The following is a 288358-nucleotide window of genomic DNA, read 5'->3' on the forward strand; positions in this document are numbered from 1 at the left end:
ATTACAAGTCTGAGACTAGCCTCAGCAATTTAGCAAGTTCCTAAGCAATTCAGTGAGAACCCTGTTTCAAAATAAAATATGAGAAGGCCCAGGGATATGGCTCAGTGGCTAAGTGCCTGTGTGTTCAATATCTGGTACCAGCAACAAAAAAAGGAGTAAGAAAACATATATAAAGCTAAGGAAGCAGGGGTGATTGCAGTCTATTTCAGTAAAGTGAGAAGAGATTTTTGAATGAGCCCTGAGTTTTTAAAAATAAATGGAGAAAGTAAATTTGAAGATAAAACAATAAGGAATGGAGTGAGCATGAGTCATTGCTGCATTGATTCCATAAACCTCTAGCAATAATCAAAACTATGTTCACTTAATAATTCTCAAACATAATCGCAACTAATTAAAAATATAATTAAAATTAATTCAAATTATAGAGGTTGCAAAGTTTTAAATACAGGAAAAAATTTTTTTCCATTGGATAATGATACCATAAATTATTCTAGAGGTTCCATGTCTTCTGCTGGCTAGAATTTTGCAATGCAAATATATTTTTGTACACAGATTAATACTTCCTACATCTTTTTTTCTACCCTTACACATATTTTCATTGTCTTTTTATCTCTTCTGACTTGCATTCAGAGGGCTTTCAGACATAGTTTATCCCATGCCTGTCTTTTTGCATGTGCCAGTTATTATAAAGCAAGAATAACACTTTCTAGAATTAACTGCACCTCAATCAGAAATTTAAATTTTATTTCTAACCATTGTTTGAGAAAGATATAAATTATTCAAAGGTAATAGATTGAACTCTGCAATACTTTTATTGTCTAATTTCTGTGTCAAGGTAAATTGTCTTTAAACAGGAATAAAATTTGGATGCTGAAAATAGAACCCAAGTAATGTAAAAGTGGATGGTTGCTTAAAAATAGTTCTTTCCTCTGACCCAGACAACTTACTTCCCAGCAAATCAAGGGGAGTTCTGGGAAGGATCACATCTCATTCACTTTATAAAGTCTTGGAAAGGTGGGGAGATTCTGACAGAATGGAGAAAGAAATGTATTCTCATTTTTTACAAAATATAAATGTGGTGTCATTCCATAAACCCTAGACTAATGAATTCAAAATCAACATCCCAGTAAGGAATTTTAAATAAGGCTCCTATAGTAGTTATTTTTGGGTGCTTAGATTAAAATAGAGTTCACTAGGAGTCAGCTAATAGTTACTAGTAATGGCATAAAAGACTACCTTAATTTTCCTCCTTTTTTTTAAATACTGGTTACAACTATTGCACAATATCAGCGCACAATAATATAGACATTGCATATGTAAATTTTATCAAATTATGTAGCAACTGATTATCTTCATTGGTCAAATCCAATGGTGGATTGACAATCAGCATATTACTTATTTCTTTTCTGCTGAATATATATGGCTTCTTTTGATTTTCATTACCCCTGATCTCAGTGTCTCTGTACACATTAGATTTTTTAAAAAATATTTTTGACTCTTTCTCTCTTCTCCATTTTATTCTGAAGCAGAGGCATCATTGAGACTACATCTCTAATTCTTGAGGAGATCATCCATTGCAGTGTTGGCTCAGATCTCCACAACTCCTTTGAAAAATACACTTCATTTCATTCAAAATAAAGGAAGCAGCCATTTTCTAGATGGTTGTCTACCCACCAGCAACCCCTCCCCACTGCTGGCTGGCAAGCCAAGAATAAATTACCCAATCACACTGCTTCTCTGAAATCTTAAGTCTGAGAAAAGGAAAGGAGAGAGGGGAAAGGTGAAAAAGACAGTAGGGTGAAGGAGAGACAGTTGATCAGATAGGTAATTCTCCATGGCCATGAATTCTGTGTGTGGACTTAAAAAGATAAACTAAATCTAAGAGAGAGGAATGAAGCAAGGTTGTATAAAAAGAAAGAGGAAAGAATACCCTAATTGTGCCCAATCCCCTTGTTTTTAAGTATGTCTTGGCTCTGTTTTATCCCTGCATTTTGTGTCTAAGACACAGCTTTATTATAGCTAAGCTTTCTAGACGGATTTCTCTTTCAAACAATCCAAAGAGAACCAGTTGGTATAGTTGTCTTCTTTCTCTACAAGTTTACTTTGTTGGTTTTGATGATTACTTTTTTTGGCTTGATGTCACCTACTGAGATTTTGCCTGCTATTTCCTCATTGTGCAGAACACTTACCCTTCAATATTAAAAGCATTGTGCTTATTTTGCTTTGCAAATCTGAATGGTCTGGATTTGCTATATTCTCATAACACCAAATTTCTCTGATTTTCTAGGTTTATAAGATTGGGAACTTCTTTCATTTCTACTCACTAATAGCTCTCACATTTGGTTAGGTACCAAATAGTCCTGGTTGGATTGCATTACCATTGTATCCTCTTCCTCAAGTCACTCATTCCTCAGAGCTTGTATGGAGTCTTTCGTAACTTGTTTCCCACTTTAGTTCTCTATACTCTACAATCTATTTTACATCTGTATATCTAGCTGAAATTTAAATAAGATCATCAATGTTTTGCCACTTAGAAGAAATGGGCATCTGAGAGTTTTCTTAAAATGTCTTTGTGTAAAATAATTTTGTTTCATTCTACAATAAATTTATAAAAATATAACAAATGTATTACACTGCTTAATATTGCTCCAAGAGCTTACAAATTTTAAGCAGTTTTAACTCAGTAGAAATATTTTATTCTCTAATCCTGATTTTTAAGTTATTTCAAAATTCTGCAACAATAGTAAGGATAACATTTTATGCCATTTCTAGAACACCAGCTTTTAGCTACTATTTTCAAAGTCTTTAAGTCTTAACAATTATATTATCATTATCCAGTGCTCAAATAGAAATTAGCATAATTATTCTGACAGTGCCTAAGAATTCAAAGATAATGCAAGTGCTCAGCTATATAAATTGAGATACACATGTAGTTCAAAAAAAATCAATATTTTAATTTACTAGGTTTATTAAGGAAAAGTCATAAAGAATATCATTAAATAAAATATTCACGTGAGACTATATACAAATCTGATGTAATATAAAATATAAAATTTAGGGTGGAGTTGAAAGGAATATAAGAAAATGAAATTGGAATGTTGTTTCAAACTATTTTGAGATTTTTATTCTAGGTGTGGCACCTGTTTTTAGTTTGCACTATGTAATGTATTTCACACATTGAGTCATTCATTTTGTGTTTAAACATAGGTTGAATCTTGATTTGGGGACTCACTAGATTTCAGTATTTGGACATTTGACTAGCTTCACTAAAGTTGATACAACATTCAGTTGTTGTGAAAATTATATAGGATGATGCATAAAAACGAATTATCCCAGGGCTGGCCCATAATAAGCCTTCAGTAAATTTTGCATACTGTAGTTTTGAATATTACATTATAATCATCAATACCAGTTATATGATATCTGTAGGGGAAAAAATATGAAAACATATAGTCCAAGACAAGTCTATGTACTCAATGCTTTTCTAGAAGTGTTAACTAAATTTCATCTTCATGATGATGTTCATATATTTATATTCGTTATAAAATTAAAATAAACACATAAAATATATGAGTGATCTAGTAGGTAGTTTTTACCTTTCTTCAATTTTGTTATTAAAACCAAAGTTAATGAAAAATATCATTAAAGAATTTTAACTCAAAGTGAAAAGAAAAAAAAATTATTTCATAGAGAGGTCTGTAGGATATTTAATTTTAAAGTTGTTTTCATTCTGAGTGAAAAAAAATTGAGAAATAAGACCATACTATTTTTCTTGAAAATATCAGTTAGATATTTTTTATTGAAGATTTTGTTTAGATTTTAACTTAAAAATATAAGGAATTCTTCAAATTTTTATATTACAGCTATAAAATATTCATGAAAAATTGCTAATCAAGAAATGACTACTAAAGCTTACATTTATTCTGCATAAAACTGATCTAAAGGAATATGTTTAGGATGCTAGGATTATGTAAATAAATTTTAAAACATGTTGTGCTCCTATAACACAGTCACCAAGGGCTCCAGATAAAAGGCTCTCCAGTGGTACCTTTTAGAGGAATGCTTTCTTAATCCACACTCTAGTTGAACTCACTTCTCTAGTAAAATCACAATGAAGGCATTGCTATATATACTAGTGGAATAATGCTTATAAAATTCTAATGTATTATTCCAGCTGTTTTCCAATTTAGAAATATGAATAAAAATGATAATTTCAACAATTAATCTTTTCTGTATGTTATTATGGGTCACACCATAACCTAAACATTTTATATTAGTTTGTTGAGATGGGTATTATTATATGGGTATTATTATTAACCTCATTTTTAAAATGTGGAAAATGAAGAAAAAATAACATATTTAAGATCACATAATAAGTGAGAGGCAGTGCAAAAATTCCAAACCAGACATACTGACTACTGAATCTATTAATGCCTTTGAAGAGACTGGCTTAGTCGAATTTATAGTTTACCTGAACCTTATTTATTTAAATGCTTTTTCTTGATCCTATTTACTCAAAAGGGAGTGATGTTCAACAAGTTATGCAGTAGGCCAACTTAGACAGAAATATTGGCCAGAAAGTGACTCTTAAGCAGACCTTTCATTTCTTATTCTGCCCTTGTTCTCTTTCTTCTAGATCTTTCACTCTTTCACCTTATGTTAACCTCACTCCCTCTTGGGAAAGTGAGAAGTAATTAGTTTCTTTAGTAATGTTCTAGAAAATTTTGGGGGATAGATAATGTGAAATACTGAGTTCAGAAGAAGAAAACAGGGTTAAGGCAGGTGCTCATGAAAATTTTATTGTAAAGTGACTCAATTGGTCAAGATATGGATAATTTAATATTTTTAAAGTACAGCTTCCTTCGGTGTAGTTTCTGTTTTTTATTTCTCAGTGTGTAGCGATTTTGACATGGATTTTCTCTCTAAATTATCTCATTACTTTACGTTGTATAACTATCTCCCTTCATGTTTCTCAGTTCAATCAAGCCTGAGTCATGATAGAAAGACCCCTCTAGATATTCCATTCTTAAGTCTAAGAGAATTTTATTTTTCACTTGAGTTGATGGAGCTGCATTTTCCCTGTCTTTGCTTTCTTTGTGAAATGCAAACACAGGCTTGCACTTTATAGTGGGAATGTGGATGAATGCAACTCATTTGACAGCAAAACAGGTCACAGCTTTGTACAGCAATTAGAAATTAGTTTAAGCATTGCTACTTTAAGTTTATATTCTTATTTCTACCATAAATAAATCATCAGAATAGTTTTTTTATTCTATTTAAGCACATCTCATCCAAAAGGCATGATCTTCTAGGATTTAATTCATTCACTTGGCTCATGTCGTTCCATTATGCTAATAAAACTGATATTTGCTTCCTCTACAGCTGCTGTGTGGGGGTTTAGAAAGTGTGTAATTAAAATCTCAAGGTTTGTGTTTTTTTCAGATTTTTAAACAGAACAAACTTATAATAAGGGAAATACAGTGATCAATGTATACCAGTTAGTTGGGCCTTTAGGAGCATTTTGAAAACATGTTATAAGGACAAATATTAAATTACACTAAAAATAAATGTAACTCTATTTTTCAAATAAAATGATGTTATGGTCATATATTAGTGGAAAAAAAATCCCTTGACTTAACATCCTAATCTAAAATTTTTATTATTAGCAAAGTGCACTGTTAAAAGCTTTTTAGAAGGGTATTTGAGTACTTAAGTTCTAGCATTTGCTTATTTTTATTTTTTCTTTAGTCATCTATAAAATGATGATAAAAAGGTCTACACTACCTACCTCACAGAGTTATAATGATCAAAAAGAATATTTCAAAACACATTTAAAACAGCCAATTGTATTCAGATGTAAGTAGCTTCTCATTAAATAAGCCATAATCAGAGACAGGAACTTCAAATTGAGTGATGAATTAAATGTGGCCCTTATACTGAGCCCATGCCAAAGATCCATGCATGAATGTTCTTGTAATACTGAAAACTTTTTAATAGTTTTTATTACTAAATACCCTTGGAAATGAATTAAAGCAAGCCTATTACTTCACTGGCTAAATCTATATTAAACTTCTGTAACCTGTGTTTTAGTCTTTCCAAGCTGTAATACAAAAATACCATAAATTAGGTGACTTATGAAAAAACAAAATTTATTTTTCCCAGTTATAGAACCTAGGAACTAAAATATCAAGGCAGATTCTATGTCTGAAGAGGGCCTGCTTTGTGGTTCATAGATGGCACATTTTTGCTGTGTCTTTATGACACAGCTCTCTGGGGCTTCTTCTATAAGGGTACTGATTTCATGTGTAATACTCCACTTTTATGGCCTAACAGCTTCCCAGTGGGCCATCATCAAATACCAATACTTTGGGGATTAGGTTTCAGAATATAAATTTTTCAGGACACAAATATTCACATGTAGCACTATGTTAAGATATTGCAGGGAGATATTTTTCCCCTAATTTTTATTTCATAAAGCTTTGATGAGTTTGATCACTAATTCATTCATTTCCAGAATTGCTGGAAATTTATTAGTGGAAAAAAGTTCTAAACCATAGTATATTGCAATGTGATAGACTATGAAGAAAGACAGGCATTCTTGGACAAGGGAGAGGAGGCAGTGGTTTTAATTTTGAATATGGAGACCAAAAAAAATTGAATATTTGATCTGAGAATTAATAGAGAGAGAGAGCAAGCCATGTATCAGGAGAAGAATTCCAAGAAAAGAAAGGAAGAAGAATAAAGTCCTTAAGGCAAGGAGGGCCTGAATTATTCAGGGGTCATTCAGCAACCCACGTGACATGAAAATCATAAACCTGGAGTGTAAAGATATAAAATCACAAAGGAAGTGAATACACAAGTCATCTAATGACTTTTGCTTTCCTCCAAGTGAAATAGAGAGCCACTTGAAATTTGAGCAAAAGAGACACATACGCTGATTAAATTTTAAAGAGATTTATTTCATTTCCTTGATGAAAAAAAAAAAAGACTATAATCAAAATTTTTAGGACACTTTCCCTAAGAAATTAGGGGACAGATGATAGTTGAATTACGAGCATCATAGCAATGAAGGTGAAATTACACCTACAAGAACTTGAAGGCTAGAAGTGAGGCACCATAAAGAGGGTGGATTGTAGAATGACATTATTTTATTTGTTTTAATTATTTTGTGTAGACTAGAAGGACAATGTGACATTGATGAGATGGAGAAGACTTCGGAGGAACATTGTAAAACAACTAGAGATTCATGTCGAGTACATGAAGGTGGAGATAGCTAGAAGGCATTCCAGTGACATAATAATTAGAACTTGTTACATGAAAATGCACCTCAGGAAAAAAAAAAAACTCTATACCATTGATAAAGTATACGGAAATCATTAAGTTATAGACATTGTTTACAGTCATTAGCTTGGGTAAGCTCACCAAGGACATGAGTGGAGCTAGAGAAGAAAGTAAAAGCCTTTGGATTGAGTTCTTGGGTATTCAAACCTTAAATAGATAAAGATGATGAGAGGAAGCAGAGAAGAAAACCAAAACAGGTGAAGAAAACATTTCCAAAGTAGAAGTGGTGTTCAACTTGATCAAATGCTCTTCTTATTTAAATTCTTTTATCTTGATCCCAATTACCCAAATGAGAGTGAGGTCAGTTGTCAGGGTAAGTAGGCCAACTTAGATGGGAACACTGGCCAGAAAGTGATTCTTAGTAGATCTTACATGTTATTGTTATTAGAAACCCAGATTTCATTGTTAGAGACAAAATAAAAATATAAAAAAAATAAATTTGAATTGACATTCTAAGAATTCATGACTTTTCAAATGTATTTCCTTGTTCTGCCTAATGAAAAGGCTTAGAAGCAATGTTGTCCTAAATTTTAAGATCCTAAATGCCAAGAAGCAAGAACACAGGTATTTGTAAACATATTATTCCTACTTTTCCAATTATTTAAACATTTTATATTAAAAAATGTAAAAAAAGAATATTGGTGGGCTGGGGATGTGGCTCAAGTGGTAGAGCACTCCCCTGGCATGCACAGGGTGCTGGATTTGATCCTCAGCACCACAGAAAAATAAAATAAAGATGTTATGTTCACCAAAATCTCAAAATAAATATTAAAAATTAATTCTCTCTCTCTCTCTCTCTCTCTCTCTCTCTCTCTCTCTCTCTCTCTCTCAAAAAAGGAACGTTGTTCATTGTAATTCTAGTTATGATATTATCTGCAGGTAACAATTGTAAACCCTGGGGCAGGGGTAATGATCTGAAGTCACTGATGTGGTGCTCAAAGCAGACAGGTCCTAAAAGACATTTGGTTCCTCAAAGAAGGAACCTCATGAAAATCCAGGTTTTGGTAGCTTTTCCCAGAGCACCTCCCACTGCTCTGACTCCTTTTCTTAATATTGGAGTGGTGGAAAGTCTCTTTTTTTTTCTCTTTATCCCCATCTCCTGCTGGCTCACAATTGCCTCAGATTCTATGTGTAAGCTTTTCCTTTACTTGGATATCAGTTTCTGTCAACCCACCTCCAAAGTGTAATGAACATATAGCCCTATGTGATTCCCAATCTTAAATAGGATCTTCTGAGTGAGACATTTCCTGACTTCCCAAACTTTATCTGGTTCTGTTAAGATAAAGAAAGCTTATTACAGAAATAAGGAAAACTATTGTAACACTTCCTCCTATTTTCTGGTAATAAAGGATGCACCAAATAACTTTAGGAGGGGAATATCTACCAAAATGTTCAATAAAAATGTTTAATCAAATTTAGTTACATTAAGATAAGGTGGTTTCATTATCCTATGATTTGAATTTTCCCACCTACTTTTGAGAAAATGGAATAGACTTTCTGCTATACAAGAGTATAGAATATATGGATTGCATTTGCCTTAAAATGTGGTTACTGCTTGCTACATTGAAGTGTGATGCTTAACATTATGTGTCAACTTGGCTTGAATAAGTCTCAAAATTTTGATGAAATTTCCTTACAGAGGTTGCTATGAAAATTTCTTTAGATGTGGCTGATATTTAAATAGATTTTCAGTAAGACAAAATACCTGTCATCATTTGATCCAATCATCTGAAGGCTTTATGAGAAAAGACTGAGTTCTTCTAAAGAAGCATGATTCTTGCCAGATTTCCTTTAGACTGAAACTACATCATCATCTCTTTTCTAGCCCACAGGAGTGCTCTGCAGATTTTAGAATTATCAATCTCATCAAATGCCTAAAACTAAAACTGTATCCCCTCTCCTCCCGCTACCCCTCCTCTCCTCCTCCTCCTCCTCCTCCTCCTCCTCCTCCTCCTCCTCCTCTTCTTCTTCTTCTTCTTCTTCTTCTTCTTCTTCTTCTTCTTCTTCTCTCTCTCTCTCTCTCTCTCTCACACACACACACACACACACACACACACACACACATGCAAACAATCTATTGAATCTGTTTTTCTAACGAACCTTGACTAATACAGAGAGAATAGAGGGAAGTAAGAAAACTAATTTAACAAGTGCATGGATCACTCTTTCTATTAGTTATTTTAATTTCCCAAGAAACCCTAGAAAGTAAGTTTAATTATTATTGTAATTTAAGAGGAGAAAAAAATGAGTCCCAGAGAAGATAAGAGGTACTTTCCTGTATAATGGGAAGCCATGCAAAGAACCTACAATGACAGTCTTCATGCCTTCTGCCATTCTTAGATTACCTGCCTGTGAGAGACACTGGCTAGGGAAACTTGTATTAGCCAGAGACAGCACTATGCTCCAAAAATAAGAGAGACTCTTTGGATTAGAGAAGGGCAAAAATAAACCTCAGAGTTATTGTTGGTAAGCTGTGATTGTTGCTGTGGTTTTATTAAGCAATAATTTTTTTCTGACATTGTGCTGGTTTTCAGAGATTATGAGATAGTCCCCATTTTAAAAATAAAACACAAAAATATATTTCTTCATTCCATTAGTGAGCTGAGAATGGTTTTTATTTTCTTTCATTTTTTTTGCCCAATTTTCTTGAAGCAGCCCCCACATTTGTAAGTTTCACTGAGGCTAGACTAGGACAAACCTTTGTCCTTCAAATGGAGCATGTGTTTCTATTTCAAAGTCTGTGGCCCACGTGTACCTTGGGTAAGAACAATGAATGGAAAAGTTGCCAAAATTATAGTATCCTAGGAGAAAAGCAATGTAGACTAATTGTACTCTCTAAAGAGTAAAATAAAGAATAGGCTTCTTTGCTCAAAGCCAAAATTATTTCTATATATCTCTAGTATTTAAAAGTTTCCAAGAAAGCATCCTAAATTTATTCTTAGGACTATAGAATATGATGGCCTTAAGGCACCACACTAGAGGTAGAAATGAGTTTGAGTGGATGACATCTTTTTAAATAGAGAGAAAGAGTTTTCTGATGTTAATATAAATGTATACTTTGATTGATTTTTTTTGGAGACCTCTCAAAATATTTTAGATGAAAAAATGAGTCAGTTAAAATATGATAATAAAATCAAATCTTTTGTACATATTTATGTCACTACATTATTATTTTGGAACTGGTTTTAAGACTGAACTTAAATTTTATAGCAATGAGTTATCAATTTATTATTTCTGCTGTTTTTTTCTCTTTTGTATTGATCACTAGCAAAACACAAGCTTGCAAAAGGAAATGTCAATATTTCAGACTAAGCAGAATGGAGGCTACCCCCTAACTTTTCTGACCTTAAATTCAGAAGAAATATATTGATAGGAGATATAGAAATCAAAAGCGAAAAAAGAAAAAGAAAATTAGCTCAACTGGGCTTAAAATCTGAGAGTAGTACTTAGAGCTAAGAAATAAATTTGAGTGAAATGCATCTTAGAATAAAAGCAAAACCAAAATTCCAGTGAAGAAACCAAACCATATATGTAAGATGAAAAGAGTAAGACAATTCATTGGAAAAGCTAAAATTCTAGTAGAAATAAGATTAGAAAGAAATAGAAGATGCAAAATGGATGAAAATGAAAAGAGAAGATCTGTGAGATCTGAATGCTGTGAGAGTTTCATTTAGCAGGGAAGAGGCTCCTCCATTGCCTTCAGGTTGGATGAGTCCCCAGGCCTTTCTAACGAAAGAGTCGCATATTGTGATTTCCTCATTTCTCTCTAATGATGACACTTTCAAAAAGTTCTTCCTTAGCTCTCATATTTGGAACTTTTTCCCACTCACCAAAACTCAAAATAATTATTAATTGGAGAAAATGTTTTGTTATGAAAACCAATGCTGCTTTTTGATGATTTTCTCTATTCATGTTAGTTTTAATGTTTTTACAACTTATTGGTGTCTTTCCCCTTACTAAACATGACTATTTTGTTTTAATTAATTTTAGCATTTACATGAAAGAATACTTTGTATAGATTCATTTATTTAGTGTTTTGACTTTAATAACACTCTCTGGGAATAAAGTTATTTTCCATTATTTTGTTATTGTTGTTGTTTTTCCAAATGAAATCATGCTCTTTTTATGCATGGTGTTATATTTGAAGAATGCTAATGCAATTATGAAGCCATAATCAAGCTAATTCATAGCCAAAAATGTTGTTTAAGCACCCAGCAATATTGTGACTCTCTTTTAAGCTACATTTTTATGCACTTCCTTTTGTTTGCTGTTATTTCTAGGGTCTTGAATTTCCAACTAGACTATAAAATCCTCCATGATAGCAACAGTATTTTAATGCTTTTATGACCTCCATTGATATTGGTATAGTGCTCAGTAAAATGTGCATTTGAATGAGTGTGTGTTGAATTGATACAGTTCTTAAACATGCATATAATTGAGTCATGTGACATCTCTGAGTTGCCAAGTTTTTGAGTTAAAAGGTACTTAAATTAAAGTAGCTAGCTTCCTTAAAATTGATAAGATTTTTCTAAAATCTCATCATTCCTAATTCAATTTGTTAAAAAAGATGCATATTTCAAGAGCCAACAGTTTTAGAATATCACTTATTCAATTGCATTTTTGCTATTTAACTTTAGAAAACTTAAAAATAAATCTTATTTAGTATACATCTTTTCTTTTTGGCAAAGAATATACTTAAAGAGTTAGAACTACATATGTTCATTTTTGGCAAGAATTCTTACTATGTTGGCAAGGTTCAGTTGTTTCTTTTAAGATATTTGTATTTCTTAAAAGCCTCACAACAAACAATAACAATATGTGATTTATGTGAAACTGAAGTTCATTCTCTATGTTGTGTATAGATTTATCTTTTCATATACTAAAATATTTGCTATCCTAAACACATTTGTACTGGCTCTGGTGCAATATAAACCTTTGGTAGCTCTCAGTTTTCCTAAACATTTTTTTAAAGTTTTTTTTCTGTGGTTGTTCTAGCTCAGAATTCTTTTTGTGTGTGTTAAAGTTCTTGACTTAGAATTTTTTAAAAAAGTGTAAGAATTATAAAAACTTTCAGATCCATGTTGTCTTAGAGATTTATTGGTTAAAAATTTGTTGAGAGCCACAGCCGAAGGGGCCCCAGCAAACTTCCAGCTGCCAGCAAACTTCCAGACTGCCAGCTGATGATTGGCTCACAGTGGCCCCAGCAACATCTAGCCCAGCCAGTCTGCGTAACTGACTGCGTAACAGCCAGACTCCATAACATTTTAGTACTCAAAGCTACTCTTTTTTTAATATATACTTTTTAGGTGTACATTGACAGAACACAATGCCTTTATTTTTATGTGGTGCTGAGGATCGAACCCAGGTCCCACCCACACTAGGTGAGCAAATCCCAGCCCTCAAAGCTACTTTTTATGTGAAGTTGCCTGTGTGCTTCTCTCTTTCTCTCCTTCCCTCACTGAATCTTGATTTCTATGTTATCTATTTGTCAAAGCCATCAGACTTCCATCTGTTTAATAAAAATAGTGTAAATGAAACATTAGTTTTGTTATAATTACTTGGTACCTTAATAATTTTAAAGAATTTTTATCAATTTTTTTTGGTATTTATGCTTGTAAGAAAAAATTAACATTGACATTCATACAAATACTATTAACATTCTGAAAATGGTAAATCCACATAATGAAAAATTTGTGTTCACTTTTATGTGCAAAATATAATAATTAAACAGTTTAGGGTAGTTTTTCAGGGCTATTCTGTAAATTTTTATCCAGGATATGAGGCCTGAACATATTTTGAAGCAACTGTGTTTAGGGAAGTGAAAATATAATATACTGGAATTATGTGAAGAGGGTAAAGAGATCAAGAAAGTTCAGATATGTCATTATTTAGAGTTAGACTTCATCCTTTAGTTGGTTTAGAATTGTAAAAAAAATAAAAAAAAATTGAAAATTTGAACAAGACAGTATGTTAAATTGAAAATTGAACAGGACAGTATGTGATATGTATTGGAAGGTAATAAGAAAGATAATTCTTTTTGTTCTTTTTAGACAATTTCTAGGGTGGCTCATGGGCCCCAGGAGGAGAGATCAGAGTAAGGTGGAATTATATCACTTATTAAAAAGAAATAAGAACTCAAGAGAGAAGGAAGGAGTTTAAATTTACCTAATAAAATACCTTCCTTAGCCTTTTTTTGACAACAGATAAGTAATGTGCAGATGTAGTGACAAGATGTAGAGCAAGGCACATCTCCCACACCAGCCACATGAACACCCAATAATCATCACACTTATGAACCAAAAGTATATTTATTCTATTTTTATAAGTTATATTAAAGATTGTTGTCATGATGAAATAAATGATTAAAGTTTAATTCTTTTTTATATAGGTCATAAAATCCATGCAATTATATCTTGGTTAGTATAACAGATTGAATCATATCATAATTTTATCATAATCATATCATAACTTCATGATATACAAAGAAATTTGATGTCAGGAAAATAACTAAAAGAATGATCTGAATACTTCTTTTCTGCTATTTTTTCCATTTTTTCTGAACCTTTCATTCTGTTATAATTCAGTTATCAGTTTCATTTATCAATGGACATGTATGGAGTTCTAACATATTTCAAACTAAATGTACTTGAGAAGTTCACTTGAAGTATGCATTTTAGTGTAAAACAGGAAGTTATATAAACTTATCTATGTCTTTCTCGATTCTGACCATCCTTATTGCTATTCTCCTTTCAGTACTCAGAATCAAACTAAATATCTCTGCTCAGTCTTTGTCAGTGCCAGATTTAGTATTTGTGCCATTTAGTATTTATGCCCTATCAAGTTTCTTAACCTTTTTGATGCCATAGATTCTTTCTATGAATTTTGCTTAAAAATATTTACATCATAAAGTTTTGAGACTTAGATAAAATAAAAAATTATTTAGAATATATAGTGCCTCAAAGAGATGCTAACACTATATGTCAATAATATCTTGGTGTATCTTTAATATTACTTGTTTGCATTTTAAATCCTATCAGAAATATGTTTCAAAATTTATTTTTATAAAATAGAAAAAAATCTAGCACTGACAAAGATTGAGCATAGACAAATTTTAATAAATTTGAAATTTTTAATAAAAATTTCTGTGTTATCATCATAGGTTTTTTTCTCTATATGTTTTACCTTATCAAATTAAACAGCTAAAATTGATATTTCTAAATATGAAATTAAAACCAACTGTGGCTCTACAGTGATCTTTAAAGATTATTATAATTAATGATGTTCTTATTAAGATAGTATGTCCAGATATCTATGCTAATTTTCGATTTTGAAAGCCAAGGTAAAGAGCACATGCATTAAATTTGACATTAGGATAGGATAATTTTTCCTCAGTTTGCCCTTGTTTTAAATAAACTATTCCCCTCCCACTGTGGCAAAATATGTGTAGAATTTATTCATACTTTACTCTTCAAAAAGTTCTTAAGAGTAAAGGAAATGTCATTTAATATTTTATGACATATCAGTTGAGGAAAAACTATGTGAATTCTCCTTTAACATCTAGATGAATTTTCCCTCTCCTTGCATCCCCTTAATATGTGGAAGAGCTAATTAAGGTGTGGAGCATTACAGAGTATTGTATGGATTGCTGCAATTAAGTGCACATCTCCAAGCAACATAGAGCCATTATGCAAAACCATTGTGAACAGATGATACATTGAGCAGCACAGCTCTGCTGTGTATCTAGTCCTTGATACTGAGAAATACTGCACTTGAGATGGAATATGCAAATAGAAAATCCACACAAGGTCAGAGTGAGAAGGCCAAAATGCCACCCTTTGTTGGTTTCAAAATGAGAAATCCATTTCTGCTGCATAATCAAGTTAAAATAGAAAAAGAAATCCGTCAAAGAATATTCAGATATTTCTCCTCCTTTTTGCTTCTTTGTAAAATAATTCTTTGACATTTGCCACTAGAGATAAATAGAAGAATTATTTTCACTGCGTATTATTTCTCTGGGGTGATTTTATACTTTTCTTAATTCCCTAACATTTTCCCTCTTGTATTTACTCTAATGAGAGAAAATGGTGATGAACCATTACTCCAGAAGTCATCCATGATCATTGCTTTATTTATACTTTTCCACTCTCTGAGTTACCTTGAGAAAGAGTCTTTTCATTCTTTTCTTTCTCCAGCTTAAGTACAACAATAATAATAAACAAATAAATTTGTATACTTTATTTTCCTAATAGGATAAAATGATTGATAAATGGTGAAATGATTTTTATTTAGGTAAATAAATTTTTAGTTGTTTCTCTTTTGTCTTCATCTCAGGTGCACAGGGGTCATCTCATGAATTTCTGCATTTTGTCTCATGCTATTCTCCTAACTCACGTTTTTCTTATCCTTCATCCCTAATGCCCACTTCTCTGTTTATGCAGATTTCTAATGATTTTTATGTATGTACTTGGATAAATATAAATATGTCTCACTAAATAAGTCTTCTGTGCCTAATTCATATAGCTATAATTCAATTTTATACATTTGAAATTGTACAAATCCAGTATAATTATCTTAACATTGTCTCCAACTTCTCCTGATTATCTCTAATTCTGGCATTTCTGTGAACAATGCCAAAATAAAGCAATCGTGTCTATGTTTTTTTCCAAACTTTTTCAAAAATTGCTCTAAACTTAAATCTATGAGTAAAATAACTTTAACAAAGGATATATTACATTTGACTTCATTCATAGTCAGAATAATTCAATGATCTAAATTTTCATTTAAGTATTAATTTTGTATACATAAATTTAGAGTATTCATATATTTAAAGATTTTCTGAGCAAGATGTAGATACTATTTATTTTATGTCTTGAGATATATGGATCTCTCTTTTTTAATTTTAAGAGAAAAAATTTGATTCATAGAAAAATTGAGGGAAGTTACAGAGACTTTTTATATACTCCTTGCCCCACATGAGCTGAGCTGCCTCAAGTTAACATTCTGTGCCACTAATAATATATTAATAATTGTTATGAGTGTGTGTGTGTTATAGTCCTTGAAATTATACTGATATAATCAATATCCAAAATAGATAGTTTTTCTATCTAAATAGATAGTTTTTCAATATCCAAAATAGATAGATTTTCTTTTTAACCTGGCAGATTTTTATTTTTAATATTTAAATGTTTGAATTATTAAAAAGTTAGCCATATGCTTTTATTTTCTTTTCACTCTCTAATGTGATGGATTAGACTGTAAGGCTTCTTGATATTGAACCATGTTTGCATTGTTGGGATAATGCCCAATTGATTATGTATTTTTTTCTTTAAAAATAACCTTTTCCTATTCTGGTGAAGGAGACATAACATAAAATTTCCTCTTGTGATTACTATGAAGCATACAGTTCTGTGGCACCCAACTAACACTACCATGCCATGTATTGTTTTGTAGTACATCATTAAATTTTCTTGTCAGGATTTTGTATCTAAAACCAGAAGTGAGGAAAAATGAGACCATAATTTCATTGACTTGAATTCTTGCTCACTGATTTGGGAACCCAGGTTTCCCAGCCTTCTAAATAAGCTGGCAGCTTTCACTCTGTTTGCTAGAAATCCTTGCATGAGAGCGAAAGCAACAGTTTCCTCCAGGCACATGAAGAATCACCTATAAAACCTCCCTGCTGGTGTCTCTGTGACATTTTTGGGTGCATTTGAGTGTAAATATTTTATGGTACCTTTTTGTCTGTGCTTGGCAAGCACTCTATTGTTGAGCACACCATTCTTTTAAATATAACCCAATGTCACTCTTCAGTCCCCTGCCTGGCCCCTCTGCCAGGCCCTACCTCTGATTCATCTCTTCTTCAGGTCCTGCTTGTGTTCTTCTAACTGATACTGGAGCTGCTTTCTCTGCTGCTCCAGGGGCAAGTGGCTAAAATCCTCTGAAGCCACAGTCTGCAAAGGAAAGAGAGGGTTGAGTCTGGGATTCTGAAGCTGAAGCTTCCAGGGGCTGCACACTCCTGAAGATTCAAGTCCACCTTCCTCCCCTTCCAAATATCTTGGGAGCAAGGTCATAGACAGAGTGAAGAAGGAGTGGGACCCAGTTGGCTGCAGGAAGCAAGCCTAGGGTCCACCACCTTGCTGATGGGAGGGCCAGTGCCATCCCTCCTCCCATAGTCCTCACTTACCCCCATGGCCTCCTGGAAGGATCTGGAAGGATGATAGCCACAGATTGACTGACTTACTGATCTCACTCAATAAGACCAAGGGATCATAGACATAGCTGGTAAGGGAACCCATTAGGCAAGGCCAAGGACATGACACCCTCTAGGGGGAAGAGGGTTGGGGGGGGCGTGACTACCAGCTGGGTCCAGGAAGGGACAGGCAAGGAGGAGGCAAGGGCAGAAAATGAAGATGGACAGAAGGATGAACATAAGTATGGATGCAGAGAAGCAAAAGCAAAAAAGAAATTAAAAATAGTAATAATATCCCAAATCAGGGTGCATAATCACACAGAAAGTACATGTAAGGGCAACACAAAATCTGATAGGTAACAAGGAGGACATTAGACTCAGAGAAAGAGGTCACACCTCTCTCTACCCCATCTCCTACATCCCTTGACTATTAGGTCTAGGGGCTGGAACAGGGATGCTATAGTCCACTGGGTTTTCTGGACTCAGTTTAGAAGGAGGTACAGGAGGCATTTGCATGAAGAAAGTCTTCAGACACAGGCCAAAGTGGCATGCCACTTATAGAGGGCTGTGGAAGGCAGAAAAGGTCAGGGGTTACAGCTTAGGAGGAGAGGGCTGAAGACCAGAATGGCTGGTGTCAGTGGGAGTTGTCTAAGGCATACTAGGGAGTCAGGAGCTGTCCAAGATATAAACCGGTGGTGTTAGGGTTTACATCTGATGCTGAAAACACACAAACAAACAAAAAATACCAAAACTATAGAGCATAAGGATCCATCAGATGGATAGAGATCTGGGGTTAGGGGCACTCCTAAAAGACAGGAACACAAACTGTCAGTCCAGCACGAATTCCACCAGCAGATCTTCTCCCAGCATCCTGAGCATCAGCAGACAGATGCCACAGGACAACATCCTGCCCTCCTCAGTCTCAGGGGACTCCCAGGCCAATGTGCTGCTGACTTGCCTTCCTTCCCTCCAGCCCAGGAATGTAGCAAAGAGGAAAAGTATGGCCCAGGACTCAGCATTCCTGTGGCTGGGCTCAACTCATTAGGGCCTCAGCTGTCCCCACTCAGTGTCTTCTCACACAACATTCTGGGCCCCCACCTTGCTCTTCTTGCCAAAAGGCCAGCACTTGGCACAACTATGGCCAGGGCCCTGGAACTTAGGCTCTCCAACTGAGCAGGTGTCCAGGCCATTTTCTGAGTGTGCACAGATCACAGGCTGGCTGAAGTCCTCAAATTCCACATCACCAGGGCGGGCATAACCTGACTTGTGCACCTCAATGAGAATCTGGGTGTCCTGGGGGAAGGAACAGTGGGTGGGCAGTCAGGGGCAAGGCCCTACCTAGTTTGGGAGATTCCCACAGTGCCCACTCATTGGCCTACTCAAGAACCCACATTGTTGGTATCCACAGTTTAAGCAGCCACCTTCATGTCCTCAAAGCACTTGGTAATGATGAGTAACACCTGCAGTTCCATCTCTGAGAGCAGCCAGTACCCTGATTTACTGATCTCACTGAATGTGGCTCTATACTCTTCCTTGACCTGCAGTTTCTGTGGGGACAGGGAAAAGGCATGAAACACATGAGTGGAGGCAGATCAGGTATAAAGCATTCTGCAAATATGATGGTGCCCTAACTGTCAGCACTAGCTCCTGCCCAGTGGGGTGGGGAAGACACACTCCGGTAGGTGAAGCTGCAACATAGGGCTGGGGGTTGAAAATGAGTTATATAAGAACTGTAAATTGCTTCAGGTCAATTTGGTATCACTTGTGTTTTGACACAAAGTTATGGAGTATATCTTGTTTCCAATGTTTATTTAGTATAAGTGATTTCGGATCTGTATGTACTTTTTTTGGTAAATTATTTTATTGAAATTATTATTTGAAATAATAATTTTTTCATTGAAATAAAAATTTACAAAGAATAGGTAACTATCCCCAAGGAGTTTATTGATTAAAAATATCAACTAGTTGGGTATTTTATCTGCACATAATTAGTGGAAGTTTTAGTTGTTTCATACTGATTGGACTGAAGTAAATTTGAACATATATTTAAGATAAATATGAACTCTGATAAATTTTAAGTTATTCACTTCATAAATTATATTTTTGGAAAAAAACTCATAGTTGAGGAAAGTAAATGTCTTTTCTGGAGCTTGGCCCCAAACAAAGAAAGGCACCTTGAGTTATTCATTCTCAGCAAGTAACATTTCTTTCCATACCCTTATTCATCCACTATATAGCTATTGTAAATCAGTGAAACTATTTTGCAGTAAATTCAGAAGATATGAATATTCTCTTCTAACCAGTTCTCTATCTCAATTTCTTTAGGAATAACGAGCAGCACCTATGTTCCCAATGGAACCTGGAGGAAATTAACAATAATGTTGAGGAAATAGGTCCTCCATATGATTAGATTGGTTTTATATCCATCAATCAATCATTCAATAAATGTTTTGAACACTAACCAGCATTGTGTTCCACAGATACATGGTGATGTATCTGTGGAAAACAAACAGACAAACATTGTTGTTTTTTTTTTTTAATTCTTGTCTTTCTTTATAAAATTTGCATTGTTGTTAGGATAAATAAACCAAGTTATTGATTGCTTAGCATAGTTATATTCTTCAGCTATTATTTTCACTATACTTAGTATTCCAAAATAATGATAGTTAATCTCATTAAATAATGGCTAATTAACAAGATTTTAAATTGGTACATTTCTGGGAAGCCCCTTGGAATATAAAACAATAAACAAACAGAGGCCCAATATTCCCATTTGACAAGACACAATTATTTGCCTTAATTAAATTAATATTTTCAGAATTATTGTGGGGATAAATTTGTTAAACTGGTGCTTCAAGGAATTTCAGGTTTCTTGTAGTTCTTGTAAAATCAATTCTTTTATGTTATTCGGGGAATGGAAGCAAGTGCAAGTTTAGAATTTTATTTTTGTCAGGGTAACCAATTTTTGAAAAGCTAAGCTTGGTTTCTTTCTTCTGACTTATAAAATAAGAGTCAAGAATTATCTTCCCAAATGAGTATAAAATACTAAATATCAATATTTACCTCCAACTAGTAGATTTGGGCAAATAATCATTTGAAAAATTAAAGAAACTTGTTTAATGTAATAAACTCAGGGGTGTGCTTCTACTGAACTACTCCTCAGCCCTTTTTGTTTTGTGAGACAGGGCCTCACTAAATTGTCCAAGTTGTCTTGGAGCATGCAATCTTCCCACTGAGACTCTGGAGTCACTGAGATTACAGGCCAGCATGATACTATATGGAGCTTACATGGAGCTTATGGAAAGGTAAGAATAATGCATATGTGTGTATCTTATACATAAATATATGCTTAGTCTGAAATATATCTGTGTGCATAAACTGTGTGTGTGTATGTATATATTATGGTGGTGCTAGGTGCTCTGAAGTCAGTGAAAGGCTATAATGCAGTGGGCAGGGATGGCCTCCCTGATAAGGTAACAAATGAACAAAACATAAAAGTGAGAAAAGGGACCATTTGAATAGATGTACAAAGACAATAAAAGCAGCAGAAACTCCCTCACAAAATCAGACACACTGACTTATCAACTTGGAGTTATAGGACTGAGATCTACATTAAACCCAGGGAGAAAAAATCCCAAGTTAAGAATATTATATACAAGATTGACCAAATTATGGGCATGCACAGATGTGGCATAATGAATCCTATGATTATGTATATTTACAATATACCAATTTTTAAAAGTTATAATCTAAGTTGAGTGTGGTGGTGATGCCTGTAATCCCAATGACTCAGAGTGAGGCAAGAAGATCTGGAGATCAAAGCCTGCTTCAGCAGCTTAGTAAGGCCCTAACCAACCTAGTGAGAACCTGAATCCATATAAAAAATAAAAATTCTGGAAATGTAGCTCAGAGTTAGAATGTCCCTGGGTTCAATCCCCAGTACCAAAAACCAAAAATAAAATAACAATAATTAAAATATAAATAAAAAAGAGAACATCTAAAAGAAACCCAAAAGAACATTATGCATCAAAGATCAATAATCAGATTAACAGAAGATTTAACAACTGCTGCAGACACAAGCAGATAAAAGAGATTTCCAAAGGACTGAACAACAACAACAACAACAACCTGTCATTCTAGAGATTTATGACTAGTTAAACTATAACTAGAGTAGGGGCAGGAAAGGACAGCTTTCTCCCTGAAATAAAAACTATTAAGCTGTTATTAAACAATTAAACCACATATTTTGGTGCACACCAGTAATCCAAGCAGCTCTGGAGGCTGATAGCAGAGGATCGCAAGTTCAAGGACAATCTCAGCAACTTAGTGAGGCTTTAAGGAATTCAGGGAGATGCTGTCTGTAAGTAAAATATAAAAAAAGGGCTTGGGATGTGGCAACCCTGGATTCAGTGCCCAGTACAAAAAATAATACATCTGAATAAAGCAAAATGACCCCAGAGAAAAGGTATCATTTGAAGGAGGAATAATTCACACAATACAATTGAAAAAGATCTTTATCATTGTGGAAATAGAAAATACATAAACAAAGAAACAAAATGGAGTCAGGTGACAACAGTGTTCTGAGGAGAGCAAGATGAGAGGTGTGTCAGAGCAACCTGGAGGGGAAGGGCCCTGCTTTGGACAGGGCAAGTTTTCTTTATCAACATCAGCACAACTGAACTTCTGAGCCAGAACAGTCCTTAGGGTGGGAGCTGACCTGGGCATGAAAGAATGTAGACAACACCTGCCATTTTAACAACCAAAAGTGTCTCTAAACAATATCACAGGCCCTTAGGCCCGCTCCTGAGGGCCCTAGAAAGAGGTGTTCAAGAAGGCAGGGGCTGGCCTGGGTTTCCAGGAGGTGCAGATAGGGACCCAACTCCAAGCTGGCCCCAGCATGTCCAGGCACAATCTAGAGGGGCCATCCAATTACTAGTATCCAACAGGATCTCAAAATTACTCTTCTGTTTTTGATATGGAAAGGAGACTGATGTGATGTTTGAGCAACTCCAGCGGGTACAATAGGGTCCTCTCTGCTGCCTTGATATCATTTTCCAGATTTTCCTGAAGCCGCTGGCAAAGCGACCAAACCAGAAAAACCAGTAACACCAGCCTCAGTGCCCCCAGGGCAACCACAGCCAGCCACATAAGCCATAGGTATTCCATGGGGGCCTGAACCTCCAGGTCACTGAGGGGCCCACTATCACAGCTACAAGATACCCCTCAACAGCCAGCCATGTCCCCTACTCCTCTGAAAAGCAGTTGTAGGCCCCAGCATGGTGATATTGGGCAGTCATCACCACCAGGGCTTGGAGATGGGCATCATAGTGGATGGAGCCTGATTCATCTGCAGGTAGGTCCTGGCCCTCAAAGATCCAGCGGGCATAGGCCAACTTGGAAGAGAGGGACAGGGAAGTACCAAGTCTGTGCCCACTACCATTGTGATGTTTTTCAGCATTCACCTGACTGTAGCAACAGAGAGAGAAGGTAGCAGAGTCAGTGCAAGAGACCAAGGGCCAGGGAGGTGTGATGTGGAAAATCCACCTAAGGACCACAGCCCATCTGGAGTGGAGGGGAACACAAAAAAGCTCACCTTTCTTAGTGCCATGAAGGTCACAAAAGCCTCTGGTATCTGAGATCCCCATGTTCTGAACAAGTAGAGATCTGGCAGAGGAAAGGGGTGTCAGAAGCGTGGTTCCAACCACTGTATCCACACACCTTCCTGGTCCCAGCCCTTGCAGAACCCAGCTCACCCAGAGTAGCTGGCCACAGACAAACAGTGACTAGTGTTGATGCTCCAGGCAGAGTAGGAGTCCAGCGCAAGGACACAGTCTGCACAGATGTGGTACTTCACAGAGTCTGCCAGGGGCAGCTGGACCAACTGAGAGCAGGAGCCAGCAAAGAGAAGCTTCTGTGGGAGAAGAGGAGTGAGAGGGTTGGTAGGGCCACATGCATCCCAGGGCTGCTCAGACCCCAAGGAGCACAAGCAGGAGAGGTGCCCATATGAAGAAGAGGCAGAAGACAGCACTGCAAAGGAAGGTGCAAGTCTCAAGAAAACAGGGAGGCTATACACACAGAAGGCATGAAACATTTTCCTCCAGTGCCCTTGGCTCTCACAATAGCACCAGCACAGCATAAGGTGTTCTCTGTTTGAATGCTAACTGCCAATCTAAGTGTTTACACAACCCCATATTCTTTCTGCTATTACTCCATGTGCTGGGAAACAATTTTAAGTGATAATAGCTGCAAAAGGCAAACAAATCATCATCCAGAGGATGCTGCAAATGTGTATGAGGGTTAAGGAAAAAGACAACACTTCAGGGGACATGGTGGGGAATCAGCGGGTCAGGCCCAGTGCACCACTGGGGACTAGGCAGAAACCAACGCTGGGAGGGCACCATAAACATGTCAAAGCTGGGGAAGTCTGGCGAGTATGGAGAGGATCAGAGAGGAGGCTGTAAGCAGAGTCCTGGACCCACATAGAGGTGTCTAAAAAAAAAAACATGAGTTTTCTCCAGGACTAATTCTGGGAATGCAGCCCTGCAGGGACCAGGGTATACATAATGCTCCTGTGGAGTGCCAATCCTGTCAGCACACACCCTGATTTCCCAGGCTTGCCCTGAGCTTACTTAGGTGTGCTGAACTGGCCAACCATGCCAACCTGATTTGGGGATGGTGGAGTGGGTGCAATGACAGTGCATGGAGTCTAATTAGCTACCTTGCTTGGTGACAGCACAAGGTTTTCCACATTTTTCTTATCAAACACTTGCAGTTCCTCAATCAGGTGGACCCCAGGCCTCAGGATCACAGCCTTGAGCAGCCAGCCATCTCCTGGAAAAGTCTGGAGAAGGGAGTGTCAATGACAGGGAATGAAGCTCTTGAGTGTCTTCCAGCCCCAGACACACCCAAGAGCTTACCTACCTGTGCCAATGAACAGCAGTGTATAGGTGGCTTTGTCAAATCCTGTAAATTGGTCAGCCACCAGGTGGGTGAAGTTGGTGTTTTCATGAGCAGGGGCTGGCCCCATGAAGGCTCTACCTGCTTGTCCATCAGTGGGTGCTTCTTGATGAAGATGAGGGTTCTGTCAGCCAGCTCCAGAGAACTGGTGTGACCATGGTGATGGTGCCATTTTTTGATGCACTTGTTGGGGTAGGGGTATGGACAGGGGAGCTATCAGCTGTTGGGAGGCCACTGGAACTGACAGGGAACATTCCTGCCCAAAAGACTCACTGAACCAGGCTGGGGGCTGGGTACTGGGTCAGTGTATTGACCCCACTTCTGCACTTCCTCAAACAACCCAGGGTTGGTTTCTGCCTAGTCCCCAGTGGTGCTCTGGTCCTGACCTGCTGGTTCCCCACCATGTCCTCCTCCTTGTAGGGACCTTGGAACACCCACTGGATCTCTTCCAACTGGTACTCACAGACTGAGGAAAGGTCCACATTACCCCTGTTGCAATGAGAGAGGGATCTCAAGGGTCAGGTCCGATGCCCACCTTAACATCTCACCCCAGCTCCAGAGATTGCAGGAATGTAGGGATCAGCAGAAAATGCTCATGGGCAGAAGAATATACCAGCAGGCAGATCTAAGGTGCCACCAGGCAGGGCCTTGCCTTCTTTCCCCAGGGGCCTTTAAAAGGGGCAAGTACTCAGTGTTCCAGACACTGACCACTTGGATGTCCCTATAGGACAGCATGGTTCAGGCCCTCCCACCCACATACTGCCCTTGACGTGAACACCTGCTCATTCCCACCCCATCATTCCTGGCCAACTCACCATCACATATGAAATACACCAAAGAAGGTGGTCTTGTGCCAGGAGGCACCCTGCAGGGTGTGCACAGCCTGCAGCTGGTTGAAATAGAGCTGCTGGTTGGGCACTGAGCACCCCAGCTGTGACTTCAGGAATTTGGTCCACTTCTTCTGCAATGTGTGTGCACCAGCTATGTCACTCTGGCAGATATCAAGGAGATGCAGTGGGTCAGCCGATGCCCAGCCCACAGGGTTCCCAGGGCTCATGCTGGGGGCTCAATACCTTGCAGACATGGGCAACTTGGGCCTGCAGCTGCTTGGTACAGCAGTCGTATTCCACCACCCTCTCACTGAAGAAGTACACCTTGTCGTCATCCCCTGTGATGTTCCCCACACTCTCAGGGACATAGGCAGAGGCAATGAAGTGGGGCCCTGCAGCAAGGCAAGGAGGTTCAGTCATAAGGTGACAAGGACCTCACAGGTTTCCCACCCTGGGCTTCCTCAGTCCTTCTCCCTGCTCACTGTTGAGCCAGAAGGCCTCATACTCTGCCTTCATGGGGTGATAGGGCCCCATGTTCTGGAGGATGACAGGCTGGGTGCCCAGGAAGTTATTGAGGGTGGCTGAGTACAACTCACCATCTGTGGGAAATGGAAGGACAGTCAGGCCATAAACAAGGTGTAGACACCCCAGAGTGTGTCAAGTTCCAAGGAACTCACCCAAAATAGGCACAGCCACTCACCTACAAGAAGGCCAGTGTGGCCCTTAGCTGGGTCATAGGGACAATTCCCCTTCCCGTCATCAAAATCTTCATGCTCCAAAGTGAAGGTGAGCATGTTCTAGAGGCAGAAGGAGGATGAGCATGAGGGCAGGACCCCATACTGGAGGCCAGGGTGGCAGGCAGCCAGGGTGGGGCAGCAATCACAATGTAGGTGCACTTGGGCTAAAAGGCGTAGGTACCACAGACATACAGATGGGAGGTGTTGTAAGGCTGCAGAAAGCAGATGCAGTTGAAACACTCCATCTTGGGGATAAAGGGATCAGTCAGTGAGACCCCTAGGTGAGGGCCACTAGTGCCGAGGCTAAAGAGAGCTCTGACCTCCTATGACAGTACTCCAGGGAACAGTGCCCTGTGAGGCTCAGGAGGCCAGCAGAGCCTGAGCATCCACATGGTTGCTCTTCCCTTTCTCAGAACACTCGATCTTCTTCTCAGCTGGTGCCTCCCAGAAGATCTAGTGGACAAGGAATATGGTAATGTCATAAGTAGATGCAGAGAAGGATGATTCCCTGTGGGAAATCTTGATCCTCATCCTTCGGAAGCTTCTTTCAGTAGAGGACAGAAGCCCCTAGCCACCATCAAGGAGCCCTGGCACTTGTCTTCCAAGTCACTCAGGAGGCTGAGGCAGAAGTATTACAAATTGAAGGCCAGCCCTTGCAATGTAGTAAGAACTTGTATGTAAATAAAGTTTGAAAAGAGACTGGGAATGCAGCTCATAGAGTGTCCCTGTGTTTAAGCTCAAGTACATGGGTATGTTTGGGGGGAGTCCCATAGTACTTCATCATGGCATAATCCAGTAAGTGCCATAGAAGGGAAGAGAGAGCTTGCTGATCCTGATGGGGGTTGGGAAGGCCTGGGGGCACACTATTTGATGAGATACCATGTGGTTTAATTGGGTCAAATGGTGGTTGCATTCCAAGCTTTCTGAGGAATCTCCATATTGCTTTCCAGAGTGGCTGTACCCATCCAAATTGATTTATTCTAAGCAATTGTCTTCCCATGTCTTTTAAGTTTAGAGGCAAGGAGTTCTTTTTCCAAGGATGTCATGCCACTTTTTAAATTATTGTTGAAACTCTAAATATGTGTAGCTTTTCATCCACCCTTCCCACACACAAGTAAATGAATATCACAGTATCTCACTGGATCTCCAGTGCCCATACGTGTTTGCAGCTGATGGCAGGGTTGAAGTTTTGTGGCAGAGATTAGACAGCACAGGCTCAGAATGTTTCTCTCCTCCTTATTTCCCATCCTTTTATTATTGGAGATGGAGCCCAGCAGCCTGCTTGAATCCTTAGGTAGTGTGACCCTAGAATATTGGTGGCATTATTTCTACTCTCCATTAGGCATCAATAGCAAAAAAGCAACTTGGGAGCACACTTATAGCATCTGCAGTATGTATGAAGTTTGTGTGCATCTGTTGGGCTGCAGTGATGAGATAAATCCTCTTTGTTAATATGTGACTTGCAACTTGAAGCCTCCCCAGTCTCTGAATTATAAAGCAGGTTGCTCTGTGGGCAGCCTTTCAGCCAGAGAACACATGGAACAGAGCAAGGGATAATCCTGGGAATGCAAAGAGCACACTGGAATTTTTTTTCCTTTCCCTTTTGGTGGTGACTTTAGGTAACGGCTTCGTCAAAACCTGGCTGATTCCATAAAGCCTTGCAAGTAAGGGCTGCTAGAAATGAGAGCACACTGAAGTATGTCATCAAAAGAAGAACAAGGGGCTGCTCTTGTAACATGCACTCTAGTACCTTGACCCCTCTCCTAAAAACTATAGTTCCGAGTCAGGCGTGGTTGTGCATACCTGTAATCCTAGTGGCTCTAAAGGCTGAGGCAGGAGGATTGCAAGTTCAAAGCCAGCCTCAGCAAAAGCAAGGCCCTAAGCAACTCAGTGAGACCCTGTTGCTAAATAAAATATGAAAAGGGCTGGGGATGTGGGTCAGTGGTTAAGTGTCCCTGGGTTCAATCCCCTCTAAAGGGGCGATTTTTTGTGTATGCTAATTATATAGAATAGTGGGTTTTGTTGTGGTATATTTGAAACTGCTTACACCATAACTGTAGTATAGACAAAGGGGTCAGAGGGAGAGTTGAAGGGATGCAAGGGGAGGGTACCCTGAATGAAATATATCAATCAGAATATCATGAATCCTATAAAGAAAGAAACTTTCAAGCCTGCCACAGAACTAAGACTCTGTCTGCCACCAACAGATGGAGCTGGGGGTGGGGGGGCTTATGTTATGTCCCTTTGGCTTGGAAACAAATATTTGTAAACACTTTTTAAGAACCTAACATAAATTGAGACTGAAATAGAAGACAGGAACTTATTATACTTGATCATGACCTGTTGGCATATTACTTAAGATTTATTGATTCCCTTCTTCTATAATTCCATAGTCATAAAGAGAATTGGAATCATTTTGTTAAAAGCTGGAATGCTAGGTAGTGCTTGTCCTGGAGAAAATGTACCAGAAGTTTGTGCCTCAAAGAAGTGGAATGGAGTTACAGCTACAAACCTGTTTTCTCTGATATCCATTTCTAGGAAATGGTTTTCACAATATCTGAGCATCTCTTAATTAATTGGTAAAATGAATTTCTGAGCAGAATTGTACTGTGGTCTGATAAGCCAGAAAATCCCCTCTTATTCACTCCTCACAAACACTCTGCTTAGCATTTTTACAAAGATTCTCCCCTCTTCAAAGATGAAGAATGATTGTTGTTTTTATTTTATCAATCCACATATTTAAACAAGATTTTTTTTGTTTTGTTTTATACCTGAAATTGAACCCAAGGGCAGTTAACCACTGAGCTATATCCCCATCCCCTTTTCTATTTTATTTAGAGACAGGATCTCACTAAGTTGCTGAGGCTGGCTTTGAACTTGCAATCCACTTACCTCAGCCTTCAGAGCTGCTGAGATTACAGGGGTACACCACTGCACCCAGCTAAATATAACTTTTTAATTCCACTTCTACACATGGGTGTATAAAGTCAATGTGACCTCAACTGATGTAACCTGCAGATTAGCCACTGGTAAACACAAACAAGATTGGTGACTTTTCAAGCAAATGGTTAGACATGTCATCACTTTTCACAGTTTGTCCATGGTTAGCATATACAGTTTCAGCAAGAATATTGCAGTTTCTGATGTAAGTTCTTGCCATAAATTTTTATTGGGGGGTGCAGGGATAGGAGCTGGGATTTTCACACTAAAGCCTACTGTCTGTTGTGTGGATAACCCTCAGTTTTTTCTTTGCATTTGACTGTGCAGATGACATAAAAATATTTTGTGAATTGGAAAGTATGATCACATTCCCCCTCAGGTTTCATTGAGGCACAGATTCCTAGTGAATCTAGTTTATGCCTGCACATTTTTGGGGAGGTGAAGTACTTTTGCTCTGAAGGATGCTGCAGCCACTTTTCAAGTGGGAAAAAAGTTATCTCTAATACATGTGAAATTTTTCACTACCTAAGAGGAAGGGAGTTGGAAAACAGCTTTTTTCTTTTTTTTTTTCCTTTTTCTTTCTTTCTTTCTTTTTTTTTTTTTTTTTTTGTACCTGGGATTGAACTCAGTGGCACTCAACTACTGAGCCACATCCCAGCCCCGTCCCTTTTTTATTTTATTTAGAGACAGGTTTTCCCTGACTTGCTTAGGGCCTTGCTAAGTTATTGAGGCTGGCTTTGAACTTGCCAACTTCCTGCCTCAGCCTCCTGAGCTGCTGGGATTACAGGCATGCCCATCTAGGAAGCAGTTTTAAGTCACAGAGACATTTGATGTGCATATTTGTGTGAGTTAGAGTCTTACTAGAGACATTTTTTAAAATAGTTTTTAAGTTAGAGATGAACTCAATATCATTATCTGGTTTATGTATTTTTATGTGGTGCTGAGGATTGAACCCAGTGCCTCACTTGTGCTAGGCAAGCACTCTACCACTGAGCCACAATGCCAGCCCACAAATTAATGTATTAAAGCTCAGATTTTCCTCCTGTCAAGTGGAGTATTACCAACATACTTCACAGGGTTGCAAAGAGGAATTAGAAAAAGTGCTTGGAAGAATATATTCTCTATAATCCTTAGATATTGTGATTAATGTATCATGCACAATTTCAAGTAGCTTACATCATAAGACACAGCTAAAAAGGGTGAAATGAATATCCCCTAGTGTAGAAAGTGGTAGAAAAAGCAATTTGACACATTCTGGAGTCCTGATACATTTTTACTCTGGAGTCCTGATACATTCTTACTCAGATCGTGAATGGGGTTCTGTGTGCCCCTCCTATGGTCCATGATGGTTTTGCTAGTTTTGTATATAGTAGGAGTACAGGTAGAGCAGCAGATGATACAGCCTCAGGGCCAGGCTGTATTTATCCACATTATCTGGGAAAAGACCTGAGGTTCCTGGGGGAGGAAACAAACAGTAGCTGATAAAGTTTGGTGGTACTAAGCATGATTCCAGAGAAAGCAATGCTCCCCAGCTAGCTGGTGACAGATTCCTGCTTGCTCTTCCTTTAAGCTAAGAGATGAGCAGAGGTTGATGGGCAGGGAGTGGGCGTGAGTTTGATTCTTTCTCATGGCTTTATCTTTGTGAAAACAATGTGCCTTTATCACATTGTTTACACTATACAAGCCATTTTATTTTATTTTATTCTTGTACCAGGGATTGAACCCAATGGTGTTTAACAACTGAGCCACATCCCCAGCCCTTTTCTTGTATTTTATTTTGAGATAGGGACTCGCTGAGTTGCCTAAAGCCTCACTATATTGCTGATACTAGCCTTAAAGTTGACATCTTCCTCCCTCAGCCCCCTGAGCTGCTGGAATTACAGGTATGCACCACCACCCCTAGCACATTCCCAGCCCCCTCCATCACTCAGACACTCATACTCCACCCCAACTGTACACTTTTGAGTTATTTTTCAAGCTACCCCCTAGGGCCCTCTTCTTCATAGGAGTGATCCTTTTGTCACCAAATAATGTAGATCAGTGCCTTTAAAATGAAAATGTCTTAATTTGAAGATTATTTTTCCCTTTGGTCATTCTAGGCAAAGAAATGGCATTTCTTCTCACTGTGAACCATCAGGACGCTGCAATGTAGGACACATTCTTTGTTGATATTTTGTTCTCTCAGTGGGATCATTGTAGATATTTCTGCCACATCAATCTGGGTTGTGTTATCCATCTGGCATATACTACGGAGGATGGACATGGTCAGGAAGAAAAGGGCAGTGGTGTCCAGGGCTTATCTCTACCTAATGGTGGACCGTTATAGTGGCCTGAAGCAAAGGGTAGAGCTATTGCACCTCTGAAGGGTGCCACTGTGGCCTACAGATTCACCTGTGATAGTTTCTTACCCTGAAGTGTACAGGTTAGACCAGGCACAGTGGTGCATGCCTGTCATCCCAGCATCTCAGGAGGCTGAAGCAGGAGGATCACAAGTTCAAAGCCAACCTCAGAAACTTAGTGAGGTGCCAAGCATCCCAGTGAGACCCTGTCTCTAAAAAAAATACAAAACAGTGCTGAGAATGTGGCTCAGTGGTCAAGTGCCCCTGAGTTCAATCCTGAGTTACCCTGGTCCCTCCAAAAAAAAAAAAAGAGCTGCTGGAAAGGGTTTGACATCTTTCTCACTCTGGGTAACGTGACTGTCATGTCAGTATTTTAGCCTCACATCAGTGATGCCCAGGCAGCTTTATCTATTGATGGTCATCTCGCATGCCCCCAATTGTAGCCTGTCTTATGTGTTTTGCATAACTCAGTCCTGCACCATCAATGCTGCTTGATGTTGATAGTGACCATGAAATAATAAGAAGGTGCGGCATGATCTAGGTGGGTACATGCACACTTGGTGGCTAAAAGTTTTCATGGTTCTGTGTGTATTCATAAAGGACCATGAAAGTGTCAAGAGCATTGATTTTTGAGGTTACAAATTAAATCTGGTGGGTAGGAAAATTTGCACAGATAGAAACTATTAATAATGAGGATTGAATGTCTCTCTCCCTGTGTGTGCAGCTGGAAAGAGGAACCACTTTTGTGATGCAGTGAAAAATCCCTCACCTACCAATTTATAACACTTTAGCTTTGGCTAAATCTCCAATTTCTCTTATCCTTCTGTAAAATGGAATGATACCATAGGGATTTATGAGCATTAAATAATTTGATGACCTTAGAACAGTAGGTAGTTGATACATATGTGTGTCCCCTGCATAGATAGTATTATTTTGGTGGATGTGGGGGGTGGTGATGGTGACGTGAGCCTTGGAAACATTAAGCATCAACCTCAGCATCTTAATATTGAAAGAAATAATGTTTCTGGGTATTCTGGTTTATTTTCCACTCAGTACATACTATAATAACTATTTGGAAGACTATTGTGAGCATTCAATAAAATATCCTGCTGGATAGATTTTGGTCATCTTTGAATCCCAATACAATTGGGAGCAGTTTCACAGTATCATGGAACAGTATATATATCACTTATCATTTTCCTTCTGATTATAAGTATCACCTAGGATATGTAATTTTTTTTTTCAGTATTGAGGGTGGAACCCAGGGTCTTGCATATGCTAGGCAAGTGCTCTACCACTGAGATGCATCCCCAGCCTATTCTGATTCTCCTTCTTCTTATTATTATTATTATTTTGAGACAGGGTCTTCCCAAGTTGTTGAGGCTGGCCTGAAATGTGTCACCCTATTGCCTTTGCCTCTCAAGATGCTAAGATTATAGGTATGTGCCACTGTGACAAGCAAGAAACACAAGTTATTTTTTTTTGTACCAGGAAATGAACCCAGGGCACATTTTATCCACTGATCCACATCTCCAGTCCTTTTATATATTTTATTTAGAGACAGGGTATTGCTAAATTTCTTAGGGTCTCACTAAGTTGATGAAGCTGGCTTCAAACTTTCAATCCTCCTCCCTCAGACTCCCAAACTGCTGGGAATACAGGTGTAAACCACTGTGCCTGTCAGGATATAGAAATTTCCATGGATGTTATCTTTCCATGAGAATTTTAAAGTTCCTCACTACTTGGCATATTATAATTCTTGTTAATAGTGATTATCAATATTTTGTCTTATGCCAGTCATTCATGATAGAGTTGATTTGTCTGTGGGGAGACACATGGCAATGTTTTGCTTGTCACAATTATGCAGAGGTGATACTACCATCAAGTGAGTAGATAACAGGGACACTGCTAAACCTCCTGCAATGCACACGCCATGCCTCACAGCTGGGACAGCCCAGAATATCAATAGTGCCAGGGCTGAAGCACTCTGCACTAACTGAAAGCTCCTTGGAAGCAGCACAGTGTCCTACTCCCTGTCCTGAGCCCTGGCATGGATCCCTATCAGATCTACCTTGGGTCCTCAGGCACCTCCTGAGTTACATAGTCTACAAACATTTAGCCCCTGGGTTTAGCATTTCTGCAGATTAACTTTGTGACTTCTAGGTTTCAGGATTCATCCACAGCCACTTTTAATATTTTATTCAGGACAGGGTCTCACTGAATTGGTTAGGGCCTCGATAAGTTCCTGAGGCTGGCCTTGAACTCATGATCCTCCTGCCTCAGCCTCTTAGATGCTGGTATGACAGGTGTGGGCCACCATGCCCATCTCTCTTCTGTTTTTATTTTACATTTTTGATGACAGAGATTTAACACAGGGCCTTGGAAATACACATATAACATACACTATAAATATAATTTTATCCTCTTAAAAATATTAATCTCATAATATCACAGACATTAGGAAAGAAAACAGTATAAACACAGCTCAAAGCACTGTCTGTGGACTGCCCTCACTCTGTTGAACTGTTGATCCCCAGGCAAGCGAGTACAGAAAGTGAGAGAGTTCAGAAACTTGGGAAGCCATGGGCCAGTGCTTGGTGGTTTCTATTCTCTGTAGGTATCTGTCTTCACCATATTAAAGAATATGAATTTCTTTTACAATGTATGACCTTTTAGTATTTAAACTTTGCATAATAGTTAAAATTGTTGGATAATTCAAAGACATATTTTTCCAACTTTTACCATGTAAATGTTAAAATTTACAGAGAAGCTGAGGGAGTTCTAGAGTGAACAATTATAGAACTACTAAAAATGTGGATTGGGTTGCCATGCTGCTGCTTGCAGGTCCAGCCAGTGTGGAAATAAAGCCTTTGTTTGGAAATGAACTTCTTCTGGAACAAGTCCTGCCTCTTATTTAATGTATTGTTTCTGCCTGCTGTTGTACCACTCAATCAGGACTGAGTAGTTTCTACAGAGAACTTTAGGCTCTGCTCCTTCACCAAGTAGCAATACATGGTTGTTTCAGAAGCACAGAGAGCCCATATTTGGATCCCCAGTTTTAGCAGGTATTGACATTTAGGTGTCTTAAATGCACATTTATGTCCCTTTCCCAATCTTACCCTGTCACGTCCTACCCCCAGTCTTCTGCTTATTTTATGGTTTTCTCCTTTCATTCACCTTTTGGTTTATTCTTATCCAACTTCTTTCCTAAATTTATTAGAATTTTTGGTAATTTTTTTTGGTCTTTGTGTTTGTATGTGGGAGTGTATTATGTGTTTTTGTTTTTATTTATTTGTTTTATTTTGGTGGCAATAAAAATGATATCCAGAGACAATTACAATAATAGTAAAACAGAAACACTTACAAGTGCCAGATGCAAGGCATAGGGAACTATGCCTTACATCAGATTGAATCTGTCACCCCCTATTTTTTTTTTTTTTGTTTATACACTTCAGTGAAGGAAATAGAGATATGTTTGATGTCTTCGATTACATTTTTACCTTCCATAAAGTAAGATCATTATCGTATTAAAAGAATTTCTTATAAAATGCAGGACACACACACAAAAAAGGTTTCTCCTATTCACATTTAAAGCTTGAAAAACATTAAGTGCGCTGCATAACAGAAAGAAAGTTTCAAAAGGGTGTTTTTAACCATTTAAAGTTTTTTCTTTCTATAATGTATATCGTGGGAAGGGACACTTCAACAATTGCTTTCTGGTCACACATAAAACAATTCTACCTGTCTTCTATGAGGGGAACTATGTTGTATCAAAGGATTTTTTGCAACATTTATAAGGACCTTTCTTTCCTGAAGAATTCCTGCCAAGTATTTCCTGTGGGACAATAAAAATAGTTATCACTTGTTAGGTTTATTTGTTAAGAAACTAATTATGATGAAATGATGAAGATAGTTGTGTCTTAAGTGTTGTTTTAAACTGATTTTTTTTTTTGGTAACAGGCATTGAACCCAGGGGCACTTAGGCACTGAACCACATATTCAGCCCATTTTTTACTTTTTATTTGGATACATGGTCTTTCTAAGTTGCTCAGAGCCTCAATAAGTTGCTGAACATTGCTTTGAACTTGCAATAGTCATGCCTCACCCAGAGTTATTGCAATTTCAGACATGAACCAGTGTGGCTGACTGAAATTAATTTTGATGAATTCTGGGGTCTTTTGGAGATCAGAAAGCTAATATATCTTGCATAGTAAGTCTCTCCATGAACCCTGAGAAAATTCTCATACTTCTATCGGCACAATACTCTTTGTTTTAAGATAGCTTTAGAAAATTGAACATCAATGTTTATTCTTTTTTTTAAAGAGAGAGAGAGACAGAGAGAGAGATAGATAGAGAGAGAGAGAGAGAGAGAGAAAGAGAGAGAGAGAAAGAGAATTTTCTAATATTTATCTTTTTATTTTTCAGCAGACATGACATCTTTATTTGTATGTGGTGCTAAGGATAGATCCTGGGCCGCACGCTTAAGCGCGCTACCGCTTGAGCCACATCTCCAGCCCTCAATGTTTATTCTTAAATTGCAGTTTTCACAAATGTACTGGGTGAAACAACACAAGTAAAATATCTAGTAATTTTCATAAAGATCCAGAGTTATATTAAAATGCTATATCCACTTTCTCAATAATTAGAAAAAAATGGAGTAAGATGGAATATATTGGTTTTGTATTTTTTTTAGAGAGAGGGTCTCACTGAGTTTCTTAGCACCTCGCTTTTGCTGAGGCTGGCTTTGAATTTGTGATCCTCCTGTCTCAGCCTCCCAAGCTGTTGGGATTACAGGTATGCACCACCATACCCAGACAGAATATACTGTTTTAAATGAATTTTAAAACTTCATTTTTTCTTGTTAATGTAAGCACGTGAATCAAAGAGAACACTAGTGACATGGGAATAACAAGTCTGTAGTTGCATTAAACAAATTTTACATTTTAGCAAATTTTTCATTGTAGGCAAATTTCTTTAACTATTCCAAAAATGTTAGACTACAATGAATTTTGCTGATAGGTGATGAGCCAAGTTTCAGGGTCTTGGTGATATAATGTGTATTTGCCTCCAATTCCTTTCTGGAAAACATCTGATAAGAATTTAACTTTTAACCAAATAGAAGTATCTATACAAATGACTCATTTATTTTTCTTGGTCCTATCCAATTTTTTTTCTTGAGGAATTTTAAAATTTTGAATATAAATGTTTATCTTGACTATTTTAATTAATGCTCTAACATTTGATATGTTTTTCTCCTCACTTTTCTAATTTATCAGAAATTGTTTCATACTGCTTATGGCTGTTTTCCCCAGCTTGGTAAAATTTCATATATTTGTGGAGCATATTCATCACAGTGTAGTAAGTGGAATAACTTGATATTTTCATTTCTTTCAAGAATGTATTCTCATCAAACCCTAGAATATTCAGTGGAGCAGGGAATAAATTATTTATCACTACCCAATAATAAGGGAAGGTATAAAAACTATAAAAATGAAAATTTACTTTTTAAGAAGGAATGGAAATTTTTTGGAGAGAGAAAAGTTAAAAAATTTTCTTAATGATTATAACAAATAAATGATTATTATTTAAAATAAAATCAGGTTATGTTTTTGAATAACATTTCAGAAGACTCCTCAACTTATGCCACTCCCATTTTGGGACGTAATACTTTTAATTATGTAATTATACAATTTTACTATTCAGTATTTTGTAAAAAAACAGTAATAATATACCATATTTTCAAATCAAGAATATGTATCAATCTACATATATATGCACAATTTACAGGCCATTGTAAAGCTATCTTCAAAATACTTTCAAGATAATCAACATTTAATCAGTTCTGTCAGCTTTAAAAGTATGATAAGAAACATTTAAACAACAGCAACAAAAAAAATCAAAACAATGATCAAAGACTGATTAGCCATTTATTTTTTAAAACTAATAATCTGTTCATGATTGCAGATAATTAGTCTGCAAATTATTAATATAATACTGCATTACTCTTCTATGACAGTTCTTCCATGTGATAAGGAGGTAACTTCCTTCAGAGTATGGGCAAATTGTCCCATGTTTTAAACACACCCCATAGTAATTGCACGTAGAGATATTGTTCATTCAAATTAAGAAGAAATGGAAGAGCAGCAGTGAGCTTCACTAGAACATTTTAGTTGACAAGAACTATTCATTAATTTTTTTTGGGGGGGAGGTGGGGGAAGTTTGGTAATCATTACTTTTTAAATGCTATAAAAATAAAAAAAAAGAAAAGAAGCAGGTGGTTCCTTCTAGAAAACACCAAAAGAGTGCACTGCTCATCTGTCATGGATGGCAATTCAATAAAAGCAAAGACTCAAGGTACTCTTGGCACAAGGCTTCCAGAAAATTTACAGTCTGTGTTGCCTGCATGTCTGCTTCAAGCCCCCAAAGTAGACAATAGGACTTCATGGGAACACTGGGAATGCTTCTGAGACTAGTCTGCACAAAAGCTAAGTGGAAAACAACCCTTAGTAAGCAGTAGAAAGGTGAGTTTGGGGCAGATGGGGGAGTTGAAAGGCTTAAGCTTATAACTGGAAAATTCTACAGAAAATTAAAGCCACCACTCAGCACAGGCAAGGGTGCCTGTGAATGAAGCATGGCTTACCATCAACCCTCTCTGTTGTTGAGAACAGTGTTCTAGTGTCTTTTATACACCATGATTTTCTCTATGCCAGAGGAGCATACTTTTTAGACACTCAGCTCTGGGACTCTTCCTGATGGTTGATGATTTGAGTGAAGTGCACCTATGAATATTTATTTCTAATTTTAATCCTAGTGGAAGTGGTTTTGGTGTATATTTTAAGGTATTTCAGGCCCATAAGTTAGCAGAATCACTCTACCTGAAATGTACTCCTTCATTTTCTATAGAAGGAAGGTCTCTAACTGGACTCCAAGTTACAATCCTTGAAGATTTGTGTATTTTGTGGTTTCCTGTTGGATGGAGTTTGCACTTATTTGTTGCAGAAGGAACTTTCCATGTGTCAGACCCAGAAATTTTCTGGTTCATACACATGTCCCCAGTAAGCTTAATCTTGTTGCTATAAAATTCTTTTGATGTAATAGCACTAGTCATCTGGGAATCTGAAGGAATGTGCCTTCAACAAATCCAAAGTGTCCTCTGACTAATTTAGTGAACTACTTACATACAGTGATTATGACAGTGATTTTAGCTGGAAAGTTGAGAAGCCACCCCAAAAAAGCAACTTATAGAAAAGCACTGTGGTTACCAAAAGTTTTGACCAAGTCCCCAGATGGCTGTGCACTACGAGGGGCCAGAATATGGCATGAGCCAAGGTGTAAAGAACATCTGCTCATTCTGCTGCAGGACATAACCATCTGCTGCAGATGGGCATATGGATTGGCATCCACTGAGATTAGTTATGGAGGACTTGACCTTTACAAGTTTCACCCTGAGTCACAGCAGTTAAGTCCTGGGCACAGCTCAAGCATTTTCTCAGCATGAAACAGCACATGGAATGGTCCTCCTTCCACCCAGCTCTTAGCCTTTTTTGCCTCAGGGACAAGAATACACTGCTTTCCTTGATCTAGTCCCCAGGTTTAAGAAACTGGCAAGATCCTGCCCGCTCAGAGTCTACTGCAGAAAGAATTGCCCATAAAGATATGGCCATCTGACTTGTGCCTTAGTTCCCATTCATGTCATGTTTCAATCCAAGGACAATTTGTCCTGTCTTGCTACAACTTTGAATAAAGGCAGCTCTGTGCATTCAGGCTTCCTCACACATTCACCTTGTCTTTGAAGAAAAGCATTGCCTGCTATCCCCCCTCCCCCCCTCCCCTCCCCTCTTCTCTCTCTACGCCCTAGATAGTAGATAATAGGAAAGGCAGCAGAATACAACAGACACGAGTATGGCAATATGTAAATCAATGGATGTGTAACTGATGTGATTCTGCAATCTGTATACGGGGTAAAAATGGGAGTTCATATCCCACTTGAATCAAAGCGTGAAATATGATATATCAAGAACTATGTAATGTTTTGAACAACCAACAATAAAAAAGAGAAAAGCATTGCCTGGTGTTGCCTTCCAAAAGGATCTCCGTCCAGGATTCAGACTAGGAGAGGACAGCATGGTTAAGATGGATGGATAGTGTTCACTTCTTAGGGAAGTAACCAATGTGGTTGCAAAATATTCTTTAATTACAAAAACCAGTTTTTTTAGCAGCATATGAATAATTTCTCTGACAATTGTGCATCACACACCTGGCTGTGTTCCAGGAAGGTTAAGAAAGAAGGCACTGAACAATTAAGTGCTGTCACTGCCAACAACTGTAGCTCAAAATTAACGACTTTCACTGGAATGTCTTCAGTGTGATTACACAGAAATAATAATCCTAATTGGTACTGGGAGACCATGAAAACTATTGATATTATTTTTTTTAAAGCCACCATAATGTGGGATTGCTCTTTGCAGAGGCAAAGCCCAGCAGTGAGTGTGTATGTGTGAGTGTGTATGTGTGAGTGTGTGTGTGTGTGTGTGTGTGTGTGTGTGTGTGTTTGTTCATAAATGGAAGAAAAAAAAATTTTAATTTTACTGACTGGGATACCCAGTAATGCATCGCCTTCCGATACTTTGGTCCGTAAGTAATATCAAAAAGGAAGTTCCTTGGCACAAGGCTTCCAGAAAATTTACAGTCTGTGTGGCCTGCATGTCTGCATCAAGCCCCCAAGGCAGACAATAGGCCTACATGAGAACACTGGGAATGCCACTGAGACTAGTATGCACAAAAACTAAGTGGAAAACAACCCTGAGTAAGCAGTAGCAATCATCTTCCAACTTAGAAAACAGTTCTGCCTCCTAAGTTTTCTAAAGTATCCATGAAAGTTCCCTGGCAATGTACTACTTGGTGTTACAATATGAAACAGTGGTTAAATGTCATTTTCAAAGGTTCTCTCTTGTAAATCATGCTTTTTTGAAAGGAAATCAGTTGAGTACTTCATGTAGTGAAATTCACAACAATATTTCAAAGAGAAAAGGCAGAATGGTTAAAATGAATAGTATCCCATTTGGAAAGATCCATGGCAGGAGCATCTGCTGGGATTACAGTGTAAATAAAAAATAAGAACATCAAAATCTCTCATTAGATACACTTCTGAGGGCCATCAGTGAATATAATTATCAGCAGAAGGACAAAATGCACCACACAGACTGGGCAACACTCCGGATGGTGAAATGTGTGCTACTTTCACCTGAAAGTAAGTTGATAACAGTGTTTTTGTGGTTTAATTCAGACAAAAGTGAATCAGGCCCTTCACGTCACTGCTCAAACCTCAGACTCTGAGTTACTGAAACTCTAGTGGATCTTTTCTTGTTCAGATAAAATTCTAAGGGGGAAAGCAACTAAAGCATCTGAAATTTTGTTTTGTTCTGTGTTGAGAGCCAGGTCAGTCATAATGACGCCTAGCATTTGCCTGAGGGAATGTTTGAAACGTGAAGCCAGTGAACAATTTAGATGATGATTTGAGTTAAGCTATATATAATTGCTGTGATGCTGGCTTGATTGTATTGTATATTTGACCTTTACCATCAGGCAATGGGGCGGCTCTTGATGCCTCTGGGCACTGGCTACTTTGGAGTCCTTGTGGGGATTCCAGGAGAGTTCCCATTGGTTGGGGAACTGCCGGAGGCAGGATTTCTGGTGTGGGGGGTTTCTGGAAGGGCTGCGTGGGTGGCGTTGGCAGAAGAACATGAGTGCAGTGCCAGTGAGAGTTGAAATAAAGTAGTTGCTGTTTGAACCTACAAGGCTTTGTGGCGGCTCAGTTATTCTTGTCCAGCCAGACTGCGGCAGTTCTGAAAGAAATTTTTCTAAATCTTTTCAGAGTTTTCTATTCCCAGATTCTTTCTTCAGTTCTGATCACAACTTTTTATTTCATGCAAAAATATTAGTCCTTGTTAAAGAGGGACTGCTAAAACTGCTTTTCCTCAAAGCAGATTACTTGGTTGTTTTAATAAAGTTACATTCAAATGTTTAAAACTGTGAAGTGTGTAATGAAGAATTACTATGGGTGATATAATGTTTGATGGTATTCAGCTTTTCAAGGCCCCAATTCTATCACCTTGTGGAACTCCATTTATTATGTCACCATCACTACCTTGTTCAGGTTTCTGATTGTCTTGATTTTCCACACTGCTTGTTGAAATAGCACCTAAGAGAAGTCTGGTGAAGATTGATGCTGCTTAGTGTGCTCCATTCTTCTGCCTCCCTATCTTTTGCTGAATATGCTCCCTATCCAGCCAGACACTTATTTGTTTCATGACCAAATCCTTCTGCTGAGGCCTGATCTCTGAGCTGGGTCTACAGATTTGGACCCAGAAAATAGTCTCAGCTGCTCTCCTCCCATAATGCTTTATGATGTGGCCTATTTGAGTGAACATTACATCAAGGCAGACTTTACAGTTGATGGAAATGGCACCTTCCACATTTTCATACATACCCAGAAGTTATTTTACAATGGCATCCATTGGGGTGCTATCATCCACAAGGAAAAAACCATGGTGATCAAAGAGTTTAGCAACATATATCCTTTTACTCAGAAAAAACCTATAGTAACATTTTGAGTCTTACTATCAGGAGAATGTTGTGTATCTTGCATAAATTCTGCAGAAGGTGGTCTGATATTTTCCATTTAAAATCTCAATTTTTTGCTATTTCATAGTGTTTGTATTTATCAATGTCAAATGTGTTGAAATTTAAGAAGCCACAATGTGTTGCCTTCTTCAATGGCCCAAAATAGAGTAACAGCCATGGACCATGCATATGCATGCCCAGGAGGCCTATACCAGCCCCAAGCGAGTGCTAGTAGGCGAGTGTGAGATGTTACCGTGGGGACATGGGGTGCCAGCTGAGCCCAAGGAAGCAGCTTAATGTATGCAAGTCCCTTTTGAGGACATATGTTTGTTGTTAAATATATCTCCAAAATATTTTTGGAATTATGCATTTCCTCTAAATAAATGAGAGTATTTGCTATTGAGCCTAGTCCATGCTTCAGATAATTACTGGAATAATTGGAAATGTATCATGAAGTAAATATTCACTTAAAAATTTCTCTAGACAAGTGAATACAAAAATGAAAAGAACAGTACCCACCCCTACAAAAGATGCCTAGCTGGTCAGGAAGCACATGGCATTAAATTCAGTTACTCAGGAGACTGAGGCAGGAGGACTACAAGTTTGAGTTAAGCCTTTGTGACTTAAGAAGTCCCTGTCTCACATTATAAAATAAAAGGTTTGTTAAGTTGTAGAGTGCCCCTGGGTTTAATCCCAGTCTGCATACATGTGCGCTTGCATGCGTGCACGTGCCCGCGCGCGCGCGCACACACACACACACACACACACACACAGCCTGAACTTACTTTATGTTCCATTTGTCAACTATGCCAAAATTGTTGTGTGCTGAAATGAAATTTAGATTTTAATACAAGATATAAAATCAGGAGGCTGAGGCAGGAGAATTGCAAGTGCCAGGCCAGCCTCAGCAACTTGACAAGACCTTGTTTCACAGTAAAAATTAAAAGAACTGGGGATACAACTTAGTTATTGAGGGTCCCTAGTTTCAATCCCCCAGTATTGTACAAAAAAGGGAGGGAAAGTTAGCAAAGCAAGTGTTCCAGAAGGCTACCAATATGGAGTTCTGCATACCTGGAAATAGTAACACATCTATGAAATGGCTTCAGGTTTTTTTTTAGCTCATAAAATATCACAAATAAAACATGCAAGACTCTTCCTTAGACAATGTGGTAGAGAGAACAATATATCACATTGTCCACAGTAAGGCAATTCTGGGGTCAGCACTGGTATGAGGACCTTTGCAAAGTTTTCTTTAGGGATGGAATTTAAAAAAAAAATATTACAGTTCCTTTGCCTTTATTAACATAAACACATGAGCAGATAATGTAAAAAGAAAACAGTTTTTACTCATCATCAGTACTTTCAGTTCCTGAAACTGTGATTTAAGGGAAACAAGGCAAGACAATTCAATGAAACTTATTTCCAGATACACACATAAATAGTTCACAGAGTAACACTTCAGTTTACATCAATTGTATAATTTGATCAGTAGGACTAATTTTTTTTGTACTGAGCCACATCCCCAGCACTTTTTATATTTTGTTTTGAGATAGAGCCTCACTAAATTGCTGAGAATGGCCTCAAATTTGTGATTCTCCTGTCTCAGTCTTCCAAATTACTGGGATTACAGGTGTGAGCCACCAGGCTTGGGGTAGGACTAATTATTCTTTCCAGTATAAGCTAGAAAACTGGAAGAGAATAAATAATCAAAATTTTGACTTATAACAAAATTCTGCTTAGTACAACCATCAGATAATTTAGTTAAATTGTTAGGAAATTAAAACATGAATAATATCTACAAATTTAGCTGCAAAACTATATAATACCCTACAGAACCAGACAATTGAAACTTTTTGGTTTGCATTTTAGTTATGCATAGAAATTACTTGCAACTTATTAGTTGTACACAGGCTATCATCTAACATCAGCCTGGACCTAAGTCAGAAAGAAATAAGTTAGATAAAGTTTTCATCTCATAAACTCTAGAATAGTACTGTCAAATAGAAATATGAGATAAATGTATATAACTTTAATTTTCTGCTAACTACATTTTTAAAACTTCAAAAAAATAAGTGAAGTCAGTTTTTTAAGAATCTTTTTTATAATTTTAGATGAGCCTTTTTATTTTATATATGTTTTTAATATGTGGTGCTGAAAACTGAATTATTCTAATATATTAGTATAATTCAATTATATATATATAAGTATAATTCAGTTATATAATATATATATGTATAATTCAATTATATATAATATATAATTTATTAGTATAATTCAAATATATATATTTCAATTCAGTTCTTCAGCTGTTCCAGCCTCATATTGAGGGCTCAACACCCACATGTGGCTACCATACTGGAGACATCTAGGTCCTGGAGCACAAAGATTTTCAGGAGATCTTGTAAATGTTCCAATACAGACTACAAAAAGGCACATGGCAAAATTATTGCCTCAATTACAAGCTTTGTATAGATTTTATTTAAAAAAGTGGATTTGTAAACAGTGATATGGCACTTTCTGAAAAGTCTATGGATGAGGATCTGGAGCTAGATTTAGTTTGCTTTGGGAAAACAAAAACAAAAATGATGTGCCTTTCTTAAGCTCTGCAGCAGTATTTACTATTTAAACAGCAGTCTAGAATCTTAAGTGTGATTGTGGCTATTTTGTCAGACACTTTATTGTTCTAAGTAGCAGCATAATGGAGCTTTTAAGTTCAACTGCACTTCACTTCCTGCCTTTTTTATTCAGTCCTAATTCATAAAGCTGTGGGATAATCTGGACACAAAAGGGTGCTTGTCAACTGGATGGCTCATGTACCCAGCCCCTTCCAGTCAGTGGACTACAAAGTTACATGTTAGTGAATAAAAGTGATGCTACAATTTCCTTTGGTCTATTTAGTAAAGTGAATTAGTAATTGTGACATTTTGGCTTTGTTTTATAAATTCAGATAGGGAGAAAGAGATCAAAAACCTTTGTGTTTTAGATGAAAAATGATGGAGTCCATTTGCCACATGTTACAGAAATTCTAATCAGTGATTGACAGCTGGGCTGCGTAATTTGCATATGTTGTCTTTAATGACAATCAACTGTGTAAAGGGATTATCAGTTCTCTACTAGAAGCAAACAGTGTTCATAAGTTTATGTCATTCAAGCATTCAAACTCAAGTTTAATTGACTACAAATATTTTGCTATTACTACTATTTTTGTGCCACGTCCTAGCTATACTGAAGGGATTGGTCATAGATTTAAGAGCACTGGCAAACAAATTATCCAAATAATAAACATCTCTGGGGTTAATTTTAAATTCAACAAATGTGGATCACACAATAGATGATGGCAGTCCCCAATATATGTAAAACCTCTTTTTATATGCTGGGAAGTCTTCTAAATGCTTTGGAGGTAACTGGTCAACTTGATTTTTGCAATAACCCTGCAAAAAATATGCGACAAGAATTTCCATTTTATCAGATCTATAATATAGTTAAGAAAACTGAAGCACAGAAAAATTAAGCTACTTGCCCAGAAATGATGAAACCAGGGCATTCTGGCTTCAGAGCCTGCATTTTTAAAACCTCCACTAAGAATCACTCATGGGAAATGTGGAAGGGAGAAGTCTTAACTGTGTAGTAGCTGAATCTAATCCCTTAAGTCCTTTCCAGCAATATGATCCTCAGAAACTTGGATAGCAGTACAAGCAGAACTGTCACAACACTTCTCCATTAGCTTTACCCTTCACAGTGTAAAGTGTAACAATTTTATTCCAAACATGAACATTTGTCACTTGCTCAAAGGAAGGTGACCACAATTCCTGGTAGATGTTCAACAGGGCTTCATTAACCACCTAGATGGGGAAGTACTTTTTGAGAGACGCTTGATCTCTGGAGTATTTGAGTTCTTCTGTCTGAGTCATATAGCAGTGTAAAACCCAGGCATTGATTTTTTCCATCATATTCAAAACATCTTTCTTTACATTCTGTTTTTTTTTTCAAATTCAAAATAAACTCTCTTTCTGCCTCACCCAAGGGTTTTAATTTATGGCTTAAGTCATCTGTGAAGTAATTGGAAAAGTTAGTGGTCTACTGCTCTCTGGAGCAAGCCTGTTCTTCCATATTGCCAATATGTTAACAAGGTACTAAACATATGAAAGCTCTATTATAGCAGCAGATTTTTACTCCCTAGGGTGATTAACAACTCTGCCTTTTTCCTTGAGCACCACCAAAACCCAACCATGACTCCCTTAGAGCACCAACAAAATTGATGTTTACCTCAAAGAACTCTAACTTGAGGTTGTAATCCAGGGATCAAAGTAATAGTGAAACTAAACTTATGTGCACAATTATTCTTCAGTGAGATTAAGCTGTTAAGAAAGTCAAGGGAAAGAAACCAGATGTGACCTGTGGTCAGTATTATCTATAAATTGCTCAACATATCTGACAGCCATGAGTTTAGTTTCACATTGTCCATTCCTACAAAGGAGAACGATTTGGATATAGCAATTCTACATTTTAGATGGAGAAACTTCTGGGCATCAGGCTTTATTTACTACCTTCAACTGTTAAATACTTGTTTTTTCTTTGGGTAAATAAGTTAGTGCTTCTCTATTCATTTTTCACAATTTGTTACACATGTTAAGATAAAAGTATGCTTGGGTTTGCAAGGGATATGGGAATTTAGAGGTTGCCTCACACTGTGAGATGGAGGCAGTAGTCTGAAAAATGCATGAATAAAAAGGAAGACACTCATAGAGGATACAAAGTGATATAGGTTTGATTAGGCCTCTTAAGAGTTAGATATGAAATGTTGTGCAAAGGCCATTTGCTAAAGGCTTGTTTGCCAACCTATGGTCCTATAAGGAGGTGGAACAACCTTTAGGAAGTGGGGCCTAATTGGAGGAAGTAATTCACTGGGGAAGGCTTTCAAATGATATATTTTGTATCAAGCCCCTCCCTCTTCTGTGTTCTCTTATGTGCTCATTCTCTGTTTCTCCCCCCACCCTCCCTTTCTTTCTTTCTGGCTGCCATGAGGAAAGCAGCTTTGCTCCACCTGTCACCATGTTGCTCTTGTTTAACACAGATCCAGAAACAATGTATAAACCTTTCATTCCTTAAGTTGTTTTTCTCTGGTATTTTGTAACAGTGACAGAAAGCTAACTAACACAGTTTGTGAGAGAGTGTATAAATGCAGGCAGGAACAGGACAATTCACTTGAGAATAAGCCAATTTCAAATTAGAGGGAAAACAATGTTAAAGGAATTAAGCTAGCCAGATGTGTGAAGGAGAAATGTCAGCATATGTAGTCACCACTAAAAAAACCTCAACAAACATGTTGTGTTCCTGAACCATCCTCTTATATAACATGGATTATATGGCAACATCCTGCTCACATCCCTATTGTGTCCACTAGGTAGAAAGACTATTGAAGCAAGGACTTGTCATATTTCTTTCTACAATCCTACCACAGTATGGTATAATCTACTAGGTAATTATTTCATATATGTCTCACCAATTAATAAATTATATAATAATAAATATCATTTGTGGAACACATAATTCATATTCCATGGATTTTAACCTATATATGGCTGATTTTAACACATCATTCTCCAACCTAATTATGTTAACAAATGGATTTCAAAACAAAGATGAAATATTTTGGAATGTGGATGAAAGTGAATGAAGTTTGAAGGGGTTAGTGGGGAGAGAATAAAAAAAAAATCATACTTTGGTTTGTTAATTAGAGATATAATGACAACAACAATAATAATATATTGTGTCTGAATTATTCAACCATTTTCATCATGATGAAAGAGAAAATAAAGAGAAAAAAGTAATCATTTCTTTCTTGGAATGGGGACACTAAGACTGAGAGGATAGGTAAGTAAGAGAGTCCCAGAGACTAAATGTCATCGATGTAAAAGCCATGATTTGTACAAGATTTATGAAAAAACCACTTAAAATGGATGTGAATATAGCATTCCTATAATAGTTTTGATATATATTATTTTATGTTACTTTCATATATTGACAAATGGTTCCTGGAGCAAAAAATGTTTACATTTTATAATATAAGTTGTTTCTATTTATGTCAGTTTATTTCATGCAAATTCATAAGTAGTCAAGTTTTATATATATATATATATATATATATATATATATATATATATATATATATATATATATATAGTTATAGTTATATAGTTATATAATATACACATATATGTTTTATATACACAATTTATATATTATATACACATATATGTTTTATATTTTAAGCCAGAAGATCTAAGTGTTCCTGACCTGTTGTAACTCTAACTTTGTATTAATCTCTTAATCTCTTTCCTGGGTGAAATAGATATGACCATGATTTCCTTGACACCCATCTCCTTTCCCCACCACCAGGGAAGATGAGATAGTGTTGTACACATGACTACCATTGTCTAAGACTCATGTAATAAGGCAAAGGAGGAACATTGTGAAAGAAGAAACAACAGCAGAAAGAGAAGTGTCATCTTCTGTAACAGTAATAAATACACATGAGTTTTTAAAGCACCAGAAGCTGGGTACTCCAAGGCCTGAATTTCCACATGCTGGTGGTGGACACCTAGGGACCTCAGTAGAGTGCTGGGTTCACCATCAGCTAACAGAAAACAGTTTACCTCCCTAATTTACAGGAACTAAGGTGGGTATGTTTTGGAACTGTGCTGAGTAATAAGGGAGTAAGGTTTATTTCCTCTTGGTCTGTGCAAGAAAAATAAGGTGGAGACTAAAAACAAAGAAAGAAAAAAATTGATATTGACAGGAAATGAGTTTTTTAATTCCAAATAAATGCAGTCTGGGAAGGCTAGATGTTTTCTTAGATAGTCTTTCTAGAAGATTATTCTGATTCTCAGATATCGAGTAAGGTATCAATCAGGAAGCAGTCTCCTGGGCATTGGCTCCCCATGACTCAGGTTCTCTCTGCCACCTTTACTTACAATCCCACATTTGCCTTGGTGCTCATGATCATCAGCTACAGTTTATGGCTACTAAAATCCTACTGTGTAAAGAAAAAAAAAGCACTAAATGATGAATTGACACATCAAGTAATTTAAGCAGAAGGAATCTTTTTGCTACATTCTTTTAAAACAAAAAATAGTTTTATAAAAGATGTGTTGAAGATATTCACTCATACATAAGTGAATATAAAACTAAAACTGTGCACATGCCTCCCTTATGTTTTTTGGTGTTTACGATTTACTAAAAGACATTTTTTCCCCAAGTGAATGTAATTTCATTTATATAATTTTGGTATATTTTATTAAAAAGACAATCAGACTTTCAATCATCAATTTTCTATTACTATGAAGAGATTTATGTTTACCTTTGCTCAACACATACTTGTATAATATTTTTAAGTCTCAATTTACTAAATTCGATTAATTACAATACTATGGTATATCATAACACAGACCTGTGTCAGTACATGATGGGGACATGTTCTGAGAAATGTGTCACAGAGTATTCCATCATTGTTCCAAAATCAAAGAGTGCATTTACACAAATGGATGATATAGAAAAACTCTTTGATGTGACCACTTGATGCAATCAAGAAAAATGGTAAGCAGGAGCTGTATGAGGCTGCTGCCGACCTAACAGGTCATACAGTAAACTTTTTAAAATACAAGCAAAAGGTGCACACATTAAAATAATAATAAAAGTATAGTATAGTAATTCCATAATCCAGTAACACAGTGATTATCATTCTTAAGCATTATGCTTTCTGTATACTTGTATATGCCACATTTTTATAGACTGTCAGAGCAGTAGCTTTGTTTACAACAGCAACACCACTGACATGTAAGTAATGCATTGCAGTACTCCAGCTACCACATTGTTAGGTGAGTAGGAATTTTTCAGATTCCTTATAATTTTATGGAACCATGATAGTATACATGGTCCATCGCTGCCAGAAACATCTTTTTCGGGGCATGATTGTCCCACTATGTAGACAGTATGTGTGCAGCTTAAATGCAAACCTGCTAAAAATAGATATAAGTGATCCATATGCTCTTGGGAGCTACAAAATTAATCATATGCTTATCTAGTCACCACTTTTCAGTCTTTTGTGAATTAAATATGGATTTTCACTGTTATTTAGGAAAGTGAGAGAAGAGAAAGTTGAGTCCAGGAGGTGAATTAGGGCCACACTATGGCAACTCTTTAATACCAAAATAAGAATGATAGTCCATATCCCACAGCAATGCAGAGCTATGGGAGTCTTTCAGGCTTTATGGACAAAGGTAGAATTGGTACTCATGAAGGTTTCCTGCAGAGGTGGGGACTGAAGGAAGGGCTTGCAGGGAGCAAGGCAGAGTGAGGGGGTGTTTTATAAAAAGAGAATAGGACACTGCTTTTGATTATTGTATCAGAAGATGAGATAATGAACAATCAAGAATGGGTGGCAACAGAGACCCTTTCATTTGGAATACAATTCTGTGAAGCTTCTTCAGTTCCAAGTTGAGTTCCTGGAGCACAAGTGCATTTTGTGTTTTTGTGTTATCTTCTTTCCTAAAAATTATATCAAAATGGTGTTTACCACTCTTCCTCCTGGGGCAGGATGCAGGCCAGCCTTCTTTCTGCCTCATGTGTAAACTGGATTCATCACCTGGGCCCTGCAAAGCCTGTCCAGGTCCCTGAGCCCCTTGTCCTTCAACAACCTGTCAGAGGGGTAAGTCAGGCTCTTCTGCTCAGGAGAGCATGCCTTTCCCACTCCAGGTATCTGCTGGGAAGAGATGTGGACCAAGACCTGAGAAGCCACCCCAAACAGGGGCCCTCAATCTTAACTACAGTTGCCAGAAGCCTCGACCTGAGGCTTGTTAGTGGCACTGGGGTTTGACAACATTGCCCGGCAAAAATGATCATGTAGCTGTGGCAGAAGGATTACAAGTTTACAATCAGTCTGGGCAATTTAGCATGACTTTCTTAAAATGAAAAGGGCTGGGGATGTAGCAGTGGTGAAGCACTAGAGTCCTAGCACTGGAGCTGGACCCTCAGTTACTTCCACTCTCAATACTGAAGTTAAAAAATAAATAAATAATAAAATGGAAATTTTAGAAAAAGATACAGTTTATTCAGTGAGTTCATGAAGTAGCCTCACTTAGCACTGAGTGAAATTCACAAGCATAAACCCCTCAGGGAAAGTTGGACAAAAAATGTAAGTGAAAGACAAGAAAATGAGCACAGATGGGGAAGAGAAGGGTTTCAGGGTTGGGTAACTGAGCATCTTCAGTGCCCTTGAAGTCTCAATGGTAACATGTTCTGTCTCTAGCACAATCTGGAGGAATTGAGCTGTCTCTCATTGGTGAGCAGAGCTGTCTGGAGGAAGCATGTTCAGTTAAGGACAGCCTACTAATTCTCTGTAAAAGTGATATTAACCACATGCAGCCCCCAAAGCCTTCTTTGTACATGATAGTTGGGCAAAACAGAAATGCTCTTCATTTATCACTGACTGGAATCTATATTTTTGTTTCTAGTTTAAAACCATGAAAAAAGGCAAATAAAAAATATAGATTACTAAAATATACACAGTGCACTTTTTGCAACAGATTTGCTACTAAAACTATGGTTTTAAAAATAAAGAAAAATAATGGCAATGAGACAGTGGACAAGTAAACTCCAGGCCCTTATCTCTAACAGAAACATTGAACAACTAGAAACACTAAAAGAACTTTATAGGAGAATAATAGAAATTTTAAAAGAAGCTGAATTTAAAATGGTAAGAATTTTTTTTTCATTCTTACTTGCCCCTGCCCTACTTTGCAGTTTAGGGAGTACAGCAGCTGGATACTCAGTTACTTCCACAACCCAGAGACAGCAGAGAATGATTTGCAACTCTGCCTGAGCAATTGGTTCCTGAAGCACAAAACTTAAGCGCTCAAAGAGCCAAAAGTGGCTCAGAATAGGAGAAACCATTGGAAGTAATATGTAGAATTCATGGAAAACATTCTTATAGAAACTACAGATGCCTAAAGCAGGAGACCACTGACTGAGGAATATGATAGGGCAGCTCAAAGTCCCTATAAAAAAGATGGGGTAGACACCCAGGGAAATTCAAACAGGGTGGAAGCACAAACAGGCATGCAAAGGAGGCAAGAGAGAGAAATAGGTAGGAAAGATATTGCATAAGAATTCTCAGAAGGCACAAGCCTTCAAGGAGGCTGGCTAGTGAGGTCTACTCATGAACAGAACTAGTGTGGTGGCTGTTTTCTTTAATGCTCAATTTTCAACAAGCAAAGAAACAATAAAACTTGGTCTACTCAAAAGAACAAAATAAATCTCCTGAAATCATAGGTTTTGGACTTACTAGAAAAAGTTGTTTTTATTTCCTTTTTTGCTGCACTGAGGATGGGGCACAGGTGCCTCATTCATGCTAGGCCAGTTTTCTAACAAAGTATTAAAACATGCCCAGTCCTTTTGGAATTTATTTTGAGTCACATGTCATCACTAAGTTTACCAGGATAGACTTGAACTTGCAATTCTTCTGAATCATTCTCTCACATAAACAGTGGCTGAAAGAGTCCATTTTCATTATACCTGCCCTACAAAAAAAATGCTAAACAGAGTTCTTCAAGTTGAAATAAAAGAATACTAACAAGTAACTCAAAGCCATATAAGAGTATCAAGTTCTCCAGTAAATGTAAGTACGTGGTGCATTGTTCCTAAAGCAAAGAGGTTCAATGATACATTATGTCCCTGAATGTCCCCTCTCTGTTCCCAAAATACCTCAGCAAGTTAAGGGAATAATGAAATTAAGACTAAACTGGAAAGTCTGGATGCATACTGTCTCAAAGGACACTGGCATTCTTTTTTGCACACTGGAAACTGAACAACAACAGTTCTATGTGTAGAAAGCTACTTTCTTGCATATACATCAGGAGAGTTGCTCCTCAGGATCTATTCAGGCTAAGCCTGCTAACGCTGATGACCTCACTGCTTCTGCAGCCTAACATATCAAAAAAGTAGAAAATAAAAACCCTTCTCTGAGTGGGGACAGACATGGATAAGAGAACTTTGTGGAATAGATATATATCACTTGTCCAGCCAGCCACCAGTGAACAAAACACTGAGAGAAAAGAGCTATTAGCTAGAAAAGTACTGTGAGGGGCAGAATTGCTGTCAGCCTGTCAGCACTGAACTATTCTTACAGCAGTCACTAATCTCTCACAAGCTTTCTCCAGTGAACCACATGTCTTCCAAACTGTGCTCAGTCACTTTCTTTGGTCTGTCTGTAACCCATCCTACTACTCTGGCACACTTGGGCTGTAGATAAATTGGACATGGATAAATTTAACACCAGTAATTACTGAAATTTTAGTTATAGCTACAATTCATTTCCCTATAATATTTGAAAGCCAAAGCCATAAAATATTTATAAATATATGTTGATGGGTAAAAAAATACATAAAGATGTAATTTGTAACACCAATAATAAAAATGAAGGAAGCAGTACTAAAGAGTTTTGTATGTGACGATATTAAGCTGGTATCAATTTAAAGTTGATTGTTTTACCTTTTGGATGTTACATGTGAAATCAATGATAATTACAAAAAAATTACAGAAATTACACTAAGGGAAAATAGAAGTGTCTAAAAAACTCTGGACAACAGAAACTCAAAGAAAGCCACTAAACAAAACAAATGTAAAACAGAGAAAAAAAATTACCAAATGGCAACTGAGGCACTAAGCAATTCAATGAGACCCCATCTCTAAATAAAATATAAAACAGGACTCAGGATGTGCCTCAATGGTTGAGTGTCCATGAGTTCAATCCCCGGTATCCTCACACACAATTGTAAGGCCATCAGTAGAAGTCACTACTTTAAATTAAATAGGGTTCAATTATCCAATCCAAAGGTACACGTTATTGTAATGGTTTAAATAAAAAAACAGGATTGATCTAAATGCCCTACAAGGAACTCACTTAAGACTCAAGTATACAAGATAGTTTATGAAATTTGGAGGAGAGCCAGGCATGGTTATTAGTAAGAGCAGTCAAAAACAGAGGACGCCAAAAATTGTTTCAAGAGGCAAATAACATAGTAACATAATCTATTGACCAAAATGATGTAAAAATCATAATAAATATATATGTAGCAAACATTAAATCCCTTCAATTAAATAGAAATCATTGACACTGAACATAAAATGAAAATATGAAAAGAACAAACATTGAACATAAATTAGATATACCCAAAAGAATGGTCAGAGACTTCAGTAGCACAGTTTCAATACTGGACAGAATAGAATAAGATCAAAATGAATTAAAAGAACTTAGCCAATATCATCAACCAATTAGACCTAACAAGATATAGAAAACACTCGGCCTAAAAATAAGCATATACATTTTTCTCAAATGCACATGCAGCATTTTCCAACACCATAAATCATAAGAGAATAATTAATGAATTTTGTAAAATTCAAAGTATCTGTATCATACAAAGTATCTTTTTATCACAATGGAAAAAAAAAACAAAGTAGTGAATGATAGAAAATTGGAAAATGTACAAATATGTGGAAATAAAACAATATACCTTGAAATAAATTACCAATGAGCCAAGAAAAAAATTGCAAAAGAAATATAATGAGGTTGATGAAAATAAAAAGATATCATGCCAAAATTTTATACAAAAAGTGCCTGGACAAAGAACAAATTAAACCAAGAGCTGACAAAATTAATAAAAATAAAGTGAATAGATAAATATATATTTTCCCTCTCTCTCTCTAACATGAGAGATATTATGCTGAGTGAAATAAGCCAATCATGATATGACATATACCATATGATTCTACTTTTATGCAGTATCAAGAGTAGCCAAATTCATAGAGACAGAAAGAATGATGGTACTCACAGGAGCTCAGAAAAGAAAGGTCAGTATTGAATGGCTATGCATTTTCCCTTTGGGAAAACAAATAATTCTGAAGATAGATATTGGTGATGATGAAACAGCAAGGAGAATGTATTTAATGCCAATGAACTATTCACTGAAAATTGATTTTAAATGGTCAATTATGTGTATTTGACCACCATAAAAAAGTAAACAAATAAAGGAACATCTTCATTAATGTGAAGATTGCCAGTGAAGCCCACAGTGATTAGTGATACGGAAAGAAGTTTAGAGCTTCTGGCATATAAACTTCCTGTGGTGATGGGACCCCATCCACCTGGTCACACAAGTAGAGACTTCTTGTGCACTCTGGGCCTCTGCCATCTGTCCTCATCCCCATTTGCAGGCCATCGGGACACTTGCCATTACACTTCATATGAAGCCACCCAGTGGTGGAACACAGGTATTCATCCTACTTACCCACCAGGCAATGTAAACAAGATTTTCTCTACCTATCAAAATTTCACACAGTAAGAGTCCCACTATTTCATCTACATATTGCCATTACTAAAATATTTCCATCTTAAACTAATGAATAATAAAAGACAGAAATCACTGGGTACAGTGGCACACCCCTGTAATCCCAGTGGTTCAGGAGGTTCACAAGTTCAAAGCTAGCCTCAGTAACCTATTGAGGCCCTGTCTCAAAATAAAATATAAACAAGGATAAGGATATAACGCAGTGGTGAAATTACCCTGGTACCAAAAAACAAAACAAAACAAACAAAACCCAGAAATCTTCACACCCAGGATTCCACTGAGAGGAAAAGTAAGGATCTACAGCCTCCTAACCTATGATTTGGATGTTACACCAACCAACTACAGTCAGTTGGTTTTGATTGAAAGCACCTACAACTGAAATCATCCAGTTAATAGAACACTGAGAGCAGAGTTTCCCAGGTGAATGACCTTTAGACTGGATCCCTTGGGAACAAAATGGGGATGCCAAATAGATGAAATAGATATGAAGACTACAAAATCAGCCTCTGGCATGCAGAATAAAATGGTGTTAATCAGTAAAATGGTACCTGAATAAAGAAATAACTTGGAATAATAAAGCTAAAATCAGGAGAAAGAAAACAAAGCAGAAAGCAAAAACGAAGCAAACTCAACTGCAAATTAACCTTACATGAGAACACAAATTTAAAAAGGCATTTGAGAATTATATAATGAATTATAAATAGATAAGAATCAGTGTAGGCATATTCTTTGATCACCAGCTAGGAGGCCAAGTGAAATAAGGCTGCAGAAATCAGGTGGACTCCCTCCTCTTCTGAAGGTGGGTCATACCCCTCCAACTTCTCACCTGTATCCTCAATTCATCCTTTCTCCCTTTGCCTTGTTGATTCTTTGCCTGCATCAATCACAAAGAAAGCATTTTCCCCAACACTGAATGCTTACTCAATGCTGCCTTTTGAACTTAGGAAACCATGCCTGTTCTCTGTCTCACCCTTGCTAGGAAGACAGAAACCATATAGGCACTGCACAGTTTGGGATCTTTGCTTCTATGTGAAAACTTGAACAAAGGTGACAGGCATCTATGAACAGGAGCCCAGAAAAATGACATAACTCAGCATCCTCACACGAGCAATGCCCCGGGACACCTCTGGCCACTGTCCTCATGCTTGGGCACTATTGAAATGATTAAAACAAAGCCTGATACACAGAATATTATATGCCACTGTTCTTCATCTTGACTCAAACTTGGGCTTCCTTTCTGGATCTAATGCCACATAACCCTCAGAGTTGCTGTTCTTTCATGCACACACACATTCTGTTTGATGAAGAGTCCAAAAGCATTTTGTAATAAATTTCTTATTAAACCTCAGATCTTAGTTCGTCGTCTCTTCTAAAAAACAAATCAAACAAAATGAGAAAATACCTCTTCTCTTAGAAAACTATCACTTATGCCACCTTTGTCTTTCCTGGCTATATTTTCCAAGACTAATCAGAGAAAGAATCAACAGGAAATCCAGACAGATGACAGATACATAAAACAGATAAAACAGATGAAGATATATGGAGGTTTATTCTAGTAAATGGCATACAACATTATGAAAGCCAAGAAGTCTCACAGTCTGCTGTGTGCAAGATCTAAGCCTGAAGGTCTAAGAAGCAAGAAGCCAAACGTTTAAGTCCAATCTGAGTCCGAAAGGCCTCAGAACCAGCCTCAATGTCAAAGGGCAGGAGGATACCAACATCTCAGCTCAAACAGGAAGGAAACTTGCTGTTCCTACAACTTTTCATTCTGATCAGGCCCTAAATGGATTGGATGAGGTTGAGGGCAATCCTCTTTATTCAGTCTACCAATTCAAGTGCTAATCTCTTTCAAAAACAACCTCCAATATATATTTAAATAATATTTTGACAACTATCTGGGCATTCCTTATCCTAGTCAACTTAACACATAAAATTAACCATTACAGTGACCACTATCGTGTTGAAGTGTTGTCATGTTGTTAAGAATTTGCCTTAATCTATTTTTTTTATTGCTATGACAGAAGTCAAAGACCACATAATTCATAGAGAAAATATATTCATTTTGACTCATAATTCTGAAGGTTAGAAAGTACAAAATAAAGTTATGCTACATTATAACATGCAGGATGTCATCACTTGGGAGAGTGATGACTGGGTACATGCAAAGAGGCAAAACACTTGGTTTAGAATAAACCCTCTCTCACTGACTAATCCAATCTCATGAGAGCAAGAACTCACTATTGCAAGACAAGCATTAATTACTCCTAAGGATTTAATCACCTTTTAGGCCTTAGGCCACCACACTGAGGATCAAGTCTCAACAAGAGTTTTGGTGAGGACAAAATATTTTCAACCCTAGCAACTCCAGGAATCTTTAAATGTCACTTTATTTGAAAAAAAAATTGTCTTTGCAGATATAATCAAGGTGAGGTGACTAAGGGGAGCTCTAATACAGTATAACCAATGCACTTATAAGAAGAGGAAAAACAAAAATAGAAAAGAATTCTTATGGTTTAGGTATGGGGTGTCCCAGAAAAGCTCATGTGTGAGACAATAAAGAAAGTTCAGAGGGGAAATAATTAGATTATGAAAGTCTTAACTCAATCAGTGAATTAATCCTCTGATAGGAATTAACTAGATGGTAAATGTAGACAGGTAGTACGTGACTGAAGGAAACACTGGGGGTGGGCCTTTGGGATTTATATTTTGTCCCTTGGGAAAAAATCAGAAATACCAACCCCCTCTATCCCTCCCTTTTCTGGTTGTCATGATATGAGTTGCTTTCCTCTCCCATGCCTGTCCACCATAATGTTCTGCCTCATCTCTGGCCTCACCTCTTCCTCACCTTTGACTAATCTAATCTCATGAGAGCAAGAACTCACTGTTGCCCAGTGCTATGGAGTTGTCCAATGATGGACTGAATCTCTGAATCCATGAGTCAAAATTAGCTTTTCCTACTTTAAGTAGTTCTTGTCAGATCTTTTGATCACAGTGAAACAAAGCTGACTAAAAGAGAAATCAGTAATGAGAGTGGGGCATTGCTGTGAACCTGTGGTTTACAAAGCTGGTTTTCTGGGGAAGGATTTTGAAAAGTTTAGAGACATAAGCTGGAAAAGCTTTAGAATACTGTAAACAGAATTTAATTTGTGATTCTCCTGGGAGTTTAAAACACCAGAATGCTGATAGAACTGTGAAAAATAAAGACTGGGCTCATGAAGTTTCAGTAGAGGAGGATTTTATTGGAAATTTTACTAGGGGCCATTAGTGTTATAGTTTGGCAAATAACTTGGCTATATTTTGCCCATGCCTTGAGACTTTCTGTGACACTTAAATGTGATTAAATTAATCTGGTGGTGGAAATCTCAAGGAAGTACAGCATTCAGGTGGTGGCATGGATATTGCTGGTGGAATTTAGCCAATTTATCATGATAATCAGAAACAGAAAGCAAAGCACACAGATTTCAAAATCTTGGACTTTGGCCAGAAAGGTGTGAATAAAACTAAGACTAAGGTAGTTGTGATTGTTAGAGTTTATAGTCACTAATGAGATGCAAAGTAATTGGCATACAGAAAACAGGAAGATTGACTGAGGGCATCCTGGAAATTGGAAAGAGCATACCCATTTCAGATTCAAGGATGTAAAACAAAAATTTCATTGACAAGAAGCCATGGGCAGATTCTTCTTGCACAGGGTGGGGGGGTCTAAGAAGTTGTTTCATCATGCTCAATTGCCCAGGCACTCAGAGGCTGCTGTAGCCAATAGTGTAAGAGGTTTGTGTACTGCTCAAGATGATGGCAGACCTTGGCTTCAAGCATGTGGTGCTTTTTTAATGAAGGAATATAGTATGATAAAGTTAGGGTCATGAAGGCTTCCACTGGGATTTCTAAGAAAGATCTGGGAGACCAGCAAAGTGCAGTAGGTTTAGAGTTAGTGGGCTAGCCCTGAGACATGATACAGGAATATTTGAGAAGGAAGCCAAAGCTGCACTGGAGATCCTCAAGGGTGTTAGTAACATGGAGCATCTGCTGAGGAAAACTGTAAAAACAGATCAGAAAAAAAATCAAAGAGGAAGGCCATGTGGGCTACAAGCAGCAAGTCCAGATGTGAAGTTATACAAGCCCTTTGGGAAAAAATTGTGGTGCCATGTGTTCCAGATATTGGACATGGAGCTTCAGAACTTGTTTGCCCAGGTGGATTTTGTTCTTGTTTGGTTCCATCCCTTCTATCTATGTCCCTATTTCTCTCTTATGGAAATGAAATATTTACTCTATGCAAATTTATATAGGTTATATGTGACTTACTTTTGATCTTTACAGGAAAAATCTTTCATGAGTTTGCTTTGAATCTCTGATGAGGGTTTGGACTTAGACTTTTGGATAATGCTAAAACTGTTAAGACTATGGGTCTCTTTAAAATAGACTGAAGTCTATTTTGCATTGTGAAATAGACGTGAGCTTTTAGGGGTTTGGGCTGAATGTTATGTTTTAGACATGAAGTCAAAAGCTCATTTGTGAGACAATACAAGAATATTGAGATATAAAATTATTAGATTGTGAGAGCTTTATCTTAATCAGTGGTTTAATCCATTGGTATGGATTTACTGAGTGATAACTCTAGGCACAGCAAGATGTGGCTGGAAGAAGTAGGTCACTGGAGGATGTGCCTTTGGAGTTCATATTTTTTCCCTGGTGACTAGACCTCTCCCTCTTCTTTCTTATTTCTGTGTCCTGAGTTGACTTCCTCTGCCACATCTTTGTACCATATTGTTCAACTCACCTCAGATCCAGAGCTATGGAGTTATCTGACCATGAACTGAGCTTTTAAATCCATGAGCCAAAATGAACTGTTCCTCTTTTAAGTTGTTTTTGTAAGGTTGTTTGGTCACAGTGAAGCACCATTGACTAAAACAATGATGTAACAGAAATAGAATGCCACATGATAACAGACTGGAGTGATGCATCTGCAAACCAAGGAACACCAATAATTGCTGACAGTATCAGAAACTAAGAACAGATATTTCCCTAGAACCTTCAGAGGAACCCATCCCTTCCTGCACATTGTCTTTGGACATCTAACCTCAAGAACTATGAGAGAATAAATTTTTGTCATTTCACACCACCCAGTTTCTAGTACTTTGGTACAGGACCCCTAGAAAACTGAGACAAAACTCTTTCCTTTCAGTTTTAAGATTCATTGCTCTGACTGACAGGCAGGTGTATCAATAAAGTCTGGATATTGCTGAAAGCTAATTGATTGTACACACTTATTGATCTACTTCAAGAAGATAGAGCTAATTAACTCTTTCATTCATTACTTAGGGATGTAAAGATTAAAAAATATTACCACAGAAATTTTGTATTCACTTCTTTTTATAAAATATTTGGTTTTTAGTTGTATGCAATACCTTTATTTTTGTTTATTTTTATATGGTGCTGAAGATCAAACCCAGCACCTCACTTGTGCTATGTGAACACACTACTGCTGAGCCATAACCCCAGTCCCCGTATTCATGTCTTAGAATCTTTTTGATAGCTCTAAAACTTTTTTGCAATACATAATTGTATAGAATTTTTAAAATTCAAACTTCCAAAAAGAACAAACAAATATAAAATAGAAGACAAGTGCTCAAACCAAAAAACTTTCATTTGCCTGATGCACAGAAAATGTAATTTATTTTGAGCATTGCTCAGTGTGTTGCAGACATATTTTGAGGACAAGTTCTGGCATTTCTTCTGTCTTCCCTTCTTCTTTGCTTGCAGCTTAGTTTTAGAAATGTGCCCTGATTTTTTAATACTTTTTTTTAAACTGTGCTCTCCCTCAGTTCTTAGCGAGGGAAGATCTGTATTCTTTCTTAAAAAAAATTAAAGGAATTTTTGAAAATCATAAATCAGGGAGCAGAGGGTACTTATGATATGAACAGAAGGTGAGCTGCATGCTGCTGTCCTGGAGCTGTCCTTGTCGGTATTTGTGAAGACACCATATCAGACTTAATAGCTAGATACATCTCTAGAGGACTTGTTATTTTATCTTTCAAGTAGAAATATATTTTATTTTTATCTGTTAAGACTATTTTTAACAAAATGATAAATAAGTAGAAGAAAACCAGTAGAAAAAAAGAAATGGGAGTGAAGAGAAGAGAAAAAGGAGGAGAACTGGGGCTTGAATTGGAGCAAATTATACTCATGCTTGTATAATTATGTCAAAATGAACCCTAATATTATTTATAATGATAATGTATGAATTTAATTTTTAAAAAGGTAGCTGGGCACAGTGGCAAACACCTGTAATTCTAGCAGATCAGGAGGCTGAGGCAGTAGGATTGCAAATTCAAAGCCAGCCTCATCAAAAGGGATGTGCTAAGCAACTCTGAAAGACACTGTCTCAAAATAAAATACAAAATAGTGCTGAGATGTGACACAGTGGTAGAGTGCCCCTGAGTTCAATCCCTGGTACTATAACAAAAACATTTATTTTTAAATTCAGTGGTATTTATTTTTATTTTTTGTCAAAGAGCTTGTATTAGGAATATATTCACTGCAGAGATAAATGATTTAGATTATATTGATATGAAGGAAACTCAAGACTAAATCATCACTTATTCAATAATTTATAAAAGCAATGAGTTTTTTAAATGTATCAAATTAATTTTAATTCATTAAATTTTGCAAAAAGTGTAGAAATAATGTCTTCTAGCCATTATCATATACATGCTATATGTGACAGAATTTATGCAAAAGGTGTAATTTGAAGGAAGAGATCAACGTGGAAGACCCAGAGAAAAGAAAACAACTGAAAGTGCTTTATAAGCATAAAGGAAAGCTTAGGAAGGAAGCTCTAGTTCTGCCAATCCAGGAAACTCTCTAGACAGTGGCAGGATTTTAGAAAACATCCCACAACAGAGGAGAGTAGGCTCAGTGAAGATCATATGGGTTCCCTGGGCCTCCCTAAGTAATGACCCAGAGTGCAGCATGTGTGTTGGTGCACACAGCAGGGTGCTCCACAGCAGAGGAATCCTGAGTCACAGGAAGGACAGCAGCAGAAGGCCTGACTTTCATCTGAGGGGCAACAGCACCTCACTTCTCAGGATTATTCTTTCAAATACACCTTGCCTGGATAAGCTTCAGCCAGAGCCTTGTGTTTCTGGGAAATCCAACAAGAAAATGCAACAAGAAATTAGGGTCTATGGAAGACTTCTTCTCCCTACACATCTTAAGGGTACAATTGTCCCCTCATCCCAAAATGAGCCAAGTTTGGACACCCCAGAGGATGCCCAATAATATAAATTTTGCCTATACATATACAATTGTGATAAAGTTAAATTTATAAATTAGAAACAGTAAGATATTATCAACAACTAATAATAAAATAGAACAATTATAAATATGTAATAAATGTTATGTATGTGATTGTGGTATCTCTCTCTTCAAAGAATAAAAACAAATGTTAGTGTTTTTAAGAAATGGTTGACCATAGTAACAAGACACAGAAAGAGAAACATGGATAAGAAAGAACTACTTACTATATTTCAATGGGTAAAGGAAATGAATTAAAACAATTTTATGGGAAGAGTGCACATAAATTACAATCCATATGTGTGGTTGATAAAAAAGAAAAATAATGCAGCCACTATGGAAAACATGAAAGTTTCTCCAAAAAAATTTAATAAAGAACTACATTCTAACCCAGCAATCCTACTTCTGAGTATATATCCCAAAAACATTGAAAGTCAGATATCAAAGAAATATTTGTATACCCATATTCACCAAAGCATTATTTGCAGTAGCCAAGAAGTAGAAACAACCAAAATATTTATGAACACATTCATGGATGAAGAAAATGTGGACTGTACATATAGTAGAATACAGGCAGCTTTATAAAAAAATGGAAAAGTAATCACATGCCGTAACATGGATAAACCTTAAAGATAATATGGTAAGCAAAATAGGTCTGTAATAAGAGGATATACACTGTATAATTTCACTTGGTATAAAGTATTTAAAATATTCAAAATCATAAAAACAAAGAAGAAAGTTTGCTTCCAAAAGACAAAGGGATGGAATTTTTATTCAGTGGTACAGAATTTTAGTTTTGCAAGTTAAAAAAGTTCCAGAGTTCTGTAGCCTAACGATGTAAGCATTTTTAACACAACTGAACTACATACTTTAAAAAAGGTTAAAATAGAAAATTGAATGCCATAATTTTTAAAAATTCTCTAAAGTATTTTTTTTCTCTGTTCATTTCAAATCCTAGTATTTAATTGAATAGCAATTCCTGCATGTTATTTAAAACTGAAAATAATTTCATGTTCTTTAGCTCTACTTCTATATCCAGAAAAAAAATTCCATTAATAATTTCTTAAATATTTTTCCAGAAATACTCCATATATTTATGTGCACAAAAGTATATATGTTAATCCCAAGAATTTCAAATCGTTGCACAATGTAGTATGATGTATCTCACAACTAAACACTCAAGGTCACTCCAGGTGAACTGGGATGCATGAAATAACCACACAGAGACAGACAAAGACCTTTTTATTTGGATCCTGTGATGGTTCCTCTGACCTTAGGGGGTCCATGAAATTAGAGAGAGAGAAAGGGAGAGAGAGAGAGAGAGAGAGAGAGAGAGAGAGAGAGAGAGAGAGAGAGAGATTAACCATTTTATTGGAGAGAAGACATTCAAATAAGGCAAAGGGTCAGGGTTCAGGGGGTTGAATCTAGCCTCATGATTTCTGCTGTCAGCAGGTTGACTCACATCTAGGGAGGCCACACCCATCTCATGAGTTTGGGGATTATGGCAGAGCAAGTGAAAAGAACAAAGAACAGAGGGACAACAACAGTTCAGTCCACTTTGTGTGTTCAATGTCCATAGTTTACATACACACAGCCTATGGCTGGCTTGCCACATCTCCACATTCTCATCACTCAAGGCTAAGGGGTGCTCATTTCCTATGTGGCAGCTCCCAACAGTAGTACATTGTTTTTCTGTGCTTTACCAAATGTTTCTTAAAGCTTGTTTATCAATAAGTATATTTACTTCATTCTTTTAACAGAAAAGGCCTGCATATTCCAGTATTCCATAAAACGAAGGTGTAGTGATGTGTCATGTGCTCATCTATTTACATGAGCTGAATAATGATTGTAAAGAATGAGGCAATGGGGTGGGGGGCTGGGGTTGTGGCTCAATGACAGAGCACTTGCCTAGCATGTGGGTTCAATCCTGAGCACCATATACAAATAAATAAATTAAAGGTCCATCAACAACTAAAAAAATATTTTTAAAAAAGAATGAGTCAATAAGTAGTTTGCACACACCATCTGTTCACCTCTGTGAGTATCTCCTTGTGATTAATTTCAAAACAGTGGGTGTGTCATGTGGTGTAGATGGTATCTTTAGGGAACTTAAAGCACTGATCCTGGGGCTGGAAGTAGAGCTCAGTGGTACAGTACTTGCCTAGCATGCACAAGGCCCTGTACAGGCCCATAACCCTGCAAAAAACAATCCTTTTGGATTGTCATTTCTTGGAGAACTGAAATACAGTAAATGGTTTTAGACATTGACTTAATTTCATAGAAACATCCCTGAAAGGTTTTAGTCATTTTATGCCCCTGTCTACATTGAGAGAAACTGCTTCCCGTGTGCAATGAGGAAGAGGATCCCTGTGCTGAATCATCTTAACTTCATAGTCACAATTGCATTTCTGACACGAATCCCCCTTGCTGGCTCAGACAAGGCAGTTTTTGTGTGGATCCTGCAGCTGATGGCCTGTGACTTCATAATGATCTGTGTTACACTGTACAACTGGTGTCATCTTTCACACAATTTCTTTATTCTTACATAGCAGGGCCCATGTGAGAATTTGGTGAATAAATGTGCAAAAAGTACAGAGCATGGGTTCTGGCATCCCCCAGGCATTCAGCTATGTTAATTTCTTTTGCTTCTTTTATAATTCTCTTTCTTTAGTTTAATGCTCTTGCTATGCTGTGATATCATAGATCTCATATGCTATTTACATTTTAATCTGAAATTTCAAACAAGATGCACAAATTTAAAATGAAAAGCAGTTTTTACTATGGTACCTTTGGGAAAATACTGTTCTATGCAAGGGTTATGGAAAATGTTTTGTGTAGCACACTGTTGTATCTTGCACTTCTTCATGGGTAAGAAGAAATGAACATCTTATTAACACAACTTTTTTTTTAATTTTGTAAACTACCTATTTCTGTCACCACTGCTCTCCCACTGCCCACAGCATTAGCTACTTGTCTCCTGCCTCCTCTTCACCATCTTCAGCCTCTTCAAAGAAAGCTTGGCAGAATAAACAAAACTAAAGCATCAAAAACAAAAATCTATTTATAGAAATAAAAACATGTCCACAGGGCCCCAAATGCACAGAGCAAGCTTCAAAAGTCTGGGAAGCCGTCTTCCACAGAAACATTGTTCCCCCCTATAAGAAATTAGGATAAGTTTATTTTAGGATTGTGTGAAGATACAATAAGAAGATGTGTGAAGTGCCTAATAATTCCCTTCCAGGTACAACCACCTGATGAAAGACAGTCAGGCTGCCTGCACCAGGTATTGCTGCCCTCATGGCAATTACATCAAGAGGTTACACCAAGTGCTGCAATTTGTAGCAATTCCATGACTTAGTTATCAGTCATTGCCAGCTTTACTACAGGTTCCTCAGGAGGTAACTAAAAAATACTGAATAATTTGCAGAAGAAGATGAGATGATGAAGAAAACTAAACTAGCAACAATCATGTGAAAAGCTCACGACTTGCCCTGCCTTCATTATTCGGGCCAAAGATGATTACACTGATCAATGCTTTGGTGGCCCCTGTGAATACACTGCCCTAAAGACTGTTGGAGTGTCAGCTTTTTCAAGAGAAAAAAAATACTCAGAGATGAAAGGTGAAAATAAGTGAATGCTTTCTCATTTTTGTTTGTGTGTGTGGTACTGGGATTGAATCCAGGGCCTTGTGCCTGCAAAGCAAGCACTAACAAGTATGAGAGCACAGATAAATTAAAAGATCTGCCCAACTTCAGGGCATCCCAATGTCACTCAAATAAATACTAAATTGGAACTGTAGCCAAGGTAAGTTTTCCCCCAAATCACTGTTAACATTTTTTCTAATGGCATTGGAACCAGCTCTGTTTCTTTCCTCACTTAACTGCATCTGAATTCACAGGTGTCTCTTTTGGGTTTCTAGATAATCAGTGTGAGTTGGAGGACAAAGAATAAGCAGTATTCACATGAAGATGCCGGCAGCTGGATGCATGCTACTTGCTCACTCTCTCAGAGATCTCTGGGATTTACACCTGAGATTTTGAACATAACCCTGGAATTTACAAAAGTATTTACTTTAGCTTTGATTCCTCAGTGAACAATTCCAGTTATCTATATGCAAGCTTTCTAGCTACTAGGGTGAAGAAAATGCAGTCTTATCCCTAGAGCAATCGAGGTATGCTCTGACTCCTTTCCCCATGCTTATTGAAATTTTCCAGAAGCCTGAGCTGGTGTGCAATTTCCCAAAAAGTGCATCCATAATTTAAAAAAATCACACTCGGAAACCTAATGGTAAAACAGTTTCTAATGAAATGCATACATACTCGATAGTGGCTCTGCAAATAAGCAACTCAAAAATAAATTGAAAATATGTTTATATTGGTCAATCTGAGATGTTCATTAAATGTCAGTAATACTGAGGCAATTAAAGTATATTTAAAATCAAACCCTTGCTAGATGGGCCACAATCATCCCTTGGGCATATAGTAAAAGAAGGACCTACAATAGTAAATATGTAACTTCTGAAGCACAAAGGCTCCATCAAGGTCAACCTCCTATTCCCCACTCAGGTCATTCTCAAGAACTTAATCATCAGAAGAATTTTTCTCCCAAGCCTTCAAGGGAAGAAAGAACCCTAAATTTGACAATTACTTGCCCATAGCAAACACAGCTAGCCTACTCTCACTTAAACTAATCAAGCCTTTGTACTTCTCTGACTCTGAGACCCTATTCTCCTTGCTTAGTTACTTTTTTTCATTCCCTTTAAAAATCACTAACTCTGAAGGTCACTCAGTTTAGCAAAATAATATTAGTCTCCTACTAGCCTTGCTGTAGCCAGTACCTTTGGCACAGGCTTTAAAATGATAATCGTTACCTAGGTTTCTTTTCAGGCATGAGGAGGCTGTTTTTCATTTTGTTTTGTTTTTTGTTTGTTTTTTTAAAAAGGACTCTTTCCATGGGCCTGTTCAGGTATGTAATGGGTGTCCTATTGATGTTAAAAGGCCAAAGCTCCACCCTCATATCATGCTAATGCTGACATTTTGTGAACACACAACCCAGGAAGAGCCATGAATGTTAATTACACCTATAAAAACCACTGATTACCTCACCTCCAATCATGCCCATGCCTTAAATACCCTGTTTCCATATCCCATAAAAGTCCTCAAACCCTGTTCTCAGGAGGTCAATATGAGACTTAGGCTTCCCATCTTCATGTTTGGCTACCTTGTGGATAAACTCTTGCTCTTTTAAAAAACTCATTTCAGTGACTAGCATGCTGTATGGTGGGCAAAGGAGCCTGGTTTGGGAACTCAGCTTGAGAGGTCACCACTAGCTTCCTGAAGTTTTGTGGGTACAATCCCCAGCGACAGCTTCCAGTGCCTTTTGGCATTTGATACGCACTTATGTAGCTCTTCCTACATAAAAAAAAAATGACCACTATTGTATGTTACTCTGTTTTTTCATGTGCACAGTCTCCTGGACAAATTGAAAGGAAAGAGGCCAGAGAGGCACCATGACATTTTGAAGATCTGTTTTGATCTGTTGCTTTCAGGTCTTAGTTGTTGGAAGTTCTTTACTGACAAATTCTAAAACAGTTCTGCTAACTTTTCACATTAAAAATAAAGTTAGAATTGCTTAGAAAGCCTATAGACAATCTGAATATATACAGTATGTAATTTATGCATGAATAAGTTATGCCACCAAGCTGATTTTATCATGTAAAATCCTCACATTTGTGAGGTGTTATTCAGAGATCTGATCAGGGTCAATGAAAGCATCTGTGTGCATCTTCCAGAGGTCCTCTGAGTTACCTCAGTACATAAGACTTCATATTGCCACACAGGAGATCAGAACAGTAGTATGTCCCTTTGTTGTCCTCATAACAATTAGTAGTCTGCCCAGCAAAGCAGGAGGCCAGATACCCCAAATGCTGAAAGCTCTCTGTTACTTTTTCTAATGAAGTTAGTTAGTCACTATTTTTTTTTCAAAAATTAAATGTAGTATACATCCATGGCAGGAAATTCAAGGGTGAGGCCCTCAGAAATAATTTTATGAGAACTAAATACTCTATTTATTGGTATGGTCTGCCAAATGATTCTGGGAAAGAAATCCCATTGATGGAAAAAACATTTTCTTTAAGGATACTATGATAGGCTAATTAACTGCAATTTGTAAATGTGCTGTGAGGGTCTTGGGAGAGAAGAGGCACAAGTAGATTCCCTGTCATAGGATATATATTGCTCTAATACACATGCAAAATAGAGGAAGTCCAAGTTTCACAAATGGTGAATTCCACTGATAAAGAACATTCCAAGAGGGGGCATGTGTCCCCATAGTGTGATATTTGACCTTATTTCCATGGAGCAACATCATAGGAGTCAAACTTCAATGATTATGGGGAAGAGAGATGAGGGAGTCCCAGAAACAGTAATATAGTCAACCCCTACTCAGGAAGGTCTCCACTAACTTTCAGCAAAATGAGACATTCCATTAGTCTGGAGCAATTGCTATGCCACAAATTAGACCTGCTATTTAGGAATCCCATGTGCTTTGATTTAAAAAGGATTCATGCACTGTAGTGATCCAAATTGCCTCATGAAAGGTCGCTAATTCAACCTCAGCCTTTGGCCAGGAATGAAGGCCCTCCTTGTTGGTAGGCCTTTTACCAGGATCCCTAAATGGGGAAAAGGGGAATCTCTCATTCCCCAGAAGAGGCAAAGCAGTTGTTTGTGCATGGATGAGGAGCCATTGAAAGTATGGCAAGCTATGGGCAAAATACACCTCCATAGGGACAAGCATTTCATTCATAAACAGGTTAAGTAAACAAAGACACCTTGGTTATAAAGAGAGCACACACTAATATTCTCAATGTACTGCAGTGTATGAGGAATAATATAAGAAGCTAAAAAAATAAGAATAGTTATTTTGAAAAAGAAAAGAAATAGAATTTGCTACCCAACTAGGTTAGAATGTGGTTGGTCCCAAGAAGGCCTCCCAGCAACATTTGGGAAGGTACCAAGTGAGCCTTAGGTACTACTTACTCTAAGATGATTGAAAAACTTTCAAGGAAAAATTGTGGTCACCATGATATACTAATCACACAGATCATATACACAGAAATAATTTTGAAATAAACTGCTCTAATTGTCATTCCTCACCTTTAGTTATTGCTGTTTGCCAGGGATCATTGTACTATTAAGTCCCAGATAATCTAGGGAGAGTATAAACAATTCAGAAAAGAGGAAAGTAGGATGTGATGACTTTGGGCTGCTCAGGAGAAAGAAATGCCTAACACATGGTGGGAAAGTAAATCCACACTCCTTACTCAGTAACAAAGGCCCAGAAGATCATAAAAGTCAGAAAAATATGAGAAACCTACAAGCAGGATTTTGCTTTGTTTCCCTATGGAATTTAGGGATATGATCTTGTAGGGGCAAAGTAGTCATCAGCCATTACCACCCTTTTCCAAATACTAATATTCCTTCACTTAACATGGCATTGCAAAGTGGTGAACCCATCATCTAAAAACATTATAAATGGAAAAATGCATTAAGTACACCTAACCTATCAAATACCACAATATGCTATAGAGGAAGGTTGTTCAAACTTAATATAAGATCATGTGGCCCAAGAAATGTTAAAATATAAAATTCAAAGTACAGTTTCTACAGAATGCAAATCACTATCACACCATAGTAAAGCTGAAAAATCACAGGTTGGACCATGCCAAGTCAGAGACAGTCTGCAGTTCCGGGTTTTACACTCCCTCGTCATGTAAAGCTTTCATTTTCCATGCCCTCTGTGGTATCACTGGACAAAGTGACTAGTTGTTGCAGCTGAGCTGATAGGTCAGTTCTGAGCCTAACCTGCCAGGACAAACCAATCAGTACTTTTTTCCACTGGCTCAGAGTGACTCAGAATTTCCATCAAAAGGTCATCAAAAGGAGGCAAAGAAGTAAGCTGAGTCTAACAGTATCTAAACAGAAGGTCAGCATGACAGTGGCAAAGTAAACATAATCCAGGCCCTGACTTTCTGCTCAGGCCATAAATGAAACTCACAGACTTCAGGGAGGCCCCACCATCAGCAAAAAGCCAAATGACATGGGACACATTTAGCGCAGGATGATGACTGCTCCCTGGGAACACTTAGAAAGTCCACCACAGGCTTCAGGAGAAGATGTAATTAATTAGTCTTCAGGGTTAAGGCCAGGCAAACTTCCTCAGCACAAGCAAGAGCCAAGGACCAGCATGAGGAGTTGATGTATACCATGATGTCTCCTCCTATTATACAGTTCCACAAGGGCAGGAGACTGTCCTGTGCATCCAAATACCATTTTGCAAGGAAGGAACAGCACTAATAAGTCTAAGCATTCCTGGAAAGTGTTCAACCATCCAAAACAGGCAACTGAGTCCAGCAGAGTCCAGATTCTGAGGATACTTCTATAATTTGACATAGTTGGAGACAAAGTCACACCTAACACTGCCTCTCCGAAGGCTGCTGACTACAACAAACCTGGCCGATTTATTCTGTTTATCTCATCTGGTAACTTAAGCTCTATGGAGAATATGGAGGCTCTTAAACTAGAGGAGGAGCAGAAAAGAACAAGAGCAGATGAATGTTTACCTTCCATATAATTACTCCAGGGAAGATTCTGTACAAACCTTGTTGATTCAAGGTGCTTCCCCATGCTACCATTTTGCAGTTTGTAAAAGCTGACTAAATAAAGCTATGTAACTACCAAGAAAGGGCTGTGTGCTAGCACATGAACATATTGAAAACACACAGTTTTACCTTTGGCCTGTCCACAGCACTTCAACCCATAGTGCATCTTGCAGGGTTAAAAACAAACAAAAAAAAAAAAACCCTTTTTATCTCAGGACAAAACATAATGTTAGCTTAAAAATAAAAAATTTCTTTGCCCTCATAGGTCTAAAATTTTTAAAAAAGTAAATAGAATTAAATATCTGATGTGCAAAGGCAAAATCATCCCTGTATTTCATTCATCTTATAGAAATCTAGTTTGCAAGTCCCTTTGCTGTGATTTGAATTGACCTACTTGATGGAACATAGGCCAATTCCATTAGGCATCTGCCTGTGCATAATGATGAAAATAAAAAACAAAACATAACAAAACAGAAAACAAACCTAGGTTCTATGGAAAAAATATGAGGGTAAGATTCACATTGAATATTTAGTAATATTCTTATTTGTATCAGAGATTGACATACTTTCAGATATTTTAAATTATCATTTACTCTTTTAAGTTTTTAAAAAACATTTCTTGAATTAAAAGCCAATAAATTTTATATCATACACTATTTGGGAAATTTCAGAATTGAAATTGTAAATATTCATGTTGTAAAAAGCTATTTAGTATCTTACGGACAAATTTAAATATTTTCCCTTATCTAATCATTTTTATTTTCTTATTTATCTTCCTGATGCCCATAACATAAATGTATATACTACTAACTGTATGGAAGTGAGAAATAAGTATCTTAGCATTAACAAGAGTTTATAAAATGCTTGGCAATGACTAGTATTGGAAGTATTAGGCAAATATTTTCCTGGATCTACAAACATATGAGGTAAAAATGTTAAAATACAAAATTCAAAGTACAGTTTCTACAGAATGCATAACACAGATTAGCTTATGCTAACTCACAAAAGGGTAAGGGGAGAATAGAAGTATTTTGGATTAGATAAAGGGAAATGAAGGCAGATGAGTGCAGTCCATGTTTTGTGGACACATATTCAATGGCATTGGTAAGGCTGAGAATTACAAGGAAAAGAGGAACAATCAAATCAGTTCCATATGTCTCTATCTACTTTTGTTTTGCAAAAACAAAAATTGATACTGCATTCTCAATGCCACTTTTGATTCAGTTGCAATCAAAGAAGTTTACAATTTCCACTGTCTCCAATGGGATCACAAATGCACGTGGCCACTTTCAGCTTTAGAGCTCAAAATTTCAGCATCTGTGTTATGAACAAAGCAGTCCTTTCCTGTAAAAGAGCATTTATGCAAGCACTTGGGGAATTAGAAAAGAAAAAAAACACTGGTATGATTTTCTAGTCAATTTCAACCACCTCTGCCAAGATCATGGCTCTGATATCTAGGTCTGCACCTACAGCCCCCATGACTGACAGAATGAGAAGGTGCCAATGAGGCTGGAAGGCACCAGCATTTGAATGCTATAAGTCAGCTTTATCTATGGTCCCTAGAGTTTATGAACAAGTAAAATGTGGAGTGAAAGCTTATATAGAGATAGTTTTTTGTGTTGTTTTTTTTATTTTTTACTTTTTAACATTTAACTGGATAAATGTGGAGTAGAAAGTTTCTTAAGAACGATTTTGAAAAGAAAAAGTGAAAATTAATATTATAGCATGTTTTTTATTTAGAATGCATATTCAGCAATCTGCTTTTATATGAAACATACTAACTCTTAATTTTAGAAAATACAAATTTAATTTTGATGCCAACAAAGTAAACAGTCAAATCCAATTTTGTTAGAAATTTCACCTGTATCAATTGCACGAAAGGTGGAAGAAGACCCTCACATTATACAAAATACATGTATGATGATGTGAGGGGGGGAAGAGAAATGTGTCACATTTGATTGTGTAGAGAGAGGTGACGGGAGGAGAGAGGAGGGGAAGGGGGGATAGAAAAGGCAGAAGAATAAAATAGTCACTAGTGTTGCTGTATGTATATTCCTGGCCGTATAACTCATGTGATTCTGCAACCTGTACACTTGGAAAAAATGAGAAATTATACCCCATTTGATTAAAATGTATGATATGTCAAGATCATTGCATTGTCATGAGCAACTAATAAAAAATAATAGATAATTTTAAAAATTGCAAGAATATGATTCTTGTTGGACCATGTCAGTCCAAATACATCTCAGTAACAATGCCTTAGATATGCATTTCTGGTCAGCTATAATTGAGAGTACTTCTTTAATGGGGAATCCAAATAAGTAAACTTATAATCCCTAATTAAAGAGGAAAATATTTTGGTGCAAAAAGATAGTCATGTTCAAGGCATTAAAATTGATGGATATTTAATTACAGTTAAACTTGTCCTGAAAGTAAACAACAATAAAAAGTGTCTCTTTAAATAAATGAATTTTACCTGTATCTAATGACATGAATTTTCTTAATTGGGAATAAGTTGTACTTCTTAAAATCTATCAATTTTGGGGCTGGGGTTGTGGCTCAGTGGTAGAGCGCTTGCCTCACCTGTGTGAGGCACTGTGTTCAGTCCTCAGCACCACATAAATATAAATAAACAAAATGAAGGTATTTAAAAAATCTATCAATTTAAAAAACTTTAGGGGAGGCATTGTGAGATGTTAACTTTTAAAAAGTTTATGTTTTTTGAAATAAAAATGTAAGGCATATCATGTCAGGGCCACTCTATTAAATATATACCTGGAACCTACCCTCAGGCTTTAAATGGGAATTCCAGAAGAATCACCACAAGCAGAGCTTTTAAAAATAAACTCTTAAAATGTATTATATATACACAATGGAATATTACTAAGCCATAAAGAGAAATGAAATTATGGCATTAGCCAATATATGGATGGAACTAGAGACTATCATGCTAAGTGAAATAAGCCAGCCCCCCCCCCAAAAAAAAAACCAAAGGGCAAATGTTCTCTCTGATATGTGGATGCTAACTCACATTAGGGTAGGGGGAGAATAGAAGTACTTTGGATTATTTAAAGGGGAATAAAGGGAAGGGAGGGGAATGGGAATAGGGAAGATTCTAGAATGAATCTGACATCACTTTCCTATGTTCAAAGATGAATACACGACCAATGTAATTCCACATCATGTACAAGCAGAAGAATGGGAAATTGTACTCTGCTTTTATATGTTAAAATATATTCTACTGTCATGTACAAATAAAAAAATAAATGAACTTTAAGAACATTTAATTCTATGTTGAATGATAATACAAATCCATTACTATCACTACAATATTTTTTCTCTTCCAGTAAGAAACTCAAAAAAATCACTGACTCAAATATGGCCACAAGATCACTTGCTTTGATGCTCAGCCCTTTGGGAACTTCCTCTCTGTCTTTGGTCACTGGAAACACCTGAACCTGCCCAGACTTTGATACTCAGCCTTCCCAGTACAGTTCATAAGTCCCCTTTCCTTTATTTGTCATAAAGGTGTTGCTAAGAAATACTTTATTACTTTTCAAAAATCAATAGAAAACAACACAAATACAGAAATAAATAAAATGCATTAGTATAAAAGAAAAATCATACACATAAAACAGAAAAAACATAAATAATCCTTCAGAAGAAGTATTGATACATTAAGCTTTGCAAATCACACTTCAGGAATGAGCATGAAGTTTGGTAGCAATATCAAGGAATATTCATTGAAACACACATTACATGCAATTAGAGTTGCAACCATAAACACTAAACCTAATCAGCTGAATGCTACTCTCTTAGGAAAAATTAACTTAAATATGCAGTGAAAGTAATCTAAATATACATGGTGAATTTAGTACTACCATTTTGTAATGACTACTTATCATATTCTGAGCTGTTAACTTTTTTAAATTATTAGTAACGGAAATAAGTAGATTTGAAACTAGAAGACTTTTTCTTCTATATGTTTATGACCTCCAAAGTACCTACTGCAGGGAAACCTGAATCATAACAGGTTTTTTGTCTCTGCAGATCAGAAACACAACATGCAAGACCATTGGGCTTTTTTAAAATAATTGAATTGACTCTTCAGTAAATGAATGGACAAAAAATGTGGCATATATACACAATGGAATATTACTCAGCAATAAGAGAATAAAATCATAGCATTTGCAGGTGAATGGATGGTATTGGAGAAGATAATGCTAAGTGAAGTTAGCTAATCCCCCCAAACAAATGCCAAATATTTTCTCTAATATAAGGAGGTCGATTCATAGTTGGGTAGGGAGGGGGGGCATGGGAGGAATAGATGAACTCTAGATAGGACAGTGGGGTAGGAGGAGAAGGGAAGAGGCAGGAGGTTATCAAGGATGGTGGAATGTGATGGAAATCATTATCCAAAGTACATGTATGAAGACACAAATTAGGGTGAACATATTTAATATACAACTTGAGATGAAAAATTGTGCTGTATATGTGCAATAAAAATTGTAATGTTTTCTGCTATCATTTATTTAAAAAATAAATTTTAAAAATTTTAAAAATAAAATAAAAAATTGAGTGTTTACTTAGTTATTATAATCTTTGCAACCACTGAAAAGTTTAGGTGTTAATATGGTATTGGATTAATCACCAGACCAAAAAATGTTAATTTGATAATGTAAATAATAAATGAACTCTGGTTTCAATGACAGTATATTTTACAATATATTGAATGAGATTTGAAGTCTAACTCTCATGCTACAGAATGCTCCTGCACATTTAAAAAATGAGAGAGGACAATCATGGGCAATTTAAATATTTTATATTTAAATATCACGTTCTGGGTTTTCCTCTTGTATTGACTGTTTCCTATCAATGTATCTGATAACTAAGCATCATGCTTGATTTTAAAGGGATAAAGAAACTCAAGGCTGTACTTTCACCCAGATCTTTGGAATATTACATAAAAGGGAGCAAATACTCAACTCCAGGCTACATCACCAATACTTACAATGATGTACTTAGAAGGGGTAGAGCTCATTTTAAATTGTACTTCCTGAATGAATTAATTCACCTTTCACAGAAAAATCAGTCTACCTCTTTAGAATTTTGTAGAAAGATTTATCTTTAATTGTATTAACTTATTTAATCCTCTAAACTACTATTTGTGCAACAGAAAAAAGTAATTTACTCAATGATACTGGAGTCCTAAGATGGAATGATACATCTCCAAAAAGCAAGTTCACATCTTCCTTCATACTACCTGGGAAGGAAATCCCTACTATCAGAACAACTTTCCCCTGGCTTCCTCTCATATGATGTCCCAGGATGGTGCTCATTGCCCATCAGGCAGCCATAGACTCTTTTCATCACAGAGATACTGTGTGGTGGCCTGCTGACTAATCCCATTGGCTCTGACATTGGCTCTTTTACTTATTTACATATTTTAGTTTTTCATGATCAGCTCACTGGAATAGTAACCTTTTCATAGTCTATTCTCAAACTAAAAAAATTTGGTAGAACTGGAAATAATGAATAGCTCCAATAATTTCATTCTGACTAAATTTACTTTATGAGTATTTACTGGCAACCAATAAGGAAGAAATTTATCCAAATAAAATAAAAATAAATTTAAAATAAAAAAAAAACATGAAATTTCCAATTTCTTCAATTTCATTAAAACTCAAATAATTAATTTTTGAGCTATAGGAACAGAAATAAAGATGTAAGCTCTCTCTGATGAAGGAGCAGAGACAACAGCTGACTCACCATTCGCTGATTTAGACTTGCAAAGCCAAGGCCATGGCTACTGAACATCTCTGAAGAGCTGCTGAAGGACACCCAAGGCAAGGCAGAGGCCAGCAGAGCATCATAGATGTCTGCAGAGAAAAGCAACATATGAAGGTTAGCACACTGGGAGAAGCTCTCCTTTCTCCTCTTCCTTCCTTCTCTCATTTCTTTTTTAGTTAAGAGGTTAGAATTTGAACCATCTTGGTCATAAGCCTATTAGTCTTTGCTGGACAATAGACTAATAAGGAAAATAAAAACCCTAGTTTCCAGTCTTTGTAATTATCCTATTATAACTATTCCCATCATGGCCAAGTCAGTGTGAAGTGACTGGAAGGCACAAAATCACACACCACGGAACACTTCTATCTCACACACACAGAAGACACATAAACAGCCTGAAGTGCAGGGAACATAGCAAGACACCATAAAAAAGCAAAAGTGGTGAGTTTTGATAATTTATTACCTGTATTTTTAATATGATTTGATTAGTTTCACATTTACATAATTTAATTTTACTTTTTTATTTTTGCACATATTCTATCAAGAATACTTTTATTATACAGGTATCATATGCACACTTTGCTTTGAGGAATATTTACATGCAGGGAGTTCAATTCTAAACCTCCATTTCATCCATACCAAGTATAACACACATTCACCTTACAGTGAATGAGCCTCACAAGAATGAGATATGAAGTTATTGCTTTCTGAACAGAGATCCCTGATTAAACAGAATCTTTCAAACCAAGAACAAAACTGTGTATCCTCTTGCTTCTTCATACCCTGTGTACAGATTAATAAAATTTAAAGACATGTTATAAATTACCACACCACCATTAAAAGTTAATATTAAAATCAAATCCTATTTCTCAAAAACTTGTAAGTAGTGCACCAGTATTTACAGATCCCATTAAACTATGTATAAATAAGTCTGTACACTCAACACACTGTTTCTCAAAATACAGAGACTCCACAGGGGTTTGCGGGGTGACAGGCAGCAGCAGATGCTTAGTTCTCACCCTTTTCAAGTTTACTTGAAAAATCAAGATCTGAAATAAATATGCAAATAAAACTTTCAGTTCCTTACAGGAATGTGTCACTCCAAAGAGTCACCCATTTAAAGAGTTAACTTACAAAGTTTTAAAAAAAACCAGACAAAATAAAAATGAAATGTCAGTAGAAATTGTTCCTACAAGTTTCCTACAACCAGAAGGCCCCTCTGTGCACTGGGTTTGCCCCAACGTAGCACCTGCTCACTGGCAGCAGAGCACATGGTACCTTTGCCTCCTCCTGAAGTGCACCATCACCGAGGTAGGTAGATAATCTGAATATCATTAATCTAAACTTTCAACAGCTAGGCATATGATTTCTTGTAAGCCCTGGGGAACTTATGAGAAGGTTCTAAAACTCTGTAGCACCACTTTCAGAGGAAGGAGGGATGGGGTTCCAAAAAATAAAGGCTGAACAATTAAAAACAAAACAAAAACCAATACTTGTCACCTTGGGATAATGTGTTCAAGGACAGACACTGCAGTGCTAGAGAATCCGCAGGGATCCCAGAGGGCAGGTCAAGATCCTGCATGCCTCAAATGACAGAGGACTTTGGATAGTTGGATAAGAGGGGTTGGAATCTCCTCCCCTAGCAAGGGTGCCTCCAGTCTGTCCCAGTGGAGATGGATTCCTCTGTCCTTTTCCCTCTGGCCCTGTGCTCACCTCCGTTTTACTCCCTCTGCTTCTCCATTTTCTCCAGTCTTATTAGAATCTGCTGGACTCTGGTCTCTGGGGTTAATATTGGATTTGTCTATGAGAATCAGGGCTTCTTTGATGTAGTTCTGCACCCCAGACACAGGAGTACAGATGACATGGCTGCCAAACCCATGGGTAATTAGGCTAAAATAAGACAAGCAGTTCTGTTTGTAGGTTTCTAAGACCAGGGAGTGCCTTTTGTTGCCATTGTGTGTTTGGTCTTGATTGAGAAGGTTCGTGAATTCTTTACAAACTTGCTGACCTCCCACAGTGTTATTCTTTCTTGTTGCCATCTTGGTTTACTCTCCTAGGTAAGGCCTGGTTAAATATTTGGCCACTGGCTTACTAGAAAACTCCACTTCACAGCCATATGCAAAGCCCCAAGCCAAGTGAACAGCTTTTCCTTCCACCAAGAATGTCAGGAGGATCACAAGAGCAGCTTTCTGTCTCCCAGCTGGAAGTTTCAGGCCAGTCTTGTCCAACTTTTCCCACAACTATCAGCCAGTTTGGGGCTTTGTTTTTTGAAAATACCTCCCAGCAGAGAGGCCTTTAAGCATTCAGAAAGTGACAATCACCTCTGCACTTCAGCCACAGTCACTTACATTTGGATGTGGAGCTGAAGAGAGACAATCTTCCCAGAACCGAGCAGGAGATTTATAGGATTCATCAGGGCTATCACCAGCTCCTTCTGACAGGGGAGACCCAGGGGGTTTTAAGCCATGGAAAATGGGACCTTTGCAGATTACCGTCTGATCATGCCCAGGCAGGTTTGGGTTGACATTCTTCACCTCTTCTATCTGGTGAGCCATGTTGTGGAGCCCCAGGTTCTTTGCCAGGCCTGTAGCATTCAGGGTGTGCATGTGGGGCAACAGCAGATCTGGGTGGCTGTAGGCATCCCCGAGGATGCCCACAGCACTTCCCTCTATCCCAGAGAGTTGAGGAAGCAGGCCGGCCAGGCACCCTAGTTGTAAAGGCAGGGCGGCCCCCTCCTGACTCTGGCGGCCAGGCCAGGACCATTGCTGACTGTTGGCGGCCACAGGCTGGTGCAGGGGGCTAATGGCTGCAGCATAGGCTTTGCTCAAATGTGAGTAGGGATCCACGGACTGAGTGTAAGCCAACTGCTGCTAGGGCGGTGGAAAGTAGGGTGGCTGCTGGTATTCAGGACTCCAGTGTGGGACCACAGCTTGATGGAGCTGTAAAGATGCTGCCCTGCAGTTAGGTTGGAGATGCGCTGGTGGGGGTGGGGCTGAGTCCTCAAATCCCTGCGGGAAGGTCTGGGCACTGGGTTTCCAGGGCATTCAGAAGCACCAAGTGAGGACATCCGATCCCAAGCCAGATAAGTCCAAGCCTGTGCTCCAGAGGTAGGTCAGCTTGCAGCAAACACTGTGCCAAACGTGCTTGCTCATCAGCCGCAAATGTTGGGGTCATAATTTAATTTCAAATAATAACTATATTCTATTTTTTATTTTTATTTTTTTAAAGATGAAGGGTATCAGGCAGTGCATTCTTTTAATATTTATTTATTTATTTTATTTTTCGGTGGACACAACATCTTTGTTTGTATGTGGTGCTGAGGATCGAACCCTGCCGCACGCATGCCAGGCGAGCGGGCTAATGCTTGAGCCACATCCCCAGCCCAATGACTATATTTTAACACTGATTTGTAAAATTCATGAAAAGTTAAAGGTTGGCTCTTGCTAGCTGCTGAAAATTGGTACTAGCACATGACTCAATGGGGACATATTATAAGGATTTTCTGAATGTATCCCAGGACAAATACATAATATATTTCATGCAAATTTAAACAGGAAAATTTAAGTTATGTTTTAAATACACATGGAATCTGATATTCATGTAGAGGCACGGATTCAAAATAGCTCTAAGTCTTGAGGTAATATTAGGTTTAGTATTGTACAATAAGGTTATTTGGGTTTTGCCAAGAGATCGTGCAACATCAACTCTATATATACTGTGAAATTCAATTGAGTTAATAGAAAAAACTTAGAGTTAACATGAAATTTTGAGTTGGGTGAGGAGTCATTCTAGAGGAAAAATACCAGTATTGGGAAACATGAATATACATAAGAATGTATCAGTGAAAAAATTAGACCAAAACATAACATCATGTATGATTTGAATTACAGAAGGACATTAGGTGGGGAATTTGGATACATAGTATGTGTATGTGAGAGTGTGTGTATATATATATATATATATAAATTCTGCAATGCAATGATGTATCCTATAAGTCAATAAATGATGACACAGTAAGTGTACCATTAATAATGGAATGTCTTAGTCAACATCCACTTAAATGTGCACAGTATGTAGGTTTATTGGGGAGAACAAAGAGTTTAGGCTTAATAATGAATTATCTTTCACAGTAGGTTTTGAGTGATGTAGTGAATGATAATGTCAGCCCCCAATGAGAATCCATAAGCAGGCACATTGGAAAATATGTATGAAATTTGGTAAAAATATATAAGTTCTGAGATATAGAAATGTATCTCATATGTTATATGATTATTAGTATTTTTAAATGGAGAATGGCAGAATATAGAAGATGAAGAAGACACAAAATCTACAGTCACCATTGGCATTGGATATTCAATGTTTTACTCAAGAAACACATAGGAGTTCATAGGTATACTGAAATGTCCTACAAATTCAATTTTGGTATTAACATAAGTTGAGGATTTATATTGAATTATCTGTCAGTCACATTACTGTTATGAAATGAATATGAATATCAGATAACATGCATTTCTTTCACTATACCTCTTAAAAACTTTGATAACTATGGTGTTTTGATAGGGAAATATATATGTTTACTAATTTTTCTCCAGTTGATTCATGAATATAACTCAGGACTTATACATAATGTATTTCTTACAAATTTTTAAAAAAATGAATTATGTTTTAAGTGTACATGTAATCTCATATTAATATACAGGCATGGATTGGAAATAGCTCCCATTCTGGTGGTAATGTTAGGTTTAGTATTGCATAATGAGTTTGTTTGGGTTTTATTAAGTGATCCTATAGGTTTCTCAAAAATTATGTATGATTAACAGATTGTTCACACCCAAATGAGTAGTAAAACAGAAAAATATGCATTGTAAAACATTAATTTTAAGGCACTGGGTTTGATCCTCAGCATCACATAGAAAAAATAAATAGAATAAAATTATCTACAACTAAATATATATATATATATTAATGTAGCAATAATTTCTTGGGCATATCTGAGCACTTCACCAGAATTAAAGGGAACTTTCTTTCTAGTTCAGGCACTTGATGTAGTTTCCAATGAAGAACTAGGGTAGGTATATTCTTAGGTAGTAAAGTGCACTAAAACATTAATTCAGTGGGGTAGCTTTTAGTGATAAGGTTAAAATATTCTTTTTTATACTAACAAAGCAAAGATACTTCTGAAAATAAACAGCCATATCCCCCCTTTTGGAGTTCAGTTGCCTAGTGGCATTTTATTATTGAAAGCTCAGTCCTGATCCCTGATTCCAATCCAATGATGAGAACATGGTTTTGAGAAAAAGGAAAAATAAGTTTTTGCTTTGCTAGCAAAGGAAAAATATAGTGGACTCCTGTTCCAGAGGCTATGATTCTCCCCATTAGGGCCACCAAAATGTGCTTAAAGGAGTCACTCAAAGACTAAATTCCAAGTGTTCCCTATTCAGAGTTGTAATTCACATCTTAATTTGGGTAATAATAAATTATTAATTTTCAGACTGTGCCTGCCCTAGTGACTCCATAGTGTGTAGAAAAGCAGTGCTCAGGCTGTACCTGCCCTGGGTGCCTCCATGGTGTACACAACAGCAGTTCTCAGGCTGTGTATGCCCTTGGTGACTCCATGGTGTACAAAATATTAGTTCTCAGGCTGTGCCTGCACTGAGTGACTCCATGATGTGTAAAAGAGTAGTTCTCAGGCTGTGCCTTTTCTAGTGATTCCATGGTGTGTAGAACAGTAGTCCTCAGGCTGCACCTGCCCTGAGTGATTCTATGGTGCACACAACAGCAGTTCTTAGGCTGTGTCTACCCTGAGTGACTCCTTGGTGTACACAACAGTAGTTCTCATGCTGTGACTGCTCTGAGTTACTCCATGGAGTGTAGAACAGCAGCTGTCAGTCTGTGCCTGCCCTAATGACTCCATGGTGTATGGAACACCTGTCTCAGTCTGTGCCTAAACCTTTCTTACTCCATTCTGCAAAGCAGTAGTTTGCTGTGAGCTTCTCCATTTTGAGTTTATTTGCTGAGGTAGAGTGACCATACCTGTTTGTTCAAGTAAACAGCTGCATTCTGCCTGATACCACCACAAGGCAGAAGTTGCTAAGTTTCTTATACATGCCAGTGTTATAGTTAAAGCTTTGTCCCGGGTTTCATAAACTGACTTCTAGACCACTCACATATAATTGAATCAAACCTTTATTGAAGCACACCGGTAGTGACTGACCAGAACATAAAGATGTTCTACTGATCAGTTCTGAACAATTGCAAGGGCACTCCTTATAAGCCTGAAAACTGCAAAAGAGACATATGGGGGTCTAGTCAATGCAAGCATGCCAGGTTACAGAAGTGGGAGAATGCAGTCAGGTAGAGGGAAGCCTAACCAATCACAGTTAACCCAATCACCCCAGTTACAGAAACAGGGCCCCATTACCCTAGTTACAGAAACAATGCCCCATTAGGTCCATGTTATTAAATGTTTCTGTAGCAAAAGAAAAAGAACATCTTGCCCTAGTCATTACTCATGTACTTGGAATGTTTGTTTTACAGAATGGAGTCACAAAACAAAATGGAGTCACATATACTATCATATTTACTATCACAATTAGACCCAGTTAAATATCTCTATGAGCCTCCATGCTTCACTTGCAAGACTATTTTCAAGGATGATACAATTATGCCTATAGTTGAGCAAACTTAAGACAATATATTTCAAATATCCTTCAGGGAAATATGTTAGGATACCAAAGAGCTGAGAAGTTATTCCTGAGTGTGAGGAAGAACTGGAAGCTTCTTTATATGATTATAGCATGTGATCTCTGTGATCATATGGAATCTCTGTGCACCTGTGTATTTGTCTCTGTTCTCTATCTCTACAACCTACACCTTCACTACCTTCACTGTTAGTTATCAGTATTCTCCCATATGTGACTTTATATACTTAGTTTTGAATCCTAGTTTTGCTGTTAACAAACTATTGCTTTGTCTAAATTTTCCTCTTGTAAGGTAGACATAAAAAAATAGTAAATTAATTAAATCAAGGACATTAAAGTACTTATTAATTAGTTGGGCACCATGTAAAATAAGGTGATATTACTTGTGTTTGTTAAATGTTTTTCTCTTCCATGTGTTTAAATTTTAAATTATACATAAAAACATTTCAGAAATGTGTCCTGTAGACTAAAATAAATCTTAGGTGTTTTAACCACTAAACTACTTAACTCCATTAGCACACTATAGATGACAGCCCTTTTCATGAGTGACATTGAACTGGCAGAGGGCAGTTGGAAATATGGTACAAACTGAGTGTTAAATAAATATAAACTTGATACATAAAAGTAGGGAGGAAATAAAAGAGAGAGATTCAAGCCTCTGTGCTTAGATCCCTTACATCTCTTCTCCACTTCACACCTAACATTCTTGAATAAAAAGCAAAACTTAATACGTAATAAAATCTGCAGTATGGGAACTGAGAGTACATGGATTTGGAAAATCTTTGGGGAGATGTGGAAATTTTCTAAAACTAGTATGGTATTATTTGCACAACTCTGAAAACTTACCAAATATATTGAATTTTACACTTTACATTGAATTTTTATACCAGGTGAATTTTATGATATGTAAGTTATAATCCAATAAGGCTACTTTAAAAATTCAAATTACATTGTATTTTAAAAGCTTTGAGTGCCTTCAGTGGTGCTTATAACTTAACAAAACACACACACACATATTATAATTATTAGATAAAGTTGAATGTATTGTTGCTAAAATAGGGGAATAAAACAAGTTATAGCAAACCCAACAATTAGAACTTAATTCAGAAGATTCATGAATTCCAAGGCAAGCCAGCTGATCTTGCAGGATCTAAGCTACCATTTGTTAAATGGCTGTGACACAAATGGATCTGTTGCTAGGCAGTTAACATATATTATTATATGTCCCTTTTACATTTCTCTCTCTCTCTCTCTCTCTCTCTCTCTCTCTCTCTCTCTCTCTCTCTCTCCAGGCAACTGAACCTAAGGTACTTGAACACTAAGCCACATTCACAGCACTTTTTAAAATATTTATTTATGGATAGGGTCTCATTAAGTTGCTGAGGGTCTCACTACTTTACTGAGGCTGGCTTTGAACTCAAGATCCTCCTGCCTCAGCCTCCAGAGACTCTAGGGTTACAGGTGTGCACCACCATGTCTGGCTACGTGTATTCTTAAAATTTTTTATTATGTCTTGGACTGATTTGCAAAATAATTTAAAAACATGCTGCAGTCAGGCTGCAGCAAAATAACCGGGGGTGACAAACAACTTGTGTACAATGATACAGTAGGAGTGTGGAGCTGTTTATTGTAGGACAGGAGGGATATATATATTGTAGGACAGGAGGGATATATATATATTCCACACAGCTTATTTTAATTAACATAAACTAGATACAACAGTCAACCAATAAGGAATCTCCATACTTAATGGCTCGCTGGCGTTATTTCACAAACCACTCCCTCTGCAAAATGCCAGGCACCATCCTGACTTGTTTACAAACCCTAACAAGAACAAGTTTATATTCCAATGTTTTGTTCTTTTTTAATATTTGTCTTTTAGTTGTAGTTGGACACGATCCTTTATTTTATTATTGAAGAATAATCATCTCTATTTTAAATGGAATGCTGTATTTATTCTTAAATGCAATCAATCATGTCATACACCAGAATGTTTTAAATCCAATTGGTGAATGAATCATTTTCCCTTTTTAATATGGAGATTATCATACCATCTTTTTATTTACCCTTATTCTGAGGTAAAACATATTTAATCATGTTTCCAAATGCAAGTATACACTAATAAAACCAGAATTTTCTATCTGAAGATTACTGTCACAGTTTCACAAAAATAACAGGGGTGAGTTTCAATTAAAGAACAAAACATTGGGCTGGGTTTGTGGTTCAGTGGTAGAGTACTCACCTTGTATGTGCAAGGCTCTCGGTTCCATCCTCAATACCCACAGGAGCAAGAGTATCTGGCCTTGGGGATGACACCAGAGAATCCAGAGTCACCCGGGTTGAAGAGTAAAGGAATACCCCTGTGACACATCTGAGGGATACTCCTGTGCAGTGGGCAGGTGGCCTGTCCTCTGTCTTTCCCCAGCTCATAGGCATGGGCTGCCCTCTATGTGTCCCTCCCCACCACAGAAGTAGTGAAGTGCCCAAAGTCTTCACAGAGACCTCCAGCTCTCTCATGGGACTGGGAAACAACATGCTGTAGCTGGGGTGTTTGCAGCCCTGGGGGGAACACCCTCCAGTCTCATTTTTGCAAATAGCATTTATACTAATGTGGGTAAAAAGAAAATGCAGAGAAGAAACTGTACGAGACACTTGAAGTCTCTGACTGAAGCTCAGGTCCTGCTGGTTTAGCACAAACCAATGACAGTCATCAAGGAGGACCATGATGCAGATGCCCTTGAGGCCTCTAGAAGTTCCTCTCATGGAAGCTTGGGATCCATCCAAACTAGTGCATTGCAGCCATGACACACTTAGATGTGCCCCATGCTGGGCTCTGTAAGCCAGTTGGCCTTAGGGTTGGGAATTTGGGCCCCCTGGTGACAGCAGTGGCAGGAAGTTGCAGGCTTATGTGAAATTGTCACATCATCCTCTTACTTCTTGGGATCGTTCTGTGCCTCTTTAAGAGACCAGTAGCACAGGAGGGCATAACCCAGTGTGTGCATTGAACTTCTTAGTTTGGTAATTGCATGAACTTTTCAAAATCCTTCCTTTCTTCAAAAAATAAGCAGTAGTTATTTCTATCTTTGGAAAATTCCATGAAGCACAATATATTCTCACTGCATAAAATCCATGTACTCTGTGGCACTAAGTTTCAGTATTAGAACTATACTTTCAAATTACTGAATCCTCAATTCAGAGTAATTTCATAGGCTTTTGTTACAAATACTTCCAGCTTTAAATACTTTTAAGCAAATTGAGATGACAGATATAATTTTAAACCTTGCAACAAGAATGACCTCAGACTTTAAATTTTCTCTATCTCATTGTCCCCAAGAATGACAGAAGTCTGGGGGCCACTTGTTTAACTCATCTTTGTTTCTTCTGTGTCCAAAAGACTTCAGATATCTCTGTTGATGTCAGAGATTCAAAAACTACACTACAAGGCTTTGAATAAATGATGCATACCTTAACTACACAGAAGAACTGCAGCCAAATACAGTGGTAAGAAAAACTGACTTGGATTGAGGTTAGGATCAAAACATCTGTCACAGGACAGAAAGTGGCTTTCATCTTGAAGGTGGAGAGCACCATTGGACAGCTAACTACAAGAATGTTACAGAGCTAATCCTATAACTTGGCTTACTTTAAAAAGTCTTTGCTTTTGATGGTCTCATATGCATGATCAATATTTCCTGAAGGCATTGACCACCTGGTGGAAGGGCTCCCCAGAGGCTTGGTGTGGCCACACTACCTGAGAACATGAAGGTCATTAGCCCTCCATTCTCCAGGAAGCAGGCATTTTTAAAAGGTCATGTCTTTGCTATGGAATGTGTGGGAACCCTGAGTGAGATGCTCAAAGACTTCCAGTGCATGCTCTTCCTGAAGTAGTTGGGAGTTTTGGAATGGATATTTCCCATTGGTGTCTCCTAGTGTTCATGTAGGGTGAGGGCCTCCTTACCTTCCATCAGGTCAGAAAAGATGCAGCAGTAAATTGACATTGTCTCCTGCTTGGTCTCTCAAACATAAGACCTGTGCTCATACCTCGAATCCAGACCCAGCTCAGTCAGGGAGACATGGTCTTGCTGCTCCAGCCATCCTGGACAAGACTCACTTCTGAGATGGAGTTAAGTCAAATTCCATGATTTTCTCATTTATTGGAATAATATCAGGCAGTTCTTATAGAAGCCATTGGTAGTCACTACAGACTATCACAGAAAGTATTTGAACCCGCTTCTCTCATTTCAGGATTTAAAAAGTGAAATGTTCATTTAAGAATGTGTTTTTCTTCTAATAACTTGTTTTAGTCCTAAAAATTCTTTTATCCTAAGGGCCATATGTAATCATGTATTTAAAGTAACTCAAAAGAAGTCAGTGAGATTACTAAGAGTATGCTGCTTATTGTCCCCAAGAATGCCAGGAATCCAGGGGCCCCTTGGTTTACTCAGCTTTGTTACTTCTGTGACCAAAAGACCCAACAAGAACAATTTTAGATAGAAGAGTTTATTTGGGGGCTCATGGTGAGATTTCAGTCCATAGACAGCTGGCTCCACTACTCAGGGCCCCAAGTGAGAAAGAATATCATGGCCTGAGACTGTGGTAGAGGAAGGCAGCTCAGGACATGGCACCAAGAAACAAGAGAGAGAGAGAGACTCACTCACCAGATCAAAAATACATACCCCAAATACATGCATCATTGATCAACCTCCTCAAGCCATTATTCTACCTGCCTGCAGTTACCATCCCATTAAACACCATCAGGGAAAAATACACAGTTTGGGTTAAGTTCTCATAACCCAATTATTTCACCTCTATACCTTGCATGGTCTCACTCACCAGCTTTTGGGCACATCTCACAAGCAAACCATACTGCCACAAAAGGAACCCTAGAGGACTGCACTGCTGGGATATCACATAAGACTTCAGGAATAGTTAAAACCATGGCTGAGAAAATATTATCCAAGATAGAAAGGGAAGTCAGCAATCATGCCAGAACACAGTCTCTTAGTGTATTCACAGCACTACTGGGGAAGCCATGAGCAAGAATCTGAGAATCTATTTTAAGATAAAGTAGACACATGCATGGTTTTATATATAAACTTGTTGAAGTATGAAGCTCACCATATTTTGAATTTTCAGTACAATCAGTGTTTTGGGGGAGTGATTTCTTCACAGAATTTTTATTTGCCAAAGTCAGAGTATTCTCAAGAATGTACCTGTGATAGCAAGTAGGATTTTTATATATGTATAAAATATATATTTTATACATAAAATATATATATTTTATGTATATAAAAATATATAATGTGACCCAGGCGACAGAGACAGGCAGTCAGGAAGTTACATATTTGTTAACATTGAAAATTCATTGAGAAGTATTACAAGGAAAATGTGACTGGTTTTATAATACATATCCTTGACAAAGCAAAAGGCAAGTCCAAATATACACCATGCCTCCAATGAACTGCCGATACTTCTATTCTTTTAGGATTATTTTTATCCAATTTAGGATAAGTAGTCAGAGTCTAATAGGGTATGGATTAGTATCAGAGATTCAATATTTCAAACAGAAAAATGGAAAATGAGTCTAAAAAGTATGCCAACATGTGCTACACAAAAATCTTCCCGCTCTCAATCAGAATTATTCCTTGACATGACTATCACCCCAAGTAAGAAACAATGAGAGGAGGAGAGGAAGAAAATCTGTGAATACATATCTGGAATGGAAAATTCTTAGGATCTCACAACCTTGGGGGTGGCAGAGGAAATCCCAAATGTAGGGGACACGGTAAACATTCCACAAACATGGAGCTGTGCTGGCCTAATGACTTCTTGACAACCTGCCTCTGAGCTTTGGGCACTTGAAATATAGGTTGGTGTCAGGAGCGTTAGCTTAATTGTAGTGAGACCATCAAAGCTTGGTCTACGTCTTTGTGAACAGGAGGATATGGTTTCATATTTTCCAATACAAACATGAGGCAGGAGGGCTGAATCCTCCTTTTGTAAGTAACTGTGGCAACTGGGGTATGAATGTCTTCCTGTGTGGATTTTGAAGACATTGGGTCATCCCCCAGTTTTCATGGTGTTTCTTGCAGATTCCCTGGGAAATTATTGTTTCCTTGATAAAATAAAAGAAGGTCAACTGGGACACAGTGATGGGGGAGTTCTGTCATGTGGGGTGAGTCAGGGTCTGCAAGAGAAAACACTAACTGGGATGCTATCCCATATATCTTTCCACTTGAGCGTAGCAATCTGATTCTAAGCATCATTCCAAAACCTCTTCCTGCAACAAGATGCCTTTATATTTTAGGATCTGCTTCCTGCATCATGTCAGTCACTTGTCATTTAAAAGCAAATGGCTGAACCACAAGATTTTGGAACACACACGTGCACTCCACTGCCACAGGCCCAGTTCCCAGAGGGCTCCAAATCACTGGCATCTCTGTTCTTCACCATTGTCATGAACTCCAGTCAGTCAAAAAAGGCACTGTCTGCTTCAGTCATGATGAGCAACAAGAGATCTCTAGGTTCTCCAGTGATTTCTGGTCATGGGAATCTCAAATATTTCATGGTGTTGGCCTGGCCATATTTCAAAAATGAAGAAGATGGCACTGTGGGTTTTGATTCATTTAGGAGCCTTTAAGTAGTGTGGAATCTCCTTTCAATATAAACTCAGGAGATCTCTCGAAGACAAGGCCTCCAAAGAGTTGCCAAAGATCACAGGAATCCAGGTCCATTGGGGTCTAAAATGTGAGTTTCATGTTTGTTTTTGATCTCAACTATACCTGAAAAGGCTTTTACAAGAAAATGATATAAAATCCTGCCTGAGATTCCCAGGGCTGTGGACAAAGCCACCCGGGCCTAGATCTCAGTTTCCAAAGGTTCCTCTCATGCCTGGCCCCCTAATATCCCAACACAATTCATGGCAATAGTTCTCTGAGGTCAGTTCCACAACACAGTCTCCACTGGGCATTACACTGGAGTTCAAGTGAAAGTAGACCCATTCATCATTTCCAACAACCACACAAAGTCCACTATTCCAACAATAACACTCCCACATGGCCCTCATCTTCTTCCATATAGACACTCATCATAACATTCTGGCTGTGGGTTTCCATAGGGGGAGCACTCTAAGATGGTGTCCAAAGTAAGCTCTCATGCCCCTCATTTGCCTAAATCATGGTGGCCTGCACACACTTCCTGAGATACAGGATAGATAAAATAGGCCTATAGTTAATACTTCTCTGCTTCTCAAATTAGAGGCCTACTGCCTGCAAGGGGGATATTCTTTATGTGTACTGGACTCATGAAAAAATCCAACCACCTGTGTGCTAGTTACTTCAGGGCTTGCAACAACTCATTTGACACAGAGGATCCCTATTCTTACTTCATAGGGGTCAGGAGCCTGAGCAGAGGAAGGCAAGAGACTTCATCCAAAATTACTCTTCTTTTTATGCTTTTAGTTTTGGATGGACACATGGGATCTTTATTTAATTTCCTGGGGAGCTGAGAATCTAATCCACAGCCTCACCCAGGGCCAAGAGGCTAATTCAGGCACATCTTTTACAAAGCACTTTACCTAAAAGCCACAGATGAGGCCTCTTCATTTCCATTTGAAACTGTTTTCTTGAGGTTTCAAAAAGGGGTCGCCTAAGGCAAAGACCTTCCTGACATTCAGGGGAACAGACCATCAGTAAGAAAAAATCCTGTGGAAAGACTTTTCCACAAGATGAACACTATGGCACTGACAGCTCCTGATCATGCTACTTGGGTTGCTATCTATGCTAGCAGGGATTCTCCAGAGAGAACCTTACTGGTCGCACTAATTTTTGAGTTTTCTGAGATGCTTGGCATTCCCTTTAACAATCCAATCCATGGCCATATCACAGAGCTTGGAGGTGGTACACATCTTTAACGCAAAACCCTGAGCCCCTTCAGAGAGTGGCCAAATTCAGGAAGAATACAGGAACTTAGGAACATGGTAGGTGTTGCCCATCTGCAAAGCAAGCAGCAGTCCATTCATAAATTGGCCATGAGGAGTGCTAGAAAGCTTTCCACTAGACAGGACACATACACTGCTGCATTCTTCTCTCTACTGTATTTAACCACAAATCCAGTGGGATCCACTGACATAGAAACACTCACCATTAGCAAAAGGACTCACTAGTAAACAATCCATTTCAAACCCAAGAAGGCCTTTTTCCTGCATGATATCAGAACATCAGACAAAACCACAAATTTAAACACACATCCACTAAGACACACAAACCCCCTCTGGAGTTGGTCTTCATCTATCCACAGTGTCCTCTGACTGGTGGGTGAAACTATATTCCCCAGCAGTGACCTGTCCTGTCTCAGCTCTGGTCTCCTTGGCCATCTGTGTGTAGTTGTCAGGAGCCAGCAATGAGCCTGTAACTTCTTTCTCAGGAAAGGCCCCTCTTCAGACTTTTCCTGGCATTTGGCTATCCACACATCACTAGGTGCCCAGAAAGAATGACTCTGGCCTTGGTACATCCAAACAAGTGAGCCCATTGGGACTAGGACTGTCACTGTGTGCCTCACTACCTGGAACCCAAGTTCAAAGAATTCCATCACCAAGGATGTGAGGTGAGGTCACTTCCTTTAGGGAAGTGAATGAGGTCACTTCCTTGGCAACCACTTTGTCCTAACATGATCGATTTGGGTTAGGAGTCATTCTGCTGGATGAATACTGGTATTGAGCAACTGGGATATTTATAAGAATGTAAGGTGAAATGTAAGTGTGAAAACAGAAAACTAGGTAAGATATGAAGCACACAAGGGCATTGGGCCCTTGATTTGGACACATAGTTTTGAAATAGGTTCTGCACAGATGAATCCTATAAATCAATATACAATGGCATAATATCTTCTACCTGGTCTACTGAATATAAAAGAGAACTTCCAGTGAAATAGAGATAGTAGGTAAGATTGCAGTGTAGGTTTAGGAAGAAGAGTGAGTTTAGGATTGATACAAAAGGCCTTTTGTGACAGAATTTCTGTTAGAGTGTCAATGTGAATATCAGCACACATGAAGTGTCAGCCACAACAAGGAACATGGGAAAATAGATATCAATATAAAAGTTAGAAGATCAGGCAAAGTACAAAATGATTGATAAGATAAGGGATATTTTCAACAGGGGGACAGTTGAACACATTACCTTAGGAAGAAACAAATGTATACTCGCCAATAGGATTGAAATATGAGAATGTCTGCATACATGAAGAGTCACAAGTATATATTTGTCCAAATATGTATGAATATAGATGTTAATAAAAGTTCTGAATTAAGGAAAATTATCATGTAAAGTTTCAGAGGGGAATGGGGACTCAATTGGAAATTGGTCAGCTTGTTTGTGTTATATTCTGAGAAATAATTTGGCTACATTTTACTCATGTCCTGAGACTTTGTGTGAGGCTGAATTTAAAAGTGAAAGACCAATTAATCTGGTGGAGGAAATTTCAAGGCAGGACATCATTCAGTCCATGGCATGGATATTTCTGGCAGTTTTGAGGCTGGTTTATTCTAAAAATTAAGAGCAAAACTATATCAAAAACATTGTAAAAATTTGCAATTTGGCCAGAAAAATGCTTTCAAAACTGGGGTCAAGAAAGATGTGGTTGTGTCGGGAGCATGTTGGCACATGCCTGTAATCCCAGTGGCTAGGGAGACTGAGGCAGGAGGATGGATTCAAAGTTAGCCTCAGCAAAATCGAGGTGCTAAGCAACTCAGTGAGTTTCTGTCTCTAAACAAAATACAAAAAAAGGGCTGAGGATGAGAATCACTGGTTGACTGCCACTAAGTTTAAGCCCCTGTACCCACCTACCCCCTCCAAAAAAAGAAAGAAAGAAAAGTGTGGTTGTGGGCTGGAGTTATAGTACAGTGGTGTAACTTAGAATCATATAAAAATAAATAAATAAAATAAAGGTGTTGTGTCCATCTACAACTAAAAAAAAATTATAAAAAAAGAAAGTTGTGGTTGTTTTATTAAAGACATTATAGCTACTAAAGAGATGCTAAGTATTGGCACAAGACCTGATGACTTGAAGGCATGGCAGGAATTGACAAGATCACATTACATCATATGCTCAAGTGTGTAAAAGGAAAAATTCTTTTGAGAAGAGTTCCTGGGCACCCTACACACACAGTTGTTTCACTGTGCTCAGCTGCCCAGTCACTCAGAACTCCTGCAGCTGTAGTCCCAGGAGGCCCAGGAACTGGTCAAGATGGCAGTAGACCATGGCATTCAAGTGGTGCTATTTCTGCAGGAATGCACGATGATGGATTCAGTGAATCATGGAGGTTTCCACTGATGTTTCAAGGAAGGCCTGGGAGGCCAGGCAGAATCTACTAAACATAAAACTTTTGTGGATAGTTATCAGAGAAGTAACTGTTTTTCCCCATCAGAATTGCCAATTTATTCCAATTATTTATCAAATAATTCACTGTTTTTGCACTGTTCTGAATTTCCATCATGGTAATTTACTAAATTCATGTACATATTTTAGGTCTATTTTTAGATTTTTCTAACTATTTCATCATTTATTTTAGATTTTTTAGTATCATATTTTCACTACTCTCACTATGATAGATAATGTGAATCTAGTTTTCACACTTCAAGTCATCTTTTCAAAAATTTTCTGACTAGTTTTGTTTGCTTATTTATTATTAATGTAATACTGGAGTAAAGACTGGAGTCGCTCAGCTAATTCATAATCTCAATATCTAGATTGTGAGTTTGGAAAAGCACTACTTGTTTTACACTTAAAACTCTTGATTTCAAAAATAAAACTTTAAAATAGTAGCAATCTTGAGGTATATTTTAGACATACTACTGAGATAATTTAGTATTCTAAAGTTTGATCTTTAAACACACACACACACACACACAAATTAGAAGTGGTTTTAGAAATAAAATCCTAAGTTTCATAAAAACAAGACAAAATACAAAAAAAGTCCCAATCTATAACTGCATAATCAATTAAAATGTTTCAAAAATGAAGGCCAAAAAAGTAAATAATAACAATAATAATAGTAAGAAAAGGTTCTTTTAGACATGCATAACTTGAAAGAATTCCTATTCAGTTGGTTTACATTATGAATCATGTTGAAAGAAAGTCCTTTAGGCAGATGGAAAATGACACCAGATAGAAATATGCAACTAACTAATTGACTGAAGATTAACAAATATAGCACCTATATAAACAAATATATTTTTAAAATTTAAGTCTCTTTAAAATTAATGATTATTTAAAGTAAAAATGATGAAATGATAATTTATTTAATACACTAGAAGTAAACTATTGATAATAATCCAAAGGCAGGGGAGGAATAAATTTAATAAATTGGAAAATCTTTCTTTGTGTGTGTGTGGTGCTTGGGATTGAATCCAGGGCCTTGTGCATGAAAGGCAAGCACTCTACCAACTGAGCTATAGCCCCAGCCCTAAATTGGAAAATCTTTAATAATGTATATAAAGTTGTATAATATTATTAGAGATAGTGTGTTAAGTTAAAGATGTTTACTAAAAACCTTGAAGCAGCCACAGAATAACAGAATAACATGACAAATATTTATAGCCAACAAAGTAGATAAATTGTGATCACAAAAACTATTCAATCAATCCAAAAGAGGAAAAAAAAAACAGAAAAAAGGAACAGATGGGATAAATAGGATACAAAGAACACGGAGAAGAATTAAACCATCCATACTAATAATCATAATAACTATAATAAGTCTAAATGCTCCAACTAAATGGACAATTGTTAGAGTAAATTAAACAATAAAGTCCAAATCATATATCTTCTGCAAGACACCTCTTAAACACAGATAGGTTAAAAGTAAAATGTGGATGGGTATACTATATTAAGTAGATTGGGTGGGGACCTCCAAAAGAGATTTCAATGTTCAAATCCTAGAACCTTTGAATGTCATCTTATTTGGAGAAAGGGTCTTTGTAGATATAAGTTGAGAATCTTGAGATGAAAATACCTTGGATTACCATTGTGTACCCAAAACTCAATGACATATGTTTGAAAAGTATGGCAGAAGGAGATTAAATAAAGAAAAGAGAAAGAGGCAATAGACTATAGACAGAAACTGTAGTGATGTAGCCAGAAGCCCAGAAATATACCAGGAGTCAACAAAGTTTGAAGAGGCAAGGGACAGTCACTCCTGGATCCTGAGGGCTGCAGCCCTGCCAACATCTTCATTTCAAACCAATGATCTCCCAAACAGAATAAGTTTCTGATGTTTTAGGCCAATAAATTTGTGATCATTTGTAATAGTAGCCCTCAGAAATTAATATACATGCTTATGCAAACCAGAATTAGAATACCCAAAATGTGAATGAATGTCATACCAATAAACTGCACACACTTAAAAATGGTTAAAATGTTACATGTGTTTTACCACAATTAAAACATTTTAAGCATAGAAATGGGGGGTGGTGGTGGCCAGAGACAGAGAGAAAAAGGGAGCAGGAACTGGAGTTGCTATATAAATATCACGCAAAATTTTACAACAAAAAAGTTACTAAGAAACTAGATCATTCCATAATTAGATTAGTAGACATATTAGGACAACATAACAACCTTGAAGATTATAGAATAAGAGAGCTCCAAAATACATTCAGTTAATTGGTTTTTGATTCAAGGGGACATAGACAAATCTGCAATTACTACAACCCTCTATCAATAACTGGTAAAAGAAAAGACAGGTAGTAAGTAGACAGAAGTGTTGAATAGCACTATCACCTAATTTGCCTGAAATGGGTTTGTCAAACACTCTACACAACAGCAGGATATTTTTTTTCATATGTATGTGGAACAATAGCCATGTGGTCCAAAGAACATTTTGCAAACCAAAGAAGCCAGATCATAAAAAAAATGCATTTCAATGGAGAAAGAATAGTCTTTTTAAATGAATTAACTTGAAATGGATCAATGAACTAAACAGTACAAATGTAATAGAAAATCTTTATGTCTTTGGGTTAAGCAGAGATTTTATATCACCGAAAGCATAATCAGTAAATGAAAAAAGACAAATTGGATTTCATAAAAACTAAAAACTTCTGTACTTCTCATATCCTATAAAGGATTTGTGTTCAAAAAGATTTAAAGATCTCTCACAACTTAGAACAATTTTTTCAATGTACAAGACTTGATAGACACTTTCACCAAAGACATGTAAATGAAACCCCCCCCCAAAATACTCAATATCATTATTGTTAGGGAAATGGAAATTAAAACCAAAATGAAATAGCACTAGTCATTTCGAGTGTTTAAAACTATGCATGACCATAGCAAAAGTGCTCTTCAGGATGCTGTTGATGTAAATAAATATGCAAAAAACATATTGCATTATTTAAATGAGTCTTACCGAAAATTGAAATGGACATAAAAGAGATGGATAAAATGGGAAGCTGGCCAAGTTAATTAAATGAAGTGTTCACACCTGAGTATGAGATAGAATGAGGAGACTCCACTGGAAGGGCATGTAGGACTGGTAAGTGAAAACGAGGAATGCAATGCAATTACAGGGTGGTGATGCAACTACACTGCTTTTTTTTTAAGTATTGGGTATTTCTTTTAAAACATTAAATTGTATACTTTATTTATTTTTATGTGGTGCTGAGGATTGAATCCAGTGTCTCATATGTGCTAGGCAAGTGCTCTACAACTGAGCTACAACACCAGCCCCAACTACACTGCTTTTTATATTTTTTCACCTTACAATTTATTTTTAATTTGTTCTAATTAGTTACACATGACAGTAGAATGCATTTTGACACAGCATTCATAAATGGCATATAACTCCTTTCTTTTTGTTGTATATGATGTAATTATACAGATTATATAATCATATATGGACATAGGGTAATAATGTCTGACTCATTCTACTATCCTTTCTATCCCCTCCTCTCACTGCCTTCTGCCCAAGCCAAAGTTACTCCATTCTTCCCTACCACACCCACCACATTATGGATCAGTATCCACTTATCAGAGAAAACATTCGGCCTTTGTTTTTTGGGGTTTGGCTTACTTCGCTTAGCATGATATTCTCCAGCTCCATCCATTTACCTGAAAATGCCATAATTTCATTCTTCTTTAAGGCTGAGTAATGTTCCATTGTGTATATACACCATATTTTCTTTATCCATTCATCTGTTGATATATAAAGAACTCAAGAAACAAATAACCCAATCAATAAATGGGCAAAGAAACAGAACAGGCACTTAACAGAAGAAATACAATCGATCAACAAATATATGAAAAAATGTTCAGCATATCTAGCAATTGGAGAAATGCAAATCAAAACTACTCTAACATTTCATCTCATTCTAGTCAAATGACAATTATCAAGAATAAAAGCAATAATAAGTGTGTTATTAAAGATGTGGGGGAAAAGGTACACTCATACATTGCTGGTGGGACTGAAAATTGGTGTAACCACTTTGGAAAGCAGTGTGGAGATTCCTCAGAAAACTTGGAATGGAACTACCATTTGACCCAGCTGTTACACTCCTTCGTTTATACCCAAAGAACTGAAAATCAGCATAATTCAGAGATATAGCCACATCAATGTTTATAGCAGTTCAATTCACAATACCTAAAGTATGGAACCAACAATCATTTTTTTAAATCTCACCCTATCTAGCTGTTCTAAGATAGGAATTGTACTTCTGTGTAATGCACAAGACACAATATCCTTATCATTAAGTTTGACAGTGTATAAACCATAAAGGAAATTGCAGAGTAGGCTGCAACTTTACCCCACATAGTAAAACAGGGTTGTGCAGGAACAGCTCTATAATTCCTTACTTGTTAAATCTAACACCTCTCCCTGGGAATGGGCAAAGGGGAAGTCCTGGTAGGACTAACCTTACTGCTTACCGCTCCCTGGCTCAGTAATACTGTTAAATGTCCTTCAAAAGATTTTTGGTTTTGTGTAATATTCAACAAGGAAAAAAAACTATTTAAACATCAGGAAGTCATTTTCTTGCATGCATAATATTTATTGTGCAATTACTAGTTGGTTATAGTTATATTTATAAGAAATTAGCACCATTAACGTTTATATGCTGGCCAATTAAATCCTAAAAGTATATATAATTTACCAAAGAAAATAGATTATTTATAGTAAAGCTCTGTTGAATGAAGGAAAACAAAACAATGAGAAAGTCAATAAAAATTACAAGGTTTGAAAAACACTTAGTACTGACACTTCATTGAGGAAAAATAAAGAGTGGGAAACAAAAATCTCCATCATATTTGAATATACTTTTGAACACATCAATATGTTTAGATCTATCTTAACCAAATTATAAGTTGTGTTAGCTTTGGATCACTGTGACCAAAATATCCAACAAGAACAACTTAGAAGAGGAAAGGTTTATTTGGCTCTCATGGTTTCAGAGGTCTTAGTCTAAAAACAGCCAATTCCATTGCTCTGGGCCCAAGGTGAGGGCAAAGATCATGGCAGAATGGTGTGGTAGAGAAGCACTGCTCCATTCATGGCATCCAGAAAGCAGAGACAGAGAAGGGGTTTCAGGGAAGATGAACCCTTCCAGGGCACATTCCCAGTGACTCACTTCCTTCAGGCCTGCCTCAACTGCCCACAGTTACCAATGAGTGAGTCCATTCAAACTAGGATGTACTGATTAGCTCTCATAGTCTAATCATTTCACCTCTGAACATTACAGCATCAACACAAGAGCTTTTGGACACCTGAGATGCAAACTATAACATAGGCAGACAATTTTAGGCTAGTTAGGATTTACTTACTATTTCAAACAGATAACATTTTTATAGTGTCCATGCATGGAAAACTTTGAGGTCCTATCAGACTTCTGTGGCCCTGGAGCCACATAGATACAGATGTCAATAGCCTAAAGTTTACAAAATAAGTAACTTTCAAACTAAATAACTTTCCAATTTGTGGTATGTAAATGAACAACAAGTTTCTTTTAAAGCAATACTATTCTCTTCCCACAATAAATTATAATACAAATTAAAATCAGTTCAAAGTTAAGGGGTTTTAGTATATATACACTTACTGGTTATATTCTTATAATTTCCCTAGAGAAGCTCATTTAACTCTCTGGATGCTTTAGCCAGTGAAGGATACAAATTAGTACATTATCCATACACATGTGTGGGAATATTTTATGCTCTTCTCATTTTCTAAGTGAATAGACAGAATCTTTGACTTTCAACATGTGTTTTAGTAAAATGCTTTTGCTTATCAATAAAACAGGTAATAATTGATTCCTTTCCTTTTAGGAATATGACTAAATTCAAACTTATATAACACTTTAATAGACATGAGTAACAGTATTATAATCATCTTATGACATATTTATTTGTTATATGCATACAGCTATATTAAATAAAAAACAATGAAGAATTTAATAAACAGCTTAGTTATTTGTAATATACATATTTTTTAATACAAAGTCAGATTTTAGAAGTTGTACATAGAAAGCAAAAAGCACTTTACATATTCATAATTAGCTTTAATATTTCTTTATACTGTACACACTGAAAATGTTTATATTTACTGATAAGGAATGCCAAGTGTATCCATCACCATTTGAATAGCTTGCAGAGAATTGGTGATTTCTTCTATACTATCTCTTCTTAAAACCCAATCCTGTTTAAGTCTGTTTTAAAAAATAAAAATAAAAATATGGCATTAAAACAGTATATTTCTTAAAAGAGTTAATTTCTTAAAAGAGTTAATTTTTATCTTTATGTGTTAACTAATTCATGACACATCATTTCTCTTACAACCTTTTCAAAGAGGTGGAAGAACTTCATATTATTGCCAATTATCAGTTCTAGAATATTTCCTTATGATACTGGCTTCTTTGGAGCTTATACTACTTATTTTGCTACCATCTTTTGCTCATTGACCATCTCCTAATTACGAACCTGCTCTTGGACTTCCCCCAACTCCTGCTACCATTCTCATTAATATCAACATCCATATGGCTAAAAAACCAACAGCATTCTCAGTTTTTGTAACCCTTTCCTTCCATTCTTTCTTAACCAATCCTTTCTCACATGGTTTACATTCTAGACTTTATCACCACTTCTGATTTATCCATGTTATCTGCTTTAATACAGTCACTGAACCAATTCCTCCACCCTGCTGAGATCTCTAGTTCACTTGACCTCAACACATACCTATTGTTCATTAGAATGTTATTCTCACTTTCCTCCCTAACTAGTTTAGTTATCTCAATATTATTACATTCTGTTTCTTTCTCTTATCAAACTTGTCTAGAAAATTCTATTTGGGTTCCAAATTAAATAGAAATATCTTCTTTCTCCATTCATATACAGATATTGCTAAAGAAACTATACATTTTTATTTTATGTCAAATGGGCATTTGAATTGCCTAGTATGCTTCTGCTCTCCCAGATGACTATTTTATTTCTTTCCTCTTTTCAAATATCCCTTCCATACCCTCTAAGCTACTTCTGAGTTGTTGAGTTTAAAATATCACACCACATTGAGAAAACGGTATAAATCAGGGGAGAGTTTCATGTATCTTCTCACACAGATCCCTACTATGTACACTTCCATCTTCTTATTCTTTCTTGTTAAAAATCTAAATGCCTCACCATTGGTTAGTGGTCAAAATGTGGTATGTATGCATACGATGGAAAGGAGTGATAGAAAGGAGTGAAATTTCAATCCATGATCACATTCATTCATCTTTTGGCCTTAAGTGCTATCTACATCCTCAAACCAACAGTACTCCAATTTTTATCTAAAAAATTGTTCTTCTGTTCAACCATAGGCATGATTTTCCAATGGCTTATTTATATTTTCCTCTTATTTATGCTGTAGGTTTCTCAAGCTTATTCAAAACAAAAGCCATGCCATGATGCAACACTCCTGCCCACTCTGTGCTGTCCTCTCCTCAACTCACCCTCCAGGACTTAAAAATCACATGATGCTTTCTCGGCCATTCTCTTTATCTTAGTAGTTGTCACTATCTTTATTATTTCACTCATTAATCTGTTTGCTCATTGTCATTCTTCCTGAACCACATAGCTTTACGCTGCACAACCAAATTTAAGCACTTTGTAGTTCAAGATGCAGCTCTATATGATTTGTACTCCCTGATCATGGGGAGTAACCACATAAACAAACACACCTTAAAAAAAAAGTAACATAAACTAGGTAAACCACAATTATCTTTATGGGTCTATAACAGGCTAAATGGTGACCCTGAAAGATATATCTATGTCTAGTCACAGAATCTGTGATGTTACATTATTTAGAAAAAAAGAAAACAGGTTTTTTTTTCTTTTTTTGCTGATATACTTAAGTAAAAGATCTTGGTATAAAATCATCCTGGATTGGGCTGGGGTTGTGGCTCAGTGGTAGAGCGCTTGCTTAGCACATACGAGGCCCGGGTTCAATCCTCAGCACCACATAAAAATAGAGATTGACATGGAAAATAAAACTGATATAACAAGGTTCTTAGCATTTGGTCTGAACTATTTAACATAAGGAATTTGTTGAATAGCTACTAAATACCCAAAGCTACATCAATATTATTTCATTATAGTGAAATTGATTCCTTTAGATTTACTGAATAGTCTATTCTTTTTCTTTCTTTTTTTTGGAATAGTCTATTCTTATTCAAATGTTTTTTCTCTATGGTTAAGAACAATATCTTGTTTATGATAGTGTTAACAAATATATATTTAAATGAATGAATGGTGACATGAAATTATAGAATACAATTAACTGCTTACCTTGAAACTATTCTGGTCCTTATTGGTGTTTCTGGAATAATGGGAATACCTATGGAAGAATTCTTCTTTTGATTATTAAGTATTCTTTCAGCATTTATTTTATGTTTACGAGCTGTAAGTTTGTAGATGCTATAAATGCGGTCCACAACTTTGGAACTACTTCGTACATCCTAAAAAAGAAAGTGTACATTTACTAAAACCTAATAAAAATTCAATCTCTCCTAGAATAACAAAATCAATCATTTGAATACTATGCAGTAGGCTTTCAAGCTTTTAACAATCAAGAGCATGGCTCTCTAAGTATAGCAGGCAAATTATTTTAAATTGTGAAATAATATGTAAGACAATTATAAAGAGGAGAAATATTCAAAAATTGTAAATTTAATTCGATACTGAAGGCAAAAAGGAACTGTACTCAATATAACCTGTCATATCTAGATACTAAGTCCTATGAATTTTACCTCTTCCAACTTTCTAGAATCATCCACTTACCTCTCATTGACACAACCCTAGGTGAAGCACAATCTCTTGTCTAGCCACTACATATCTACATTTGCCTCCTTTAATGGTCTCCCCATATCTATACATGCTCTCCCAAATTCATTCTTCAGTCAGTAGCCAGGGTGATGCTAAAACTTAAATACGAAAATATTATTCTCTTGCTTAAAATGCTTCAGTGGTGTCCACAATTATCAGGATAAAGGCAGGGCTCTGGTTACTCTTATGTTGATTGTGATACCTGGAGAGAATAACTCAGATGTCTCGGCACAGAAAAGCTTGAGACATATTTATGGTTATGATAGGTGGATAGAGAATTATATGTATCTTATTTCCTACCATGCTAAGGTAATTTGTTATACTCTCTAGTAAGTAGGAAATTCTTATTTACATGACTGAAATAAATTCTATTTTCAGAATTCAGTTTCTTTAATATCAAAATGAAACAATGAATACACACACACACACACACGCACACCGATACTAGGCAAAAAAAAAAAACAACAACAACAAAAAAAAAACCAAGTTTGATCACATGCAAAATCATATTTAGTGTAATGGTTACTAAAGGAAAAACATAAAATCTATACATAAAAGAACATAAAAAATAAGCTCAAAGAAAAGTAACTGATCAATACTTACAGAGGCTCTGTTTGTTGTCTTCAACAAAACAGCCAACAAACAACAATTTTTTCTGTAAATGCTTCCACCCTTGTCTGAAACTTTGTCACCAGGCTTTTCTCGGTACATCTGCAAAAGCTCCAACAATGTGTGTATACAGTTTTCTACATCATAAACTGCTGAAGTAGTTTTCTCATACTTGAAGAGAACAGAACGAAATTAAAACTTGTAATAAGCATACACCTTTAAAACTGCCCAACCGTAAAGACAGCTTAGAGCCAAATCTTTGAAGTATCTGCCACAGGTACAAAGGACTTCATGAGATATTTGTTACTCCTATCATATTTGAATCTTATATGCATATTAATCTTTTACTTTCCTAACCACTTCAAAAGTTCCACATAAAACAAATTAAAGCTAAAATATCTAAAAAAGAATATCTTGAAGTAAATAAAAGCAAGCTTCTAAAGAGAAGACCATTTTAGCAAGACTCTCTCATGAAAGAGAACTTATCTGTTACAGTTAGTCATAGAGTAAGATAATGAGTAAGGCAAGATCTAATTATACTATTTTACATCCTTCTTGAGAGGAAGATGCACTTTAGAATAAAACAAATTTGATACTAAAAATCTAGGATTAGTTTTGCATGCTTTATTTAATGATACTATTACATTCTAGGATTCATTTTTCATGCTTTATTTAATGATACTATTACATTCATACTGAAATTTGCATGTTTTCAAAAAATAATCATTCTAACATAAAAATAAGAAACCATTAATAGCTAACACTTGCATGGTATGTTTATGTATCAAGAACTTTTAAGTATATTAACTCATTTAATCTTCACAGTAACATTTTGAGATGAGTATTATTTTTTTCTATACCCATTTTACTGTGGAAGAAAGTAAAGCAAAGAGAGGCCAAATAATCTATAACAGCTTGCAGAACTGGGATTCAAATTCAGTAGTTTGGGTCTATGTTCTTAACCACTATTCCTCAATATATTGGGTACACTACAGTCATGGTTGTGAGGGTGGGCAAGGAAGGTAAATGTCTCATCTTAATACCACTGATTGTATGCAACTTCTGTAAGCATTATCATTCCTTTTCTATAAAATGGGAAATATATGAGTTACTTTACAGGATTATTATAAGGATTAAATTAAATAATGTACAAAAATACTGACAAGTTCTCAATAATACTATTATTCATATTATTATTCATATTATAAAAGTAATAGAAATAAAACAACAAAATAGCATTCATATCTATAGTTATATTCATAAATTAAATATTTTCCCCATCAAGACTCTTCATATACATGAATTTTAATTTAGAGGCCTAATTTCAAACTTTGTGTTTTTTTTTTTCCTTTTTTGGTGCCATGGATTGAGACCAAGGGTAGTGCTTAACCACTGAGCCAAATCCCCAGCTTTTTTTTTTAATATTTATTTTGAGACAGTGTCTCACTAGGTTGCTTATAGTCTAAGCTGCTGAGGCTGGCTTAGAACCTGCAATCCTTCTGACTCCTTCCTGAGCTATTGGGATTAGGCATGCAGCACCATTCCCAGCCTAATTTCTAATTTAGAGCATTTCTACTCTACTTCGTAGACACTCATCCAGTCCACACTGGATGTGTGTATATGTGGATGTATGTATTTAATCCTGCAGAGTAATACCTTTATTTTACAATTTATATAAATTCTATCAATTCTATCTATCTAATAATTTGCAGAGTTACATTTCTTGAACAAAGAATATTTCATTATTAAAATGGAAAACTACCTTAGCTACATTAAGCAAAACTTGTACAGGATATCAGTGACTTCCATACAAGGAACACTACGATTACAACTTCGGATTAAAACAAATAATTTAGAAATTGCTCCACTCTCAGCCATGTTCTCACAACAACGTGGAGATATTCTGGTAACAACCTCTGAAAGAGAAAAAGACACGTTAATTTCCAGTAACAACAATGCATTCCAATTTTATATATAACTATAATGTACTAAGTAGAAAAATAAATAAACAGAAAGAAGACCAATTGAATAGAGAAAGAGGACAGGGGAGGGACTGAGAGAAGAAGAAGTACAAAAGATTGAAATGGAGCAAACTGGCCGGGTGTGGTGGCGCATGCCCATAATCTCAGAGGGTTTAGAGGTGGAAGCAGGATGATTCCCAAGTTCAAAGCCAGCCTCAGTAACTTATCCAAGCCCTATGCAACTTAGCAAGATCCTGTCTCTAAGTGAAAAAATAAAAATAAAAAACAGCCTGGGGATGTGGCTCAGTGGTTGAACACCCCTGGGTTCAATCCCTGGTACCTCTCTGCCCCCCCCAAAAGAAATGGAGCATATGAAGTTATATGCATTTATGTCAAAATGAACCCCACTACAATGCTCCAAGAAAAAAATGAAGTCTTAGTTAATACTGTGTAATCACAATGTTCTTTAAATATTCAAAGATAAAAAATGCATTCCTAATCTTATGCAAGATATTGTTATAACAAACTAACCGAGGTGTTTTAGGGCCTCAAGAATGGCAGAAAGGTGCTTATACGTTAAAAGATAATGAAGTGCAAGTGTGGTTCTTTTGTAGAGTTTATCTTCTTCTCTAATATCCCTATTAACCATCTGAAGACTTAACCGTATAGCTTTAATTTTTGTAAAATCATGTTTCTTCCTCCAAGAGTAGCCTCTCCATAACGCCTTAAAGAGATAAAAGAATGATTTTAAGATTACAGCCCATATTGTTTTGAATTTATATATACATTTATTTCTACAAAATAAATATTTTCAGTAAATTTATATGATATGAACAGATACATTTCAACTAAAACCTCAATTTTGGTTTTATTCCTGTATCAAAAACCATAGTTTTCACTTACCTGAAGTTTAGTTATTCTACCATTAAATTTTTCCTGTCTTTTGCGAAGGAGAAAGTGACGTACTGCTTTCTGTATTACTGATGCAGCCCTATTTTTCTGGTTCATACATTCTTGAACTTCATGCTCAATTTTATGATGCTATAATATTTCTCAATAAATCTCTTTCGTTCTAATTTTGCTCGAAACCATCTCTGTTTAAAATGTGAAGATTTTTTCACTTTTAATACACACATTTTTAAAAGTAGACAAAAACATACATACATTTATATACATATTTTATATATGTTAGCATTCTTCATAGCCATGTGAAGTTTACATGCTCCTTGAATTCTAAAAGCAGATAATATGAAGCTGCTATGAAGTGAAGGGGGAAGCCAAACTGGTTGTCAATGCTAAACTCTAAAGGAGAAAGAAATAGAAGGTCAAAACGCCTTTCAAACCTCCAGTATCATTTCCCCCTTCTACTTCGTAGAGACTCATCCAGTCCACACTGGATGTGTGTATATGTGGACGTATGTATTTAATCCTGCAGAGTAATACCTTTATTTTACAATTTATATAAATTCTATCAAACTATACAACATTCTGAAAATTATTTTTTCACTAAATATTTTATTGGTACATGCATGTTACTTACACAAATAAGAACTTTATTCAGAATATAGAATTCCTATAAACCATAATAAAAAAGAACATCAAGTATGAAAAGGGACAAAGTGCATAAAAAGAAAGATTAGAAAGAGCACATGATACACAGATAAGAACTTGAATAATAAATGTAAAAATTTCAGAACTGCTGGCAATCAAGTAAATGAAAAACAAAATGAGATACCATTTCCAATTCACTGGAATGGCAAAAATCAGGGTGTCTTCTGATGCCACTGTTGTGAAGGATTTAGAGGAACAGGTACCCTCCAACTTTACTAGTGGGAGTATAATAAATGAGTAAAATTACATCAGAGAGTAATTCACAGCTTTATTGCTGTTCCATAAAGAAGATTTCCAAACTTACAGTCATTCTAATAGCTATATGCTGAAAGTGTTACATATTATATGATCTTTCCATAAGGAATCTGAGAATTGTTCAATATATGTCAAAAATTTCTAAGAGGAAAGTTACATCTCATAGTTTCTCTGCAAAAGACAAACTGACCTGAATACAAATGGCTGAATTAACCCGTTTGTTAGCATTCTTCATAGCCATGTGAACTTTATATGCTCTTTGAATTCTAAGAGCAGACAGGTGATAATATGCAGCTGCTGTGAAGTGAAGGAGCCAAGCTTTGATTCTCTGTTCTAAAATCTAAAGGAGAAAAAGAATATTAATAATCAAGTGTCTGACTTTTTTGATACACCAATATTTTAACTGAAGAAATTTTTTGAAGTACTATAACAAATGAGTTGATTGCTCAGTTGTATAGCATGTAGAATATTAAAATATTTTATTTTTTATTGGTTCTTTTTAGTTATATATAATATTAGGATTCATTTTGACATAATTTAAAAACAGAATATAATTTGCTAAAATTCAGATCCCAGTACATCTCTTTTCCTTCCCCCACTTCCTGCCCTGTTCCCTTCCCTCTATTAAAGTGTCTGATTCTTAAGATAGTTTTTTCTCTTATGTAACTATCATGATTCAATGTGATTATAATCCTGTATTTCAAAATATTTAGAATAATTTAACTCATGATTCATAGTATGTAAGCAAAATTATAGCATTTAACTAAACTACCCAACAACAGCAATTTAAGACCTTCAATGTATGAATAATAAAAGATATCAATGCTAAAAACCAAAAAAGGCTACTGTATTCCAGCAGAATAGTTAGAAATGGTGATGTTAAATCTGATAAAATTACATGAATTCATTGTTCCAGTATTAGTGTAGCATAAATCCAGTGTAAGATTCTTATAGTATGGCTTTCAACAGTGATCTTGGGGCTTTAGATTTCTAATATATATGAGTAAAATACAAAAGAACTCTATTTTAGGTTCAAATCAGGCTGTTATGTCTATGCCAGTGCTTTATATATTGGAAGCCAAATGTCATGAGCTACTTTAACAGAATTATCTTTTGCTGAAGATTGGGGTGACATCACAGGAATGGTAGTTACAATTCCTTAAGGGCAGCAAAAGACTACCTGAGTAAAAATTAACATCTTTAACCTATGAAACCTTTCCCTCATACTTCTTTCAGTTTTTTTGTTGAGTCATTATACAAGAGAAATTTTATTTTGCATCTCTGGCAATGGGAAGCAGCAGGGTCAAAGAACAAAAATCTGTGACACCCAATGCCTTTCTATGTAGCTCTGCAGCAGCTGAATGAACTCAAACTAATAATTATATTAGCTCTGAAAATATTCTCCAAAGACCAAAATGTCTTACCACCATTTAACGTCAAATACTTTCATTTCACGTGATTGAAACATTCTACTTAAAAAACTTACTTTTCTCCTTTCTAACCAGCCACGCACTAGTGCTTATAGAATAACTGTAGATTTTTTAATTCAAGATATTTTATTCTTTCACATTTCCCAGCCTCCCAGGCTCGTATATGTCTTTGTATGATCAAAACAGCAGATTTCTGCTGAAGAAAGAGCTGTCTTCTTTTATGTCCTCTAAAACGTAGTTGGATCAGACAAGCAGCATGATGTTTCTACAAGGAAAATTTTACAAATGACATTAATAGATAGAAATAATAAGATTTTCCACCTACTAGAGATTCTTGAATTTTTTTCAATGTTTGAGGATGTCATATTTCATAGATATGAAAAGGTGATACAGTCTATATAGATCTATAGCCAAAATTGAAGGGACAAGTCAAGATCAATAGATATTTGGTGTTCTCTCCCTCTTACCCTCCTGATTCTTTTCATTGTGAGGAGGAAAAGGACTAAAGTTATTATAGGAAAAATACATTTACTAAAATAGCTAGCTACAATATAAAGAGCAGAGTGGTCATTATAACCAGCCATGAGGGAACTTCTGTGGTTTCAAGAACCACAAAGCATACCACCAGTATACTTTATGTTGCTCAATTACATAACATCATGACAATCTAATTTTCACACACACAGAGGATGTGAATTTAAATAATTTTAATTCACTTAAGCTAGGTTTGTTTTATAAACCTCCAGCTATTTGGGCAAGTAAATTTACCTCTCTAAACATTTTCCTCACCTTTAAGTTGAGTAGGATAATAGTAACTATCTTATAAGGCTGTATGAAGATCAAATTTGTTCATATACAAGAGCTTATCCAATGCTTGGCATACTTTAAGTATGACTAGTAAGAGTAATAAAAATAATAGTTATATTATTAACCATAGTGAATATTACATGAACACTAAAATTTAAGTCAAATTTTAATTTTTGATTTTTTAACTAAAGCCCAAAGCTATTTTAAAATGCAGATGTTAAACAATTTAAATATATAATCAATAGTGTCTTAAAGAGCATGTTACTAAGTACTTGACTTATACTAGACAAAATATGCTACATTCATTATGATTTCTCCAGATTGGTTATTTTCACTGAAAGCACTTCAAACTTGAGTTTGAAAATAACTTATAAATACATACGATATATGCATGCACTATATATATAAAATACTAGTGTCTTTCCAAGTAAAAATAACTTTTACTTGAGTATAATAGATATAAAATAAATGAATAATTAGGTCTAAAAAATTATTTTTGTATTATAAATGAGTTATTTTGATTTACACCTACTTTTTCCATTAAGAAGTGCTCAGGAGCCATTCTTAAAGAAAGTATAGCTCTCCATTTTCTCTGAATGATAATTGTTGATGCTCTCATCTTCAAAAAACTAAAAAATAGTTATTATTGAAAAGCAATTTCAAATTTAATATATTCAACAAATATTTCTTGTTCTCTTACTTCCAATACTGAGGAGAAAAAAATACAACAAAGGCAAAACAAAAGGAAGCAGGAATTCATACTTAAGTTCTAGCAATCACAATTTTATGCATACACTTAAGACACAATAAAAAGGAAGTTTTGCAATTGGCAATATCCCAGTGAGTAGGAAACAAGAAGTTCCATAATTCTGGTGTGACAAATAATTTTGAACAAGATCAAAAGAAAGTATGACCATTTGGGTCCAGACAAAAACCTCCATAAAGTGAGTCATGACAAATAATAGTAAAGAATAAAGTCTGAGTGAGTCTCTGAGCAGACAGGAGGTGGTCAAAAAGAGAGGTTGGAAGATTACAAGTAGCATCAGATAAGAAAAGGACACTTATTTGAGAAGATGGGCTCTTTAATTTCTTCTCAGTATTATAGAAAAGGTAAAAAGATGAGTTTGTTTGATTGTCAGATTTCTTAGAAAATAAGACCGAATATCATTGAGAAAATTCACCATTTTGGTACAAGAAAATAAGATACCAGTCCTTAATATTGATAGTGGCAACTGGGTCTATATATTAAGTCCTCTAACTCTGCTCTGCTCTCCTAAACTGGACAGCAATCACAAATTCTGGGATGTGAAGAAAAATTCTTATAGTGTGAAATAAAAAAAAGACCATTTAATAGCAGCCTCTAAAAATGTAAGTAAAACATACATTAAATGACTCAATAAGTAAGGAAATAGAATATGCATAGAAAGTTGGTAATTAGGGTCTTCATCATTAAGGACAAGAGTAATACAAAGTAAAGAAAGAAAGAAAAAGAAAAATGAAAACAAATTTAGCCAATAGCTATATCAACAACAACAAAAAGGACAAAAGCTTTAAGTGTATGTAAATATTTCTTACTAAATTATATCATTAAGGCTATGCTCTATATTTAAAAAGCAAGATATCCCAAGAGATATATTATGGTTCATGAATGGAGAAAATATCAACAAAAACTAACCATATAAATTGAGCATAGCAAATACTTATGAGGACTTGCCAACCACACATATACTGTTATGCTCTTCCACAAGGCTACAATACATTACCCTGTTCTCTCCTGTTTGGCATAGAAGCAACCTTGAATAATTTCAACAGCTTTTAATACAGCTAAATATTCATTGCATGCTCTCCAACACCTATAATAGGCTTGAATCTTGCAGGCAGCTCTCACTTTACATAAATATTTGTTAGCTTTATATCTTCTCCATATAGCCTATCAAATACAAAAAATATAACAGGTATGCAATGACTGTCATTTTTTGTAAATTGGAAGAATTATTATTAAGACAGTCAATCTGAGGTTAATGCAGATAAACAAAAATCAATTGTGGAAATAAAGTCACATACTAACTCCCATTAGAGTCTGGCATATAGTGAGTCCTCTGAGGACAGTGGTGCCGATATAATGAATGCCTGCCATGTACTTTAACACACATACCCTGTTGCTGGCTGTCAGAAAAGCCTAACGTAACCCTAGCCAATATTTTAAATTGTAAGATGTGCATTACATGTGGAAATCCAGATACATGTGCACCAATGCATTTGGAAGAACAGAAAGAAAATGAACACACTAACCTACTCTCCATTTCCTGGGGAGTAATCCTTACCACTCCACATACATTCTGGTTTTTGTGTGTAGTCTGTAAAGGAATCCTGATCTTACCTTTGTTTCCGGTGTCACTTAATGGTATCTTCTGCTGAGTTACCTAAGCCATAAACATGTATTGGATCCCTGTTCATGCTCAACATGATGTCAATTCTCTTCCTAACCAAATTAATTCTCCAAAATTCATTTTCACTAACCTGTATTAAACTGTTGACTTTCACCTGATCAATGGCCTCTCAAATAGTCTCCCTATTCTAGTTTTGTTCCCTTTACAGTTCACCTTTCACATTCCTGTCAGAGTAACTTTGTAAAAATAAAAATAATTCTAGCCTTCTCCTGCTTAAATTCCTTTATAAATTTTTTTCTGCATCTTACAAAGATATTCACAATTTTGCTCCTGGCCAGTCTTGTTCTATCTTACTTTGTACTCCTCTCTGAAGTTTTCCAATTTATGTGTTATCTCCTATAGCTGAAATAGTCCCTCCATACATTTTACTTGGCTCTTTCCAAATTTATCCTTTAGCCAAATATTTGAATATATATGTCACTCACTCTAGAAAGCTTTCTCTGACCACAAGATTAGCCTAGATTCTTTTTGTTCCCACTAACATACACTTCTTACTTAATATTATTATTTCCCTTGCTCAATTAAGTTGTTTGAGGAGAGCAACTAAGTATATCTTACGGTCTATTCCTAAAACCCAGTACAATATTTAGCACCTTATTAGCACTAAACAGTTGTGGATTTTGAGAGAGAATATTATTTCTAAGCTTAACAGCAACTATCAAGATAACAACATATCACACTTAGGTTCAAAGCCCAATTTATTGCGCATAGAACAAAAATAGCTGAAGTGCTCAGATTCAATTCCTGGATCTGCCTCCTTCCAATACAACATTGAAATTTTTGGTTAATTTTTTCTCAGTTCTCTAATATTTTAACAGATAAAACTCTATTTTCCTCACACATTGGAGAATTTATTAAACAAAATAACAAAATGCTTTAGAAGTCAAAAGTGCTAAACTGAATAAAGTACATCTATATAATAAGCAGCTCTAGCTAATATATTATTAGAGGAATATAATTATCCTGTTTCATCCAATTATGCTAAATAACAGTTCACTTTAATTTAAAATTTACTCTTAAAAAATGTCAAATACGGAGATCCCATCTTTTCAAAATTCTTCCAGGAGTGCGATAATTAACACCTATGAAATGCATGAAGTGCAAGGTGACCAGGGTCAAAACAACTCCAGTTCTGTGCTGTCTTGCCTGAATCATCATTGGTGTCTTTTCTCACTCTCAAAATAATGTTCTACTTTGGAAGATGATAAAATGGTCACGCAAAGTACTATTATTCTTTATGGCCTGCTTAAACTCATTTAAAAAATTCTCACAAACACTGACCAAAATATTGAAGCTTTATATTTAAAATAAGTAAATACCTGAATTTTTATGGTGCTACTTTTAATTTTATAAAACTTCTGTTTCTGTATAAATCCTTTGATTCTAGCTTGAATTATAATAACACTCCTCCTGATTTGCAAATAGACTTGTCTTTCGTGTTTTGCAGATAGACGGGCTCTGTAGTGATTTTGTAAAATGACCGCTGCTTTTCTATATAGTAAAAACTGCTTTCTGGTTTGCCATGTCCTGATATAATGCTGTAAAGTGACAGCAGCTCTTTTCTGCTGAACAAATCTTCTCTGAAACACAGTCATCAGAAGGAAGGACTGAATTTGGAGGGCAGCACATTTCTGCATTTCCAGTTTTCTTGTGACTGTATCACAAAGATCTCTTTGAATCATTACTATAGTCCCACTTTGAGAATGATACTCTCCTTCCTGTGAAAAGCAAACATAGAAGTGTTAAACCACCTGTAAATCATTACATCCCCACTTTGAACAGCTTCATATTGGGTTTTACTTCTGTAACAGTTGAATGCAGACTGGATAGCAAGACTGCCATCCCTTCCTCATATTTTTTTTAAATTTCTGTCTGTCTTCAGCCTGAAGAGGTCATATTTCTGAATCTGCTTAAACACTTTTTTCTTTCCTTTTTAATTCTGACATATGACCTACAAAAATCTGTGTAATAAAAATCAGTTTTCTTTGTTCAATAAACAGCTTTGGTTCTGTGCATTAGGTAGAATGACCAAATTAGTGTGGCAGCCAGATGCATACATTGGATATTACTTCTTACCTTAAAGCCTCTGTAAGAAGACTGTACAGAAGTAACTGTTTGGGTTCTTTTGCACTTAATGCTCTGTATCTTCTTTGAACAGAAATTATTGTTGCTCTAAAGTGGAGATAATGTCTCCTTGTGAGAAAAGCTTTAAAATGCTTCTGAATAATAATGGCAGCTTCATGCTGTTTCTGAGTTTGTTTCCTTATGTTGATGTCCTGAAAACTTGCTTGAATGCTATTTGTTTCTTCTTTACACATATTGGGTTGAAGAGCTTTTTGTTTCTTTTTATTTGCTCGACATCTGTCTTGTAACACTTTTGTAGCCCACTGGAGCTTTTGGTAGAAACAATATTGCTTATACATTTTGTATGTGCTTTGTATTCTAATAGCAGCTCTGTTTTTCCCTTAAAAGCTGTCTTGTTTTCATTCCTTTATATGCAGCTTGAATGACCACTGCAGAATCCCATTGTCTGATAAAATTTTCTCTTTGCAATTTTGCAGCTCTGTATGTTCTATAATGTTGTTGAATTATAACTGAGGCACGTTTCTTAGTCTGAAATGAAACAAATGTTCTGTGCATTCTGAAAGTCGCCTGAATGAGAACAGCAGCCCTCTGCATTTCTTTCATTTGTCTCCTTACCACCCACCCTCTGTATGATGACTGGATCTTAATAACTGCCTTTTGTAACTGAAGGACTTGTAAGTGATGCTTCTTTCCACAAAGTTTTGCACGATATGTTCTCTGAATCCAAATAACAGTTTTCCTGAGAGAAAGGAATTTTCTTCTCATCATCACAGTTCTAAATCTCCTCTGAATAAGGGTGGCAGTTAAATGCATAACTTTTAAAAGTCTCCTAGTTTTCATGCCCCTAAAAGTAGCCTGAAGGCGTACTTCAGATTGCCTCAATTGGTTATACCTCTGAAATTGTTTGTTTCTTGCCTTCACTGCTTGGTATCTTTGCTGTACTATTTTTGTTGCCTTCTTTAACTTATTAAAATACATTTGCTGCTTGTATCTTCTATAGCATGACTGAATAAGTGTTGTTGCAACCTGCATCTTTCTTAGAGTTTGTCTAACACTTGCTCCTCTAAAACTTGCCTGAAGAGTATTAATAGGCTTTAAAGTGGCCAGGTACTTTTCACGCTGAATTTTACCTTGGCAATATGCTCTGTATCTTACTTGAATTGCAGCAGCTGCTCTTCTCATTGTATGGTATCTTACTCTTGACTGATAAATTTTAAACATGGCTTTAATTAAAGTGGCTGCAATGTGCATGTGTTGAATATGTCTTCTTACTCTAATACCTCTATAAACAGCTTGGATTTTAATTGCTGTCTTCTTTAAATTAAGATACTCCTTTTGTTGATGGTTTGTAATTTTGATATCTCGATACCACCTCTGAATAATGATAGCTGAAGCTCTGTAGATTGCATATTTCTTTTGGGCTCTGTAAGCTCTATATTTAGATTGTATAGTGATTGCTACTTTGCTGAATTTCTTTATTCTTTTTCTCACTTTCATACCACGGTAAGCTGACTGTAAAACTAGCACAGCCATTTTTATTTTCAAATACAAACGATGTTGTTCTCTCCCAATTCTGTAAGCGCTATAATACATTTGAATCAAAAGAGCAGCTTTTCTCATGAGTCTCCACCTCTTTTGTTGCACATGCATTCTATAGTATGACTGTATGATGGATGCACATTTGTGCTTCCTTTGAATTTGTCTTCTCAGGGTTCTTCCTTTCCATGCAGACTGAAGCACCAGTACTGCATGACGGTGTTCAACATACTCCATACGTTGTTTCTTTCCTATAGTCCATGCTCTTAGATGTTGCCGGATGATTAATGCTGCTGATTTTAACAATCTGAATTGTTTCTGGGCCTTGTTCATTCTAAAAATAGACTGAATCTTGATTGCAGCTTGATGTTCCCTTCTGATCTGCTGCCGGACTTTCCAGCCTCGATAAGCAGACTGAAGAGAAATCACAGCTGCTCTTTTCTTTAAAAAATGTGTTCTTATATCATAAGCAGATTTGTGTGCCCTGTACCATCTCTGAATTTTCATTACTGACCAAAGAACAGATTGATATTTTTCCCTTTTACTGTAGCCTCTAAAAGCAGTTTGAATTTTAAGAGCCGCTAGAGATTGTTGTTTCAATAGTCGGTGAACGTTGTAACCTCTGTAGACTGCTTGCAAACAAGTAGCTGCTCTTTTGACTTGCAAGAAGTTCTTCCTCTGATTGACTTGTACTTTGTATGCACGATAGTAATTCTGAATGACAACAACTGCTTTATAAGTTTTCAGGTAGTGCTGCCGCATCCTTCTCATTCTGAAATAAGACTGCAGCGAAACAGCAGCTTTTCTTTGCAATCTCATCTGCTTTCTGACCAGGTATCCTCTGACAAAAGCTTGAAATTTGATACAAGATTCACGTATCTGCACATATTCTTCTCTCTTTCATGCAGCCATTTTCTGTGTACGGTACCATTGTTGGATTAATAGTACAGCTTCTCTTAAAAGTAAATATTGTTTACGTGCTTGTTTATTCTTGACAACTGACTGCAAATTTATTGTAGCATTTTTTAGACTCACAAATTTCTTTCTGGAAATATAAGCATGATAATATGACTGAATCTTTATAATAGATGTTAAGATATGAATAAATGTTTTCCTGACTTGCATCCCTCTATATACAGACTGTAGAACAAAGACAGCAGAACGTGTTCTCTGATAAGTTGCTAGAACTTTCCTGGCTGAAATGTAAGCTTGGAAATGAGTCTGAATTATAATGGCTACTTTCTTCATCCTCTTATATTTCCGTAATTGTTGATGTTTTCTTATGTGTGCCTGCAATCTGATAACAATCTTCTTAAGGTTTAAAAGTCTAAATTTTTCCTGTCGCATTCTCCAATATGATTGGAAAACATAAGCAGCTCTAATTTGTCTGTATGAATTCTGAGCCTTCATTCTCCTGAAAGCTGCCTGTAGTTGAATGACTGCAGCTCATTTCTGTAAGTAGTTGGTGCGCTCAATCTTTCCTTTAAGGTATGCTCTGTAGTACTTCTGGATAGTCAGTACAGACTCTTTCTTTCTTTTATATAACTTTTGGGCTTGAAAGCACCGAAATCTTCTCTGAATAATAACAATACAAGATCTAATATAAATATATTTCTGTAATTCTCTGTGGCTTCTATACCATGATTGTATGACAATAGCAGACTTTTCTTTAGCTTTTCTCCTAGAATGCCATTCTCTAAAAGCTCTTTGCGATATTACTGCAGCTTTTATTTGTAATTGCATTTTATGTTGCTTCCATATTCTGAACACAGATTGGATTATAAGGCATGATGATTTTAACCTCTTATATCTTTGTTGATCTTGTTTTCTTCTTAAACTAGCACGCCAATCCCTTTGAAATGTAATTGTGGACCAAAGATATCGTTTATAAGATTTAACAGCAATTATCATTCTTATTCTACATTGCAGGATGACTGAATAATATTTCAATTTCAGAAATCTTTTTCTAGTGGAATATCTTCTCCAATACCCCTGGGAAAGGTAATAAAGGACAAAATGTAAAATAGACATAGCTTTCTATTCTTAATACTTTTGAAAATATTAAGTTTTCTAATACCATGCTTAAAATGAACACATTAATTAGAAAGCCAATATTTCATTGCTAACATCTTGTTTATAGTTTAGTCTTTACAGTGATACAGCTGTAGTCAATTCAGAAATCCATTTCAATTCTGATTGTATTTACACTGCATTTGTATTACAGAGTCATAAGTAGCAATTTTGTTATATTAAAAGGAAAAGAAAAATATTATAATATTTTTGGTATCTATTGGTTATATATAATTTCTGAAGACTTTATTTCCAGATCTTAAATATTTCCTTTATTTTATGGTTGTTAAACTATCTTATTATGCTTGAAAATTCTGTACATAAGGCATCCTGTACTATAACATTACAGGACTGATAATATAAACATAGTGAGCCCTCTGTTTCCATGGATTTCCCATCCATGAATTCAAACAGGTGAGGGTGGAACATTTTCCAAAAGAAAAAAGAAAAGAAAGATGTGACTGTATTGAACACGTACCAACTTGATTTCTTGCTATCATTCTCTAAACAATAAAGTCTAAAAACTATTTATACACTACTGGCATTGCATTGAATACTAGAAATACTATGAGAGAATTCAAAGCATACTGGAGGATGAGGATGTGCATGGTCATACACAAATACCATGCCATTTTGTAAACATACAGATTTGGATATCTGCTGGGGTCCTAGAACCAATCCCTCATGGATACCAAGGGACAACTATACAGGAGTTTGAGAAACAAATGAGCTAGACCACTTTCAGGGTTATTATTGTTATTAAAAATAAAATTACTTTCTTTTACCAAACATGGGGATTATAGATATATAATATATGGAATGAATATATATATATGGAATTTTGGAAACACTCTAAAGTAAGCAAACTTTTGTCTCTTGAAAAGCCACAATTATAATGTAGCTTCTTAGTCAATGAAACAATATGTTGGCTCAACAAACAGGACTGCAGACTTTCCAGCCAATTCCAGTTGCTGATATCTACATGATCCCAGGTTACTGGTAATCAAGTTCCAGATAATTCTTATAGAAACCTGTCCAAAACAATCTATAAATTGTTGATTAGGAGAGGGGCATGTTGTTTCTTACTATATATTTTTTTCTTTCATGCAAGTAGAGCAGTATAGGGACTGGGTACCAAAGAATCTACAGAAAAAAAAAAAGAAAAGAAAAAAAAGAAAAAATCTCAGAATAATAAGTAAACAATAAATGTATAAGCTTAGTACTATTTACATTTGTAGCAAAACCATGAAATGCTAAGGTGCATATCTAACAAAATATGTACAAAATCTATATGAGCAAAAATTCAGAACTGATGAAATATCAGAAATTTAGATCTAAATATACCATGGTCATGTATGTTTAGGAAGACTCAAAATTATCAAGATGTCAATTCTTTATTTTGATTCGATCCAATCTCAATCAAAATCTCACCAATTACTTTGGATATCAGCAAACTGATGCTAACATTATACAAAAAAGCAAAGGACCCAGTATAGTCAACACAAGGAACATATTATGTTAAATAGATATTACATATTTTGGCTAAAAAGAAAAATAACATAGACATTCTATTGACTAATTATAAGCACTATTTTCATTATATACTAATTAAATGGGCTTGGAAGAAAAATGTGTGTATTATTTGTTCCCAAAGAGAAGTTTCTAGGACTCATTATTAAGATAAAGTTATACCTTGGTAAGGTACATGGATTCAAAGTAGAGTGATGCTGTATGCCACAATGTCCCATGCAGTGGAAGACTACAAATCTCTAATACAAAATGAAGACAGCAAGATGCATAGAACTAGAGTCTTGTCCCTTTCAGAACAAAGAAGGCATTTCAATTATGTTTCAGTCTTATGCTGAATGTAGCAAAGAGATTCACAGGTAGTAAGGAGACGCTAAATATTTTTTAAATCAAATATAGTCAGCTTTCTGTATCTATGAATTCTACATTATTAAATTCAACCAAGAGATTGATATTCCAGAAAAAAAAGTGCCTGTTCTGAACATGTACAGAATTTTCCTGTCATCATTATTCCTTGAACAATACAGTATAATAACCATTTATACGGCACTTATATTGTGTTAGGTATTATAAGTAATATAGAAAATTGAAATATACAGGAAGATGTACATAGATAGTATGCAAATCATATACATTGCAGATTTTGGTATTCACAAAGGGGTCCTGGAATCAATCATCTTTGGATATTAAGAGACAATATTAGAAAAAGAATTCTAATATTTAATCATTGAAGATTTTGTTATATTTTTCCTTCTTCCTTTAAAATGTTACTAGAAATGTTTAAGTTAAAAAAATTTGTTCAGGATACTATACCTGAATGACCATTGCTGCTTTATTCTATACATTTTCCAGTTTTTCCTTTTTTAACATTAATAATTTTCTTTGTGCTAAGACTCTTCTCCAATATTTCTGAATGACCAGTGTTGCATTAATCTTTCTTTTCACTCGTTGTTTGGTTAGAAAATTTATTACAGCTGACTGAATAATTCTTGCAGTTTTGTCTCTCTCCTTAAAAAACAAAACAAAACCAGCAAATGTGAATTAAATACTTAATTATTTAAGACTTTATTCCTTATATGATAATTAATTTTTTTAAGTTAATTAAGTTACTACAGGACTTTGGGCAAGAGCAAATTATTTCAGGTATTATTTTTTCTAAGTCAGACACTGTATGGGAAAGCAGGTTATGTTTCGTAGTTGCCAAAATGTTAGTTGTTTTAGATAGCTACTGAAAACTGGCCATAAATATAAATTTACTGTAATTAAAAATTTGAGGAGCAATAATGAATGTAACCTATTTCTGAAATATCTATGAAAAATTTTATTAGACGACGACTACTTGTTCTATTATTGTTGGTTTTCTAAATATTAAGTATAATATTGGTTAGTAGGTAGGAAGCTGAAAGGGTTAAAATAATCTGTTCTGCTCAACTGGTCAAGAGACCATTTCTCAGATTATTAAAAATGGCATTTTTCTCAGAACCTAAGAATGAAGCTATTTTATGTTAATGAAAAATTTTGTACTGTTGGGATCACAAAAGAAAGCAATAAATAACATCTCTATCCCTGTGTACAGATCTTAAACATTTTGAAAAATAAAATAATGGACACCAAAGTACTGCTTTATAAAGGATAAACTGAAAAATGGTCTCAGGACAAACAAAATGGTCTTGTTAATTACTGCAAAATCAGACACTTGATGTCCAGACCCAATCAACACTAGCACTAGGATAAGCCTCACAGAACACAACTTGAAAAAATCAAAAGGAGAGTCCTGCTGTAAGAAGAGCTGAGTCAAGCATCCCTAAGTTATTCTTCACAAATTTACAAAGCAGACAACATTATTCCCCATGCCCTAGGGCAGACTAAGTGAAAAGGTGGACAGAGGTGGAAAGGAATCAAATTAAGGAAATAATAGTGATTAGAATATTCAGACCATGTCACCTCAAAACACATACATGCAATTATTAAATTTATCTTTTTAGCTTCATATATTAGTAAATATAAAATTCACATCAAGAACCAATCAACTGGAGGCTGTATAGTAGCTCAGTGATAGAACATTAGCCAAGTATGTCCTGGGTTTGATCAACAGCACCATTTAAAAAAAAACTAGCATATTTTAAAGTACAATTCATATGTCTTCATTTTCTAGGATTACCTTATAGAGCTTTAGTTCTGTTTTTATTTTATGTTTTCTCCATGCTGTCTGTATAAGTCGAGCAGCTCTTATTTCTTTACGAAGATCTAAAAACCTTGCACAAAAGAAATGACAAATAGGTAATAAGCACCTAAAAAAACACAAAAGATGAATACAGAAGATCAACAGAGAATATATACTCACTGTTATATTCTGAGACTTATTAAGAGTTTAAGAAACCCTTATTTACCTTTTCATCTGGAATTGTATTTGACAAATCATAGCAGGTATTCCACCAAGGTCTCTAACTGCAGACCTGACCAAATAAAAATTTTTCTTTTCATTTTCCAGAAGATCTTTGTGGAGTTCTGAAGTATTTTCTATCATGCGAGTAAAGAAAAAGAAAGAAAGAAAGAATGAAAGAAAGAAAGAAAGAAAGAAATTAGAATGCTATAGCCCAAAATCAGACATGGCAAAGAACCAGAAAGGTTGATCAACAAAAAAGGACTAACCAGGATCAAATGATTTAAGAGATATGTCCAGAGTACTGTCATCAGATTCAGAGGAAGAATTTAATACCACTGAACCAGTTTGTGTGCATTCCACAGTTTGAGTAGTACACTGACATATAGCATCAAAAGGCACATACCAAGGATGGTAGTGATGGATAAGGTAACATAACACACGGCCATCTGAGAAAGACACTGTAAAATTCTCTACCTGATTGGAAATACCAGAAAAATAATTACTTGTTTTTAAATACTCATATAAGATTTCATAGAACATTATATCCTTTTAGTAGTTAAAGAGTATAACACTAATTGTTAAGAGAATCTAGTATACCATATGCAAGGCCAAATTCTCAAATATTAAATCTTAACCATTTCAAAAGTAGGATTTTATATTATTACTGTCTTGGATTAGATAGTATCAATCAAAACTTCACATCCTTCCCAGAACCTCAGGATGTGACCTTATTTGGAAACAAGGTCATTATAGATATAATTAAGTGACATGGGGTCATACAAGTAGGGCGAGTTCTTAATCCATTATGACTGGTGTCCTTTTAAGAAGAAAGAGACACACAGACAGAAACACAAGGAGAACTCCATAAGATGGGAAGAGGCAGAGATTGAAATAATGCACAGATGAGTCAAAAACTACCAAGCACTGCTGGCAACCACCAGTACTTAAGAACATGACACAGTTCCCTAGAGACTTCAGTGAGAGCATATTCCCTTCTCAGGCATGATATCAGACTTCAAGTCTCTAGAGCTGTTAATAGAATAAAGGTCTAGTTTGCAGTAATTTGTTATAGCTCTCTTAAGAAAATACGGTAATTATAGTCAATTCTCATTATCCGTGAACGCTGAATAGGGAATACTGACCACTTCTCAGGGGGGAAAGATACAGTTAAGTTGCTGTGAGTCTCTGGTCCAACATTTTCATCAGTCTGTAGATGGCATTGTTCTATGTATGTTTCTGATTCAGTCAGAAACAAAGCATGGCCAACAGCACTATATACTCAATGCCTAAACAAAGTTTACTTAATGTACATACTTTGGAACATCACAGTTTTCTATTATGAATTCTGCATATGCTTCTACTACACTTGATAGCCATTTTAAACAAGAATATAATAACAAAATGGACATCATATACCAGTTCTGTATAAATGCTTAATTAAGGGCATTTTTCCCCCTTAGTGATATATAAAACTTACATCATGCATTTTCCAATTGGTGACAACTTAGATTAGTTAAAATCTAGCATATAACAATATAATCATTCATGTGAGGAAAAATCTGCTTAAATCTATAAATTTCATTATTTAAGAAATGTAAGAAAATATTTTATGCATTAAGCTTAATTGACATCAACCAAAATTATTTAAAGATAGTGAATTAAAACAAAAACAACCACAAAAAAACTTTACCTTCTTATTATAGAAGGCACAAACTGCATTTACCCAGTCCATCAATAATTTCACATTTTCACTATACTGTTCAAAGAAACCACTATTTCTTTTGTCTTTTTTCTTATTAATAATAGCATCAGAGCAGCACAACACTGCAGACAATGATTTCTTTATACTGTGTGTGTATTTTAGAAAGTGAATTTCTTCCTTTAATTGCTCTAAATTAAGGGAAATATCCACCTGAAACATATAAAAAAGGATAAATTCCTTAATTTTTCATATATTAGTTTATATTTTTAATGTTTTATTGGTGCTTTATATTGTACATATTAGTGGGATTCATTGTTACATATTCATACATACCCATAACATGATTTGTCAATGCCATTTCCGAGTACCCTTCTCCCCTTTTCCTCCTCTCCTGCCTTCTCCTTTCTTGCCTCACTTTCCTCTACTATACTGGTCTTCTATTTTCATGAGATTCCCCACCCTATCCCCCCTTTTTTTCCCTTTGTTCTCTCTAGTTCCACATCATGTTATTTTTGACCTACAGAATTAAAGTATCTATTCTGTATTTTGATCAACTGCAGGTTAAAAAAATAAAACCTAATCAGAAATTTTAAAATCCAAAAATAAAATTCCCAAAGTACAGAAAAATCTACATTTTCTTTAAGGACCTCATACATGCTAGGCAAGGCAAGCACTCTTCTACTAAGCTACATCGCCATCCTACAATCTACACTGATAAAATATCTAGTGGTTAAGAAAATGAGATTTGGGGCCACACAAGCTTAGATTCTCAGCACAGTTCCACCTATCAATGATATAAACTTGAGCTTCAGTTTCCTCACCTGTGAAGGAGACTTAACATGACCTAATGCATGTGTGAGAAATATTAAAATAGAATACATACAAAAATTATCACAGGCCTGAGACAGAATAAATTCTAATAAGTGGTAGTTATTATTGTGTTTATTTGATTCAAATTCCTTTTATAAACTAGTAATCAAAATTGAAAAATAAAAAAAAAAAAACACAAAATGTGCCAAATGTATAATACCTGAAAAGCAAATACAATTTTCCAAAGCAATGCAAGAGTCTTTTCTCTGTGCCTATCCACAATATCCTTAGATAGGATTGAATTTCCTGCCAATAAAAATGCAGTCCATTAGCATGATTCATGTATATATATATACCAATATTCAATGAGAATAAGTATTTTTCTGTTCAGTTTTTACCATGTTCACCACTTAATTGAATTCCTCATGATTTAAGAATTTGAAGAACAATGTCAACATTGTGCATTTTTTGAAGACGACTTATTGCAGGAATCCTGAGTTTCTTTGAAAGATTCCAGTTCTATGTGAGAAGTTCCATGGTTCGCCTAGTAGTAAAGAAATTTTCAGATGAATTTGCTATGTAACAATATATATGAAAAGAAATATTCATTTAAAAATAGTTATTACCCACATAAATCCCAAGAGTTTAAAGAGAGTAAGGTCAAAAAGACTCCAAATAACTATCTCAAAATTGGATTGCTCCATAGTTAATGAGTAGCTGTTTTTCATTTTTAATTTTTAAATATAGAAATTCATGAATAAAATGATAAGAAAACTGAAACATACACAAAAATATACATACATATCAACAAAAAAATAAACTTCTTCAGAGAAAGAAAAAAAGGAAGGAGAGGAAGGATAAGAAGAAGGAGGCATGTATTAAGGTGTGCTATAATCTATTAATCAAGTTAAGTGTTTTTTTGTTTTTGTTTTTATTTTAGTTATCATGGTAAATCCCATAGTCAGGTATTAGTGGCTTTTTTTTTTTACAGAGAAAGAAACAAAGGTCCAGGAGGAAGTTAATTTAATTGATCTAATTCATCATCATATACTGCTATGACAGAAATAAGACAGCAATTAAAATCTTGTTTCATCAGTTTCCATAACAACAGTTGGTCGAATTCTCTTTCTCTCTCTGTGTGTATAATAGTAATGCATACTATAAACATATTTGAATGTCTACCTAAAAAAGACATGTACTCCAGAGCTTGAATTCAAATTCCTAATATCATCTAGGTTACCAATATTTTATCCACTACACAATAGGCAATATTTCCATAGAAAAAGCAAGCCTCATATGATGTTGTATATAACTAAAAGGTGACCAAATTATTTACAGAATCATAGTTTCTAAAGGCTAGAAAATGACTTAAGATCATCCTAGACCAATCAATGTACAAAACATTTCTGCAACAATAGACCAACCCATTACCAGTTTAACTGGCTGGTTTGAAATTCACATACACATAAAAAAAACACATAATGAGGCTGGGGCTGTAGCTCAGTGGTAGAGCACTTGCCTAGCATGTGTGAAGCACTGGGGTTGATTCTCAGCACCACATAGAAGTAACTAAATTAAATAAAGATATTGTGCCCATCTATAACTAAATCTCTCTCTCTCTCTCTTTTTTAACCCCCAAAGTGTTTCCTTGATAAGGATATAAAATATTGGAGAGTTCCCTAGAAATAAGACTATTGTCTCCAATCCAGAAATTCTAAAGAGACTAACTGAAGTACATGGTCAAAGTCAGGCCTTCCAAAGCTGAAATAAGCAATCCATTACTAAAATCATAGCCAACTGTGAGGGATTCCAGTTTATTATTTGGTAAATATTCTGTAATTTAAAGTCAGGCTTAAAAGAGTCTATATCTCCATTTTACTCTATAAAACTTGGGCAAGTCATTCTATCACTTCATCTGATTTTAATCAAACATTAAAACAAAGTAAATGCTACTAAAGCTAGTCTGAAATGATAATGGAACTCATGAAGCTACTGTTGACATAAAATGTATTTAAGTGTTTAATGTTTTAATTAGTTTCATGCTCTTTCCCAGTCCTTTTCTGAGATATCAGTAGTTCCTAACCATGTACTGCAGAGCATGTACTCAAGTCACATGCCAACAGAAAAAAAAGTGTGATAGGAGAAAAGTTTCTAGGCATAAAACTGATATCATTTTTTGAAAGAGAAATCTCAATTTTTTTCAACCCTAAATTTATTCCATTACAAGAAAGAACAAATATATATATATATATATATATATATATATATATATATATATATATATGTACAGAGTACGACATTTTCCAAAAAAATTTGGTCTATTCCATTAGCAAAATGATTCTATTTCTTATACTTACACATGACGCACTCCACACTGCAAATCTACAGCAAGATTTGTAACAGAAAAATCAAATTCATCAAATGGTGTCTGAACATGGCTAACAGGCAATCCCAAAAAGCCAAGGTGACGGGAAAGATCACCTTCACCACTTAGGAAATCTCGTGAAGAAGCCAGAAGGATTTCTTTACTAGCCTACAAAGAAACAGGTTGCAGATATAATATTTCAATAATATAACTTTTTATATAATAAAAGCAAATCCTTTTGGTCATTCTGTAAATATAGACATAAAATTAATTATAGTATAAAAAGATTTTCAGTTTCATATCAAATGTTAATACTGCAAATATCATACATTTTCAATTTAATGTTCTCTTTAAAATTTGCTCATAATTAATAACATACTACAAAACCTAGCATTAATTTGATAATATACTACATCAAAATTAGGTAAGAAATTTCCCTCAAAATTAATTTCTTAGAAACATAGTTTAGTTCATTTTCATGTCAAAATTAAGAGTAATAATGATGTACTGGTGAAAGGTTAACCAACAAAAAATCAGGAAAGGTAGAATTACTGATGGGATTCACTAAATAAACATTCATTCATATTATATTCTAACATATTAGTCTCTAGAAATGTTCTTTCTGGGCTGGGGATGTGGCTCAGTGGTGCAGTACTTGCCCCACATGTGTGAGGCAATGAGTTTGATGCTCAGCACCACATATAAATAAATGAATAAAATAAAGGTTCATCAACAGCTAAAAAAAAATTTAAAAAAAACAAATTTAATGTTCTTTCTAAACAGAAAATATGCCACAAGATCAACAAAAGCCTTAAATGGGAAATTTGAAATATATAAGATAAAATGAAAATTATACCTTGAATTCAGCATCTTTACAGAAGAGACAAGGATCATGATCAATAAGTCTGGAAAGCTTAGCATACCAACAACAATAACTTTTTCAATGTGAAAAAGCTTGGACAAAGCTTCTTCATGATCTTAGAAAAAATATTAAAAAAAAATAATAACAAATTCATCCATGAAAGGCAAGTTTCACTTAAAACATAAAAAAAGTAGTAGCAAACAAATAAAAAAATCACACTATGTGCCTTTCTTAGTGTTTTACATATATGAATTTGATAAACCTATACAACAACTCTACATAAGAGGTACCATTTAATATTTTCAATTCATGGATAAGGAAAATGGGCACATGAGGAGATTTAGCTGGATTCATTCAACTGACATTTACGGAGCACCTACTATTTGCAAGCTTTGTCCTAGGCACTATATATACAGTAGCAAAGCATGACAAATATAATCTGAATAGGATTTATAATCTATTGGAGGGAGAAGATGGATAGAGACAAAAAATAGTAGTAATAATTATACATAGTGAAGAGGAATAATGGGAATAAGGGAAAGGAAGGCAGTGGAAACAGACCTATTTAGACTGGTTTCTTTAAGAAAGTAAAACATAAATAAAAACAGGAAGAATAACCAGAAGCCATTTGTGCATAGTGTGGAGAAAATGCAAAGGAAGCAGCAATGTTAACCATCTCTTTATAAATGAGGAACAGTAGGGTGTCTATATTCAGCTGCTATATCAGGATTCCAAAGCAAGCAATTCAGAATAAACATAGCCAACCCTGTGACATCACTATTGTCTTCCAAAGATATGAGTTCACCATAAATTGTCTAAAAACAAAAAATTAAAACCTAAAGTCAGAATCATACTACCTCAAAAAAGGAATGAAACGCTATTGGAGAAGAGTAGACAACAATCTTCTAAAGAACTGGTAATAGTCTATATCCTAAACAGTAAGGAAATGACATAGTCATTCAATAAATAACCCTTTAAAACTATACATATATAGTTTATGCATTTTTTAAATGTTTACTTCACAAAAAAAAGACAAAACTTAGAACTTAGATAAATTTTTAAGCATCTGACAAGGAGCTTTTACATTTATGTTTAAAATTTTTCCTTTAAGTTAAAGGAATATTACAGGTATATACCATTGCTGGGGGCAGTGGTATATACCTGTAATCTCATTTACTTGGAGGCTAAGGCAGGAGGAACACAAATTTGAGGCCAGCCTCAGCAACTTAGCAAGACCCAGTCTAAATAAAAAATAAAAAGTATTGGAGTAGAGTACTGCTGGATTCAATCTCCAGTACCAAAAATTTTAAAAAGTATAGAAACATTGTTCAAATTTAATTATAACCATGCAACTACAAATATCATGAAAGTATAACAGAACGCTAATTATTCAAAATTTTATAATAGTTAACAAGTACTATGTAATAATTCAAATCTGGATGACGTTTTTTAAGTAGTAGTCCATCAAATAATTGGAAAGTTGTGATTTGGCTCAGACAGTTGTAGGTACAAGGCTTGACCAATTACTAGCATTTTACAAGTCACTTAATATCATAGCTTTCACTTTGTTAGAGAAGTAAAAATAATAATACACATCTCATTGAGATTTAAAGAGACTTAAATTAGAAAATATGTTTTAAACAGCCTAGTCTTTTCATTTATAAATGTTCAAAAAATTAGTTTACTATACTATAGGTTCATTACAGCCAAGATCACATTATGTATATTTAAAAGACTACAGAAGTAGCTGGGCATGGTGGTGACACAACTGTAATCCCAAGTGGCTTGGAAGGCTGAGGCAGTTTGAGGCCAGCCTTAGCAATTAAGCAAGGCCCTAAACAAGTTAGCAAGACCTTGTCTCAAAATAAAAAATAAAAAAGGCTGTAGGTGTGGCTCAATGGTAAAGTGTTCAATCTCCAATACAAAAAAAAAAGAAAGAAAGAAGAAAAAGACTATAGAAATAAATTACTCTGTAACAATATGTCAATAATAAATAATGACATGGTCCACTTATCTAATCAGTATTTCCTAGTTGACCTTATATTTTATATTGAAGATGAATCAAGCTAAACAAATAATTTTATAACTTCTATGAGTAAAACCACATTTTATTAAAGAATATTCTAAGTATATAATTGAAAAATAAACTGTTTAAAACTAAAACATATCCTCACCTCTACGCCAATTCGAAGCCACAAAGGATTATAGAATAATAGCCAGTTCAAGACTTTCTGACGTTCTCCTGAAATATAGATCAAAAGAAAGACAAGTTCAGATCACTAATTAAATAAAGAGGATAAAATTCCACGGAAAAGATATCAGTGGAAAAAAAAGAATAATCACTTATATGAAGCATATTGTATATATGAAAAATACTTCTATTGTTAACTATACATTATTATATTTATGTATGTGAGATTTGGGCCAGAAAAGCTAAAGCAAGTACATTTAGCTTTGAAACAAAAAATATCTCTATCTATCTATCTATACACACACATACACATACACACACATACACATACACACACACACATACACACACAAAATGAAATCAGTGTCTGGAAGAGATAATTTTATTTTTATATTTATTGTAGCATTATTCACTGTAGCCAAGATGTGGAAACAATCTAAGTATCCACCAATGAAAGAAAGAATAAAGAAAATGGGTTGTGTCTATACACATAATGAAATACTATTCAGCCTCTAAGATGAAGGAAATATGTCTTTTTTCACAACATGGATAAGCCTGTAGGACATTATGTTAAGTGCAATAAGCCAGGAAAGGAAAAACAATCACTGTATTATCTTGCTTGCACATGTAATCTAAAAACATTGAATTCACAGAAGCAGAGAGAATGGTGGTTGCCAAGGGCTGAGGAGATGCTTATCAAAAGGGTACAAAGTTTCATTTATGCAAGATGAATAAGTTCTAGAGATCTACTGTATAGTATTGTGATTATAGTTATCAAAGCTGAATTACAAACTTGAAATCTGTTAAGAATACATCTTAAATGTCCTCAACCAACCCATCCTCCCCACAAACGTAACTATGTAAGGTGCTAGATATGTTAATCAGATACATTGTAGTTATCATCTTACAATATATATGCATATTAACATCACACTGTATATCTTAAATATATACAATTTTTATCTGTCAATTATACTTCCTTCAATAAAACTGGGGGCAGGGACTAAATGCAAAATTTAAAAAATTAACCAGTAACCTTCTTACCAATATCTTTCCAGAGGTGTTTATCTTTTCAAACAATTAACTGCCTATTTTCAATTTCAATTTCAAGCTTTTTAATAGCTTTAACAATTTTTTCAGATGTAAATAAACAGCATGCTGTGCGGCGTAATCTATTCAACCTGCACCGTGCAGTATAAGCTCTGAGAGACATTTCATCTTTGGTAGGCGCTCTAGGAACACTTATTTTATGTTGATTCTCCGCTCCCAAAAGAAGAGTAGCAGCATTTACTGGGTAATTAAAAAAAGGATAAATGTTTCTGGTTAAAAAATATCATAAATTCTTAAATTCAGCAATAAAATCCAACTTAAGATGATAAAAATGGAATCCATTTCCCACTCCTTCCAAGTTTTCTTCTGATTCTCTAATCTAAAAATGTAGTTGTCATCATTCACTAAGTATCTTGGGCCAATATATCTCCACAACCTGTTAGCACTACCTGCTACCACCAACATTTTAAATATTAGCTTCTCTAATCCAGAATATTAAATGACCTTTGAACTGGCTTATTTTCCATCATTTTTATAAATTAATAAAAAAAAGTTAAGCTCCTAAAGAATGTGATTTTTGCTCAGATCCAAGATGGTAGACCAGAGGGAGGCAGCATTCTGTGTCGCTCCATGACCGGGGTCTCAGCCTGTGGGAATACTGCTTTGCTGAGAGTGATAGAGGACCCCCCATAGCTGATCCTGAGCAGGAATCACAGCCTCTTTGCCCGCAAGGCCCCAGGCCTCAGCTTTAGAAAAGGACTTCCGACTCCTGACTACTTGCTCACGCAGGTCACAAGGTGCCTTAGTGGGACCACTGGCATCAGCACCAGCGCAGAATTCCCAGACGTTGCTCCCACGAAGTACAGCTGCTACCCATGAGCAGGAACTCCAGCTGCCACTCCCACGTGGACCCCCATCTACCAATGTGAGGCTCCCTCTGTCGCTTCCATCTTGGGACTCTGCAACTACTGTCTTAGTCCCCTATTTGCAGTAGCCGGCCTGCACCTGGGGACATCAGAAGCTCTCAAAAAAAGCTAAGAGCTGCAACACTGCATGCTACAGAGCTCATCTAAACCAATCACAACACATCTCCTGGTTACCGCACCCCACCCCTCCCAACACCCCATCGCAGAAAGCAGCTGCCTCCATCTTGGGTCATCTTCATCACCATCTTTAGTTGGGGCAACTACCAGTTTGGAACACCAAATAACCACGTACCCATAGTTTTCTAATTCCTCCCAATCACCAGCAGCTGCTAACTTGGAACAGTGCAATAAAAAACAGCCCTCTATGACAGCCACCAGAGTGCAACATACAAGAACCTCTGGAGAAAGGCTCCTGATTAGGAAGTAGAAAGGGGGGGGGGGAGATACACTTTAGAGACTAATTTAGAGGGCAGGAACTGTGAGGTCTACAGGTGAGATAAGGAGATAAGACCCAGCACCCACATGACAGGAGCAGATAGATGCCAAAGGAGATCCTTGAGGTGCAGTCTCCCAACTGGAGTGCCAAACCCCACTTCCAGGTGCCCTGCACACAAGACCAACCCTCACACCCTGGTAACCCCCACCATCATGAGAGCAGAGATATCAACTAAGAACAGACAACCCCACCTACTGGATGAGAAGGGAAGCAGGAAAGATTCTCATCTCCAACCAAAACAATCCTTATTTCTTCCTTTGAGATTTTTTTTCTTTCTTCTCCCTCTTTATTCTCCTGCCCTCACATCCCCAACATATGTGAAAGCAAGTACTTTGCATGAATTAGGATATTGAGGACTGGTATGACTGAATAGTATATTACTGTTGTGTTGTATATTCTTTTTTTTCTTTCTCTCCAATTTTTATTATTTTAACATTTTTAAATTGTTCTTAATATACATGTGTTTGTTTTATGTATTCTATGTCTTTCCTCTTACTTGTCTACCCCGAATTACTTCCTCTCTATTCTCCTGCTACTAACATTCTTCTTTAGATTTCTCTTTCACACATCCTAAGATTAACTCTATATCCTCATCTCATACCTCCTCAACATATCTTCCTACACCCCAGGTTCTTTGCCCACCATCAGAAACTATAAACCCTTTTACAAACCTACTGATTATATTGTAGATAATACTTGAATTTAGCATTTCTGTACACTGTGACCAACCTGTAAATATCTTAATAACAAATATTTGTTTTTAGGTGGTATTTTGTTTATATTTGTTAACATTGTCCTTTCCCTCAGGAGAGGTATTGGAACCCTACAGGGGCACTATAAGCCTATGGGATAAAAATGGTAACGCCTTGGATTCACAGAGCTAAAAAGGAAGACACAAAAACAACATGAAAAGACAAGGGAAGAAGGTGCCACAAACAAATGAAGATACCACATTATTAGAATCCATGGCCAGCACAGCAGATGAAATGACAGAGAAGGAGTTCAGGATGTATATAGTTAAAATGTTTTGTGAATTAAAGGATGATATAAGAGAGCAAATACAGGCAGCAAAAAAAAATCATCTTGACAAAGAGCTACATAAGCAAATACAGGAAGCAAAAGATTACTTCAATAGGGAGATAGAAGTTCTAAAGAAAAACCAAACAAAAATCCTTGAAATGAGAGGCTAAGGATGTGGCTCAAGCGACAGCGCGCTCACCTGGCATATGCGGGGTGCTGGGTTTGATCCTCAGGACCACATAAAAATAAAATAAAGATGTTGTGTCCACTGAAAACTAAAAAATAAATATTAAAAATTCATTCTCTCTCTCTCTCAAAAAAAAAATCCTTGAAATGAAAGAAACAAATTAAAAGTTCAATTGAAAGCATCACCAACAGATTAGACCACTTGGAAGACAGGACCTCGGACAATGAAGAAAAAAATATATAATCTTGAAAAGAATGTAGATCACAAAGTTGAAAATGGTAATAAACCATGAGCAGAACATTCAAGAAATATGGGATAGCATAAAAAGACCAAATTTAAGACTTATTGGGATAGAGGAAGGCACAGTTCCAAAACAAAGGAATGAACGATCTATTCAATGAAATAATGCAGAAAAATTTTCAAACATAAAGAACGAATTGGAAAACCAAATTCAAGAGGTTTACAGGACATCAAATGTACAAAATCACAACAGATTCACACCAAGGTACATTATAATAAAAATGCCTAACATACAGAATAAGGAGAGAAAATTAAAAGCCACGAGAAAAAGGAATCAGATTACATATAGGGAGAACCAAGTAGGTTATGTGCAGATTTTTCAACCCAGACCCTGAAAGCTAGAAGATCCTATAACAACATATATCAAGCTTTGAAAAAAATGGATGCCAACTAAGAATTTTGTATCCAGCAAAACTAAGCTTTAGATTTGATGATGAAATAAAAATCGTCCATGATACACAAAAGTTAAAAGAATTACAGCTAGAAAACCTCTACTACAGAACATCCTTGGCAAACTATTTTATGAAGAGAAAATGAAAAACAACAATGAAAATCAGCAAAGGTAAATATTACACTAAAGGAAAAGCTAATCAAAGAAAAACCAAGTGAAGTTAAATAACAAAAATAAACAAAAGTAGCTGGGAATACAAATCATATCTCAATAATAACCCTGATGTTAATGGCCTAAATTCACTAATCAAAAGACATAGGCTAGCTGATTTGATTAAAAAAAAAAAAAAAAGACCGAACAATACAATATTCTGTTTCCAAGAGTCTCAGTTCATAGGAAAAGACATACACAGACTGAAGGTGAAAGGTTGTGAAAAATCATACCACTCACATGGACTGCAGAAGCAAGCAGGGGTTTCCATCCTCATATCAAATAAAGTAGACTTTAGCTAAAGTTAATCAAAAGGGACAAAGAAGAACATTTCACACTGCTCAAGGGAACCATATACCAACCAGACATAACAATTTTAAATATATATGCCCCAAATAATGGAGCATTTATGTTCATCAAACAAACTCTTCTCAAGTTCAAGAGTCAAACTGACCACAACATAATAATTTTGGTGACTTTAACACACCTCTTACACCACTGGATAGGTCTTCCAAACAAAAGCTGAACAAAGAAAATATAGGACTCAATAATATACTCAATAACTTAGACTTAATTGACATATATAGAATATCTCATCCATCAATGAGAGAATATACTTTCTTCTCTAAACACACATGGATCCTTCTCTAAAACAGACCATATATTATGCCACAAAGTAACTCTTAACAAATACAAAAAAGTAGAGATACTACCCTGTATTCTATCAGATCATACTGGAATGAAATTAGAAATCAATGATAAAATAAGAAATACAAACTATTCCAATAACTGGAGACTAAATAATATGCTACTAAATGAACAATGGGTTGCAAAAGACATCAAGGAGGATATTAAAAAATTCTTAGAGGTAAATGAGAACACAGATACAACATATCAAAATCTCTGGAACACTATGAAAGCAGTTCTAAGAAAAGTTCATTGCATGGAGTTCATTCCTTAAAAGAAAAAGTCAACAAATAAATGACTTAACATTACATCTCAAAGCCTTAGAAAAAGAACAACAAATCAACACCAAAAGCAGTAGAAGACATATTTAAGGAAATATTTAAAATCACAGCCAAAATCAATGAAATTGAAACAAAAGAAACACTTGAAAATATTAACAGAACAAAAACTTGGTTCTTCAAAAAAATAAATAAAATTAACAAACCCTCAGCCATGCTGACAAAGAGAAGGAGAGAGAAAATTCAAATTACTAATGAACGTGATGAAAAAGGAAATATCACAACAGACACTACAGGAATATAGAAGATAATTAGATATTATTTTAAAAACTTGTACTCCAATATAAAAGAGAATATCAAAGGCAATGACAAATTTCTAGAGGCATATGAGTTGCCCAAGTTGAATATCAAGATGATATACTCAATTTAAACAGATTAATAGAAGATGCCATCAGAAGCCTACCAACCAAAAAAAGCCCAGGACCAGATGAATACACAATTGAGTTCTAAAAAACTAATACCAATACTCTATAAATTATTCTGAAATAATTTATAAGAAATAGAAAAAGAGGGAGCGCTTCCAAATTCATTCTGTGAGGCCAATGTCACCCTCATTCCAAAACCAGGCAAAGACACATCAAAGAAATAAAACTTCAGACCAATATCTCTAATGAACATAGATGCAAAAATTCTCAATAAGATTCTGGCAAATTGAATACAAAAACATATCAAAAAGATAATGTACCAAGATCAAGTGGGTTTCATACCAGGGATGCAAGGCTGACTCAATATATGGAAATCAATAAATGTAATTCATTACATCAATAGACTTAAAGAATCATAGGATCATCTCAATAGATGCAAAATAAGCATTTGACAAAATACAGTACCTATACATGTTCAAAACACTAGAAAAATAGGGATAACAGGAATATATCTCAACATCATAAAAGCTATCTATGATAAGCCTAAGCCCCAGGACAACATCATTTGAAATGGAGAAACAGTAAAGGCATTTCCTCTAAAAACTGGAACAAGACAGGGATGCCCTCTTTCACCACTTCTATTTAACATAGTTCTTGAAACACTGGTCAGAGGAATTAGATGAAAGAAATTAAAGGGATACAGATAGGAAAAGAAGAACTCAAATTAGCACTATTTGCCTATGATTCTTCTATACCTAGAAGATCCAAAAAAACTCCACCAGAAAACTAGTAAAATGAATTCAGCAAAGTACCAGGATACAAAATCAATTCCCATAAATCAAATGCATTTCTGTATATCAGTGACAAATACTCTGAAAGAGAAATGAGAAAAACTATCCTGTTTACAATAGCTTCAAAAAAAGAATAAAATACTTGAGAATCAAAATTTAACAAAGGAGGTGTAAGACCTCTACAACGAAAACTATAGAACGCTAAAGAAAGAAATTAAAGAAGACCTTAGAAGATGGAAAGATCTACCTTGTTCTTGGATAGGCAAAATTAATATTGTCAAAATGATCATACTACCAAAAGCACTATACAGATTTAATGCAATTCTAATCATAATCCCAATGATACTCCTCATAGAAATAGAAAAAGAAGTCATGAAATTCAACTGGAAAAATAATAGCAAAAGCAATCCTTAGAAAGAAGAGTGAAGCAGGTGGCATCACTATACCAGAACTTAAACCTAAACTATACTACAGAGCAATAGTAACAAAAGCAGCATGGTATTGGCACCAAAGCAATGGTACAGAATAGAGAACACAGAATCATATGATTACACTTATATTAGACAAAGGTGCCAAAAATATACATTGGAGAAAAGATAGCTTCTTCAACAAATGTTGCTGGGAAAACTGGAAATCTATATGCACCAAATGAAATTAAACCCCTATCTCTCACCATGCACAAAACTTAACTCAAAATGGATCAAGGACCTAGGAATTAAACCAGAGACTCTGCATCTAATAGAAGAAATCCTACACGTTTCTCTGGTGAATGTGAAATATGGTCTGTTTGAACACTGCGACAATGGGGAAATCACCATTTTGCAAGATTACACAATGGTTTGATAACTAAAATCATTTTAGTTATCTGAAATGGATTCCTATAATTTCGATAAAGAATAGACAAAAGTTAATTTCTTTCTCTTTCAGAAGAAAATCTTTCAAATGTTTCGGAGTGTCATGCTTCTACCTTATCCCACACCCAAGTCTTCTCTTTAAGAATAAACACTGCAGTGTTTTAAAATTTCATCTGAATTGTCTCTCACAGTCCCTGTACTATGCAGTGTTCTGACCTACTCCTTAAACTAAGGTATTAACAGTGAAGTCAATACATCCAAAATGTTCAGGCCACAAAGGACTGCTTACATTGGCTGATAAAATGATAGAATGGAAGGTAAAAAGAAAAAGCAAGTTTCAGTACTTTTAGTACAGAAAATGTATTCATGTCAACCTATGTAAGAAAAATTACCTACACAATCTTAAAAACTTAAGTCAATAAATTAGTGAAATATAACGTAATAAGTAAAGTATATTTAATTAAAGAATGACAAATCCTGTCAAATTTTGGTCTGCCAAAACAAGAGTATTATTAAATTTAAACATTAACTTAATGTTTACCTTCAGAAATACTTGTTTTTACAGTGAAGTCATCCGGAGTTAATATAAAATTTAGCCACCAAGTGAATCCTTGTTCCTGTTTTTCCTTCCAGCGCTCATCATAAAACATGTTTTTTGCAGCAAATGGCATTGGGTGTCTAGGAATATCTAAGAATACAACTAGATTATTACATAAAAAAATTTCTAGTAAATTACTGTACAATATATAGAAAAATAACTTTTTTTTTAAACTAGTGAAACCATAATAAAAAAACTGAACAATATTTGCTTTTCACTACTTGCTACAAAGACTTGAAAACATTTTGGGTATGAAATGTGATCAAGAAAAATGATAGGGAATAAAACAAAATTCCCTGATTATTTAAAAATCCTAACCTACCATAAAGCAATTTCAGTAAAATCTGATAGAATACCTTAATTATAATTTGCATACACACTTTAAAAATTCTTCAAGGCCTTTATTCAAATTTTTTAAAAAACTCATTTCCATTTGAAATGAAATTGATGCTTCATTCCATGTCACTTTTTCAGATTAAATATAATAAACTATATTTTCAGTTTAAATATAATAAGCACTTACCTGCTTTTAATGGTTTTATGAAGGTCAAATTAGACTGTGCCACAGCAACAATGGGTTTTATCCTTTTGTTTGTTCTAGAAATAGGTGTTTTGAATGCCATTGAATCTAAAATACATTAGAAAACAAAATTAATAGCATTAAAAAATAAAATTCCCAAAGTTGGTAGCTCATTTAAAATTAAAAGTATGGGTTCTTCATAATCATATTCATTTAGCAAATACTTAATAATTACTATGCTTCAGACACTAATATTACGAACTTAGTAGTCAATGAAACCAACATCTAGAATGTTTTTCAGACCAAAACAATACATTCAATTTTTGTCTACAGAAGTTACTGTCCAGATTTAACCACAATTGACTGTGTGCATATATTCCAGACTGTGTTAGGTACAGGGAAAATACAGAATAGAAAGATAATTGTCACAGCCTATAGGCAGTTAAGTCTAATACAGAAAAAGTTTAAAAGGGGCATAAAAGACCTTCTGGATGAAAATATACATGTGCTAACTCCTAAAATGAATATTAAGCACAAGGAATATGGCTTGCTGACAAAACTATAACAAGGATACAACAAAGAATAAACACATATAAGAAATTACATAAAAGAAGTTGGAAGAGGAAGGGAAGAGTTCAACAATATTAATAATAGTGGCAGCTAATAATTGAATATACTATGCCAAGAGCTATTAAGTATCAATCTTTCACTCATATAATTATCACAATAAATCTATGAAAACAGTACTATAGTTATCCAAAATTTACATAATTAGGATTCTAGGGCTTAGAGGTCACATAAGTTAGGAAGCAGCAGGGGTTTGAACCTGGGTAGTCAAGTTCTAGAGCCTGCACTATTAACAAGTTTGAAGTACCCTCTATTTCAGTGACAGATTTTATTTCAAGAAATAACACCTTCATCTTTATTTTTGAAAATAGTATAAGCAAGAAAATGAATGGGGTTATGACTAAAGATAAAAAACTACAAGGTAGTTATTAGCCAAGTTAGATATGATAAAACAATTTTTAACAAAGGTAGGAAACAGAGCAGAGTTGTTTTAATAGTCGAAACAATAAGTCTTAATACCAACTCACTAGGAAAGTGGTGAAGAATGAGAACAGACTGATTCCCAAGTATATAGCTTACATGATTAATAAATAGCAAGTAATTATAAAGGAAAAGGCAATAAAATTCATAGTAGCAAATACCTATAGGAGTAGCAGTTCACTCTCTCAAAAGCAGGTTTCATACCAGCATATTCGCAACTAAATGTAAGCATCTTTCCTAATTAGAGCAAACTATAGCCCATGTGTAAAATCCAGCACAATCTTCTTTTGTATGTTCTATACGCAAAGAATAGTTTTTACATTTGTAAATGAATGGGGGGAAATGAAGTGAATAATATTTGATGACATAAAAACTACATGAAATCCAAATTTCAGTGCCTATAAATAAAAAATTATTAGAACACAGGCACATTGCTAATGGCAGAGCTAAACAGTTGTGATAGAAATATGGCCTGCATAGCCAAAAATATTATCTGAACTATGAAAGAAAAAGGGGCTGGGGTTGTAGTAGGCAAGTGAAAGAGCACTTGCCTAGCATGTGTGAAGCCCTGGGTTCGATCCTCAGCACCACATAAAAATAAATAAATAAGATAAAGGTATTTAAAAAGTTATTTTTAAAAAAATCCCTAAAAAAAGGCTGCTTACTCTTGTTTTAGAGAAATCTCAAATCTATACCTATTATGAAGATAAGGAACATGATCAAGTTATAACATTTATTAAGTTATAATTTCTTTTTATTTGAACATTTAAAACATAAAAGGGAGACTCACTTTGCAACCTTCAACAAGCTAGTCCCTCTGCATTGAAATCATTTTATTCATTAGGAAGCCTGTATTAGTGCCTTATCACATTATTTGCCATTCATACAACATCTCTGCTTCTATGCTTCAATAATTCCCTGGGCAGAGCTTAATCATTAAAACTGGGAGTAGCTTGAGGATACAAATTACATTTTTTTCCTGGGAAAACAGAGCCTAAACAATGTATGAACACTTAATATGTGCTTTATTAAGGGGCCTCATTAGTGTTGAAGAAATATATCTGGAGAATTGTTTGTCAGAAGAGAAAGAAGCTAGAGCAGCTCTTAGTGAATTACTGGCTCTTCTATGGGCTCATATATCAGATACCAAATATGTACAGTTCTCTCTAAACCTAACAAAGAGGTTCAACCACGTGGCAGCCTCAAAAACAGGTATGGGTTTGAGTGTCAAAAATTCAGTGGTCTTTGTTCATTCATTCATTCACGAATTCATTCTGTTCATCATTTGTTGTATACCTTGCAGGAGACCAAAATGGATATGTTTCTTAGAATCAAATAATTTGTTATCGGATCAGAACATATCTACAAAAAACAGTAAAGCAAGAAATAGAAATAACAGGTAGGTTCAAGATGTCACATAAGCTGTAATTTGTTTCTAAGGGAATATAATTAGAGGGAAATTCATTAGAGAACAGTATTTACAAAAGTTGGTTATAGTACTTGAAATAAAGGATTAAATTAATGAGAGAAAAACAGATATGAATGTTAGTAAGAGTATACACAGACAGAATGGTGAATAAAGATATCTGGCTAAATAAACAGAGATCCTATAACTGATGACCTAAAATGACAGAATAATAATTTTGTAAATCATCTGATAACAGTAAAGCACCATTGGAGTTTCCTGAGCAAGGAAGAAAAACACCACATAGTGGAAAATCAGAAGAGTTGTTTTAATAATTATACATTGGCACAGAACTTTGAAGTCAGTGAATCCCATTGTGCCATCACTATAATCCTTGGTCGTTACCCCAAATAAAAACTTTTATTTATCTTTTCTTCCATTTAAACCCCAACAGTTTAACAAGAATGGTGAAAAAAACCATTTATGTTGTAGCTAGGAAAACCTAAGTTTAAACTGTGACTCTAAATATTTGGTAGCATTTGAGAACCTGGGTCAAGTCACTGTTTTGAACATGATACGATGATGAGTGAACTAAATAAAAAGGTCATTCTAGTTAGAGAAAACAACAAACTGCAAATACCCTGAGGACACAGCATATTTGAAGTTTCAAGGACTACAAGGAAGCCAAAGTGGTAAAAAACAGTGAGCAAGGGAAAGAGAAAAGTAAGAGGCTGGAAAGTCAAAAGGTCATAATATTGATGTTATAGGGACCTGTAAATCATTGTAGGAATTTGGGCTTTCATTGCAACAGGAAGTCATTAGATGTTATGGAACTGAACAGTCCAAGCCCTAATATTTTAAAAGTAGTATGTGGGTACGCAGACTATGGAAAAGTCAAGGGTGAAAGCAAGGAGATCTGTTTGCACATCCTGCAATGACAAAGACTGGCCCAAACGGTGCCATTCAATGGTGAGTGAGAAGTGATCAGATTATGATTATATTCGAAGGAAAGAGAAAATTTGTTGGTGGACTGAGTTTAGAATCAGATCTGCATTTGAGTTTATAAAGAAAGGATGAGAGAGAAATAAAAATAAGGACAATTCCACAGCTTTGGGCCTCACTATTGAGAAATAACAGATGAGATCATTAAGAGAATGAGTAAAATATAAAAATGTTTAATAACTACCCCTCTGTAATCCAAAGTGTAAGGGAAATAAGAAACTTCCCACAAAGAAAACTGAAAGGGAGCAGTCAATGAAGAAGGAAGAAAACCAGGAAAATGAGAATGGCAAGATAAAATGTTCCAAGAAGACAGAGGTTCAAGGCTCCAAACTGTTTACAAATAGTTCAAGATGAAGACTGAGAATAGCCAGGCATGGTGGTGCATGCCTGTAATCCCAGCACTTTGGGAGGCTAAGGAAGGAGGATCATGAGTTCAAAGCCAGCCTCATCAACTAAAGGAGACCCTAAGCAACTTGGCTAGACCCTCCAAATAAAATACAGGAAAGGGTTGAGGCTCAGTGGTTAAATGTACCAGGGTTCAATCCCCAATACAAAAAAAAAAATTGAGAAATAATCACTGGATTTACAGTGTGGAACTCACTGACCATTTATCCCTTCAGCCTATGCTCTATGCTTATGTTGCTTACATTTTCTTTTAAGCAAAACTCCTTAATAGAGTCAATGTTCCCTTTGTGATCATTCACTGAGTTATATACTGATTTGTATAATTTTTGCATATAGATTATACTTAATTAAAAGTTATTTTCTGAAGTAAAACATCATTTTGAAAGGAGCTTTATTAGTTATTTCCAATTCATCACCTAAAATTGTTGAATCCACTTCAATCAGTTTTTGCTATTTTATTGAAACTTTTCTTGTTAAGGTCGATTATAATGGTTTTATTGGATGTAATCCTTAATAAATAGAGAAGCATCTATATTTCTACTCCCTCAGTGAAATAGGAAACGGGTCATCAGCTTGGATGAGGATCACAAAACTGACATTACCTGGGGTAGAACCCCAGCTTTACCACTGACTGACTGTAAAATGGGCAAATTACTCAAGTCTCAATGTATCTATTTGTAAAATTGTGCTATGGGTAAAAATAACATTTACTGCACATGAATGTCATAAATATTAAAAGAGGTAATAGTAAGGCACTCACAACTAGGTCTGACACATAAAAGAACTCAGTAAATGTCAGCTACTATTATCAATCATGAGACAGGAGGAAAAAGAAGTTTCAGGAGAAAAGGGTGAGGTACCCTATAGCAAAGCTAATAAGCAAGGAAAATACAGTCATAAAAAGAGTTCAGGGATTACTTGGGGTTTGTAGTAATAAAGAACAACCAAGCAAGGTTCAGGTATAGAGTAGGCAAAATTAGACTGAAATACAGTTGGAATTTGCTGCATGGACAATGAAGGGAAGGAAGCCATGGGAAATGCTTGTGTTGAACCATGGAATTCAAGCTGGATTAGGAAAGATAGATAGATCAGAGATGAGGGCCATGGAAACAGTGGTGGATTAAAGAACTGTATGTGTACAGTGGGGTATAAACAATGTTGAAGTTGGGTTCTAGAGGAAATGTGGAACTTATAGAGATAGTAACTGGATATTAAGATGCTTTTAGGAAAGCATGACCTAAGGAGGTTGGAACTAAATTCCCAGAGTAGTAGAAAGATATTCGAAAATGATTTTGAAATCATAATAGTAGTAGTTTTAGAAAAAGTATAATAAGCAAGATTCAAAATTTTGAGAGTGAATCATTCTCTGCATCAAGAGAGGACAGGGGTGAGAAAGTCTGAAAAATGAGCTTTAAACTATTTTGTTATTTTCTTTTTGCTTGTTTTTAAGGGAGAGAGGGGATATTAGTTTGGAAATAGATAAAAAATAAAAAGTAGATATTAGAAGATTCCAGCAGGAGCTCCAAAATCATAAAAGTAGGAGAGAATGCAGACAGAACTTGAGAGGGTTATAATGAAAGCACTGTTGTCAAGAGAAGGTCAGGCTGCAACAGGGTAACAAGGTAGGAGAATGTTTGCAAAGAAGTGCTAATGAAGAACAGTGAGTCCAAAGGATATAGAAGGATTTACATAATAGGAGAAAGAAAACAGTTCCAATTGAGGGATGTTCAAATGAGAGATGTGTATATTTCTTAGGAGGCCTAGAATTCTTTCAAATTATCTGGTAAAATACATAGTATGGGTTACTTTCCTGCGTGGATCTTGATTGTCAGAAGAGGTATTTTGGGTTAAAAGTGTGATGGGATTAATCCTGTCTGCTTCTGAGGCAGTGCCATAAAGCTGTGAATACTAGAAAAGGAAAAATATTCTTCTCTAAGAAATGGAGAACTCTAGGGACCTATCTTCATTTCCAATTAGTGGATGGACAGAGGCAAAGACAGAGTAAGCTCATCAGGAGTACAGGACATGAAAAGGTCTTTTCTACAATCTTTCTGATGGTAGTATTCGGGCCAGGAACTTCACTGGGCCTTCTAGTTAGGGTGTGGACTAAGGCAAGACATGTCAAATAATTTCTTAGGGTGTAAAACTTAAGGAGGTACCAAAAATATCAAATTGAGATAAATATTTGGATATAATATTTTTTAAAAAACAGAATTATTGCAGAAAATTCATGAGTAAAATATCAAAAGTTTGGGCTGGGGTTGTGAATCAGTGGGAGAGTGCTTGCCTCACACATGTGAGGCATTGGGTTCGATTCTCAAGACCACATAAAAATAAATAAAAAATAAATAAAAGTATTGTGTCCATCTACAACTAAAAAATAAATAAATAAAATTTTAAAAAATATCCAAAGTTTAACAGACAAGATTGCAACAATTTCAGAAATTAGTCCCACACTATTTGTTCTGTCTTCCACTGAGCAATTTGACAAATGAAAAGTACAAGTTAATATAAGCTTATCAAAAGCAGATTCACTAAACCAAAACAGAAAATACACTAGAGATTTTATAAATAATACTCACCAGTTTTCTTCTTAAGGCTTAATTTCTCTCTGTTGCTAGTACGTTTTGAGATTGGTGTTGTCATCTTTATTTTTTTAACAGTTGATGTTTTCAATTCCAAGGGAGAAAAGTGGATTCTTTTGATTTTGGGTATATCCATATGTTCTATAATAGTAACCTTCACATTTGTATCTTCCATGTTTCCATCACTTTTTCTTTTACAAGCAACTAAAGCTGTCATTGAATTACTTACTTCACTTTTATAACACTCAGGTTTACTTAATACTGAATCGATAATTGGAAGATGAGAATGTAAAGCTTCTGTTTCTTTGGGGTGATCTATTACTTTTTCACATTCACCTACTGTACTGTTGAGGCATCTTTTTGCTTTTGGCTTATTAATCTGTTTGATTTTCTCTGGCAATGGTGGTCTTCCTTTTAATAACTGTGTTAGAAAGTATGGGGCGTCTCTTATGTTGCTTATTATGGCTATAACGAGAAACATCCTGAACTGCAGAAAATTTAAGGTGAATTTGTTTTCTAAAATTGTAGTAACCTTGACTTCACTTCTATAGGATTTAGTTCTTCAAAATTAGGCTTGGGTGTTTTTGAACCCTGATATTCAGGACTACATGGCAAAACTTTATTTTTTCTCCAGTGCTGAGGAGACCGGGCAATCTTTGAATTTTCATTTGATAATGATAATATTTTACATGTTTGCTGAGAGGTATATACATGTGCCATGTTATCTTTTACAAATTGATTTGGGGATAAAATAGGATTAACTGAATCTGACTCTAGATCCTGATTTGCTCTATAATTATCATTTAGAAAGAATCTGGACTTAAAATTGTTCTGTAAATTTCATGTATACTTTTGGATTCCAAATTCACAGACTCTGAATTATCTTTTTTAAGTGTATCTGATGAAAGAAATGTCATTAACCCTACTTCATTATTAGCTCTATGACTATTACTTACAAAAGCATCTGGACTTAGAAAATTTGCTTGACTTTGCATAATGTTTAAAGTTGAAGAACAGTTTGGGGTCAGAATAAGTTTACTATTCTCCTCACTTTGAAAGGAAGTTTTAGTTATGACTTCCTCATTAAAATTAAAATCTTTTGAAATGGTGGCATCTTCTACTTTTAACTGTTCCTCATTTTCACATGTAAGAAGAGATGAGTAGGTAGTAGACCGACGTACAGAAAGTGGCAAGCAAATTTCACCATGACATTCTTGGAAAGCAGGGCTAATAGGTGATATAGGTATTTTATGTTCTTCAAGGGTTAAAGAACTATTTTCTGTTGGAGAACAGGCTTCATTAATACCCAGATTTTCACATGCCTGTAGTGGGCTCCTAATTCTGTCAACTTTTTGAGAAACACAAAATGTTTTGTTAATGTTTTGATCATTTGAAATCTTTTTGTTATAACTTGAAGAGGCTGAATTTTTCTTTTTATTAATGGTATTCCAAAGAGTCCTCTGTAAAAACAAACAAAATATACTGATGAAATTAAAAACCATTGAATATTATTTTAATAAGCAATTTATACATGTTACTTCAGGCTTGTCATCAAAATAATTTTTACACATTATGAAACATTTTCTTGAATTATAGAATGATTAAACTATTACCTTTTTCTTTTTCTGCTCTTCTGCATTTCCTAGCAATATGGCTTGATGTTGCAGAACATCATTTACAAGAAATGTCACAATCTCTCTTATTCGGCCTTCTTTCATTGGTGTCCAGTTAACAGAAATAACTAGTTTTTCTTTAGGCTACAGTCAAAAGAATATATTTAAAATGATTATGATAATATAATTAAAATAATCAAAGCATACCATACAACAACTATTATTCCTGAACACTCTAAAATCCTAAAAGCATTTGGTAAGTCAAATATATTTTTCCCACCTGATCTGCTCATTTCATTATAATGAAAATAGTCACCAGCACTAACAGGGTTCATAACAACATAAAACTATAATAAAATCCAACTGGATGAGGGCTGGTGTCCTGGCTCAGTGGTAGACCTCTTGCCTTGCATGTGTGAAGCACAGGGTTCAATTCTCAACACTACATGTAAATCCATTGACAACTAAAAAAAAAAGATCTAACTGGATGAAAGCAATAGAATAGTCTCCAGATCATTTTAATTGAGTGGCTTTTAAAAAAATTGAAATGTCTACTCCTTTATCATGTGCAGTACTTCTATTTCAAATATAATGGTCCTGTATTATAAAGATTTTGTGGAAAAAGAAACATAAAGATGATCAACTAAATTTCCTCTTTCTCACAAACTACTCTACAGTCCACATCATAAAATTGACCTTTGTTAAACAATCTGTAAGTTTCAGGAACAATTACAGGTATCTCATACAACTGGTTAACTATGAAGTGACCAATGTCTAGAAACTTTGTCAAAGTCATATCGCTAATAATTAGAACCCAAGTAGTCTGGCTCCAGAGTTTAGACTTTAACATCTATCTACACCATACAGCCTGTCCAGTAGAATCTGCCAAACCCTGACATGACAAAACAACAATAACAAACAAACAAACCTTGGTTGTTTATCAGAGGAAAAAAACAGTTTTTTGTTTGAAAAGTAAATCTATATAACATCATAAGCAGTTTGTTTTAGAAAATACAAATACAGAATCTTTACTGTGTAAAACAATTTACTCTGAAAACAAGAACTTTACTTCTACATTATAACAACAACAACAACAACAACAACAAAAAGTAAAAGTATCACTATACAGAACAGAAATCTAACTTTCCATAGGAAGAAAAGCAGTCATTTATAAACAAGACCAGCCAGGTTCTGAAGTGCAGATGAGCAGTGACACAGAAGGCAATGGACCTCAGATTTGAATTACTACTGCCTTATGAAGTGGTTATTAGCCATCTAGACTCCCTCAGTTAATGATTTCATGCTTTCCAAGGATCTACTCAATTAAAAGGACACATCAGTCAAAATAAGAACCAAATTTTCTCTTTTGTGGAGATGGGAATGGGACTAGTACTTTGGCCAAAGCAGGCTGTAAAAGCTATGTGGGAGGTTCTTGAAACAAATGTCATAAAATTAAATTGAATGCACTCTTTGTGCCAACTATTAGTTTAAAAACACCAAAAGTATTTAAAAATACCCGGAGCATATTTTTAAATGCCATTTTTTTTTGCATAAAGTTTACTTAGAATGCTGTTAAAGATAAGTAGGCATGCCTTGATGCACTGTCACCGCCCAAGTAACTGAGTGCCCTAACATTACATACGTGCGTGGAAAAATGTGGGTCAAGGGCCACCACACTCTGCCTTTATTCTCTGAGGGTATTTTTGTCATTCGTTTCCCAAGCTTCATCCCTACGGAGGAAGGCGGCGGGAAGGACAGGGTAGAAAGCGCAGCCCAAGGCAGCCCCGCCCCATGACCTACCTGCAACAAGAAACAACGCTGAGACATGCTGAATCCCAGGTCCGCGGCCGGGAAGTGGGAGATCTCCACCTCAGCCACCTCCTCGTTAGGGTTGTGCAGGACCAGGGGCAGCGTCCGCGAGGCGCCCAGGCGGACATCTCCGAAGCAGGGAAAAGGGGACCTGCAGAAGTGGCTGAGAGACAGCGTCGGCGGGGAAGCCGCCTCCTCCTGGGCCACTGGTTCCTGCCGCCCCGCCGGCGGCCGGCGTTCCGTAGGGCTCAGCTCCCAGCAGGTTCGCCCCACTCGCCAGTTCGCCATGGCAGCCTCTGACCCCGTCCCTGCCTCCTTCCCTACCCCCTACCAGGCTGCTCCGGAGCAGGGACCTCGGACCACGCTGGCCGCTTCACCGCGCCGCCGTGGAAATGGTCGGAGCGAATTTCCCCGCTTGGTTTTCCAGAAGCTGACACCCTAGAAATAAAAAGGGTACCAACCCCAGGAACTCGCAAACTCAAGTCACGGAGCAAAACTAGTCCTGCCTTTTGCCTCCATTTAAATTTTTCGCCTCCGCCAATAGGCACCTCCGCGCTCCGCCCACAACACCAGGGGGCAAATCAATGAGCAGCAGCTTCTGGCCAATGAAACCGCAGCGCCTTGTTTAAATGATTGAATGGGACCCGCCAGTCGTTCTTTGCAGAGGAAAAGAAACGCACAGGTTTAGCATTGAAATTGACTTTAGAGTTTGTAAACAGGTTATGATAAAAGAAAGATAGTAACAGCATTTCCACAGTAAAAGTAGGAATCATTGCGGTTGCGCGGCACAACCATGGATAAAACCGTTGAGTGGGCAAAATAGTTTGTCACTCCACTCATCTGATCCACCACGCCCAGAATTACATCCATGAACTTTACTTCCGCGGTTTTCCGGGCTGAATTGGAAAAATATAAAGACAATTAAATTGACAGTTTAGTAAACATGCTTATTTTAGTGGCTGGCCATTGCAGAAGCTCACTACATGTACACTCTGTTTCTTACCTCCAGATACTGGGAGCAATACTAGATAAATAAAAGCTAAGATTCCCAATAATCCATAAATGATGGTTTGGATAGAAAATTCTCTTGACAAACAACCACTGATTTTTATATTAATATTTTTATAATAATGATTTTAGTTCACATATTACTGTATGTCAGGAACAGTTTCAAACCCTTTACATAATTATCTCAAACTTGAATCCTACAAGATATCTCATGGGACATAATTATCATTATTTGCATTTTATAGATGAGGACTATAGAGCATACAGCTAATTAGAAAGCCAGGATATGTATCCCTAGTTTGGCCACAGTCTTGCTTTTACCCTCTAAAATGTACTTCCTCTAAAGGCAGCAGAAACTTAAAAAACAGTAATAATGTATAGATGTATGGTTACACAAAATCTATAGAAAGAAAAGACTGAGAGGAAAAACAAAATGAGGAAGATAATGTGTGAAATTATGTTCATGACACCACATTTGACCTGAGTTTGAAGAATACCTTAATATGTAAACAAAGTTGTTCAGAGGGGTAGTGCTGTGACTCAGTGGTAGAGTGCTTGCGTAGCATATGTGAGGCACCGGGTTCCATTCTCAGCACCACTAAAATAAATGAATACAATAAAGATTCATCAACATGTAAAAAAAATGTCCAGAGGATTTTTTAAAATCCTACAGTACTGATGCACAATTATTAAGAATGCTAATGTGAATTACAATTATTTTCAAATGCATTATATATATATATATATATATATATATATTACTTATTACTGTGAATTAATTATTACTTATCAAATTAGTATTGCAAATAAATCCTCCTTATATTAAGACACTCAAATTTTGGCTTCAACTCAATGTGTTAATAGCAAAATTTTTCATATTTACTCTATGCTTCATGGGTTTCTCACAAAACAACACTGTTGGCTTATATTTAAAAAAAAATAGAATGAACTGTACTGAATATTTTTTACTTGCCTCTTCCTTTCTACTCTCCAATCTTTTCCATTCTGCATTTTGCTTTAATATGCTAATCTCTATTGGCTAAACCAAAAGGTTTTCTCACTGTGTGGTTTCTCATTTGCCTCAGAAGAGGAAGGTGAGAGTAATTCTCTCTCCTAATTGCTCCTCCATGAGTGTTAGCTGGCTTTCTCAACATTAAACCTCACACATAGCTTTAGAGGTACCCTTTCCAGCTGGGACTTTCCCTTCACAACTTGGACCTGAGGGTCAGAATACCATTTTATTACTAGTCCTAAGGTATTGCACTATCACTTATGATGTCCTTAGATCTGGTCACGTGTTTGCAAATAGTCCCTTTATTAAAATTTCCTTGAATTATACTAAATTGAAGTAGAGAGCTTTGTGATCCTGATTGATACAATAGTGGCCTCAGGGAATTCTACAATTGAGTTGATCATATTTGAAGAGCTCAGGCATAACCTCTTCTATGGGAAAACATCATGGTAGTCTGAGGTATGTGATGGAATCATGATTATTCAAATTATTGCTGATGGGAGCATGAAGTGTAGTATATATGGAGAGCAATTCATTCAAATATCAAGTGGCAGTGACATCTAGTTGCTATGCCAACACTTTATAAATGATTATAAAGATTATAGTGTTACTTAGTTTTGTCTGGCTACCCTAGAGAGCATACATAGGGAATAAGATGAAAATCTGTGAAACAAGCAGCTAAGAACATTTTCTGAAAACAAGAGGCATCTATGAAACTCTGAGGAAGTCCCTCACTTTCTGTATTCTTAAGGAAAATATGGTCAAGAATTAAACACAAATATCTGATAGTAAATCCAAGGATTGGATAACAAATTTAACAACACTATTTAAATGCTCTACAGTGTTAATTCTTTTAGATTAGGTAAAAGGTTTTATGGAGAAGGAGGATTTCCTTGGGAATGGGTATGGTGACTATCATATTTTGGATCTGGAATGTTCATCAAACAGTCCATGAGATAGAGACATGGTCCCCAGTGAGGAGCTACTGGGAAGTAGTGGAACCTGTAAGATATGGTGTTTTGTGGGAGGTATTCAGGTCATTGGGGAGCATGCCCCGTAAAAGGAATAGTGGGACTCCCACCTCTCTCTTCCTGTCTTTTGCTCACTGATCATGAGCTGAGTTGTTTTGCTCTACCACATATTCCTGCCATGAAGTGTGACCACAGGCCCAAAGAAACAGGGCCAATTGTTCAAGGACTGGAACCTTAAAAACAAAACAAAACAAACAAACAAAAAACTGAGCCAAAATAATTCTGTTCTCTTTTTATATCTCACAATCTATTATGGTGGCAGAAGGCTGACTAACAGTGACATTTGGAGAATTGACAAGGCTGAGAACTGTAATCCTCTTTGTTTCTATAAACTTCCCTTTCCAGCAGAGGCAGCCCCCTTCACCCTATGTCAATTTGAGGGCTTCCTTATTTTCTAAGAATTGCACCTGGAGCAGGGACTCACAAAGTCAATGTCAATTTTCAGCATTTTCCCCTCCCCACGATCCCTTATTAACTCAGATTGCAAAAAATAAAACATGGGCAGAAAAAGTAAATGTGACAACTACTGTGAGAGAAAATAACCTGTACTGCATTCCAAAAGAGTTACAATATTTTGATAGTCAAAAGTGGATTATAATGGTATTAAACCAAGGGGAAAAATCTTAAGAAACAATCAGAAATAATTGTCATGGGTACACTTTGCCATTTAATGCATTGGAACAATAGATTTACCGGTTGGCTTTACTACTTGTGATTCATTGATTGAAAGTTGAACTCAGTAGTGGTTTACAGTGAGTTATCTACCTTTTTTATTTTGTAGAATAAAAATTCCAAAGGTTTAGGAACATGGAAATGTTGTAGAACATCTATAAGTGCAACCTAGTCACCCCTAAACATACATATTCCCCCCCACCTCAGAATCCTTCCTTCAACTGAGGCTTTAAGAAATGCATTGCTGTGAGACTCGAGCATTCTTGAAAACACATATGAAGAATAGCATCCTGTTCTCTATATGACAGAAATGATGATAGAGGATGCTACAATGAAAACAAAGTGGATGATAGGACCCACAAGTGGCCAAGACTTGTTGGTACTTAACACAGCAGGTGTGATAGAACTTACCATAATATGCCAAGGTCTAAATGGTAGAGGTATGGATTTGTGGCAGTAGCTAATTGATAGAAAATCCCTAGAAATAAGATAAGCAGTGGATTATGCTGCTGCTTGAAATATAAATGTGTGTGTGTGTGTGTGTGTGTGTGTGTGTGTGTGTGTAAATAACAACATCTATGAAGGAAAAACTGAAGTTAGTATTGTGGTGATTTAGAGCCTCTTGCCCAGACACAAACTACTTGACTAAGGAAAGGTCTTGCACCTATGAGGAAGAACCATTCAAAATGAATGTAAGTATATGTCCTAAATCATCATTTAAACTTTCCTGAGAGAGAACTGCAGCCATTTATCACTGTGACTATGGATGGAGGAGAGAGGAATAACCAGACTGTGCACTGGTTATGAAGTGATGGCTCTATCTTTCTGATACACTTCACAAAATTTAAATGCTACCATGGACCAGAGCTCATAGAAGGAGCTTCTAGACATCAGGAGATAAATAGCATCTAGGCCTGAGTCTGTTTCACAGAGAGTCCATTGGATCCATCTAGCTCCAGATAAAAATGGGAATAGTTCCTGACAGCATTTTTAAGCTTGGTCTTAGATCCAAGAAGCAAGTGATATTATGATAGTCAAGTAGAAGCTTCTGACCATGCCTCCTCTTCCTTTCTTCTAATCCAGAGATTATTGTCAAGACTTGAGGGATGTTGAACTAGTGATTACATCCATATACCCACTTACTTTGCTAATTTTGCCAGTGAAAAAGCTAGATGGGTTACTGTCCAGGAAAATATTTTTTTTGCCCTGTTCATTCAGTACAGAAAACATGAAGCAGTTTGTATTTAAGTGTTTGTATAATACTAACACTATCTTAGGCCAGGTGGTAAGAGAGAAACTATGGCAAAGCTCAGGGTTCCACTGCATCAATAAAGTATCCAAGTATCTAGTGGTCTAGGACATGTCAGGATATCCCCTCTAAAGAAAGAGGCAGCTGCTGTACATTTGTTTCATTTGGAATGCCTCTTTAGATTTTGGAGGCACTGCATATCTTATTAGGGCATGTCTCACCAATCCATTTATCTAGTGAACTTTTTTTTTAATTGGGTACTGGAGCAAGGCCTCTGCAGCAGGTCCACACTGCAATATATCCTCCCTTGCTAACTGTGAAATGTGGCATTGCAGGAAGCCGTCAATGAAATACATGAGGACCTTCTCTCAGCATCGAAACCAGGGAGGGATAGGCCTGGCATTGGGAACTTCGCATGGCTCTCCCAATGCACATGACTTTTCCCTTCACTCTGCTAGAAAGATTCCTCATAGTACCAACAGAGATGGGCATAACCCATTGGAAACTAAAAAGCCCACCTTATTTGGGAAAATAACAGTCTGTAGAATCTCTTTGATGTTCTTGATATAAATAAAATGGTCCAGGCTCCATTTTGTCAGAAGTTCGATCTGACTGGTCAGCTTGCCCATCCTGCCTCCAATTTAAAACTGCTTTCTGTATTCTTTTTTTTTTTTCCACAATTGTAGTTTTCCTAGCTTTTATTTCTCAGCCCATTCCAGTGAGGGGAACCCCATTCGCACTGCCTGCGCAGGACATGGCATAAAAGGCTTAAGAATCCATAACAATCATGGATATGGAATAGAAGCTCTGGGAAATTTCCATAGATGTATCATGGCACAAAATTTTAGGTTTGCCAATAAGGTTATGCCTTCTCTGCAAACATCTGCTATTTGAAAAACAGATCTTAGTTTTGCTACTAGATTATGATAGAGACTGAATATGTACTCATAGGATAAAAGGAATTTTGTGATCCAAACTGCCTATTGCCAACTATCACCTAGCACAGGATCAGCGAACTAAGTCCTGAGGCCCAAGTCTGGCCCATTGTTCTCTTGTAATAGGTTTATTGGAACACAGTCATGCCACTTAATTTACATATTGTATATAACTCTTCTACACTACACTGGCAGAATAGTCGTGACAGAAATCATATGGCCTGCATGACCAAAAATATTTAGTTTCTAGTCTTTTACAAAGAAGTTTGCTGACCTAAAATCGATTTAACAAGCAACATTCCATTATCAAGCAAAAATGACACATACCCACTCAGATCTACACAGGCCTTAAAAACACACAAGCTATGCAAACAAGTGACTGAAGATTTCTATAATGTATATCTTCTACTACATTTCTGCCTCTCAAACTATGCCTAGGTAAAATTGGAGATTTCATAAAGATTTCATGAAGAAAGTAAAAACTCTGGTGTATGGAGAGATCTCTAGGGTTGATCGGATGAGAACAAAGCTATATCATAGCTTCCCTTTAGGTATGGATGAAATATACTCTTTGAGAATGTTTTAGTAGTCTACTTCATAAGGAAGACAGTCTAAGGATTTATGCAGATTCCTGGGTAATAGCTAATGGGTTTGTTAACTGGACAAAGTTTTAGAAAAATCAATATGGAAAATTGGTGTCAAGACAATCTGAAGAGAAGCATGTAAAAAGGCCTGCCAAAATAAGTACAGGATGTTAAAATTAAGTTGCATGTAAATGCCTATCAGAAAACATCCATGGCAGGCAAGGAGATTAAGAACCAGGTAAAAACAATAACCTTGTCCTGTAGATGTCAGAATCTTTCCTAAGGAAGGAATCCATTTGCTTATTCATCTAACCCACTTACCCTGTGGCCATAGTAGCATGGGCAGAGACCAAGAATAACTTCACACATGGTCTACCCTTACTAACGCTTATGTGAAAGGCCACTGTTGAGTGCCCAACCTAACAAAGATCAATGCTAACTTCCCCCAAATAACTTCATTTTTCAGTGGCACCAGGCAATTTCCTATGGCATGTTGTTACACTAAACCTTTTATGGTAGGGGCAATATTTTTTCTCTCTGAATATACATGGTGGTACTAACTGCCATTATCCAAGGATTTATAGAGAGCTGCATCTATAACCAATGAATCTGTGATGGTTTTCAAAATCTCAAAAGTTCCTTTCTACTCCTTACTTCAAGAGGAAAAGTTTGTGTCCCATGCATGTGGACTAGAACTAGTGACTCAAAATGTACTGCAGAAGTGACGCAATATCATTTCCAAGATTAGGTTAGGAAAAGACTGAGCTTAAATCCTAGGTATACTCTCTCTTTTTTGTATTGCTTTCTGATAGGGTGTGTGTGAAGAGTTGGGTGTGGGGGCTGGAGTCAGCTACCATTTCATTAAGCAGCCCTATGGCAAGGCCACATAGTGAGGAACTTAAGCCAATGGCCACATGAGTGAGCTTGGAAGTATAGCTATTCTGTTAAGAGTGCAACCCTGATTAACAGTTTGCCTTCAACTTCATTAAAGACTCTGAGCCAAAATCACTCAGCTAAGCCTCATCTAGATTCCTGACTCTCAGAACTGTGAGGCAATAAATGTCTGTTGTTTTAAGCCACTAGGTTTGGTATAATTTGCTAGGCAGCAATTAAAAAGAATACATTTTATTTTCATTTAAAATTTGTTACTAAGTCTTAGAATATCCAAATATGACTTTAAAAATCCTGATTTTTCCTGAGTTCATCAACTCAAGTTATATATTGCTTGGGATATTGCTGCTTCTAATGGGAATCTTATCTCAAACCATCGCCTCTTGTTCAGATTTAGGCAAATTAAAATAAGAAGTCACTCAGTGCAGAACAGTGTGGTTATGGTAACTGCGTGGTTATGATTATCCAAAAAGATAGAGAGAGAGACAGACACACTATTCATTTTATTTGTTAGACTCTTCTAATAAGCATTTAAAGACAGGCCCAGGAGTGACTTCACAGTTAACTATATAGGCTACAATACAGATTTTTAAAATGACATGTAAATCATAAAAACAAATGTTCACACTAGCGCTTAGTGCCAATTTTCCTACATAAACATAAAACAACCTAAACAAGTTGTTGCCTAACCAGCAGGCAACACAAACATAAGACCCATAACAAACAAGAAACTCAAAACAAAACAAAATCATTTATTAACCAGTACAATCTAGCTAGCAGAATCAACTAAGCAAGTACAACATTTTGAAAAGGCACAAAATAGTCAAGAAAAGATGGTATAAAATGACACTGTCAAAGAGCTAATGCTTAAAATCTGACTTTTCATCAATTATATTAGAATGATATGGTAAGAAGAAAATTCAGGCTTATAAACATACCAGTTCAACTGTATTGAATTTGTTAACAATTACAGAGTGAAAAGCAATGAATGATGTTTAATTATTTATTAGCCCTTAACTAATATTTTATGGTCACTCTGCAAACATGTTTGGACACTTTAAGTTTCACAGAACATTTGTAATTATTTCATGACCTATCATCACTTAAAAGAAAATCACTCACTAAAGCACCAATTTAAAACCCTACTTTTGCTACTCCTCTTTTCTCAGCAATGAATGTCTAAATTACTCAAAAGCATGCAAAAACTATTACCTTATAGTTACTGGTTATGTCTTGCTGATATGAGGAACAAATCCTAATCTCAAATGGTATTTTAGGCTGCAAAAAATAGGTGGGTTTATATATATATATAACAACTTAACCCCCCCAAAATTTCTAAGGCAAAAATTATTTTGATAATGTAGTTTAAAAAATAAGATTATTTAGCATTTGATAGTGTTCACTAAAAACAACATTCTATTAAACTTAAGAAAACTGAGTATGCTTACTTATAATTGGTTTGTCAGTATACTATTCCCAGAGTATTTTTGTCTGTTTTTATTGTTATACATATAAACACAAACAGTTAATACTTAATCTCAGTATTCAAACTAGTTTTTTTGTTTGTTTTGGTTTTTTCTTTAAACCCATATTTCTAGGACTTCAACTGTGCTTCTTTGGACAAATACTTATTCAAACAACAAAGAATTTAAAATTTTTAAGACTATTTAATACCTACTAAAAATCTTTGGTGCATTTAAGTCAAAACAGATTAGGTTAATAAATTTCTGCACTTGATAAATTATTCAATTTACAGACTAAGTGCTAATTGCTATCTGCTAAAAAATTAACTTAAAACAATAAATTATGTTTATAAAATAACAATTCTCAATAAGGCTAAACTTAAGTCAAACTTTTAAGGATAGTTATAAAATAAAATGGATTACAGGGTTATAGAAAGGTAAACTGAAAAGAGTAGGCTTCATTTTATGCTTTTTGTGCCCAATGCAAAAGCTTACATACATTCAGTTTGCCCAAATCAATGAGGTTTTCCCAATTTCAAAATTTCTTAAATTTCTGGAAATTCAAGGCAGCAGATTAGTTTTCTTTTTGTTGCTTCTTCATAAGAATTAAACTCTCTACCAGACAGGGTTAAAGTTAAGTGAGGGAATGTAATCCCTGGCACATAGTAAGCCACCATTAATGCCACCTTTCTTCTTTTCTACTGGTAACTCTGCAACTTACTGATCACATGAATTTAAATGTGTCCTTTCATCTTAACCTCCGATTCTTTCTCTACAAAATGGGAATACACCATGTCCTTTCTATTTCAGAGCTGGTTATGAGGTTCAAATGAGATAATAAGTGAAATCATTTTAGAAAACAGTAAACCACTATTCAAGTTTAATTTATCTTCAATAATAACTAAATACAATTATACAATTGTATTTCACTTTACATAAGAGATGTTTCTCAGAAAAGTTCTATGTAAACCAATCCCTACAATTATACCATATATTTAAAACATCAGAACATTATTAAAAGAACCATAAAGTGAATACCTTCAAACAGCAAAGTATTCTTTTCAATGTGAAAATGCAATATCCTCTTTTTTTTTGGCCACCAAATATTCAATATACCATATACATACACACACATATATATATACCATTTGCCTTTTTGTGAGTCCAAATTTTTCTATATTAGCTTATATATAAGGCAAAGTATATTTTTAGGTATGATTTATTTTTTATTATAGTTAAGATTTTTAGTTAAAATCTTGTCAGTCTTTATAATAAAAATCATAAAGATGTATTTTTAACAGTCAATCTGAAAGACTAGACTAACAGTACCTTATAGTCAAGCTCAATCATGTAAGTACCCCAGGTATAACATTTCCACATAAAGTAAATGAGAGTGCTTTAGAAAGAAGAGATAATATAGTAATTATGTCTACTGGTCCTAAGAAAATTATAACTAAACCTTAATAAATGAGGCAAAACTTAGGTTGGTTTTATTATTTATATGAGCTACTTTGGTTAAATGCTTCAATTCTCAACATTTTTTTTTTTTGTTTTTACTTTCACTAACATGGCAAATTTTCCTATAAAGTACCTTCATTTCTTAAGTGCTTCATCAGTTTCTTCCGTTACTAACTGGTTAAATTTTATTCACTAAAAGTTCATTATTTTATTTGTGATATTCTTATTCACAAGGTCCAGGCCAGACTTTACAGTTTACACACAAAAAAGTGCTTAAAACAATTGGGAGTGTAAACAAAATTAAAATGGAAAACTTTGAGAACTGCTATTTTCTAGTAGTTTACAGATAAATGACAAATCAATAATAAATCAACCCTGTCCAGTCTAATCCTCAAGCAATCCTACTAGGAAACATTATCCTAGTGTAAGTTTAAATTTACTTGAAAATATGGAAAGTGCATATCTTTAAAGATATTCTATAATTTCAATGTTTTTCCTCAAATTCAATCAGTGAGCTTTCATTGTTAACTGCTATTTCTTTTCTCCAAGTCCTCAACTTGTGTCTCATAAAAAAAAATAAGAATCAAGGATAATTATAAACATTCCACTAATTATGAAAGCAAAAATAAAGATCTGGATTGTATGTGAATCTGTAAACAAGTAGTAACTTCATTCAATTAAAGTAAAGTAGGTGCAAATTTTAGAATTTGTTTGGCATCTTTTCTAACGATTATACATGAAGTAAGCAGGTTCTTTATCCCACTTTCAATCTGTCAAAGTAAATGAAACTCAAAAGTAGTGCATTCAATTGTGTCACTAATTAGTCATAACTGCTCCTTCATTAATGAGATGAAGATATATGCTATGACATATTGTTAATGTTCCCGAAATAAATGACAAAAAAAGTTCAAAAGGTTAACTTACCTTGGAGATATCTAGTTAAGGCTATCATATTTTTCATCTAACACATTTTTAACTTGTATAATTTAATGCATAGATCAATGTTTGCATTTATTATTCATAATAACTCAAGTAAAGGCAAACCCTGAATAGCTGGATTATCATTTCAATCCAACATTTCTTTTAACATGCTAATCTTATATAAATTAACTTCTGGCTTTGAGTATGTCAAAAGTCTGAAGCATTATTATACCTGAAGTTATGAATAGATGGCAAGACATCACAAATATACCCAAGACTTTCTTATATATTCAAATTCTTAATTTCAATTAAAAATGTAGATAAAATAAGTTAGGATAAGAAATTATCAGTATACTTCTACACTCTTTCTTAAGGGCTACATGGTTCTTAACTTGTTTGTAAAATAGGGAAAGAAGAAAAGATATAAGGCTAAAGAATAAAACTCTCCACTGATGATTAAAAAAAATCCCCATAATGTCAGTAGCTAATTCTGAAAAGTTCAAGAACCTATTAAAAATTAGCACTAACCATTAAAAAAATCACAAAAATGTTTACTTCAAATATTATGCCAAATTATGTCCAAATATTCATGTATTCAGTCAACAGAGATACACTGTTTTCTTGATCTGAAACTGTTCTGAGGACTTGAGAAACTACAAAAAATGAAAAAATAGCAGCCCTACTAGCTTAAAAGCCACCAGGTTTTAGCTACCATTTAGCACATAATCATCATAAAGTCTGTGGAATGTTTACTCATGAATGATGCTCATTAGTAGAAATATTCTGAACAGCAGTAGTGTTATCAAGGCCTAGTAGTGTTCCAAGGTAAGACTGTTCTCTAGGATCTTGCATTTGTTCAGGTCGGACTGGATGAACTATATTTGCAGGTTGAGGAGTAAGAGTATATTTTTCCAGGAAAGCTAAATCAGCTGCACGTGGATAATCAGTTGACTGTGGCTGTGGTGACAGAATCTCATGAGAAGATGGTGGGAGTGTGGTAATACCAGGTCACTCGGAGTATCAGGCATCTGAACTGGAACCAATGTTACTGGAATACACACTTCAGCAGATATATTCTGTAACATAGTCTTGGCTTCTGGTTGATAAACTTTGGGCTGGTCCATATATTGTTTTGTTTCTGTTTGAAAGATTTTATCATCAGATGAGTACTCTACCAGCAAAGACACAAGTTTTTCCTCAGAAGTACTGAGAGGATCATCAGGAGATTTTATCTCATGAACGTGGTCAATATGGTATTTCAACTTGTCTTTCCACTTAAATGTTGCATTACAATGCTGACAGTTGAAAGGTCGGGCCTCAGAATGAATAACCAGGTGTTTTGTTAAGGTTTTTTTAATTCTAAAAGATTGATTGCAAGTTTGACACTTGTATGGTTTTTCACCTGTATGAAAAAAATAAAATTAATTGTAAAGTATACCCAATTGATAAAATGATAATTTAAATTGCAAGGTTTCCATCTGCATACTTGTAAGACCTTAATAAGAACAATCATATTAAATTAAATGCTATCACAAAAAGGAATAGTATAGTAAAGTGATGAAAACAATTAGTTAAATATCAGAAAGATATGGGCTTGAGTTGTGGCTACACAACTTACTAGCCAAACCTTAAGCAAGCTAACAACTTCTACTAAGCCTAGTTTCCTCATCTGTAACATGAAATAATAATACCACCTAAATGGGAAACTGAAATAACACTGCTCAGCACTAATTATCATTTCTCACTTTATTCCCACTATAGCCTCCAAAAGTTTCGTTAAACTTATTTTCTTCTATCCAAGGAAGATAAAAATCATAACAGAAAATCTGATCAACCTTTTTCTTTGGATCAGAATGAGAAGTAGTCATAATCATCTCTAGCCCAAGGTCTAAATAAGAAAAGTTGATGGGAAAGAATTAGAAGGCTAGATCAGTTTTCAATTCCTGAGTCAAGGATCTCACACTATAGATTAATTTGCTTTTTTATATAAGGCATTAAAAATTTCTAGGTTAGCCAGTGTGATAGGCAGAATAACGGTCCCTCAAAGAGGTACACATTCTAACCCACAGAAGCTGTGAATACATTATATCACACAGTAAATGGAACTTTGCAGATATGATCAAGTTTAGGATCTAAAATGGACAGATTTATTGGATTATGGAGGTGAGTCCAATATAACTGAAAGAGTCTTAAGAACTGTCTGCTAACTGAAGAATAATGGGTGAGAGACAAGTGACAAGAGAACTCAGCCCCAAATTACTGGCTTTGAAAATGTAAGAAGGGAACCCGGCAGGACCCAGGACACTAAAAGTTGTAAAAGGCTCTTAGCTTGCCACCAACAAGAAAATTAGAACTTTGGTTCTAGCCCTGTAACTCCAAGAATTCTATTTTGCCAAGAACCTCAGGAATTGATAAATACATTTTTCCTAAGAGGCCTCAGAAAAAAATACAACCCTGCCAACACCTAGATCTTAGCCCAATGAACTACAAGTTCATAAATACATATTGTTTAGGCTGCTAAATTTGTGGTAATTTATTACACCATCAATAGAAAATAAATACAGGCATGATAATATTGCAATATACAAAAGCAAATGAGATTACATATCTACTATTACAAATGAGATTACATATCTACTGTTACATGGGAGATATATATTTAGAAGTAGTTGGATACAATACCTTTATTTTGTTTATTTATTTTTATGTGGTGCAGAGGATCGAACCCAGGGCCTTGCATGCATTCTACCGCTGAGCCACAATCCCAGCCCTTATACGGGTTTTTTTATCCTTATCTCCTTCAGCTCTCCATTTAAAACATAATCTATTCTTGTAGAAAATTAAAGAGAGAACTATCTTGGAGCTGAGAAACTATTTCAAATGATTACTCCTTAGGTATTATTGTTTAATATTTTGCAGCCCATTACACCACTGACAAACCACTGACAAAATTTATACAGATGGGGATGCTGGGAACCTGCTACCATTAGATTTCTACTTGGTTCTAGACTAACAGCATTACCAATGTTATTAGAACGAAAGTGAGACATGAAGTAATACACTATATAAAGAAGTAACATTTCTGAAAAGGAAGTACTTTTTAACTATATATAGGATGCGCTGTCTCTGACATTTGATTTTACAGTTGAATGCCTAGAATTAGAGACAATGACAAAATTCATACTGCTTTGAGAGTGAAAAAGAAAAAAAAAAGCTTATACTGTTAAGATGTAAGAATTATAAGTTCTTTCTACAAATCCCTGACATCAATATATGACATGCAAGGAGCATTCTATGATTGTCCTTGAAAATAAAAACACTAATACAGCAGCATAACACACACCACCAAAAAGCATAGATTTGATTTTTAAAGATAAAAACGTGAGTTTTAAGTGTTTTCCTTTGGCATTTTACTAGGCATAATGGCTTCTATGAGTGTCTTCATGAAAATGCTTTTATAAATACAAATATTTTCTTCCTTCCTTCCTTCTTTTCTTTAACTTAAAGAGCCAATTAGTTCTAGTGTACAACAATACTTTTAGAAAACTGGAACCTGATAGGCATATCCTTTGAGATATCTATTATCATTTTAAACAGATGTCATTTTCAATAGAAAAATAAATAAATTTGGGCTTATAAAAAGACAAAATCCATAAAGGAAATGTTGATGTTATGAAATGTATGAAATATATCTGGGTTGTATGAAGATACACAAGTAGCAAAAGCCAAAAAATAAGTACATGAACTTGATGAAAGGAGAAATATAGAATAAAAAAATATTTTATAGTGAGATTTTCTAGAGTAAAATTATCTATTTAACAGCAATTAAACCAAGTTTTATGCCTCTGAGGAACATAAATGAGAGACATAAGCAACCAAAGAAAGGTACTTTTCAGGACCTATAGAAAGGAATCTATTCACACCAGAAAAAATAAAACAATACTCAAATAAATGCCAACTACTTCTCAGTTATAATTCTAATACATATGAGCCTTTAGAATTTAAAAATGCAACCCACAGGATCAACTATCTTTAGATTAAAATTTAGTACTTAAAATGTAATGAGGGGCATTTATTTCAGACTTGATAGTTTATATCATACCATGTTTCTTGCTGGAGTGAGGGGAAGACAAAAGCTCAAAAAACAAAACAAATCAAAACATAGTACAAAAAGCCTACTCTTTAAAGGTACCAAATGAAGCACAACCAAGTCAGCCAGAACCCATGGGCCCAAGGTTCTAGAGACACAGGAAGTATGGAGGTGCTTTCTTCTCTCTTCAGTGCGCTTTCAGATTCAGTTTATGGGAAAATGAGGTCAAATTGCAGCCTAGGGCTTGAGGAAATCTTACTGGAATAAGAAGACAAAAGTTGGAGCTTTGGACTATCAAGAACTTGAGGGTTCAGAAGCCTGGGCGGGGCAGGGAGGAAGAAGAAGAAGAATAGAAAAATGAATCAAAATATCTGCCAATTCCAAAGATGAACATTTCCTGAGTGAGACAGCTGGAGACCAGGGGCTGAGGGGCTAAAGGACTGAGTTTCTTCAGCAGTCCCAAGGGGTGCTGAGAGAGATTAGAATTCAGGACTCTTCAAAGTGAGAAAAGATACCATTCCTTCAGTAAAGACCCCAAAATATGATGAACTAGAAGACAGACCAGAAATAAAAAAAGAAATAAAGCAAGGTCATTTCATGCTCCATCTGCTGGTGAGAAGAATATTAAATCAGTGAAAAAACACATCTTCAAGAGCGTCTATAATTTTTAATTACAAAATCCAAAGTTCAATACAAAATTACCAGGCATGCCAGAAACAGGAACAGGTGATCAAATGGCAAGAGAAGAAAACATGGTGACAGATTTACCAAAAATTTCAAAGAGCTATATTTATAAGGCTAAGACATCAAAATCAATATGGTTAATATGTTCATGAAGATACAAAAAAAAATTTCACCAAGGAATTGGAATGTGTAGAAAGGAAAGTTAGAAAAATTAAACAATTGAAGATAACAATTTGATAGGTAGATTTAACAGCAAATTGGATGCCATAGAAGAAATTATTACTACCACGAAAGCTGTATCAATAGAAAATATCCAGATAAACGTATAAAGAGATATAGGATAAAAAAATAGCATGACAATGATATATGACAAAGTGAAATGGTCTAACATATGAATACTTGAATTCCCAGAGTATATAATAAAGCTATATTTAAAGAGAATGTGACTGAGAACCTTCCTAAAAAAAGAGACAGCAAGTTGTAGATGCAGTAAGTTCCACAAGCTTCACAAAATATAAGCAACAAAGTACAACAAAAAACACATGAAGTCATACTACAGTTGTTATGGTTTAAACACAAGGTTTTCCCAAAAAGCTCATGTGTTAGACAAAGCAATAAAGTACAATAATTAGGTTATGAGAGCCTTAACCTAATCAGTACATTTATCCACATGAATGGCAGGGAGGGTGTGGCTGAAGGAGGTAAGTCACTGGAGGCATGCCTTTGGGTATGTATTTTGTCCCTGGTGAACAGAGTTCCCTCTGCTTCCTTGTTGCCATGTTCTGAGCTGACTTCCACTGCCCTACTCTTCCACCATAATGTACTGCCTCATCTCAGGCCCCGTGCTATAGAGTTGGTCATCTATGGACTGAGAAATTTAAAAGTATGAGTCAAATAAACTGTGCTTTCTCTAATTGTTCTCATCAGGTCTTTTGGTCACATCAACAAAAAAAGCTGATTAATACAAGAGCAAAACTATTGAAAACCAAAGATAAAGAAGAATCTGTAAAAGCAAAACCAACTGGGAAACATTTCTTTCAAGTGATCAACAATAAAAATAACAGTAAAAATTTCAAAAAAGTCAAAGAAGCTTGAAGAAGAGAGATGACATATTTAAAGTGCTATAAGAAAATAAATGCTAATGTCACTTTATAGCCAGAAAAACTATCCTCCTTAAGGTAAAAATAAAAACATTTTAGTTAAATAAAAGCTAAGAGAATATGGTGTTTCTCATGCAGAAGGAAAATAATTATAGATGCCAAAGATAATGCAAGAAGTAATGGACAGTAAAGGAAAAATATATGATCAAATCTAAAGAGAAAAAAATCAAAATATTAGAAAATATTTTAATGGCATTATAGTGAAAATATGGAATACAAAACTTGAAGAATGCAATGAATCAATTCATTATGTAGAGTTTTAAAAGACAGAGTAAAAAAATACTTTACCAATAATGGGAATGAAAAAATGGTTATAACCAAAGATCCTATAATCATTAAAGAGATAAATAAAATACCCTGAATTCTTCCAAAAGATTTGGTATTTTAGATTATACAAATATCTTAAAGTCAAAAGAGACACTGAGTATCTGACAGCTCTATAACTATTTAAGAATCTTTAATTAGACTGGGGACATAGCTCAGTGGTAAAGTGTTTGACTAGCACACAGAGGACCTTGGATTTGATCCCCAACACTGCAAAAAATTAAAACCTTTCTCTAAATAAAATAAATAAACTCAGAGGGATTTACCACTGAATTCTTCTAAATATTGAGAGTATGATGCCAATTTTACACAAACTACGTACTTCAAAAAAGATGTATTATTTCCCATGTCATTTTTTTTTACCAGTCTCATTATAACAAAGCCTGAAAGGGACATTACAAGGAAAAAAATATAGGTAGTATGTCTCATGAACATAGAGAAAAAGGGAGAAAGAAAAAAAGAAAAGAAAGAAAAGGAGGAGAGAAATAAAAGCAAGTAAACAAACTGAATTCAGCTATACAGGGTAATACATCAGGAACAGGATGTTATATCATGAATACAACATGATGGAGGAACAGGGTAATATATCATTAACAGAGTAATAGAACGTGAATCAATCTGTGTTTATTCCAGAAACGTAAGGTTTGACATACAAAACTAAACATAACATCACATTACTAAACTTTAAAAGTCTATACAGATAGTTCAATAGAACATAATAGAATTGACAAACCACACATGTGATCACTTAATTTAAAACAAATGTATCAACAACACGCAGTGAGAATAGTCTTTCAGTATACAGTGGTAGCACATCTAGATAACTATATGCCAAAATGGGAATATTCATCCCTCCTTAATAACAACAAAAATTCAAGATGCGTAGATCTAAATATGAAGGTTACAATAAAGCTTCTAAGAAAGTGACATCCAAAGTTTCGATTACCTGGGGTCAGTTTGTCTTTATTATCTGAATTAAAGAAGTTTGTTTCTTTAAAGCTTTCAAACCAGCAGACTACTGCAGGAGCAGAGATCCACCCCAGACCTCCCACACCAGCCCGCAGGGGTCCCAGGCTCTCAGTAGGCCTGGTCCACCCCTCCTGCAGCCACGCCCGCCACAGGACTGTCCCTCCCAAACAGCAGACTACCAAGGGAGGTCAAGCCCAGAGGCCCAGATCCACCCACACCAGCTTACACAGGACCCAGATCCAGGATGCAGTAGCATTCAATAAGGGACACCAACAGGGTCTGGAAGCACAACATCAAGTGAGGTACAGACAATCTGCATGGGTACTATAAGAATACAGGAAAGAAAGTGTAATATCTCAGATCCACACTGCAAGAAAGGAAGACACATAGACAACATGAAAAAACAGGAAAGAAAAGTGCCCCCAAAAAACCAGGACACTATAATAAACAGAACCCGTGGACAGGAAAGTTGATGAAATGTCAGAGAAGGAGTTCAGAAGGTTCATAATTAAAATGATCTGTGAACTAAAGAATGACCTAAATGAGCAAATATATGCAAAAATTGATTACTCAAACAATGAATAAGAGAGCAAATATAGGAAGCAAAAGATTACTTCCAAAGAGAGATAGAGACTCTGAAAGAAAACCAATCAGAAATCCTTAAAATGAAGGATACAATAAATCAAATAAAAAAGTTAGAAAGCATAACCAACAGACTACATCACTTGGAAAAAAGAACGTCAGATAATGAAGACAAAGTATATAACCTGGAAAATAAAGTTGACCTCACAGTGAAGATAGTTAGAAACCATGAACAGAATATCTTAAGAATTATGGGATAGCATCAAAAAACCAAAACTCAGAGTTACTGGGATAGAGGAAGGCACAGAGTTTCAAATCAAAGGAATGCACAATCTCTCTGAGATAATATCAGAAAATTTCCCAAGGATGAAGAATGAACTGGAAAACCAAATACAAGAGGCTTACAGGACACCAAATGTACAAAATTAAAACAGATCTACACCAAGGCACATTATAATGAAAATGCCTAGCATACAGAATAAGGATAGAATCTTAAAAGCTGTAAGAGAGAGGAATCAGATCACATATAGGGGGAGACCAATTCATATCTCAGCAGATTTTTCAACCCAGACCCTCAAAGCCAGGAGATCATGGAACAACATATGCCAAGCTCTGAAAGAAAATGAATGCCAACCAAGAATCTTATATCCAGCAAAACTAAGCTTTAGATTTGATGATGAAATGAAAACCTTTTGTGATAAACAAAAGTTAAAAGAATTTACAACTAGAAAGCCTGTACTCTAGAACATCCTCAGCAAAATATTCCAAGAAGAGGAAATGAAAAACAATGATGAAAATCAGCAGAGAGAAGGATTACACTAAAGGAAAATCTAATCACAAGAGAAACCTAGTAAAGTTAAATGACAAAAACAAATAAAAATGGCTGGGAATACAAATCATGTCTAAATAATAACCCTGAATGTTAATGGCCTAAACTCACTAATCAAAACACATAGACGAGCAGATTGGATTAAAAAAAACCAACAACAACAACAATATGCTAGCTCCAAGAGATTCACCTCATAGAAAAAGACATCCACAGACTGAAAGTGAAAGGTTTGGAAAAAACATACAACTCACATGGACTGCAGAAGCAAGCAGGGATTTCCATCCTCATATCAAATAAAGTAGACTACAAACCAAAGTCAATCAAAAAGGATAAAGAAGAACACTACATACTGCTCAAGGGAACCATACACCAACAAGACTTAACAATTATAAATATATATGCCCCAAAAAATGGAGCATCTACATTCATCAAACAAATTCTTCTCAAGTTCAAGAGTCAAATAGACCACAACACAATAATTTTGGTGACTTTAACACACCTCTTTCATCATTAGATAAATCTTCCAAACAAAAGTTGAACAAAGAAACTACAGAATTCAATAATACAACCAATAACTTAGATTTAACTGACATATATAGAATATTTCATTCTTCAAACGAGTGAATACACTTTCTTCTCAGCAGCACATGGATCCTTCTCTAAAATAGATCACATACTATGCCACAAAGCAACTCTTAGCAAATATAAAAAAGTAGAGATACTACCCTGCATTCTATCAGAGCATAATGGAATGAAATTAGAAATCAATGATAAAATAAGAAATAAAAGCCACTCCAACACCTGGAGACTAAATAATATGCTACTGAATGAACAATGGGTTGCAGAAGACATCAAGGAGGAGATTAAAAAAAATTTCAGAGGTGAATGACAATACAGATACAACATATTGAAATCTCTGGGACATGATGAAAGCAGTTCTAAGAGAAAAGTTCATTGCATGGAGTTCATTCCTCTTTTTAAAAGAAGAAGAAGTCAATGAATAAATGACTTAACATTACATCTCAAAGCCCTAAGAAAAAAAGAACAAATCAACACCAAAAGCAGCAAAAGACAGGAAATAATTAAAATCAGAGTTGAAATCAATGAAATTGAAACAAAAGAAACGATTGAAAAAATTGACAGAACAAAAAGTTGGTTCTTCGAAAAAATAAATAAAATTGATAGACCCTCAGCCATGCTAACAAAGAGAAGGAGAAAACTAAATCACTAACATATGTGATGAAAAAGAAAATATCACAACAGACAATACAGAAATACAGAAGATAATTAGAAATTATTTTGAAAACTTGTACTCCAATAAAATAGAAGATATCGAAGGCATCTAAAAATTTCTGGAGTCACATAATTTGCCTAAATTGAATCAGGATAATCAATTTCAAGTGACAAAATAGCAGATGCCATCAAAAGTCTAAAAAAACCAAGAAAAACCCAGGGCTGGATGGATACACAGCGGAGTTCTACAAGATCTTTAAAGAAGAACTAATACCAATACTCTTCAATTTATTTCAGGAAATAGAAAAAGAGAGAGCACTTCCAAACTCATTCTATGAGGCAAATATCATCCTGATTCCAAAACCAGGCAAAGACACATCAAAGAAAGAAAACTTCAGATCAATATCTCTAATGAACATAGATGTAAAAACTCTCAATAAAATTCTGTCAAATCGAATATAAAAACATATCAAAAAGATCATGCACCACAATCAAGTGAGATTCATCCCAGGGATGCAAGGTTGGTTCAACATACGGAAATCAATAAATTTAATTCATCACATCAATAGACTTAAAGAAAAGAATTATAAGATCATCTCAATAGATACATAAAAAGCATTTGATGAAATACAGTACCCCTTTATGTTCAAAACACTAGAAAAATTAGGGATAACAGGAACATATCTCAACATCATAAAGGTTATCTTTGTTAAACCCGAGGCAAATATCATTTGAAATGGAGAAAAATTGAAGGCATTCCCTCTAAAAACTGGAACAACACAGGGATGCTCTCTTTCACCACTTCTATTTAACATAGTTCTTGAAACACTGGCCAAGAGCAATTAGTGAAAGAAATTAAAGAGAAAACACATAGGAAAAGTTCTCAAATTGGCACTATTTGCTGATGATATGATTCTATAACTAGAAGACCCTAAAAGTTCCACCAGAAAACTTCTAAAACTAGTAAATGAATTCAGCAAAGTAGCAGGATATAAAATCAAAACCCATAAATCAAAGGCATTTCTGTATATCAGTGATAAATCCTCAGAAATGGAAATGTAGAAAACTACCCAATGTACAATAGCCTCAAAAAGAATAAAATACTTGGGAATCAACTTAATGAAAGAGATGAAAGATCTATACAATAAAAACTATAGAACCCTAAAGAAAGAAGTCAAAGAAGACCTTAGAAGATGGAAAGATCTACCTTACTCTTGGATAGGCAAAATTAATATTATCAAAATGACCATACTTCAAAAAGCAATATACAGATTTAATGCAATTCCGATCAAAATCCCAATGACATTCCTCATAGAAATAAAAAAGCAATCATGAAATTCATCTGGAAAAATAAGAGATCCAGAATAGCTAAAGCAATCTTTAGCAAGAAGAGTGAAGCAGGTGGCATCACTATACCAGACCTTAAACTACACTACAGAGCAATAGTAACAAAAACAACATGATATTGGCACCAAAACAGACTGGTAGACCAATGGTACAGAACATAGAGACTAACCCACAAAAGTACAATTATCTTATATTAGACAAAGTTGCCAAAAATATGCACTGGGGAAAAGGTAGCCTCTTCAACAAATGGTCCTGGGAAAACTGGAAATCCATATGCACCAAATGAAATTAAACCCCTATCTCTTACCATGCATGAAACTCAACTCAAAATGGATCAAGGACTTAGGAATAAAACCAGAGACCCTGTGTCTAAAAGAAGAAAAAGTAGGCCCTAATCTCCATCATGTGAGCTTAGGTCCCAACTTCTTTAATAAGACTCCTGTGACACTTCTTTTAAAATAATTAAAATCTAGAATCAATAAATGGGGTAGACTCAAACTAAAAAGTTTCTTCTCAGCAAAAGAAACAATCTGTGAGGTGATTAGAGAGCCTACATCTTGGTAGCAAATCTTTACCCTTCACACATCAGATACAGCACTAATCTCTAGGTATATAAAGAACTCAAAAAGCTAACTACCAAAAAAAACCCCCAAATAATCCAATCAATAAATGGGCCAAGGACCTGAAGAGATACTTCCTCAGAAGATGATATACAATCAACCAACAAATATATGAAAAAAATGTTCATCATCACTAGCAACTAGAGAAATGCAAGTCAAAACCACTCTAAGATTTTATCTCACTCCAGTCAGAATGGTAGCTTTTATGAAAACAAACACCAATAAGTGTTGGCTAGGATGTGGGGAAAAAGGTACATTCGTACACTGCTGGTGGGACTGTAAATTGGTGCAGCCAATATGGAAAGCAGTACAGAGATTTCTTGGAAAATTAAGAATGGAACCACCATTTAACCCAGCTATCCCTCTCTTCAGTCTGTACAAAAGAACTTAAAACGGCATACTACAGGGACACAGCCACATCAATGTTTATAGCAGCATAATTCACAATAGCTAAACTATGGAACAAACCTAGATGCCATTCAATAGATTAATGGATAAAAAAAATGTGGCATATATACATGATAGAATATTACTTAGCAATAAAAGAGAATAAAATCATGGCATTTGCAGGTAAATGTTTTAGGTTAAAGAAGATAATGCTAAGTGAAGTTAGCCAATCTCCAAAAGCAAAAGCCGATGTTTTCTTTGCTATAAGGAGGTTGACTAATAGTGGGATAGGGAGAGGGAACATGGGAGAAACGGACGAACTCTAGATAGGGAGAGGGGTTGCAGGGGAAGAGAGGGTGTACGGGGTTATAAATGATGGTGGAATGTGATGATCATTATTATCAAAAGTATAAGTATAAGGCTGGGACTATGGCTCAGTGGTAGCGCACTTGCCTTGTATGTGTGAGGCACTGGGTTCGATTCTCAGCACCATATATAAATAAAGAAAATAAAGATCTATCAACAACTAAGGGAAAAATAAAAATTAAAAAAATTTTTTTTAAAAGTACATGTATAAAGACACGAATTGGTGTGAATACGCTTTGTATACAACCAGAAATATGAAAAAATTGTGCTCTATATATGTAATAAGAATTGTAATGCATTCCACTGTCATATATAATTAAAAAAATAAATAAGTCATATTATAAAAAAAGTTTCTTAAAATAGAAAAGAACATAAATATAAAAAATTTTGAAAAGATACATGATGTCTTTAAAATTCAGAATCTTTGTTCATTGAAAGATACCATTACCAGGGATGGGTCTGTAGCTCAGTGGTAGAGTGGTTGCTTGGCAGGTATGAGGCACTGGGTTCGATCCTCAGCACCAATAAAAATAAATTAAAAAAATAAAAGTCTATAGACAACTGAAAAAAAATTTTTTTTCAAAAGAAGAAAGATACCATTACTAAAGTGAAAAGATAAGTCATAGAGTAGAACAAGATATCTACAATATACACAATCAGCAACAGGCTAAAACAACTAATATAGAACTCTTACAAATGAATTTAAAAAAAGATTTAAGAAAATGAGAAGAATTAATTATAATAGTGGATGCCCAAATGGCCAGCAAGCATATAAAATATGGGGAGGTTTGAATATCACTACTCATCACAAAAATGCAAATACAGGCTACTTTCAATTAGTGCTACATATCCATCAGGTGAACTAACACAAAATATGAAACATTGGTGAAAATGTGGAGCAACTAGAATTCTTACACTGCTAGTGGTAGTACAAATGGACATGATTGTCTTAAAAACCTGTTTAGTAATGTCTATCCTTGTTGCCAGGAATTGCAGGGTCAGGTATAATACCAGAAAAATTAATTTTTTTGCATGTTTATGCAAAAATATGGACAAGACTGTTCAAAGAACTAAGCAATGCTTCCTTCACAGTAGAATGGACAAAATAAAGTAGGGTATATTAATATGAAAATAAAAATAAACCTCTCATAAAAGTATCTCACAGACATACTTTTGAGTGAAAGCCAGATCTTGAAAAAAAACTGTTCTTATTATGTAATTCCATTTATATGAGGGTCAAACAGACACAACTGATTTTTATTGATATAAGTCAACATAGTCATTATCTCTGCAAGGAGGGGACAGGGAAGATGCTTCTGGGGTCCTGGCAGTATTCTACATGTTGATCTGAGGGGTGGCTACATTGACATATTAATTATAAAAACTCAATGATCTGTCCATTAAGATTTGTACACTTTATATGCTACACTACAGCACAAAGATCTTATAAAGACAATTTACCTTGAACTTAAAAATATGAACCAAGGCTAAAATCTAATCCCAGATTTCTATCAGTTTATGGCAATTTTAACTAATGTATTACTGTTTCAACAAGACAACTGTTGAGGTAAATATATAATCACTACTCTGAGGATTACATAAGCAAAACATGTATGGATGAGAATAAGCCACATAGGAGAATAATTTTCCAAATTCTAAATAATGATATTCAAAAGTACTGAAGCTTTTAGAATACAGACTAGAAGACCACAATATTGCTTATTCACATAAACTCCAATATAATGAGTAGACATCTTAAAGAGGAAAATGATTTAACCAAGAACAAATATAGGCATATTTTAGTCCTGAATAACCTCACCAAAGTATATATGAAGTACCCATTAAGTCTTACATGAATGTGTCCGAAAATGCATTTCCAGACTTGATTTTCCTTTAAAAATTTTCTTACAAACATCACATTGATGAAAGGTTGCTTTATATTTAAGAAAATAAAAATGTTTGCATTTTTCAATGTAATTTATACTAATAATGAAAATAAGTCCTAATTTTATAACTGTACATATAATTATCAAATGAATAAAGCATAGAACTCTACAGAAACATGAATACTTTTAAGTATGGAGCTTGTTGCTGGTTCTTATTCCTCCAGTTATATTCAAAAATCCATAAAAAGAAGCCTTTAGATTTTCAACTATTTTAAATCACGTTTTAATATCAGCTATTTAAATATACAAGAAAAAATTAATAGGACAAAAACAGATCAATAGTGGGCTAAAGGGAAGAGCAACTGAGTACAAAGGGTATAAATTCTGAGGTTATGGAAATAGTCTGTATTCTGATGGTAGTGATTATATGACTTACAGAACTATTCTCTAAAAAGAGAAAATTTCACTTTATGTAAATTAAAACATTAAAGAAACAAATACTGAGGCTGATTAGAAACTGCAGCAATCTCAAAATTCACATTCATCAAAAAGTTGACAATGCTCTCATCATTTCACTTCTTAATAAATATTTGATATTTGCACTTATAAATCAAATAAATTTCAAGGAATGAAATACTTGCCCCTCATTTTTATCATAGACATAAAACTATAAATTACCCAAAAGTTGATTTAGTGAGCAGCATACTATAGTGCCTAAGAGTATTTTTGAGTTAAATAATCTCAAATGTAAAATTTAATTGTGAGGACTAAGATATTTGCAAGAGTATTATTTAAGTCAAAGTCTATGTCTACCCCCTCTTACTCCTTCAATTCAGTGAAAATAAGTAGGAAAAAATATGCCTTGCTCAATTCTTTAAGATCTATAAAGAAGCTATGATAAACTAGAAAAAAACAGCTGATTAACCTATCCCTAATTAAACAAAAAGCTCTAACTCTTCCTCAATCAAGACTCAGCCTATGTAGTAATTATGAAAAATTTTACTTTTTCACTCACTTTTGCCACGCTTTCTCACCAAGGTGCACACTTTTGTAATGAACAGTGAGATGATCCCTATGACCAAAACATTTTCCACATTCTTCACATTGATGAGCCTTTTCACCTAAAAATAAAGTTCCAAATACTTTGATTATAGTATACATTTCAGTTTGTCCCCCCCCCCCATAAATAAATGACCAAACAATAAGATCACATGTTAGGAAATAAACCAAGAAAGTAAAACCACCTATTATTCTGGGCTATTTCCTTTATATTACTTTCTTAAACATCTTTCCTAAGGGAATCTATATTTAATTTCACCAATGTAAATCCTTTATCCACTTGGAAAAGAAATTAATAGCCTTCTGCTGTAGATTTCAAATCTTACCTTTCAATGTAAAAGAGCAAAATAAATGAAATTACTTTAAAACCCAGAATATTTTTTAGTTGTTTATATAGTTATATATGTCTAGATGTGAACACCTCAAATGAACATACATTACATTGAAAAGAGGCTGTTTTACTATTTATAAAAAGGACCTGAACATTTTCAGATCTTTGTACTTTGCTTTTTTTTTTAAAGAAAGAGTGAGAGAGAGTGAGAAAGAGGGAGAGAGAGAGAGAATTTTAATATTTATTTTTTAGTATTTGGCGGACACAACATCTTTGTCTGTATGTGGTGCTGAGGATCGAACCCGGGCCACACGCATGCCAGGCGAGCGCGCTACCGCTTCAGCCACATCTCCAGCCCCTGTACTTTGCTTTTGAAAGATTTTCATCTGTGGGATTTCTTACTTTTGCAATGAGCCAAAATGCAAATGTAATGAAAAATCCTAGGTGATTTCCTATTTTTACATTTAGCTACAAATACTTGGTCTTTAAAAATCACTATCTCAGCTGGGTGTGGTAGCGCACATCTGTAATCCAGCGGCTAGGGAAGATGAGGCAGGAGGATCTTGAGTTCAAAGCCAGCCTTAGCAAAAGCAACTCAGCAAGAACCTGTTTATAAATAAAACTACAAAAAAAGGCTGGGGATGCAGCTCTGTGGTCAAGTGCCCTGGTTCAATCCCCAATAGTAAAAAACTATAAAAAACTAAAAATTACAAAAAATTGAAAATAACTGCAATCTGCCTCACTGATATGATTTAAGAAAATAACTACTATTTGTTGTATACTTTATATTTTAAATTATGCTTATTAGAATAATCACCTGTTCTACTATACTCTTAGAGATGGCTCTTTCCCATTATTGTGTTCACATATTTGACTCTCTTAGAACTTCCTGAACATCAATCTAAGAGGAAAATATGAAAGAAATCCCCAGAATGTAAAAATTATAAATACAGTATAAAGATCTGAAATTGATCAGGATTATTAAAATACTCTTTTCCAAAGATGCTTTCAAAATTTAGTATAACATAAACAATTACAATCATTTTCCTTTAAAACACCAAAATTTTGTTAACTATTGCTCAAATACAATCAAAGTGGGAAATATTATCACAGTTTCTTCCATTAGGGATGTGACAATAGCAATAATTCCACATATCACCATGTTATGCAAATTCAAATTTTTTGAGAATTTGTTTAAAATTAAATTTTAAACTATACTTTGTAGTTACAAAGGGTGACCAAATATATGATTAAAATTTCAGGGAATGTCATAAAATTACTTCTCTTTTAGATACTTCTTTCAGAAAGGCTTTTAGAATCAGCATTAAAAAGGAGTAATCAATATACAACTAATTATTAAAACTACAGCTAATGTAAACATGATGTATTATGATGTTCTTTTTAGGTATTAAAAAATTCTGAAAATAGAAAACAAAATATAGCCTACCTGAATGTATTTTTTTGTGCTTTGTAAGGTGGTCATGACGAATAAATGTTTATCCACATTCATCACACTCATATCTTTTGTCATCATGATGACTCGTAAGTGAAGCCTATAAAGAAAAAAAAAAGTGCAGACCACTGAAACAGATGACAAATACTTGAAAATGAATACATAATGAAAAATGGGCTGTCTAACCAACCTCCTTCAGGTACTATTTGTCTTTTATCTGTGACTTTCAGAGCCTTTCTCAATCTTCTGTTCATTGGCCCCAGGGTTCTATTCACCACTTCCAAAAAAGCATTTTAACATTTGCACATGCTTAAACCACTTTTGGATAATATTTCTTCCCAGCATGTTAGATCTTAAGTCTATTTCATGAATCTACCAAATAGCTGGGGTTGTTATCTGACTGGCCAAGTCTTAGAAACATCGAAAGGAGGAATATTACAGGAATAGAATCAGACAAATGGAATAACTGTACAAGTGATAATAATAATAGCAAATAACACAGCAAATAACTGAAGATTAGTACTATTCCAGAAGACAAGTGATACCACTTATAAATTGATAGTTCAGAATTTATTGTATTATAAAAAAACTCAACATTATGAAAATTACACTTTACCACTCTTTGCACTAGTTGAGGAAAATGGAACTCCTTTTATAGTCATTCAAACACAGATTATAAAGGTTTTGATTATTAAAATTGATTTAACTTGAATTCTTCTATCCCTACAATCTATTATATATACATACAATGTGTGTGTATATATATAGACACACACACTCTTATCTTTTGTCACATATGCAGTATACACATATATATACACATTATATATATATATATATATATATATATATATATATATATATATATATATGTATGTATATACATATACATATACATATATATATATACCCTAGTAAAATGAAGAGCTCTCTCATTCAAGTTGCCAAAATAAGTGTTGATTCTACCATAACTAAAATAAGTAATCTAACTGGACTGGATCTAAAGGAAAAAAAATCTGTCTAAATTTAAGAGAAAAATGATAAATGAAAGTGTAAACACTAAAGCCTTATGACTAAAATTCTAGAAACCATTTATAAAATTAAAATGATACAAGCATTTCCAAAAAGCAGTTATATATCTAGAAAAACATTTTCATAAACTTCAAATGTGGTCAGAGATTCATTCATAAAATTGAGAATTCTAGAGTTTTAAACTTGCCATGTTTTTATACTAAAGATATTCTTGTATAATTAAGAATGAAGAAATAGAGCTGGGAACGTAACTCAATGATATAGCATTTGCCTAGCATGCTCAAAGCCCTGGATTGGATCCTTAGTACTGCAAACAAAAACATAAGCAAAAACAAACAAACAAACAAACAACACCAAATTTGAAACAAAAAGGTTCCAAATAAATTCTCATTCAAGGAAAAATAAATAAATATTAAAATAATAACTTAGTAAAACCTTTAGTAAATTTGGCAATGAGGAAACATTTAATAATATTCTTTATAAATCCTTTAAAATGCAAATAAATATTAAAAATTGTAGAGAACAGAAAGTTTTTTATACAATTTTACATATGTTTAGAAATATTCAACAAAAAACATTATAAGAAATAAATAAAATGGAGATGTAATTGTATCTTACCTCACATAGGGAAAAATAGCTTTACTTACCTGTATGAGCTTCCATGACGAAAACTTTGTCCACAAATACTACAAAGATGAGGCTTTTCTCCACTATGGATTCTCAAATGTTCTTTCAAAGTAGTTCTGTGCTAAAAATACATAAATTTAAAGTTTTATTATATACCCAAGTATATACTACAAATTTCCAGAAAGATTAATAGAATAGTATACAAAGCCAGAGATATTATAGCAATTCTTTTTCCTACAATATTTTTACTCTCTACTGAACAGCAGTATACAAATATGCTTGTTATGTCTTTCTCATTAAAAATAAATTAAAAACACTGATTGTGGCATTCTTTGTTATTGGTTGCTTACAGATTTAACCGTATAACTTAAGCACACTTTGAAGAAGTGTAAGTAAAAAATGCTCAATTATCACTATTGAATTGGGTAAAACTTATGTGGATTTTAGTACAGAAGGTTGAAAATATTTAAGGAATTCAGTTTATGAGTTTTTCCTTCCAAATGTGTGCTCATTACTTGTTAGATGTTTTAAGGCAAAGAAAACAATACAGGTGTTACTGACTTTCAGGTGGTGATGTATAAAAGGAACCTATATAAAGGATATAATTTTTCCTCTTCCTAAGTCTTCCAGTTCCACTGACCTGGATGGGCTAGTGTGTAACCATTACAACTCCAAGTAAACCACAAGCAGCAGTCCCTGAAATTCTAACATTCAGAATTTTCCCACATACTAATGTGCTAAGTAAACATGGACATGTTATTTACAAGAGGAAAGGAAATGAAAAGCAAGTGAGACTTGCAGGCTTTTAGCTGTCAATAGTAGTTTGTTTTTTAATTTCAGTCTCATTAAAAGGCTTAATATGAAATGGAAGTCAAGCTCCACCAGCAGATGGTGCACTTCTACAAGGACCTCCAACACTTGACAAGTAACAGTTCCAGCACTGATTAAAATACCCCCCCCCAAATAATCAGACCCCTACCTTCTAAGTAGTTATAGTAAAAAGATAGAATTATCTTTGTTTTTCTTTTGGCTTACTTTTTATTTTTACAGAAATACTATTAGTAGAAAAATTAATTTATGCCCAAACAATAGTCTATATTTTTTCTATCTATAAATGATTTTATATAATGTACTATAATGATTTTACTATACCTCCATCATATCCATCTATTGTTTTAAGAAAATGACATTTCTCACTGCTTTAGACTATGAAACTTTCACATCCTGAAGAGTGTATAAAATTTATATGTACTGCTTAAAATAGCATTAAGTACATGTGCAGATTAAGACTTAAAGCTTCTCCTTAATCTCATTTTTTACTCCCTCCTCAGAAATAATTATTCCCTTTTTGTTGTTGTTTTATTCTGAGGATAGCCCCAAAATAACATTTCTGTGGAAGAAATTAAATATCCTTAATTAACATTAGCATACAGAAGTTCTAAAGAGAGTGAATAGAGGCAAGAAACCAGACCTCCTCTAGTATTCTGTTCTCCTAGTTAAAAGATAAAAATGCTAGCAAGTAATCTAACCAATGACAACCCTCAACAAGTCTTAGACCACACTAATACCAATATGGACTACACATTGCATATGTCACATATCTGACATTTTGGTATTTTCATGTACTATCCTCCTGTCAATGCCCTTTGCTTGTCTCCTATGTTAGAACTTTGTTTTCCTCTAGCCCTTGTCTTCACCTTTGTGAGATTATTCTTGCATTTTGGTAGTACACACTCTGTCTTAGTTCATGAGAAATAGAACATTAAAAGCTATTTTTTTAACACCATGAAAACGTGTCAAATTCTATTCTCAGATGCAAATGTTTTCTTTTAAGAACTGGAGGTTGGGATTATTTTTTTTCCAACCCACGACAGCCGCCTCGCGAGGGATCCTAGGGAATGTAGTTCTTCTTTGCCCGCCCGGGACCCAGTCATCCGGACTACATTTCCCATAGCACTCCGCGCGTATTTCCCTAAGTCTCGCGAGAATTCTGGCGCGATCCACCCGGTAAGCGGGTTCTTGCGTGGGCCGCCGGGAGTTGTAGTCTTCTTCCAGAAGCCGCACCCGCCTGCGCCGGGGAGGGGGCAGAGGAGAGACTACAAGTCCCAGGTGTCGCGGCGTCGCTGTCCGCAAGGCGGGGGGGGGGGGGGGGGGGGGGGGGGGGTACGAAAGAGAAACCCGGGGGCGCGGGGTGAGTGAAGGGCTGGGGCGGGAGGGGGCCGCAGGCCGGACAAAGACCTGGAGGTAGAGGTTGTTGCGGGCCGCATGAGGCCCAGCGGACTCCCCCAGTGTCCGGCAGTCCGCCGCCGCCTCGCCCAGGAGCCGGGAGGAAGTGCGGTGGGCGCGCAGACGGACGCAGGGCCAGAGGGCTTCGAGGAGGCGCCCTGGAGCCGGCAGGGCGCGGGCTCGGAGGAGGCGGGGGCGGCCCTGGGTCCCGGGGCTGCCCAGTAGTGCGATCAGCGACTCGGGTCTCCAGCTCTGTTGGTCCACTACGCCGAAGCGGCATTCAGCGTGCAGCTTGGGCCGGGTATGGACGCGTTTCTTACTGCACGTCGGCAAATGCCCCTGCACCTCTTGGCTGAATTCTGAGCTGCAGAGCCCTGCAGATGTGAAGGTGTCAGACTTGTCCTTTTTGTTGTCGTTTGTCTTAGTGTTGTATACCGGGAAGGCAGAAGTGAGAGGGGCTTCTTCGCGTTTTTTTGTTTGTGTTGTTGGTTTTTGTGGTGCTGGGTATCGAACCCTGGGCCTCACACGTGCTAGGCCGTGGGAGCTCTGCTGAGCCCTACCGCTCCCCCCACGGTTTTCCTCTGGTGAAAACCTGGCAGACAGTGTTTGCTTGAAGGCCCAGCCTGGGCGGTCAAGGCTGGGAAGGAAGTTTCACAGCGCACCTCATTGTCCTGTTTTATTTCTTGCTAAGAGCTACTGACCAATAGTTTGTATTGGGCCAGGATTAATGGCTACTTTATTTTTAGTAGCTCGTAGAAGGAAACGAGATCTGGATTTTATTTTCCTGACACATCCTGCTCCCAATATTCTTCCCAAAAGCCAAGTAAGCAAACATCTTGACAGGTAGTCACCTGAGCTATCTGGTCCATAGGTAGCATCCCTGTGTGCCAAAGGCACCACCAGCCCCCCACCCCCTTCGTCCTGATTGTTCTCCCTGTTAACTTGGGTTTATCAGGTAGCTTGTTTAAAGAACAACCTCTTGCCACCGTATCACTGAGGTTTTGGCACCCTTAGTGTGGAGACACCCTGGATAGGCCCCAGGTCCAGCCCTGCTCTGGTGGCAGCAACACCAGAGGTCTAGAATTCTTTTTTTACAGTCCATCAGATGGCTGACAGCGCTTGTTCTCTGTCAAAGCGCAAGATGGAATTTTAGATCAGCAGGATTCCAAGCTTTCTGTTCTCTAGGGTCCTCTACATCTCCCTGATCAGCAGATGGAGTGACTCACTAGAGTTGCAGGACCCAGAGAAGGGTCCCGTCATTCTCTGTCCTGGCTGACCTTAGAGGACAAGGGTCAAAATATTGGCTGCTTTTTCCTTGGCCCTTTTACTTCCTTGACTTTGGTCTCCAAGTTTTTGGTTTTGAAACACCCAGCAAGCCTGTTTCACCAGTCAGATGGCCAAAGTTGTGACTTAGTCCTGAGTTCAGTTTCCTTTTTCTCAAAGTGGACCATGATGGAGCAACCAGTACTGTCCCCTAACTCTCCTGTAGTTGGCTGTCAACAAGTTCACCAGCACCATGAATCCTCATCATGGGAATGGGGTTCCTTGGAGAGCCAGGCCTGCCCAAGAAAGCTGGAGCAGGGGCTACTCTTGGGTCCTATCCGGGTTGCTAAGTTTGTTGTTGAAAGCTTGATCTTGAGATTTTCAAAGTAGAAAATGAACTGCATTTAGTTAATTGTTGAAGTGTAATTTATGTCCAGTGAGGGACACAGGTCTTGTATCCAGTTCCATGAGTTCTGATATACACATCCACCCACTTACTCCATGCTCCTGTCAGATGTAGAACCTGCCTGTCATCCCTTGAGGTTGCCTTTCAAGCCTTTCAGGACCCTGTCTCAGCAAGTGTTTGTGACCTGACCACTTTCTGTAGTGTCATGGAGTCCCATCCCACCTACAGCTGTGCCACCCACCACTCAGCCATATGGGTGTATTTCTGGTGTGGCTAAAGAAGTTATGTGCAATTTTGGACCGTTTTTGTGGGCATGTGTTTTTCTTTCTCTTGGGAAGACAAGCAGGAGTGCCACCGCCATGGCCAGGTGTGCAGTTCCTCAGCTCTGCATCCCCACCATCCACGTGCCTGGTGTCCGTCATTCATCTCCCATGGTGTGATGGTGGCATGCACTTTTCTTCTGTGTATTATGTGCTCAGATGTCTGTTCTGAAGTGTCTCATAAGGCTTCATCATGTTTTTTATTACTGAGTTGTGACAGTCTCTTCTGTATTCTATAAACAGGGCTTTTGTTAGGTAGTATTTGTCTTGCAAATATTAACACCCCACACTCTTTTTTTTTCTTTTTGGCTACAGGGGATTGAACCCAGAGGCTCTTTACCACTGAGCTATGTTCCAATCATTTTTAAGATTTTGAGGGGCTTCACTAAATTGCCTTGGCCTCCAGAGTCCCATTCTTTGAACTGCCTATTCATGTTATCAATAGTGTAATTTACATTTTTTTTAAATTTTGGAACAGATTTAGACTCTTATTTTGGAACAGATGCACTTGCCCCGAGATAACGGCTCACCTGACCTTGTTCGAACTTGCCCTGAGATAACCACGGGCTCACCTGACCTTGGTGCCCTTCACTGTGCATGTCCCCAGCTTTGCCCCTCCAGGGCCCTATGCAGGACCCCATATTGTGTTTGGCTGCTGTGTCTTCCCCAGGCTGTGGCTGTGTCTCACTCTCTGGTGAATTCTTAGGATCTGAAGAGGCTTGGTGGTGTGTTTGTAGAACATCCTGTTTGGGTTCCTCAGGTGGACTGACATGAGGGACTGTCACGTCACTCATGACAGACTGAAGGAGCACCAGGGGTGATCAGGTGAGGTGCTGATCCCATCACACCCCTTTAGGGCATCTCTGACGTCCACAGACTACCCCTGGCCTGGTTGAGATGGTGTTTGTAGGTGTCTCTGCTGCAGAGTTGCTCCTTTCCCCTGTCCCTGCTGTCTTACAGTGAGTCTCTGTCCAGCCCATGCTGGGGATGCTATCTAGAATTCCTCTGTAAAGAGTGTCTCTTTCGTTTTGTGTTTGGCCATCAGTCATGCACTGTCGCCAGCATGGACACGCCCTGCACTGGCCATGGTTCATGCGCTGTTGCCAGCATGGACATGCCCTGTACTGGCCATGGTTCATGCACTGAGGCCAGTGTGGACGTGCCCTCCACTGTCTGTGGTTCATGCACTGTCACCAGCATGGACGTGCCCTGCACTGGCTGTGGTTTATGCACCGAGGCCAGTGTGGTTGTGCCCTGCGCTGGCTGTGGTTCATGCACTGTTGCCAGCATGGACGCACCCTCCACTGTCTGGTTCATGCACTGTGGCCAGTGTGGATGCGCCCTCCACTGACTGTGGTTCATGCACTGTGGCCAGTGTGGACGCGCCCTCCACTGACTGTGGTTCATGCACTGTGGCCAGTGTGGAAGCGCCCTCCACTGACTGTGGTTAATGCACTGTGGCCAGTGTGGACGCACCCTCCACTGACTGTGGTTCATGCACTGTCACCAGTTTGGATGTGCCCTCCACTGTCTGGTTCATGCACTGTCGCCAGTGTGGACGTGCCCTGCGCTGGCTGTGGTTCATGCACTGTCGCCAGTGTGGACGTGCCCTGCGCTGGCTGTGGTTCATGCACTGTCGCCAGTGTGGACATGCCCTGCGCTGGCTGTGGTTCATGCACTGTTGCCAGCGTGGACGTGCCCTGCACTGGCTGTGGTTCAAGTATTGTCACCAGTGTGGCACTGTGCACTGGCTGTGGTTTGGGGCTCAGCCGTATATTTCTGCTTGTGTAGTCTCAGCTTTGTTGTTGGGGCACTTTCATCTGGCTACTGTCTTTTTTGATTTTTGAGCACTTTCTTTCTCATGCTATAAGGTACTTTGGGCTCATACTCTTATGTTTCCTGCCCTAGACCCAGAATCAGCCACTTCTCCAGGGAGCTCTCATTCCTAAGATTGGAGGGTGGTCTTAGAAACTAGAATCTAGGGGGCTGGGGATATAGCTCAGTTGGCAAAATGCTTGCCTCACATGCACAAGGCCTTGAGTTCAATCCCCAGCACAGAGAGAGAGAGAGAGAGGGGGGGGGGAGGGAGGGAGGGAGGGGGAGGGGGAGAGAGAGGAGGGGTGGGAGGGAGGGAGAGGGAGAGGGAGAGGGAGAGAGAGATGGAGGGAGGGGTAGATATGAGAATCAAGGCCCAGGTACTACTTTTGCTTCTAGGACCTCAGTGGACAGACTTGCTGATAGATCTGATTACACAATCAGATCTATGTGTCTGTAATCTCTAACCTGGAACATGCTATTAGGCTGTTGCCACTCTGGGTAAGACCCTGTTGCCCACCATCTGCAGCCCATTTCCTTCTTTATTCAGCCCCAGTGTGCATGCAGAACACCCTCAGAATTGTTCCTCATATCCCTTTGGCTCGTTAGAAATAAAGTTATCAAGTAGAGCACAGAGTTCTGTGAGTTACAGTGGAGTTTTTTGTTTTGTTCTGTTTTGTAAATTCCTTAGGATCATATGTAAACAATTGTATCATCTGTTTTGAGACAGTTTTACTTTTTCCTTTCTAAACCTTTTTTTTTTGTACCAGGGGTTGACCCTGAGGGGTCCTTAACCATTGAGCCACATCCCCAGCCTGTTTTTGTTTTTTATTTTGAGACAGGGCCTCACTAAGTTGCTGAGCCTTTCTAATGTTTATGGCTTTTCTTTTCTTTCTTTCTTTCTTTTTTTTTTCTTACTACATTGGCTAAAACCATAGAACAGTGATAAATTAAATAATGTAATGACCATACTAAAAAGGAGAAAAAACACATGATCACTCCAGTAAATGTTGAAAAAGCATTTAATAACATTTAAACCCCTTTCATGATGAAGGAAAAACCTCTTAGCAAACTAGGAGGAGAAGGGAGCTTTGTCTGTGTGGTAAAAGGCATCAGTGGAAAACCTACACTAGATGTTGTACTTAGCAGTGAAAAATATGAAGTACTTCATCCCTAAAATCAAGCAGCTGGCATTGCGCCTGGAGTCCTTACCTTGGTAGTAAGTTCAGAAGCAAAAACCAAGTTGGTTTCATCAGATCATAGAGGACAAGTAAAACTGCATTTGCAAGTGATGTGGTTATGAAGAGATCCTAAGAAATATTTTTTTTAAAAAGCTGAGTATATTAAGTAAAATCACAAAGATCTTGGAAATAAAAGTTTATATGCAGAAATTAACTGTTCTGTTACGTATTAACAGCAAACTATTAGAAAATGAAATCAGAAATTCTTTTCTGTTTATAATCATACCAAGAAATAAAGTATTTAGTAGTAAGTCTAACTAAAGATATGCAAAACCTCTTCACTGAGAACACGGAGCACTGGCTGTGGGAAACTGAAGTGACCTAGCATGGGGGAGAGCACTTAAATGGAAGACTTGACATTGTTGGAAGACCAGTCCTCCCTGCAGAACTCATGCAAGCCTTTTCTGTGAACTGACAAGCTGATTCTCAAACGTGGATATGCATGTGACCTAGAACTGCCCACACTGTTGTCAGAAGCAGGTTCTTGTGGCCTGACCTCTAGCTGTGTATACACAGCTTCAGCAAATGGAGTATCCTGTAGCTGAGGTGGCTGTGGAGTGATGCTTAAGAGGAGAGCAGTTGCCCAGAGACAAGTACAGCAAGGCTGGGAAGGTGGTTAGAACAGGTTTACTGCAAGGCCAGGGAAAGACTGAGGGGCACCCTAGACAGGGGTGGGCAGTGGTGAGGGAGAGGAGGCCCAGCCTCCCTGGGTGGAGTGCCACTTAGCCACTGAAAGGCACAGATGTGCAGATCAACAAGGCACTTCCAGAGGCCCTGTGCCATGTGACATAGCCAGACACAAAGCTAAGTGATCTCTTTGTAAGAAATTCTAGAATACAGCTCAGTGCAGTGGCATATGCCTTTAATCTCAGAGGCTTGGGACACTGAGGCAGAAGGACTGCAAGTTCAAAGCCATCCTCAGCCACTTAGCCAGGCAGTAAGCAATTCAGTAAGATCCTGTCTCTAAATAAAATACAAAAAAGGGCTAGGGATGTGGTTCAGTGGTTGAGCACCCCTGAGTTAAATCCCTGGGACCAAAAAAACAAAAGAAATTCTAGAAAGCAGATTTGTGGTGATAGCCAGTCAGTGAGTGCCCAGGCCAGGGTTTGCAGGAGGAAGGGTTGCAGAGGGCTGTAGTGCAGATGCCCTGATGATGTGCGCTCACAGATATGTGGTGTGCATAGCTTTCCAGAACCCCCAGGTTGTGTGTTGTAAGTGGACAAAGTCTGTTGTGTGCTAATTGAACCTCAATAAAGCTGACTAAGCAGTGCCAGTGTGACTGGAGTCTTGGACTTTTGGTTCCTTTTGTGACTTGACCTGGCCCTGGTTACCTTTCCCAGAAAGTGAGAAGGGACCCTGACACCAGTTTTCCCCAGGGCATGGGGAGATCTACTGAGCACATGTTAAATGGACAAAAAGAAAGGGTGAGACTTGACCACACCCTGTAGGTGAGGGGCACCATCTAAGAGGACTAGCTGTGAAGGAGGATTTCAGGAAGTGTGCACTTTTAGTGGGGTGGATCGCTGGCACTCTTCCAGAAAAGGCAAGCGCTGCTGTAGGCAGGAGGGCACTGGACCTCGCATCATAGAAAACTATCCTGCAGGACTGGACACTGTCTGAACCATACCGTGTGGTTACTTTGCCAACAGACCTGGATGAATCTGGCATGAAGCAAATTACAGGACAGATATGGGCCCCTCCCTGTCAAGGGACCAGAGCTTGTGCCCTCAGTCTTTGCCTTCCTGGGCTGTGTGGACCCCATAGTCCTCTCCCCCGGATCCCCAAGGGGGAACTTGCCCACTGCCCCAGGCCAGTCAGAGAGCACCGTTCCTTATTCCCCAGCCTCAAACTGGAGCATCTCTGCATTCTTCCTGAGGACCTGCCTGGAAAGGAAGTGGGGACTGCTGCTGTGGAAGAGTGTCCTTGGTGCCAGAGTGTCCTACAGTGTGCCGCTTCCACCCCGCAGCTGTGTTTAAGTGCAGAGTTTCCTGGAGGTAACTAACATGAAAATATGTATCCAGCAGTGTCTGTGACGTTACGCAATGAGAATCACCCTGTGAGTTAAGTGAAATTTGTTGAAAGTAATACAAATGGGGGGCTGGGGCTGTAGCCCAGTGGTAGAGCGCCTGCCTTGCACATGTGAGGCACTGGGTTCCATCCTCAGCACTGCATAAAAATAAATAAAGATTATGTCCATTTACAACTAAAAAAAAAAAGTAGTACAAATGATATCACTTCAAGGTTGTGTGGTGGGTGCTGCTAATGCTCTCTCTTACGTTACAAATGTGAAGTGAAGCCAGGCCTGCTGACCTGGGATACCAGCAACTGGGGAGGCTGAGGCAGGGGGGATCCCAAGTTCCAGGCCAGCCTCAGCAACTAAATGAGACCCTGTCTCAAAAAAAAAAAAAAAAAAAAAAAGGACTGGGGATACAGCCCAGTGGTAAAGCACCCAAGTTCAGTCCCCAGTACCAAAAAACAAACATGGTGTGACTACTAAGCCCCACGATGGTCAGGTGACAGGAGTTAGGGTGAAGAAGTCTCCTTGCAATGTGTTTGCTCCCTGAATCCCTCCGCCCAGGACTAGAACTTTTTGGACTCTAGCATTATTCTGGACCCATGTCTGCCTGCCCTAGGGACCTAGCCACCCACGGGGAAAAAGTCTGGGTGACAATGCCCAAGACTCCAACAGAACCTTGAGAGGTGTCATCTGGTCTTGGGAGACCAGAGATGCAGTGACCTCGTTTGCAAACGCCAACCCAATGAACCTGTTGGAGAGAGATCAGGATGCCCCTCTGACCAACTCTGGACTCACCTTGCTGGGAAAGTGGTCTTCACAGTGACCAACAGCAGGCCTCACCTAATGGTCTTGATTCACAGGCCTTGGACCCTGGGCCTGCAGAGCTCAACAGTCAGGCCCATGAACTCCACGCCCTCTGGCCAGGCTTTCTACTGAGCACCTGGGTGAGGAGCTGATGTCAGCAGCTCTCATCCTGGATGGGCAGGTAAGGGTGCCCTGGACCGCACCCACAGACCTCACAAGGCAGAGACCTGTGCGCATGCCCCTGCTTGCCACAGCCCATCAAGCCTGCCAGGTCCTCCCCAGCTCTGGGCACTCTCACTGGCATTGCAGCCCCTTCCCTTTCTCACGTGGCACCCCCCACTTCAGAGCTGCTCCTTTTGCAGCCCCGCCCCTTCCAACTATGGCTCCACCTCCCTGACATGTTCCCTTCTTTTCCTGCTTGTGTCCCTGGCACTGCCCTCCTCTCTCACAGGCCCCGCTGTCCTCCTGCTCCTGGCATGGCACTGCAACGCTTCACGCTCCTGGCTGGCCTTCTGGTGTGTGTTGCCAGCAAGTCCACAGAAAGCGAGGTTGGTGTTCCTGTCACATGTCCAGGTGACCATCCTCCAGGGAGGCAGTGGGCCCTTCCCTTTAACCTTAGGAGTCTTGGCATTCAGCCCTAGGGATGACGGAGTTCCATGCTGGGGTCCAAGGGGCTCGTGTCTTGAAGAGGGCAGCAGACATGCCCCCATACGGTAGCTGTTTGGTTCTACCTTCTAGAAGACTGCCAGACCTACTTGTTTCTGTAGAGCGCACAGGGTCTCTGCAGATGCAGCCTGGAGCTGCCTGCCCACGTGCTATTTGCTCAGGAGAGCGACAGTGGGGTATCATGGCTCTGCCAAGCTGGTGACACTCCAGTATGCTGAGCTTTGGTGTCCAGAAGAGCTGAGCCAGGGCCGGGTGGCAAGAGGGTGGGGTGTCCCTCACTAACCGGGACAAGGCTAGTGTGAGGGTGCAGCCACTGGGCCTCGGCCCCTCCTGTGTGGTCTTGATGCTGCCCTGTGTCACTCACACTCCTCAGATGCCCCTCACTATTCACCATACTAAAGTCACAGGAAACAGTGGCCCAGCAGTGATAGTAGAGTCACACCTGGGGACCCTCCTTCCTCAAGGTCTGTCAGCTGCCCTGCTGTCAGTGAAGGCCAGTGCTCAGCATGTGTATTGGACGTGGGTTCAAGGGTTGGGCATGAGTTCATTTTCCCTGAACGGCTGGCCTGGCCTGGGCACTTTGTCTGAGACCAAGCTGCAACATCAAGGGGCATTCATTGGTGGAATTGCAGAGGGCATCAGTGAAGTGCCCCTCCCTGTGGGGGTATGTTGGTCATGCCAAGCCTTGGCAAGGCCCTGCCAGCCTCCCAGTATTCATCGTGGTCCAGGAGAGTGTCCCTTTTCTCAAGACAGTGTCATTAGAACTGGTGCTGCAGTTCCTGGGGTGACTGCCCTGTTTCTCCCTGTGGCCCACAAGGTGGGAGGTTGAGGCTGGAGCAGCTCTGCCCGACCAGGGAGACCCTGTGGAGAAGGGGCCTTGGCCACCTCAACTTCCCTAGTGAGGTCTTCAGGGCAGGGAGAGGAGACCCCATGAATGGACGCCCACAGCCTGGGACATCTCCCCAGGTGGGGCTGGACACCTTCCGACCCCCGTAGGTGAGGAAGTGTTCTTTTCCTCAGCCGTGTGACTGAGGCACCTGTGACAAGGGACAGACGTGTGAGAGACAGCATTTGAATGTGAGTTTTACATTACACGGGAGCCTTCGTAAGGAACCCGTGTCCCAGAGAAGTGGGGGTGCTGAGTGATTATGCGCAGGCTTGAGGAAGAGGGATGGTCCTGACCAAGTGTGCTTGGATGGAGAGTGTGATCTGATGGCCATGAACCAGGATCTGTCCAGGTGGGGTAGTCAAGATTCTTATCTGTATCTTCCTCTCCTTGGGCATGGGCAAGGCCCTCTCCCTTGGGGTCTCCTGGTCTGCCTGAGGGACAGAGGGCAGAGGAGGTCAGAGAGACCTGCTTTTGCTCTTTCTCAAATGCACAGAATTCTGAGTCCTATCACCTCTAGGCCGCAGTGCAGATCAGGTTCCCAGGGCCCCTCCTGCCTGGCCTTTGGGAGTGAGGAGGCTGCTGTGGAACCTGTCTGGTGGGTCTGGGCCCCAGGCAGTTCGTGTGGTCATTCAGTGTTCAATGGCCTCATGCCCTGCACAGCTCAGACAGTGCTATCCTCACCTTGGAGGGGCGCCCAGGGCCATGGGGTAGAATGGATCAGTGACTCTTGAGATGTGTCTGGTCAGTGGTCCAGTCTCCACCCTGCTGCATTGGATCTCCCTGGCTCATTCTGTACTACACTGAAGTATTCCCTGGAGACTGCCCAGAGTGGGGCTCTTGCAGGGGCAGGTATGTGTCCTCACCTGCTTCTAGGCCAAGGGGGAAGCTGGGATCCTGTTGCTGACTAGAAGACGCAGAGCCATGAATGCTCACAGTGGACTGACAGTGTGGCCCTTGCAGAGCCTGCCTGTTGTCACCCCTCCAGGCCCAGCAGCCTGAGTGCTGTGTGGATGTGATGGACGCCAACACCACATGCCCAAGCACAGGCCTGTGTGGCCCAGGTGAGCCACTTTGTCATAAGCAGTCCCCTGAACAGCTACCAAGCCACCATCCCATGGTAGGCATTGTCCCCGCCTGCCCCTCTTCAGTGGTGAGGACAAGAATGGTTTAGCCCCAATACAGCTCATGTCCAGTGCTAGCTTTCAACACCCACTATCAATGTTTATGGACCCTATGTCTCTGGCCTCAGTGCTGTGTTGAATGTTGGAAAGAAGTACAGGGATAATACCCAGTCGCTACGTTACAGGAAGCTGGATGACAGCTGCTCACATGCTGTTGGCCAGTAGGAGCTAGGCCACTCCAGCACCTGGGCAGGGAGAGGGTGGGACTTCAGGTAGTGATAGTCTGATATGGAAATTTGGCTTGATCCTGCAGGGAGACCCCGGGGGGAACAGTACAAGGATGCAGTAGTTACAGATGAGGGTTGTATCTGCCCTGAGTGGGTCCAGTGAGTGTGGAGTGCCTGAGGCAGCTGCACGCATGCCCTGAAGGAAGTGGTCCTGGGGGAGCCGTGGTCCTTGAGCCTGGGTGGCAGGAGGTGGAGGCCAGGCCTCCAGTCCTCCAGAGCATGAGGCTACCACACTGTTAATCTCAGATTCCCGTCACCAGCCTCTGGACTGTCTCTTAAGGTGTTCAGCGAAGGCTGCGGCCTCCTCAGCACCAGGCCTCCACAGGAATCTGGGGCCAGAGTGACGTGCTTCCTGTGGTGCTGGTTTCTTCTCTGGAGTTAGAGCCTTTTGTTCCACCCAAACTTCCAGTGTCCGTGTTTTTGAGTGACCGTTGATTTATAAACTCAAAAGATACAGAAATGCTCCAGGATACAGTGAACTGGCCTGGATCCTGCCTCTACTGAGAGCCGCCTGCCTTCTGTGTAGGCTGCTATAGACGCTGGAACGCGGACGGGAGCACCAGCTGCATCCGGTGCAGGAACGGGACGGTGCTGACCTATAACAGCTCTGAGTGCAGGAGCCGTATGTCTCCCAGATTGCTGCCCCCATACTCCTCCCAGATCCTGGACTTCTCACAGGGGTCCACATCGCCAATTTTGGGGAAACTGGAGTGGCCGCCCTTGTCCCCACAGAACCACTATCCATCAGCAAACAGCCCCCAGGAGCCCTTTCTTCCCGAGTCCCATGTCCATGAGGAACAGCTGTGGAGCGAGACTTGCTAATGTCTGGTCTCAGATTCAGGCAGTGTCGGGGTCTTTCTTGGGTCCTGTGCCTGGCCCTGGCCTCCCCTCTGTTCTGCTCCCCACAGTTGCTGCCTGGGGTGCGCAGTTCCCCATGAACAGAAGCACAGGGCTGCCTTAATGGCCACATTTTGGTAAGTCTTAGTTCACCAGGCCAGAGCCAGGCCTGGGGTAGAGGCTCCTTAGAGCCATGGCAGCACAGACCCTGACAGCTGATGGGCCACAGTAGGGTACCTTGGAGGTCACGATCAGACTTCAGACCCAGCCATGCGCTCTGTGACAGGGACCCTGACCATGAAGTAGGGATTTCTGAGAATCCAGTGGCTCATGAGGCTGAGGTCTGTGGGCTGAGTGTGGCAGGTACTGGGTGTGCCCTGGTGTGGGGGGGTGCCATATCCTCCATGGTCTCAGAAGGGCTGTTGGTGGAAGCCTTCTCAGCCGCACCTTCTGTCTGGTCCTTGCCTCATTCCATGGCTGCCATGGCCCCTGTGACCTCAGGCCCCAGCAGGAGTCTGCCCATCGCAGTGGTTTTTCCAGGGCATAGGCTTCTAAGACTGCAGGCATATGGGCCACCAGAAATGCCTGCCACAGCACTGTCCTCGGGGTGTTCCCTGTCTCTAGGTAGTCACTTCTCCCTGGCCTGCAGTCTACTTGAGTTGAGGGCCTGGTCAGGCCAGGGGTGGGAGTGTGGCTAGGAGTGGCTGGGGCGGGTGGGACCAGGTGAGAGGGAAGATCCGGACAAGGCAGGAGCTGGGAGAGGGGCCAGCACTGGGGGGGGCACCATAGCCCAGCTCCAGAGCAAGGTTGCCTCCTTTGCTTGAGGTGCCTGAGAGGCTGTGGGAACCATCATCCCAGCCACTCATCTAGCAGCCCTGGGCTGGACCTGGGTCCTAGATCTTAGGTTCAGAGTTCTGTTCTGAGGCTCAGCTCTTCCCAGGAATTTGAGCCTGGCCTTCCCCTCCCCAGAAAATATGTTTGAGCTCCAAGGTGGCCTCAGGCCCAGCACTGGCCTGGACTGCAGAAGCCAGCAGCACAGAGCAGTGGCCCATAGGGAAGGGCCAGCTCTGACACCTCATGGCCTCCTATAGCACAGGGCTAGTTGGATGGCAAGGCCATGGGCCTGGCAAGGGCACTTGTGCCTCAGGGTGAAAAAGTGGCTTCCCCAGGCACCTAAAGCATCTCCTCCATCCCATGGTCACAGTTTGTCCACAGTCCTTGGCCCTGAGCCATCCTGCCCTGACACTGAGCAGGTTCAGATGGGCAAGGAGCAGCTGCCAGCACCTGAGAGGTAGAGTGCGGCAGAAGCACCTGCTGCAGGTTGGAGCTCTGACCCTGCACAGTCTCAGGGGGAGCCTAGCGTTTGAACTTCTGGAGCATGGAATTAATGAAGGCTTCTTTCCCTTTCACCTTCCCCTCCCTCTCCCCAGGAAGCCTGGGCCTATGTCCAGGTGTGCTGGCCCCTTGCTCCCTGTGAGGGCTCAGGTGTGTTCAGGAATGGTGGCCTGGGTTGGGCATGGACCCTGGGCCCCTGGCATGCCACAGTTGAGACTGGCTACTATAGCGGCTGATTTGCCTGCAGGGGGTTCCCACGTGACAGCTTCCCTCTTCCTGGGGACGTTCTTCGTCAGCGCAGGTCTCATCCTCTCTGTGGCTGGGTTCTTCTACCTCAAGTGCTCCAGTAAGCTCCCCAGGGTCTTCTACAGGAGAGACAAAGGTACTTCACTCCTCCTTCTCCCACTCAGGGGCCTAGATGGTGCCCAAAGGGACAGAGTAAGTGCCAGGACCCCTCTCTGCCTACGTTACACCAACATTTGGGTGCCCTCTGGGGGCTACTATAGCTTCAGGTCCTGAGAGTCCAAGACTGGGCTTCTGATGCTGGTAGGAGTCTTGGGGTCTCCAGTCAAGTTAGGTGCCTTGGGGTCAGCTCCCAGAAATGCCCACCCAGCATTTCTGCCTTCCAGGCCATCCCTAGAGCAGAGTAGACCCTGGGTGTGACCATCTCCGGTGGCCCAGGGAACCCCAGTGGAGGCACCCATGCCCTTATGCATAATTGGGGGCTGATGGCCACTGCCTCACCTGCAGCACCTCTGGGAACCCAGAGGATGGAGGGGTCTCTGTCCCCCATACTGGGTTCTTGGAGCCAGAGAAACCACCTGAGGAGCATGCCTTGTATGCTCTGGGAAAGTGGGAGGGAGGTTTCTGGGAGGTGGCTCTTCCTGGGATGCTTGAGTGGCTTGCCCCAGGTGAAGGCCATGAATGTGGCCAAGCTGAGACTCAGCTGAGGGCACTGCTGGGCAGAGTGTGGAAGTGGTACCAGATCCAGCCTGGATCCTGGGAAGAGCCTCTGCCTGTCTGTGGACCTCACTGGATGCAGGCAGCTGCTTGGCTCCAGGGTGATGTGCTCTTTTCTTCTGTAGCCCCAGGCCTGCAGCCTGGCGAAGTTGTAAGTAATCTGCACCCTCCCGGCTGAGCATCCTGGGCTCCGTGTCCCATGCTGAGCACCCAAGATCTCACTCTGCCTCTCTCTCCTTTCAAGGCTGCAATGATTCCCCCACCACAGTCCTCAGGTAAAGGCAGGTTGTGTCACCCGGGGGTTCTTGTCTCTGGGCCGGTTTCCAAATGCCAGACCCAGGAACCTCTACAGGTTTGCCCCTAGACACACATGCCCACCTCTTGGGTCCCAAGGAGACACTACATGAAGGAGGGACAGGCGCTTGACAGGCACACCTGGTGCCCATCAGCCTACATGGCTGTGTGCTGTCCCTTCCTCTTCAGGTATTGAGACTGAGAGAGGAGAACCCGACACAGGGCAGACCTTCCCCTCACTTCCTCCAGCCCTGCTCAAGTCCATCTCTGCTTGAAGGGTACAGGGAGCAGGTCAGCCCCTGGGTCTTGCCCCACCAGGCACCCCCACCCAGTTGTGACCCACTATAAGAGGAGACTGTGAAGCTAAGTCCCTGACCACAGTCACAGCTGTGAGCCCAGAGCAGAATCACCCAGCCTCCCTCCCCAGGCCAAGCTCTTCCCACCGTGCAGAGGTCTGGTGGGGACAGGCAGCGTGTTCCTCTCCTCTGGGGCAGAGCAGTTCCTAACTAAGGCCCAGCCTACCCTGTTCCAGGCAGCACTTGGCTCAGGTCTGAAGCAGCCTCATCCACAGCATCTGCAAGAGCACAGGGACCCCAAGTGGCTGGGGCCTCATGGCAGAGTATCCCCAGGTGGCTTAGACAGCAGGAGCTCTGACAGCTCTCCAGGTTGGACGTTAGAGACCAAGGAGTGGGAGAGGGGGACACTGGCTCCCAGGTCTGTGGGACCCTCGTACCTTCTCAGCTCCTAGGCTCAGCTCCCTGGGCTGTGGCTGCATCCCCTCTGTCTCTGCTCCCTCATGTCTTTTTTCTTTCTGCCTTCCCTGAGGAGGGCACTGGTCATGGCAGTTAGGGCCACCTGTTTGAGGCAGGAGGGTCTCATCTGAGATCTAAATCACATCTTCCCAGACCTTTTTCCCAAATGAGGTCACACTTGCAGGCTCTGGGGCTTAGGACATGGTCCTAGAAATGCATAATGCCTGCACCTTAGTCTTAAGGGACAGCCGGGCCCTGATCCAGGCCCAGATGTGTGGGTGCAGGGTCCCAGGGTTTAATGGGAAACAGCCAGGCTAGGCTCCCGGGGGCATCTGGCAGGAGGAACTGGCTCTTGACGGGCAGGGGCGCCTGGTCTCTTCCTTGGTCAGAGTCAACAGGCCCCTGTGGTGCCCCACACCTCCAGCTACATCCTCTGCCATCCTTGAGCCTCTGTCCCTGGCTCTGACACAGCTCATCTCTGACCCCTTTCAGTGCGAAAACCAAGATATGTCAGGTGCGAGCGGCCCCTGGACTGGGCCTCGGACCCTTCTGCCTTCTCCACAGCAGAGGCCCGAGTCAGCAACGTCTGACCTGGAAGCCGATCAGACTGCACTACCTGCGGCTTGGAGGCTGGAGGACCCCTCAGTGAGCCCCCCACAAAGGGCCTTGTCACCTGGGGCTTGGGACAGGCCAGACCTGGCTCCCAGCGAGTGACAGGCTGAATGGGAACCCACCCACGGGTTCTTGAAAGTTCTTTTGCTCCACCCACACTGCTTGGTTTGACCAACAGGAGCAGGCCGATGTGAGACTGGGGGCTCAGGCCACAGCCAGACCCACAGCCAGAACTGTTGGAGACGGCAGGGGTCACTAGGCTGCTTTGCACCTGGAGAAACCAGGGTAGCAGGACCCCTCCAGCACCACCCAGCCCAGTGGCCCCCACAGACCCTCTGAGAGGAGTGAAGCTGGGGCCTGGCCGGCAGGCAGATCAGAGCTGTGAACCAGCTGCCTGAGACTGAGGCCTCCAGGTCGTCTGGCTCCCGTGGTGGCTGGGAGGCCACAGCCACACCCTCGGGAGCTACAGAACTGAGTTCCCTGAGGCACTGCTGTCCCATCCCAGGCCTTGCACCCCAGGCAGGTCACACTGGCCAGCAGGCACCCAGGCTGGGCACCCACAGTGAAGTGCCCACACATGGGTCTTCCACATCTGAATCCCCAGGTTTTCTGGGCCCGTGGAAGGCATGCTGGCCAGCGGCCCTTGCCCAGTGGTCCTGTCCCAGCCATCCCAGGCCACCAGACACAGCCTGCACATGGCTAGCTTGGCTGGGGCCATCAGCCAAGGCTTCCTGTAGAGGAGGCTCGATGGTGGCCGCCTCCTACGTGCTGGGCTCAGCACTTAGTGGTCTGTCACTGTCCTCAGGTGTCCTGCCTCATCTCCATCAAGCCTGGCCCACTTCTTGGGGATGTGGCTGTGCTCTTGGCACTGTGATTCTGTGTGCAGCTCCTCATCCGCGAGTGGTGGACTTGATCTTTGAGGCTGGCCAGCCACTGGCCCAGCAACAGGGTGGGGTGCCGATCTGAAGTCAAGTCGAGTAAACAATTCAGAGCTTCTCCTTCCCTGCCTTCTCAGGGCCCTAAGGGTCATCTGTTCTTTTAAATATGTGTGACTGCCACCCCCTTCCAGGCCAGTACCACCCACCCCACTGCCATATGCAGGGGACAGGGAGACAGCAGGATCCAGGAGTGCTACTACCTAGTTCCTAGTCGGGGGCCTCAAGTCAGGGACTGCCTGGCTCCTGCCAAGGGCCCACCCCTGAATTCACCCCTTCAGCTCTCAGGGTGTCCCCCAAAAGACAGCTTGCTCCAAATCCCCTTGTTGGAGAGGGCCACCCGAGGTTCCTTGGGACCCAAGATGGGAAGATGTGGGCATCTCTTCTGGGCTGTTGTGGAGAAGAGCCAGGCCTGGCAGGGGCATGCAGACAGGGCCATGGAGACCTGGCAGGGATTGCCAGGCCTCATTCACACCCTAGAAACCCTCAGGATGAGGCTACAAATAGCAGTCTATGGGCTTGACTCGCCCTTGGGGAAACCCCCGTGTCCTGGCCACTTGAGCCCAGGGCAGCAGTCCCTCCTCAAGCCCACAGGTGGACAGTGCTTTGGGAGGCTGGTGGGCATGGAGGCATTTGCTGATGGGCATCAGAACTGGCCAAAGAGGGCAAGCTGTAGCGAGGCAGTTACTGGCCCTCCCCTGGGCACTGAGAGTCTGTCCAGAAGGAGGGCAGACCCAAGTGTGCCTTCCACTTGGAATGCCCAGAGTCCTGGCCCTGCCCCAGCCCCTCTGCCCAGAATATGGACTGGGGGTTGTGTCTTCAGATACCTGCTGCCATCCAGCCTCAGAAAGCCCAGCCTGAGGTCTGTCTACCTGAGAAGTGCTTGGGAACAAGGCCCCCAGTAGGCCTACCCCACTTCACCTTGTTCTGGGAACAAAGGACCCCACCCTGGAGACAGAACATGAGGAGCAGCGAGAGCCACAGGAGGGAGTCTGACCCAGTGTGCCTCTTTGCACCCGGGACCTCCCCAGGGCCATGCCATCCTGAGGTACCTGCAGCAGGACAGGTGCTTTGGCCAGACTGAGGGACCCCAACGTGATTTTTTAAAATATTTTTTAGTTGTAGATGGACACAATACCTTTATTATTTAATTTATTTTTATGTGGTACTGTGGGTCAAACCTGGTGCCAGGCACTGAGGCACAACCCCAGCCCCACCAACATGATTTCTGATGGCAGGTAGGAAGGGACATTGTGTGGCAGACAGGGAAGGCCCCCTCCCTCTCTGGTCATCCTGAGCAACCCCTGCCCAGGCCCTTCTCACTCATGCTGACCTGGGACCTCTCCCTCGCCTCCACCCATGGCCAAAATTGGAAACAGAGGTCACTACAGCCACCTACACATTCTTCCCTAGAGTCCAGCCCCCCACCCTTCGTTCCCTTACCTGCTCGTTCAGTATTCCCTGGGCAGCACTGGGGGAGGTGCCTAAGCTGACCAGGGAAGGATCAGCTGAGCAAGGACTCAGGTGGACCTGAGAGTGATGTCGGGTGGTGGGTGCACAGTTAGATGGGGCCTGGGTCTGGGGGCTGCCTGGGCTCTGAGCCTCAGTGGGGTGTGTATCAGTCAGGCTCAGCAGATGGGGGTTCTGAGCAGGGGCTATCAAGAGATCTTTGGGGACTGCAGTTTCACTGCTGAGTACAAAAGGGACAATGCTGTCCAGGCTGCCTCCTTTCCAGAGGTTGGGGACCAGGCCTGTTGCCAGCCCCAGAAGGTGGGGCAAAGGGCAGACCCAAGTGTGCCTTCCACCCCAGAGCCTACCTTCCCCTTCCAGTTTCTGCCTCCATCCATACCTGGGCCTGCGTGAAAGCATCCCAGCCTGGAGCCAGCAGAGCCACTGTGACATGCAGACAGCCTCAGGTGCAGCAACTCGGGGAGGGTGGGCAGTCAGCAGAGTGACCAGCACCAGGCACACCCTGGCTTGGAGTGCCTCTCCACTCTAGCCCCAAGTACAACATTGTCAGAAATGGGAGACCAGCTTCACCCATGGCCCTGGAAGTGGGAGAGCCGTGAACCATGGGCTTCAGGGTGCTCCTTCAAGGCCATGCTCTCCTGGACTCACCTGCACAAGGACAGCTCCTCTATCTGCCACCCACATTAGGTGGGGAGGGATGAGTGAGGGCCTGGCCCAGGGAGCCCCCAGGGTGAGGGGTACGGGGAGAGGAGACAGGAGAGAGTGAGGCAGACCCTGTGTGCGCACACGCACCCATACACTTCATGCATGCACAATGCTCACTCGGCCATTGTTAGGGTGCTGGTGCACACACCCCATTCACTCGCTTGCCTACTCATGACGTGGTAACAGGTGTGCCCCATCCACTGCTCTGGACACAGCCTGCCAAGTCCCCTCACTGCTGGGTGGGACTCCCCCAGGCCCAGGTGGGGGAAGGCAGGGATTCTGGCCCCACCTCTGCAGCAAGGCCTGGTACATTCCTTGGGCCTCTATGTCACACTCGCCTCTGGGTACTGACTGTCCCCTGAGGAGCCCGGTGACCTCACAGTGGCAATATTCACAGGAGCCTGGGGAGGAGGTTTCAGGGCAGCCAGGAGTCTACTTCCTGGAGGGCTTGTGATGCTGAGTCACTGGGCTCACACAACTGGCTCCAGGGGCTGATCACAGCACCCCAGGAGCCCCCAACCCTGCTCAGGGAGCCAGGCCCTCTCTAGTCACTACCTCCTTCTGGGCCCCACCCCCTCCCTGGGTCCCAGCTGCTCTCTGTTCCCCTGCTTCCTATCTGGGCCCCTCCTTTCCTGGCCCTGAGATCTCTCTCCACTCCAGGAGCAGATGGGGACGCTGAGGTCAGGTTCCCCTCTGGTAAGGCGTCACCCCCCAGCTCTCCCTCAGGCCCTGGGAGTCTTGTCCTTGAGCACCAGGATTTTGGGGAGCAACACTGCAGGGGCTTCTGATGCCCAGTCCACTGAGGTGGTCAGTGGTGCCTGCAGGTGGGCGGGCCCCCGAGGAGCAGGGGCATCCCTTGCCCTAGCATGGCCCCTCTCACAGTGTGCCCTTTCCACAGGCCTGTGTGTGGGCTCCAACCTCAGAACCTGGGTTCTTGCTAGCAGTAGGCCCCGTCCCAGTTCAGCATCACTGGTGAATCGACCACTGTGCTAGGCAGAAGGAGGGAAAGCTCAGGACGTGGGAGGAGAGCCTGACCGTGACAGAAAGGGTGGGGAGGGCCACATCCATTGGAAGGATCCAGGTTGGTCATCTGGAGTGGAGTGGGCAGTACTCCTCCACTCACAATGGGCGCTCAGGTGAGCTGGCGAGGGGGTGGTCTGTGCCACTGGCTACTGCTTGGCCCATCGGGCTTTGGTGCAGTCCCCTCACCCTCCCTCCACTCTAGCCTCAGCCCTGGGTGAACACTGACACTAGCCCGGGCCTTTGCCCCGTGGTTGACTAGAGCCCCATGCTGACTGGCCAAAGCCAGGAAAGCTTCTGCGATCCTCTGCTGGACCTGGGTCTCCCTCAGCCCCTGGTCCCTGCCCCACAGAACACGGTGCCAGAGGGGGGAGGCTTCTTGCCCACAAGCTGTTGTGACCACCCAGATCACAAATGTTCTCGCTCTGATTTCATCCTCAAAGTTGCTGCTCAGGCCCTGCCTAGCCTTGACTTCTCACCTCACTTCCTGGACCCCAACAAAGGGAGGCTGGGCTGGAGTGGGACCCTGGGCAGAGGCAGAAGAGTGCCATGCGTGAGAAGGATAGTCACAGGTGGATGGGTGGGAGGGGGTGGAGCTTCTGGGGAGGCAGGTAGCAGTGCAGGTGACAAGCTGGGCTATAACTGTGAGGTGTTTGTGGGTTCCCCTGCTTTGGGCCCACTCAGGAGCCATGGGCAGCCGGAACTAGAACAGAGTGGACAGACCTCCATGCTGCAGAGGCCTGGGCTGACCCCAGACCCAGAACTGCTGATCCCCATGCGGCCATGCCTGTCCTGCTAGGTAAAGAGGATGGCCAGCCAATCCTGAAGCCCAAGCCACACCCCCAGCCACCCTGGAGGTATAAAGGCACCTGCCCACAGCTCATGCCTTGAGAACTCACACCTGTCCCAGACGGCCCACACCAGGACAAGCACACGCATCCTCTACTCCTGACAGCCCAGTTACACTTGCCAGTACCTCAGGACAGCTGCTGGCCACTGGGCCCAGGAGAGACACCTGCCAGGTGGAGCCGAGGCCAAGCCAGGACTGGAGGAGAGGGAGCAAACAGTATTGGAGCTGGGGAGCCCAGAGGCTCAGCACCCCTCTGTGGTCGGTGGAGAGGATCATGCCCAGGAGCTGCTGACCCCCCGCTGCCAGGTAAGGCTGCTCAGCCTGCCCTCACCCTTCACCTGAATAGGCCCAGGGCGGAGCGCCTCTGTGAGGGTGGGGCCTGGTGCCAAGGAGCAGGTTCTGTGGGAGAAAGGTGGGGGAGGGCGTCCCGAGGTCCTCCCAGGCTCTCCAGGGCCACAGCTGTCCCTGAGATGTGGTGACTTCACATGCCAGGATCCTGGGGCCCTTGTGACATCACGGTGATGTCAGGTGACTCACAGGATCACAGTGACAATTAGCAATACCTGCACCATCCACCTGCCCCCAGGACTGGCCAGTAAGCCTAGATCAGGGCCAGGAAGGCAAGGGGCCACCTCTAGTGAGGCCTCCAGGGCTCCATGGGTCCTGGGACCAGAGCCTTTGAGATGAAAGGCATTGTCACTTGCCTGTCCTCTAGGCAGGACCCTGTGGCTGGGGAGGGGCAGCAGGCAGGGCAGGGCAGGTGTCTGGTCAGCGGGGTCTTCTGAGCCCATCAGGGAAGTAGAAATGGCCATGGAAGAGAAGGCCCTGGACCCTTCAACATCCTGCTTCCTCTTCAAAGGGCAGCCATGACCTGACATTCAAGGGCACAGAGTGGATGGCTGAAGCCTGCTTCACCCTAGCCGGGGGGGTCATTGGCACAAGACCCTGGTCACCACCCAGACAAGTGGGCCCCAAAGTGTCCAGGGTGCAGCTGGGAAAGCCCTCCCTTGGGATTTCACTCAGGCCTTCCCAGTCTCCCACCATCACAGGGCTCCGCTGCCCTCAGACTCAGAGACCCCCCACTCTACTTGGCCACTTACAACTCCAGCACGTGCCGACCAGCCCAGGCGCCCACTGCATGTAGTTTCACATCACTTCAGCCGCCCAGAGGCAGCCCACAAGCCCAGGGCCCCCATCCTGCATGCTCCGGGTTGAGTCAACCTGGTTGAGCTGCCCACCCTCAAGCTGCCTTTCCCACAGGGCCTGTACCCCAAAAGATGGGATGTTGCAGGAGCCATCACAGACCACTGCCATCAGAAGTAGAGGCAGGGGCAGAAGGTGTCCACTGAGCCATGAGATGCACCCCAGCACCCTCTGGGCCATCTAGGCCTGGGGCCCACTGGACACCCAGCCCTGGGACAAGTAGGGGAGGGTAGGTGATAGCTTGGGTGAAGGAGCTCCAGGGACACAGAAACTTCAGAGGTACCCCCAAGTGGACAGTGTGTTCCCTGGAATCTGGGGGCTGATGCTGGACAAGACTGACCTCATAGGATGGGCAGGAGACACTCACAGCAGCCTCTGTTCCGCAGCCCAGCACCATGTCAACAGGCCAGCAGGTATGGCACACGGTAGTACCACCCCACTGCCGGAGCAGCCCCTCAGTCTCGACACCCAGGTCACCCGGCACCCCTGGTTCAGAGAAGGTGGCCTCCCCACTGGAGTGCTCCATCTGCTTCTCAGGTTATGACAACATCTTCGAGACACCAAAGGAACTGTCCTGCACCCATGTCTTCTGCCTGGAGTGCCTGGCCCAACTAGTGGCCGCCTAACCCACAGGCTCTGGCAGTGAGGCTGTGCCTTGCCCATTCTGCCGGAAGCCCACAGCTGTGCCAGCTGCTGGGGCCCCTGCACTGCGTACCAGCCGCCAGCTGCAGGCCAAGATGCCCGCACACCTGCAATGAGAGGAGCCAGTGTGGCTAGAGGGCACCAAGCTGTGCTGCTGCCCACTGCCTGCCACACCTGGCCGTGAGGCACCCAGCTTTGTGTGTGTGGATGTGGGCCTGAGCAAGCCTGCTGAACCTACCCCACCTGCGCCTGTCCCAGACCTGGCCCCACGCCGGAGCCGCCTGGTCCGCTGCTGGGCATGCTGCAGGGACTGGCGGCGCTTGGTCTCTGTCCTGCTGATGGTGCTGTTCTGCATGGTGCTCTGGCCCGTGCAGTGCACGCTCAAGACTGGGAACCTGCGCTGCCTCCCCCGGCCACCTACTGCCTCCAGCACTGCTGCCGCTGACTTCTCCCTTGAGCCCCTGGCTAGCAACTAGGGTCACCAGCCTATGGCCAGGCCTCTGACCTGCTGGGGTCAGGAGCACAGCAGCTACTGGAAATTTATCCCCTAGGGCCCCACTGAGGGTCCTTATGAGATGGACAAAGGGTGCCCAAAATCTCTAAGAATGATTAGCTCCTACAGGCCCTAGAAGCTATCCCTTCCCCTGTCACACAGTGGTGGAAGGGACCCAGGAGGTGCTGGCCAGACCCCTGTCCTCCTCCACACACTGCAATGCATGGACGGCTTACTGTCTTTGAGGCCATTTCACCAGGGCCTTCCCAGGGCTCTCTCTAGGCAGGGCTGGCCCCTTCTGTTGGAGGGATCAGAGAGCAGAGGCAGGGCAGGCCCTCTGCCCAGGCCACTGCAGAAACTGCCCAGATGCCCTTCTATGCTTGCAAATAGTACATTTTAAAATAAAATATTTTATATCCATGTTTGGTAAAATGTTCTCACTCTGTGTCCCTGCCGCCACTCAGTCCCCACCCCTCCAGAAAGCCCCCTGTTCCACCCAGCCTAGCCTCTGTCCAGGTTCCCCATTGGATCATGGGTGGGACCAAGGACTAGGGGGCCAGCTCCAGTACCATGAGGTTCCCCTAGGGAAACAGGGAAAGTCCCAGGGCACCCCAGCAGGTTGGAGCCTCAGCCTGGCCCAGCACCCAGTGGCTCTAAGGGGGCTTCTCTTCCCCATCTCCCACCATGGCCATCCCTGCCTACCCCCAGGAAGTTGTGAACCCCCAGCCCCACCAGGAGAGCTGTTTAGGGAACCACAGGACCCAAGACCCCTGTGGAAACCAAGGCCCAAGGGTCCCTGAAGCAGAGGTGGTGACAAGCAGTGGTGGCCTGATGATCTAGACCTTGGGTCCCTCTGGGAGACCTCAGCCCTCCTGAGCTAGCCCACCTGCCGAGCAAGTGCATGCAGCTTTGTGGGCTGGGCCTCCTGCCCACCCCACCCCACCCAGGTTCTGCCATGGCCCCAGGAATCCTGTACCACAAGGTAAGTGAGACCAGGAAGGCCCAGACCTGCCCTGAGGCCCAGATACTTCCTGCTCCTACCAGCAGGGCCTCTGACAAGGCAGAGAGAGAGAGCAGAGAGAGTCCCTGTAGAATCTGGGTCCAGTCCTAGGGACCACATACACCCCTGGCCCAGGATTAGGGGGGCCAGGGATCAGCCTAAAAACAGAACTAAAACCAGCTTTACTAGAGACCCCCTGATGCCACAGGTAGCTGTGAGAAGGAAGGGTGCCTCCATGGACACAGGCAGGGGTGTCACACCCTGTCACACACAGTCACGCATATGTGGAGTCACCTCACCACCAGCAGGGCCAGGCACGTGAGTCTGCACACACAGTCACATGAGCATCTCTACAGGCTCTCATTCCACAGGCCTTATTGCACAGGCATGGTGGTGAGGAGGCCAGGCCTGCTGCCCTGAGATGGGCAGGGCACACAGGTCAGCAGGATACTAATACCGATGGCTGCAGTCATGTCAGGCACGGACTGTCCCTGTTGCTCACTTCACACACAGGCCAACATGGAGTGGCTGGACTTGAGGCACATTCAGGTTCACATGTGGTCACTGTCAGCTCTGCAGTCCTCACAAGGCAAGGACACTGGATCTCAAGACTGTTCTCCTACCAGTCGGGTCCAGGTCTGGCACGCAAGTCTCAGAGGTGGACTCCAGGCCCCCGCCACTCCACACCTGAACACCTCAGGCCCTGAAGCCGCCCTCTGAGGAGCCAACAGCTTCTAAGGGCTCCAGCCCTACCCCAGGGCACAGACAGGACAGCGCGGGTGGAGGGTGGCAGAGGCCCCTCGGCCCCCAGGCTCTGCGGGCGGAGAAGCAGGTCAGCTGGCTCCCAGGAGATCCCACCCCAAACGGGTGGGATTCGCCTGCACCCCGACCGTCAGCCAACTCACGCCGCGGGCGACCGGGACTGCGCAGGTCGGGGACTGCGGCAGAGCTTCCAGTCCTCCGCTAGGACTCGCGCTCCGCTGGGGCCCACGCAGTCCCGCCCCGCCCTCACCTGCTCGTGCAAGCGCAGCTGCTCGCCTCGGATGTAGCGCTGTCGCGCTAGGTACACGAACTTGCACTGCGCTCGGTTTGCACCTTCCGCAAGCGCTGCTGCCGCACCAGCTGGTTCGTCCAGCCCTAGGGACAACGGCGTTCAGGGCAGCTGGCAAGCAGAGGAGGCTGGAGGGGTCAGCAGAGAAGGCTGGAGGGGTCAGCAGAGAAGGGGGCAGGTCGTAGGGTGGACTCTGGGTGGGGCTATCGGAGAGGGCAGGGCCGGAGGGGCGAGGCCCGTGGGAGGGCGGGGCCATCAGGTCAGGAGTAGGGAGAATGGAGCCTGGGGGAGGGGCAGCGGGAGAGGGTGTGGCTTCTATGGGGCGTGGCCTCCAGGAGGGGAGGGCCCGGAACTGCTCACCAAATTTGCGGATGAGGTCCCGCAGAAAGTCAAACACAATGATGGTGCCCTTGCGTCTGATGCCCACGGTGGGGTCAAACCAGGCGACCTCTTAATGAATTCAAGGAGCGAAGCCCTGGTCCCATCCTTACCAGAAGGCCTGGTCCACAGGTCCAGTCTCCTATTGCTCCCTGCAGTCCCACCCCTGGTAGCACCTGCAATGCACCACTATGAGCCCAGCGCCTGGCAGGGTTCACCTCATCCAGGTCAAGTCCTGAAAGTGCTTCGTTGTGCGCGGTGGCTCCTCCTGGGTAGGGCAGGTCTGGTTTGGAGAATGTGAGCCGCAGCTCCCAGGTAGGGCCACCGGGGTGAGAGTGTCCTGTTAGGACCCCTCGGTGGGAGGGGCAAAGGGGGTGAGCTGGGAGAAGGTGGAGGGGCTGGGGACAGGCCAAGGCCAAGCAGGAGGGGAGGAAGGAAAGGAAAATGGGGGTGGAACAGAAAGGGAAGGAAAGAAGGAGGTGGCCGGGCAGGAGTGGGGACAGGAAGTTTTGTTTAGGCAGAGCCAGCCTCCTGCCTGAGGAATTCGCAGGACCGTCCCACAAAGAGGTGGTTGGTCAGATCAGAGCCCTGTGCTGCTGGGAAGGGGGAAGGATCTGTGCCTGGGGCAGGAATAGGCACCAGTGGCACCCAGAGAAGAGAGCTGCTGACAGGAGCCAGGCAGAGACCTGGGAGGCAGATGTGAGCATGAGCCACCTGGAGCCAGGGCCAGGCCCTGGAGCTGGGGTGGAGACGAGTCCTCTGTGAGCAGAGCCCAGTCTGTGAACCAGGTTCAGGAGAACAGAAGCCACCAAAACCAGTGGGGATAGACGAAGTCAGGTTTCTCAGCTCAGGACCTCCTCTCCCTCAGCATGGACCTGGGGCACCCTGGCCCTCTGACCTACAGCCACACATTCCACTGCCCACCAGACTCACCTGGTCTGGCCGCCCCACTTGTAGCTTCTGTGCATAGTAGCCCTGTGGCACACACATAGATGGCCTTACTCTTGGTGGCCCCGAAGCTCTGGCCAATACCAGAAACACTTGTTCTGAAGGAGGTCAGCCTGTGACACCTTGCCTGGCAAGCACACGCACACAGGTGCGGTCATGGGCTCTTCTTCCTCCCTCCGCCCCAGTGCCCCACAGCTTTTTGTCCCGGAGGAGGAGCTGCTTCCTTGACCAGTTAAGAGGGAAGCCTGGACCTCACAGTACAGGTAGGACTCCGGGCTCCTACCCGCCCCTGCTCCACCTGTCTGATGGTCATGACAGGGACATGTGTGTTCTCTTGGCACATCGTGCCCCGAAGGCAGCTGACGTGGTCTGCAGGGAGCCCTGTGTAGCAATGTCCACTTTGCCCACTCCCAAGTCTGACTTCTCCTCTGGGTCACTCTGAAAGAGGGTGAATGTCAAAATTAAAGCTGAGAGGACAGATCTAAGTTTATGCAAGTGTGCAAAAGAGCCTAGGTGGTTCATGGTTCCTCACACTTAAGGCCAGGGGAGGGCTGAGGAGTCACACTCAGTCCAGCTTGCTCTGAAGACCCTGCTGGCTGGCTTTCAGCCCTGCCAGGGTCCACACTTTGCTCTCCACCCCTTGGACCTGGCTCTCTGGGACCTCCCAGCGTGGTCTCTGGTGCCCAAGGTGGAGCCCGGATGACTGGGGGGGCAGACACAGGTCAGGGTCTCCTGTGCGATCCAGACAGGCCTTGAGGGCAGGATGTCATGCACACCTACCTGCTCCCTCACACACCCACCTGATGCAGTTAGCCTTGACGGAGTCGGCTCCAGGCATGCTGGTGTCCACGTCATGCGGGGTGACATGGGTGGTATCAACTGGGAAGGGAAAGAGGCCATTCGGGTCTCCTGGAGAGGTGGGAAGCTCCACCACCCTGTCTCCTTGCCCACTGACCTGTGGTGAGCAGAGGTGGGGAGGTCTGGGGCCTTGTGTGTAAGAGGGAGCCAAATCTGGTGGTGGGCGCTCCCTGCCTCCCCCAGGACCCCTGCCAGGTGGTCTCCACGTGCCCATGACAGTGAAGCACTTGATCACGGGGAAGGACGTTCTTGCAGAGGTTAACGGGCTTGGCCTCTGTGCCTTCTTCCAGGGTTATAGGAGCCAGCTTTCCTGCTGTTGCAACACCTGGGAGAGTGGAGGCTTCAGCTGTGGCGCTGTCCCTCTGCAGAGTCCTCAATGCCACCACCCCGCCCGAGCCCTGGAGGATGGAGTCAGAGGTAGGCAGCAGGAAGGGAGCACCTCAGACTCCTCCCAGAGACCCTGCTTGTCTTCCCACGGGCATCTGCAGCCTGGGTGAGCTTCTGCACGAGGCTCTCGGCACTGATTCCTGTGGCCTTGCGGGGCTTCCAGGCAGAGCCCCCAGCACCCTTCACCAAGGTGGCCACCACGCCCTGACCAGGCCCAGGACCCTCATTCTGGAGAGGACACTGGGGCCATGTGCCAGGGGCCTTGCCTATTCCTCCCTTCTCTTGGTCCTTCATATTCCCAGGGCAGGCCTGCAGGAAGTCTTACCCCTGGCCTTTTTCGTGGAGGGGTCAGTGTGGCATCCCTTGGGCCCCGGGGCTCCTGCAGCAGCCTACCTGCTTGAGCTGCATGACGGCCCCGACTTCTCCACCCAGGGGTTGGAGAAGCCTTCCTGTCGGGTCCCACCAGTTCTCTCAGGATGTAGAACTGCTCCCTACCTCCCGCCACACTTCCCATCTGTTTGTGGGGTGGCAGTGAGGGGCCTGGCTGTGAAGCCCGCCCTTCCCAGAGTCACAGCCCTCTCATGCCGCCTACTGCTTGGACGCAGACCATCATGTAGGTGATGCGAGGCTGCGGTCGGTGCCCGGTGCCTCCTCTGGCTCCTGAGTCAGCGCTGTGAGCACAAACTCCCCAGGGTTGCTCTGATTCTCCTGTACCAGGAAGCTGCCCGGATGCCCTTCTCCATCAGCAGCTTCTCAGCCTCTTGCCAGACAGGTGCCTGTGGTACCACCTGGCCCAGGGTGAAGCACAGATGTGGTTGGAGGCCCTAGCCTGGGAGAGACTCGTGTGAAGCTGACACTTCAGAAACAGATATGGAGACAGAGACAGACAAGCATCAGACCTCTGGCCCAACCCTCTGACCCTCTCTCCCCCAGCAGTGCTAAAAGACAAGACAGCTGTGTTGAGCAGGGTGCGGGGTGGCCACCACGTGGCAGCCTGGTCCTCAGCAACAAGAAGCAGAGTGGCCTCCCAGACCAGCCCACCGGGTCCCTGGCACAACCAGCTTCCTGTAGTGGGGAAACAGATTGCAGGAAATGGCTCACCCCAGTCACTAGCCAGGAGGGTAGTGGTGGCATCAGGGCCCAGTCCCCTGCTCTCTCACCCCTGCACTTGTGCTTTGGATTTGGGGAACACGGGCCTCATAGCACACGGGGGCAGGGCTGCCAACACTCTCAGTTTGGTGGCCGCTGCACCCGGGTGACTGAAGAGTAGGTGAGAGGTGGTTCCCAGCAGACTCACACACTTGCATACACATACAGGTGCCATTAGCCCAGGCTCATCACTCTGATATGGGGTCCAGGCAGCCCAGTGGGCCCTGCTGTGATCGTGAAGCAGCCTCCCACACTGGCCCGTGCAATGCTCCACCAGCTCAGCCAGCGTGGCAAACTTCTTCCCCCCATACAGGTCACAGTCGTCACCCATGTTCTGGATCATGATGTGGGTCCCTCCTTGCGCCACCTGGAGGGCAGGTTCAAGGGCAGCTATGGGAAGGGAGCCTGGCTCCCACCATCCCCCGCTTCCCATCTTCACTCAGCCTCCAGGACAGTCTCTGGGCTTTTCCTGCCAGAAATAGATGGGGCCAGGACCCTCCCCACTGCAGCTCTTGTCCAGTCAGTGTGGGCACTCCTCCCACCCCCTGCCCAGGACTAGGCTTTGGAACCCCAGGCCCAAGTTCCTTAACCTGGAGGCCAAGGCTGGGGCAGCCCACCACCAGTGGTCCTGCCCAGGAGCTCCACAATCAGGCTCAGTCCCCTACCCCCCCCCATGTGCTCATGTCAGTGTCCCAGGTGCCACCTTACAGTTGGGGAGCTCTGGGGAGTGAGCCTGCTGCCTCAGGAGAGAACCTAGGCAGATCTGAAGCCTGTTAGCGCCCCAGCGGCCACTTCTCCTCACAGACTGATGCCTCCTCGTCCAGGCAGACATGGGTCCAGCTGTCTACTCTGCTGTCACAACTCCTCCCTTGCCTCTCCTCCCACACAATCCCCAGGAGCTGGCCCCCAGATGGCAGGCAGTGGGACCAGCTTTCCCTCACTCCCTGAGCCACCCCAACAGAGTCCTGCCCAGGGGCATAGCAGCTGCCCCACAGCACCCAGTTTCCCTCAGCTACTGGCCACTACCCTCTGGGAGCATCCTCAGGTGTTCAGAACCCTGCCTGGCCAGGCCCACCCTCCGCAGACAGTGTGGAGCCTCCTGGGCTGCTCTTGCTGGGCCTGCCTGGGAAGCTCCCCTGGGGCCCTGGGACAGAAGCAGCATCTCTGCCTCCACCCCACTGGCGTTGGGGTGAAGCCACCTGGTATGGGGACAGTACGTTGGAGACTGCAGACCAGTCCTGCCCCAGCCCCTGCATCATCTCTGCAGCTAACACCCACAGTTGCCAAGTGGGCCTCCCCTGCTCAAAGCTTTCGATGGGCCATGATGAGGAAGGAGGCGGGGGCCAGGTGGGTGAGCGAGACCCTTCCAGCGCGTCCAGAGGACAGCCATCAAAAGCACCCTTCTACATGACCCAGCTTCTCAGGGTGGAGCTGGGTCCTGCCACAAGCATGAGCCCTTATTCAGACCCCCTAGAGCCACCCCACTGGCCCCTTGGTCTTGGAAGACTTCAGCTTCCTGGCTGCAGGAAGGAAGGCTTTGCCCAGCTCTGGGGTGGCTGCCCTGGCTGACAGAGGCCGGCAGCTGCTGTGCCCTTCTGGCTTGTGCACTTGCTGTTCAGCCCCCATCACAGGCACCACACTGAGTAGCCTGCTGAATGTCTCCTACTCAAAAATTAAGTTCCATAAGTGCCACTCTGTGTGCTGCCATATTCCAGGGCTGAAAACAGTGCCTAGGACCAGAAAATAATCACATTTGAAGCAAGAAGTGAATGACCTGGGCTGGGGATATGGCTCAAGCGGTAGCGCGCTCGCCTGGCATGCGCCAGGTGCTGGGTTCGATCCTCAACACCACATAAAAATAAAATAAAGATATTGTGTCCACCTAAACAACTAAAAAATAAATATTTGAAAAAAATAAGTGAATTACCATCAACATTCATAGCAGCACAACTCACAATAGGTAAATTATGACATTGACCCAGATGCCTGTCAATAGATAATGGATTAAGAAATTGTGGGCTGGGATTGTGGCTCAGCAGTAGAGTGCTCACCTAGCATGTGCGAGGCTCTGGGTTCAATCCTCAGCACCACATAAAAATAAATAAATAAAGGTATTGTGTCCAACTACAACTAAAAAATAAATATTAAAAAAAGGAAATGTGATATGTGATACACACACACACACACACACACACAATGGAGTTCTACTCAACCATAAAAAAAGAATACAGGGCTGGGGATGTGGCTTAAGTGGTAGCGTGCTCGCCTGGCATGCGTGCGGCCCAGGTTCGATTCTCAGCACCACGTACAAACAAAGATGTTGTGTCCGCCGATAACTAAAAAATAAATATTAAAAAATTCTCTCTCTCTCCTCTCTCACTCTCTTTAAAAAAAAAAAGAATACAATTATGGCATTTGCCAGTAAATCCATGGAAATGGAGAATATTACACAAAGTGAAATTGGCAAAACTCAGAAACCCAAAGGTCAAATGTTTTCTCTCCTTTGTGGAAGCTACAGTAAAATAAAGGAGAGGGGGAGGGAAGGAGAGGATAACATAAAGAACCAAATACAAATCAATGAAAGTGAAGGAAGTCCAGCAGAGCAGAGGAGGGAGAGGGCAGGGAGGACAGGAGGAAAAGGGGGATCAGCACCTGGAGACGAATTCCGTGCGTCTAGGAGTTGGTTGATATAAACCCAACTACCATGTGTAACCTTAAAGCTCCACTAAAAGAAGAAGTGAATGACTAAGAATGGCAGGCGGTAGATGGCAGGGACTGTCAGTGGATGGGTGGATGAGTGGATGGGTGGATGGGTGGATGGGTGGGTGGAAGCCCAGCAGCTGGCAGGAGCCATTGAGAAAGCCAGAGGCCACGAGTTCACTGACTACAGGGCACAGCAGGACAGAGGCAAGTGCTGGTAGGGAGGAGCAGCAGGCCCCGACATGGCAGGCCTCTGCCCCCTCCCAACAGGACTCCTGTCAGGGCCTTGCTGCCGTCCACTGAACATGAGCCTCCAAGTAAGTGCAGGCAGGGAGGCTCTTCTGCAGACCCTGTGTCCCTCCAGATGTCCTTGGGCTTGCCTCCCACTCCCCAACCCCACTGAGACCTCCTTCCAGGCTGCTCCCCACCTCTGGCCCCAGGTCCTGCTCTTCCTCAGGAGTCCATGCTTGTCTCCCACCTCCGGGGCCTGGCCATGGTGCTTGGCTCCTCATGTGGGGTCCCACTGAGTCCACCTGCCATTCACCTCCAGCCCTAGCCCTGCATGGAGCTGCAAGCTCATAGACACCTCAGCATCTCCATTTGTAAAGAGAGCAGCATCTTTCGCAATATTTGCAGGATTTGTCTCCCGTTCTCCATCTTCCCTCTCAGCAAAGCAAGCCACTGTGCACCCACTGCCTGGGCCTCAACCCCAGCAATGATCCATCAGCACTCTCTGGTCACACCTTTGCAACATGCCCAGAGTCACTCCCTTCTCTCCCCGCCCCCCGCCAGCCCCATGGCAGATGGCTGTGTTCTCAGAACTTCCAGTTGGACCTGCCTACTGCTGGTCATCGGCCTTTCGGCTGTTGGGAAGCACCAAGAGTCCTGCAAAGCAGTCCCCCTGCCAGCAGGTGTGCCCCATGGATACAGGCATCCACACTGCCTGAGAGGCCCACCCCAATGCCATTGTGCTCCATGACTGCCCCTCTGTACGTCACTGGAGCTTGTGGCATGTGTGAGGAACAAGTGTCCCCCTATACACCTCAGTGTTGACCTGCCACCCTGTGGATTCTGCCCAGGCGTGAACCCATCGGCAGCTCTGTTCTGAACCTGATGGCTCCCCAGAGCATACACTTCAGTTCAGAGGGACCAAGAGCTCAAGGGGCTGCTCCAGGGTGGTCCAGCAGTACACTCTGGTGCCACCTTCCTGTGGGGAAGAAGGGGTTTCTGGGCATAGTTTGGGCTTGGTGCCTGAGCTCCCTCCCACGCTGGCAGACCTTGGGCAATTCCCACTAAGGAGGCCAGTGGATTGGAACCAAGGAGGGCTTTCTGCAGGAGGAGATGCTATATGGTGACCCCTGGGGCCAGTCTAGGACAGCAGGCAAGGCCACAGGAAAAAGGCAAGCAAAGGTTCCATGTCCCTGCATAGTACTGACACTGCAGAGGAAGAGGGACGGAACCCAGAGGTGCCTTCCTGCCCCTACCTGGGCTGCCCACTATGCTGACCCATATCCTGAACCCAGGTGCTGTCCAACAGCCCCAGATGGGCAATACAGAGCTGGGGGCAAGGGCAGTGCCAAGGTCCAGCTTCAAAGCCACAGGGGTGAAGGGCCCCTGTTTGTCCTTTTGGGGACTCTAAATCATACTTTTAATCCCCTGTCCTCCCACCAGGCTGCCAAGAGTCTATCAGGTAGAAACCTCCAATGGGGGGCTCCCTAGCTGCAGTGGCTCCCACCAGTCTGAGGCAGGGTCTGATGGTGGAGTGGGGTACCCAGTAGGCCAGTGTGCATCTGCATCTGGCCGAGGCTGGTAGGAAGAGGGAGGGAAGAAGGGAGGCCACAGGTACCCATTTCAGAGCCCTGCTGCCCTTGATGCTGCTCAGGGGCTAGCCAGCTCCATGGTATGGCGGTGGCTTAAATCTAACCTGGCGACACCAGGCCTCCTGAGGGGACCCGGGGGCAGAGCATACTGGGCCTAGGCTACTCAGGAACCCAGGGACAGTCAAGGACACCCAAGAGGTCAGCCTGAACCCATACTGGCCATGGTGGGCCCAGATCCCCTCACAGCCTTGGCCTTGATGTCCCTTGTAGATATGGACCCAGGGACATTACCCCACAAATATGGGTCAGGGGACACACCACAGCTCATCAATACACCTGCACACACCCAGAGCAGGAACTTCGGTTCAAAGGGATTAAGCACACATGGGTGCAGACATGCCTGTCTGTGGTGGTGGGAAAGTATTCCAGGCCAGACTCCAGGGATGGGGGTCAGTTCCCCAGAGCACCTGGAGGTCTTTATCCCAGCCCTTCCCTGGCCCCAGCTATTCCTATTCCAGAAAAATCCAACCAGGATCTGTCCCGACTATACAGGACCAAGTGGACCGAGATGTGCTTCCTCTCCAACTCAGGGGGGTACAGTAGGCTTGTCCCCGTGGGGTGCGGATCCTCCCAGCCTCTAGCATGGGCACAGAACCAGTCCTGTCCCCATCCTGCCTCGCTATGCTGAGTGGGGGGCGTGAGTGGTGCCTGTGGACCCACAAACCATGGTGAGAGGGCAGGGGGAGGGCGTGGCTCTACAATTTGGTGGGGCCTGCCAGTCCTGATAGGGTTGTGGGCAGGGGCCCAGGACCAGAGGACGAACAATCATCACAGGTGAGGGAGGGAGGGGGAGCAGGTGAGCAGAGCCCCACCTGGGGCTTTCCCAGACCAACCTGGGTCACACGCACATGACACAGACATGACCCTCTCTGAGAACCAGTCCTGTACTCAAAGGACAAGTAAGAATGAGGTCCAGGGGACCCAGGGGCCACTCCAGCCAATTTCTGAGATCGATCATACACATGTAGCTCTGTTTCTTGGTATCCAACTGGACATTATACCTTGGAATCACGAGGCTGCTGGCTTGCAAGTTCTGTGATCCAACTCACTTTCACAGTTCCTCAGCCTGTGAGGGCCCGAGACTGTGCCAGGCCTGTCCTGCCTGCATCCCACACCTCACTCTCTACCCAGAGATCCCAGGACCCTGATCTGGGGACGGTTGCTCAGTACCACTGGGGACCTCTCCTGTGAACTCCAGCCTGACCAAGCACCAGAGATGGGCACTCTGGGTGATATGCCAGATGCCAGGGCATAGGGCTATGTAGATCATGTGCTTTTGCTGATCCCTACCCCTGCCCGCCTGCCTTCAGTGCCCTCTAACAGGCTGCATCTCTGGTGGCAAAAGGGAGTAGGAGCAGGGCCTGCCACACTTAAGCAGGAGGAGGTGCCACTGTCCTTCCACAGCCACCCCCCACACCTGGGCTACCTGCAGGGCACCTTCCCTAGGGTGGGGAACAGCTGATCTCCATCCAGGCCAAGCCTCTGCAGTTAGTGAAGAGCCTCCCTCCCACATCTTTGGGGAGGCTAGGTGCAGAACATCGGGCCTGGAGGCCACAGGCTGGAAGCACAGGGAAGTCCTGGGTGGCAAGAATCCCGCGCCCACTGGTGAGAGCTGGTCGGAGCTGCAGCGCATCTCTTGGCATGCACGTATCCGGATGCACGCAGGCTAGGCGCATCTTTGCGAGGTCACGTCAGCACCAGAGCCGCTCTCCGATGTGCCAGCCCCCGAACTCCGCAGCTGTGCCCTCCGGCTAACCAGTCCCGCAGAGGCCCCACCCCTGCCGGCTTCATTAAAATGCAAACCACCGCCCCTGCAACCGCCCCATCGGCCTTGGAGCCCGGGAACTCCGGATAAAGGTGCTAAAGTTTCCCAGGGTATCCGCACTTCAGAGCAAAGGGATGCGCACGGGATTCCGGTTCCGAATGTTAAGGCGAATCACGGCCCCACGGCCCTAGTGGCCTATGGCCTTGCCACTCAGTCTACACGATTACTAAGGGATCAGCCCTAGGCTGGAAGCTGCTCCTTCCAAGAATCTCCTGTGCTCGCTCCGATTAGGGGCGGCCAAGCCAGAGGAGGGCGGAGTAGAACCCCGCTCCCCCACCGCAGCCCCGGAATTCCAGGCAGAGGTGGGAGGTGGACACCAGGTCATCCCCTTCCTTGCTGCAGTCTCTTCACTTCCTTGCCACAGGGGCACCCTAGCTGTGGTCAAGCCTGCTTGTGTCCTGGGGTTCACAGCCACTACTCTTCTGGGGTCATGCAGACTTTCAAGAAGGGTCCACTGTGGCCTGGAACCATCTCCCCTGGGGTCTTTGACTTCAGCCTTTGCTCCTGCACCCGATGCACTGTCGCCCCAGAGAGCAGGGTCAGTGCTGTCCTGACTTCCTCTCTGACTCACCCAGATCCCAGAAGGGCATGTCACCCTCTCCCTCCCCTGGGCTTCCCTTCTGGATCCTCACCTTCCCTGTGGTCCTCTCCTCCACCTTGGCTCACCCTGCAGCAGGCCATGTAAATGCTGGAGTCCATGAGGGGCCCGAGCTCCCCAAGCCAGGGGTCCTGGCCAGGTGCTGCCAACCAGGGCCTGTCTTTCCTAGCCTAAATGACCCAAACCCCATCCAGCTGGGCCACAGGTCTCTCCCAAGCACCCTGTGTCCCAGGGCAGGCCTTCTCATGAAGCCTGAATATTTCATCCCTAAAGTCCTCCCCAAGCCCCAACAGCTTCACCCTCAATGGCTTCTCTGACCTTGCCCTGGCCTCTGGCCGTTCCTATGCTTCCTTTCTGCCCCAAGAACCTCTGTCCAGACTCGGGACACTTACATGTGCCACCCCTGGTGCAGATGTGCCTTGCAATCCCTGTGCTTGGGTAAGGGTTGATATCTTTAGCTGGTCGGGTACTCCCCACCCTCCCTGAAGCCTAAACTAGGGCAGCCCCCACCAGCACCACAACCTCTTGCAACCCCCAGCACCTGCCTCCCCCAACCCAGCATCTGACTTGCCTGGTGTGCAGCAGCCAACACTCCTTAAGGAACAAGTTAGTGAGGGGGTAGGAAGTGAATACCAGAGGACTCCCTGGGTCCCTGGGTCTGAAGTCGAGGGTCTTTTTGTTGGGAGGGGGTGCTCATTAATACAAAATCAAACAGGCGCACTTATTATCTTCAATTAAAGTCATGAGTTTGAGGGAGGGGGTCACCTATGTGACCACACAGCCCCCCTTCATCTCCCTTTCCTTTCTAAGCTCAGACTTCTGCCAGGGATGGGGCTGCATCTGCAGAAGCTCCTGCATATACAGCACCCTGGTCTGGGCCACCTGTCAGTGTCTCCCAGAAGTGCTAATGGGTGGCCCTGCACACTGGAGCCAGTTCAGCAACTGCCTGCCACCCAACTCACCACACAAGACCCTCCTACACCCACTCGCCCTGGTTCTGGCCTCCACAAGCGTGACTGCCCCCAGGGCAGTCAGCAGGCCCCCTCAGCCCATTGCACATCCTGGAGGGATGAAGGGAGGCTGCTGTGTAAGTGCAGATGGGCATGGGCTTAGTCCACAGCCCTCCCAGAACTCCACCTCACACCCCCAGGCCACCTGGACTAGTCTCTGTGACCCCACCCAGCCCACACCTGGGGGGCCACCTGGATACTGTCTGTGACCCCCACCTTGTCCCCACACTGCACAGCACTGTGCTCATCCACACACGGGGCTCCTCACCAAAAAGAGCCTGGAGCCCCAGCTCTCAGTGCAAGGCCACCTAAGGGAGCTGGAAGCCTGTGTCCCCACCATGAAGCCAAGCAGGGCGCCGCCAGGCTGTAGGGCTGGCAGTTGGGGAGGACAGACATGGCCCTTCTTTTAAAGTTTCCAAACTTTATTTCACGGTGCTTGACAAGACACATACTGGAGTTAGTAAGGACACACCAGGGCAGTTTCCTGCAGCCCCCCACCCCCAGCAGAGGATGGCCAGGCTGCCAACTCCACCACCGTTGTCTGGTCTTACTCCCAAGAGGACTGGGAAGGGCATCCAGGTGGGGAGTGGGGGGTGGACGTTGCAAGTTTAAGGCATTTCTGACTCTGTGGCCACCTCTGCCACCCCTGCACCTACACTTTGGTCTTGCTCAGACACTGGCTAGACCCCAGTCACTTTCAGATAAAGATGATCACTTCTCATACTGACCCTGATGAGGATGCTTAAATGCTCTGGAGTCAGGACAGGAAAGATAACAGCTCTTCTGCTTTGGGCACCAAATAAAACCAATGGTCCCAGAACATGTTTGGTGGCCAGGCCTGGACATCCATCACTCTAGAGGAGGACACAGGTAACAGAGGTCAACCATATCATGCACAGTGGCCCATTCCCTCTCAGGGGCTGCTCACAGGGCCTGGAGTGTGTGTGTGGGGGCCATGTCCATGGTAGAATATGACATCAATGGTAATGTCATTTCTAAGTCACAGTATTGGCACAGGAGTCCTGGGGTCCAGGCTAGCCTGGGGCAAGGCTACCGACAGCACAAAGGAAGAAACAACAGCTTAAGTAAGGACCAAGAAAGGTCCCATGGGGGTACTCAGTGGAAGGCCCCTCAAGCCCCTCCTGCCCTGGGACAACAGGCTTCGTCAAATGCAGCAAGGGTGAGGTCGGGAGCAGGGTCTGCCAGTGGACCGGGTACAGGAGGGAAGTGTGGGGGCCGACACACGGGGACACACAGTGCAAAGGGCTGGTGTGGTGCCCTGAGGCCAAGGGGCACGTCCTGAAGCTGCCACACCACCCCTGGGAGCCTCTTGATACCAGTCTGTTTCTGCAGCACAGCTGCCTGGACGGAAGGGAGGACAGGCCAGCAGTCCTTCTGGCCAACACACAGGCAAGAAAATCATATCAAAAAGCAACAGTTTACAAAAATAGAAAATAATTACAGTAGGGTGGGCAGATGGGGGTGCTCCGGTGTCAGTTTAGGAGGCTGGGCAGGGCCGAGCTCTGGCTTGGTGAGGGCATCCTCCAGCAGGTGCAGTGGACACTGGCCTACCACCACATCCCGGAGGCAACCCACAAAACCTGTTCCATAGGCCTTTGGCAGGGCCTGGCCCACAGGCAGCTTCTGCAGGCCCCCTACAGGACAGACAGCAGGAGATCACACAGCTGTGGCTAGAGGGCAGAGGGCCACCACTGCCCAGGGAACAGGTGGGTAGTAGGCATGCCCACCCATAGGACCCTGTCCTCTGGCCTTGGGCCTGGGGCCAAGATGGGAGAGGACGCAGATGGACAGATGGAGTCTGTCCCTTAGATAAACTAAGGCCCTTGGATGGCCCCTGGCCTGACCTCCCTCGAGCACTCACCGAGCCAAAGAGCTCCATCTGTGTCCAGTTGTGTGGCACCCAGTGGGGAGGAACCGGTCACAGGGGCCTCATTGCCCACCTGAAGGGAACCTTCTCTCTGCTCCCTGAGGGTGCAGGTGGGGCAAGATTATCAGGGGTCCTCCCCACCTCCTCCAGATCAGAGCCCCCTCCATGCCTTACAGTGCTGCAGGCTGGGCCCACACCAGGTCACCCTGGAGCCCAGGATGGTGGCAGTAACAAGCCTCCTGCCACACGGCTTCTCCTGTATCTTCTTGTCCTTCCTTCCTCTCCTCCCCATGACAGTGACCCTGGGTCAGGCAGTTGGTGACAAGGAGTGGCTGGGAAAGTGCAGGCACTGCCTGCTGTTCTCAGGGGGCCCCACTGACCTGTGAGCCCTGACTCGCAACCAGCGGTTGGTGTTGACCCTCACGGTGGAGCGCAGCACCACGGGCTGAGAGCCCAGGTCATAGGCCAGCTGAAGGTGTCCATCCACAATGGCTAGTGCCATGTAGTCTGCATGCTCGGTGGCCTTGCCGCTCCACAGCACCAGCCCCTGTGTAGTTTCAGTGCGCAAGCTTAGCTCAAAGTGGTTGGTCTGCAGTGCTTTCTCGCTGGAGGGTGAAGGGGTGGGTCAGGCCTCCAGGAAGGCGGCAGGGTGGATGGGGAGGGCAGGAGGGCAGAGCCTGGACTTCACAGGCCATGGGGGCTGGTGGCTGGGTGAGGGAAACACCAATGGTGGGCGGAGGAGAGACAGACAGATGGAGGGACTGGCAGAGGTGATCAGAGATCGAGAATGACAGGCAGGCACACCGTGGGGTGGCAGCCACTCTGCCCCTCAGGCACTGCCACATGCTCACCTGTTTAGGGCCCCGGAATCCGGAGTTTCAGGGCTTAGAAACAGGAAGAGAGGGAAGCAGTGAGCCAGGGACAGACAGGCCAAGCACAGGCCCAAGTCCCATTTCCAGCACTGGGAAAAGCAAGCATACACCTGGACACGCGTGGCCCTGGGCCCCACTGATGACCCTCCAGAGAGCCATAGAAGTGACATGTGTGCAACACGCGTGTGCAGACACAGCTGGTGGCATGGCCCAAGCTAGTGCAGAGTTCAAGGAATTAGACGTGAATGGCAGATGGAAGCAGAGGGCTCATCTGCCTGGGGGTGGCCCTGATGCCCCAGCACACATGCATGTGCACAGAACATGTACACACAAGCAAAGACACGCTCATACACATGTGAACTCACACACAATCCACACGAACACGCCTTACATCTCTGCATGCACACACAGGCATACACAGGAACACCTTTACTCACACACACAGATATGTCTAAGTGTGTGCACGCACCCACAGGCACAGGCACAGGCACACACTCACGCCGGCCTGGGGTAGGGTGGTGGCTGCACAGGGTGGATGAGGCACGTGTCCTGGGAGGGGGTACCATTTCCCAGGAAAGAAGCTGAGCCTCACACAGCACTAAAGGCCCTAACCCCCACCTCCATCCAGGAGGGACATTTTGCCCTTCGAGGGGCTCAGGACTGTGCTGTGGCAGGGTCAGGGAAGCACAGATGGGCATGGATGAGGGGAAGGTGCAGGTGGGGGCCGAGGGGCTACTTACACTGGGATCTCATTGGTCAGTTCGCTTGGAAACAAAGAGACAGAGAGGTGAGAAGGAAGGAGGGGGAGGAGGGGTGGACACTGGGGCTTCCCGCCTGGTCAGAACATGGTGTCCTGCCTTGTGTGGTGTGTATAGACAGGACCAGATAGACAGCGGAGGGTGCACCATGTGCTGGCTCCTGGGCGATGCATTACCTCTCGGTCACAGCATTGAGGTACTCGATGTAGGTCCTCCCATCGAAGGTCAGTGCCTCAAGGTCCCCTGCTGACTTCTCAACCAGCCCTGGGAGACAGGCAGGGTGAGGTGGGCTGCAGGTGCAGGTGCAGCCCCGGCCTAGCCACAGGTGCTCACCCTTCTCGCAGTGTAGCCCCGAGAAGCCATGGGGCACAGGCATGTGTAGGTGGCTTCCTTTGGGAGACACAAGGCGCCATGGAGGCAGGGGTGGCCTGAGGCCTGGGTACAAGGGTGGTCTGCAAAGGATGAGATGTCCACCGCCTGCACCACGTGCTCCTGGGCCAACAGCTGGCGGCCTCCCAAGGAGACCTGCAGGGCACAGGGTGAGAGCCTGTGTCTCAGCAGGTGCGCCCTCCCTGCCCTGCAGTCAGCCCGGGGCAGCCCCTCCTCCCCCACTGTGGAGAGCCCTGGCAGGAGGGCCCCACCCCATGCCTCGCACCAGCTGAATGGCACCGTCGAAGCCAGAGGATGCTGCAGCTGCCCGGGCAAGCTTGCTGAAGTCAGGGGCACCCCTGATGTAGAGTGGTTCCTTCAAATTGAGCATGGTATGCGGCACCTGCAGAAGGCGCTGGATGAGGGTGTGCAGGGCCTACCCACTAGGCAGGGGCAGGTCTGAGTCCCAGACCAGGGTGCCCAACTGCCTGACACCCACACCCCAGCCCCTAGCTAACCAGCAGGCAGCATTAACCACACAGAAATGGTGGACAGGGGCCTTAATGGGGAGGAGCTACTCTAGGGTGGTGTCAGACAATGAGCGGTATGAGCAGCAGACAATACCTTGTGCGATTTCTGACATCCGGAGAGCATGGGGGTGCAGAGTAAGAGCCAGAGAGCAGGGCAGAGAGGAGACAGACCAGGCACAGGACAGACGAGAGAAAAGAGTTTTGTAAGAACTGGCATGGGGGCTGCCAAGCCCCCAGGAGGAGGAGGAGGAGGAGGCGGAGGAGCAGGGCAGGGTGGGGGGACACTTGGGCCCTCCGCACACCTCGGACAGTCACCGGGGACTCTCCCAGCACGCGGGGCCCATCACCCACATGCAGGGCACCCTTACGGCCATTTCTCTCCACCAAGACCCTAATCCAAGAGCCCAGGGCTATGGGTTCCTTGCTCCTGTGAGGAAGAGGCTGAGTGAGCAGGCTGTGGGCTCTGCCTACCCATTGAGTGACAATGTCAGGAGTCCCAACCTTACCCCTGTCCAGTCCCAGGCTTCCAGGCCCTCCCTGTGGGCAGCCCAGGACAGAGCCTCCAGCCCTCATGCTTGCCCACCTGATGACTGCTGCCCCTTTGCCCAGGTCATAGCGGAATTCCAGGTGCTGGTCATGCAGGGCCAGTGACACGAAGTCCCCTTTGCCATCGGTCTTTTGCCCATTGTACAGGAGCAGACCACTGGGTCCTCGGGCCAAGAACACCACCTCGAGGGCCATCTTCTCCCTGGGTCACGTGGGTCAGGGTGTCTCACTGCCCCTTCCCTACAGGCTGCCTCCCCTCCTCTGCCTCACCTACCCTACTGACCCCAGGTCTCTTTCAAAGGTGTGCAAGCCTCTCAGCTCCAGGTAGGAAAAGCCATGGAAGTCTGCCAGGAAGGGCTGGGCACTACCGTCCATCTCAGACACTGCAGAGAGAGGACAGGGCTCACTCAGGCCGTGTACCCCACTGTCCTGCCTAACTCGACCGAAACCCACAGGACCTGAATCCCAGCTCTTCCTGGACCCGAAGACTGGGCCACAATTCAAACTGAACATTTGACCCTGACTTCTTGTCCCCTCCCGACAGCCTGGTGCCCCTACCTGTCTGGCAGAGCGTGCCTCTACGTCCTGCGGGGCACTCGCACTTGGCCCCGCCCTTGGGTAGCACGCGGCAGGGGGCTGCACCGTGGCAGGGGTTCGGCTGGCAGAGGCTCTTCTCTTCTGCACAGGTTGGGCCTGGAAGGAGATGGAGGTGAGTTCCAAGAAGGCAGGCCCCCTGACACCCGGTTCCTAGCCCTCACCCAGATCCCAGCCTGCCCTCACCAAAGCGGCCAGGTGGACACTGGCAGTGAAACATGTCGTCTCCCAGGGCCTGGCATGGTGCCCCACCATGGCAGGGGCTGGGCAAGCAGGGGTGCTCTCCACACTCCCCCACACCGGAGCTGCGGGACACAACCCCCTGCCAGGGGCCCAGCTCCAGGCGCTGATTGTTGACATCCAGCAGGCGGATGCAGCCCTTCAGGCCCACACCAACGGAGGTCCGCTCAGGGCCCTGCCACAGGAAGGGGTCAGAGTAAGCTCAGGCAGAGGTCTCCTTCTCACGGCCAGAGTCACAGGGGTACAGTTAGGGTCAGAAGTCAGAGCTGCTCCATCCCATCACCCTTTAGACAAAGCGGCCAGTCCCACAAAGAGGACCAACCAGAGGGTGGGGCCAAGGTTAAGGGTTAGGACTGGAGGTAAGGGTCAGCCCAGGCCCTCCTCACTCTGGCACCAAAGGAAAGCCACCCAGATGAGATAGGGAAGGGCCAGGAGCCCCAGCTGAGCTCAGGGTCCTAGCCACACCCACACCATTCTTCTGATCCTATTTGCTATCCAATGGAGGTTGCTCTGGTGGAGTCCCAGGCAAGATCAAGATCAGAGACCCAGTTTGATGCACGCTCCACCCTCTTGCTTACACATCAGCCTGGTCCTCTGGGACTCCGCCCACAAAGAGGTCGGTATCTAGGTTGAGGCCATCTGTGCCACTGGGGCTCTGGCCCAGAACTGGGGTCTCGCCATCCACAGACAGTGTGCCTTGGCGCCAATGCCGTGATAGTTCTAGGCAGTGCCACCGGCCTGGTTCCACCAGTACTGATCTGGTCAGTATTGCTGGTCCAGAACCTGTGTCAAACCTGGAGACCCAAGCAGGTGCTTACAGCACTGGCCTGGCTCCATCCACAGTCTGGTCAGGAACCACCCACAAATTCCTCCCTGGAAGGCCCTGGCCCCACCCACTGAGCATTAGCCCTGCCCACCCACCAGACAGGCAGGAGGCCCCGCCCTCTCTGCACCTGAGCTGCACGTGCCCACCGAGCAGCAGCGCCAGTGCCAGAAAGTCCTTGCCACGTGCGTTGCCATTGTATAGCAGCAGTCCCTGAGGCTACAGGGATCAGAATTCCAGCTCCAGGCGCAGCGTGTGATATGCACGGAGGGTGGGGAAGGCCAGAAAGGAGGTACCCCCAAAGGCAGGAAAAGAGACAGAGGGGCGTAGCACTGCAGGGGATAGGAAGGGTGAGCTGGAAGAGTACCCAGGACCCTGCCCCTACCACCTCCTCCTGGTGGCTTATCTCTGCCCTCCCTCCTTGCCCCCATCAGCCTTCCTGTCCTTCCAGAGAGGTGGACAGAAGTGCCTACCATCCTCACAGAAGGTGCTTCCCCTGCCTGCCGGGCAGCTGCAGGTGAAGCCCCTGCCAGAGTCCTGGTCCTGGCAGGTCCCCCCATGCAGGCAGGGCTGAGAATCACAGGACCTTGGGTGCTGCTTGGGACTGGGGAGCAAAGGCCGGTGTCCAGCCACATGACTGGGAGCTGTGGTGGGGGGCCGGTGTGTGTGTTGGGGGGGCGTGGTCCTTCCAATGGGCCTGCTGGTGTGACTGGGGTGGACCTGAGGGGTCATGGAGGAAGGTGGTTGGCCCACAGTGGTAGCTCTGGCTGTGGCCACTGCAATGGTGGCTCCTATGGTGGCTCCCATGAAGAATGAAGGAAACCAGTCTGTGGGGCAGGGAGTGGTTAGGGTCTGCAAGGAGCAGGGGGCGGGGCAGTGGAGGATGGGAACAGACAAGGAGGCCCGGCCTGGTGCTCACCAAAGTCCATGAACGGCACGTGCTCTTGCAGAGGCCTCCTCACCACCAGGGCCCGGCACCTGGAGGCCTGGATCTGCCGAAGCAGGGCCCGGCCCACGTCAGGTGCCCTGAAGGCTGTGGCTGGGGAAGAGGGGGTACTGAGCATGGCCTGGCCCTGTGCGGCCCCTACCCATCACCTTCTGGGAGAGACTTAGCGTGGGGATCTCTCTGGGGTCAAAGTGCACATCCACAGTGGCACGGACTGATCTGCCAGGCCCCAGGTCCCGCAGGTGGACACCCCGGAAGTCCTTTTTGACATCTGAGTTCCGGAAAAGTTTGTCCAGCTGTGGGCAGGGAGTGAGTGAGGATACTGGGCACTGCTCAATTCACTGAAATCAGTCCCCTTACACTGTGGGGTTCCTGCCCTGGCCCCCTCTGGGTCTGACCTGGGGGGACGCCCCCACTTACAGTGCTCTCGATGCTCCTGGCTGTCTCCCCAAACAGCTCTGACTTGGGGTCGGCCATTTTGGGTGTGTAGAACAGCTCTTGCCCCTCAACCCCCTCCAGCTCCAGCACGCCCTGGTATGCCTTGGTGGCTGTGGGAGAAGGGGCGGTGAGGCCCTGCCTGGTACTGGCCTGGTGCAGGCCCCTGGAGCAAGCCACATAGGGTACAGGGGCAGGTGGATGTTAGTCAGATGGTCATGAGGTTAGTGACCAGGGCTGGCGTCAGTTACCAGGCAGACTCCTCAGAGCAGTTGCCCCAGGCTTGCTTGCAAGGAGAGAGACGGGTTAGGTACACGGTCCTGGGCACGCACAAGTGTTAGGGCTGAGACCACACGTGTGCACATGGGTGCCGGATCCCCAAGATCTCATACACATTTGAGACCAAAGACCATAAAACCTGTACCCACCTGCTGCCAGCGGGTAGGAGCAGCACCCATGGCTGCCCAGGCTGCTCCTCAAGCTCCACCTGCCCTGCCACCCACTCACCAGGACAGTTGGAGCCCTCTGCGTCCAGTGAAGGTGTCTTGCCATCCGAATAGCAGCCCAAAGGTGAGTTGTAGTAGGAGGCTCTGTCAATGGGTGGTCCAGGTGTCACCACACTGCTGTCCATGGAGAGTTCCAGTCCTAGGGATGCGCAGTCTGAGTCCAGCCACAGGTGGGAGCCTCTCTGGGCCCTGCCCCAACAAGCCCCTGCTCACTCCCCAGGCCTGTCCCATGTCCCAGAGCACCTGCTCACTCCCCAGGCCTGTCCCATGTCCCTGAGCCCCTACTCACCTCCCAGGCCTGCCCCACACCCCAGAGCCCTGCTCACCCCAGGCCCACCCATGTCCCCGAGCCCCTGCTCACCCCAGGCCCACCCATGTCCCCGAGCCCCTGCTCACTCCAGGCCCACCCACGTCCCCGAGCCCCTGCTCACCCCCAGAGCCCCCCCACTGGCCTCCTGGTCCCCACTTAGTTCCTCATCGCCACTCCCATCAGTGCTGCCGGATTCTCCAAAGGCAGACGCGGAGAGACTGGTTGCAGTGGAGGTTTCTATGAGGGGCATGGTCAGCGCGGGCCGAGCTGTGGTCTTGGGGAGGCTGGCTGTGGTCCGAGGTCGTAAGGTGGGTGGAGGGGTGGGCCGGCTCTGGGGGTACTGCTGAGAGCCAGGGGGAGGGCACTGGGTGGAGGCAGCAGAGGTTCACTTGGCAAGTGCCCCGGGGCTGTCGTGGCCCTGGGGGTTGGGTGAGCGCCAGGAACAGCAGCCTCTGTAAGGAGAGGGAAGCTGGGGCTGGAGTCGGGGAGGGCAAGGCCCTCCTGTCAGTGCTGGGTGGTGGCTCCCAGACCCTACCCTGGCACGGGCCGAGGCTCTGGGTGAAGATGTCCAAGCCCTGGCGGCAGGCGATGGTCTTCAGTTGGCACCTGCTGCCGTAGGTGATGCCATCTGATCCACAGACCTGAGGTGCAAGGCAAGGGCACTCAGGCGGTTCCCCCACCCACTGCCCTTCACACTCTCCACCCTCACCTTGCTCACCTTGGTGGCACTGGCCTCTGGGCAGGTGAGGGCTGGGCAGATGCAGTGGGCAGAACCTGCCTCTTCCACACAGGAAGCGCCAAACTCACAGTGCATCTCCGCACAAGTCACCGGTGCTGAGGGATCTGGGGTGGACACAGAATCTCCACCAGCTCAGGCTGTCCCTCTGTACAGCAAACCCCAGGCCAGCCCAGATCTTGTCCTCACCTGCCTCACAGCCGGTGGGGTCCAGGGTGTGGCCATCAGGACACTGCCCAAACTTGGCACCAGCAACGCCTGGCTTACAGGAGCACAGCCCAGTCATCTGCTCACAGTCATCCCGCACAGCGCCCCGGGGGTCACAGCTGCAGGCTGCGGGGAGGGGAGCCTGAGTCTGTACCTAGACAGTCTTCTCCACCTGCTGCAGAGCCTGCCAGGTGCAGTGCAGGCCAGGGCCTGAGCACAGGGATGGGGGTGGACAGGTAGGAGGACTTGACTGGCAGCCAGCCCTGGGGCCCTGTCACTCACGAGTACAGCCACTCCGGCTGTCAGTGACAATGCCACGGAAGTTCCAGAAACCAAGCTCACATCGGTCGCACTTGAGGCCGCCCACGCCTGGCCGGCAAGAGCACTGGCCTGTGGCTGGGTCACAGGAGCCGTGCGGGTTGCACTGGCAAGTGCCTGCAAGGGAAGGGGAGGGACAGGGTCAGCACAGTCACACAGCTGTGCCAGGCCAGGGGTGAGGGTACTCAGATAATCACTGGGGCAACCGGCCAGGCCCACACCCCGGGCAGCAGTGACATTATCCTGGCAGCATCCGTAGGGGGTCTGGGCACAGTGAGCAGGGGCTGCAGGCAGCAGTGGGGCCAAGGTGAGGCCTGCAGAGAGGGGTGTGGGGTCAGACTTGAGGCAGTGCTTATGCCCACCCCTCTGCCTCAACCTCCTCCACACCACCACTCAGCCTGACACCATACCCCTCAGGTCTGGAATCTGAGGCTGAGGCCCTGGGTGAGGCCACCATAATCATACAAGGACATGCAAGTGCCACATGTAGGACCCAGCACACAGGAAACATACAGGTCCACATACACACAGAATACCCAAAGTCACGGACACAGCCTTGTGTGTACACAGAGCTATGGACACACAGATAAGTGTAAAGGCAGCACACACACATGAAGATGGACACACACTCACATTCCTCCAAGCCATGCACATTTATATACAACTGTACAGACACATCTGTGAACGTGCATGAGCATACCGTGAGCACTCGTGTGTGACATGTGGCATTTACAGACCACTGTCAGTTCCTGCACAGAAGAGCAAAAGGGCCCAGAAGGTGCCCTGTGGTTTTCTGCTGTCTCCTGCATAGAAGCCTGGCCTGACCTGCAGTAGGTAGTTGGCATACGCTTGCTTTTATGAGGCAGGATCTCACTGCATGGCTCAGGCTGGGCTCAAACTCACAATCCTCCTGCCCACCCTCCTGAGTGTGGTGCATACTTTGACAGACGGGCTTGTGTCCACAGTGCACGTATCAGTGCTTTATACTCAGAAGAACACACAAGACCACAAGCATACCACAGCACACATGGATGCCCACGTGCCTAAACCAGTGCAGGCATACACCTTTGAATATGCACACACAGAAGTGCAGAGGCTGCTGCACAAGCCTACAAGAATGTGCCCCGGCCGACTCACCACGGCAGGGTCCCTGAGCTGCGACGTACAACTCTCCTTGAGATGGGGAGGAGGTGTCTGTCCACTTGCTCTGAGAACCACAAGGCCAGGCAGTAGCGAGCCACCCCCCCCAGCCACACAAGGGGCAGACCTCGGGCTGTGGGCTCCTGGTGGGCAGGCGCGGCACCTCATCCTGCCAGCAGGTCAGGCTGGAAGACACAAGAAGAGGAGCCAAGAGGGAAGGACTGAGGAGAAGACAGATGCAGAAAGACAGACCAGAGAGATGGACAGAGGATTGACCCACATGGTTACAGGGTCACTGCAGCCCTGGTCCCCATGGGACATGCTGGCCACTTCCCAGCTGCCTCCACCCTCCAATGGCTCCTTGAAATCAACTGAGATCCTGCCTCTGAAGGGGCTGGTGACAGTCATGTCCCAAGAGTGAGGAACCCCGCCGCTGTATCCACTTCCTGCCCACCCAAGCAATCTGTACCCTCAGGCAGAACAGAGACGGGTGGGCAGACAGACTAGAGGACCTGCAGCCTGGACTTGCACGGCCAAGTGCAGGCCCATCTCTGACCACCTCCCCACGTATCCAGGCACCCTCTCGCAGCCTCTACCCTCCACACCCTGCACCCTCCCAGGGGACCCACCCTGGCCCAAGATCCTGGAAGGTGGGTGCCAAGGAATGAAGATGGCATGTGATGGTGGGCAAGGACTGATGGCGGGGACCACAGGGTGCTCACCACACCGGCCCTGGTGCCTGGGAGGGATGGCTCACTGCTGCCGGCACTCAGCCTGCTGGCGCCAACAGTCCTTGTCATACGTGTGCCCATCCTGGGCACACACCGGTCTGTAGGCTCCATCACAGGTGACACGGTCGCAGGAGCAGCAGGGTCGGCCACGGCGGGACAGGCAAATGGCACTGAACTGGCAGGTCCCAGAGCACTGGTCTGGGGGTGGGCAAGGAGATCAGAGAGGCCAGAACCACACCAGCACCTCCACAGCAGGGACCCGACGGACACGAAGGCAGGGGACACACTGTGTGCAGGGGAAGCAGCCCACCTCCAGGCTGGCACTGGCCAGAGCGCACTTTCTGGAGGAGCAGACCGCGGACAGCCCCTGAGCAATCAATGCAGTCGTTTGCATAGGTGACCCCATCATCCCCACACACAGGCAAATGCCAGGGAGGGCAGGTCTCTGGGCGCAGGAGCATCTCTGGACGGCGAGTGTGTGGGTTCACACGGCAGACGCGGTTCGTGTCAGCATGGGCTTCCTGGCAGGGGTCTGGGGGTGAACAGGCAGGAGTCAGGGTTATTGCCTGCACGCCCAAGGAGAGGAGCCCCACATGGGGTGGACACTCACCACAGGGGCTGTCGAACTTCCTAAAGATGTTCTCCTGGCGTGCACATGCCTGGCGCAGCAGCTGGCATTCACCGGGGTAGTCCATACCATCACTGCCACACACGGTGCCCTCTGGGGCCCCGCGGCAGGTCGTGGGACACAGGCAGGAGGCGGTCTGCCCATTGGCGGAGGGTGCTCAGGTACTGCCGAAGCTGCAGGTCACATTGGAGCAGGGGTCCCGGGAGCCTGTGGATGGCAGGGTGGGGTCACCCTGGCTGTCTGTCCACCTCCAACACCTGGCCCACCCCCCCGCCCACGCTGGGCACACTCCCTTACCACAGGGTCCGCGGCGGAGCAGGCGGATTCGCCGCTGCAGGAGGCACTGTGCACGCTGCAGCTCGCACTTGTTGCTATAGGTGGAGGCATCTGAGCCACACACTGGCGCCACGACAGCAGGACAGGCGCTCTTCTTGCACACGCAGGAGGCCTGGCCTGGATCCTCTGCACTGGGCTCACAGACCGCGCCAAAGCAACACAGCATTCCCCTGCAAACTGAGGTTGGCACAGGGAGGGGTTGTTGAAGCCAGGTCCCAGGGCTGGGCACTGCTGAAACCCTCACAGGCACATCCACACCCGGGTGTGCAAGCATGTTCAAGCCCACGCATGGCCACAAGTGTCACAGACACTCTATTGTGAATGTTCACCCAGGGACCTTTCCTCACTGGAGAACACTCTCTATACCCTCTACCAGGGGAGAGGGGCCTCCTGTCCCCACAACAGGACAAGCCACCCACTCCCATCCCACCTCAGCAGATTCCCCAACACACAACAGGAGAGGACCCCAGGCCAAGTCCGAAGCAAGCAGTCGAGGCCCCACTCTGCCCAAAGCCCTCTCCCACATCAGCCCCAGAGTCCATCTGGTTACCCCCACGCAGGCCAGGCTCATCCCAACTCAGGCCATAAGTTTTTGGGGCCTCATCTGGGAGTGCCTGGGTGTTCCCCATGCCTGACCCGGCCTCTTGCCAGCTCCTAGCCTTCTCCCACAGCCCCTCCCAGGGCAGCTGCTCTGCAGAGCCTCACACAGCTGTTGGCACAGCTGGGCCTGTCATCGGAGTCTGCCATTTCAGCCCTTAGTTCTGCAGACAGCAGGGTGCAGCACACGCCCCATCACCATTAGGTCTCCACTGCGTCCCACCGTGTGGGCACAGGGAAAGGCTGGCCCTCTGTCACAGTGTACAAATGAAGAGAGCACGGGGAAACTGAAACCCAGAGTCATTAGGGATAGCCCCAAGTAGCCACCTTGAGCCCAGCACTGGGACTGGGGATAGGTTGGCTCCTTAGGTCAGTGTACCCATGGGGGAGGTGGGTCCATTAGGGATTGCAGCTGCCTGGATCTAATAAATGTTTAATCTGGCTCAATTATCATTAATAAGTCATGGTGTCAGGGCTCCCATCAACTCCCGCAGGTGGTGGAAATGTAGCAGAAGACCCCTCCCCATCTCCTAGGAGAGGTGCATAGCCCAGGAGCTAGAGCCAGCTGTTGCCATTCCAACAGCCCACCCCAGGCTTCCACCTGCCTGACCCAACCCTGGAAAGCTGAAAACACGGAGGCCACAGCCTGCCTCCCTGCCCCCACCCATGTCCCCATCCCCCACCTCACTACGCCTCAGTGTCCCTTTCTGTGAATGGGACAGTAGGACCTGCTTCCAAATGACTGCAAAGCTCAAGAGGCACCGGGCACAAGCACCAAGTGGAGGATGAGCTACACCTACAATAATGGATGGTCACCACCACTGGCCTCCTCTCTGTCCTGGCTCAATCTGGCTCAATCTATGTCTGCCAGTGTCCCCTCTTCATGCCAGGATGTAAGCTCCCTCCATTTCCCCTTCTCTCTCCTAGTGGCACATCCCTCTTTCTTGCCCAGGTTCCTTGTGACTCCCAAGCCATGTCCAATAGGCCCATGCTAATGCCCAGCGGTGCTCTTAGGCTTCAGCTGGACCTGCTGATCAAGGTCTCCAGGGTTGAACCCCAGGGTCAAGGGCCCAGTCACCTCCCTGCCCCTGGGCTCCTTAGCTTCTGCTATCTGTGCCCTGGGCTTTCCCTCTCTCTGCACTGGGTCACCTGAGCCACCAGCTCTCTCCCAAGGTCCTGACCCCACAGCAGGGAAGAGCTGTTCTTGGGGAGCAGCACACTCCTCCCCACCACAACCTGGTTCTCACTCCACAGTCCATCAATGTTTCCACTATAAAGCCACAGTTAAGAGCACACCATGCTGGTCCCTACTTCTGTCCCCTGCCAGGACAAAGTAACTTCTCTTTTTCCTTGGTTTAAGGTACTGGGGATGGAACCCAGAGATACTTAGGCATTTTCACATTTCTTATTTTTGAGACAGTCTTGGTGAGCTGCCCAGGCTAGCCTTTAACTTGTGACCCTACCAAACTCCCCATAGCAGCTGGATCACATGTGTGACCAGCAGCTGGTCAAAGCAAAGTAACTTCTCAAGTTAATTCAGGAATCCCCACTTTCAGGATGGGCCCCACTTTGTCCCATGCTTAGGCTGGGAGAGGGGCTGCTCCCTGGTCCCCTGTTGGTACCTATAGCATGACTGCCCCTTTATGTGTCTCCCTGGCCCATGGGATCGGGAGGGCTGAAGATAAGTTTCTTGATTAAACTTTCTTGAATCATAAACACAAAGACAACCCACCCCCCGCCCACAGGGCCACCAGCAAGCACACACACAGGCACACCTGCGCACAGGTGCAGGCAGGGCCTGCCACAGCAGCCAGGCCCTCCTAGATGACCCACCCCTCCACAGGCTCACCAACAAGCACACACACAGCAGCCAGGCCCTCCTAGATGACCCACCCCTCCACAGGCTCACCAGCAAGCACACACACAGCAGCCAGGCCCTCCTAGACGACCCACCCTCCACAGGCTCACCAGCAAGCACACACACAGCAGCCAGGCCCTCCTAGACGACCCACCCTCCACAGGCTCACCAGCAAGCACACACACAGCAGCCAGGCCCTCCTAGACGACCCACCCTCCACAGGCTCACCAGCAAGCACACACACAGCAGCCAGGCCCTCCTAGACGACCCACCCTCCACAGGCTCACCAGCAAGCACACACACAGCAGCCAGGCCCTCCTAGACGACCCACCCTCCACAGGCTCACCAGCAAGCACACACACAGCAGCCAGGCCCTCCTAGACGACCCACCCTCCACAGGCTCACCAGCAAGCTCACACACAGCAGCCAGGCCCTCCTAGACGACCCACCCTCCACAGGCTCACCAGCAAGCACACACACAGCAGCCAGGCCCCCTTAGACGACCCACCCTCCACAGGCTCACCAGCAAGCACACACACAGGCACACCTGCGCACAGGTGCAGGCAGGGTCTACCACAGCAGCCAGGCCCTCCTAGACGACCCACCCTCCACAGGCTCACCAGCAAGCACACACACAGGCACACCTGTGCACAGGTGCAGGCAGGGCCTGCCACAGCAGTCAGGCCCTCCTAGACGACCCACCCCCCCACAGGCCCACCAGCAAGCACACACACAGGCACACCTGCGCACAGGTGCAGGCAGGGCCTGCCACAGCAGCCAGGCCCTCCTAGGCATACTCCTTCACACACATAATGCCCCTCCTCAAGCCCACTCAGCAGAAGAGGAAACTTAGGGCAGAGGTCTCCTGAAAGTCACTACTAAGGAATGGAAGAGCTGGACTCAAGACACACCTGCTGCCCGTGACACCTCATAAATTCAGGTGACATGGTTCCCTAGTGGGTCACCTCTGGGGGCCCCACCATGCATGCCCTGCTCAGTCCCCAGTGGAAGCCTCTCCCTGGCCACTGAGCGTCCCACCGGAGCCCCCTCTCGCTGCAGTGCGGAGGTGGAAGGACTTTTTATAGCCACAGATGCCACTGATATATTTAAATCTCCTCCTGGTCTAGGGTGGGTTGGGGGATGGAACCACCGCCCAGAGCCCTGCTTGTGGCCACGTGTGTGTCCTGATGGCTAGGGTGTGCACAGGGACTCAAGTGGGCAGCTGCGGGGAGGGTGGTTTAAATCGAGGGACTCAGGAGAGAGGCTGTAGACACTCAGTGCTCAGCCCCAGCCCAGTGCAGATTGGCTTCCTCCTTAGTCACCCCACTGGAGGACATGGAACCTTCCTGGAAGATGTGGGACCTGTCTGGGTCACAGCCTCCTGCCCCAGGCCAGAAGGGGGACAGTGATCTGAGACAAATGGGATGTACCCACATCCACTTACCCCATCAGCCACTGGTCCCCACATTACATGCAAATACCAAGGGTCACATACCATGAAGGGGTGCTGCATTGCTCTGACCCCAAGGCTCCTGTGTCTCAGGAGAAGGACTGCAATCCCCCAGAAAGAGATACCTCAGAGGCCACAGACTCCCCTCCCACAGCCCAGATGGGGCTCAGACCTCTGAGGGGTCTTCAGGTCTGGTGGGAGCAGTGTGAGGAGGGGCATTGCTGTCAGAGACATGGGTTGCCCAGCAGAGCCCAGGTCCAGGATGTGTGTCCCCACAGCCACTATCACCCATTCCTACTGCCCCACCCTAAATGCTGTCCAGCCCTGGGACTCTGGTACATTTGAAAATACGCCTGTGATACCAGCTACTTGGGAGGCTGAGGCAGGAGGATTGCAAGTTCAAAGCCAGTCTCAGAAATTTAGTGAGACCCTGTCTCAAAATAAAAAGTAAAAAGAGGGTGGAGCAAGGGCTGGGACTCAGTGGTAGGGCCTTGGGTTTGATCCCCAGCATCACAAGGGAAAAAAAAAAAAGAAAGCAGTCAAAAACCCTGCAGTCACAGGACCCGCTGTTCTTTATTCCTGGAAGCTGCAGGGTTATTGACTGCTTTCTTTTTTTTTTAGGTTTCACTCTGTTTTCTCTCTTTTTATTGAGAGAAACACGCGGGCCGGGGTTCGCGGGGCCGGGAGAGGGGGCGCTGTGCCGAGGTCGCTGTGTGGAGTCGGGGGAAGCGGGGAGAAGTCCCGCGTCGAGGGCCTGGCCGCGGGTCGCGGTCCGGGGAGGGGGCGCGGGCGCGTGCGGGCTCCGCGGCGGTCTGCTTCGGGGCCGCGCTGCTCCATCCCGGCGCGGACCCCGGCGGGCGCGAGGCCCCGGCCCGGCTCGCAGGCCCGCGCTCACAGGTGCGTGTCCTCCTCGAACACGTCCGAGTCCTCGGGGTCCCGCTTGCCCCCCATGAGCGCGCTCCAGCTCCCCGGCCGTTCAGGCTCGGCTGCTTCTCCTGCATCTCCGACTGGCTGTCGCTGGCCACGTCCAGCGTGGGGTTGTCGTGGCAGCCGTTCTCTACGAAGCGCAGCTCCTCGCCGTGCGACTGCAGCGGTGGGAGAGGGCGCTGGGCGCGGGCTTCGCTCCCCGGCCCGCCGAACTGCCCCGGGGCTTAGTAAGACCCGACGGGGCACCCCCAGGGGACCCCCTGAAGCTGGCATGCTCCCACTTTTCTGGTGCCACGCTGAGCTCCTGAATGACCCTTCGCACTAGGACACCCTGTCGCCCCCTGGGCTCGTGCGATCCCTTCCAACAGCCTTTGCAAGTCAAAGTCAAAACGCGCGCTTCGGTGGGCTTGGAGCCGGGCCTTGCTCTTGGGAAACCTCCGCTTGGTGCCTGCGCAGGGCCGGCCCGGGGCCTGGCTCTGCCACGGACCCTGCAGGGGCCCAGGTGGGACCCCGAGGATGAGGACACAATCCCCTCCCGCAGTGCCCGTGCGGTCCTCGGCACAGCCCTGTGCACCTGGGACACCACCACACCATGCCTAAGGCGTGGGCACTGCGTCTGGTCCTTCTCCACCGGCTCCCGGGCCCAGCCCCGTCCCATCCCTGTCCCCGGGGCTCACCACATGCTTGAGCTTGGGCAGCCGGCGCTGCCAGCAGTTGTAGAGCAGGCCGAGCACAATGATGACGAAGCAGATGACCCCGATGATCACCAGCACCACAAAGAGCGCCCGTAGTCACTGCGCACCTGGGTGGCCCGCGCCTGGCAGCTACTTGTCGTGGAGTAGTTCTGAATGCCAATCTAGGGGGGGAGGGGCCGGGTCTGCGGCTCAGGACCTGGGGGGGCTGCTGGAGCTTGGGACTGGGCTGGGGACAGGCACCTGGGCTCGGTGGGGACTGGGGGCTACAGGCTCCCACCTTGCAGCAGGCACGGGGGATTCTGGTATGTTCTGGTCATTATGGGCCAGCTTCACGTCCCTGGGACAGTGCTGGGTGCTCTGGGTAGTTCCTGCTGCTGGAGTGTCACTGATGACAAGGTGACAAGCACGCAGCTGGTGGTCTGTCCCGGGCCTGTCCTGTCTGCCAAGAGGCTGCTGTGCCCTGGGGCTGAGCCCAGAGGGCAGGGACACCAGGTGGCTGTGTGGCAGGACTGGGTGCATCACCGGGTCTTTAGTTCTTGCAGTTTCTGTGACCCATCTGCACGTTTTGGGGACTTTCAGTTAACAAGGGTCAGTTTGTCTTGGTAGAACCACCTGCCAGTGTCCTTGCTCAACTCATGCGCTTACATCCTTGCAGAGACCCAGCATGTCGTGGGGCCCAGTCCAGCTGCATCAGGGGCCCGTGAGGACAGAGTACACAGAGGGAGGGAGGCAGGTGCAGGAGGCCAAGGCCAGCCCAGGCCTACACCGTCCCCGCCACAGTGTTCCCGAGCCCAGAATTGCAAAACTGGGGAAGATCTCGATAGGCAAGTGACCTCACTTCTCTGGGTGTGAGGTCACTTGCCTATGGAATGTGTGTCACCAAGAGGGTGCCCTGTTTAATCCTGACAGCCTGGGGGTGGGGAGCACCAAGGACTAAGTGACAGCACCCAGGTCTGGCCCCGAGTGAGCACTGTGTTTACCGAGATAAAACACCAGCACGGAAACAGGGTCCCCTTGCATGTGACAGATAAGGATGTGGCCCAGGGTCACACGTTCATATCTACTGTCACACATTGCAGAGCTCAAGAATGAAGGGGACTGACAACACGTCATTGGGTTCCACGAGAGCGGGGTGAGGAATGCAGGGTGCTGCCCTTTGGGGAAGTAGGTAAGGAGACCAGGGACCTCGGTTTCCCGGGGCTGGTCCAGCAGCTGCGGAGAGGCTGCCGTCTGTCCTTTTGCCCAGGTCTCCCCAGGAGGCCCCAGGCATTTGGCACCCAAGATGGCAGTCCATGTCTGGCACCCCAGGTCCCCAGCAGGAGGAGCAATGGCAGCTGGCCATTTGGAGGTACTGGGCTGGTGGCTCCTGAGGCATACCCAGGTTTCCAGAACATTCTTGAGGTTTCTAGAACCTGTCATGCTCCCTCCTCCAGGTGCTACGGGGGTCCTGCTGTTTCCTGTTTGACCCCCACCTCCTCTTCTCCAGGCCCTCCCCTGACTCCCCCTCTCTCCAGGACCCCAGGCCCCTTCCCAAGGGCCTGGTTGGGAAGGGCCCCCAGGCTCACCCTGCCCAGAGCCCCATCTGTTTGGGCTTCCTTGACCCACGGGCTGTGGGGCCCCCCAGGGAAGTCTGCGTGTCCCCAGAGCTTGAGGGACAGACGGGAGTGAGCTCAGGAGCAGCTCGGGGATCCAAGTCCCTGTACCCTTACCTCCTCCAGGCTCCTGCGGATGTCACCCAGCATGGAGAGGACATCTTGAGTGGGCACCACCCCTGGGAGGAGAAAGGCCCCCATCAGCATGGCCATGACCCCTGCGGCCCCTCCGGGGGTCGCAAGACCTACACCCCCTCTGGGACCACTGGCCTGAGCCCCTTCAGCCCCACTTTTGGGCTCTAATGACACCCAGATCCTCGGGGCGCACAGGCGCAAGCGCGCACCACCAGCTCCTGCAGAAAGGGTCGCGCCCTCTCTGCGTCCTCGGCTCCCTGTCGGCCCAGCTGACCCGGTGGGTGACCAGGTAACAGGTGTGGCCGGACGTCACCTCTGCAGCCCCTCCTGCCCCTCCCTCCCGCCACACTTGGGAGTCCCCACCTGGGCTGGAACGGGTGTCCTTGCGCCCTGCCCCTGCGCCCTCCACCTTTGCCCCCAAACCCAAGCTGATGGGGTGGCCTGGAGCCTGCAACCAGGAGGGGTGCTGTCCTGGGGACCCAGGGCCCAGGCCGCCCGCCCGCCATCCTCACCCTGCTCGCCCACCAGCGCCATGAGCAGGTGCTGCTCCTTGTCACTGGGCTTGCTCAGGGAGATGTGCCAGTCCCCGTGATGGCCGCTGCGGTGGCAGGGCAGCACCTCCTCCACCAGGGCCACCAGCTGGAGCCCTCGGTGGCGCCAAAACACCTCCTGCAAGGTCAGAGGCTCGCTCAGGGAGGGACAGACCCATGTCACCCTGCGCTCCATGGCCAAAGGCTGAGAAAGACCCTCGGGCTCCTCTGGGGACCACCTGTGAGCCAGAGCCAGGCTGCGGGGTGGGACAGGAGGACTTTGTCCCTTCTGCTCTGGCCACTCTAGGTGAGGAAGGGGTGGGGCCGCCTCTCTAGCCCCCAGTGGAGCTGGGAGAACAGGGGACAGGTGGCTACTCCTCGGGCCTGGGGTCAAAGCATAATGGGGTCTGGCATGGGGTACAGAGAGGGTTGGGGACCGTAAGGACGCACATCAGTACAGCCACTGGAGGAGCGGTGACAGGGCTCGTCTCCTGCCCACCACAGCAGCAATGCGGCCCCCAGGATCTGGGGAGAGGTGGCCTGTCTCCCCTCTGCCACCAGAGATCTGGCCTGCGGTGGTAATGAAAAGAGCCACCACATGCTCTTATGCTGGTGTCTTCAAGAGAGAGGGCCCAGTGGCCCCTGGAACTGGGGACAGGGCGGAGATGCTGGAGGTTGGACTTCTGCCCACTGGGCGCTCTGCACAGCTGTCCCTGTCCTTGACCAGGCCCAGGCACGGTCACGCCATGTGAAATGAAAACTAGGGTCTGGTCCTAAAGAGGAACCCGGTGGCATGGGCCCAGGCTGGGGCTGGAGGCCTCTTGGCACACAGATCACCAAGTCACATCGGGGAAGAGACCCTTCTTTGGTCCCAGGGCCACTAGGCCCTCCAGCTCCTCTTCTTTCTGGATGTGCAAAGTAGCTACATCCACGTTCCCAACCTCTAAAGTCGGCCGCTCCCCTCGGGTCGCTCAGCTCGCCCTTGGGTGCCCTGCCACGGACAGGTCAGCCAGGGCTGCTGGCGAGGCAGAGCCACTCCCCCTGCCACCCAAAGGGAGCCCCGGTCAGCCCTCGACTCTAAGCCACCAAAGGTGACAGAAGTGCTGCCTTTCAAGAGTGGGACAACTCCCTTCTCAATATGGGTGCCCAGAGCCAATGGTAAGGAAGCCTTTGGGTGCAGTAGCTGTCATCCCAGCGACTCAGGAGGCTGAGGCAGGAGGATCGCAAGTTGGAGGCCAGCCTCTACAACTTAGCAAGGCCCTGAGCAACTCAGCGAGACCCTGTCTCTAAATAAGATATAAAAAGGGGCTGGGGACAGGGCTCAGGGGTCGAGGGCCCCTAAATTCAATCCCTGATATGTTTAAAAAAGGGAGAAAATGAAAGACCCCTTAGAAACCTTAAAATGCAAAAAGCATTCTGTCTCCCTCCCTCCCAGTCTGTTTTGTCCTTGTTTGTGGGTTTGTAGCGTTGACGGGGCTGATGGTCCTGGGGTCAGGCTGGCCCTGGGACCCCGCCCCGCTCTGTGCATGTGCTGGCCGGCCACTCACACAGTCCACGTTCTCGGTCATGTTCAGGATGATGTAGTTCTTCCCCGCCAGGTTGCTCCAGTCCTTGCAGATGACCTGGACCAGGAGACGGAAAGAGGGTGGCCGCAGTAAGAAGGTGTCCCGGGGGACAGAGACCTGACACCCTGTGGGAAGCCAGAAGACACCGGCTGCTGCGGGTCTGCGGAGCCAAGTGGAACGGGCGACCTCTACAAGGTGACAGGCCACTGGTTCTGCCCAGGAGCCACAAACCCAGGTGGCTTCAGGGACCCGCTGAGGGTGCCTCAGAGAAAAGGGGAACTGTCCCTGGGGCCAGGCTGCGGGGCCCTGTTCAGAGACTGGGGGCAGGTTTCCGGGTCTGTGGGTCACAGGCAGACCCTATCCTGGTGTGGCTGTGACATGTCCCCAGAGCCCCCGTGGGGACGATGTAGGAAGGTCCAGAGGAGGAGTGAGGGGTGTGAGGCCTGAACCCCAGCACTGAATGGCTCCCTGGGGGTCCCCTGGTGGCCCCTGGTGGGGTGTGGGGAGGAGGTGGCCCTGGGGCCGTGGCTTGGGGTCTCTATTTGTCCCTGGAGCGTAGAGTCCCTGCTCCCTGGTCCCCATGGGAGCTGCTCCCTCCCCACACTCCTCCTCCATGATGTCCTGCCTCCCCTCGGCCCAAGAGTGGGGCCGCCATCTGTGGACTAGGACCTGGGACATCCTGGGCCCCACGTCCACTGTCCTACTCTGCAGTTGTGCTGGAGGGATCTTAAGTCACAGCAGCAAAAAAGCTGCCTACAACAGACCCCTGCTGGGCACGCCTGTCATCCCGGTGACTCAGGAGGCTGAGGCAGGAGGATCACAGTTAGAGGCCAGCCTCAGCCAAAGTGAGGCTCTAAGCAACTCAGGGAAACCCTGTCTCTAAATAAAATGCAAAACAGGGCTGGAGAGGGGCTCAGGGGTCCTGGGCCCTGGGTTCAATCCCTGGTCCCCCCACCACAAACCTGGCCCCTTCCTTCCCTTCTGAAAACTGTGGGTGTGTGTTGGAGGCCGGGGGTGGAGGGGCGCAGGCCAGCCACCTGCTGTGCTTCTCCTAGGAGCAACACCAGAGGCCACGGCGCAGCAGTAGCCTCCTGAACAGTGGAAACCAGGAGGGGCCACCAAGCCTCTCCCAAGGTCTTTGCGCTCGAGTGTGGCACACGCCCCAGGCTGGGCCGTGAGGAGTGGCGATGTCCCAGGCTTCCCTGGGGCTCTGGGGACAGCCCCACCTGACAGGCCCTGCCCCACTGCACCAGCCAGGGTGACGGGGAGGCCCACAGGGTGCGGCCGAGGCCCATGCGCCCCTCACCTGTGTGGAGTCCCAGGGGGTCCTGGAGGGCGCTGCGGCCACCGGGCCCTTCTGTGGCTGCTGGCTGGGTGTGTCTGGCCCCAGGGTGGCAAGGGAAGGGGTCGGCTCCGAGTCTTGGGGGGCTGGTGGGAAAGAGGCTGAGGTCCTAGGGTCGAGGTGACCCTCGCCTGGGGCTCTGGTTGCAGGGGACGGAGACAGGGGCGGCAGGTCCCCGGGCCGGCCAGCCAAGTCGGGGGCCCCCACAGTGGCGTCTTCACGGGGTCCTGGAGGGACCTCAAACTCTACCCCGAGTCCCGCCGCTGGCAGCATGGTGGCCGTGTCCTCCTGGCTGGACAAGTCCTGGTCCCCCAGGGTCACCGTGCGTGGGGTGACAGAGGGTGGCGACAGGCTGGGCTCCGCACTGCTCTCCGCATCCACGCCCGATGACACCTGGTCCCCAGAGTCCTCCTGCCGGGGTCTGGTGGCCCCCGGAGCCTGGCTGCTGCTGCCCCTGGGAGGAGAGTCTGGAGCCTGCGTGGTGGCCTCTGCCTGGGGTCCGCTCACAGGAAGCAGCTGTTCTTCCTCCTCCTTCTCCTCCTCCTCCTTCTCCCTCTCCTCCTCCTCTTCCTCCTCTTCCTCCTCCTCCTCCTCCTCCTCTTCCTCCTCCAGGGGCATGTGCCAGGGAGGCTCCACCAGGTTCATCTTGGGCAAGGACGAGGGGAGTCCCAGAAGGTCCTGGGGCTGGTCAGCGTCCTCCAGGGAACCCGACTTCCCCGTTAAGTCCGGGAAGACGTAGTCTAGAGACAGGAAAAGTGCGTTGGCTTCTTCAAACCCGGACTTACTGGGATCCACTGGGCAGGGCTGAGCGACAGGAAAGAGCTATCACCTGCCTACAGGGACAGGGACGCATCAGTCTTGGTCATGTGGGGCGAGAGTGGGAAATGAGGCTGGGGAGGAGGGCAGGGTGAACACAGAACACAGGGGTCTGGCTCTTGGTTTTTTTAGTCCCAGGGATTGAATCCAGGGGCCCTCGACCCCTGAGCCATGTCCCCAGCCATTTTTACATTTTATTGAGAGACAGGGTCTCCCTGAGTTGCTCGGGGTCTTGCTAAGCTGCTGAGGCTGGCCTCCACCTTGTGATCCTCCTGCCCCAGCCTCCCAAGCAGCTAAGTGATATCCTGACTCTAAATAAAACATAAAAAAGGTATGGAGACGTGGCTCAGTGGTTAAGTACCCCTGAGTTCAATCTCTGGTACCAAAAAAAAAAAAAAGAAAAAAAAGGAAAACATCTTAATATTTTCAGATTCAATATGAAATTATACCCATAAAACAAATACATAAAAGGATAAAAATTCTTTACTTCAATATAAGTAAGAACTTTATAATAGATCGATTCAAAAATAAAATTCAGTGCATAGCTGGGTGCTGTGGTGCACACCTGTGACTTGGGAGGCTGAGGCAGGAGGATCGCAAGGTGGAGGCCAGCCTCAGCAACTTAGCAAGGCCCTGAGCAACTCAGTGAGACCCTGTCTCTAAATAAAATATAACAAGGGCTGGGGACAGGGCTCAGGGGTAGGGTGGTGGCCAGGCATGTGGAAGGCCCTAGGATCCATCCTTAGCACTGGGGGAGAGACAGACAGCCAGCCAGCCAGCCACACAGACTGACACGAAGGGAGGGATGAAGGGAGGGAGGAGGAAGGAAGGGTCCGTTACACTGTGAGATCTCATGTCTGAAGGTCCCTGGGACAGCAATGTAGGTGACAGCAATCGCGATGACCAGAAAAACCTCAGGAGAGGCCCCTGCGGGAGAATCGGGGCCCCTGTTGGGGGCTGGTGACAGAAGCAGCCAGCCCTGGCTCGTGGGGGGCACGCGGGCACTGACAGAGTTGGGGACCTTCCAGAAGAGCCCGGCTCAGTCGACAGACTGGACCAGGCGTGTGGAGGGTGCGCTCCCCGCTGACCCCACGAAGCTGGGGAGATCCTGGAGGCCAGCGCCCCCCACAGCTCAGTTGGAGGCCGAGTTTTCCGAAGCTGGACGCCCCCACCCCCGGCCACCTTCCAGTGTCTGGCTCCTCCTCTAACCCCGTTGGTGGCACTGGTCATGCTATTGACAACAGTACCTGGCCATGGGGGGACTCAGCCACTAACTGACCTGTCCACACTTCTGTAAGCCCCTTAACCCCTCTGGCTTGGGGTTTGTGGCAAATCACATGGGAATGTCGCGATCCATGATTCCTAAGGTCCTAACGCCTGTATCTTAAGTGTTGGAGGGTCCTGGTAAGTGTGTTCTCTCCATTGGTGACACTAAACCCCTAGCTCTGCAGCTGGGAGGCTGAGGCAGGAGGATCGCAAGTTGGAGGCCAGCCTCAGCCATTTAGCAAGACCCTGTCTCAAAACACAAAATGAAAGAGCTAAGGACATGGGCTGGTGGCAAAGTGCCCCTTGGTTCAGTTCACGTCACCATAAGAAGAAAAGGGCAGAATTGTCCTGGATGTGGAACAGAGAGTCCCACTACTGTGATGCACTGATAAAGAAGACAAATATACACCCCAAAGGTGCTGCCTCCAGGAACCCACTTCCTCCAGCCACAGCCCGCCTCCAGCTGCTGAGGCTGGCCTCCAACCTATGATCCTCCTGCCTCAGCCTCCAGATTGCTGGGATGAGAGGCGTGCCCTGTGCTGGCAAGGCGGGATGCAGAGCGGGCTCCCAGCCTCCAGGATGGCCACCCTCTCACAGATGATCTTTGGCACCAGCTGAAATATTAATGAACTGACTCCTCCATTCAACTCAGGAATTTAACAGGCATCTGGGGGCCGGAGTCCTTGGATGGTCACTTTAAACGTCCTTTTAGGTTAATGTCAAATCGCTGGAAATTGTCCCCTGAGTGTGACTCTCAGGCCAGTTATTCAAGCAAGCGATAATGCAAAACCACTCAAAAGTCAAAGGAGATTTGTGAGAAACGGAGGATCATGGGAAGATCTTTTCAGTACGGTTAAAACTACTTTTTAATGGCCAACCTCAGTCGACATCCAAGAAATACAGATCAAGGGTGGAGGACTAACTGGGTGGCAGAGCGCCTGCCTGGCATGCGAGAGGCCCTGGGTTCCAGGCCCAGCGCTGCCCAAAAGAGAAAAGAAAAAAAGAAATATAAATGAAAAAAGAGAGGGCAAGTCAGAAGGGGTGGCCCACGCCTGTGATCCCAGCAGCTCAGGAGGCTGAGGCAGGAGGATCGCAAGGTGGAGGCCAGCCTCAGCATCTCAGCGAGGCCCTGAGCAACTCAGGGAGACCCTGTCTCTCAATGAAATGTAAAAATGGCTGGGGACGGGGCTCAGGGGTTGAGGACCCCTGGGTTGAATCTCTGTACCAAAAAAGAAAAAAAAAATCAGACATTCAGAAAATAGAATTTCCCTTCTGCCCCAAGGCAACGATTAAAGAAGCAGCAGATCAGCTCAGCCTCCGTGCTGCGAGAAGGGACAAGACGACAGGTTCCTCTTGCCCTGGATATTTCTGTGACAATTCTGGGGCTGGAGAGGTGTGTTTGCCGGCTTGGGAGGAGGATGTAGGAGAACCATCGAGACGTGCACACAGCAGCCCTCGTATCTAAGGGCCTATTTTATAGACACGTTTGCCACAAGGGACAGAAACCCTCAGAGAGACGCCAACATGCAGCATTCATGACTCTGCGAGATGGGATTATGGGTAAATTTATTTTCTTCTTTTATTTGCACTTAATTTTTGGGGGGGCACCAGGGATTGAACCCAGGGGTGCTTAACCCCTGAGGCCCGTTCCCAGCCCTTTTTATATTCTATTTGGAGACAGGGTCTCGCTGAGTTGCTTAGGGCCTCGCTAAGTGGCTGAGGCTGGCCTCCACCTTGCGATCCTCCTGCCTCACCCTCCCGAGCTGCTGGGATCACAGGGGTGCACCACCCCATGCCTGGCTGCATTTAATTTTTTTTTTATCTGCTCTGTATTACCAGCATAAAATAAAAATTGTAGGGCTTGCTTTTTCTCCAGTGTGTGGGTAAAAGGGATTCCTTGGATGCTCCTGTCACTTGGCTCTAGAGGTATCTGCCCATCGCTCCTGGTGATCGTCCCCAGTAAGTGTGCGATGGCCCAGAGCTGGGGACCATCCTTCACAGACACAGTCCAAAGAGGGTCTGCTGTGCCCAGAGCATCTCCAGGTCTGGCAGTCGGCCGTCCTGATGATCTGGTGCCTCCAGACTTCACTACAGAGGGGGAGGACTGAAGCCCTCTGAAGCCAATGACTTCACACAGAAGAAAGGGCAGCCGACCTTGAAGCGGAAACCTCAGGCTTGGGACTTCACTCTGCCTGTGTGTGATTCAGTGTCACTTTAAAATCTCTGTAACCCAGTGTCCTTAGCTACAACCGAGATATTAATCACGCCTGCTTTTACAGCTTTTGTAGATCTGCTCTGACATTTAAAAAAAGAAAAATTCACTCCCAAATGATGTGCCAAGCAGGGCGCAGGGGCACATGCCTGTTTATCCCGGCAGCTCAGGAGGCTGAGGCAGGAGGATCGCTAGGTGGAGGCCAGCCTCAGCAACTCAGTGAGGCTGTAAGCAACTGAGTGAGACCCTGTCTCTAAATAAAATCCAAAATAGGGCTGGGGATGGGGGTCAGGGGTTCAGCACCCCTGGAACCAAAAAAATAATTTAAAAAAGGGGGGCTCTGTCAGTTTTTCTGCAGGGTCGCATGGGGCTGGCGTGGAGGAGTGTGCAGACCTGAGATGAGGAACAGACCAGCCACGGGGAGGCCTCCAGATGGCGACATGGCTCAGATTCAAGGAGCGACAGTGACTCTCCTCAGGAGACCTGGGGCAGCCCACGGAGATCAGCAGACCCAGGGAGGTAGCGGGGCTCCCAAGCGCCCCCCTGCGGCCTCATGAGGAAGGACGAGGCGCAGCGGCCTCTCCCACTGGGACTCCCAGACCCGGGAGGGAAACTGCTTAATAGTCCTTCCACACGGGTCCACGTGGCGACAGGTCTCAGTGGGAGAGGGCAATGAGATCCCACCTTACACCATGCGCCATAATCAATTACGGTAGATTAGAGGAAGAAGGAAGGGAGGAGTGCATATTTCAGTGACGCAAAGACTCGTCATAAAGCAAAGAAAAACAGGCAAAAATGTTTAGAAACATCTAGAAAGAAAGACACTGTCAAGCTTAAAAGATGAGTGTGTCAAATATTACCCATAATGCAAATGAAAGTAGTTGGCCGGCGCAGTGGTGCACGCCTGTCATCCCAGCAGCCCGGGAGGCTGAGGCAGGAGGATCGCCAGGTGGAGGCCAGCCTCAGCCACTTAGCAAGGCCCTGAGCAACTCAGTGAGACCCTGTCTCTAAATAAAATCCAAAATAGGGCTGGGGATGGGGGTCAGGGGTTAAGCACCCCTGGGTTCAATCCCTGGTACCAGAAAAAAAAAAGTAGGGAACACAGAATAGGGCCTCACTAAATAAAGAGTGGTTAGTATTAAAGAAGCACAGACTCCTGCGGACTTGGCTTTGGTGTCCCGCAGACGGCACTGTGGTGAACCTCGGTGGGGGTCACAGGGGGTGCTGGCAGGGGCCCGCCCCCGCCCCTGCGGCGGCCCCACGCTCGCGCATGCGCAGGGCGGGAAGCGCTACCTGCGGTGGGCCCCAGGTCGAGGCTGGAGGCGTTGAGCTCCTCCTCCTCCAAGAAGTACTGAGGCGGCTGCAGGATCCGGGACTCCTCGCTCTCGTCGCTGGGGAAGCCCGAGCCGGGGGCCCCCAGGCCGGCTCCCAGGCCCATGGACTCACTGGGCTCCTCCCCGTCCAGCAGCTCCAGGCCGGTGGGCAGCAGCAGGTCCAGCAGAGAGGTGGACGTGAGGCCCTCGGGGCCAGGCTCATCGGTCCCGGCTGCACGGGAACCCAGGGACACTCCTGTGCGGACACAAAGGCCGGACGTTAGGAGAGGCCAAGGGCGGCCCTGGGGCGCTTGACCCCTCAGCCACCGCGCAGCCCTTTTTGTTTTTTATTTAAAGTCAGGGTCTCGCTGAGTTGCTTGGGGCCTCGCTAAGGTGCTGAGGCTGGCCTCCACTCGCGATCCTCCTGCCTCAGCCTCCCAGGCCACTGGGATTAGATTTTGTCTCTAACCATCACCTGTCACAAAGAAGATGCCAGAGGCCGGGGATTTCGATGACATCTCTGAATACCCAAGGGCTGCCCGAGGATTCTAAGATGCCATCTTCATTTCAAAAAAGGACCAATTGCTCAGACCTCCGTGTGACAGTGGCTAAGGGGGGATAGAGGGAAATGGTAGGGGACAGAGGACTCAGTTGACTTGGCCCCCTCTGGGCTGGGCATGGTGGCACACGCCTGTATACCCAGCTGATCTGGAGGCTGAGGCAGGAGGATTGCAAGTTGGAGGCCAGCCTCAGCCACTCAGCAAGACCCTGTCTCAAAATAATAATTAAAAAGGTCGGGGATGTGGCTCAGTGGTAAAGTGCCTCTGGGTTCAATCCTCAGTACAAGAAAAAAAAAATCTAATATTATTGGGATCATGTGCTAAATGCTTTCAAACAGTGTCTGAATTTTGACCTCCACCGCCACCTTATGGGGTGGTAGATCCTGAGAGCGACTGGCCCCGAAAGAAACAGGACCATTCAGACTGTTCTACCAGAAACTAGGGAGCCCGGGGGTTGAGGGGTCTCTGCACCCTGCAGACCCATCACAGCACCAAGAAGGACCCCCCCCAAGGGCAGCGCCTGGCCCCGCGGTGGGAGAGATGCCAGGGGAGGAGTCAGGAGCAGAGTTTCCAAGACAGAAAACGACAGGTTGACTGAGTAAAGAAGGTCACTGAGAGCCCACGTGGCTTCAGAGCAAGCGGCGGGGTGACAGGTAGAAACGTGGAACAGAGGCCACATGCAGTGGTGCACACCTGTCATCCTGGTGGCTCAGGAGGCTGAGGCAGGAGGATCCCAAGGTGGAGGCCAGCCTCAGCAACTAAGTGAGGCCCTAAGCACCTCAGTGAGACGCTGTCTTTAAGTGAATAATAAAAAGGGCTGGGGACGGGGCTCAGGGGTTAAAGGCCCCTGGGTTCCATCCCTGGGACCAAATCATCATCATCGTCATCGTCATCCACGGGCCTTGAGCTCCAGGAGGCCAAGTCACAGCTGCAGGGAGGCCCTGGGTCGAGGCTGGGAGTTGGGGAGGCAGTGACCTTGCTCCCCCAGTGCCTGCTCTGTGGCCGTTCCCTGCCCAGAAGGCTTGCGGTGCTCGGGGACACCACGGTCAAGGTCTACGGTGCCACTTCCAGGTGGGCTTGGCTCCGAGCACCGGACCCCGCGTCCACACCAGGGACTCAGATGCAGAGCCAGGCGCCTGGGTGGGGTGGTTCCCAGAGCCGAGGTCCTCAGAGCCCCAGAGCTACGGCCACCGATGTGAGTCCACCTTCCTTGGACAGTCCTCTGTCCCCAGGTATGGGTGGCACTGTGACTGAGACCGGAGGTGCCCCCAGGGGTCCATGTGTGAGATGGTGCAGGAAGGCTGAGAGGTGACTGGGTTCCGTGGCCAGAGGTGGGGACGAGTCAGTGGGTTCATCTGGGGATGAGCCAGGAACAGCTGCAGGCTGGGGGGAGGCTGGAGAAGGAGGTCAGGCCGGGGCGAGGCTGGGGAAGGAGGCCCCCAGGAACGTGCGTCTGAGGTCTGTTTTCTCCCTGGGGAGCAGGGCTCTCTCTGCCTCCTGGTGGCCATGTCCTGAGCTGCTGTCCTCCTCCACCCCCTTCTGCCATGATGTCCTGCGTCACCTGAGGCCCAGGGCTGTGGAGTCCGCCGACCACAAACTGAACCTCTAAAACCAGACTCCAAGTAAGCTCTCCTCCCCGCAGTGGGTCTGGCCAGGGCTTTTGGTGACGTGAGGACGGAGCAGCCTGACGCACGTGGACTTCGGCCCTCCGATCCTTTCTACCCAGGCCTCTCAGGACCTTCCCTTCTGACCCCCTCTGCCATCGCTGGGGGCCCTGGCTACTGTCGTGGGGCTCCCCAGCCCTGGAAAGACCACAACAGGCAGACGGGAGAGGGACAGGGTGTCACCTGCCGCCACAAAACCTGCCTCATTAGAGTCCCCCCATTCCTGTGGTAGACACAGTGCCCAGCCCTGGACCCCCGATGACCTCTGGGGACACGGCTCCCCAGCACGACCTGAAGCCCCCCTTGAACTTGACCTGCGGCCTCTCTGAGCCCCTGGCCAAGGGGAGGGAGGTGGCCTTTCCAAGGGCAGACTCAGAGGGTTCTGTGACACTCCATGGTCCCAGGGCTTTGGGACGGGCTAGCGGGGCTGGCGCTGCAGAGTGACCTCCCACGGAAAACACGGCCACTGGTCCCAGCGTCCCAGCTAAGGCAAGGACGAGCCACTGCCCAACTCAAACTGGAAGGAGTCCCCCAAATCCAAAGAACCCCTGGCCGAGGGCCACCTGCACTGCCCTCCTGCAGACGCAAGGGTGGACACAGGTGTTGTCCTGCGCCGGGGCCTTTGGAACCACAGGTCACGGGGGCACTTGGGGGGCTTGTTAAACAGAAGGGCGAGACCCCACCCCGGAGCCGGAGTCCAGGGGTCACACCTAGGAACAGCTGCGCTGAGCCACTAAATTTGGGGGTGATTTGTTACGCAGAACTAGCTGACGGATACAGCCAGAGAATCATAACGGAGTTCTCCTTGCAGATCCGAGTGAGGCCTGAGTGGTGACTGCCTTCTGTCATCCACCCACCCACCTATCTGTCCCCCACCCATCCATGCACCCACTCGTCCATTGACAGAGACCTCACAGCAACAGGGTCGCAGCAGGTGCTGACGTGCCCTGGACACTAGGGATGGAGCAAAGTTCAAAGGCACCTAGTGGATGTTTGATGATGGTCTCTTGAGCTCAGACAGGCATCCTCTGGCTTTGCCCCACCTGAACGCAAAAGCCAAGCCGTCCAGAGGACCACGGCAGCAGGGCGTAGTGGCACATGCTGTCATCCCAGCAGCTTGGGAGGCTGAGGCAGGAGGATTGCAAAGTGGAGGCCAGCCTCAACCAAACCGAGGCCCTGAGCAACTCAGTGAGACCCTCTGTCTAAATAAAATAGAAAACAGGGCTGAGGACGGGGCTCCGGGGTCAAGGGCCCCTGGTAGGAAAAGAGGAAGAAGGAAGAGGAGGAGGAGGAGGAGAGGCTTTGGACACATTTCCGGCCTCCTGGCCTCTACAGGAGTTCTTTTAGCACCTCCCCAAAAAACTCATGGCTCCTCCAACCCCCCTCAGCTTTGGTGGTGTGTATGAATCACCTGCCACTCTGGGCTTGGGCTCTGGGCTGTGGATGGGGTCTGCAGGCCTCGCCTGTCCCTAGACCGCACTTTGAGTAACAAAGCTCAGAGAAATCTAAAATGCAAATGAGGCTCCAAGACCCGTCACCAGGACAACGCAGGCCAGACTCTTTAAAGTGGCAGGGACTCCTCACCCTGGGTCTCCCTCCCTCCCTCTGCTCTCCGCAGCCCCTCTCTGAGCTGCAGATGAGCCGAGCTTCTAGCAATTTCCTGGACCCCACAGTCTGGGAGCCTCCTGGATCTTGATACACGCTGCCCGCCACCTTTCTCCTGGCGAATCCGGCCTTCTGCCTGCAGCCTCAGCACCTGACAGCCTTCGCTGGAGGCTCCCCTGGGTGGGTGGCCCTCCTCTGTCCACACACCACCCTGAACAAGGTCCTGTCCTCCAGGTGTCCCTTGGCACTTGGAATTCCAGGGCCTGCCACAGTTCCTGGCACAGGATAGGGCTGGGTCCAGAGATAAGGACCAGACCCAACCTCTGGGTTCACAGTCGAAACCACTAAGGCCTCCTGGGGTCCAGGTCAAATGGCAAGTGAACAGGAGACCTGTTATTAGCACGTTTTCCCCACAAAAATGTCTTACAGGAGCTGGGCCTGGTGGCACTCGCCTGTAATCCTGGAGGCTCAGGAGGCTGAGGCCAGAGGATCACAAGTGTGGGAGGCTGAGGCTGGAGGATCGCAAGTTGGGGAGGCTGAGGCCGGAGGATCGCAAGTTGGGGAGGCTGAGGCTGGAGGATCGCAAGTTGGAGGCCAGCCAATTTGTATTAGATGGTCAGCTACACAGAGCCACCTGTCATTCTGAGCTTCTATGATTCCAGGCCAAGCAGCGTGCGAGGCCCTCTCAGGAGACAAAAGATGAAAATGATCTCTGTCCTCAGTTAAATTACCAGATTTTTTTGTTTTTGGTATCGGGGATTGAATCCAGGGGCCCTCAATCCCTGAGCCCTGTCCCCAGCCCTATTTTGTATTTTATTTAGAGACAGGGTCTCCCTGAGTGGCTTGAGCCTCGCTTTTGCTGAGACTGGCCTCTAACTCACGATCCTCCTGCCTCAGCCTCCGGAGCTGCTGGGATGACAGGGTGGGTCACAAGTCACCAGCTGTGATAATAACCCTCTTTTGCAGGGGATACATCTCCACGGTTGAGTAACATGGATGGCAAGGAACGAAACTATAAGAGACAGATCAGGAAAATCTCATTAGTGCATTTGGGGAACAACAAAAAAAGTCATTTAATGAGAAATGTTGGTGATGATTAAACAATGCACATTTTGCATGTTCCCGGTGGCCCTGAGCGACCAAAGGTGGAGAGGCTGCAGTTCATCTTTAGCTACGAACTCCAGCATGTCGGAAAAGCTCACTTCAGCCTTGTTTAAATAAAAGGTAACTTCTTCTTTTTTAAATGTTTTTTTTTTCAAATATTGTTTAGTTGTGGATGGACACAATACCTTTATTTATCTTCATGTGGTGCTGAGGATCAAACCCAGGGCCTCCCACATGCTAGGCAAACGCTCTACCCCTGAGCCCCCGCCCCAACCCCAACTTATTCTTCTCAAGCATCCTGGAATTCACCCGCTAAAACAACCTCTGAGTTCAGGTTCAGTGGCACACACCTGTCATCCCCAGCAACGAGGGAGACCAAGGCAGGAGGATCACAATTGGAGGCCAGCCTCAGCCACTTAGCGAGGCCCTGAGCAATTCAGGGAGACCCTGTCTCTAAATAAAATGCAAAATAGGGCTGGGGATGGGGCTCAGGGGTCGAGGATCCCCCAGATCAATCCCCAGTACCCCCCAAATATTAATTTAAAATATTAAAAAACCACGGAAGGTTGGGATATGAGTTGCCTCCTGAAATCTCCAAGTGTCTCTGTCACATCTCAATGAAGTGTGGTGGAGAGGACGCTGATCCCATTTAGGCTGTGGTCCGGCTGCGCAGAAGCACCTACAACTCCCCCAAACTCCTCCTGTCCTGAGCAGAGGAACCCTGTTTACCACCTCTCAGGTGACAGCCTCCATTCTCTGACCCTCTTTCAGCCAGTCAAGCCCCAAGTTCCTCTCCTGATGGTCTGATAGGAATTATTATTATTTAGTTTTTTGCAGTATTAGCAATTGAACCCAGGTGTCCTCGACCACTGAGCTTCATCCCCAGCCCTATTTTTTTTTTTAAATTTTGAGACAGGGTCTTGCTAAGTGGCTGAGGCTGGCCTCCAATTTGCGATCCTCCTGCCTCAGCCTCCCGAGTCACTGGGATTGCAGATATGTGACACCACACCCAGGTGGCACTGTGAAATCCTATTGAAAAAAGGAACCTGGTATTCTCCTGGTCTTTCATCCCTTTTTCAGTAAACAGTTCCATTTTCTTTTTTTTAATTATTATTATTTTTTAGTTGTAGTTGGACACAATACCTTTATTTTATATATTTATTTTTGTGTGATGCTGAGGATCAAACCCAGGGCCTTGCACATGCCAGGCAAGCGCTCTACAGCTGAGCCACAACCCCAGCCCAGTTTCATTTTCTTGAACTTATTTTTCCTTACAATGACTGTTTGATCTTTAAATAGACCTTGATATTTTCAAAAGCTTTGGCAATCCGTAATTATTTAGGTAATTACTAGAGGCTCCTCCTTTTTCAAACTCGCCTACCATGAGATGACACCAAAATAGCGGCAGAGAACACCATTCTGCTGTTCATTTTGTGCCTAATAATTAATCTGCCTTGTTGGGTACAAGGGCACACATCTGTAATCCCCGCAACTTAGTTGGGAGGCTGAGGCAGGAGGATTGCAAATTGGAGGCCAGCCTCAGGTACTTAGCAAGACCCTAAGCAGCTCAGTGAGACCCTGTCTCTAAACAAAACATAAAAAAGGCTGAGGACAGGGCTCAGGGGTTAAGCACGCCCTGGGTTCAATCCCTGGTACTAAAATAATAATAATAATAACAATAGTCATAATAATATAATACCTGCTTTAGTTGAGATCGCACGTGACTTAAAATTGCAGAATCACACTCTTTGCGTGACTGATTAGTATTTCCCTCTAGCACCTGCGATGTGTCACTTCATCATTCTGGGGACAGAAGGTGAGAGAAGAAGGAAGACAGGGGTGGAGAATGGGGGTATTAACCCAAACTCAGAAACAAAAAAAAGGCCCATAAGAGAGGCTGAGGAATTAGAGGCTGAAAACACAAAGACACCCACACCCCAGGGCCCAGGCTGCACAGTGGGGTCTCCCCTGTCCACCTCGGTGCCTGCAACCTTGCAGCCGGGCCCTGTGGGACTTCCACCGTCAGGGACACGCCCACCTCCCCGTGATTGGCAGCTTTGAAATCCAGATCCTCCCCAAGGCCTGGGCTCCCGCCAGCCTGGGAGGTGGCCGGCGGCATCTGTCACGCAGCCCCCACAGCCTGGCATCAGCCACAACAGAGACGGTCAGGTACTATCACCCAACCTCGCTCGCACACCTCCACGGCTGCCTGCAGGACCCACCACCGTGCCTGTCGGGCCCAGAGGACAGAGAGCATGCGACAGGGAGCAGGCGACAGGGGAGGAGGGGACAGGCTTTTTTTTTTTTTTTTCTTTTGGTCCCAAGGACTGAGCCCAGAGGCACCAGACCCCTGAGCCTTGTCCCCAGCCCTTTTTTAGACTTTATTGAGAGACAGGGTCTCGCTGAGTGGCTCAGGGCCTCGCTAAGGGGGCTGAGGCTGGCCTCCACCTGGCGATCCTCCTGCCTCAGCCTCCAGAGCCGCTGGGGGTCACAGGCGGCAGTGCCCACTGGAAGGAAGGCCCCCGGGGCCATCGAGGGAGCCCTGCCACCGTGCACACCCCCTGCCAGCACATTTGCCTGGCCGCAGAGCAAGGAAGGTCCCCCCTCTGGGGCTGACCACGTGGCCTTTCAGACACGTCCTGATGTGACCCAGCTCTGCGGACCGGCTCCTGTCCCTTGCTGAACCGCTGGCCCCCGCCAGCTGCCAGCGCCCGGGCGTCCCTTCCTCACACCGCGCATCCGTGGTGTCCCGCCCCGCTGTCACCCGCCCACCCCGTCGTGCCCTGGGAGGCTGTGGATGGGGACCCCCGCCGTGGCCATGTCAGTGTCACCCCTGCCCGTGGGCTGGAGGACGGCGCTCGTGGGGCCTGCAGCCCCCCCACGCCCGCCCCAGGGACCCTCGCGAGTGGCCCCCCGCGTCCCGGCGTGAATGTCGCCGCGCGCTCCCGCCGCCCGTGCACGCACACACGCCCCTCGGCCGCGACACGCGCACCTGTCACCTCCCAGGCGGGCGGCGCTCGGAGCGCTACGGGGCGGGGGGGGGGGGGGGGGGCCGCGCCACTGTCGCCGGAGGGACGGGGACCTGGGGACACCGGCGCGTGTCACCGCACGCCCACCCCGCGCCGGCCACCGCAGCCGCCGCGCTGGGGGGGGGGGGGTCGCCGTGGCCGCCCACACCCTGTCCCTGGCGCGGGGAGGGCGGCCCCGGGGGACACGCGCGGCCTCGGCCCCGCCGCCCGCGCGGCGCCTTTGTTGGCGGCCCACGTCGCCGTCCCGCCCCGCCGCCCGCCCGCCCGCCCGCCCGCCGGCGCCCGCGCTCACCCTCGGCCAACAGCAGCAGCAGCGGCGGCAGCAACAGTGGCGGCAGCCGGGCGACCCGCAGCAGCCGGCCCATGGTGCAGCCGTCGCCGCCCGCAGCCGCAGCGGCACGGCGCCAGGGCCCGCGTCAGGGAACCGTGCTGGCGGCGGTGGCGCGCGCTCTCCTCATTGGCCCGCGCGGCTGTCACTCACGCCTGGCCCCGCCCGGCCGCGTGCCGCAGGCGCGCCCCCGCGGAGACAAGGTGGGCGCGCGGGCAGCCGCCCCCCACTCCGCAGCGCCCCCGCGTCGGAGCGGCCAATCAGCGCCGGAGGAGGCTTCGGGGGGGCGGGGCCTCGCCGGCTGGACCCCGGGCCTCGCACCTCGCCTGGCAGCTGAGCGTGTGCTGCTGCTGCTTCTGCTGCTGCTGCTGCTGCTGCGCTGGCTGCTCTGGGCGGGGGGACCTGGGGGGGTCCGGTCAGCACTAAAGAGAAGCTGGCACTGATGACAAAGTGCAGGTGACCACCCAACCCAGGCTCTTGGATTGGGAGGACTCTGGGCCAAGGCCACAGCCAAGGACCAGACTTAGAGCCCAGAGGTTGAGTTTGCTTCTATTTTGGGGCGGGGGGAGTGGGTGGGTTCCAGGAATGGAACCCAGGGGTGCTCACCCTCTGAGCCCTGTCCCCAGCCCCTTTTTCTATTTTATTTAGAGACAGGGTCTCCCTGAGTTGCTTAGGGCCTTGCTAAGTGGCTGAGGCTGGCCTCCACCTTGCGATCCTCCTGTCTCGGCCTCCTGAGTCGCTGGGATGACAGGCGTGCGCCACCTTGTGTCAAATGGGCTTGTGAAATGTGTCCTCAGCCCTCCCCGCGGTGTGTATCACGGGAGATGATCTCACACGAGTCTTGCAGGATAAATCCTGGGGAGAAATATGATTGGCAGGAGCAGAGGTATAGAGGAGAGTGGGTTTCAGTCAAAGGAAGGGACGTGGGCATAAGGTGGCATCACATGACAGTGGAGGACACCTGTGTTGTGAGTATCAGGAGGCTCAAGGGACAGAAGGGAAAGAGAAACGACATTCTTGGTTATTCTGGACCAAGTAAGTAGACCCTTCTCCAGTTTCATCCATTTATCATCAAATGCCATTGTTTCATTCTTCTTGATGGCTGAGTAATATTCCACTGTGTATATGGACCACATTTTCTTTATCCATCCACCTATTGAAGGGCATCTAGGTTGGTTCCACAGTTTAGGTAGGAAAAAGTGGCAATGGATGGCAAGATGAAAACAGAGACCGTAAAATGAGAATTTACGCAGTAAAAAAGACATTCTTATAATTTAATTCATAGAACTCTACGGCTTCTTTTACCCTGGGGTCGACTTCAAACTCCGTGGCCCAGATGATTTGGTGGATCCTAGGCATGTAGGCGAAGATCAGATAGTACAGGATCTCCAATGTCAGCATGACAAGTTTGGACGGGACCCAGAAGCAATTCATGTTTCCACTGGGGCATGATGGTGCACGCCTGTCATCCCAGTGGCTCAGGAGGCTGAGGCAGGAGGATCACAAGGTGGAGGCCAGCCTCAGCAACTTAGCAGAGCCCTAAAAAACTTCGCAAGACCCTGTCTCAAAATACAAAAGGAGAAGGGCTGGGGACGGGGCTCGGTGGTTAAGCACCCCTGGGTTCAATCCCTGGTACCAAAAAAAAGAAAAAAAAAAAGGTCATCTTCCACTCCTATGGCTGGACCTGCTGTGGGGTGTCCCTGGTCGTGGGTTCCTATGTGAACATGGGAAAGGGACGTCCATTCATTCCCCTGTCTCTCCCAGTCCCCTCCCCTCCCATGTGCCTCATCCAGTGAATTGCTATTCTCTGCCCCCCTATTGTCAGTGTCCCCATATCAGAGGGGACACTCAGCCTTTGTTTTTTGGGGACTGGCTTATTTCACTCAGCGTGATCATCCCCAGCTCCATCCATTGACCAGCAAATGCCGTCATTTCATTCTTTTTGATGGCTGAGTAATATTCCACTGTGTATATGGACCCCAGTTTCTTTACCCATCCACCTGTTGAAGGGCACCTAGGTTGGCTCCACAGCTTGACTATTGTGAACTGAGCTGCTATAAACACTGATGTGGCTGTGTCCCTGTCGTGTGCGGATTTCAAGTCCTTTGGGTATAAACTGAGGAGTGGGGAGGCTGGGTCCCATTCCCAGTTTTCTGAGGAATCTCTACCCTGCTGTCCAGTTCCTGGGAATGACAGGAACACCCCCCCCAAACAAAACAAAACAAAACAAAACAAAAACAGTATAGCCAGATTAGCCTGTGGATCTGAAATGGTGATTGCTTGAAAAATAAAAAGCAAAAGAGATTGAATTGATGGAAGAGGAAATCATGATCCGAAATGCATGTTTCTAAACGACTCCAGGGCTAAAGAGCACATCATAATTTAAATTCAGTTGTGTTGAGAAATTCATGAAAAGAACATTGCTCACAAGGAACCATGAAATACGGCCAGGCGCGCGCCCTGTCATCCCAGTGGCTTGGGAGGCTGAGACAGGAGGATCGCAAGGTAGAGGACAGACTCAGCAACTCAGCAGAGAGACCCTGTCTCTAAATAAAATATAAAAAGGGCTAGGGACAGGGCTCAGGGATGAAGCTTCCCGAGTTCCATCCCTGGGAACAAAAAAAGTAGGAAAAAATAAAAGAACAGAGGCCAATAGATACCAAGATTTCGATTTTATTCAACTTTATTAAAAATCTGAACTACAGATAGAAAAAATTATGTTCAAAGCATTGCGGGAACATAACCCAGGACAAGAATCCTATTAATTAATATAGGAGTAAAAGTGGTGAACAATCCATGTGCCCTGTGGCAGATTCCTCATGTCCCGCTTGGGGACAGAAGCCACACTATCACAGGAATCATAAGCACTCAAGTAGGAGCCGTGAGTCCTTCTACAACAGGACAGAATTCCAGGAAAAAATCTGCAGACAGGAGGTACCACGGGTAGGAACCTAAGCAGTCAAAGGCGCCCACTTAAAAAGTCTAATGGGCGCTGTGGCGCATGCCCAGTATCTCAGCGACTCGGGAGGCTGAGGCAGGAGGATCTCAAGGTGGAGGCCAGCCTCAGCAAAAGGCACTAAGCGACTGTGACCACCTCTAAATAAAATACCCAATCGGGCTGGGGATGCCACTGAGTGGTCGAGGGCTCCCCGAGTCCCATCCCTGGTACCCCCCACCCCCTAAAAAGTGTTCCTGAAGCAAAAAAGCGAGGCCAGAAAAATAAATACCACCGGGGACGCTAGACATCCCGCCGCCAACCCCAACCCTAACCCCCTGAGTCTCCCAGGAGTTTGGGTTTCACGTGCACAAAGTGACTGAGCGCTTGGTCTGATTTCCCCTGAATACGGTGTGTCATCAGGGAGTCCCTCTCCGGGTGGGCCCCAGGGGGCGGGCCTCAGAACTGCTGCAAGATCAATTTCCACTTCACGTCGAGGCTGAACTTGTTCATCCTGAAAAGGTCACTGTCGTAGAAGGCAGAGAGGTTGTGGATGTTGATCTGCCGAGCCTAACAGGGGGGACAAAGGACAAGTGTGCGAGTCAGTGGACTTAACGGGCCCCGGAGGAGGCGATGTCCAGAATCCTCGCAGCCCGGGAGGCTGAGGCAGGAGGATTGTGAGTTGGAGGCCAGACTCAACCAACTTCCGGCTGTTGCTCGAGGCCCATCCGCCAAGCCCCTGAGGATGACGGACGGCTCCCCAGGGAGCCAAGCCCCGGCCCCGACCTCCCACGGGAGCCCGTACCTTGTCCACCAAGTCCTTCTCGGGCACTTTGATGGTGTCCTGCTGGGCTCCAAAGCGGTTACGCTGATAGGTCACCTGCTCGGCCACCAACTGCTTCAATATGAAGAGCAGCAGCTCGTTGTTGTCGTGCCGGAAGGAAAGATAGTGGGCAAAGGTCTGCAGGAGGAAGGACAGGTCAGACACCACCCAGCGGGGACCATTTTGGGTCCGCCCCACCTCGGCTCCCAACAGCCAGGTGAGGGGCAGGGCCACACCCAGGTGGGACACCCACCCCCGCCAGTCCCCGGCTCTGCTCTTTTGAGACAGTCTTGCTCAGTTTCTTAGGGTCTCGCTAAATTTTAGAGGCTGGCCTCCACCTTGAGATCCTCCTGCCTCAGCCTCCTAAGCATGTGGGAGGCAGACCAGAGCCCCCAGGCCTGCTTCCCAGAGCTGGCCCTCCCGGCCACGCTGCACGGAGGTCCCCCGGGTGGGACGGCGCCCACCTTCCTCATGCTGCACATCACGCTGAACTTCTGCGTGTCGATGAAGCTCTCCAGCATCACGCGGATGGCCATGTTGACGTCGTCCTAGATCACGTAGTTCCGCAGGTGGATGCGCGCGTGGGCCTCGGCCATGCGGATCATGGACTCAATGTGCCGCACGGTGGTGGGGATTCTGCCCGTGGCCTGCACGGGGGGGAAGACAGGGCAGGCTCAGCGAGGGCCGAAGGAGCTGCCCAGTGAGCTCAGGGCCTCTTCCAACAGCAAACCGGTCCACTCCAGGGGCCGCTGTGCCTCCCACTTGGTGCTAACGTTGGGCACCCGGGGGGACGGACCCCAGGATGCTGCCACCCCTGAGCCCCGTCCCCAGCCCCTTTTATTTTTTTATTTAGAGACAGGCTCTTGCTGAGGGACTGAGGCCGGCCTCCACCTTGCGATCCTCCTGCCTCAGCCTCCGGAGCCGGCGTGCACACAGCGGCGGCCCAAGTGCTCACCATGGACTCCTTCCTCAGGTTGCTGTATATCTTGGCCACCTTGTCCTGGTCCATCTGGTTGAGCTTGGGGTGCACCTTCTCCTTGGCGTAGATGATGTATTTCTTGAGTACTTCTTGGGGCAGCGGCTCCACGCAGTACGTGTTGGGCATGGCGGGCTCCGGAGCGCTGCCATTGACCAGGCCCCCGTCCTCCTTGTTGCTGGGGTGATGACGCACGTGGCTGCCCACCACGAAGCGGGCCAGCATCTCGTCCTACGGCAGCGGGGACAGGCCCTGAGCCTGGTGGGTCACACACATCCTGCCCACCGTGTTTAATTTATTGGTCCCAGGGATGGAACCCAGGGGCGCCTACCCCCTGAGTCCCGTCCCCAGCTCCTTCTGTATTTTATTTAGAGACAGGGTCTCGCCAAGTTGCTCAGGGTTTTGCTCAGTGACTGACGCTGGCCTCCACTTTGCGATCCTCCTGCCTCAGCCTCCTGAGCCACTGGGATGTGACGGCGTGGGCCATCTGCTCTTATATTGTCTCCAGGCCGTTTTCAGAGCCCAGAACACGATGCTAAACCTGACAAAGTCTTCCCAGAGCTCACTGCCTGGTGAGAGAGAAGCTATCAACACACTCCAAGTGGGACACAGTGCCACACCCCTATAGGGCCAGCTGCACAAAAGTGCTATGGCCCAGGAGTGTGGGGTCAGCCTGGCCAGCACAGCAAGTCCCCGTTTCAGAACAAAAGACGACACGGCACCAGCCTGTCATCTAGCAATTTGGGAGGCTGAGGCAGGAGGATCGCAAGGTGGAGGCCAGCCTCAGCCACTTAGTGAGGCCCTGAGCAACTCAGCGAGACCCTGTCTCTCAATAAAATAGAAAAAGGGCTGGGGACAAGGCTCCATGGTCAAGGGCCCCTGGTATTGAGGTGGCTAGGGAGGCAGATGGTCAGGGAGGGACCAGCGTGGAAAGCCAGATGACCAACCCCAGGGACAGCAGCCCCTGGTCGAGGGGGACAGGAGCAGAGAGGAGCAGGGGACACAGGAACAGGCAGAAGACCGTGAAGGGCACTGGGGAGGGGGGAGCAGATGCGAAGGAAGGAGACTTTAGGACAACTTGGGGACAAGGGGACAAGGCTGGGCCTCAGGCCGTGCCCGTGTGGTGCGGTGGTCCTGACCCTGGGCAGGCGAGGCCGTACCTGCACAGGGTCCATGGTGTCCCTCACCACACACAGGACGTCGAAGCGGGAAATGATGGGCTCTGTGAGGTCCATGTTCTCCGAGAAGGTCAGCGAAGGGTTGTAGCGGCCACCTGAAACCCCGAGGAGCCCCGGTTGGCATGCAGGAGCCCACCCCGCTCCCCACCTGGAGAAGCTGCTCCCAGTCCCAGAATGGCTGCCTGGTGCCTGCCATCTGCTCTGGACCAGGAGACAGTAAAGGGATTCCTGGAGCAGAGTCCCAAAGAGCCCACGGTGTGGCAGAAAGCCGTTCCCCAGGAAGGGCCGGGTGCGGTGGCACATGCCCATCATCACCAAAGAGGCTTGGAGGCTGAGGCAGGAGGATCTCAAGTTGGAGGCCAGCCTCAGCCACTCAGCAAAACCATGTCTCTGAGCCTACCAATGGGGTTGGCGGCGGCGATGACGGTACAGCGGGCCTGCAGGGAGGTGACAATCCCGGCCTTGGAGATGGAGATGCTCTGCTGCTCCATAGCCTCGTGGATGCTGGTCCTGTCCTGGTCATTCATCTGTGAGAGACACAGAGGCCGGGGAGGCTGAGGCAGGAGGATCGCGAGTTGGAGGCCAGCCTCAGCCACTGAAGGAGGCCCTGAGCAACTCAGCGGAGACCCTGTCTCTAAATAAAATAGAAAAAGGGCTGGGGACGGGGCTCAGGGGTCGAGGGACCCTGGGTTCAATCCCTGGTACCAGGAAATAAATTAATAAATAAATGAAATAAAAAATTCCAATTCCTGGATCCTGCCGTCCCCGTGTCCTGGAACCCACCTTGTCAAACTCATCGATGAGACACACTCCTCGATCTGCCAGAACCAGGGCCCCAGCCTCTAGGGTCCACTCTCTGCTGACCGGATGCCGCTGGACATAGGCCGTGAGGCCCACAGCCGAGGCCCCCTGCCCCGTGGTGAAGATGGCGCGGCTCGACACCTTCTCGATGTATTTGAGGAACTGAGACTTTGCCGTCCCGGGGTCCCCACACAGGAGCACGTTGATGTCACCCCGCACTTTGTGTTTCCCGCCTAGAGACAGAGACGGGGGTGGACAGGTGGGTAAGGACCCCAGGATGCGGCTGCATCGTCCCCCAACCCTCCCCAAACCTATGCATTAGATCTTTCCTGATACATTCTTTGGGTGGCCTGGGGACTGAACCCTGAGCCAGGCAAGTGCTCCACCCCTGAGCCCCGTCCCCAGCCCTATTTTGCATTTTATTGAGAGACAGGGTCAGGGCCTCGCTCAGTGGCTGAGGCTGGCCTCCACCTTGCGATCCTCCTGCCTCAGCCTCCCCAGCCCCTGGGATCACACTGCACCTGGCTGATTTTAGTTCTTTTATGGGAAAAAAAAAGAATTAAAACGAGCCACTAGAGAGAGCCACCAGGAGAGGCACGTGGGACCCCCGGGGTGCTCACCTGGGTTCTTGGGCTCCCCACCAAACAGCGCCAGGGCCAGGCCTCTCTTGATATCCTCGTACCCGTAGATGGAGGGGGCGATACTGGCAAAGATCTGAGGAGAGCAGGGGACACGCAGGTGAACAGGAGCCCAGCACTGACCCCTCAGAAGGAAAAGAGTCACTACCCCTTTTTGGGGGGTGGGGGTAACCAGAGGTTGGACCCAGGGGTGCTTAACCCCTGAGCCCCGTCCCCAGCCCCTTTTTCTATTTTATTTAGAGTCAGGGTCTCGCTGAGTCGCTCAAGGTCTCGCTCAGTGGCTGAGGCTGGCCTCCACCTTGCGATCCTCCTGCCTCGGCCTCCCGAGCCCCTGGGGTGACAGGCGTGGGCCGCCGTGCCCAGCTATATGTACATGGATCATGTTCTCAACCTCCACAGCCCCCTGCCCTGCCAGGCTCTGCTTAGCAGCACCTGGGGACACTGCCGTCTCCTTCACACTGTCACCAAGAGTGACATATTCCACTCCTGTGTCTCAGCTTGTTCATGGGCACAGAGGAGACCCGCAGCCCGGGAGTCTGGGGGCTGTTTTGGGGGGAAATGAGGCCCGTGGGCAGCCGGCGATTCTCCTTCCATCCTTCCTCTGCCTGGGGACTGCCCGGGTGTCACTGGGCCGCAGAGATGGCCGGTCCCCGACACCGTCCCGCCCAGCCCCTCTGGCCTCCCGGGATGAGGTAATGTCTCTGCAGGACAGAGTCACCGGCCAGCTCTTGGCTTCCCATGTAGGACGGACGCCCCAGGCTCAGCTTCTCTTCAACCAAGCGACCAGTGCAGCCGGACGTTTGCCCTACGCCGCTGACCAAGGTCCTCCTAGAGGTAACAGGTCCTGGGGCCCAGTCCCATCTGGGGCCTGCATTTCCCGGGGATCATTTAATCCTAACAAGACCCTGGTTTCCTTCTGGTCTACAAAGGAGGGACACTGCCGGGCACTCCTGAGACCCCAGTGACCTGGGAGGCCGAAGCAGGAGGACCACAAGTTGGGAGGCCAGCCTCAACCCAGCGCTGAGCAACTCTGCGAGACCCTGTCTCTAAGATATGAAAAGGGCTGGGGACAGGGCTCAGGGGTTGAGGGCCTCTGGGGTCCATCTCTGGGACCCCCACCCCCCACATCCTGCCACACACACACAGAATTCAAGAGGCCGAACGAGAAGTGAGGCTGAGAACCCGGAGCCACGGGGGGGACAGGAAGGAGTGTGACCAGAGATGCCTACTGACCCGGGTGTCACAGAAGGTGACCCTGACCTCTGACCCCAGGAACCCTGACCCAGGGCACAGGGAAGTCCTACTGCTGATCCCACTGCCAGTACTCAATTTCAAAGTTGCTCCAGTTTGGCCACTGAGCCTGAGGGGTGCCCAAGAAGCCCGGGGTCCCCGCTGCCACCTGCCTTCTCCCCGATCTGCTGGTCCTTGGAGAGGCTGGTGATCATCTTCACGTCCTCGTCCGTCAGCTCCCCGATGGCCACCTTGTTGTCCTTCTTGGCCACGTGGTTGGCCAGGATGACAGTGGCAAAGACGGGGAAGCCGTGGGCGGTGTTGAGGGACCCGTCGTAGTTGTTGTGGTAGATGCCGGTCAGCTCCTGGGGACAGCCAGAGGCCAAGTGGTCAGGGGGGACAGGGCCAAGCAACCCCGAGGCTGAAACCTCAGAAACCAACGTGAACCTTTTTTTTTCCTTATACATTGATTATCTCGGTTGTTTTGTTACAGCAACGAAAGCTGACAGATACACAATCCATCGCAAACAGGAAAAGCTCTTTGCCCCAAGGACTTAGGACCTCATCTCAGGCCAAGTGTCCCTCCTACCAATGACTGCTGACCGCCCCCCAACAGGCGTGGTGGCTCACACCAGTTCCCTCTGGACCTCGGCCCCTTCCCCAGAGCATGCCTGGCCACTTACAATCTCGTCCCCTGGCTTGCAGCTGTCCACCAGATCGGCGAGGAGGATGGCGTCCTTGGAGCGGGGCAGCCGGCCCGCGGCCACTTTGCCCGGACTCTCCTGGATGCGGATGCGCTGGTAGTTCTGATAGATGGTCTGCGAGGGACACAGAGGAAGTCCTGGGGCTCATTCTCCCCACAGACAAGACATTCCTGTCCCTAAAGCATCCCACTGGGGCCCAGTAGGCTGCAGCATGGACCTGCAGGGCCACCGTCCCCTGAGAACACCCTCTATTGGCTACTTGGGTTCACGTTCTGGTGCTGGGACCTAAGCTGTGTGATCTTAGGCAAGTGAATCCCTCTCTCTGTGCCTTCACAGAATAGAGATGATCATATTGAAACCAAAAACTCAAGACAGGGATCAAATCAAGGAATGGATACGGAGCCCCTGGAGCCATGCCAGGATAGCAAGTGTCAATAAAGCCCCAAAGTGACAGGACCAGCCAGCTGTGCACAGAAAGTTCTCGACTTTCAGCCAAAATTAACCTTTCTGCATTATAACCCAGTTATCTCTAGTGTTTTGTTACAGTAACAGCTGGTAACGAATTAAGATAGTTGAAAGCGTAAAACTTGGATCAGCATATTTGCTTGAGCTTGGATCCTCCAGGCCACTTGGCTGGGTGGTCCCCTCAGCCAGTCACTTCTCTGAACACCCGTTTCTCCCTCAGGAAAGTGGTGCCACCTGCTTCACGGGGCTTCCAGAAGACGTACATTCTGGGTTCCCAGGAAGCGGGGTCTGAACCTGCCCATGAGCAAGACACTTCAGGGGAAGGGCGGGACCCGTAAGGACCCCAGGGAAGGCTGGCGGACCTGGGGAGGTCCCTGGGCAAGACCGGCTTGGGCCTTCCCACAGCAGGTCTTTGGCTGTGGGCGGTCACAGGCAGAAGTTCTAGAACCTTCCAGGCACTTCCTGGCCAGGTGAGTCCAGTTTGGACAACTTATTGGAACTGCAGAACCGCGAGAAAGGAATAGCCAAGCCCGACAGTGGACAGGCAGGGAAGGGGAGCCGGGCACCCTCCATAAGAAACAGAAATCCTAGCAGCTCGGAGGCTGAGGCAGGAGGATCGCAAGGTGGAGGCCAGCCTCAGCCACTTAGCAAGGCCCTAAGCAACTTAGTGAGACGCTGTCTCTAAATAAAATAAACACGGTGTGGTCACCCTGAGGCTGCACCCTGCCCACAGCCCACAACAGGCCCGGGGCCTCTCACCTGTTCCATGTTGACCTCGAAGGGCCCGGCGGACTGGCACTCGGGACAGGAGCCCGGCTTCACCTCCTGGTTCTGGGACTGGCAGAAGGGACCCAGGACAAAGCTGCACTTGTTGCAATTGTACTTGACCATGCTCAGCTGGGGCAGGACACCCGTGCAGCTGGTCACCACGCCACTGGTGCGGATGAGCTGGTTTAGGCGCAGCTGCCTGCAGGGGAGGCCGAGGCGCATCAGAGGCCAGGAGGGGAGGCTGAGGTGCATTGGAGGCTGGGAGGGGAGGCCGAGGCGCGTCGGAGGCCAGGATGGGGAGGCCAGAGTCGTGGGGCACCTGGCACGCCACCCCACCTGAACGCCCTGCGGTCATGACACCGCCCTGGACCCCAGGGTCCCCTCCCAAAGTCACCTCAGGGAGCACAGCTCCTCCACCAGGGGCAGGTGGGAAATGCGGACGTGGATGTGGCTGGCGATGCGGTCGTACTTGGGGTACATGGCTAGCACCACCTCCAGGGCCGCCTCGTCGAAGATCTGCAGCAACTCGGCGGGCGCCTCAGGCAGGAAGTAGGCCAGGACGTGCTCGCGGGCCGCCAGGTCCTCGTAGTTGACCACCAGGCTCTCCTTGTTCTCTGCAGGTGACAAGGGGGACGCTCGGCTCACAGCCCAGGAAGGCCCCCCCCCCGCGGAGGTGGCTGTGGGACCTGGATAAGTGACACCTACCCCATTCCCAGCTCCCCAGAGGGGCGAGACCCACAGGGACCAAGGCTGGAAAGGAAACTAGTAGCTCGGGAGGCTGAAGCAGGAGGATCACAAAGTGGAGGCCAGCCTCAGCCACTTAAGACCCCAAGCAGTTCAGTGAGACCCTGTCTCTCGATAAAATATAAAAAGGTCTGGGGACGGGGGCTCAGGGCTGGAGGGACCCTGGGTTCAATCCCTGGCACCCAAAAGAAAACCCCGGATCTGTAGCCGATCTGCCCCAGTACCTTTGCACATGTCGCTGATGCACTCCTTGAACACGTTGTGCCCGTGGCCGTCCACGTGCGTGCGGAGGAAGTTCTTGAAGCGGTGGTAGATCTCCAGCCACGGCCCGGCCATGCTCACCCACTCACGCACCGAGTGGCCCTTGAGATCCTCCAGATTCTCGATGCTCTCGATCATCTCCTCATCCTCCTCGCCCTCCTCGGTGGCGCGCTCCACCTGGCGCCTCTTGCGTGCAGGGCGCTCATCGTCCTCCTCGTCGCTGTCTGCCAAGGCCGGGGACAACTGTGTATGAGGCCACTCCCCTGCGTGGTGGCCCTGCCCCGCCCCTCTCACAGTGCACAACCCGACCTACCGTACAGCAGCCCCCTGCGCATGTGCCCCAGGCCCCGGCCGGCCTCCCGGTCTCGCTGCCACATGACCCGCTCAGCGGCCTCCCTCTGGCTGGCGGTCAGCTCCTCCACGTCCTCGTCATCCAGGGCCAGTCCCTCGGTCTCATAGGCGTCCAGCTCTGGGATGGCCCGGTAATCCCTGAGAGAGCTCCCAAATGGAACCAGTCAGTGACCACCCCCGGACCCCAAACCGCACCCAAAGCCTGGAGCTGCCCCCAGGAGGCTCAGGAACCCCAGCCCGCCACCTCCAGGTCGGAAAACCGTATGCCTGTCACCCCAGCGGCTCGGGAGGCTGAGGCAGGAGGATCGCAAGTTGGAGGCCAGCCTCAGCCATTTAGCAAGGCCCTGAGCAAACTCAGCCAGACCCTGTCTGGGAGGGGCACTGTGACTCATGAACTTGTCCCCCACCCCCAGACCCTGGACCCAGCTGTTCTGAAAGGCGAGAAGGCACCCGACCCAGAACTTTCCAGCACCCTCAGTGAGGTCACCAGGACAAACGGGCTCCCTGCCACCAAGCCCAGAGCCCGCAACGAAGGTACCTCTCCATGCCGTCTCCAATAAGCTCCTCCCCATCCTCCTCTTCCTCCATGGGCCCCTCGGTGCCCAGCAGCCCCTCAGACTCATCCTCAAAGGGAGGAAGGTCCCGGCCAGGGCTAGAGGTCAGCGCATCGGTCCTCCGGGACCTCCGCCCAGGGCTGGAGGTCAGGGGGTCATTGGCTCTCCGTCGCCGGGCAGGACTGGATGCCAGGGAAAGAGACTCGGATGATTCCTGCAAAAAGAAGGTGCCACCATCCAACACCCAGCGGACGTCTGAGGAGACGAGTTGCAACCTCAGGACCTTTGCACTTGTGGTGCCACGCTGCCTGCATGCTCTCAACTGAGCAAATATCTCAAGTGACAGTTGGGAAACAACTGTCACAACCCCCCCCCCGAACACGGCGGATCACTCCCATTACCCTCCATTTTCTTCCCCACCCCCCAGCCCAGTTTCCCCTCTGCACTTCTGACTTTCTCAACCCCTGCCTGGCCCAGCCCTTCCTGAAAATGGAGAAGGAAGGACAAAGGAGAGGAATCCCCCCACAACCAGCCCACTCCACTGCCCACCCCCACCCTGCCCACACCACCTGCCAGCATCTCACTTCTTATGGTTCCTCCCAATCTTGAGGCCCAGGGAAACCAGAGTCCTGCCTGAGCACTGCCAGGAGCTGAGACCCCCGGCTTACACTCAGTGGATGCCCCAGGAGGAACCCAGGCTGCCTTGCCCAGCCTCCCGTCTCCAGACACCTGGCACCCCTGGAATACACACCCTAGAATGAACCCACGCTAGGAGTTCCCTGCCCACTTGCTACCCCAAGCTCTGCCTTCCACCCAGGCTGCCCACTCACCGTCAGGAGGCATGGGAGGTGCTGGTGTGAAGTGGGTCCCAGGTTTGTCTGGAATAAAACAAATCTCCAAGTTAGGGCCCTCTGAGCAAGGCCTTCCAGAGACCACCACTCCCACTCTGCCCTTCCCCCATAGCCTGGCTCAGACTCTGGAGAAGAGGGCAGGGGACCTTACTTTCCGCTGCCCTTCTAGCTGCATGCATGGTCAGGGCTTTACACCCATCACCTGCCAATGGGTCCCCAGTAAAGTCACCTGATGTACCAAATAAGTCCAACCCCCCCATTCCTAGTGCAACTGCCCCTTTCTTACTCCCACAGGAAGTTGTTTCTGCCCCATCAAGATGGGGGTCAGCTGGCCAGGAGCCCAAGGACAGGTCTCAAGGGGTCCAGAGCAATCCATTCCATCCCCAGAAGAATGTGTGGCCCATTCAAGCTAGTTGTGGCCCTTGGCCTGGCTGTGACCCTGCCTGCCCTGTACCCTTGCCAGCAGGGAAGCAGGACTTGGCCAGCACAAGCTGGGCCACTTGGACCCGCCCAGCCGCCACGTACAGTTGTTGAGGAAGAGCAGCACCACGAAGCCCAGCGTAGAGGTGGCCAGCAGGATCAGACAGACGTTGCAGGGGATCATGAAGTACTGCACCACCAGCGAGGCGCCAGGCTGCTGCGAGGGGGGGGGCAGGAGGGGCGGGGGGGGGCCGCTCCAGCGGCAACGGAGGCATGGCCTGGGGCTTGGCCTCTCTCTTGGGGAGTGGGGGGTCCTCACGGAGCACCCTTAGGCCTCTTCGGGGCTACTGCCCCCATTCTAGGACCCCTGGGGCAGTGGACAGCTGCTGCGCTCTCAAAGTTCAGCCCCATTCACCGCCTGGGGCACGCCCGGCCCTCCCCGGCCCTCCAGGCTCATAACAGGATGTGCGCAGAATAATCCAGGAGCAGAAATCCCAAATACGGGCTCCGAAGCAGGCGAAGGAGGATGGAAGAAGGCCAGGGCCACCCCTGCCGCCGCAACCCTTCCGCCCGCCAGCCGGGGAGCTGGAGCCAGAGCCGGAGAAACAGAGGCTGGCGGGACCGCGGGCGCGGAGCTGCTGCTCGCGACTGGCAGAGGCGGGAGCGCGATGGCAGCAGCGGGAGGAGCAACAGCATCGGAAAGAATAAAGAGCCGACAGCGGAGGCGCTCGCCTGCCTCCAGCAACAGCGGCTGCCCTGGCCTAGAGCGCCCCCCAGCGGCCTCCCTTGGAACTCCGAACCGGAGAGGAAGGCAGCCAGTCTGGAATCCCTGATCCATAGTAGGGCATCTACACACAGGCCCCGACTTCTGCTCCCTCCAAACTTGGGGGCACCATGGGTTGGAGAGGTCCCATAGCCTGGATCCCCACGCCATCCTGACTAGCCACCTCTGTCCTCCTGAGGCCAAGGTGACCACCTCCCTGGCTAACACCTTCACTACCCTGGACAGATCTCTGAGCACCCATGCCCCGACCCTTCACTGGTCCTGCTCACACCCCACCCCACAAGCTTCCACCAGTGCCATGTCCATTCAGCACTAGGGTTCTCCTCCTCTAGGCCAGGTTGTGCACCCTGCCAGAACCTGGTGCTCACTCCCCATAGCACCACCCAGGGGTACCCACATGCTCTGCTGTCAGCTCTATATTCCCTCAGAAGGTCTCCCTTCCAGCCAAACTTCTGCTGCCACAGTTACCAGTGCCACCTTGTGGTCACTTGAGCTCATGTCAGTCCACCTTGGGGAAAAAAGCACTGATCACACTCACCTCCCCGTAGTCCCTGGTCTGTCTGTGGGGCTTTTTCTGCCCAGTCCTTGAATGAGTCCTTCCCAGGCCCAGAAATGGCCCCACCCCCACATGGCCTCCATCCCACAGGTAGCCTGCTGGAGCCCCCAACCTGCCGACTGCCTCCTGGCACTCGCACTCCACCCTGTCCCTCTGCTCCTACTCCTTCCACTGCCACAACCCACTTGGGAGTCACCCCTGCCCATTACCTGTGTTAGGGACCTTCCCATCTCTTGTGGCCCTGAAACCCATTGTTCTAATGAAACTTTGCAAGAAGTCCCGGTCCCTGGCCACCTTCACTTCTGCTCTGGGGAGCTCCTGCCCCAAACACTTCTGGACCCCTCACACTGTCCATGACACACTAAAAAGTGTCCAGGCGGTGCTGGAAACTTCCTGCCCAGGGCAGGGTCTGACTCCTAGAGCCAAAAAGCCGATGGAAGACTTGGTGTGGGGCACCCAGAGTGGCTCATGTGGGCTTTCCCATTTGCCTCTCATTGCTGGGTGGCAGAGGGCCTCCCAGAAAGTGCCAGAGGCCAAGCTTCAGGAAACACTAAGAACATTCTAGGTATGCTCTGCAGGAAGAAGCTAGGAATAGGGTAGAGGGGCTGGGGGCAGGGGTGTCTGAGTGGTAGTGGGAGCCCCTGGAAAAGTCTGGCTCCCCCAGAGACCCTGGGATCTGATCCTGCAGGAGTGCCAACAGGCTGGCCTGGATGCTCACATGGGAGCCCGAGATGGCCCAAGCCAACACTGGGAATGGGGCTTAGGGTCCTTTGGTATCAGCCAATAGGAAAAGGAACAAGGTTGGCAGCCCAGCCCCACTAAGCCCCAGTCAGTGTCTTCTCCCCCAGCAGGGGCAGGATGTCTTGAGAGACAAAGAGCCATTGAGGCTCCAGGCCTGACGGGGAGGGGAGCTCAGGCTACTAAAGCTATTTTGGGATCTTCAGACAAAATCATTCAGCCTGGAGCAGCCCACACAGGCCCATGCCCTGGGAATGAACAGGATACTGAGCCAGGAAACAGTCCCCCACAGCAACAGCAATCCCACACACTAGCATGCCTCTGGGGTGTGCAGGAACTCCCACCCTCCAAGTCTGCAGCATTGGGGTCACACGCCCCCATCTGCCTGCACACACTAACACCCGCCCCATACAGCCTGTGTACACACTTAAGATCTGGCTGGGAACTTCCAAGTAATTCTTTACCTGTCCCCAAACAGGTACTCACCACCCTGAACAACCTGCTATTCAGGGTGGTGAGTAAGTGAAAATTAAGGGACAGAGGCACAGAGGGCTAGCACACAGAATAGCAACACTCCAGAAGCCTGCAGTTCTTGACCCCACCCTTTACTTCTCAGCTGGCCCCACCCTATCACAAAGGAGCCCTAACCAGCCAGTCTGCAACCCTGGCAGGGCTCAGTGTCCCAGGCACAGCCTCAGGGAGGCTATGTTGTAGCAGTTTCTAACAGCCCAGACAGTAGTGTGGCCTCTGGGGTGACATCTGCACACAGCCCAGGGACAGAAAGAGGGCTTTTCCACAGATTCAGAGGAAGAGCCCCAGAGAGAGGCAACTGCCAAGGCCCAGGATGGGAACTAGCTCAAGAAGCTGCAGGAGAGCAGGAGGCCAGTGTGGTGAAGCCTGGGGAACGGAGACAGTGGGAGGGGCAACAGGCACTGGCTGACAGCTTCTCAGGGAAGATTTGGGAGGGAGTCCGACCCTGGGCCTCTGCCACAACAACCAGGGGGTGCCAGGTGAGCAAGGACTATACAATATGCCCTTCCTCTCCCAGGCAGCTCCAAACCCAACTCAGCCAGGCATTGTCCATCTTCAGGAGGAAAGAGACTGTGTGGAGATAGGTGGAACCCAGATGTGGGTCAATGCCTCTGAGAGTCCAGCTGTCCTGAGCTGGGCAAGAGGCACCAGACACAGGGGAGGTGGGCATAATAGGGCTGGTACCACTCCATGGCCAAGGGCTGAGTTTTAGGGAGCTTCCTGGAGGTGCTGGCCAGCTGGGCACTGGGATGTACAGGGAAGGGAGAGGTACAAAGGACCAAAGGTGCAGGAAGGAGAGGGCAGAGGCAGACCCTAGAGGGGAGAGCTTTGGTGAAGGCTGTCAGGGAGGAGCTTCCTCATGAAGGAGTGCAGGATCAGCAGAGGAGGTCAGTCAGGTGAAAAGGAGGAGAATCGGCTTGTTCTCCCAGCCAGGGGGTCCTGGAAGCATGGCTGGCTTTCTGTCCTCTGTCCTCCCCATGCTGATGGCACCTTTCTCCCACCCTCATCCAAGGCACAGGGTGCAGTTGCTGTTCGCTGCTTCCCTGAGTATCAGTGCTCACTCTCCCCAGATTGCACTGGGACCTCACACCTGTGAGCACGATGCCCCACAGGCCAGGCTGCTTCTCCAAGGGCCCAGCGTGCATGGCCAAGGGAAGGGTAGGGAGGGTTCAGGCCAACCTCAGGCCTGACTGCCCTGCACCCTGTCTGGCTGTGTCGGGAGGGGAAGTGTCTGCATCAGCCTCAGGGTCAGGCAGGTCCTGAGGGACTGTCCTCACTGCAGCCCCACCAAGCATGCCCTGCATCTCACCACCTCAGCTACTCCCACGGGCAGAGCCCCCAGGAGAAGGTGCTGGGCTCCTGGAAGGCACAAGGCCCAGCTGGACAGGGCAAGGGGACAGACTGGACCATAAACAGCAAGCAGAGGTGATACATGTGCATGAAGACAGAGGCCTCTCAGACCCAGGCAGAGGGCGCCCACTGCCAAGACTTGAGCGTTCTCCTCCCAAGCTGAGCCCAGGGACACTAGCTTCTCAGGTGCAGATCTGGGAGGGAGTCCGACCCTGGGCCTCTGGAGATGGGTTCCACTTCTCTCCACTGTGACAGAGCATCAGGAACCACCACTGCCAGCCAGGCCAGTAGAAAGTACAGAATGACTGCACACAGCTTGGCCCCAGGCACGCACCAGCACAGCTGGAACCAGCCTGCTGGTGAGCAGCTCTGCTCCCTCTCCCACGCTTCCACTCCATGGAGTGGGGTGTGTGTGCAGGGAAGCCTGGGAGAGGCCATCCCCCTTTCCCAGTCCAGCTGTTAGCAGCCCCTGCAGGTGGCCTTCCTCACAAGAAGTTCTCAGGATCTGAGCTGGAATGTAAGACAAACTCTTACATTCTCCCACAACATTCCCTGGCCTATCATGTGACAGGTCACTTCCCAGAGGCACTAACCTGTCTAGTCCCCAGAAGCACTCATCCCACACAGCAGCTCTTCCCAGAAACCGTGGGCCTCTGGACACACAGGATAGGCCCCCAACCTCCCACCCCTAAGCCTGGCCACAAGGGCTTTGCTCAAATGTGTGCACCCAGTCTAGGCAGACATGGGGCTTCTGCCAGAGCATGAGAGCTGGTGTCCATTCATTCACCTGGTCCCAGCTCCTCCCCTGGGAAAGAGCCCTCCAAGGGGAAGGGGCGAGGAAGCAGAGGAAGCCAGTCCCTTTGCAGGGCTTGCTTCTGTTCCTTGGGCTCTGATGGCTGGATGACTAGAAATGCGGCCAGGGAGCAGCAAAGAAGGAATGAGGTGGGAACACAGCCAGACAGCAAGACAGTATGTGTTCCAGCTGCAAGTAAACCCCTCTTCACTCTCCCTGGGCCCAATACTCTGCCACTCACCTCCAAGCCCACCTTTCACACATACCTGGCAGCCCGCTGCCCACCCCACTGGATCCCTGCACGGAGCCCCCCACGCACCTTCTACACAAAACTCCACCTCCTCCAGGTTGTGAAGGGTGATCCGCATGAGGCTAGAGTTGAGCATCAGCTCATTCTTATGCACTGGTCACAGGTAGGGGGGTGCTGGGTTCACAAAGAAGATCCTGGTGTCCACGGTAGACACCTGGTTGTCACAGATGAGGGGGTCTCCAAAGCCACCAATGACTACCTTGTTGCCACCATCCAGAAGGCTCTCCTGGGACACCACATCTTTGCCCTTCAAGTACCGCAAGACTCGAACCTGGGTAGACACAGGGGCAGGTGTTAATGGTCCTCTTCCTCCTGGGGGAAGGGTACCAGACCATGGCCTGGGCCCTTCTGGCTCCAACCTCAGCTGCTCAGGTGGAATGCCACAGAAGACACCAGGCCCGGGCAGAGATCTCTGGACTGCCCTTGGCAGAGGCTGCAGGTAAACATACACAGTGCTGGGGTGGTGCTGCCCCCCTATGTCATGTGAGGACATGGGACCTCTTCATGTGATAAGATGTCTCATGAACACAGGCCCACCCCAGGAATTAGCTCCTATTCCAGGTCTAACCAAGATCAGCACCCCAACTCCAAAATGTCCACCTCAGCTCAAGCTGGATTTAGGGAGGGGCCCACCTGGTCTGGAGTGCCTTCCTCCTCCACCCTTCCTTTTCTCCCCCCACCTGCCTACCACCACTTGCTCACACTCTGGGCAAAGCCAGGACTGGGACATAGGGATGGAGCGGGGTTTTGGGGCAAGCGGCCAGCCAGGATCTTTACACCCCTGTGGGTGGGCTGACACCTTCCTTCCAGGAAATGAAGGCCCCCTCCTCCAGTTCCAGTGTCAGGGCAGCCAAGGTAGCCGTGAGCCACAAAGTCAAGTTCAGGCAGCTTTAGGCAGCCCCACCCTACACCTCTTCTCCTGGGACCCTGAGGGCATCTACTCTGACACTATTGCAGGAGGAACAGCTACAGCCCCCACCCAAGGTAGCCCACATAACAGGTCCACAGATCATTTTACTCCCTGCGAATGGAGTTCTGGGAAGAGACCCCTTCTTCAAGAGCTGTTAGGGGCCAGGGCTCTTGGAATGGGAGTGAATGACAATGGGACGCCTTTCCACCTGCCAGCTCAGGACTGCAGAGTCTGCAGGGAACCCTCCATCAGCTGGTTCAGCCTCATCTAACCTCCACACATCTGTAGGCTCCAGCAGGAGAGAACCCAGGCAGGAGAGGGCCTGTTGGTTTCATGGCCTCCCCCCACCCAGCCACATCCAGGAGCAGGGGAGGAAGTCAGGAAAATCCTGCAGGGGCTTGGCAAAGTGCCCAGCGGTGAGGGGAGGGGCTCGGTGGGGGAGACACCCCCCCACACCCCCCCACACCCCCCACCCACGCTGTAGCCCGCACAGGCCACTCTGAAACCGGCCGCAACCCTCCCCATCTCCATGGAACAAGAATGATCCATTTGTGGTCCAGTGAGGTAGTCTGGGAAGCCGGAGGGAGGACCAACCTTGGGCCCTCCCTGGAAGATTGTGGAGGAAACCCACCATACCTACTCCAGGAGCTCCCAGATCCAGCTGAAGGAGAAGTGGGACAAGATTCCCCTCCCTATGGCCAGGGGAGCTCCAGTATTCCCGGGAGTGGGATAGAGCACCTGCCCCTGCTCCCCTTCCCCCACTGGGCTCAGGCACGCGAGGTTCAGCAGCGGCCCCACCCACTCCCTGCCACAGCCCCCCCACAACCGTGGCAGCAGCACCCCTCAGCAGTCTCCCTACGTTAGGAAATTAGGCTGTGCAGCTCTTTCTCCAGGCACCCCCTTTAGCACTGGTATATCCGCCTCTGAGAAGGGGGAAACAGCACTGATCACAGAGCTCCCGTCAAAGAGCAAAGAGCGTCAGGCAAAGAGCGTCACCTCCCCGACCCTACCCCTTTTCTTAGGCTGGTGGGGAGGGGGCGCGGCAGCCCCCATACTCCCTGGGGGGAGGTGCACTTGTTTTCGATAAGGGAAAGGGCTTTGGGCGGAGGGGAAGCCAACACCCGGTTGCCCGGCCTGGGCACCACCGGCGGTACCGCAGCAACACCGCAGCAACTTTCCCTGTCACTCCAGAGTTTTCCGGGACCAGGCGTCCCACCAGGAGGCTTGGCGGTCGCCAAGGGAGCGTGAGCGGGGGCTGCGGAGCTTCCGGGATCATTCCCACGGCCTGGGATAGGGGTCCCAGCAGCGCAGCCGGCAAGCGATGGGAGGGCCTTGGGGCGGCATCGCGGGGAAGAGGCCCCGGCCCAGGCCTCCCAGGGCTGGGGTCCCGGCGGGGCCCACCTTGCAAGAGTACGTGTGCTGCACCGGGTCCACGTTGAGGATCTCCTCCACCATGCTGGTGAGCACCACGTTCGCCTCCTCCTCACGCCGCTCCAGCGCGCTCCGGGCAAGTCCCGCCGGCAGGGTATGCGCAGCCACCACCAAGAGCAGCAGCAGTGGCCGCATCGGAGCCGGGCCAGACAGCCGCAGGCTGGCCATGGCGCAGCCGAGCACGGCGGAAAGCGGCCGGGAGAGCGCGCGGGCCAGGCCGCTGCGCCGGGAACCGGACTGGACAAGACTGGACACAGCCCAGGGAGGCAGCTGGAGCGCGGGCGGCGCGGGGGGAGGGGCGGGGGCGGGGCCAGGCAGCCCCCGCCCCTCCCCCACGGGGGCCGCCCCGCCCGCCTGGCGCCCTGCGACCCGCGCTGGCAGCGAACAAAGCACGAGGACAGCAGCGCTGGGCGGGGGCCGGGGGTGGGGGCGCTAAGTCGCGCCGGGTGGCGGTGAGACCGTCCTGGGACACAGGCAGGCCGGGGGCGGGGCAGGGCGGGCCCAGGGCTTTCTGCTGTGCTTCACCCCTGCGGACGCCCCTCCGCCACCTGCGCGGAGGTCCCCCCCAGGAAATGCGGCTGAAGTCGGGTTAATGCATAATCTAGAGGCGACGTGACTGAACTTCCTAGGGGTTCGCGCAGACGACTGGGCTGAAAGAGAGGCTGCTGGAGTCCGGACCCGCGGCCCCTCGGCCTTCTGGCCTGCCCCTCCCCCTGGCGGGGGAGTGGTCCCACCAGCTGGGGTCCGCGACCGAGCTTTCGGGTCCAGACTCTTGCTCACTAGGGCGCGGGGGCGTTCCCAGCAGGCTGTGCCCCGCAATGGCAGACCGTGTGGGCGGTGACTGACGGAATTGGCACGCAGACCCGCCCACCTCCCAACCGGGCTTCGCAGCCTGACCGGGAGGGAGCAGGGCGCCCCCTGCTGTCCATCGGCTTGTGGTCCCGTCTGGGCGCCAGACACACCCCCTCACCGCTCCAGGCCACTCTCTCCAGCTTATCCTGGATAGGTGAGGCTCAGAGAGTCCAAGCTAGAGCCCGGCCTAGCTGAAGATGGAGGGAAAGGACACCGTTCTGTCCTCTCAGAATTGGATTTGAGTGTGTGAGGCACAGGTTTCTGAGCCAGAGGCATTGAGTGGTGGGTGGTAAACACTTCCCCAGAGGAGGACCCCAGCCCACTTTGGCCCTGGTGGGGGATTCCGGGAGAAAATGACTCCAAGGATCTGTACTTACACTTGCTTTGTTGCAGCATGGCAAAAGGGGGACCTGGGCGGTCTTAGATCTGCATCCCACGCACCCAAAAGTGGTCTTCTGGGCCTCCAGCCAAATCATCCTGAGGCATTTGAACGTTAAGGTCCAAGTGCCCCCAAGGTCGTGGTCCAGGGACCAGAGAGGTGCACATTCTTCCCACCGTACCCAGATCTTAGGTGCCCGGCCTGGCTCCTGTGGAACTCACTGGGTAAGTTGGAACAGGAGAAAAAGACTGAAAGAAGCATTTCCAGAAGAAGGGAGTGAATTGGCCCATCCGGGAAGGTCTGGGACATGCTCTCCTGGTGGACAGGGTAAACCACCAAATCCCAGCCTGCTGCACTTGGCCTCTTCATTAGGCATAGCTCTGGAGGATACACATGCCCCCTTCATCTATCCCCACCTCACTACAGGCAGGACAAAACAGGTGGGCAGGTTGCAGCCCCCAGTGTTGTGCAAGAGGCTCCCTTGCCGTCCCACCCACAGGTCTAAGGACCCACCCTCACTGCTTCCAGGGCTTTGGGAGGGGCTGATCCCATGGAGCCACACACTGTGGTCTGTGGAACCTGACCTGGCCTGACCTGTTCCTCCCTAATTCTGCCCACCCAAATGTGAAAGTGGAGCCATTGTGAGTCTGTGACTCAGCCTGGCCAGGCAGCCCCAGCAAATGTGTCTCTTTATCATTCTTTAGATATGACCCCTTGACCCCAGGAGGCGTGGAAGTATGTCTCCCTTCAATTTCTGGGAGAAGAGTCACAGTGGAGACCACTAGGCTCTGTGACACCTGGTCCCTTGACTTCTAGCCCAGGCCTGTCACCCAGGCCTGATTCTCTCTCAAACCGTGTCCCTCCTAATTCATCAGCAGAGAGAGGGGGAGATCAGCCAGACAGACAGAAGGCAGTTTATCCTTTACATCATCTTTATTCCTAGCACTTGATCCTGGTTGGGGCTCCTCTCTTCTTCTAGGCCCCGCCCCCGAGCAGGCACAGGCTCAGAAACACAGTGCTCTGAGGAGTGAGTCCATACTACCCCAGCAGCTGCGAGTCTTCCATGGGCCTCCCCTCAAAGCTCAGCCAGAACAGATCTTCCTGGATGTGCTCCTGCTGGCCAACCTGCCGCTTGAGCTCCGCCACCTTCTGCGTCAGCCTGATGCTGTAGGGTCTGATGCAGCCCTTGTCGATCCTCACCAGGATGCTCAGGGGGCTGTCACAGTTCTGCACCATCAGCAGGACTGTGCTGCCAGAGGCCAAGCCCTGGCTGATGAGAGGGACCCTGTCCTGCAGCACTGGGCCACTGGGCAGGGCCAGGTGCTGCTGGAAGGCAGGCACTCCAGTCTTCTGGAAAATCTGCTGCTTCAGGTCCAACAGCATCGTGGAGTCACTCAGGGACACATGGTGCTCTTCGCCCCCCAGCATCTTCACCTCCAGGTTCCAGCCCTGGGGGCATCACCGAGGTTGGGCTCCCACACTGGCCACAGGTCCTGGGTGCTGTTCTCTGCTGGCTGCCTCCTCCACCCACTCGGCACAGGAAGGCCAGTCTCCCACAGCCTCCACGTTCCTTCCACCACCCTCCGTGTCCCCCTGTGGGCCCATCCCCTCTCCTCACACTTGATAACCTGGCCAAGCTCAGGGATTGGCAGTGAGTGATCTGCTGCTGGGAGACCCCAGCAAGGGCAGGGAGGAAAGTGGGCTGGAGTAGCCCAGCTGCCCCACTGTGCCATCTGCCTCACCATGGCCCTGGTCTCCAGTGCTTGGTCCACCTCAAGTGCTCAGGAGTTGGCTTCCTCTCCCCTCTAGCTGCTCCACAGTCCATTTATGAGTCTAAGCTACACACGGTGCCTCCCACAGCCCTCACCAGTGGCTGCTAGCCTTCAGTTTCGGTTTCCTTTTCCCAGTGCATGCCCCAGCATGAGTGAAGAAACAAGACAGAATGACAGGGAGATACTCTGGAGGGCCTTGGCTCTCAATGGGACCTGAGGGCCAGGACCCCGTCCCTGCCTCCCAAGGCTCCACCAGGGTGTGCATTTAGAAGCTCGTAAATGTCCAGCACTCAGTCTGCCTACAAGATGCACAAAAGTCATAGTAAGGTCTCCTTCATGGCTCAAATTATTGTAGAAATGTTGTGCACCCTCAGGGCCACCAGAGCTAAGTAGCACACAGGCCTTATGTGCAGTCTCACCCACTCCACGTCCCAAGGGTGTGTCAGCAGGGGTGGAGTGAGGGGCCCCATGTGCATATGTGTGTCAGTGCTGCGTGAGGGGTGATCGTGTGCTTATGTGTGCCTGCCCTGTCCTCCTGCCATTCACTTTAGCTGACACTCAGCACAAATACTGTGTGAAGGCCTCAGGGACCCATGTTCCTTACTCTGGGAATCTGGGCCTTCATTGGTCCAGCCCAGCATTGCTGGTTAGAGTTCACTCTGTGTACAATTCACAGGCCCTGTGAGCCCTTGGGCCAGAGCCCACCAGGACGTCCTGATAGAGGCACTAGGCTATGCTGTCTGCAGAGCTTTGGGGCAGAGGTCAAAAGTGCAGAGGGGAGTGGGTTCAGGTGGGGTCTCTGCCAGACTGCCAGGTGGAAACAAGAGGACATCTGGGCAGTTCCTTTACAAAGAAAACCTTAGGTGGGATGTGTTGAATCATCACAGATGGTGCTGGAGGGAAAAGGAAAGGGCTAGAAGGGGTCAGGTGGTCAGCTGCTGCTCTGATTCACCTGAGAGCCCCCTCAGCTGTTCAGGCTGCAGGGTGGATTCTCAGTGCTGGGGTAGTGGCTTTTCTGACACACCCTGGCACATGGCAGGTACCAGTGTCTTAAGGACTATCCATGGGGCATCCCATTGTGGCCATGGGTGTGGATCCAGCTCATACCCTGATCTGGTACAGACCAGGCTGGGCTCTGGGCTCTCTGAGCCATTCCTAACTTGACATGGCTACCCTGTCCCTGGGCAGCACCATTGCCTGACTGCTCCGCTCTGCTACCACCTGCCCTGGAATATCTACATACCTTCCTGTCCCCAGAAGCTTATTAAGAGTTGGACTACAGATCTGGGAGGCTGAGGCTGGAGGATCACAAGTTCCAGGCCAGCCTTAGCAACATAGCCGGCAATGTAAGCAACTTACAAGACCCTCTCTCTAAATAAAAAAAATTAAAAGGTTTGGGGATGTAGCTCATTGGTAAAGTACCTCTGGGTTCAATCCTCATTACTGAAAAAAGAGGGTACTGCCACAGGTACCCTCTTCATCAGAGAGAGATACCTGAAAGTCTTCTGCTGAAGCAGCCTGGGTAGACATCTTTGGTCTTCAGCAAGCACTTCCCAAGCTGGAAGGTAAGGTTAGATCTAAGGGTGCATAAATGGGGTGTGGTGCTGTTCTGAGGACCCTGCCACTGATACAAGGTTGAGGCAGAGTGCCCACGGACACAGCCAGGAACAGGCAGTGGTCACACCATAGAGGGGTCTGAGATCCTGCATCCCAAGTGCTGGTTGCCTGAGATCTCCTGATGCTTATCCATGTTTCTCCTGTGAAGTGCCTTCTCTGTACACCAGCGAGGGTTCATGGGGAATTTTTGCTGCCCAGGGCCCCACAGGGCAGGATTCAGGCCTAGGAGAAGCAGATATGAAAGCTCAAAATAGAGAAAACTAGTCAGAGTTGCCTGGTAACAGCATTGGCCTTCTCCTGGGTAGAAGGATACAAGAAAAAGCTAATGGCCACCTGCTGAGAGCCTGACACTGATGGCAGCCCAGGTGCAGGCCGGTGTACCAGATGCCCCCCAATGTCTCATGTCCTTGCCCCGGTGTGGCCTGTGTCAGCATGCACACGGCATTTGGGGTGAAACAGTGGTAAATGTTCAGGAACAGAACACAGAATAGCAGCATAAACTCAGGTGAGTGACAGGGAGCAGTGGTGCACACACAGGTGTGTAACCCAGGGACAATGAGTGGGTGTTCAATGCAGAGTGCCTGACGTGGAGCATGCTCCCTCACACAGCCCAAGGCTGCCCAGTTGTCTGGGGCTCTCCCTTCAGTGTTTCTTCATGCTATAATACTGTCACCCTGTGCTCAGTAGGTCACACCTCTGAACCAGCTGCATCAAGAAGAGGGCATGGGGGCTGGGGATGTGGCTCAAGCGGTAACGCACTTGCCTGGCATGCACGGGGCGCTGGGTTTGATCCTCAGCGCCACATAAAAATAAAATAAAGATGTTGTGTCCACCGAAAACTGAAAAATAAATATTAAAAAAAAGAAGAGGGCATGTACACGTGAGGCCCCACCTGGAGGGCCAGCAGCCCCTTCATCAACACTAGTGTCTTTGTCATGTCAGGGAGTGTTGGAGGTAGGAAGCTTGGGTGGACGAGATTGCTGTCCTGGCTTCCTGATGTATAGACCGAGTCTGACTCTGGGCTCCCATTGCCACCCAGCCCCAGTCCTTGGGGGGCAGGTTGACAATGACATCCTTTGAGGTGCACTGGTAGCTTTGTGCATGGATGTCCTGTGAGGCCCTCTGGATGTGTAAGTTCCTATTCCTGACTAGCCAGGCTCCCCTGGGACCATCTCATCTCTTGCACTGTGTGAGGGAAGGTGGGGCAGCCCTGAATGCTGTTCCATGGGACAAGGACTCTGCTGCTGGATGGCCATGACCCAGGTGTGGCCCCAGGTGGGGATGTGTTGAGGCCCTGTGCAGAGCCCATATGCAGAGGCTCATGACCTGATGACAGCCACCTGGAAGGAACGGTGCACACATCTGTAGCCATACTTCACCCGTCTGCATGAACGGTCAACACAGGGCCTTGGGAACCCAGACAGGGCTCATCTATGGCTGCTCACTCCAGGGGTGTGTGGGCATTTGCAGGCCAGGTCCAGGGGCTGCCCAGTTCCCTAGAACCTAGCCTGTGATGATGGCAGGAGGGACTCAGGGCCCTGGGTACCATCTAGCCTTCTGAACAGTGCAGAGTCCCTACTCCCACCCCAGCCCCCACCTGCAGCACTGAGGCCGAGAGTAATAAAACACCCACCTCACAGGAGACAGCTTTATCTTGTTGATCGGAAGTCTGCCAGCCCAATTTATGATGGAACATAAGATCTCCAAATCTGAATTTATGTGTCGTAGTATAACGAGAGGTCAATGAGATTGAAAGTGGGCTCGTGAGAGGAGCTGGCAGGCTCACTCCCAGGTGCTGTAAGGAAACCTCACAGTCTTTGTCCCCAACTCCAGCCTGGCCCAAGAGGGAAAGGACCTCAAAGGAGAGCCCTGCCTGAGAGGCACACCGGTTGGTGTAAGAGGGAGAGAGAGGGACTCCGTCAGGGCAGGGCCACGGCTGTGGCAGGAGTCTTAGAGAGGGTCAGCCTGGACCATCTGTGCTGAGGATGCAGATCTTGTGCCTGGTCTCAGGCCTAGCCCTCAGCCGTGGGTGAGCCCCTGGCTCAGAACAGTCACAGCAGAGCTCTGGCTCTGGCCCAGGGACACACCGCCAAATGGAGTTGCCATGGGTGACCATGAACCCATGGCCCCCACCCAAGCCCTCTGGAGCCCTCTGTCCTCATCACCCCCTGGAGTCAGGGGTGGGGTATGAGGAGGGTTGGCTTTGTCTTGGGTGTGCACCTGGCCAGCAGGAGGCTGGCTTTCTGTGCCCCAGGGCAGACCCTAACTTTAGGATTTATACAAATAAATGAAATGAAAAGTGCTGGCATCCCTGATCTGATTGCAGCCATTCATTCTCTGGTCGTTAATAATTTGTGCAATAAAGGGTTGCGGCTGCTCCAGTGTGGGGGTGGCTGCGGCTCAGTCTTCCCTTGGCGCCAGCTTTGGGAGATGGAAACATGAATTATTAGTTTCTTATCGCTCAGACCGCCATCGCTCATGCTGTCAGGACCTGGCGGGAGCTGGTGGAGGTTCCCTGCCTCCTCTGCTGGCCCTGAGCTGCTGCTTCTCTTGGAGACTCCTGGTGGGGCTCAGCACTACCTCACCCAGCCCCTCTGGGAGTGTGACCCCTGGAGCAGGAGGCTGCAACAGGCATGGGAGCTGCAGTGCTGTGCTCTGAGCCTCAGATCCTCTCTGTAAGTGAAGCCAGACCTCACCCACCAGCAAAGCACTTGCCAAGTGAGGGTGGGGTCCTTATCAGTGTGCTCTCCAAGGGCCACAGACTGCCTAGTCCCTGACCAGAGAGGAGAGGAAGTCCCATCCGGGAGCCACAGTGCCTGAGATCAGAGCTCCATCACCTGCAGGACAGCCAGGGCTTGAGGAAACCCTGAGGAAAGGGATGGTGCTGGCTGGGGTCTGGGTGGGGTAGCAGGGAGTCTTCTGTGGGCTTTGTGCCTGGTCTCCTGGGCTTTTTGTCTGCACCTCCAAGTACAGCTGAGGTGTGTGGGCTGGGGGCTGAACTCCAAGGCCACAGCCCAGGTGGTGACAAGGTGGTTACATGTCACAGAAGCATGCACCCTCCTGCAAGGCTCCCAGCTAAGCTGGGGAGTGCCAGGCTAAGGCAAAGCTAGGGTGAGGGAGGAATGGGGACCTGGCACTCACCTCGGCCTCTTGCCTGCCAAGCTCCGTGATGAGCCTCCTGGGCTGCAGCCCTGCTTCATCTCTGTGAGGATGTGGAACCTAGAGGGTAGGCATTGCGCCCAGGGCTGTTTGCCCACCACTTCCTGGCTGTGTGGCCTTGGAGAGATTGACAGTTCTTCCAACCTCAGTCTGTAAAATGGGAATGAGGATAAAGGAGACAAAATTAGTATTTATTGAGTGTCTGTGGGGTGCAGGTATCATAGTGGAGTGGGGTGGCCCCTGCAGGCCTGCGTGCTGGGCAGTCCCATCCTTCAGGCAGCATTGCTTCAAAAAGTCTTACCACATTCCATCTGCTTTCTGTTTTCTTAACATCTGGACAGAGTTGTAGTGAATGTTCCAATGTACTTGTCTCCTCCCAGGTCATCTCTGTCATTTCTGGGTCACCTTCAATTGACTGGTTTCCTCTTCCCCTGCTGGGCTGTGTTTTCTGCTTCTTTGCACACCTGTGAGTGTGTTCTCTCTCTATCTCTCTCTTCCCCTCCCTCCCTCCCTCCATGTTTATTTTGTTTATTTATCTTTATGTGGTGCTGAGGATCAAACCCAGGGCCTCATACCTGCTACACCTCATCTCTGAGCTAGCCCTCTCACAGTGTCTGGGCTGCACAACATGGCTGACCCCATGCTCTCTGCAACCTGCTGAACACACCCTCAGCCCCAACAGCTGCCAACCCACTTTTTTTTGGTAGTACAGATGGATAGAATGCCTTTATTTTATTTGTTTATTTTTGTGTGGTACAAAGGATCAAACTCAGTGCTCACACATGCTAGGCAAGCGCTCTGCTACTGAGCTATAGCCCTGCCAATCCAATTTTGCTATGGTGTTTTGGTTAGGCCTGGGACTTCCTGAACATTGCCCAGGGAGAGATTGAAGGGGCTCTGTGGGCAAGGGCTGGGGGGCTGCAGCCCCTGCAGCAGCCAAGTCCGGCTACTTTCTACCTCTAGGGCATAGCCTTTCTTCCACCTGCTGTGGCAGAACAGGAAGCCCCCACCCTGCACCTGGCACTGAAGACCACTCATCAGGGCCTGAGACACAGAGTAGCCCTGGGGTCCCTCTTTCTAACCCTGTGCATCCTTGATACCAGTTTTGAATGCCATTTCCGCCAGGAAGCTTCCTAGATCCTCCAGTCAGAAAGCATCCTGTTCCTTGAGTTTCAGAACACACCCAAACCATGGTATTCTGACTCCCACAGAAATCCTGTCTTCCTCTAACTGGACAGGAGGCCCAGTGGATGGCACTCAGGCATTCTTGGCTGATGGTTCTTTAACTGAAACCAGAAGAGAACAGCCAACCAAGGGCACTGTCCTTCTGGCTGGGCTGTGGGCAGGGCTGAGGGCAGGGCTGAGATCTGCTTGATATCTGAAGGTCTAGAGGCTCCAGGCTTCCCACAGCCCCAGACTGGGCTCTCAGAGGGCTGCTCCTGCAGGGGTCTGCCCTTCCCCATTTTTCTGGTCCCTCTACTCCTTGTCCCCTGTGGCCTGTCTAGCCACTTCCCTGGCTACCACACCACACCCTCTACCTCAGATGGCTTCCTCCAAGCCCCAGCTCACACACAGAATCCCTTACCCCTGGGAGCATACCAGGCATGCACAGTCCACTGACTTGGCCCTGGCCAGGCTGTGCATTAACACAAAGACAGCTGGCTGGGTTTCCCTCACCCAGGTTTGGAGCCCCTGAATGGGGAGCCCCTACCCCCACTCCGTGTGGTTGCCTCTAGACTGATTTCATTTATCACTGACCGAGGATGAGTAATTTCATTGTGAAGCACAGTTCAGGGTGATACATGAAGGAGCAGGGCAGGTTGTCGCCTTGCTGTCTTCCCCTCCAGAGGGAGGTTGGAAGGAGGATCCTGCCTCTCCATAAGTGGAGGCTGGCAGTTGGGGAGGAAAGAGCCCCATCAGGGTGGTTGGCCAGGCCAGGTGGGAGTGAGGAGGCAGGGAAGGCAGACCAGGTCTCCCTGTCCAGATAGGGCAGGACAAGGACATGGCCATCCCCCACGTCCTGACTAGGGCTGAGGCTGAGGGTCCTACAGGTGGGAGTATGGAGGGGCAGATGTGTAACTCCAGCATCCAAACTGAAAAAGTGGGGATGCTTTCCTCTGAAAATTGCCACAGCAATCAGCTTCTCTTTGAATCCACGTGTTTCTGTTTTGTTTCCTTTTTCTTTTTTTTAATTTTCAATACCGTGAACTGAACTCACTGAGTCACACCCCCAGCCCTTGTCATTTTTTTAATTTTGAGATAGGATCTTGCTAATTTGCCCAGGCTGGCCTTGAACTTGAGATTCTTTGTCCTCAACCCTGCTAATCCACGTGTTTTTAACAATGCCCATGTCACCAGCTACTGCACACCCACACTTCAAAGTAACATTTGACGGCTGGGGCTGGAGCTGGGGCTCAGTGGTAGAGCACTTGCTTAGCATGTATGAGGCAGTAGGTTTGATTCTCAGCACCACATAAAAATAAATAAAATAAAAGGTATTGTGTTCATCTACAACTAAGAAAAATAAACAAAGTAACACTTGCATTGGTCTCTTCCAGGTGTTTGGTGAGGGACCCTGCATTGCTGCTGGTGGGATTTGGGGTTCTGGCCTGCCCACCCACTCCTAGGTCCCCAGCCTGGGTGGGATGTGTGTGGCTGGGTGGGTGGAAGCTGGAAGGCACAGGAGGCAGGGAGCAAGCTCACCCCTACTGCTTATGGTGGGCAAGATTCTGGGGTCTGGGAGGGCTGAGCAGACCCAGGACTTCCCTCCCCTGTGGTCAGCCAGCAGCCTCCCTCTGGCAGGCAGGTTAGCCACCCCCCCACTCACGCTGGACATGGGTCAGACAGTCCTGCAGGACCTCTCAATCTTGGCCGAGAAGCGTGGATGGTGGGTGCCTCCCTGTGTGACAGTCCCTGTCAGTCACCATGGTTGAGAGCCCAGAGAGAAGTGGGGGCGGCGACGGGAGGGGGCGCTGGCTGGCGGAGCTCTCCCCAGCCGGCCGGCTGCGTCCCTGGAGGCTGGTGGCTGCGGTGCCAGGCACGTCCGGGAAGTCTGGGCAGCCGCGCTGCCACTGCCCCTGGCCTGCCCCCAGCCTGCCCCCGTGGGCTCAACCCTTAGTCTCTCTGAACTAACCCTCGTGCCCAGGCCTGGCTTACCCCTTATGTCTCCACTAGTCTAACTCTTCTGGCTCAAGGACTAGCTGACATCCGCTGTGCCTAAGTTGGCCCCAGTGGGCAGCCCAGGAGCAGCACCTACTGAAGCTTCAGGCTGGAGAAAGATGCTGGCCCAGGTCACTGAGGACACTGCCCCTCCCACCTGTCCCCTTTCCCCAGGGTCTGCAGCCAGGCCTGCTGTCTTCCTCTTGTACCACAGGGATACAGTGAGGACACACTGGATAATGATGATTTCTGCTAAAATTTTAGTATGCTGGGCTCCCTACCCAGCTCTTCGTGCAAATCATGAAGCTTGTCAAGATGGCCTGCCCAGGAAACTGAGGCTCTGAGAGGCCAGGACTTGGCTCAGCCCTGGCAGAGTGGTAAAGCTGGATCCTGCCTCCTGCACCAGGGATAAAGGCATTCCCTCCCCTCTCTTCTGTCCCCTGCCCCTTCCTCTTCTCCCTCCAAGCAGATGGTGCAGATATTGAAATGGACTTGTGGGGAGGTGGGCCTCTGGATTCTCAGAGTCTATGAGGAGGGTCTGCGATGATGAATCCCTGGGAGTGGGAGTATCTTTGGATCTCAAGGAGGAAGAGTCCACAGTCATGAAATCCAGAGAAAATGGACTGCAGCAGTTCCAATTAGGTGAGACTCAACCTCTCCTTGACTCTGGATGGGCTAAGGGGTAGACATTGTACCAACCCCTGTTGCCCACTGCAAAGCCAGCTTGAATTCTCACATGAGATTGGCATTCGAATCATAGAGAGGAACCTTAAAAATAACGTAAAGGTCAGCTGCTGTAGCACATGCCTATGATCCCAGAGACTTGGTCCAGAGTTATTAGGATAATGAATTTGAGGCCACCCTTGGTTACTTAGCAAGACCCTTTCTCAAAAACAAAAGAAAACAAAAACAAAAAACAAAACACACACACACACACACACACAGAGAGAGAGAGAGAGAGAGAGAGAGAGAGAGAGAGAGAGAGAGAAGACTAAGGATGTTGATCAGTGGTAAAGTGACCTGGTATTAAATCCCCAGCACAAACAAACAAACAAACAACAAAAACTAGAACTTTAAGGGGTTAAGGTGTAGTTTAGTGGTAGAGCACTGCCCAGCATGCTCTACCATGAGGCCTGGGTTCAATAACCAGCACCAGGGAAAACAAAAGAAAAGAAGACATTAAGGAACAGAAATCATTGGTCAACCAGAGAATGACAGAAAAGGCTTGGGCACACTACTGGAGACAAGGGAGAGAGAGAGGTGCTCCAAATTAGGGCTTC

General features: G+C 43.9%; 9 pseudogenes; 2 read left to right on the forward strand and 7 right to left on the reverse strand.

Annotated features, from left to right (window-relative positions):
- Positions 1-13538: 13538 nt before the first annotated feature.
- Positions 13539-13647, reverse strand: LOC143389420 (small nucleolar RNA U13; annotated as a pseudogene).
- Positions 13648-22356: 8709 nt separating this feature from the next.
- On the reverse strand, positions 22357-79707 carry LOC143387938 (semaphorin-4C-like; annotated as a pseudogene).
- Positions 79708-100375: 20668 nt separating this feature from the next.
- LOC143389370 (abnormal spindle-like microcephaly-associated protein) lies at positions 100376-148675 on the reverse strand (annotated as a pseudogene).
- An 11689-nt stretch (positions 148676-160364) lies between these two features.
- LOC143389369 (uncharacterized) lies at positions 160365-184480 on the reverse strand (annotated as a pseudogene).
- Positions 184481-188792: 4312 nt separating this feature from the next.
- LOC143637793 (uncharacterized protein C1orf159-like) lies at positions 188793-196792 on the forward strand (annotated as a pseudogene).
- Positions 196793-201156: 4364 nt separating this feature from the next.
- LOC143389368 (RING finger protein 223 pseudogene) lies at positions 201157-203736 on the forward strand (annotated as a pseudogene).
- Positions 203737-235246: 31510 nt separating this feature from the next.
- On the reverse strand, positions 235247-255075 carry LOC143389404 (podocalyxin-like protein 2; annotated as a pseudogene).
- Positions 255076-258432: 3357 nt separating this feature from the next.
- LOC143389407 (DNA replication licensing factor MCM2-like) lies at positions 258433-267780 on the reverse strand (annotated as a pseudogene).
- Positions 267781-278409: 10629 nt separating this feature from the next.
- LOC143389365 (ubiquitin-like protein ISG15 pseudogene) lies at positions 278410-278799 on the reverse strand (annotated as a pseudogene).
- Positions 278800-288358: the final 9559 nt, after the last annotated feature.

The sequence above is a fragment of the Callospermophilus lateralis genome, unplaced genomic scaffold (assembly GCF_048772815.1).
Source record: "Callospermophilus lateralis isolate mCalLat2 unplaced genomic scaffold, mCalLat2.hap1 Scaffold_73, whole genome shotgun sequence".
Lineage (NCBI taxonomy): Eukaryota > Metazoa > Chordata > Mammalia > Rodentia > Sciuridae > Callospermophilus > Callospermophilus lateralis.